Consider the following 268,894-nt stretch of genomic DNA (forward strand, 5'->3'; position numbering starts at 1 on the left):
TCTGTTACTCCAGCTATTGCGGTATCGTTGGACGCCGAAAAGGCATTCGACCGTATTGAATGGCCTTACCTTTTCAAAACATTGTCTAAATTTGGATTTGGTCCCAATTTTATTAAGTATATCTCTTTGATTTATTCACAACCAAAAGCCAAAATTATTACAAACAGTATAATTTCCAATCAATTTCCGCTTAATCGAGGGACCCCGCAAGGGTGTAATTTAAGCCCTTTGCTTTTTATTTTATTATTGGAACCCTTGGCCATTTCAATTAGAAATAATCAGAATATTAAAGGTGTCCCAGCCCCTGTAACAGAAATAAAACTAAGTCTTTTTGCGGATGACATATTATTGACAGTATCTGACCCATCCACCTCCCTTAAACATATTCTGGAGATAGTGGAAGATTTTGGCTCCATCTCGGGTTATAAGGTGAATTGGGAGAAATCTGAAACTTTACCTTTAAATCCTTATTGTCTTAAGTCACATATTACTGGTTTGCCATTCAAATGGTCTCCTGAGGGAATGCGTTATCTGGGTTTAATTTTGAAATCGAACCCTCAAGATATCGCCTCATTTAATTTGAAAAACCTTATTAATGACATCAAGGTAGATATTGAAAGGTGGAAAAGCCTCCCATTAACTATCTGGGGCCGAATAGATACTATAAAAATGAATGTCCTACCGAGGATAAATTTTCTTATGGCTGCCATCCCACTTCCTCTAGATAAAAACATTTTCAAAGAAGTTGAAGTTCTTTTCAGAAACTTTATCTGGAATAACAAGTCCCCTCGGGTCAGTATAAAAAACCTGTACGTGGACAGGGGATCAGGGGGCCTTGGCCTCCCAAATGTATACAAATACTATATAGCATTTAATGCTAGATATCCTTTGAAGTGGGGTTACGGAGCTGAATTTAGAGATACTAGCTGGGAAAGCATTGAACAGGAAGTATTGGATATACAAAAAGATAAGCTTTCATTACAAGGGTTGTGGTATGCTCCGATATGCAATAAAATCGACAACCCTCTGATTAACTTTTCTTGCTCTATGGTGAAAAAAATCCAAGAGATGATTAACTTTAAAGTCAATAACTCTCCAAAGATCCCCTTATGGAACAACTATAAATTTACCTTGAATGGCAAACCTCTCAAAAATGAACTTTGGGAAAGTAAGGGTATAAGAACTATTGGTGACTTGATAAATCCCAGGGACAGAAAACTGAAATCGTTTGCTGAACTTTTAAATTCATATCGAATTGACAACAAGGATTACTTATTTTATATGCAAATACGATCTCACTTGGCTTCTTACCTAGGTGAAGTGGTTAGAATACCCACAGTGACAGAGTCTGAAACTTTACTTGAATCTATGGTCAAACAGAAACATAAGATTGCTTCTAAACAGAACAGCCCAACAGGAAATGAATGGAATATGGTTCAAAGAAATTGGGAAACTGACTTGGGCAGTTCATTAGGAATTGAAGAATGGGGACAGATTTGGAAAGAATTACACAAAGTATCAAAATCAGTTAAGAACAAAATGATAAACTTTAATTTTATGCATAGAACATATTTTACCCCTGTTCGACTTCATAGAATGAACCCCTCTGTTTCTGACCGATGTTGGCACTGTCAACTAGAAAAAGGTACATTTTTTCGTATGGTATGGGCCTGCCCAAAAATAAAATCCTTTTGGGAAAGTGTAACACAATCCCTGGGTGGAATGATTGGTCAATATGTTGTTTGTGACCCAGTACTTTGTCTATTGAATTATATGGCCTCTGGTTCTTGGCCTAAAGATCACAAACAAATTATAATAACGGGATGTATGACGGCCAAAAGACTCATCGCTACCAATTGGAAAAATGCTGACCATCTGGTAATGGGAAGATGGTTGCAAACTTTCCTCGAGACAATTTCTTTGGAGGGAGCTGCTTCAAATCTTCTGGAAAAGTGTAATGAGGAACAGCTCTTATGGAGAGAGATAATTAATCAGATACGCAGGATACCCTCTTTCAAGAGAACTTAAGTGTCTTAAGGGTGAGTTTGAGCTCATACAGACTGTATACGCCTGGTCCTCAACTGCCTACAATCTGTTTCCCCCCTTCCCTCCTTCTGGACTACTGAGATTTACGACATCTGTACACCACCACTTCGTTTGTTTTTTATTGTGTTGTGTTTTGTTTTTGTTTGTTTGTTTTTCTTTTTTTAATCACACTTTTTAATCTATATAAATTGAAAAAATGTATTGGTAAATTATGATTAATTGGATTGTGATTCATTATTTTTGACTTCTTGGTTGCCAATAAAAAAAAATTTAAAGCAAAAAAAAATAAACATAAATTAAGTTAAAAAGAATAATAATCTTAATGTGAAGAGAAAATTTCATATCCCATTTATGAAGAACTTATCTGTGATATGAGAGTACAATATGATGGATCCATCGAGCTAACAAATTATGCGTCATTTATCAATATGGTGGTCAATAAGTGGTCAATAATATCCAAAGTGACCAGCTGGAAGTTGTAAACTTGTGAAGTTCCACACTTACTGAATCAAACATCTTGTTTTACTTGCACATAATGGACAAACAATATAGCAGATTGATAGTTAATAGTTATATATAGTTTTAAAAATGATGTACATGTAAAATTTTTTTACAGTTAAGTCGTTTAAAAGTAAAGTTTTACAGTGACATGTTAGCTTTAAAGGTCAATGTTTATAGTGGAAGAAACGAATGAAACGTTTTAAAGGTACATTTTTTTTACAGTGAAATGTTTCAAAGGTAAATGTTTGATTCAGCTGGCCATCACCCAGTTTTAAAACATCTGCAACATGGTTTGGCAGACATTAATATATTCATAATTATTGATGCATTGATTTTATTTGGTAATGATTGTAATCTGTACAGAAAGTACAGCGGTCAAACTAATAGTGAGGTAAAAAAAGTACAATATTTCCCACTGAAATGTAGTGGAGCAGAAGTGTAATGTAACATGAAAAAAGTACTCAAATGGTAGTAGGCCCTCCAACACTTGATTAAATGTACAACTTCCGCCACTGCAAATATATTTGCACAAAATACAATTATATTATATTATATTGTATTATATTTCTCCACAGACATTTTGAACCAGGCGTGTAGTAATTTATTTCCAGTGGACCTACATCCTGTTCCTCTCCAGGATGTGCCTGCTGTTTCCAGGCTAAAGTGATGAGTCAAAATACTACATCAATCTCGCGATATTTCTATTGAGACCTTTTGCGACTGCGTTCTTCTCGCGAGATTTCGGTGAGTTTACTTGAGTAAATGCCACGTCTCAGCAGCATCAACGTAGCCGTATGTATTAGGGGTTTCTCCAACATACTACACGCGGGACAGAGAGTTATTGAGCGGCCCAGCAGACAGTGATACCCGACACAACCCGGTAAGAATGAATTGTTTGTTTTTTAATTGTACGTCGTCGTTAGTGTCGTTGCTCCCGCTGCGGCAACACGTTAGCAAGTTGACCAGTTAGCTAGCTAGCTCGGCTTTCTCAACTCCTCCTCTTTACTTTCTTTAATACTGTGATCCTTGGCCATTGATATGCAAGCTGGGCTTTTGTTGCTGTTTACTCTTGGAATTAAAACTAACACTTTTCAAAGCCAGCAGCTTATCCTACAGCTCACGAGTTTAAATCAAAGCTCGAGCTGTGAATCTAACCGGAATACGCCTTACATAAATGTACGTTACAGCCCCAGAAATGATTGTGTCGTTACATGCAACACACACTGGCATGTGTCGTTAACTGCTACTGTTGTACGTTAGTGTACTGCACGCAGTACTACAGCAGTATTACAACAGGGCGAGGCAGCCAATGTGTCTAGCAGTGGAGTTAAGTATAAGCTACTTTTGTTTTACTTCTAACGTTACTCCACTAGATTTTGGAGCCAATATTGTTACTTTTTGACACCTATCAATGCACTTGATAGCTTTAGATACTTTGCAGGTTAATATTATCAAAACAAAAATGTTTGTAAAACTAATAGATTATGGATTAAGGTACCCTGAGGGATAAAAGCCCATTTAAATTAGCCCCATCCAACATTAACATGGTGTATATATTATATTATTTTTCTGCAAAGGGTCATTCAGCATAATTAATGATTTTACTTTTGGTACTTATTGTGATGCTAATACTTACTTAATACTTAATACTTTACTTGAGTAAGACTTTTACGCTGAGGTATTGCTAATTTTACTTGGGTAAAGTATCTAAGCATACTGCTGGGCTTAACACAGCTAATGCATCTCCATTTTGTGGAACTGCAATATCCAAATTTGAGTGTAGTTTATACCTGCCATGTTGGCACTGCAATGCCATCTGGCTGATATGATGGAAGAAATTATAGCATTACATACAGCTGAGTCATCATGCACCCCAGCCTCACTGAAGATGCATGTAAACCAGAATTAAACTACATATAGAGTGTGATGTACTGTGACTGGAAATACATCTTTGATTGTATGAGACGGCCGCACTTTCAGCATTAACATGACAGTTTTGAGGGTGACAGAAAGTGACGAACCAAAACAAATCCACTGTAGCTATATTTTTCTTCTTGCTGTGTGGCCACCGTTTCCTACAAATCAAATCAAATCAGTGCAGCATTTTTCCATTGTTAATTTCCACAAGGATCATTTGCTGATTAGTATTGCGACACTAAAATGTTGCAATAGTTTGTTGTGCCTCCTCCATAACCGAAACTGTTGCAATTGCTCAACCAGCTTTCCCAGTGCTGTATGAAATCACCCTCAGCAGTGTTATGGAGCAGCTGCAAATGTATATGATCTCAAAACAAGTAGTATATAACATTCCTCTTTAAATGTCTGATTTGTGCATAAAGATCTGAGATGAATATGTAAAATAGATGGGGACAAAGTGATGGTTCCTTTTCATATTAACTTCATTCCAAATACATTTTTAAATCTGCCATGAATAGACAGTGAAAGGAAAACAGAGCTATTGGTTTATTTGCATGACGAACATAATTGACAACGTAGCAAGGCAGAACATAAATTAATTTATATCAGTATATTATAGGTGTATGCACTGAGCCACCAAGTTTACTCATCAGACGGCCTGTGAGGTTTTATTTATTCTGTCTTCTTTACTTTCTCTTTCAGAGGTGATAATATGGGCTCTGCACGTCTGCTGGCTCTGATGCTGGCCACATCTGCAGTACTCCTGTTAGCCTCCCATTCAGCCATTGCCCACAGCCATTCCCATGGCGACCATGGACACGCCCACTCCCACGGCCATCACCACGGCCACTCCCACGGAGAGGACGATCACCACGAAGACGTGAGGATGTTCCATGGAGCGAGCAAGTGGAGCGCCGAGGCCAACCTCCCTCCACACGAAGAGGATCACCATGACCACGGGCACGCTCATGACCACGGGCACGCTCATGACCACGGGCACGCTCATGACCACGGGCACGCTCATGATCACGGGCACGCTCATGACCACGGGCACGCTCATGACCACGGGCACGCTCATGAGCATGGGCACGCTCATGAGGAGGATGTTGTTCGAGTGCACAAGGAGGAGAGTGGACACGGACACACCCACGGAGGGGAGAGGGTGAAGAGGGAGGCAGAAGGAGAGAAGAGGGACATGGTGGAGCTCTGGACGCAGGTTTGTTCATGGTTTAGAATGAGAACAATGGGTTGCCGGTTTGACGCACCTGGGAACCGAGGTAGACCCACACAGTATTTTATCCCCCGACAGCAGCTATCAGTGGTGCTCCTCAGTCTCACATGCATCTCTATTTCCAATTCAGCTCCACAGTTCTACTATGAATACGTCAAACTTTCTATGAGGACTTCTTTGACATTTTGCGAAATTTGCTTTTTGCTTATTTGCCTTCTTACAGGCACAGACCAGGCTTAAGGTCTTCACTTTTTATGCTAAACTAAACTAATCCCGTCGCGGACCCGGCTTCACATTTAACAAGTATATAGGGGTTGTATCTGTCTTCTCATCATGCTCTCTACAGTGAGCTTTTTTTGCTCAAAATATCCCTCTAAGAGCCTGTCAATTAGTGAAATTGACTTTAAGAAGCTGTAGTTGATAGTGTTGTTTAATTTTCGCACTCTATTGTCAGTGTTTGTGTTGTTCCGGCCACCTTTACACCATACAATATAACATAATGGAGCATCATTCTGCTCACGTGGATTGTTGATTCTTGTGCTTACACACATAAGAGCCTCATCCATGTTTTACTGCGATGAGTCCCTGCACTGATCACAGTTCTGCTCCTTTCCCTCCCTAATTCCTGTTCTATCCTCGTCTTGAGTGAATGAAAAGTAAACCTCCCTCTGTCCCTGTCCGCAGGCTATCGGCGCAACGCTGCTGATCAGTGCCGCTCCTTTCCTCATCCTGTTCCTGATTCCGGTTCAGTCCAACAGCGACCAGCACCAGAACCTGCTCAAGGTGCTGCTCAGCTTCGCTTCCGGTGGACTACTGGGTGACGCCTTCCTCCACCTCATACCTCACGCTTTAGGTAGGCGATCCAAAGAAATCTCTTATATACTAATCTGTTTGAGTTTTTTTTTTTTTTCCTCCATCTGGGAAGGCTAACATGAAGCAAAAGGCTTTTTTTTAGGTGCATTTGTTCACTCATCAGTATGGCTAAGTATCATTTAAAAAGTTATGATGCCAGGACTAGAACATGCATATGATTTTCAGAGTCAATACGTTTTCAAAGTCCCAACATCACCAGGATCAAACGTTGCAGCGTGACAATGGTGAGAAAAAACTGCTGTAACAGACCTCAGGCAGAAATCTCGAGCAGCAGGGTGGGAATTTCACGCTCTTTGGCCTTGAAGCCCTGTGAAAAAATGTTCAATTTACGGCCAAGGTGGCCTTTTTGCCCCTGTCAAAGTTCCAGTGTAAACAGCGCTAGTGACATGTGGTGGGCTTTTGAGCGAGCGGGCAGTGAAAGCACACAGCGCAATTGTATTATAAAAGTATCGGTCCGGTTCCCATCCGGCGTGCGCACATGTTTGTAGTCAACACAAGCGGAGCTGAGCAAGCAAATGGCCACGAGCGGGCAGCGGGTTTTGCAGAAAGCGGCATTTTTATTATAAAAGTACCGGTCCTGTTCCGCTCCGGTCCCGCTCACACCACGAGTCTGAAGCCAAAACCCGGCCCAGAACCCGGCCCAGAATCCCGCTGTGTCCTACAGTATGTCATGAAACGGCTTGATAGCGGGGGAACACTTGAGCGTAGGCCTGTTCGATTGATCGATTTTAAATCGTAATCGCGATTATGTAGTTAGGACGATGTTAAAAACGTGAAAACCGGAAAATCGATTTTTTAGTTAAGTTAAAGTTCTGCACTTTATTCATTCATTTTTGTTTAATGGACACACCTTAAGATACATGTGAAAGTAAGGTTTTTCTCTTAATGCCAAAGGGATTGTTTTTTTGTTTACACAAGGTCTACAAGAAGGTAACATGGAGCAAAGCCAGATGGCAAAAGTTCATTAATTGTTCTTTATATTAATCCCTTGAGGGATTTTTTGTTTAATAAGAGCAAGGTTTGCACTCAAATCCCAATGGGGAAATTATTTGCAAAATGTTCAATAAAAAACAGCATTAATTTCTTTGCCTTTTGTCAAAAATCGGATTTTGAGAGAAGAAAATCGGGATTTTATTTTTGGGCAAAATCGAACAGCCCTAACTGAGCGATAACGAGAGGGACGGCCTATTGATTAAAGTCTATGTCATGTCCACATTGCCTACCCGTGTATGTGCTTGTGCATCTTAAAGTCCCAGTCGGCAACATTTTTTTGATCATATTCACTGAAGCCGACACTATGCTCCGATAGAACAACATAAATCATCCGGTTTTAGAAAAAAGGTGCATGTAGAGCCTGTTGTTTGTTTTGCAACAATCGACAGAGCCCGGGTCATCCTGTCCAATCAGACGCAGGGCTGTGTTCGTGCACACACAGAGCCCCTCTTCCCTCGGGTCGTACCACTATCACAGGGGGGAGGCGGAGGGAAGTAGCAACAAGCTTCCAATTCCTCGCTTAAAAACCGAAACGAGGAGGTCCAAAACAACCAAGGAAAAGAAAACACCGGTGGAAAAGAAGGAAAAAAAGAAAGATTGCTACGGTGCCCGTGATAAAACCAGAGTCAACATCGGACCCACGTTTCAAAGGTGCCGTGATCTAAGGGATTTCAAAGGGCACGACGTCGAGGGGAAGAAGCTCGGTGGTCGTGGAGGAGGAGCATGAGAGTTGTAAACATTCAAAATCTGACAGAGTGCCCTCCATCCGCCGGACTTGCTGACTGGGACTTTAATATATATATAAAGATTTCATACAGAATATGTTTTATTGCACTCAAGTAGTAATTCCTTTGTAAGATGTTATTTTAAAAAATCCAATGTAATTGGATCCAATCCAATGTTTTGTTAATAATTAGGACGTTATGGTATTAACCTGAAAGCACAGGTACACAGGCACAAAGGCCATCTAATTTTACTCAATGGCCTTTGTGCCCTGGCTTGTGGCCTTGGTGCCCCTAAAAAAAAAAGAAGGAAAGTGAAGGCCAAATGGCCTTGCCCCTAAAATGACGAAATTCCAACCCTGTCGAGCAGACCAGGCTCTTGGGTTCCTGCTGCATTTGGTGTTGGTAGTAGTGTTAACAGGAGTCAATCAACTCCATCCACAGGAAGTAAGGACATCTAAGAAACGCATTTCACGTTGTCTGGCGATCAACACGAATAGCCCAACACTTTGGCAAACTTAACACGGATACAAACAAACTACCGACAATGAGACCAACTGCTCATCGAAACACAAACATAGACGCAGGATTTTTAGTTTGTCTGTTTTGAGTTTAATGTCTGCTTCCTCCTTTTGTTGTTGACAGAGCCCCACTCTCACCACGGAGAAGAAGATCACGGACACTCGCACGCAAGTGAAGAGTCACATGACCATGGTCACTCCCACGGTATGCAGTAATTAGGCATGGGAGAATATGAACATTTCCAGGCCAAAATATTTGCCAATAATCATGAAAATATTTATTGGCAAACATTTATTAATGAGCATCCTTTTTTAACGAATGAAACGTATTTATAAATCCTGCAGTTTTAAAATCTGGCTATAGTTTTCAGCTTTTTTTTAATCACGATCCGCAATGAAATCCTATATCATCCAGTCTCTAGGACTGATTTCTTTTCCTTTTGCGTCGTCAGTTGGTTCTCTTGTTATTGACAAGTGATACCATGTGCAAAATTCAACCGATGAATGTACAAAATTACCCTTCCTTCTTATGTACAACAGCTCCATACTGTAATAACTAGACGTACTTCCTGTCCTCCACCTGCACAGGAGCTGCCCACGGTCACATGATGTCAGTGGGTCTGTGGGTTCTCGGTGGGATCATCGCCTTCCTGGTTGTAGAGAAGTTTGTGCGGGCGCTGAAGGGAGGGCATGGACACGGACATTCCCACGGCCACTCGCATGGTACACCGGAGGAAACTCCTCCTCACACACGTGTTTCATCGTCTGTCTCAATAAAATATTCATCTCAGTCTCAATAGGTGATCTGGGTGCTGAATCTAATTTGAACGTCATGTCACATTTTTAGATGCTCCCAAGGAAAAGGACAGTGATGGAGAAGAAGAAAAGAAGAATAAGAAAGAGGTGAAAACAAGCAAAGAGGTGACAACGCCAACGAAAGAGGAGACAAAGAGCACAGGTGAAATAATCTTCAAAATAATGTTATTTGAAAGATTTACCTTTGAGTGAAACTGTGACTTACTGCAGTGTGCTGACATGTCACATAAGATGCGGATAACTTGCCCTGTACGTATTTATTACTGGATTCTTGTTTTATGACATGACGTATGTTACTCTTTTATTGCATAGTTTAACCAAGTTACCGAGGGAGTGGTTTTGGGATCGGCCCAACTTTTTTGGGGCTGCTGCCAAGTGTTTAAGCTTTTAAAGACACTCTAAATCAATCATATGCATTTTGATGACCAAGTGCTTAATTTGATTATAGGGCTTTGTTGTTGTTTTGCTGATTCCCATGAGCGGAAATGTGTTGCTCTTTTGGCATCACTTCACTCAGTCACAGCATAGTGTGTATGTGCTTCTGGCATTATGAAAACCTTCCCTAATAGCACTTCGCTCATTTCATCTCCTTCCATTTAAACAGATATCAAGGTGTCGGGTTACCTGAACCTGGCAGCTGACTTCACACATAATTTCACGGATGGCCTGGCAATCGGAGCGTCGTTCCTGGTTGGTCCAGCAGTTGGTGCCATCACCACCCTCACCATCCTGCTGCATGAGGTCCCGCATGAGATCGGAGACTTTGCCATCCTTGTCCAGTCTGGCTGCACAAAAAAAAAGGTATATATATGGTTTATATATTTCTAAGAGTAAAGAATCAGCCGGACCTTAAGAAGGAGTTAGGTATTTTCAGGGCCCTTAAACAAAATTGGGGTGTAATAAAAGCCTTAATTCTTTCACCTTTTTTATGCAAACTGCAAAAATGAGAAAATATTAAGACGGTGTTATGCCATGAAGTGTGCGGTTTAGCTTCAGAGACTCCATTACGTTGGGTTGTGACATCAAAACTGCTTCCTCTTTCCCATCAGGCCATGTGTCTCCAGCTGCTGACAGCCCTGGGAGCTCTGGCCGGCACAGCTTGCTCTCTGTTGGCTGAAGGCGTGGGCGCTGCGGCGACCGCCTGGATCTTGCCGTTCACAGCCGGCGGGTTTGTTTACATCGCCACGGTGACGGTGCTCCCAGAACTGCTGGCGGGCCGCTCCAGTTTCGGCCAGTCTCTAATGGAGATTCTGGCTCTGCTGTTCGGAGTCGGCATGATGGTGCTGATCGCTGAGTACGAGTGAGACGCAGCAGAGCGGACGGGAGGGAAAAGGTCAAAAACACGATTAGGGGAAAAGCTGATTTTACATGGATTTTTGGATGGACTTTTTGTTATGGGGCGTTTTTTTTTCTGTTTTAGGACAAAGACCACCTACTGATGGCGGATGGATGATTTTTCTTGTTTTTTTAGCAGGTTAGGGTGATATCTCCTGATTTATGTTCGTGTTTGTTTTTTCGCCTTCTTAAAAACTGATCAGTGGGAGACGCAGAGAGCTGAATCCAAACGACCTGATGACATTTTTTTCAGAACTGCTGTGTTGGTCACCGGGGGGCTCCGTCAGGACAGGAAGTAACATCTTTCTATCCGCCCGATCCCACAATTCACTCACCACACTGATCATTAAGCTACACTCACTGCAGCGTAAACTGACGGGCGCTTTCTTCTAAAAGTAGATTCATCTTCCAGCCTTGATGTTCTTTCATTTTGCAAGTGGTTGGTCTTAAAATCTACATTTCCTAGTCGGATCAGTGAAAGCAATGTTACAGTTCTCAGGACAGAGAACTGCTCAGTTTCATGTGTTCGATGTGATATTGAATGTTGATATTTTTACATTCCACAAAATAAAAGTCAGTGCTGTGGCTTATACTTCTCAAATCATTAAAACTTTTATGAAAGGAAAAGTTGTTTCAACCTTTAACATTCCTACACAATATCTAATTAAATTTGTATTATTTGATTTGTTTTTAACATTACAATACAATTCAAACATGAAATTCACAAACATGGAAATATATAATTTTCTGACTGATGGGTTAGAAAGAAAAGTTTGTCTTTTGGCCTGATTGTAATTTTAACTTGGGTGGAATTTAAGTTGAATCAAACCTGATAACCTGCATCCGCTGTTGACAGAACTGGCCAACAGAGGGAGCAAGAGATCCTTCAATTGGTGTTTTAAATTTTATTATTTTATTTTTATTTTCTTAACAGTTTATGAGAAAGTGGTTGCAATGGTTACAGCGTTTTACAATGAAATGCAGTTTGTAGTTCCATGTTGCCAAAAAAACCTATGGCAGCCTCAGGGAAGAAGCTGCTCTGAAGTCTGGTGGTACGGCAGCTGATGCTTACCAGATACCAGGGTGAACAGCCTGTGTGGGTTTTGCCTTTGAATATCTTTCGAGCTCTTCGCAGGCGCCTCTTCTCACCAATGCAACTGATGATCTAGGCCGTGCACATTCCATGCCAGTTTGTAATGTTTCCCAGGATGCTGTCTGTTGCACCTCTGCACAGCGAGTACAAGAACGTTTCACCTCACACCAGTCGTACAGCTCAGGTATCACACCCGTGCTCGACCCTGTTGCACTCCGCTACTCCCCGCTTTCACTGCACACTTTCTGCAACTTTCCGCTTGGTTTTGGCATGAAAGTGCACACTCGAATCTGTATTTCCATTTATCGCATGATTTGCTGGTAAAGTGGGTGTCCTTTGCTGCTCAGATTGAAATATACGTGTATTGCCTTGAAAATGTAAAAAAAAAAAAATGAGAACAAAACATTTTCTAGAGTAGGTTTGTGTGTTCAGGTGGACCCAAGATGAGTTGGATGTAAAGCAAACCTGGTCGCGTTCTTTCTCCTCTCAGACAGAGCAGCCTGAAGAGGTAAAAATGTCCAGTATGACGAAAGCAAAGTGAGAAGTTTGTTTTTTTTACTTCCTACCCAGTTAATCATGTCGTGTCTGCTTAGATTGGCTTTGTTACCACGTTGATCAATAATGAGCAGCACATTAAACAAGCCATGTCGGAGAGTCATTGGAATTAGATTTTTTTTTTATGTTAACAAAATATATCTCCCATACATGTAAAAGCAATCTCCATTTAACATTCAGTCACACACACCAGAACATGCAACACAAGAATACTGCAAGATGCCGTCCACCAAAGACACGGCGAGGTTGTATATGCAGCCCGTGTGGCGATAAGCTTTCTGCCTGCAGATGACGACGACGTGTGATTGCTAAAAGACAGCGGGCACAACAGCAGGTCCATGTTCAACACTGTAACTCATGTGGACCAAACTCAGCTCCTTCATTGTTGGAACACAGTTTTCAAAACTCTCCACACGTCTCTGCTGACTTTCACCACAACCTGCACAACACTGTGGATTTACAGCCCTTTGTTCACATGTTAACACACCGCTGTCTAAATGTAAACCTCACATCCAACACAGGAGGATTTCAGCCTGATGACTTTAAACACTGATGATCTTCAGCTGAAAACCTCAGCAGGTGTTTCAGACCAGTTAGTGAACACATGGAGATATAGGGAAAGACAGGTTGGTGGAGGGAGAAGAGTGGCAGGGAGACAGGTTGAGGGTGCAACCTCTGCAAAGGTTGCATCTGTAATGTAACAGGTGAGAGTTGAATTATTACAGTAAATGAAAACAATACAGGAACTGATATCAGTATTGCAACTATAGAGTATTTACATAGATATATACAAACCGTTTTTGCTGTAAAATACATTTTTGCAGTTGGACCCAAAGGCTGCCCCCAGCCTTGTTTGAAGGCAGTTGTTGCCATGATGATGGTTCACAGTATTCACTGCACTGAGCCGGTTTTGCAGCTGATGTGAACTGTTCAGCTCAGGTGAGTGTTGGTGGTACAGACTGTGTTAGAGTTCTGCACATGTAGCTGCAGTTGTGCCCACTGTCGTTTAGCAATAGGAACAAACTGTAAGTGGCTCCGCCCCTCACGTGCCTCCCAGCGACCACTATAGAAAAGTGAAGTGTGCAACAGATTTGACTGCAGTTGTTTCCCCTGCATCTGCTTAACTAATGAATGCACATGCGATGCAACGTGCTTCTTGTCATGGGTGTGATTTCAGTCACCTGTGGAAAACAAAAATCTAGCATGGCTCTCGACTGTGACATAGTTATGTGCTGAAAGTAGTTCATCTGCATACTGCAGTGACTTATTGATTTAATACATTTAATTGAGCCTTTAATTAGGCTGCTGTGAGACTGCCAGTCACAGAATGCAGTAAGCAGGAGCAGGACACATACAGACTGTGAGTTCACTGTAAAAAGTGTTGTACTCATGAAACGGTTACGACACTCTTTCATAACCGTTTCATTAAAAACTATCCAAAGACACAAATTTAAATCTGGTCTCTTTATGTTTATTGCTAAAGGTGATAAAGACTCTGGTTTCTGATTGCACTTTATATGCTTATGTTTTGTTGATTTTTAAGTGCTGGTCTTGATAAAATTATTCAGCTATAATTTTTTTTAATGACAACAAAATAAGTGATCAGCTAATATTTCATACCCATTGTAGCCCACAAATAAATACAAAGTAAACAGGCAACAGAAATAACTAACCATTATGCTCTCATCTCATCGTCAACCGCTTATCCGGTGTCGGGTCGCGGGGGAAGCAGCTTTAGCAGGCGACCCCAAACTTCCCTTTCCTGGGCCACATCAGCCAACTCTGACTGGGGGATCCCGAGGCGTTCCCAGGCCAGGATCACGAACAGGATTGGTGACAAAGCGCAGCCCTGGCGGAGGCCAACCCCCACTGGAAACAAGTTTGACTTACTGCCGAGTCCCCGAACACAGCTCTCCCCTAAGAAGTGACCCCCTCACCCCATACTCCCGCAGCACCTCCCACAAAACATCCCGGGGAACCAGCTCATACGCCTTCTCCAAGTCCACAAAACACATGTAGACTGGCTGGGCATATTCCCAGGCCCCCTCCAGGATCCTCGAGAGTAAAGGGCTGGTCCATTGTTCCACGGCCAGGACGGAACCCGCATTGTTCCTCTTCAATCAGAGGTTCGACTGTCGGCCGAACCCTCCTTTCCAGCACTTTGGAGTAGACTTTACCCGGGAGGCTGGGTAGTGTAATGTAATTGGTACACACTCTCTGGTCCCCCTTTTTGAACAGGGGGACCTTTACCCCTTAGTCTGCCACTCCTTAGGCACTGTCCCTGACTTCCACGCAATGTTGAAGAGACGTGTCATCCAAGACAGCCCCTCCACCACCAAAGCCTTCAGCATTTCTGGACGGATCCCATCAATCCCCGGAGCTTTTGTCACTGAGGAGTTGTTTGACTACCTCCTGTGTTGATCCTGAGCCTTCACTTCCTGTTATCTAGACTAAACGAACGGCAACAGACTGAGAGTGGTGGGGAGGCTTTCCATCTGCATTTGAGACCCCCATGACCTGCTAGGCCACCCTGACGAGCAGTTGCAAAGGTTTCCTATTGGACACGCTGCAGCCAGGATGTGATGCAGTTCGTAAGAACACTCAACAATGATCAACGCACTAGAAAGTGCATTCTCTGCTAAGCTCAAGAATCACAAAAAGCATCAATACAATTATTATGTGCTTATGATGTGATTGATCACGTCATTAGAGATAACTCAACTCAAACTTTATTTATAAAGCCCGTTTAAAAGCAGTCATTTGCTCTAATATGTACCCATTTAACCCATGAAGAGATTGTGACAGCCTCTCTTGTCCGCTTCCTCTGCTGCGTCTTTGCTTCTCATCTGCTGACCTGATTGGAGAGTAATCAGTAGCGTGGGATACACCTGGGCTCGGTGTGCCCCATAATAGCCTGAGATGAGCCAGATCACCACTCCCACATCTTTGTGTTCTGGCTTTCAGAACACAAAGATGCAAAGTGTAAATCATGCAATGACCATTTAAGTCAAAGTTCAGAGAGAGCGGATGTAGGCAACTGTATTTAGGTTCCACTAAATCACTCATCAGTTCTCTTAAGTTGGTCAAACATTTCAGTTATGCCTTCCTCAGCTACGAGGAAGGCATAAGATTTGAATAGGCCCTTTTCACAGCAGTCATGATTACATTAAAAAAAATTAATTGCATCTAATTAAAACCCTTCGGTGTGTCACAGCCATTCCATTTCGTCAGCATGCACAATAACAAGTCCCTGACCTACCTAAATCACTATTGGATACATATGTTTACTCTGCAATGACATGTCAATAAGGCTATTTTTAGCCTCTGCAGGGTTGAGTGATTAAACTTTTCACCGACTAGGCAGGCTTCGGTTCAAGGGATAGGTGGTGGCATGATTGGCTCTTAGTTTTGGCAACAAACACCACGTTTAGTAGAAAATCCAGATTTCTAATATTTAATGCTAGATCATTGGCATGTTGTGCAATCAAAGTTCAGTCTGTTAACAAACCTATCTCATGTGGTTGATGATAATAATAACAACAACAATAAAAGAGGTTATTTATATAGCCCTTATTAAAACGAAAAGTTAGCCTAGAGTGTGAAGCAGACGTAAAATAACAGATACATACCCACATATACTGTATATACACTAATATACCATATAGTGTTTTATATACATATATTATGTTAATACATTATATATATTTAATGGCGTTATTTTATAGGCCTACTTCATATTTCTATGGCGCTTTCTTCTCTTTCTCTTATAAAGCAACTGCAGCTGTACAATTACCCAAGGGATAACATCAATAACAGTGAGTGACATCTGCTCCAGTTGCAAAAACTCGCCGACTGTGAATGTGTACAATAATAGTTGTATACTATGACTGCCCTGTCACAAGAGCACTACTTGATCTGACTGATTAAATGAATGTGATAAGTGCGCTGATAGCTCAGTGGAAGAGTTACCGCCCCATGTACCGAAGCTCCCTGCAGCAGTCTCGGGTTTGAATCTGCCCTCCAGCCCTCTTTTAAGGCATGTCATCCCTCTCTCTCGCCCCTTTCACTCTCACGCTGTCCTCCCACAATAAAAGGCCAAAAAATAACTTTAAACAAATGAATGTGTTGCTTAGATGTATTTTTATACTATATTTTAAATGTTGCTGTTTTCATGAAAAAAGCTGAGGAACCCCCCAGACTAAAAATTGGTGGATGACCCACCCCTCAACAATATTAATCCTCCGGAATATTATCCTCCGGTGGTCCATTCCATAAATACCGAACGGTCCCTTAGATCCGATCTATTGGCTACCTGAAGTTTGGAGACCACATGGTTTTTAATTTTATACCGTGTATATGTGGAAATGCTAGTTTATCTGTCATTGTATTCTCTCCTTTTGGAAGTTAATGAAATGCAAAAAGGACCCTAAAGCAAAAAGGAGGCAGGTGAAATGGAACAGGAAGTGAGAAGCTGATTCAAAAACTGACAGGGATCCAGAACACTGAGGAAACAGGCAGAGTTAATTAAGAGTTCAGAAAAAAAAATGATCACAAGAGTGCAATGAGGAACACACGAGGGCAGGCTGGAAACTGATTGGATTAAAAAAAGGGAGCAGACCAAACTGAGGGTACATTTCAATCCAACAAAAGAACTCAGAGCGACGACTCAGCATTTTTTGTGAACATAATGTGAACAGTCCAAGTGAACTCAGGGTGTTTTTCACATATAGTCCTCTTTAAATAAACTCGGTCATCAGGGTGTTTGCACAATTGGGTCTGTTTCAGCCTAACAAAACGACCTCAAAGCGATCACTCAGCATTTTTGCGCATATGTGAACACACCAATAGCAAACTGTACTCAGACCTGGTTCACTTCAGTCCCTGTTGCGGTCTGCTTTGCCTGGTCATTGTGAACACAAAGTGCTCCAGGTTTGCCATCGTAGTTTAGTCCTCTAGGCTTTCCGTTAGTGACGCACAGTCAGATCAGCCACCGATTCATTCAGTAAAACTATGAAATCTGAATCCCAGCTTTAAAGCTTTCTCGTCGCCGATCCATATTGTGAACAGCAAATACGTATTAAAGTTGTCAGGAGATGCCGGTTCCTGATTGGCCAAATAACGGAGCTAACGGCTAATCACGTTCATGGAGGTCGCATTGAGTTAAGTTATGATGCACTCAGGCTCTATTTAGTAACAAATAGCATTGGGCGATATTTTTAACTTCATCATGATGTGTTCAAATGTAATCTTGTACAATGAAGTTCTAGCAGAGTAATATATCTACCTGAGCTGAGAATAAAGGCACACACGGGGGTGTTGTTAACCGAGTTTCTCCTTGCTTGGTTGAGTACTTTTTGCGTATGTTTGTGCATGTGAGCGTGCACTGGTTGTTCACGGCTGCTGCTGCCCTGCACTGTGCTCATACAAAGGTTTCTGCTGGTAACGCCCTCTCGATGGTCAGCATCTCCATGAAAACACCAAACCCACCCTCTGTTCCCCCTCATGAAAACACCTTCAGCATGCTAGCTCTGTTAGCACCACCAGCTCAGGGATCGCCATGAGAGAGCCTTTGAGAGGCAATCGAAATGCTCCCATTGTTGTTCCTTGCACCTTTCCTAAAAAGTTATTAAAAATCAACGTTCAGACAATGTTTAAAATAACCCTAACCCCTCTGTATCTGCAGAGACCCTGCAATCCTTCTTTTCTTATTATTTTGCTGTGTTCTGGACTCTTCTGGGCGTCGGATACGAGCATTTGGACCGGACGTATCTCACCGCCATCCAATCAGCAGGCTGTCCAGCAACAGAAACTTACTCTGGTCTCTTAGGTGATAAGGAAGTCTGGAAGGGGTTTTCACAGAGAGGTGGTTTTCACAATTGGAGAAGACTGCTGACTCATAAACAGTCAGTCTGATTGACGGTGAGTTATTGCTTTGTACCTGCTGTGCTTTCGGATTTGTATTGTTCCGCAACAACAAAGAAAGGTTGCAACCCTGTAATTAACAGGACATTATCTTCCTACATCAAGCATGGTGTGCAGGAACAACTCTGCAGATCCATTTGAGTCACAGCAGGGTGGAGAATCAGTTTTCAAGATTACACCGGTTGCATATACTGTAGCCACTTTGAAAATACCTTTCCCCTGATGATTATATACATTAAGACTATCATTTTTTTTTGTTTAAATATGCAAATGTGGCATTATAGACAAAAGCACAAATGTGTATTTTGGATGTTTTCATGACCAGTGCATAAAAAACAATATTTATGTCTCTATAGTTTCTCCTTGTTGTATTGTTGTTGTTGTTTTATCAGATTCTTCCTGTAAAACACTTTTTGACCTTGTCAACATAAGAGCCATGTAAATAAAATGTATTAAGTGATTATTATTTAGTCACTGTGGAGTCCTGTTAATGTAATAATTTGAACGTCAGAGGCAATAGTCTTGGATCAGAATATCTTGGAAATGTCTAATTTGTTTGGTTAAGATGCAGTTAATGTAAGCTTACAGCACCAACATGCAAAGTAACGTCAGCAACTGTGGTAATAAAACAAGAAGTTCAAAAAAGAAATTAGACTCCTTTAAGAAAATCTTAAATTCAAAGAGATGAACAACCAATGAAAGTTAAACGAGTTCTCTTCCTTTTCCTGAATCAAAAGTATAATCGATTTAAAGTCAAGGCTAACCTTAAACAACAATACATCTCATTTAAGGTTTAAAAATAAACTGTGGTTTAGTCCAGTTAGACATGTTTTATAAGAGCTATTAAAGCATGCCTCTGTATCCGTACTTTACCTCTTCAAAGCAAAGTGCAAACTATAATTAGGGATCGCCCGCTCATTGGGTGAGTCATTCATCTGAGACTTAATGGATCATTCTTCTCCACTGGACTTGTGACGATAATGCACGTCAGATCATGGTATTACAGTTTGACCGGTTGACAGCCTGAAAAACAACGAGATTGAAGCAATTAATCTCATTCCAGAGAGGATGTGTGATCCTTTTAAGAAGCAATGTTCACTGACCTTTGGTTCACAAGCCTATTTAGAATCATATCAGTGTGCCTGGATATAAATACTATAACAGGCTGTGATCACACCTAAACGACAATGTGTAGTATGTGACGATTATGATTTTACAAAAGCATGGTGAGAATTTTTAAGATCCCAGCATTTGGTTGAGTTAAGGCAGAAACAATGACTTGAGTTAAGGCCACAGGTTATCAGAAACCAGCAACTGCAGTTGGTATGACACACGATGTGAACAGTGGTCTTCAGTAAAGTCAAAGTTTTCTTTTATTATTATTATTGACAGCAGTGGGCCCTCTCCCCACATCCTAACCCCCCTACTTCCGGATCCCTCGCTCGGACCGCACCCAGCCTTCACACCCAGCCTTCACACCCAGCCTTCATTTTCCACTGAAATCTTCACCACTATTGTTACGGGACTGCATGCGTGGTTGTGACGCATCTGCGGTAACACAAACTGTCCACGGGAAGACCAAAACACGTTCAAACGCCTGGCAGACTACACAAAACCACTTCTGTGGTATTTCCAGCCACAGTAGGTGTCTCAGGGAGCACACTTGCCATGATGACACACACACAGACTCATGAGATAAAACAATAGCAGCTTCGCTGATAGAGTGGAGACTTGTGTTAATTGCATGGGCATTGTTTCCGACTATGAGTGATGGACAAGTGGCTGTGTGGGTGGCAGTTATGAAAGTAAATGAAAAGGTGCATGTTGTGGGGAACCAGCAGAAATGCATCATGTTTTACCATTGGGGCATCTAAGAGGGCACGCTGGCTTTGTTTATTTCAAAACATTGGGGCAGCTGTGTCTCAGAGGTAGAGTGAGTCTTCCTCCAATCAGAAGATTGGCGGTTCGAATCCCGGCTCCCCCAGTCTGCATGAAGAAGTGTCCTTGGGCAAGATACTGAACCCTCAATTGCCCCTGGTGCTGCGCCATCTGTGTGTGAACGTGTATGAATGAGTTGGATCCTGATGTGCAGGCGGCTCCTCTGCCATCAGTGAATCATGAATGTGTGTGTAAATGGGTAAAAGTGACTGAATGTAGTGTGAAGTGCCTTGAGTAGCTAGTTAGCTAGAAAAGCGCTATATAAATGCAGGTCCATTTACCAAGGGGGGCATTCACCCCCATCACTCCCCCTAAGTCCACCTGCTAACTGTTCATCAACTGTTCTGTTGAACAGATGTTGGAACGGGTTGTGTCATGGGTGTGAAGGGTCTGCAGTAATATATATTAACGGAGGGCAGGGTTGGCACCATGGTTTTTAGCTGCAGTCCAGACCGGCTGTAGTATCTGCTCTTGTCCCGTGGCAGACAGTCATGTATGTGAAGAACGGACTGGATGTCTGTGGAGTAAAACTGGATCAGCAGGTTGAAATTCCTGAGCTGGCACAGGAAGTTTCTCCTCTGCTGGGCAAAGTCGTTGGTTTCATTTCAACATGAGGTCACATTTACATTTACATTTAGGTAATTTACATTTAGGTCATTTACATTTAGGTCATTTAGCAGACGCTTTTGTCCAAAGCGACTTACAATAAGTACATTTGTCAAAAGAAGGAAACAAAGAAACCACAACGTATCATTGCCGTAAGAGCTAAAAATAGAACAAGTGTTAGGGCCTCATCTGAGTAAAGTAGTACCTTAAGAGCAACAGTGCTATGATCAGAGTGCTATAGGTAAGTTTTTTTTTGGGGGGGGGGGGGGGGGGGAGTCGAGGTGAAGTCTGAACAGGTGAGTCTTGAGCCTTTTTCAGAAGATGGCAAATGACTCTGCAGTGGCAAATGACTGCTGTCCTGACATTGACGTTTTACTGGAGGTCTGGGGGTCCTTCTCTTGCGAAGTTTGATCGTGAAAACACTTAATTTCCTACATTCTGGTAAATATATTTAAATATATTTCAACATACATTCATGGTGGAAATGTCTTTATTCATGTAAAGGATAACACAAAAGTCTGGTTCCAGATATATAATGTTATGCATTAAGGCTCCCAGGCATTCTCTACTGCTTTTAAATATATGTTCTCCTGTGATTTACTCTCCCTCCTCTTTTGAGTCTTTAACCTCCTCAAACGTGTATGTGACACCTATTCACATCAATGACACATTCATTCATTTAAATTCATTTTTAGACCCCCACATAAACGAGAGCAGCTTTCATGGAACGGCTGAAGGGGAAGTTTTACACCGCTGTGAAGACAGATATCAGATTAAAGTGCATCACCCCCGAGTGAAATGTTTTATTGAAATGTTTCTGATTCATGTTCATTGTAAATCTGAACATCAAAAGAACCACACCCAACTTTCTTCATTTATTAGAATGCTGTATTTTCATGATGTGTTATTTCGCTTAATTAATTTGCTATAACTTTAATTATGGATACAATCAAAGTCAGAGAGAGTAGAGTGTGTCTGTCAGCAAGAAGCATTTTTAGTTATTTCTATTCAATCACATGAGGCTGAACATTCCTCAGCTTCAGGTATGAGTATTGGTATGAGTAACATCATTAAAAAATGAAAACATTTCTACTAAAAAATCATTTCCATAAATCAAAAGACAGTATAATCATATTCTGACAGTATGAATGCAGAATGGAGGTTGAATGGAGGTTGTTATTCATGTGCAGGTGTTTGTTGTGGACGTGATTTAAGAGATTTGAGACGCACTCGCAGTCACGTATTGCAAATATTCACATACCAGTTCAACTAAATGCTAATAGAGGAGGATGCTGGGAAAGTGGAGGGAGTTGAGGGGTGGAGACCTCAACGGTAAATGCAGACTGAAAGACGACTAGATCACTTATGTCCCGGCGTGAACTCCTGCAGACTCCATAACCATACATTATACACAGACAATAAAGTATTGAGGTTGCCGTGTTAAATCAATTGTCAGTAGTTAAATCGCTAAGTTGGTCAAACATTTCAGCTATGCCTTTCTTCAGCATGCAACAGTCATAGGCCTCTTTTACAGCAGCCATTTTCACATCTCAGGGTGAATGCAGTTTTAATTGAAATCAATTATAATTAATCACGATTCATTATGAGCCTTTAGTGTGTCAGAGCCATTCCAGTGACACTCTGGGCCCTAGTTTCGTAGACCAGGCGCAGTCAGCTTTCAGCGCACCTGCGCCGCGCCGACGGGGTGTGTCCGCCTGGACTTTGCAAGTTTCGTGCACCGCGCAGGCCGGCGCAGGCTCGCGCAGGCACACCTCCCGACTCGCCCACCGGCGCAAGTGGGAAAGAGGGAGGAGAAGAAGGCGTGAGTGGGAGACGAGGAGGAGACGAGGCGTGGACTGGGATAAACACAGCCGATTCAGATCTTCACCAATCAAATGAGCTCCTCTCCTCTCCTTTAATGCGTTAGGGGAGGTTCAGTGCAAGTTCCGTCACTTGACAACCCGATGACAGAAGCAGCGCCGCCGCTGTGCGCGCGTATCATACTAATAACAATGCCGATATTATAAAAAACAGGAGAGAGAGAGGGAGATGTTTTGGTCCGAGAGGCTGAGTTTCCGTTACGCGTGCCATCCGCCTTTGATCTGACGTCAGATGTGACGGGACAATCTATATAGATATAAATTCACGTGTTGATTCAGTTAGTTGCATTAAATAGTGTTTGTTGTGATTATTTATTGCATGTAAATGTGCCTGGAACTGTGGAAACCTGCCTGTGAGGTCTCGGTGACGTGTGCGCACTGCGCGCCGTCAACCAAACTTCCACTCCGCCAGCTGTGATTCGCATTGAATGAATGGACTTTATTTACGCCTTACGCCTTGCGCCGAAAGTAGACCAGGTTGGAGCTGGCGAGCTTTCGGCGAAGTCTCGGCGAGGCTTTTTGCCACGAAACTTCCGCTACGCCAAGCTGAATCTGTGACGCCTCCCCCTGCTGCGCCGCCACACCCATCTTGGCGCAGGCGATCCACCAAACTGCCAAACTGACGGTGCGCAAGGCTGCGCGGGTCGAAACTTGCACTGCGCCGGCTGCGCCACCCTGCGCCGGTCTACGAAACTAGGGCCCAATATGTCAGAGAATCATTAAACTGACCCTCTTCGGTGAGCCGGGAAATGATGCACATTATTCAATACACATGTGTTTAATGGCCGCTGTGAAATAGGGCCCATTCAGCCTCAGTGGGGTTTTAACTTTTCACCCAATCGTATACCTTTTCTTCTTACATTTGGTGCATACTTTTCCAGGCTTGTAACTACAATGGTAGTATGTGACTTGTTGCTAATCACACTAACGATGGCTTCTGTTATTCAAGCGTCCCAGTCAGCCAGCAAGCACCATAAAGGGGACCCTTTCGTGAATCCGATTCCCGCTCAGGAAAACGCCGTTGGCTCAGTCAAAAGGTTTGCCTTAATTGATACTGCTATCTCTGTTAGCACCATTAGCCAGCCATATGCCAGCTCAGGCATCGATGTGAGAGCCGTGGAGAGGTAACCAAAACCTCCCCAAGCCTGTACTTAGCATCTTTCAACGGTATAATATGCAACAATTTCCATAAAAAACAATGTAAAGACTCAATTATCACTTATGACCGTAACTGTATAGGAAGTGGACATGGTGACGTCACCCGTTGGTTTGTGGACTAGGTTCTGAAGCTTGAGTTTTTTGGCCGTCACCGTCATGGATTTTTTTTCAACCAGTGAAGGAAGTGACCATATTTGGACTGTGGAGGAGCGACAGGTAGATCTGATTAACACAAGCAACAGAGCAGGAACTTTACTGGATCTGGATCCATCTGGATTCTGGTGTGAAACTGCTAACATAGTTAGCTTCATAATCCAAGGTCAACTTTACAGCTGAGTGTTAAAGTCATCTTAGTAGCTAACTAGCATTGGTAGCGTGGTGGCGACCTGTCAATCAGCAGGTAGCCCTGCCCCTAAAGCATCCCCTGCTTTCTGGTCTGTTTGACTCAGGATCAATGAGTAGGGCGTTCTTATTCCCAGGTCAAACACCGCGCCACTCTCTCTCCCTCTCTTGCTTGCTTGTTGAGCCAAATATGTGGCTACATTTTACAACATTAATAACATTTATTCCAAATTGCTGCTAAATGAAATAAAAAATGCCTTGCAGATAAAATGAGGACATTCTGTTATTCAGCAGCTAATGATCTGGAAGAATTTTTTCGATGATAGTACAATTATGACAGAGGCGCTCGTTGTGACGAACGAGCTGTCTGATTGTTCTTGTTTCACAACAACAATGAAATAACAAGGATGCCACCATGTAATTAAAGGGATTATCTTCCTACATCAAGCATGGCGTGCAGGAACAACCCTATAGATCCATCTGAGTCACAGCAGGGTGGAGAATCAGATTACTAGATAACACCGGTGTTGCATAACCTGTAACCACATGTACAGAACATTAATGTGGTAAAGCCAAGCTTAAAAGTCTCATATCATCTCAAATTTAGTCAAATTTAGAATCTCTTTGTATCACTCCATAAGTTAGAAAACAATGTTAACAGCCATAAAATCTTAAAAAATAATAAAATATTGTATAAATCAGGCTTTAAATTATATTTGCACAACCCCTCAGTAAAAACCACCAGAATATGGACTGGAATGAAGGTTTGGTGGATAGTACTTAGTGCTACTAAAGTAGAGATTTTTAGCTCAGAGTCTGAGATGTTTTCATTCCTTGTCCTACAAATGTCTCGTATACACAGACACTTGGTTAGGTTCAAGAACAGATTGTGGTTTTGGTTAAAATAAGTGATGTGATTGGCTGGTGGTGTTTAATACGTAGATTATGTAACACAAGTAAGGCAAGATAAGTCAACGTTGACTTTTGGTTTTACATGAGACACCAGCAGGATGTTCCTTGGTGAAAGTCACGCGTTTGACCCGTCCTTTCACCCCGACCTTTCACCCCGTCTTCTTCCTATGCTGACTTTGTCACTCTTTGTACACCCGTCACCTGACTTCCTTCGCTTGTCCTCGCTCATGTTCACTAAGTTTATAAATCAATTCTAGCCCATAATCTTCTGTGGGTGTAAACACGAACACTAAATGAGAACAGTCTGCTTTAATAAATACGATTAAAATAATGAAACGGACCTCTAACTTTTTTATGTAAGAAAAACCCCCGGAAACTGGAAGCGGCAGCTTACAAAGCGTGACGGAGCAGTTTGTTGCGGTTTGACTTCCTTGTATCACTGAGGTGTGGTTTACAAGCGAGGAAACAAAAACACTAAGTAGGAGGCAAGACTTGATAGGTATTAATATCATCATTAACATCTGCAATGTATCGATGCATCAGCATCCCAACACAAAAGCTTTCAGTGATGACCTCCAGTGGCATGATAATAATTATGACTAATTCATGACTTGAAAAAGGTCCATACGCACAAATAAAAAACAGTCATTATTTACATTGTGAAATGCTTCATTTAAATAAGTGGCGTATTAACTGTGGAGAAAAATGTAAATACATAAGCTAATCACACATGTTTTAAATTACTACACATAGACTCAGATGTTCAGGCTAGTGGAAAACTATTGTGAGGGTCAGAAACTGTGTCAGGGCATTCCATCTGTACGCCATACGTTGAAAACAGGAAACACAAGAGAGGATAACATCTGGGTCACACACACACACATGACAAGCTCATGATATACATCCCGACAACATACAATGAACGGACACATTGTGTAGCTGCACCCGGAAGGAGCACATGACAAGCTCATGACATACACCCGACAACACACAATGAACGGACACATTGTGTAGCCGCACCAGGAAGGAGCACATGACAAGCACATGATATGCATCTCGACAACATACACACACAATACATAGATGACAGCACCCGGAGGGATGGACCGTATGAGCCAGTGTGGGTGGAACTACCCAGCGCTCCAACCAGGCCGCGGCATGCTAAAATTACGCTCCGCCTGCATCTATAGAATGAGCCAATCAGACTCATGTGGAGTCTCTTGAAATACGCTGCGCACTCTGTTGTAAAGCGCCTTTTGAGTGAATTCAACCCTATGTTGAGTTGACTATTAGGTCCGTGCACGTATAACTGCCGGAATATGTTTTCCTGATATTTGTGCTAATAAAGCGCTGTTATTGATACAACCCATAGACTCTCCTCGTATATTCAAGCTTACTATTTTTTCACAACATAACTTAATATGTTTAATCACAAACAGCTCTGGCCTCTTTCAAAAAACAAATTTAACCACATTTTCCATAAGCGCCGTTTTTTTACTGTTGCTATCCAAAGGAAACCATGTGGCTTTTTTTATTTTATTTTAGAGGCAGTTATAACAAGTAGTAAACCTACATTGAAGGACAAAGGTCAAATGAATGGTAATAACAGGGCACTGTTTGACAGTTACAATAATAATATTTATAATAAATAGTCATATAAGTTGCAACATCTTGTGCTGTGTCTGGAAAACAACGCCTTTATGTGTTGGTATCATACGCAGAGAACACGGACCAACTGGTGGTGGTTGATGAGTGAGACCGGGTCAATCAGTAACAAAAGTGAACTGCAGTCACGCCCTGTAAGACCCACTGTGGAAGACATGCTCAAATCCTGAACCTTAAAGCACCGCCCCCGCCTCAACACACAACACCGTTCACTTCTTTCTTCAAAGTTTACTCATACTGAACGTGTCGCGTACCCAAACGTTAAACATACTGTATATTCACGCTGTCATGTGAAAAACCCTCTGAAACTTGATGCGGTTACAACATAGTTTCATGCCATCTAAAATCCTAACCCTCCAAAGCCATACCCCCCAAAAATGCATTATGAAAACAAACAACAAACACGACTACTGCTAGTCCTCACAGCTGTCAAGCTAGCAGCTTGTGAAAGGGCAACAATTGAAGCACCTGGATTATAATTATTGATGCATTATGTGACGCAGCGGCTCGTGTCCGCGTCGGCACACGTCCTTATTTGGCCGCACCAAACCTTTTATATGCAAGTTTAGTAATTAATGGACGTGTGTTCATTATTTGCATGTTCCCCCCCCCCCCCGTCAATATACATTCCCATGGACGGTGTTAAAGTGTGTAGTTTGCGTGTATTTAAACAGATGGATGCACACATTTTGTGAAACCACGCCAAACTTTTCCCTCGCATTTCATTCATTTTTTCAATCAGTCAATCGCGATATAATTCCGTTTTGTTACCATAAAATATTGATCACACCTGGAAGTTTAATGTTTGTACATAATGGGGTGTAAGAAAATATGGGATTGTTGTACTACCTTTGTTTATTCATTGTGTTAAAAGTACAACGGCGCCTTACCGCTGTATGAGCCGTTCTCTTCCTGCTGCGTTAAGCCCAAGTTATGCTTCCGCGTTGACACAAGGCAAGGGGGCTTGCGGACCCCTTACGTCCTTGCGGACCCCCCTTACGTCCAACTCAAGGGCCTGACGTGCACCTCCCAAAAATCCTAGACGCGCGTCAAGGCGACGCAGCACCAACGCAACACCAACGCAGCGGCTTTCTCTGTGATTGGTCCGCTAACTACATCCGCTGGAGACCGCTTTCCGGTTTCCACTCATAAACACCGCCATTTAAACTTTTAAAAGGCTACTTTTATTGTTTGCACCTTGTCGCTTTTGCAAAAAGAAATAAAACACCAAGTTCTGAAAAATAGTGGATGTTTAAAGCCGGAAAGTAAACAAATAGGCTATAACGAGGTTAACGACGATATACGTCAAGAGTCTCGGTCGGTCGGTCAGTCTTTACAAAAAACATAGCGCCCTTTACCGGTGTGGCGTTGAAATTGCATTTTGACACGTAAACCCAACGCAGAACCATCACGGTCTCCCAGCAACTGCGTGGCCATTGCGTGGCCATTGCGTGATCACTACGCGGAAGCATAACCGAGCCTTTAGGAAGCGGGCGCCCGTGCTGAGACGGCTTTATGGTTCAGGCGCGTTCATGAATGAAGCACGCGCATCGGCGCTAAATCAATTATCGGTATTTAAATAGGAACTGTGAATGTAGTGGCATGTGTCCACGCATGTATATTAACTGTAAGGCCTGATCTAGTGATATTTATTGTAGGTACCTTTTTAACGTCAACACCCCTGTCTGAAATGAGTATAATGGTATGAACCAATTGGAAATGTTCTGTCTACCTTATAAAAGGGATGTGTTTTAGTGGTGAAAATGGCTCTCTTGATGGAGGAAGCAAAGCTGTGCTTTCCTGTACCCTCAGATAAGTGAGGTGTTTTGTCACTTAAAGCTGAAGTGATAGAAGTGCTTTTGTTTGGCTTATCATAATTCTAGTCTTTGCATAAAAAGTATTTTTTTTCTTGTTATTTTCTTTTTTCCTTTTTTCCCCCCATTGTTGCATCATTTTTTGTATGGATGTCCTAATACACCTGGTGGTGGAAAATAAATTGCAGCATAAACATAACTTTTGCCTCACTGCTGATTTTGTGCCAACCTTTAAGACCGTCAAAACACCACCTTTTAACACATTGTCACATGTATGATATGTCCAGATGGGATTCAATTTTCAACTTTATACAATAAAGTAAAAAGTCTAAACACCATGCTTTATCATAGGCTGAATTGGCTGGTTTCAAGTAGGTTTTAGTCTGACTAGTCTGTCTTATGAGGGCACTCTCTACATCGACATGAATAAACTCATTATCAACTCATCATGAATAAATCCATTATCAACTTACAACCTTTACAAGTTATATTACTGCTTACTGATACTGACTGTAAAAATGAAACAAAAAAATAAAATAACCCATTTGTCTGCAATTGTTGAATGGAAAACTCATCCTCAAATTGTCAAACCCATTCATGGATATGACCTCAGGTTTTTACTGCAGAAATCTACCTCAGTGAGTAACTCTGATCTTATTCTTCGCCCCCGAGCCTTATTCAGGAGCAGCATGTTCATGTCCTACAAGTGCAGAGATATACTCACCGTCACACCTCTACTTACAGAATTAATTGGCATGTTTTTAAGGGAACCCACTGCATCCAATGTTCCAAAGCAGTCGTGTGCAGAGCCATTAAAAGTACAGACATTCTGTTCTCAAGTAGAAGTACAGATGTTCAAACAGACTAGAAGTACTGATTGAACTTCTCCAAGTAAAAGTGAACTACACTCTCTGAAATGTATTCAACGTATAAAGTAAAAAGTATCCCTGTGAAGGACTTTTCTACTGGCTGTTTTTTTTAACAAGGCTAAAAATAAAGGAACATTTGTGTCCCTGTATGAATCACAGACTTCCAATTTTGTGACTCTTTCATGATCTGATGCAATGCAATTTTCTCGTCATCAGAATTTTCTCTAAAATACACCCAAATTGTACGAGTAGTCCAGACCTGCCGGATGCAATCAGTTAGCTGTCAGTTTTTCACTAATTGTATATTTCATTGCTTTTACTGAAATTATGCTTCATAATTACAAGACGATGGCACTGGCCTTCAAGGCCATCAATGGAACGGCACCCATCTACCTTCAAACACTGGTCAAACCTCATGCCCCGAAGCGAGCACTTCGCTCCTCTACTTCAGTTGGCCGGCTGGTACCACCATCGCTGAAATCAAAAAAATGTCGCTCAGCAAAGTCCAGACTCTTCTCTGTTCTGGTCCTCAGTGGTGGAACGAACTCCTGACCAATGTAAGGACAGCAGAGTCACTGCTATCTTCAGAAAAAGGCTAAAGACTCACCTGTTCAGACTTCAGCTGGACTCTGCATAGCATGACCCACTAACCCCCCCCCCCCCCCCCCCCCCCCCGATAAAGTAAAGCTCTTACTTTATCGGCAATGATATGTTGTAGTTTCTTTCTTTAGACAAATGTACTTATTGTAAGTCGCTTTGGACAAAAGCGTCTGCTAAATGCCCTAAATGTAAATGTACATGACTCTGCAATTCGGATTATAGGCTTATATAATTCTAAATATATTCATACATCCTAAAAGTATCATCATTCATTTAAATTGTTTGTTGACACTTTTGTATAAGGCTATAACATTTCTATGAATGAATTATTTGATCCACTCCCGTTGCAGTAATTGGTGGCCTTGCTGTGGCGAGACATTTTTCATGTGGAACCATGAGTACGAAACTCATGTGACATTAACGGCATTGACAGTCTCTCTTTTTGTGTTGTTTTTGATTAATTCTGCTGCTGACACTGTTGAAAATTACTTTCCTTTATGAATCTCCAGAAATTAGGACTTCAATATGGGACATATGGGGGAGGAAGCGTAACCTTATATGGTTTTATTGAGGGGTAATTTGCAATTCTCATGAAGGTGCGCTCATTTCAGTAGAAGTAATTCATCATTCGTCATGTTCACGCTGGTCATTAATAGTTATCTGAAGTTAGGAGTGTTCGCTGAATCTGACGTGACACACTGGTACAAGCCCACTGTGCGAAAAATATAGATATGAGAATATGAATATGTTCTTGCATGTGATCGATTGGCTCTTACACAGTATACAAGCTGTTTTACTAAATATATTTTACAGGTGCCCGTGTATCCCTTAATGTAATAAGCATATCCTATTATTGCACTTAAAAAAACAAGTCGACATTGCATTTTCGTACCAAATGAGGAGAGTGACACATGAAGATAAATCAAAGCATGAAGTGTTGAGTCATGAGTACATATTTGGGCGTGTGAGAAGAGTTTGCGTTCATGCCGAGCTCGTGAGTAAAACAAGGGGAGCGGGATTTTCGACTGAGGGGTGGGATCAGTGTTGTCCGATGGTATTCAGACCGAAGACGGACACAGGCAGAGCTGAAGCGGTGGTCTTCCCCTAGTATTTATTTCAATGACGTCATTACTCCAACCCCCTATTATCAAGTTGTCTTGGCAACACCATAAAAGCTGCTTTTGTTTTGGAACAAAATAATACGTTTACCTCCTGGAGATTCCACTTTTGTTTCCTTGTGTGGGACGTTTAAAACAAACTCATGAAAAACAGTTGGGGAATATGTTGGCCGTGTGTCAAGGCATCTTCACTTGGTGGCACTCCAGCTATTTGCTCATCTTCCGGGATGTTCGGTGACTCACAAAATGCAGATTATAAGATAAAAAAATGCTGATCCGAACAACACACTGTTCCTGAAATAGTCACACATTTTAGACACGGATTCCAAGTGTTTCAGTTGGAAGTATCTTTTTTGCGCCGAGGCTAATTCTTCGTGCGACAAAAGTGTTAAGCTTTCGGCGACAAAACCACTCTGTTACATTTAAGATAATCACCACAACACTGCACAATACTTTGGGACAGGTGGTTTGAAAACGCCACTCCACAATCGCCACCAATAAGTGGTTTTTCTCTTTATTCAATAACACGTCACTATGTCTGGCCCCACGGAGAACACGGAAGCGTTGATTCACGTGTGCAAAACATAAAAGAAATCAGAGGTAGAGCGTGTCGTCCTCCAATCGGAAGATCGGCCGTTTGAATCCCGGCTCCTCCAGTCTGCATGCCTTGGCCCAGATACTGAACCTGAAGGCCATCAGCGTGTGAATGTGTAGCTCCTGATGTGCAGGCAGCTGAATGTGTGTGTGAATGGAAAAAAAGAGACTAGTAAGCTAGAAAAGTGCTCTATAAATGCAGTTCCATTTACCAAAACAAAAAAGGATCCTAACTTTCGACTGGCGTAGTTTCTAAAGTACATGAATAACTACATTTCAATTAATGACTATTTCACAAAGCCGTCAAACCGGGTTGATCTGACAGCCTACGATAATAGTTTCTGCCACTTCACCCTTCCTCCACAATGCCTACTTCTTTCAATCACCACGCCTTGAATTTGTAACAGGATTTTTTTTATTAAAGATGTGTCATGTTTTAGACTTTTCTAAAGCAGCTCCATAGCCACAAGAAGACATTAAACAAACTGTTTATACAAGCTGAGTTCCCTCGTGTGTATAATGGGTGGATTTCTAGTAAAAATAGAACCCACACAAGGAGCTCCACTAAGAACCCTTTCATATTTCAAGGGTTTCATCTAGAACCCAAAAAGGAGTTCCACCAAGAACCCTTTCATTTTTCAAAGGTTTCATCTAGAGCCCACACAAGGAGTTCCACTAAGAACCCTTTCATATTTCAAGGGTTTCATCTAGAACCCACACAGGGAGTTCAGTTCTAGAACCCATTCATGTTTCAGGGGTTTCATCTAGAACCCACACAGGGAGTTCCACTAAGAACCCTTTCATATTTCAAGGGTTTCATCTAGAACCCACACAGGGAGTTCCACCAAGAACCCTTTCATGTTTCAAGGGTTTCATCTAGAACCCACACAGGGAGTTCCACTAAGAACCCTTTCGTATATCAAGTGTTTCATCTAGAACCCAAAAAGGAGTTCCACCAAGAACCCTTTCATGTTTCAAGGGTTTCATCTCGACCTCACACAGGGGGTTCTAAAAACATCCCTTTTCAAAGGTTTTCCCAAATAAGCGTCTAAAAACATTTATTTATAGTCCAACAGAACAGGCTGTGTAGGTCCCAGGGGAGAACAGGTCAAAAGTCAGCACAGGTCCAGTGGAATCAGCAACATGACAGGCCAGACACATCATGCTGTCCTCAGTCGTGGATTTGTGTAATCTCCAGCAATGGTGACATGGCAGAAAGGGGAGACAAAAAAGAGTTTTAGTTCCATCAATCCAAGGTGCATTTACTGTGCCTTATTGTAAGCTATCTACAAACAATAAAATAATGCAAGGTCCAACGAAAGGAATCAGAGTACATACTGTATGTAGTTATCGTGACAGTGGAACAGAATCATGAGAAAGTGAAGGAACCCCACAAAGTTTTCACATTGATTTAAATCATGTTAAAATACTTTTCAGTGTTATGTTACAAGTACTCAAAATGTTACGTAACAATAATAGAAATCTCGGCAAAACCCTCTTTTTCAAGCCAATGGCACACTTCGGCTTTCGTCCAAGCTGTGTCCAAGTAATTTCTACAAGAAAACAAACAAACAAGCAAACGAACAAAACATAACAAGAAACAAATGCTTAGTCCACTTTTCACCATAAAAGTCCTCAGCTAGGGTCAAGCATGCTGAAATAAGATATTATTTTTTAGCTCACCTTGATTCTCTGAAGTTTCTTCTGTTCTTCTTTGTTCTGTTCTGTTCACAGTAATCACTATTGGTATGTCACACCTGGTTTGTAGAGGGTGAAGACCAGACTATATGGTGCAATCCATGGGGCAACCAGCTCTTAACTCACACATGACAGCTACCATGGGGCCAGCTCCCAGGCCCAACACACCAAACCTCGCCCTTTCCCCTGGGAGATCAAGGTTCAATTCCCGGCATCAACAAACCCTGATGCGGTAGCCCCAAAGTCAGTGTTACAATATGATTTTGCATCAGTTGGCCTTGGCCTCTGACGTCAAAGACCTTTCTTTATCACTGAACTTTTGTGCAGCTTCACAACTTGACTAAGCCCGTCAGCAGGGTACAGCAGCCATGGGATGAGTCCGATCATGGAAAAGTATGAGGAGGAGACAAATACATGAGTAAAATTGTCTGTAAAATAAGTGTTTAATATTTTTCAAATTGTCTGTCACTAATCCACACATCACCTCAGTAGGCATTAACATGGTCACTCTGCATCAACCAGGCCTTGAACTCACAACCTCAAACTGTATCTCTAGATCACGTGACTTGTTACAAACTTTCAAAAGCCTTTGTCCAGTGAGTAGTATAGCTCACTTAGATGCCCCAGAAAGAGTGGTTATATCCTTGCTGTAGGGACCCAGGGTTCAATTCCCCCGGCCACTTCTTTGCTGTGTGTCATTTCCTCCTGAAGAAGGGAGTAGTGCAGGGGTGCCCAACTCCGGTCCTGGAGAGCCCCTGTCCTGCATGTTTTAGGTTTCTCCCTGCTCTTACACACCTGATTCTAATGATGTGCTCGTTATCAAGCAACTGAAGCTTGTCACAGGTTTGAAAATCGTTCAGGTTTTTTCAGAAGCAAATGGTTCCAGGTAGAACCTCAGCCCTTGTAGAAGAACCCTATTGGAACCCTTATTTCTAAGAGTGTAGACCTACGACGTCATCAAGGGGAGTTGCTCATGAAGCTCACAGTCATCAGAGCAGTGGAAACAGTCACATTTAAGACTCGATGCGAACACATGGACATCACTGCTGCCGTGTTTCTAACGTGAAACATGTCTAGAACACACATTGAACTCACATGGTTCACCCACATACACACTTTTACCTTGTCTTGTTTTCTTTCCACTGGTCCTCCTCTGGTCTTAGGTGTTTTTCTGTTGAAAATACATCCTTTTATAATATGTTGATGCTTCTGGTTACTGTGGGGTTATTGCATCTTGACTCTTAGCCTGGCCTGCACGGTGGTGTAGTGGGTGCCTCACAGCAAGAGGTTCCTGGGTTCGATTCCCGGGTCGGCCCGGGTTCCTTCTGTGTAGAGTTTGCATGTTCTCCCCGTGTACGCGTGGGTTCTCTCCGGGTTCTCTGGCTTCCTCCCACAGTCCAAAGACATGCAGGATGGGGATAGGTTAATTGGTGACTCTAAATTGCCCGTAGGTGTGAATGTGAGCGTGAATGGTTGTCTGTCTCTACATGTCGGCCCTGCGATAGACTGGCGTCCTGTCCAGGGTGTACCCTGCCTTCGCCCAATGATAGCTGGGATCGGCTCCAGCCCCCCCTGCGACCCTAAATACAGGATAAGTGGTAGAAAATGGATGGATGGATGGATGGACTCTCAGCCTTGTCAGGTTATTTTTACTTCCGTATTTGCTTGTCTGTAGGCAGGGGCGCCACCAGCGAAGAACTAATCCTAAACCATTCCCCTGTCAGTGCTGGGCCCTTGGAATCATCCAAACTTAGACTAGACTAGTAGTTCCCCCCCTACACATTAATTTAATGTAATCCTTTGTTGTATTCTTTAGTCTCAGTCTCTGTCATCAATAATGTTTTTCTGTTGGAAGAAATGAGCCATGTTAAAAATGGGGATTCATTGACTCAAATTCCTGAGAAAGTATTTGCTGTTAAGGTTGGTTAATAGAGAGCTTTGTACAGCTGACAAACAAGATGCATGTCTGTACTAGGCCGAAGCAAATTTTTGTGATACCATCCTGCAGACCAAGAGAAATTGTGCCTGCAGTGTATGATTTACAACAGCTAAATGTATGTTTAGGACAGGGAGGAATTTGTAGTTGTGACATCTGATAGGACTGCAGCAGCCGGAGAATCCCAGGCTGCCTCATTCTTGTGCCCTTCAGGTAGAATACTGACTTGGCATCTCACTTTTCTGCTCTGAAGGGAAAACAGAAAAGCAACTTCTTCTGTAACATAAGCTGTGAAAGTGTGAACTTACTTGTGCTAACATTTGCCTTGGTTGTTTATGTTAGAAAAGGTGGAGCATGACAAACAGAGCCCCATCACTATACCTACACCAACTTTAGTGACCACATGTGTCCGACCTGTGACCTGTGGTGGAAATCAGTTTATGATTGCCTGGTGAAATAAAAATATTACCCCTAACTGAGCTTTGAGTAATTTATTAAATAAAGAGTCCAAAACAGGCTAGCAGTCACTACAGACAGGCTGTAAACAGACAAAGTCTAATAAGTCAAAGCCCTCGCAAACAGGGTGTCCAAGCGGACCGTGTCACCAACATACAGCTTCAGAGCAAACTATGTGGCCAGTTAGGGGGATTTATAATGTCAGTAATGCTCCAATAATATAGACATGGCTGCGTGTATTTGCCTCCTTTCTCAATACATCTTACCATTTATCATTGTCAGATGTCATCTGTATTTATTTAACTATTATTTTCTGAACCGATGGTAGTTATTAAAGTAAAAAAATATGGTGGCACAACAGAAAATTGGAGGTACAATCATTGCTTTCAGGTCAGTATAACTTGGACTTAGCCTGGCAGTTAGCCTCATAATTAGCCTTGCAGTTAGCCCCATAGTTAGCCTGGCAGGTAGCCTATAGTTATCCTGACAATTAGCCTAGCAGTTAGCCTGGCCTGGACCAGGTTAGTTAGGTGAGCTTGAACTTGCGTTATACAATGATAATACACGCCTGCCTTATTTCATAAACTGCTGGACGCTGCGTTGACATCAGTGATGCGTGGTGCTGGAACACATTAAAAGTGGATGGACCACGTTCCCTGATATTGATGATTATCTGAACAGAAAACTTCCTGGTGGTTTTTCGTTGCTGCTGATAACATTTCTTTGCACGCACATTTTAAAAAGCACTGCAGTGCTTCTGCTTTCGCTCTGTTCTGCCATGTTTTTCTAATGTGACATGAAGGCAAATCTATGTTGCATAACAACAATAAGTGATCCGTGAAACTTGAGTTTTGCTGAGGTCCAGGTAGAAGGAAGTTATTGCTACTGCATGACAGATATTTCAGAGGGGAACAATCAAAAGGAAACTTGCTAAAGGAAATAAACCATTTTTTTGTATAACTTTACTGTAACACATCTTATCTAATAAGGATAAAACGGCATCACCAACTCGTGGTGAAAAGTAATTAAGGAGTGTAACCTGACCTTTGTAAAATATACTGACAGTGGTGAAACAAATACCTTTGATTAGTTAGTGAGTTTCACTAGTTTTGTCATCGGCAAGAGAGATATTTTGTTGTTGTTTTAGAAGGTTTATTCTCGGGACCAACATTCTGCAGGGCCATGTGGTTTTTAAAGAGGTCCTGGTTTGAATGAATTGGTTCCTCCTTGTCACATGAAAGATGTCTGGATCAGTGGTTCCCAGTGTGTGGGCCAGGAGCTCTCCAAGGGGACACAAGACACGTGTGAAACGTCATACAATGATGAACAACACATTCAATATCGTTTTTCTGACTCAAATTTATAATAATAATAATAATAATATAAACTGTATTTATAATAATAAACTATACTGGGTGAGTCTCCCTCTTTGTTACTAAATCAAACTGTTTGAGAAGGGGAAATCACTCAATTGTAGACTTCCTCACAATGGAGTGACGTAAACCAGGTGTAATGGAGGTTGCTTCCTTTTTTTCTTGCAGTCGATGCCCCTCGGCTCTGGAAGTCCCTGCCTGACGGTCTGAAGCGTGCAGAATCCGTGACATCTTTGAAATCACTTCTCAAAATGCATCTTTAAAAAAAGCCTTGTATTAACTTGTGTACACTGTTACTGTTTTGTTTATATGACTGCTTTCAATGGTTTAGTCTTGGTTCAACCATGTAAAGCACTCTGTTGCTTTATTTTGAAAAGCGCTTAAATAAGGTCAGTAATCATAATAGTAGTTATTATTATTATGTATTTATCGTTATTATTACTACTTTAACTACTTTTCTGGGTCATGACATGAAAAGTGTGGGACCCACCAGCACTTATGTCATCAACATTTAGCAGCCGATGGAAATTTAGTTTCCATTGGCTGTCATTACATTACAAAATTGGTTCATTAAGCTAAACGTTTGGCTGATGGCTCTAATGCTCCAGTGGCGTGCCATTAAACCATTGCAGAAGAACAATAAGATGACTTCATTGAAAAAAAACTCAAATGTTTGTTTCATGTGTTATTCAATGAGGGTTCCAGACTTCTCGTCACTCCACACAGATCTGATGTTCAGATGTTGTTATGGCATAAATTCATGTACATCACCGTTTATTCACCTAGTCTGGTTCTAATTTGCTTGCATTGATACAACCCCATTTAACACCAACTCCAAGAGCCAATAACTGTTTAAAACAAATATTAATATACAAAAGTGCAAACTTTTGAGTTTTTATGAAGTTGATGTTTATACCTGACCCGCCAGAGAGTTTGTTACACGGACACTTATTGAAATTTAAAAAAAAAGGCAGGTTATTGGATGAATCATCTGTCAATCAAACTGTGGAGAAGAGCATCTTTTCCACCCAGAAAACCTTCATTGTCTTTGCTCTTCTTTACATGAAGTGATACTCTGTTCTGCTAAAACTGATGTCCTTGCTAACCCCTTCAGGAGCCGCCATTGTTGCCTCGTACACACCTTAGTCACGCCTGTAGCTCCTCACAGGTCATTGATCGGCCCGCCAGACACACAGGCATTACTTGAAGCCTTACAAGATGGATTTATACATATTTATTTGTGACACTCCAGAGGGTGAGTCTGGTGGAGTTGTTTTATTTTACTTTTACTCAAGCCAAATTGGCACATAGATGAGAAATATTACAATGCAACAATTGTGCAAAGTATGAGTATGAACAATTTCTCTCCATGAACTTTAGTGTGCATGGAAATCAAATTTAATACACAACTGGTAAGGCAACTACATAATCACAAGTGTCTGTGGCTTTTTCCTCCAAAGACATTCATACTGTGGGTAGTAATGAACGCTGGTTGGACCATTTCCATTGTGTTCCTCGTTGGGTAAATTCATGATGACTGTAGCACAAAGGTCTTTGCATAAAGACTCTCAAGATTAGCAAGGAACCCATGAGATGAAGTGTTTAAGCCTTGTTACAATTAGCTCCACCTTTACCAGCTTCGACAATGATGTAATGCATATAATAATGCATTGATTATTATCATGAAAACATAATGAAAATATATCAAATGAAACAAAAAAAAAATTCTGAAAGGGACATTCTACATAATTTAGTAATTCTGGAAATACAGTTGGATGCTCATATGGTAAAACATCTCGTGACAGTATTACACCACTGCTCCCACTGAGCAACAGAAACAGAAACAACATACCTGCGAGTAGGTCAGCAATTAACTTTTCTATTATTGTATTAATTACTGCTCATTGAAACTCTCTTGCAATGCACTTGGAATGTTAATTAAACCAGATCTGGTACAATATGTTGCTCTGCTGAGCTCACCTGCACACATACACCTGGGCGGAGCCTTTCTATGTGGGTTGCGAGGCAGGTACAGATGTGACAAGGTGTGCTTATAAATAGTGACATCCAAACAGCCAGCATCTATTTGCAATAACACTCAGGAAGGAAGAAGGAAGGATGGAGGAATACCGAGATATGCCCACGTAAGTAGACAAATAAACATTATTCAATTATATATATTTTTGTTATCTTTTTATTTACATTTCAGTCATATGATTTCCAGTACCAAACAATGTATATTTAGTAAGAAATTACGTGAAAATAACTAAATAACTATTTTATAATTTTCTGTAGTTGCAGTATTTTCATGTCACTCAAAAAAGTACAATTCTTTATGCAGTTATTCACGCATAACATCCCAAAGTATTGTTTTGTTTTCTTATTTCCCATTCATGAGCTGTAAAATTAGGATTTTACTCATTATTTAACACATTTTAATGTTGTTATAAGCAGATATTAGATAAAGTATTGTATAATTTATAATTTCTTTTATCAATTTCTTCCATGAAGGCATATCTGATATTACACTTTTTTTGTTACTCTTTCATAAGCTACATCATAAAAACCTTAACAAATACTTTATTTTTGATTTATTTGACCCGTTTTCCACCAACTTCCTATTCAGACTTTAACACTGTGCCTTGTTTATATAGGAGGCCGTGGGACACCTGCAAAGAGGTGCCCGTCATTGAAGATGAACATACACCATGGAAGATGATCAAACTACTGAAGATCATCTCTCTATGTGTCGTCACTGTGTGTGTGTTTGGATGTGCCCTATGCAGCAAGGTATGCTATGATTTGCACATACATACATATTTGAATTTGCGGAAAGACGAGTGGAGGGGGAAAAAATGTGGTGTTACAATCAACTCATAAGGATTACATTCCATTAGCCGCTCCTGCTTTGTGTGTGGAGCAGCTGCCCTCATATCATAGCACTAACTTAACCTACATGATTATCACTGTGTTTTACTCTGTTTCAGGTAACGTTCCTCCTCCTCATCACCTTGTCCAACGAAGGCACAACTACCCTCCCAGATGACATGAGACCCGTCGCTCTGCTTTGCATCGGCTGTGCCCTGGTTATTTCCAGCGTCTTGCTATTAATTAAAAGTTTTTGGAAGTCATGCTACAAAACATCAAAGCTGCCAAGAAAATCAACAATGGCCCTGGTAAGACAAAGAAAAGCATTTCCACAATTTGTTTAATATTTGAGTCTGGCAGGCATCCTTGAGTTCCATCATCTTCTGCTTTTTCTTTTGCAGGTTCTGTTCTTTGAGTTCCTGGTGGCTCTAGGTGCAGCAATTCTCACCATCGTGGCAATGCCACACTTGGACATTGTGACTAACGTGACGATACTGAACAGCGTGGCCGTCATCTCTACGCTCCTACAAGTGATCAGTCAGTGCTCCGCCAAAGAGAGGAACCGCTTCCTGCTGCCGTCCATCACCGCCTTCATCCTCATTTTGCTCGGTTACGTCCTGTTCCTCTTCTTATACATTACCAAGGATCCTACTGATATCAAGATGGCCACTTGGGTGGGTCTGGCTGTTGGTGGGTGCTTCTTGGTGTCTTTCAACTGGTGGGAGAGCTACTTCAGATTGATCAGCGAGAACAGCAGCTCCTACTTCCTCAGGAACCTGTGCAGAGATATGACAAAGTGCCAGAACGTTCTGCACATCCTCTCCAGCCTGCTCAGGATCCTGGTGACCGCCTGTGTGCTCGGAGCCTACATCCCTTTGGACAAAATGGACTGGGACATTGTGAGGTTCATCCCGAGACGCGAGACAAAGATTATTGCCATCATCATCGGGGTCCAGCTGATCTCCTCTGCACTCTGCCACTGGTTTTCTCTGGCGGCCTGTAAGATGCACGCCCTGCGACGATGCTTCATCCTGCCCCTGTACCTGGCTTCTCTGGCCGTAATGGTCATCTTCATTGTCCCTGTTATCGTTTACTATCAAGACTACAGAATAAGTCTGAACGGGACCGCAGTCAACTTCACGGGTTATTGCGCAGACGTTGTAGATGGAAGAAACCAAAGCCTGAACGGCAGCGTGTTCCCGAGTCTGGTTTTGGATGTTACACACACCCTGTGCTTCCTGGACATGTCCAAGATAGCTGACATCGGCTTACTGACAGGTAAACAAGCAGAGCCTCATTACAACGCATATTGGAACATACAATACTTAAAAATAAGGTCACTGTAGGTCCTCAGGGCCATATTTGACAAGAGGTATTACCAGTTCACCTCGCATGACTACTTTGTAATTTAGTGCTGCATTTTTTTCTGGATGAGAGAGAAGAAATTAAAATACTTTGGAATTTCCGAATGTTTCTTCATCTTCCTTCAGGCTCTGCGGTGTCCTGGTGGCTTGGTCTGGTGTTGGCCACCCTCCATCTGTGGTACCTCAACGTGTATCGTATTCAGAGGACCCAAGATCTGTTCATCAGGAGGCTGTACGAAGGAGCCTTTATTGAGCAATCCCTGCTCCTCAACACCCGATTCAACATCCAGACAACAAAGAGGATGAAGGCGTAAGTGTGTGTAGTAGAGCCTCCATTTTTAGTTCCTCACGAGAATCATCTGAATCAATTTTGTGGAAATTTTAGGCTGGTTAGTTTAGGCTATCAAGGCTAGTCACATTGTCTCGTCCCAGAACTCTTTCTCAAGTTTGCAAATCTTTTCATGTGCAGCTTCAAACAATTCGAGACAGTGATGGTGTATCTGTGTGCAACCATGTGGCATGAAACCTACGATGAGATGATGAACATCATTATCTCCATTTTCAGGTGAAGTGTTTTTTTTTTTCATTGATGATGTGTCCATTCAAGATTACTTGAATTATATTTCTTGATTTACACTGAAAAATGTATCAACAAAAAACAATTTGAGCCTTGCATTTCAGTTGTAGAAACGCCACAAACAACGACTTTGGCCAGTTTTCCTTTAAAAAACATTACATTTACTTTATGGCAGTGGATTTACTCACAGCTCTTTTTTTCTCTGAACACTGCAGACTGGACAAGTACAGACCAAAGATCGATCAAAAGTACAACGATTTCACCTTCGAATCCCATATCTACTTTGATGATGCGTTCAATGAAGTCGAGGGGAGTCGGGGGCGTCAGCTGAACACATACGCAGCGAACCTTGTGGAAATCCTCAAAGAAGTCTACGGGTAAGAACCACCCTATGAGATGGGTCCACGGTTACTTTGCATTTTAGTTTTAGCCTAAAAAATTTGTCCAGTACAAGTGACGATGAAAGTTCTCTCATTTTCTCTGATCAGCATCTTCACAAACATAGATGATAAGTTCTTCAAAAAGAATCATCAGATCCCTGATCAGAAGATCATTAGGACACCGTACGGAGGTCGTCTGGTGGTCACCATGCCTCATGGGAACACCATAAATGTTCACTTCAAGGACAAAGAACTTATCCGCCACAAGAAGAGATGGTCTCAGGTAGGACAACGTACCAGCACAGTTCACACACAGTCACATTTGAACTTCCATCCATCCATCCATTGTCTAACACACATTGGAACTTTTTAGATTCAATTCATTTAATTAATAAACAATATCGCTGTTGTAAATTCGTATTTCTTATTCTCCAGGTGATGTACCTTTACTACCTTCTGGGATGGAAACTCATGACCAAATATTATGCACGCTGGCAGAAGGGAGAAGACGAGGCGGAGCTAAGAGCAGCAGTTAAGGTAAAATAAGAGGACACATTTTGTGTGTGTGTTTTTTTTAAAGACCTCAAACATGCATCTACATTATTTCTGATTTAAATCTAAATAAAACTGTGCATGTTCCTCCAGAAAGAGAAGCATAACACCTACATTCTGGCTTTGGATGGCGACACAGACTTCCAACCGGCTGCTCTGATGTTGCTCATCGATCGGCTGAAAAATTATCCCCGTGTCGGGGCAGCGTGCGGCAGGATTCACCCCACCGGCTCAGGTTGGCACATTGTACAATGAAGATAAACCAAGAGAAAGCAAGGAAAAGCAAACCAAAGATTAACGTGTTGCTCCGAGATCCACCACGGAGGCTGACAAATGCTGACCAGACTTAACAATACTTGTGTGTTTCACTGCAGGTCCTGCAGTGTGGTTCCAGAAGTTTGAGTACGCTGTCAGTCATTGGCTGCAGAAGACAGCTGAGCACATAATTGGCTGTGTGCTATGCAGCCCCGGCTGCTTCAGCCTGTTCAGAGCAGAGGCGCTGATGGATGATAATGTGATGAAGAAATACTCAACCAAGTCAACGGAGGCGAGCCACTACATCCAGTACGATCAAGGTAAGGATGTTGTTTGATAGAAGTCCTGCCTCTCACAAATGGTCATGGTGGTAGTTTTCACAGTTGGTCTCCCTCCTCCCCCTCCTCATATACATATCTTTGCTGTTCCCTGCAGGTGAGGACCGATGGCTGTGTACTCTGCTACTGAAGCAGGGATGGAGGGTGGAGTACAACGCAGCATCTGATGCTTACACCAATGCACCTGAGGACTTCAAAGAACTCTACAACCAGGTGAGCGCTCAGAACTTACTCGCTAATAATATGCCAGCCATAATAAAAAGATCTTACTAAAGGATATTTTCGCTCATCAGTGAATATGAATCTCATTGGGTTTCAAGTTGTCATTAAAACGGAAGAATCCCGTCAGTCTAACGATTACTTACCCCCTCCAGCGCCGGCGATGGGGACCGTCTACATTGGCCAATGTGGTGGATCTGCTGGGTTCCACCAAGTTAGTTTCCAAGAGAAACCCATCTATGTCCAAACCCTTCATGTTCTACCAGCTCTTTGCCATCACCTCAGCCATCCTGGCCCCCGCCACAATTTGCCTTTTGATAGCAGGTTGGTGTTTTTCGGTCATAATCTCTCTCTTTTTGAGATCAATTTAACTTCACTGGACATGTGATTGTGATGATCTGGATTTTATTGAAATAAATGCAACATTTGAAATGTGTATGTTGCTCTTATTGTGGTCTCCAGGTAGTCTGACCTTCATCTTTGCCATCCATGCAAGTGGCGCCCTGGTGCTGGCTGTGATACCCCCCGTCATCTACCTGATTCTTTGCTTTAAACTCAAATCCAACACTCAAATCACTATTGCAGCAGTCCTGAGTATCATATATGCATTCCTCATGTTGGTGGTGTCGATGTCCATTATTGGTAAGTTATATTCAAACAAGTACATCTTTACACGGCCATGCAGCGGCTTAAACCTGCTTTCATGAAACTCAACACCCCTTTATGTTTCTTCAGGCTCAATGGTGAAGGACAGAACCATCCTGACACCCAGCAGCATTTTCGTCATCTCCATGGCCATGATTTACGTCATTACTGCGATAATGCATCCTCAGGAAGTTCATCTGGTGTTCCACGGCTTTCTTTATATCATCTGCATCCCCAGCGCCTACCTCCTACTCACCATCTACTCCATGGTCAACATGAACAACGTGTCCTGGGGCACCCGGGAGACGAAACCTGCTGCTGGAGAAGTCCCACAAGAAACCGTTGTCAAGGAAACAAAAACTCAGAAAGGTAGATACCAGGTCAAAAAGTTTGTTGTAAAGCCTGGTGTTGCTGTTTGTTGCTTACCAAACATATGCTGATCTTCACCCCTGCAGCCAAAAACGCCATGCAACGTTTCTTCTCATGGTGCAAATGTTGTAAAAAAACGACCCCCAAATCTGGAGCAGTGCAGCCGGTCCCTGTCACCCAGGAGAACCTGATCACAGAAGCTGAAGAGTCTGAACTTCAGCCCCAAAACACTATTGTGGAGGATGTGTCGATCCCAGAGGAGCAGAGGTAAGTCCTATACCCATTTGACATGTAGTGTTCCAGTATCACAAAGTGTGAGATGTTGCTAATCATTCCTCTGACTGTTTTTCAGGCAAGCGGAGACAGGTTTTGACTCTCCTATCCAATGTAAGTTCAAATAATTTTTGCAAAAATCTGCATTTTATTTGCAGTAAAGGAATTCCAGCTGGCTATGATGTTGTCTCATACCCTCCTGCCTCACTCTTCTCTCCAGGTTTCATAACGCAACTGCAGGATTTGTCCACTGACATGCCGCTGCAGGAGGACACACTTGACAAGGTGTGTATGTCTTTTTTTTTCTGGTTAGCATGAACAGCTGAAGCACACTGTCACACTCATGCTCGCTGTATTCAGTGCAGGTTAAAACGGACTTTAAAGGACCATACCAGCTCATTCTACATGTTTTAGCCTGAAACTCACACAAGCACAAGGTGTAACTTTCATCGGTGACCTTCTTTATACTTTGGTTCCGCTCTCTGAGCTGTCAATGACTACAGAGCCAATACAGCCATTGGGCTGAATGTTATTACGCCTGGAAAAATAGTTCCTTACAAGAACTGAATTTCTAATTGGAGTTTGAGCTAGAAAGAGGATTTTAACAACGAGGTGAATTTAACTCTGACAAACAGTTTCAGGTACATTCTGTAAGGTTTATTGAATAGGAACAAAACGTAAAGACTTTGGTAAACATGGGTGAGGGTTATGTAAGCTAGGTGGCCAATGTTGTCGATGGACAAGGACATGTAGTAACACTGGTGTGGGGCTTTAACATGACATTATGGCATTTGCAGCAGTTGTCGTACACAAATATCAGAATAATGAATTTGAAGGAATTCTGCATTTTCTCTGCAGGAAGAGGAGGAGTTCTTTATACAGCTTCAGAAGAAGTACCTGGAACCTCTGCAGGACGACAAAGAGAGACAGAAAAAGATCGGCTCTGACCTGCGAGAGCTGAGAAACAAGGTGGGTGCGGAAAGCCAAACTACACATCTGCTGCAACAGGAAAACCATGGTGTAGTTCGTCCCAAATTAATCAGCCTTTCTCCCTACACACAGATCAACTTCGCCTTCTTCATGTGCAACGCCCTTTGGCTGGTGGCAACGTTTACCCTCCAGATCTTCGAGGCCTCCTTCTCCATCGAGCTCCCCAAGGTCGACCTGAACCTTGAATACACCGGAGAAAACGTCCAAATCGATCCCATCGCGTTCATGTTCATTCTTGGATTTGCGACATCAGTTGTGATCCAGTTCCTCGCAATGTTCTACCACAGGTGACTGATTGCAACAAATGACATTTTCACATTTTAATTTGAATGATGTTCACATGGAGGCTATGTTTTTTTTATTATTATTATTAAAATCAAACTTTCTTCTTGCAGAATCTACACTCTGATCCATTTCGTGGCCTTTTTGGACACAGAGCCCAAAGAACGAAAACCGGAACCACTAGAACCATACCTGCCAGGCAAAAAGGTATTTACAATACAATATAAAAGAAAATATTGTGTATTATTGCAAATGCACAAAGCACAAAACCTTGTGAGAAACCTTGGTGATGTGGTCCACAACAATATGTTGACATCATGACATGTCCAAGCAGTATTCATTTGAATGATCTGAATAGATATCAGTCTGCAAAAGGACACCATCAGCAGGAGCATAAATAGCCAACAGCTAAGAACATTTAATTGCCCCTGCAAAAACGCTCCTTTAATTAATGATACCGGCCGAGACTGAATGTACTGGCATGGATCCAACCACACCCACCTGCACCTCCTGCTACTGTTCCAAACTAGGTTAAACAAAACAAATAGCTATGTCACCTGCCAGAAGTGTTCCAGGTGTGGCGCCGTTTAAGTGACATTCCTTTTATCTCCTCCCAGGCCGAATCTATCGCCAACACCGACTCCACTGCCGACATCACCGCCGACTCCAACATCGACGATGACGACGACTCTGAATTTGACGACAGCGACGACGAGTTCTACGGCACTGGTCTTGGGACGATGGTGTAAAAAACACGGATTTGTGTGATCAACACATTTTTAGCACTTTAAAATAAATATCTACATTGTATTTGAGATTTCAGCACAGATGTCTTTATTATTGTATATATTATTTATTTATAGAACTATGTTTTGTTGAACCAGTTTGTCACAAAGTGCATAAAACGTATTCTTGAAGAAATAATATAAATGCAGTGTGTGTGTGTGAATGTGTGTGTCAGTAAATAAGGTCAGGTCAGTAACTCTGATTGCTATATATGAAGGATATTAGTTATCTTATAATGTAAATGTTAGTTTTCTTTGAGCTGCCTCTGTGTTTAATATACTGTAATGTGAAGTGGAATGAATGAAGTTTAGACACAGCATGGGTAACGTGAAGAGGAATCATACTTTATGCAATGACTGTCAAGAGACAAACTAATGAAGTTATTTTAATGGCGGGAGAAAAGTAAACAGAAAAATCTGTCCAGAAGTTGGGCAAATAAGCAAGTGACTGGTGAAAATCAAGGAATCGTTGACTGTCACTGTGTTTAAAACACTAAAATCTCTAAGAAATTAAGATTTCAGCTTTTATTCAATATTCTGAAATTGTATTGACATTATGTGTATCAGAGGAGGCACATTGGCCACCGTAACAATGATGAAATTGTTTGTATTATATCTGTTTATATTTATTAGAGAAAGGTGTAAAAAGGTGTAAAATTCTGGTTTAAAGCAATGTAATTTTACCTTTTTATGGTAAGACTTAGTCTGTTTTTAGTAGTTTTTTTTTTTGTTCTTGTTTCTCAATAAAGCACTTTGTGATCATGATATTTCTGTGCGTGCATCAGTTCCTATTGACATATGCGAGGTACATTAGTCAAGAATATATTTGCGTGAAAATGTGACATTGTACTGTACGCTTAAAGGGGAACTAAGTCCCAATTTTTAAAACATATACATGTTATTCCTGCTCTAAGACAGTCCAGAAGTGTACGTCAACATAACACCTCTCCCAAATCCAATAAGTAGAGTCACTAACTGTTTCATAGACACTTTGGGCAAAGGTTTCATCGAAAATGTGATATCACAGAATGACGTGAACTTCCCACAACAGCACATTCTGTGATGGCGTTGGCAGGTAATGTATTACATTAGGTACTACAGAAACCACGCCAATGGAAAGTCGATTAGGAGTCATGGTGGACACACTGACGTCAAATTGTTTCACACGTAACACCAGCACGTAATACGCCGTTCAGAGCTCGGCTCATTTCTGTGAGATCACTTTTCCATGGTTATGGAGCAGCTAAAGAAAGAGACTTTCTTCTCTGGTTTCTGGCTTTGAGGGATACACGTTGATTGAACTTCACCAGAGATTTGCCCACACGACTGAAAGACCGTTTCTAGTTCATCCATCTAGCTCGTCAACACGGCCCTCCTGGGACTTCCAGCAGTGCCCAGGTCTAACTTTATGTGAATTCCTCTGGCCTTCTAACTTGTTGGACTGGAATAATTGTCAATTACAAAAAAATGTGTTTTGCATCTTCTGGTCCACCCACATCGAGGGAGAATATTACCTGTGTCAAACATCTTCAAGTACAGGCGGGGCCACTGTACCGCATGACGTTATATGACTACACCTAGAAATGGATGCGTAGAACACACAACACATAATTAAAATGCATTCATTAAGGTTCGTCTCTTACACACACCCACACACCCATCTGTACTTGTACTTGTACTCATGTGGGCATGTGAATTCAGAAATAGTTTAATAAAAGGCACAATATAGGAGTAGGATTCGTCAGATGGAGTTTGTAAACATTCAAACGTGCTCTCCAGGTTCAAATCCCAGATTCACTCTCGGTAGTGTTGTCCGCTTGGCGTTTCGCTTCACTATTTTTTACATTCTTTTCAGCACTTTGTACACCATTGTCATCGCTTCCTCGTGTTGACGCCCAGAAACGTTCCCAAACACAGCAAGATTAAAAGGAAAGAAGGAAACACAGGGTCTCTGCAGATACACCAGCACACATTTCTAGTGCGTCGTAAGTGATAGTATTCTTCACTTCTCTGTGTTGTACACAATGAACTAGCAGTGAAAAATAAATGATAATGTGCAAATTGTGGACCAATTTAACACATCACTAAAACACTACATTTTATTTAGGCCTTTACTACAGACAGAAGTTTTATTTTAATTTCAGTTTCCCCTTTTCTTTTTCAATACCAAAAATTGCAGTTCATCAAAAGGCCACTTGAGGCTCGTTTCAAAGGAGACTCAATCTCCACAGACTCCTATGTTAAATTGCTCAACTATACAGCAGAAATGTTTACAGCCTGATACAATTTTTTGTTGTTGGTCTCTATAACTAACTTATATATGCTGTTAGAATGATTATATAAATATTATATATTTTATACAGTCTATGCTTTAAACATGGGCTGAGGGAACATCATATGCTCACAGTAACAATGCAAACATGATATGATAGTAACAGCCCTGTCTTATTGTTGAGATGTGGTAGCTGACAATAACACTGAATACAAAGACGCAGTTTATGGATTAGTTTGTCAGATATTTGGCCATGAACTAAAGAGAAGTAGTAGGGTTGGATTACTGTCATTAACAGTGAACAGTGAATAATCAGTTTAAAACTTAACAGTGAGCATTAGGGGGGGTTAGCTCAGGAAGTAGAGCGGGTTGGCTGGCAACCGTAAGATTGCCGGTTCGATCTCTATGGCGTTATATTTGTGCCACATTCATGAAGGAGCAATGTGAGATTTTGAGCGCAGAAAAATATATTTTGCGAGCACAGAAATTATATTTTGAAGAGAAATGATAGGCGAGCAAAACATAATGTAATTTGAGCAGGCAAAAATATATTACTCTCACTCAGTTTTACTCATGCCCTCTCTCAAACTCTTGCTCGCTGCGCTGCAGACCGCTGCACGCGCGCTCTCAATCTGTCCCTTCTGTGCGCGCTCAACTTTGTCTTTACGCTCGCTCAACTTGGCACAGCGTTACAAATGTGCCACCATAGCAACCAATCAGAGACTTGGAGAAGCTCAATTCTGATTCGCTGTTACGTATCCAATCACAACGCTTCCATAACACGCCGAACGAGTGGGATTTTATACTGTGTCCGAAATCATTCCCTACTCCCTACTCCCTATATAGGGGAGTTCTATGGAGGGCACTATATAGTGGACTAAAAGGCAAAATGAAAAAACACTTTCGGACACTACTCGGGGGATTTCTTTCAGCGCCGTTTATGACGTTGTCCTGACGCATAATTAATACGTGTCAGATTCCGCCAACGGCTTTTAAGTCTCACGCAGAGAAATTACCAGGATAATTATTTTTTAATACATATTCGTTGCGAAAATTTACAAAACCAACGAGTCCTCCAGCAAGAGGGGATTCCGTGGCCGTCTCATTTCTTGAGAAAAAAATAATTTTCAATAATGAGACGATCACTACATCGTCCTCACTGCTATTTTTATTTTCAACGATCCCGATCCCAAACTCCTCGGCGATCGCTCGCCACAATCTGTCCCTCAGCTCCGCATCTTTATAGTTTTCAGACTGTCATACGGCGCTTTGGTTTGAGTGACGGTTTTTGACGGACGAAGACCCCACCGCTGCCTCTCGTCGGCCGGCCGGCAACCGCCGCCTGTCGCCGGCCACTGCAACTTATCGCCGGCCGGACGGCCGCCACGGCCACTGCCAACTGTCGCCGCCCATCGCCGCCTATCGCCTGCTATCTGCAGCGCAGCGAGCAAGAGTTTGAGAGAGGGCATGAGTAAAACTGAGTGAGAGTAATATATTTTTGCCTGCTCAAATTACATTATGTTTTGCTCGCCTATCATTTCTCTTCAAAATATAATTTCTGTGCTCGCAAAATATATTTTTCTGCGCTCAAAATCTCACATTGCTCCTTCATGAATGTGGCACAAATATAACGCCATAGATCCCCGGCTCCTCCAAGCTGAGTGCCTGGTGTCCCTGAGCAAGACACCTCACCCCAATTGCTCTCGCCCTGCGTGGTTGACTCCGCCGCCGGTGTGTGAATGTGTGAGTGAATGGGTGAATGTCAGTCATTCCTGTAAAGTGCTTTGGAGAGCGCTATATAAATGAGACCATTTACCATTTACCAATAGAAATTGGGATTCAAGTCTGATCGTGCTGTTCTTCCACGACCTGGATTTGTAGCTTCAACCCATCGCTTCCTTTCTGCATGCGGTCCCATGTTTCCCCGCACAGGTCAGGCCAGATCTTTAGATCATCATCTTCTCCCTTGTGACCTCTGCACAGGTTAAGTAAACAAGAGACAGTTGTTGCCATGGCAACAATCAACTGCGTAACTGAGGCAGACATGTCTGCTGTCCACATGCTTTTTTGTGATTGATGCGTGTCTGTTTATGTTAAATAATATGTAACTTAATATTGACTCACGGTCAGAGCGCCACCTACTGGTAACAGGAAATGTCATGTTTTTACACTTATGCACTGACCTGATCCACCTCAAATTTTGTCAGAGAAGCCTCAGGACGTTCCTGATGCTTACTGTTGAAGATTGTGAGGATGCGTTGAACACTGTTACCGTGGTGATGCTTTTCTCGCCATGAAAGAGGAAGTGATATTTTCAGTATTTATTCAGTGGGTTGCTAGAATCAACTTCATGAAACTGTGTTCACCACTCAAACCTGAAAACAAGCATGACTATTAATGAATACAAATTCTGCTTCGTATTTTTTGAATGCACAAATAAAGTAGTTTTCACCTTGTCAACATTATAAGGTGAGAGAATATTAGTATTGTGTTTACAGATTGTTCACTGCCTCCATGTCACAAAAAGATAATTATTGCAGGTTTAAGGAGATGAGTGGTTTACGGTCATGTTGAATTTCTGTTGTGTTTCTCATGTTTATGGAACAATGAGATGGAGACTATGGTTAATCGCAATGCTCTTTCAATATTGCCACAACAACAGCATAATACAAGTAGGCTAATGACAATATTACTTTTAATTAGCCTTGGGTGATTAAACATTCCCACTGTAGGTGAGGCCTGAACTAGAATCTGAAGATGACCTAACAAAAAAAAACAGACAATGGCTGGCCCTGCCTGTAATTCTAACAGTGGGAAACAAATGCTCCAGTTTAACCCCAGTTTTCCCAAAAGCAAGCAGTCAAGATTGTCTGTTGGTTGCTTTGTTAAAGTGCTATATTTTAAGACAAGAGCCATATAAAGAAAATATAAGAATTCAATAGTCAGGCATAGTATATGTGCAGCCCAGGTAAATCAGATCACAAAGGGTTTAATATTCTTAGCCAATCGGAGAGCAGGACTGCAGCAGCAGTGGGCAGACTAAGTGACACCAGTCAGACACCAGTGTGACTCTGTGGGGAGAAGAGCTGCTGTTGCTGCTGCTGAACGATGTGTTGTGTGAATGCAGCCGTGTCTGCAAAGCATTGCTGCACGACTTCTGAATTGGCCAGGTTTTTCATCTACCCTTCGAAAATGGATGGCACGCTAACCCAGATGGAACACCTCTGAGCTCCAGTGTATATGAAATGAACCTCGTCTTTGTCCAGCCACATTGGTATAGGACAAAGCTGCACCAAGCCAGCACCCCCCACTACACTCAGTTCCGTCTTTGACTTGACTTTATTTATTTTTCCCCTTTTCGACTTGACTGAAAGACTGCTGTAACCCTCCGACTTCCATAAAGACTCAACCTGTTGCTGCTGGAAGTTAAGTTAATCGACACGCTGTTATTTTCGGTGTGTATAGTGCTGATGTGGTAATGATGAGGTGATTTGGTTTATAATTGCATTCTATTTTGATACATGAATTATGATTTGTTAAGTTTGAATTATTTTGGAATAGGGTGCACCCAGACCCAGATGTGTACAGTCCGATTTGTATATTGTTTTTGGTGTTATACTTTTGTTTGCAATACAATACAAGGTACCAATTTTAAGCACTTTGTCTGGTCTTTTCATTTTATTTTGCAAACATTTCTACCTCCTTGTCAAACCTTTTGTTAACTCCGACTCTAGCCACAGTAATTTCAACCATTTCTATTTAGTTGTCTCTATTTACCTTCATTGAGCTTGCTGTATTTGCAGCCATGTGCTACATGTAGTTTTCAAGCACTTGCATTGCAAGGAAATTAGTATTTCACACTTCATTCAGTCCACATTCACCCGTTCACACACATTCACATATCTAACCCAGGGCCTCTTCAAACCACAGATCATTGATGACTCGCTCTTCGTCTGAGCCATGGCTGCTTTGGGAGGTGATTTCTCTGTTGAGGGCGTCCCCTCCAGAGCTTTCTCTTTGTCCGCGTTTATGTTGAGTTCTGGAGCTTCTACATTTCCCCGTTTGATGGCATCCTTCTCCGCTTTCAGGGAATTGAAGACTGCGGCCAAAGCTCTTTCACCCCGGAGAAGGTTGTGGAGAAAAACCCAACGTGACGTAGAAAATCTTCTATCTTCTTCTATCACTCTACTAATAACGGTTTAACTTTCTTTTTTTAAATCAAATTTGTATCAATGACTTCACAGCAGGAACATACAACAACAATATACTTGTAAAAATACAATTAGCATATACAATGCGACAAAAAACAAACAAACATACATACATCCCAGCCACCCACAAGTAATGATAATAAAATAAATAATATTAAAATAAAATAAATAAATACAATAAACCCTCCTGTGTTTGGTTGGTCACTGCAGCATTAAATGGACATGAATTATAACCTGATATGGATCAATACAAGATAACAAAAATAAGAGTACAGGCAAAATAATCACAGGCATTTTTTAATGTGTCGGCCGCTGGAAGCACTTATTCACAGTCACCCCTTTAGCTCCATTTATACGGGTCATTGATAGTTCCATATAAACAATATCAAGAAAAGTTCAAACCCAATGCTTAATGGAGGCTTCTAGCGCACTGCAACCATTTATTCTGTAAAACCAGCAAACACTAGGCATTTCTGACTTTTAGGGATCTGAAGTAAAGAAATGTCATTCAGCAACTGGTATGTCCCGGGTACTGCCTCCGACACAAATGCAATCAGCTCTGCAATACTCACCACAGGCGGCTCATCCCCAGAACATGTTTTTTTGGCGAACACAAAGTACATGATGCATCACCAATTACTTTCATTAAATAAAGCTTGCCAGGGGTCAGGTAAGTCCTGTGCACAAAAATGAAGTTTTTAGTGAATTTGTTGGTGGTTGGGATTCCTAGAAGGCAGTTTAATATTAACCCATACATTGTGCCAATCAAAATCAGGGACTAGTCCTGTGAGATCTCTCCTATGTAGCCTACTTAGTCCAGTGGACGTGATTTTTAGGAGGCTTGTGCAGGCAATGGGTGTTGCCAGGGTATGCCGTCCACTTTCACAGATGCTCTAAGATGAAGGTAAAAATAGAAGGATGTGCCCGGCAGATTAAATTTGTTCTTGAGATCTTGAAACGAGCGAAATCCGTGTAGATCAAAAACATCTCCCAAAAAGTGAATACCCCCCTTTTCGCACTGAGAGAAGGTGATCAGGAGGTCAAGCAAGGCAAAGCAGGCAAAATAACTAAACAAAAGAAAGAAAAGGTAAAGAGAGGCACAGCTATTATTACACTTTTAATTTAAGTAAGGCAAAGCAGCAGGAGCAACCTCCCTGCGGACACAGAATCATTCAAATTAGTGCTTGATATAATCATGGACAGATAATTGTCATGTTGAATAACAAACATTCTTTTTTACCTCAATGTGACTCGGAACGACAACAATTGACAGATGAAAAGCAACCCTTGCACCAGTCTTCTCGATCCTACACCTAGTGTCCAAAACAAAGCAGTCTGAGAGGCTGAGGCGAGGGTGTTAGCTGCTTGTCCTACACGCTGTACCAAACAAAATATCCCCTGAGACCAAAGAGTCCGTTTATCGGTTTTAGTAAGACAAATTTTCATAATGTGCTGAAAGTATGAAACAAAATAAATCACAGCGATCAAAGCAAAAAACAGCGATCAACAAAAAAATAGCCTCCCTGGCCTGGCCTCCAACTCACCCTCTCTTTCTAGTTACCTCTCCCTGCCAGTGCACCTGTGATTATAATAGCTAGATGTTACCGCCCATATGCTCGTGACCCAATTACCGTGATATCAAAATAAACAACAACAAAAATTAACAAAATATAACAACCCAAATAACCGAATTATAAACCAGAAAATTATCTATTTCCAGCATATACATTAAATACATTTATATTGAGAGTTGACAATTAACTCAGCCATGCATTAAATCAGGATGGAACTTGTTGTATACGTGTTCAAGGCTAATGTTCATAACATCACTAGAGGCTTAGTTCGTTGCATTATATAAACATTTACACATACCTTGGTTACCCCAGAGCACCACGTATTCAAACCATACAGGGCTGTAGAATTATCTGGCATCAGGGAATCTCTCCTAATCCGGCAGTAGTGACTGTTTTTATAGAAGCTGGACTAACCGCCAATGTATTGTTAGCCACTCAGCCGCTAGCTAGGCATTGTGACTTAAGGGGGCAACCGGGGCTGCAGAGGGACAAACTTCACACAGAGATGTTCGTAAATAGCACATTTGATAAAGACCAAGGGTGCACCATTTTGTTTTCCATAGCCACCATGCAGAGGTGGGTAGTAACGCGCTACATTTACTCCGTTACATTTACTTGAGTAACTTTTTGGAAAAATTGTACTTCTATGAGTAGTTTCAAAGCAGCATACTTTTTACTTTTACTTAAGTAAATTTGTGAAGAAGGAACGGTACTTTTACTCCGTTACATTGGGCTGATTCTGCTCGCTACTTTTTTTTTTTATCGATCCGTCTGCTGCATGGTCTGTTTTGTTTATGTGGGGACCAGAGCCAGTGGCGCCGCCAGCCGGAATCCTGTACGCACTGTGCGTACTTTTTTTGAAGGTGGACGAGATATTTAAATTTCAGCGGGTGACACCAAACAACGTCTGCCCAAGCAAGTCAGAGCTTTTCTTTCGCTCACACAGTGACCTGGAGAGACGCAGCCGCATTTGAGAGGACGATCGCGCGTGTGTGCGCAATTACGCATAGCGTGTGTTGGCCCCTCTCCACTACACAATACAGCTCGGCTCTAGTCTCGTCACCTCTCTGCTGCTGAGCACTGTGGGCCGAGCCGATGCACGTCTCTCTCCCCGGGAGAGTTATCATACCGTACTGTGCGTGTGTGTCCAAGCGTGTGTGTGTGTGCGTGCGTGGAGTGCTCACAAGCGTGCGCTTGTGTTTAGGTCGCGGATGGAGGGCACAAAAAAAATATTTGCACCGGGCCGATCACCATGATATACGCTACTGATTTCACTGATACTGAAAACATTCGATTTTGTCTTAAAAAAGTTGACAACTGCATCTCACCAATCAAATGTAGCCACTAGCGACGTCTAACTCCGTTTCACCAATCAGGCAAAGCCTAAGCCATCACATGACCGCACACACATACCCCGCGGCAAACAGGCGGAAAAGAGCGCAGAAACAAAACGATGGAGACGGCATGCAATTCCGAAGAAGCCGAAGAGGAGGAGGCACAACACCCCTGGCCCCACATAAAAGAAATGTTCACACTCCAGGCAAAAAAAAAAAACAGCTACATTATGCGTTGCCATTTGTGTCTCCCGAAACAAGTGGAGTTATTTATTTATTATTGTTTATTATAAACTGTTTCAGTTGTCTAAGGGAATTCTCCGTGCATTATTTGACATTATTTGACCTGATTAATAAAGGAGGTTACTCGGCAGTTACTCTGTACTTGAGTAGTTTTTTCACCCATTACTTTTTACTCTTACTCAAGTAACACAGGGTGACAATACTTTTTACTTTTACTTGAGTCATATTATTCTAAAGTAACAGTACACTTACTTGAGTACAATTTTTGGCTACTCTACCCACCTCTGCCACCATGTAGGATCAAACCATGTAACCATGACGCAGGGTGACAGACCAATAAAACCATCTAAAATTAGCACCCAGGAGAAGCACAAAAAATCGTTATGCTTGTATCTTTTTAGTACTGTATTATAACGACACAACAACCAGAGAAGAAGTTCAGCTAGTAACAAGTTAAAAGCAAGAGACATGGTCTTCTTCCATTCTCTTCTGTTGAACAAGAGTTACTGTACACATTAAAGCTGCATGCTTAGAACCTGATTATGTAAATGTGTCTTAAAGTGATACCGTATCTAATTCCTCTCTCCATTAGATAAGCTCCTCCCTGGAATCTGGCACAGCATCAGTTACACCGATCCTCAAAAAGCAAGGTTTGGACCAGGAGGACTTGAATAACTACCGGCCGATCTCCAACCTTCCGTTCCTCAGTAAGATCCTGGAAAAAGCAGTTGCTGCCAAACTTCATCACCATATGTCCACCCATGAGCTTTACGAACCCTTTCAATCTGGATTCAGAGCACCACAGCACAGAGACCGCCCTCATCAATAAATCACAAATGATGTTCTCATCACTGCTGACTCCGGACACATCAGTTTAGTTATTCTCCTCGACCTCTCTGCAGACTTTGACACTATGTCCCATCCCATCCTCCTCAACTGCCTATCTCACCACTAAGGCCTCACCGGAACAGCTCTCTCCTGGTTCCAATCATACCTCCTCAATCGTACTGTTATAAGAATTTTGTATAACCTCATGTCTTAAAGTTTTCTTAGTTCAGGTTACAGCTTTATGTGTTGAACTTGTGACCGGGTGAGTTATCTCCCTCCTGGTCACTGCATGGCGCTGTGTCAGCCTGGCGCAGGTTAATGGGGGGACGGCACTGTTAGGTGATTAAAACAGCTGTGTTGGTCGACATTTTCCCTCTCTGCTTCTGCTGTGCGGTGCGTCCGGTGAGCTGGCCGGCGTGCTTGTTTGTGTCTTCCCGTCGTATCATTAAGGTAGGAATTCTGCGTATTTGCTGGTTTGTGTTTGCGGTTATTGGGCCTGAGGCCTCATCCTTTCGCTCCGTTGCAGTGTTGGAGCAACGGCGAGCTGGTGGAGCGACGCTGTGTGTGTGATTGGGACAGGTGTGTTTGGTCGCTGTTCTCCCTCTCTGCCTCTGCTGTGCGGCGCGTTCGGTGAGCGGGCTGGCGTGCATGCCCGAGTCTCCCCGTCATATCACTAAGGTAAGCATGCCGTGTTAGTTATTGTTTGGTGTTTTACTTTTATTGGCCCTGGGGCTTCATCCTCCCGCTCCGTTGCAGTGCTCGGAGCGGCGGTGAGCCGGAGGGAGCGAGCGGTTCTGGTGGGCGCGTGTTGGGTGCAGTAGAGCTCAGAGGTAGGCTGCTCTAATTGTCTGCTGTTGCAGTTTCACATCATTGCGCTAGTTGTGACACTGTCTCTCTCTTGCTTTACAGCGGGGCGATGTAACCAGCAGCCCCCACTCTCCTAGTTCTGCACACTATCCTGCGTCCTGGTGTGTTCCGGTCATCGGCCACCATGATGTTTGCTGCTGTTTTGTTTGGCTCGATTACATGGTTTTGATTAAATAATTGTTTAATTGTTTTCCTCTAATTTGTATTTGGATATTTTAAGAAGACTTCATTATGTTTAATTTGGTTTTGTATTATAAATAATCTCTAATTGTTTTTGGTGTGTGTGTGGGGAGGTCAGCTAGACTGTGGCCATCTTAATTTTTCCCTCTCTCCCTGTGGACAGGTGCTGTAGTCCAGCGCGGCGGCCCAATCCCTGGTGGTGGCTTCTTCACTTCTCCATTGCGTGTGTATGCAGTGTCACGGGTGATATTATTTTCTTGGTTTGTTTCTCCTTCCCCTTGGTTTGGTTTAGGGTCGCCGTGGCTGGCCCAGCCCGGTCCATTCCCCTCTCTTTGGCCCAGTCTTTTGTGAATGTGAAATATTTTGGCAACTATTGAAGTTTTATAGAAATAATATTGTGACAATAAATTATTATTCTTTTGATACCTGAACTCTCCCCTGTGGTGATTCGAGCCTGCGTGACCTTTTTCATTTTTATAAAAAAACAGTAACTATTTCCTGGGGCGAAACTCCCCAGGTGGCGTTGTTGGCAACCACACACCACTACTCACCACTCCACCACGCCACATTTGGCGTTGTCGGCAGGATCACCACATTTAAAGGGGCAGGGACGTGTTTTTTTTTTTGTTGTGTTTGTTTTTTTTTGTGTGTGTTTTGTTTTTTTGATATTATTGAGATTGATTTATTTTTATTTTTTCATTGATATTATTGTTTCTAGTTACAGAGTCAAAACAGCAGCATCCATCCCAAGAACCAGACTTCGGTATCGTGAGTATTGGTGCTATTTCACAGCCATCATGGCGGATGAGGTACAGCGACTTAGGGATTTAGTGTCACAGCTAGAGGCAGACAATGAGCAGCTACAGCGGGAGCGCACTGCTTCCCGGGACGTGCCCGGGGGAGCTGTTGCAGGTCCCTCCGGTTCAGCTAGCTATGCCCCATCTAGTGCTGCTACTGTCACGGAGCGGTTGGTTGTGGTTCCCAGAGACCGTAAATGTCCTTTGTTTAAGGGGAAGACAGGTTTAGGGATAGCTGAGTGGACGGAGGAGATCGAGGCATGCATGCGGGCTCGCCACCTTTCCGCCGCCGACAAAGCCCTGTTCATTTTTGATCATTTAGATGGGGAAGCCCGAGAGGAGATCCGGTTTAGGCCCAGCACAGAGCGAGGAGATCCCGCTAAGATTTTTGCTATTCTGAGGGAACTGTATGGCTGTGCACAATCTTATGTAACGTTGCAGCAGGCCTTCTTCTCTAGGAGACAACAGGAGGGGGAGACTCTGCAGGAGTATTCCTTGGGCCTGCTGGCTTTAATGGAGCAGGTTGAGCGGTGCGCACCCGACGGGATTCCTAATGCTGGGGATCTTTTGCGTGACCAATTTGTAGAGCATGTTCTTGACAGTTCTCTCCGTCGAACGCTTAAACAGGGCGTCCGTAGCAAGCCGACCGCTTCCTTGTTGGACGTACGCGCTGAGGCTATCAGATGGGAAAGGGAGGGCCAATCAAGTGGGTTTAGGGGGCGAAGCCATTCGTTGCCATCAGCTTATGGTCTCCAGTATGGGGTGCAAAGCGACTCCCACCCACGTCATCCCGTTGCCCCTCCCAGGTCAGAGATGAGTGATTTAATGGAACTTTTGAAGCGTCAACAGGCCCAACTTGACCAGCTCACGCAGACTGTGGCTGCTCTGCAGGCCCCACGACCACCAGGGAATTTCTTTCGAAATGGTCCTTTAATTTGTCGAAGGTGTCAACAGCCAGGCCACATCGCACGGGAGTGCCGGGGCCCAACCGTACCCCCTCGTGCACGGGCCAACTCTTTTGGTGGTGCAAACCCTCAGGTTACCAGGGCGACCACCTCGGCTCATCAGCCGGAAAACTGACACCCTCTGAGTCGGCGGGCCTCCGCTCAGATGGGGAAGTCAAGGGCCCACAGGAAGAGTTAGTTGCTGGTTTGATGTCGTCATGTCCAAAAATTGATGTTGTGTTTAGTGGTGTTCATGTCCCTTGTTTGGTCGACACTGGGTCTATGGTGTCCACCATTACTGAGAGCTTCTTTCAACAGCAGTTCTCGTCTTGGGACCAGGATCGGCTTCGGTCGTGCAATTGGCTGCAGCTGCGTGCCGCTAACGGGTTAGAAATTCCCTATGTTGGTTACTTAGAGCTTAATGTTGTATTGTGTGGAAAGGTCATTCCTCGCTGTGGGGTGTTAGTCGTCAAGGACCCCCCCGGCACTGTGTCTTCCGTCCCTGGCATTTTGGGGATGAACGTCATTCGCAATTGTTACAGAGAGCTTTTTGGAACTCATGGTTCTTCCTTGTTTGCCTCGCCACCCGTGTCGCACGCTCCAGGTCCAATCTTTGAAGCGCTGCAGCAGTACCATAAGTCTTCAGTCAGCGAGCCAAACCCGTGCACAGGCACTGTGAGGGTCGGGGGTGAGTGGACGATACGAATACCTGGTGGGGTCCTTAGGCTTGTCGCCAGCACTTGTCCCGAGCAGGCCAGCGATCAGGCTGTGCTTTTCGAACCCTTGGAATCCGGTCTGCCATGTGGCTTGCTTGCTTCTCCCTGTCTTGTTCGTGTCATCCGAGGCACTGCTTACATCCCGGTGATCAATGTGGGGACGACAGATGTTCTTCTGTACCCTCGGACTCGTCTTGGCTCCCTCTGTGGGGCCCAGGTAATCAGTCTACCTCCGGGCGTGACTGAGGTTAAGTCGATCACCGCCAGTGTTTCTGCCCAGGGAGCAACCAGTGTAGCCCAGGATGAGCTAGCATCTATTGACTTGGCTACAGTGTCTGATGAGGACCAGAGGGAGGTGAGATCATTATTGCAGCGGTACCGTTCTGTCTTTTCCACCCACGATGGTGACTTGGGTTGCTCAAATCTCATATCGCATAACATACCACTGCTGGATGATGCGCCAGTCCGGCAGCGTTACCGCCGCATCCCACCCTCTGAGTACGAAGAGGTGAAGTCTCATATCAACCAGCTTCTTGAGACCAAGATCATTAGGGAAAGTTGCAGTCCTTATGCGTCGCCGATTGTTTTGGTCAGAAAGAAGGACGGGAAACTTCGACTGTGTGTAGACTATCGTTTGTTGAACACCAAGACCCGGAAGGATGCGTTCCCTCTCCCTCGCATTGAGGAAAGTTTGGATTCTCTCTGTGGTGCTCGTTGGTTTTCCACGATAGATCTGGCTAGCGGATACAACCAGGTTCCAGTTGTAGAGGAAGACAAACCCAAAACAGCATTCTGTACACCGTTTGGACTTTTTGAATTTAATCGAATGCCTTTTGGGTTATGTAATGCCCCGAGCACTTTTCAACGATTGATGCAGAGAATGTTCGGGGGTCAGCAAGGTCAGTCTTTGCTTCTTTACTTAGACGACATTATTGTCTTCTCTTCCTCCGTCAGTGAGCACTTACAACGGCTGGAGGCCGTTCTGGGCCGGCTCCAACAAGAAGGCCTGAAAGTTAAGCTGGGGAAATGTGCGTTCTTTCAGCAGAAGGTCAATTATTTGGGGCATGTTATCTCCAGCCAAGGTGTTTCCACCGACCCTGCTAAAATCGAGGCCGTGGCAAAATGGCCACGTCCACGCCAAGTGGCTGAGTTGCGCTCGTTTCTCGGCTTTGCGAGTTATTACAGGCGGTTTGTAGAGGGCTTCGCGAAATTGGCTGCCCCCCTTCACAAGCTGGTGGCGACTCTTGCTGGTACGAAGTCCAGAAGAGGGTCAGGGCAGGCCTTTAGTGATGCTTGGACGTCCCACTGCGAGGAGAGCTTTGAGGCCCTTAAGTCCAGGCTGGTTTCTGCTCCTGTGTTGAACTATGCAGATTTCTCGCGTCCATTTATCCTGGAGATCGATGCGAGTTATAGTGGTTTGGGAGCTGTCCTTTCCCAGGAGACAGAAAATGGCGTAAGACCAGTGGCTTATGCTAGTAGAGGCCTCCGGCCCACGGAGCGCAACATGAGCAATTACAGCTCGATGAAACTAGAGTTCTTGGCACTTAAGTGGGCCATGTCTGAAAAATTCCGTGACTATCTGATGGGGCACAAGTGCATCGTCTTTACAGACAACAACCCACTGAGTCATCTCAATTCGGCCAAGCTTGGGGCGACAGAGCAGCGATGGGCTTCGCAGCTTGCCATCTTTGACTTTGAAATAAAGTATCGTTCGGGTCGCAGTAATAAAAATGCAGACGCACTCTCCCGGAGGCCCGAGGTTGTATCCAGCGCCATCGGTCAACTCTTGCCTGGTACGCCAGTCCCCAAGGTCCTTCAGGAAGTGTCACGTCCAGCTCCTGGGGCGACGGTGACCCAGTCCATCGTTTCGGCCCTCCCAGGCCAGTCCACTGTCGACATTGGTTCCTTGCAGGAGGCGGATCCGCTCCTGAAGGAGGTCTTGTCTTTCTGGAGGAGGCAAACTCGGCCTTCTGCAGCTGAACGGCGTCAGCTTTCTCCATCAGTCATGGCTGTGTTACGTCAGTGGGACCGTCTGGTTGACCATGAAGGGGTACTGCATCGTCGGATCTTCCTCCCGGAGGGTGGAGAGGGGATTCTTCAGCTCCTCCTCCCAGCAGTTCTCAAAGAGGAAACTCTGAAACAACTTCACGAACAGCATGGTCATCAGGGTGTTGAACGGACCACCGAATTGGTCAGGCGTCGTTGTTATTGGCCAGGAATGTTCCTGGACATAAAGAGATGGGTACAGGAATGTGAACGTTGTCAAGTTGCAAAAGACTCTGGCTCGGTGCCACATAGCTTTATGGGCCATTTGTTGGCCTCCCGGCCAAATGAAATTGTGGCTGTGGATTTTACACTGCTTGAGCCTTCCCGAAGTGGTTTTGAAAATGTTCTTGTCATGACTGATGTCTTTAGTAAATTTTCTGTAGCTGTCCCCACCCGGGATCAGCGGGCTTGTACCGTTGCTCGTGTTTTGTTACATGAATGGTTCTACCGGTACGGGGTTCCGAGTCGCATCCACTCAGATCAAGGTCGTTGCTTTGAGAGTCTGTTGATCAAACAACTTTGCTGCTTGTATGGTGTTAATAAATCCCGCACCACTCCATACCACCCTGCCGGGAATGGGCAGTGCGAACGGTTCAATAGAACTCTCCACAATCTTCTTCGCACCCTGCCAGTTTCACAGAAACAGGACTGGGCTTCTTGTTTGCCACAGCTGCTTTTCAGTTATAACAGCACACCACATCAGGTTACTGGCGAGTCCCCCTTTTTCCTGATGTGTGGGCGGGAGCCACAGCTTCCCATCGATTTCCTTCTTGGTCGAGTTAAGGACCCGGTCCCAGGCAAGGTACAGGATTGGATCATTGAGCATCAAGCGAGACTTGAGGTAGCATTTGAGGGTGCTAAGGAGCGGCTGTTGGCTGCTGCAGGCCGCCGAAAGGAGAGGCATGACCAGAGAGTCAGAGAGGTGCCTTTTCAGGTTGGTCAGTTGGTATATGTGCGGGACCTTGGTGTCAGAGGTCGGCACAAGATTCAGGATGTCTGGAGCTCTTTGGTTTATCAAGTAGTGAAAGCTCCAGGTCAGGGTGCAGTGTACACTATCGCTCCTGTGGAGGCTTTGCATCAAGAGCGGACAGTACACCGTGACATGTTGAAGGCTGTCGTCAGGTCCGAGCCCCTTACTCCACCTCAGGAGGAGCAACCCCCCCCAGCTGTGCTGGAAGCTGACAGCGACTCTTCTGTTGATGATCTTTACTTGCTGGTTCCAGAAACCCCATTGCCCCGCACCCCAGTGGTGCCAAGCTCGGTTGGCTCCTCACGCCAACTTTGGAGAGACCACCTAGGAGGTGGGTCCAGCCCCGGCGCTGCTCCACAGCCGGGAGGTTCTGTACCAGCTCCGTCGCACCCTCCCAGGGATCCACCCTGTTCCAGTCAGCAGGCTCCACGTCGTACACCTCGTTTAACAGCTGGTCTGCACTCAAATGTCTATCATCTCCCACGCTCCATCGGGCAGGTAGATGGTGCTACCAATGAGCAGCCCGTACTTACCGCTCAGTCTGCTCACTTTAGGCCTTGGAGTTGAGGTTTCACGGTGGTTCATCGTCGGGACGCCGATGCAAGAAAGGTGGGGTAGATGTGACCGGGTGAGTTATCTCCCTCCTGGTCACTGCATGGCGCTGTGTCAGCCTGGCGCAGGTTAATGGGGGGACGGCACTGTTAGGTGATTAAAACAGCTGTGTTGGTCGACATTTTCCCTCTCTGCTTCTGCTGTGCGGTGCGTCCGGTGAGCTGGCCGGCGTGCTTGTTTGTGTCTTCCCGTCGTATCATTAAGGTAGGAATTCTGCGTATTTGCTGGTTTGTGTTTGCGGTTATTGGGCCTGAGGCCTCATCCTTTCGCTCCGTTGCAGTGTTGGAGCAACGGCGAGCTGGTGGAGCGACGCTGTGTGTGTGATTGGGACAGGTGTGTTTGGTCGCTGTTCTCCCTCTCTGCCTCTGCTGTGCGGCGCGTTCGGTGAGCGGGCTGGCGTGCATGCCCGAGTCTCCCCGTCATATCACTAAGGTAAGCATGCCGTGTTAGTTATTGTTTGGTGTTTTACTTTTATTGGCCCTGGGGCTTCATCCTCCCGCTCCGTTGCAGTGCTCGGAGCGGCGGTGAGCCGGAGGGAGCGAGCGGTTCTGGTGGGCGCGTGTTGGGTGCAGTAGAGCTCAGAGGTAGGCTGCTCTAATTGTCTGCTGTTGCAGTTTCACATCATTGCGCTAGTTGTGACACTGTCTCTCTCTTGCTTTACAGCGGGGCGATGTAACCAGCAGCCCCCACTCTCCTAGTTCTGCACACTATCCTGCGTCCTGGTGTGTTCCGGTCATCGGCCACCATGATGTTTGCTGCTGTTTTGTTTGGCTCGATTACATGGTTTTGATTAAATAATTGTTTAATTGTTTTCCTCTAATTTGTATTTGGATATTTTAAGAAGACTTCATTATGTTTAATTTGGTTTTGTATTATAAATAATCTCTAATTGTTTTTGGTGTGTGTGTGGGGAGGTCAGCTAGACTGTGGCCATCTTAATTTTTCCCTCTCTCCCTGTGGACAGGTGCTGTAGTCCAGCGCGGCGGCCCAATCCCTGGTGGTGGCTTCTTCACTTCTCCATTGCGTGTGTATGCAGTGTCACGGGTGGTATTATTTTCTTGGTTTGTTTCTCCTTCCCCTTGGTTTGGTTTAGGGTCGCCGTGGCTGGCCCAGCCCGGTCCATTCCCCTCTCTTTGGCCCAGTCTTTTGTGAATGTGAAATATTTTGGCAACTATTGAAGTTTTATAGAAATAATATTGTGACAATAAATTATTATTCTTTTGATACCTGAACTCTCCCCTGTGGTGATTCGAGCCTGCGTGACCTTTTTCATTTTTATAAAAAAACAGTAACTATTTCCTGGGGCGAAACTCCCCAGGTGGCGTTGTTGGCAACCACACACCACTACTCACCACTCCACCACGCCACAAACTGTTTATTACTTTAGTATCCCCATTGCTGACCTAAATGTTATCAGAGGCCTGGTAGTCATGATGTCTAGTTCTGCATGAAGATTAACTGTCAGTGACGCATCATCTCCTGTGCCTTTAAAAGACTCAAGTCACAACAGTGATTTGAGCACTTCCTCTGTAGCATCCTCACACGTTGTTGCATTGTAACTGCTCCTCTTGTACAAGATTAAAGTCAGACGTCGACTTTACTTATGTCTCCGATCTCCTCCTTGGGTGAATTTATTCGTTTACGGAAAAATTCTTTTAACATTTGGCGCCCAACGTGGGGCCCAATATCTGTTTCTTTTCTCCAACTACCGGACCTGAACACCTTGCAAGGCGGGCCCGGCTGGAGAGGAGAGCTGTGACGGGGTCCGAACGAAGGAGGAATCTGAGGCATTTAAAACAAATCGGGCAAACACAAAATTCCTGAATGAGGGGATTTTCACCATTTGGTAAAACAACTGAGATCTGGGATCTCGAAGACTGCGTCTGGGGCCAGTAATAGACAGCCAGGTTTAAAGTCCGGGGACTACGGTCCAAAAAAGCGTGGGGTTTAAAATCCGGGGGGCTTAGGCTTAGGTCCAAAAAGCGTTGAGGGGGTGGGAGACCCAAAAAGCGCCGCGAAGCTGTCTAGGATTGCACAGTTTAAAGTCCGGGGGCCACAAGCCCGAGAAGCAACAAGGCAATCCAGGATTCTCAACTTGCCGAGAAAGAGTTTTACCAGATCGGGTGAAAAGGTTTTTCTACTCATTTAGCAAGACACAGAGAACTGTGTTGACAACAGTCGACCAGTTACAAAAAAAAAAAAAAAAAAAAAGGGGAGAGGAGGGATTCTCCTATCGGGTAGTTTTGATTTAGGAGGGAGTCTTGCCAAGTCAGTAAAAAAACCCGAGGTCAAACAAGCACCTCGGAGTACTGGGCCTGAGAACAGTATAAGGTGTACGTCTTTGGAACGACGGGACCTACTTTGATTCCTACCTCAAAGTACTGGGTCTGGAGGCCAGTAACACGTCTTTGGAACGACGTAAACTACTTTGATCCACCAGGCCGCCTGAGTTAACAAAAAGGGAAAAAGCGCTATCATTCAGGTAAGACAAACATTAGTTTTTTGCTGAGCACGTTCGTATTATATTTGTTTGTGAGTTTCTGCCGTGTATGTTTTTCTTCTTATTATTATTATATTTGTTTGTGAGTATATATACAACCTATTTAAAATAAAATAGGATAGGGTGAACTAGATATAAATAAAATAAAAATGGGTAACAGCCATTCGTGTTGCGGCCGGAACACGGAAGGTGATATACAGGAGATTCAAAGTATATGCAGAAAAAAGATAAAGACAGCGTCAAATATCTTAAGCTGTGGAAAACCAAATATGGGTTTCGGGGAAGACTAAATGTGGAGCAAACTAAGAGATTGGGAGCAGGAAGATAAGGAAATTAGACTAGAGCAGGAGTGAAAAGAAAAAGAAGTACACAAACAGACAAGTTCTAATCTTTATCCTATTCTTTATTCTCGCCGAGAACAACGGAGAGATGATGACGAAGTCACTCTGGGTCCGACGCCTGTCCCTCCCCCTACCCGGATCAGCCTCATCTGCGGCCACCTCCACTCCACCCCAGGCCGCTCCGAACCGCCAGAAGCCTCCGCTCCGCAAATACCAGGGCACCCATGGGACGCAGAACAAGGGGGTAAAACCCGTAGCGGTAAGACATTCAATCCTCTTATTTCATCACATACACAGAAACAAGGGAAAGGAGGAGATAAGTGACTACTTTGTTTTGATGATGATGGTGATGATTGAAGGAGTGATTGCAATGTGTTTTGCCGAGAGGGTGCACCGAGAAAGCGGGGTGGATGGCGGAGAGGAGGAGAAGGAGGGAGGGGGCGCGGAGGGGAGCAGGTCGAGAGACAGGAACGATGTTTGCTAAAACTGGACATTGGGTGAGAGGCTGCAGGTCCGGAGGAGGACGAGGAGGAGGGGCAAGAGGCAGAGGACTCAGACGGCATCGAGACTCATCTCCCCGGAACCGAGAATCATCACCTGCGTGGCTATCTCAACGGACAGGTCATGCTGAGACACACACACACCCACCCACACACACACACACATACACAGCACACAGGCGATGTCATCAAATTTAGCCAAATTTAACCCACCAAAATTCTATTGTATGTTGATGATATTCTGATGGCTTCAAAAACTCAAGCTGACTGTAAAATAGACACTTTAGCACTGCTGAACTTTTTAGCTGAACAAGGTCACAAAGTAAATGATGTCATTCTTAGGCATGACAGGCTTTTGCAGGCAATGGATTGCTAATTACGCTGAATTAGCACAACCACTGCAGGGTCTAATCTATGATCAGCCTATGGCAGCCGGGGATAAGATTATTTGGACACAGGAGGCAGAACAGGCCTTTAAACAACTAAAACAGGTTTTAGTGAGCACATCAGTATTAGCACTCCCAGACTACAAAAAACCTTTCATCCAAACATGTGACGCGAGACAAGGATTCATGACCAGTGTTTTAACACAGCCTTTTGGACAAAAACTACGACCGATAGTTTACTGCTATGCCTCCATGTTTACAGGCAGTGCAGGCAGCAGTTATTGCTGTACAAAGTTCAGCTTCACTCGTGTTATTTCATCCATTGACATTGAAGGTTTCACATGTGATTTCTGTACTTCTGATGCAAAACAAAGTAGCTTTCATGTCACCAGCACGGCATCTCAATTGTATGACAATACTAATGGTGCAGCCACATTTGACAATCGAACGCTGCAACACATTGAATCCATCTACACCTTTGCCATACGAACAGGACGGTGATAAAAATGACTGCTTAGTTAAAACTGAGGAGACTGTTTTGCTGAGAGCAGACCTGACTGATACACCACTCACACATCCAGACATAACAATGTTTGTTGACGGTTCCTGCAGGAAAAATCCAGATGGCAGGAATGCCAGTAGTGTGCGGTGGTGACACAGGGGAGGGTGCTGAAATCCTCACCTTTGCCATCACATTTCTCAGCACAGGCAGCAGACAGAGTAGCTTGACGGAGGCATGTAGATTGGGGGAAGGGAAAGCTATCACAGTCTACACAGATAGCCAGTAGGCTATGCATTCTCCACACTGCATGTTTTCGCACAACAGTGGAAAAACAGAGGCATGGTAACATCTACAGGCAAAGCTATTCAACACAAAAATTTGATTCTAACCAGTTTCACGGGGAAACCGCAAAGCAGACGTAGAAGCTAAACGCGCAGCGACGGAGGGACGGGGCTTAGATTACATTTTTGTAGCTGATACTGACACAGAGCACATTGACCATGATATCTTGAAGGACATGCAGGCTATAACACCAGACACTGAGAAATCACTGTGGCGCGACAAAGGAGCAAAACAAACAGATGACGACATCTGGAGATGACTTGAGGGTAAGCCCATCCTTCCTAAAACCCTCTATCGATTTGCGGCTATTTTGAGCCATGGGATTACCCATGTCTCAACAGGAGGGATGGTGACAATGATAAGTTAATGTTTTACAACATATGGATTCCAAAATTACTCTAAAAATTTTTGTGCATCCTGTTTGATTTGTTCCAAGCACAATTCACAAGGAAGAATGAGACCTAAAAGAGGAGCGTTCCCGAAAGCTGAATATCCTTTCCAAACAATATGCATGGACTTCATCGAACTAAACAAATCAGAGGGGAAGAAATACTGTCTAGTAATAGGAGATATGTTTTCAAAATGGGTTGAAATCACACCAACAGCAACAAACGACGCTATAGTGGTAGCAAAAATCTTTGCTACTATTTTTGCACTAAGATTCGGATTCCCAGAAACAATTTATTGTGAAAACGGTCCACATTTCAGAAACCAAGTCATGGCTAAATTATCAGAAATGTCTAACATTCAACTAAAAGTTTCATTGCAGTTATCACTGGTCATCTCCTCGCTGGGAAGGTCCATATCAGGTTCTGCTATCTACACCGACAGCAGTCCACATCGCTAAGAGAGGAACGTGGGTTCATCTGACACACTGTAAGAGAGCATACAGCATTCCAGGCGAGACAGATAAGTAAAAACACCACACCATTGCAGATAGACTGTGGCATCTGTTTCGAAGGACGGGATGCGGTATGAGAGGAACATTGTGTCTAATCAGTCTGATAGCAGTGATAGTGGTAATTCCGATACTCTGGGTACACAAACTTCTGTCTCAACAATCGAATGGCAACAACAATCGCACCGCAGCTGAATCACTGATTGTAGATTCGACACTAGCCAATACAACGCCAGCCAAATTAAGAGCTAAAAGAGAAATTGGACCGCAAATTGTATAACTTTGTGTCTCTACTCGCTGACAGGAACTGCACCACTGTACAGCACTTGTTTCCCCCTGTACCAACTCACATGTGATTTGAGCCATATGACGGCAACTACACCTGTCTGTCTAGAGAAGAAGGTACAGTTAGTGTAGGAACTTTGGCTCCCTGTAATCTAACCCTGAAGTTATCAGCAGGAGAAGGGGGTGAGCAGAATGTGTGGGTGAGAAGACAACTTGTGACCAGGGCGGACATCTGGTGGTTCTGCGGTGGTAAGACACTTAGACCAACATTAAAAATGTTGATTGGATTAACTATATGTATTATAACCAACAAAGGTTCATCAATTATGTCAGAGACAGCATCAAGGGGTTGTCTTCACAATTAGATAGGACTAGTCTCTTGGCATGGCAGAAACGGCTGGCGCTGGACATGCTGCTGGCCGAGAAGGGAGGGGTGTGTAAGATGTTTGGGGATATGTGTTGCACTTTCATTCCCAATAACACCGCTCCTGACAGCAGTGTGACTAGGGCGCTGGCAGGTTTGACATCGCTATCCGAGGAGTTTGCAGAAAACTCAGGTATTGATGAACACCCTTACTTTTCATGGATGGAGAACATGTTCGGGAGGTGGTCAGGGCTCATACAGTTTTGATAACCATAAATATAATGACCATAATTATTACTGCGTTGTGTTGTTGTTGTGTTCCATTCCTGAGAGACTTAGTTCAGAGGCTGATTGACGTTGCCATGAACAAGATGTTACTGTACACCAGAGTGCCGGATGAGGAGGATAAAGGTGATGCAACATCATATCTATCAGATTACAGTGACGATGAAATAACCCCTGTGAAGTGTGCTTCCAGATTCCTAGGTGACCAGAAAGTTCCAGGTGATCTGGAAGCTGAGGACATGTACGGGGACTTGGAGGATTTCTATGATTAGTAGTTTAAATAAAAATAAAAACATAAATTCCACAGCACAATGATGTATTTACAGAAAATCCCAAAAAGAAGATGTAAGATACTGATAAGCATTACGAGTGTAGCCTAAGAGAAGGATGTTATCTCCACTGTATGTTAATCACATGATGGAAGGAAGTCTGTAATGTTTTATTGTTTTCCACGAGCTCAGGGTGAGATTTCTTAGGCAGGGTCAGGTTCGACTAACGGGATCGATGGGTTCACCAGCCTGCGTTGGACATTTTGTTTGATTTCTATTCTTCCTTCCTATTAAGCTTTAGACTGTTAGAGATTAGATTTTTTTATGTATAACCTTGTTTGAATTGAATCACTGTATTTTCCCGATTGGACTGGAGGACCACAAGGCGGTCGCCTGTAGGCAGAGGGGCCGTGAGAGAATTTCCCTGCCTAAATGTAAAGATGGATACTGAAGTTGCTAAGAAACTGCCTGACAGGGTTTTCGCTCTCACCCTCCACAAAATTTAACTAATGATTATGCTTGAGATAAGCATAAACAGGAGGGAATGTTATAAGAATTTTGTATAACCTCATGTCTTAAAGTTTTCTTAGTTCAGGTTACAGCTTTATGTGTTGAACTGTTTATTACTTTAGTATCCCCATTGCTGACCTAAATGTTATCAGAGGCCTGGTAGTCATGATGTCTAGTTCTGCATGAAGATTAACTGTCAATGACGCATCATCTCCTGTGCCTTTAAAAGACTCAAGTCACAACAGTGATTTGAGCACTTCCTCTGTAGCATCCTCACACGTTGTTGCACTGTAACTGCTCCTCTTGTACAAGATTAAAGTCAGACGTCGACTTTACTTATGTCTCCGATCTCCTCCTTGGGTGAATTTATTCGTTTACGGAAAAATTCTTTTAACACGTACCTAAACAGTACAGGAACAGAAAACAGTCTGTAACCCTCTGCAACTCCCACTCCCCCCCAGCCCCAATCAAGGCGTGCCTCAAGGCTCTGTGCTTGGACTGCTCCTCTTCATAATCCACATGCTGTCACAGTCTGCTCACACACCTCATCTCCCAGTACTTTTCCACTGCCTGCCACTCCCCCCTCATTAGTCCAACTCTCCTCACCTGTTGCACTCAGCTGCCTCTGATCACCAATCAACCCTGTATATAAACTCTGCTAACTGTTCACTCTCAGCCCGACCACCGCCTTCGTCCTCCCTTTCCTGGTTTCCGTCTGCCTCGCTCCTGAGCTGTTTGGTAAATCCCTGCATCGGCTCCTCGACTCCCTGCCTGGCTTTGACTCTCCTTTTGCCTGTCCCTCTTTGACAAATAAAAGTCATTACCAACTGAACCTGCCTGACTCTGTGCTGCAATTGGGTCCAAACCTATACCCGTCACAGTACAATCTGGCCAAAGATGGACCCAGCGCACACAACGCCTCCGTCGAATCGCTTCGAGAGGATTGAGGCCACGCTCCAGCAGCATGAGGCTATGCTCACCGCCTCCAACTCCGAGGTTCGACAGGCTGTGTCTAACCAAGAGCAAGCATTGGTGGCACTAGCCACCCAGGTCCAACATCTGACGGCCACCCTCGCCCAGGCTTCGCCCCATGTTTCGCCTCCGGCTCCAACAATTCCAGCTCCCGGTCTGCCTGGACCATCACCTGAGCCTCGGGTGGGAACCCCGGAGCGCTACGCTGGAGACCCGGAAGGCTGTAACCCGTTCATCACGAACTGTTCCATTCTCTTTGCCCTACTGCCCTACACCTTCACCCAGGAAGCAGCAAAAGTGGCATTTACCATTAATCACCTGACTGGCAGAGCTCGGCTGTGGGGAACGGCCGAATGGGAGCGACGCACGCCGGCTTGCTCCTCGTTCCAGACCTTCGCCGCTGAGCTTCGCAAGGTGTTCGGCGAGGTTTCGATGGGTCCAGATGCTGCGGGAGGTCTGCTGGGCTTGAGCCAGAGGAACCAGAGTGTCGCTGACTTCGCCATTGACTTTCGCACCAGGGCCCGTCAGAGTGATTGGAACGCCCAGTGTGACGCCTTCTTGCTGGGCTTGGGTGACTATATCAAGGATGAGTTGGTGTCCCACAACCTTCCTTCTTCTCTGGATGAGCTTATCGAGCTAACAACCCGTCTGGACAGACGCATCCAGGCGAGACGTCAGGAGAGGCGACAGGGACAGGTGGACCGCCAGCTATCCACCCAGGCTTATCTTCCTCCGGAGACTGGTCTACCTCCGACAAGGCAACCATGACCCATGCAGGTGGGTCGCACCAGTCTCATCCCCGAGGAACGGGAACGTCGGCGTCGAGGGAATCTCTGTCTCTTCTGTGGTCTGGCGGGTCATTACATCTCCAAGTGTCCAGTAAAAGGCTGGACTCATCTGTAGCAGAGAAAGTACTGGTGAGTTGAAATTCTGAACTTTCCTCTACCCGACGCCCTCTTTGTCATGCCGTCTAATATTGTCTGATGGTTCTCACACCCTCGCCACCTTCATAGACTCTGGTTGTGATGTTAATCTGATGAACATGGAACTAGCCCACCAGCTCGACATCAGTCGTGTTCCCCTGCCTGCACCTATTCTTGCCAACGCCCTTGACGGCCATCTTCTGGGGACTGTTACTCACCAGACGGTCCCAGTGCGCATGCTCCTGTCTGGCAATCACCATGAGACTGTCCAATTCCACATCCTGCGGTCTCCCCGTCTTCCCCTCATCCTGGGTTACCCCTGGCTTCGGCGACACAACCCCAACATCGACTGGGAAACGGGGGTCATCGTGGGTTGGAGCCCTTCCTGCCACCAGGTGTGCCTGAAGCAAGCCTCAGTTCCTCAACCACTCACCTGCTCCAGTTCGGCTCCAGATCTGACGGGGGTCCCGGCCGAGTACCATGACTTTGGGGAGGCTTTCAGCAAGTCTAAGGCAACCTCCCTTCCTCCTCATCGGCCCTATGACTGTGCCATAGACGTCCTATGGAGAAGAAGGACAAATCTCTGCGTCCCTGCATAGATTACAAGGGGCTCAACGACATCACGGTGAAGAATCGCTACCCCCTCCCACTCATATCCTCTGCTTTCGAGCTCCTGGAGGGGGCCACCATCTTTTCGAAGTTGGATCTACGCAACGCCTACACTCTTAGAATTAAAAGTGCTAAGTAGAACCATATAAGGTTCTTCGGCTTGTCCTCATAGGAGAACCCTTTTTGGCTCCAGGTAGAAACTTTTATAAAGGTTCCACCTGGAACCCTTTTGGAGGGTACCGAGAACCCTACATAAAGGGTTATACCTAGAACTGTGTGTGTAAGGTTCCACCCAGAACCCCCCATGAGAGGTTCTACAAAGAACCCATACTGGGGGTTCCACCAAGAACCCTTTCATGGTTTCAAGGGTTTCATCTAGACCTCACACAGGGGGTTCTAAAAACATCCCTTTTCAAAGGTTTTCACAAATAACCGTCTTGTCTTCTGAGGGTTCTATGAAGAACCATATTGTATTCTACAGATCAGTTTAGTTCATATTATATTGTGGTCATTTATCATGTTGACATTCAACAAACATTCAAAACATTTTAATGAGAAAAACATTTGTTTAAAGATAGTCCAACAGAACAGGCTGTGTAGGTCCCAGGGGAGAACAGGTCAAAAGTCAGCATAGGTCCAGTGGAATCAGCAACATGACAGGCCAGACACATCATGCTGTCCTCAGTAGGTGAATTTGTGTAATCTCCAGCAAGGGTGACATGGCAGAAAGGGGAGACAAAAAAGTGTTAGTTCCATCAATCCAAGGTGCACTTACTGTGCCTTATTGTAAGCTATCTACAAACAATAAAATAATGCAAGGTCCAATGAAAGGAATCAGAGTACATACTGTACATAGTAACTGTGACAGTGGAACAGAATCATGAGAAAGTGAGGGAACCCCACAAAGTTTTCACATTGATTTAAATAATGTTAAAATACTTTTCAGTGTTATGTAACAAGTCCACAAAATGTTACGTATTGTAACAATAATGGGAATCTCGGCAAAACCCTCTTTTTCAAGCCAATGGCACACTTCGGCTATCGTCCAAGCTGTGTAAGTCATTTCTACAAGAAAACAAACAAACAAAACATAACAAGAAACAAATGCTTGGTCCAACTTTCACCATAAAAGTCCCAGCTAGGGTCGAGCATGCTGAAATAAGATATTATTTTTAGCTCACCTTGATTCTCTGAAGTTTCTTCTGTTCTTCTCTCTCTTCTGTTCTTCTTTGTTCTGTTCTGTTCACAGTAATCACTATTGGTATGTCACACCTGGTTTGTAGAGGGGGAAGACCAGACCATAGGTGCAATCCATAGGGCAACCAGCTCTTAACTCACACATGACAGCTACCATTGGGCCAGCTCCCAGGCCCAACACACCAAACCTTGCCCTTTCCCCTGGGAGATCAAGGTTCAATTCCCGGCATTGACAAACCCTGATGTAGTAGCCCCAAAGTCAGTGTTACAATATGATTTTTGCATCAGTTAAGGCTTGGCCTCTGACATCAAAGACCTTCCTCTATCACTGAACTTATCTGCAGCTTCACAACTTGACTAAGCCAGTAAGCAGGGTACAGCAGCCATGGGATGAAGCCGATCATGGAAAAGTATGAGGAGGAGACAAATACATGAGTAAAATTGTCTGTAAAATAAGTGTTTAATATTTAATATTTAATATTATAATTGTCTGTCACTAATCCACACATCACCTCAGTAGGCATTAACATGGTCACTCTGCATCAACCAGGCCTTGAACTCACAACCTCAAACTGTATGTAGTGTAACTAAACTTTAACTGCTGCGCAGCGATGGGTCGGGTCCAGGCTATTTTTGGCAAATTTAGGCAATTCTGAGCAATAAACAGGAGAATAAGAAGGCAAGACAGTTGACATTATAATGTTCATTTTGTACCAGTTGAGGCTGAAATCCACAATTTCTGGAACCAAAGACCATTGTCTATTGATCTGAGCTAATTGGCAAGTGGCAACTCAACTGTGGCTTCACAAATTGAGTAAGCCATTCACTGTCGCGCAGGCAGATTTGAAACCACTGTTAAAAAAAAGGTAGGTAAAAATCTGATGTTTTTGTCAAACATCTACCATGACTCTAAAATTTTGTACATTTGTTTCACAAAAACTACCAGGTATTTTGATGTATTGAACCCACATTATATGGCACCAGGAACCAGCTCCTAGCCAACTGAGCTAATTGTCTGGAAGTGCAACCTGTAACATATGATATCTGTCAACATGGGAATTGAACCTGTGACCTAAAAGCAGAAGTCACACATTGTACAGACAGAGCTAAAGAGACACATGATCAGCTCCCTCTGTCTGACCACTGACATGAAGGAGCTGTCAACCTGGCTGTGTGAGTGAGTGTGGCGAGTCAGAGGAGTCCCTGATCTACACATTCTGCTGGATAGCTCAGTGGGTAATGGTACAGACTTTAGATTTGGAGGGTGGGGGTTAAAATCCCAGTCACAGCTTATCTTTGCCTGGGTCAACAAGATTTGCTGATGAAGGTCTTGCTTTCTTATAATTAATGGTTGTGAAAATAAATTGGTAACAGAACATTTCAGTTATAGGACTGCCATTATTTGTATGTCTGATCAGAAGGTGTAAGGTAATAGACTAGTATGGTGGACCTGCTGACTCAATGCAGCTAGCTGGTTAGCTCAGTCACTACTGCCAGTGACTTTAGACTGGGTGGCAGGTGTTCAAATCCCAAGATGTGCAATTATGTTACAGTTTGATCAACAGGATCTGGAGAAGAAAAAAACAAAAAAACAAAAAAACAAAACAAAAAATTGATATGAAAAGTATTTGTATCATTAGTCACAAGGAATTGTATTCTGTGCCATTATTGGTAAGTGTTATCAGGAAGTATGTTCCTGGTGACACAGGATCCATGCATTTGTGGCGGAACGTGGGGGAAGGGGGAAGTTGTCCAACAACGCCACCTGGGGAATTGCGCCCCAGGAAATACACTCAAACCCTGTACTGGGGCTACTACAGTAGGTCACACAGATTCGTTACACCAATTTATAGAGAGGACAAGAGACGGACTTCCAAAAATACAATTGTTTTTATTTAACAATAATCTACTAGGGTAAAAATGAGCACATATGTCTTTTACAACCTGAGTGTCGGCTATATCGCAGTAAACAAACTAAACAAAACAGGAACAGGATTAACGTTAGTGGGGCGGGCAGACTAAAGCAAATCAAACCACAAAAAGAAATACTACAAACCAAATCACCACGTGCCACAGCAAAACAAATTAAGGGATGTGAGATGGGACCACCACCAGGGAAGTCTGCCGCCCACTGCACCAACTCCTGTCCTGAAAAGAAAAGAAAACAAATTATGCGGAGGGACACTCAAAGGTTCGACTGTACAGGCAGCAAAGATTAAAACAGAAGGCCTATACTAAACCACACACACAACACTCACACCCACGCACACCAACAGAACAGATAAATATTTTAACCTAAATACAAATAATCAAAAATTTACTTGAAAAGAAACAACAATTCAGCTGTGGGTGGGACCAGGCGTAGTGATAGGCCCGTCTATACTGACAACCCCACAGCTAAGTAACTAAATAATCAAATTAAAGATAGACTGTTAACTCAAAAAGGAAATAAATTTATCAAGAAACAAAAAAAATGTTTTAAACAGCTGGCCCACAAAGAACCGAACCCACAAAGAAACTAATCAAAAAACAAAATAATTCAAACCATAAACAAACCCAAATAAGTAGCAAATTAAATAATTAACCCAGACAAATAAACAAACTAAATTAATCAAAACAAAAGTTGTGGTGAGGATGAGAATCCGGCGCTGCCTGGACAACAGCCGCCACAGGAGCTCACAGTGGACTGTGAGAAAAGGACGTCGTCGAAGACGGAGCAGAAGACGGAGCAGAAGACGGAGCGACTGCACCAGGGCTGGAGGCCGTGAATGGTTTACGTTTGGATAGCCGCTGTGGTGCACGTCACTGGCAGTGCAGTGCAGCCTCACACAGAGTGCAGGAGGAGAAACAGAGGAACCGCTGTGGCTTCAACAGCTACAGCAGGACAGAGAGCAGAGGGCAAACAGCTTTTAGCATAAGGCTACTACAGCCAACAGAGATTAATAAGGGAGCACACTTACCCGAACGAAGAGAGCTTGAGCACCCCAGAACCAGTCAGTCTGCAGTGACAACAGAGAGCAGACGCCAACTCCTCACAATGCTGCAACCCAACCAGCACGGCCAACGACACTGAAAGTGACACATCCCGGCAGCTATCACACCATACTGTGCCATAAAGTTGCATGAAGTAGCAGCACCCACGCTTACCTTGAGAATGACCACATAGGAAACACGCCAAACACACCAAGCAAACCGGAGCACACCAAGCAAACCGGAGCACGGCAAACCAACGGAGCACGCCAAACAGAGCCCTTCCAGGTGAACGCCAGAGAGAGAGTGCGCCCCGAGGGAGCGCAGTAATTCAACAGGTGGCACCAATGCGCAATCAAGCACCGGTGGTGCTGATTGAGTGGGCGTGGAGCAGAGCAACCCTCGACCTGCCACACTTTCAACAATCCCTGAAGAACTCTTTCTTCCAAAAACGGTTCTCTGGATAAAAAAAGTTCTTACTGGAACCATTATTGTTACCAAGAACCCCTTTAAAACCCTTTATTCAGGAAAGGGGTTTTAAAGGGTTCTCTGGATCAAAATGGTTCTTACTGGAACCATTAGTGTTACCAAGAACCCTTGAAAAACCCTTTCTTCGGGAAAGGGTTTTTCAGAAGCAAATGGTTCCAGGTAGAACCTCAGCCCTTGTAGAAGAACCCTATTGGAACCCTTATTTCTAAGAGTGTACCACTTGGTCCGCATCAGAGAGGGAAATGAGTGGAAGACCGCCTTCAACACACCCACAGGACTGCTCCGGCCGTCTTCCAGGCTCTGGTCAATGACGTGCTCAGAAACATGTTGAACAAGCACGTGTTCATCTACCTAGATGACATCCTCATCTTTTCACGGACCAAGGAGGAACACGTACACCACGTCCAGACAGTTCTGCATCGGCTCCTGGATAACTCGCTCTTCGTCAAAGCTGAGAAGTGTGAGTTTCACTCCCCGTCAGTTTCCTTCCTAGGATACATCATTGGCCAAGGGAACATCAAGATGGACCCCTCCAAGGTCTCTGCTGTCACCACCTGGCCTGTCCCTGACTCCCGCAAGCAGCTCCAAAGGTTCTTGGGGTTCGCCAACTTTTACCGACGATTCATCCGTGGCTACAGCACGTGGCCGCACCCCTCACCTCCTCCAAGGTTCCGTTCCAGTGGTCTGCAACGTCCGACAAAGCTTTTCAGACACTCAAGACACAGTTTACATCGGCCCCCATCCTTCAAGTCCCAGACTTAGAGAGACAGTTCGTGGGGGAGGCGGACGCCTCCGATGTGGGGGTGGGAGCGTCTGTCCCGACGCCTGACCCCTGCTGAGAGGAATTACAACATTGGCAACCGAGAATTGTTGGCGGTGAAGTTGGCATTGGAGGAATGGCGTCACTGGCTGGAGGGAACCACACAGCCTTTCTTGGTTTGGACTGACCACAAAAACCTTGAATACCTCCAGTCAGCCAAGAGGCTCAACTCTCGTCAGGCCCGCTGGTCTCTCTTCCTCACCCGCTTCAACTTCTCCCTCTCCTACCGACCGGGGTCCCGCAATGTGAAGCCCTATGCCCTCTCTCGACAGTTCTCGGAGAAGGAGGAGCCTGCCTCTGGCCCCAAGACCATCCTCTCGCCCTCACACATGATTGCCTCCCTCACCTGGGAAGTAGAGGAGAAGATCAAGGCGGCCTTGGAGAACCAGCCGGGACCCAGCGCATGTCCACCTGATCGCCTGTTTGTTGTTTCTGCCCTGCGGTCCGACGTCCTTCAGTGGGCCCACAGCTCTCGACTCACCTGTCATCCCGGCATCCAGCGGGCCAAGGAGATGGTGCTACGGAGGTTCTGGTGGGCATCGCTGGAGGAAGACACTCGGGAGTTTGTCAACGCCTGTCCCGTTGGCAACCAGCACAAGATCTCACACCAAGCTCCTGTGGGTTATCTGCTTCCTCTGCCTGTGCCCCATCGACCATGGTCCCACATCTCCCTGGACTTCGTTACGGGCCTGCCCCCATCCAGTGGTCACACCGCCATCCTGACAGTGGTTGATAGATTCAGCAAGATGGCCCACTTTGTGCCCCTGCCCAAGCTTCCGTCAGCCAAGGAAACTGCTGAGCTTGTGCTTCTCCACGTCTTCAGACTCCATGGGCTCCCCGCCGATGTGGTCTCTGACAGGGGACCCCAGTTAGCCTCTGTGTTCTGGAGGGAGTTCTGTATGCTTGTGGGGGCCACCGCGAGTCTGTCGTCCGGATTCCATCCCCAGTCCAACGGCCAAACAGAAAGGAAGAATCAGGAGATGGAGACAGCGTTGCGGTGTATGGTGTCCAAACACCACTCCTCCTGGTCCCAGCAGCTGTTGTGGGTGGAGTATGCCCACAACACCCTGACAAGCTCGGCCACGGGGCTCTCCCCTTTCCAGTGTGCCTACGGATTCCAGTCTCCTCTGTTCCCGGCGCTGGAGAAAGAGGTTTCCTGCCCGTCTGTCCAGGCCTTCATTCGTCGCTGTCGCCGGACGTGGACTGAAGCCAGGGCGGCTCTTCTACGCTCGGTGGACCACTACGCCACGACTGCCAATCATCACCGCACCCAGGCCCCCACCTACGTCGTGGGCCAGAAGGTGTGGCTCTCGACCCGGGACCTCCCCTTGAGGGTGGAGTCGAAGAAGTTGGCACCTAAGTTCATTGATCCCTTTGGAGTCCAGAAGGTCATCAACCCAGCGGCTGTAAGGCTCAAGTTGCCTCGTTCCATGCGGGTCCATCCTACATTCCACGTGTCCAAGATCAAGCCGTTCCGGGAAAGTTCCCTGCAGTCCCCCCTCCTCCACCTCGTCTCATCGACGGAGGCCCTGCCTTTACGGTGCCCGCCTCCTGCGCTCCTGCCGTCGTGGGAGGGGTCTTCAATACCTGGTCAATTGGGAGGGTTATGGTCCGGAGTATAGGTCTTGGGTCCCTGCTCGGCACGTCCTGGACGCCCCCCTCATCAGGGAGTTCCGTCCCCTCTTCCGTTTGAGGCGCCCAGCGAAGACAAGACCCTCGTTAGATGAAGAGGCTAAACTTCCATTTGAGGCTAGGGAGTTGGATTCGGACATGGATGCCTCGGACGAATATTATTTATTTATTTTGCCTGTCCCTCTTTGACAAATAAAAGTCATTACCAACTGAACCTGCCTGACTCTGTGCTGCAATTGGGTCCAAACCTATACCCGTCACACATGCTCCCTCTTGGTCAGATCATCTGCCAACATGGTCTCAAATTCCACTCATACACCGACAACCCACAGCTCTACATCAGCACCCTGGTCAAGTGCCTGCAACACATCAAAGCCTGGATGTCAACAAACCTACTGAAACTTACCAGCAATAAAACAGAGCTCCCCAAGCCCCCCATCTGCCCATCCTCCAAAGTCTGCAACCTTGGAGTCATCCTGGACTCCACCCTTCAATCAATCACCAAATCTCCCTTCTTTCACCGCTGAAACATTTCCAGGCTCCATCCCTCTCCGACTCCGTGGCAGAAACTCTCATCCACACCTTTATAACTTCCTGTCTGGTTTACTGCAATAGAGACCTGTCTGGGGTACCCACCAAGACCCTGGACAGGCTCCAATACGTACAAAACTCTGCCACCAGGGTTCTCACCTGTACCAAGCCCTGGCAACACATCACCCCAACCCTCCTTCACCTCCACTGGCTTCCAATCAACTCCCGCATGAAATACAAAATCCTCCTTCTCACCTAAATCCCTCCATTCTTGCCCCTCAATACCTCTCCGACCTTCTTGTTCCATACTCTCTGTCTCACAACCTCTGGTCCTCCTTCCCCCACACCAGACTCAGTGTGACAGCCCCCATACTCTGGATTTAAAGGTCACAGTGAAATCTGCCAAACGTAAATATGAACTTTACCCAAATAACTGTATTTTGTAAGTATCTATTCTGTATTTAATCCAGGAAAATGAGGATAGTGTCTGTAAAAAAGAAAAAACAAAAAGACAAATAGGCGTTACAGAAATATTTCTTTCTAAAGTTTGTTCTTTCTACAGACTATGATGCTATAATCATAAAATTCTATGTATCCCCTTTCATCAGTATGAGATTATTCTGAAAATAAAGACTGTAAATAATTTAAAAAATAAATAAATAAATAAAGCCAAATTATTTTGGGGGGCTTGGGAACAATTTAGGGTAGCTCCAGCCCCCCTAAAATAGGCCAACAACGTCACTGTCTAAGACTATGAACAGAAAAGGCAGAACTGTTGGATTCTGTGAGTTTAAGAGAGATGTACAGTACATAGTGGGATTTATTAGAAATATGCTCAAGACATATTCTAGTTTAGTTTGACCAATCTGTCCATCTGTGTCTGACGCTGCTTTTCAACTGAACTTTGCTTTGCCTTTAGTGCTAATAGCTTATTCTATTACTCAGACATAAATCATAGGAGTCACGGAGTGTGACACGTACAGTATGCAGCTTGGTGAGAGAGCTGCAGAGCTTCAAACAACGACATCTCCTTAGCATCTCTAGCATCCATTTTGCATGTGTCAATATATACGCTCATTCCATGCAAAGTATCTTTCCTAAATAAAAGGTCAGTCTTCACAGGAAGTTAGGTTTATGTTACAGCAAAACACATTTAGTTACAGTTTTTTTTTTCGTTTACTAAACAACAGTGACAACAACCATGCTATTTTCCTTAATCTGGACATATCCTTCCTCTTGCTCCTGTTGGGCCTTTGGGTCCAGTTGTAAAAATATATTCTACCTCCCTCTTTATGCTACGTCAGTTGATGTGTCTGTAATGCAGTGGGTGGGTCCAGCAAGGAGCACTGACGGAGCTGCATTATGTGACACATCGGCAGTGAGAACGGTTGGACAGTACATACAGTACAAATGTGAACAGGCAGAACAAAACAAGACTAATCTGGCTAAAGAGACACCACTCCCCATGCAGTGTTCGGGTCTGTGGCACCCATTTTCAATGTTTGCTCCAAGAACAATTATACACTGGCCTTGGCTCATTTTCTCTGAAGAACACATACAGAACATATTGTCAATGAGTAACCATATTAGCTATCGATATTGCTTGGATTGAGATAAACATCTGTTAATTAATTTTACTTATGTTTTTATGGCTGTCATATTGCGGTAGGTCCACCAGACCTGCGAACATTGGCTGAGTAACAAAAATATGAACACCACACAAGAGTTAAACACAAAGATTCCCATCCGATTCCAATGGATGGAAATTGAATGTATCCAAAATACACAAATCACAAATCCATGGCTACATCACACGTCCTGTAATAAATCACCTGCAGACATTAAAAGCCCCATACAGACTTCTTAGCTCATCAAAACCATCTTGTGGTGTGTTCACACACCAGTGATCCAACACAAACGTATCAGTTGAATGATCATAAAAAAGTGTATAGAGCTGTGCCCTTTTTACTATTTTCTAGCTTTTGAGAAATCCTAAAACTCCCTAAGAAGCTAGACTTAAGTGCCCTCTTTGTGTTGTCCATGAGTCTTTGCCTGTTTTTGGCTGGTTGGAATGTGCTGGCAAGTTTTGTGAGGATAGAAATGTGGGACAAGGTAGTTGGGAAAGAGAACGGTATATTACTAGATGTGGCATATATATTGCTGTATATGACAACTTGTATTTTGTATAATTAGTTTGTAAAGCTGATGAGTGAAACTGGTGACTAGTGGGTGGAAATCCCCATGAGTCAGTTATGTTTCAAGAGATGTCCATAAGTATATTCCACTGGTTTCTTTGCTATCTTCAGGTTTCTGGGGGGGATAATCCATCATCATTTTTGCTTTAATGATTTGTGTACTTATTTCTATACGGCTCCTTTTAATGTGCTGTATTCATGCGTGTGCTTGTCTCTTTGCGGTAAAGGTTGGGTAAGGTTCGTGCATGCAAGCGTTAAAGATGAGGGGGCGTGTTTTATGAGTGTGTGGGATACTGCGGAGGCCCATGCTGAAATAACTGACACCTTTCATAGAAACATTTGCGGCTTACATAAAATGCTTTGTGGGCGTGCATGACAACACCTTCCAGTTGAGTGATTTTATTTTTAAATTAGCATCTCCTGAGGCAAAGGCGGTGCTCGATCCTTGACAGGGGGAACTCTGAGATATAGGGTAGTGCATAGACAAAACACAAAAAGCAGGTGTGGACACGCTAATTTAATATTAGTTTGCAAGTATCACAGAACTGTAATTACTATAATGCCAATGTCTGACATTCACTCAATACAAAAGCCAAATTTGGCATTCCACACATATTTAGAAAAACAGCTAGATCCATAATCAGAACACGACCTACACGATGCCAAAGCGCAGACTTAACACCAGAGGCCTCTATATCAAAACGCAAAACTGCAGGGAACTCAAACACAACATCCACATTTTTGGATCGGAACCAACTTGTATTAAACCAGAGCGGTGATAGTGAACCAAACCTATACATTTTAGGGCCTGACAGCTAAACAATGAGCTGAAACTCAATGTAATGCCAAGCAGAGCTGCAGATCCAGCTGATAATTCTCTGGAGGTTCATCCCGAAAATCCAAAACGTATTTAGAATGGAAACAGCACCTGATTGGTATTATCTAGCCAAGAACAACCTCCACAGAACTGAGATCTGAGAACTCAGAACACAGAATGTTTTGGAAATCATGTCTACCACAAAAACAGTTAAGGGTTTACAGGAGGCTGACCAAGTTAAGGTAAAAATGCACAAAAGGAAAAGAAAACATATACAAGTTGCTACTAGTAGTTATTCACAACACAATCTTACAGTGCACCTTTCAATAATTGATGATCACTTATCAGTAATTTACCCATCCATCAATGAATAGTCAATCAATCAATAATAATTAGAAGAACAATAAAACATTTTATTTGTAGAGCGCTTTTAAAAGTTGCCAAATATACTTTACATAAATAAATAAAATAAAAACAACACAGCAAAATAAAAAATCACAGTAATAATCACCACATGAAGAGGTGGGTTTGGTGAGTGATTTGAATGTTGTGAGGTTGGTGCAGTCTGCATGTGTTTAGGGAGTGTGGGAATGTGCAACAATCACTGTGTTTATGTCCTTTGCTGCCATCTGCTGTTGGGAGGTTTACAGTGAGCGACCATTGAAACAATAGATCCCTGCTTTAGTCAAAACATGTGATATGGTTGAAAATCCCTGAGATCAACATGGTCCTCACTGCTTCTGCTGCCTTCGAGTCTCACAGGGTTCTAACCAGAACTAAAACATGTTTGCTGAATTACTGAATTGGCTCATGTGTCTCATATAATTAAGTTTAAAATGATGTTGCATGTTTATACCTAACAAATGGAGTCATGTGGTCCCTTGTCTAGCTGACATTTGACTGACATTAAACGTTTAAATGTTGTTGAAATAATGTCAGTTTATGATAAAACATTAATTCAACATCAAAACAACTTTAAACACCAAATAGTTGAAGTGGTGTTGTTAACTCACTATGGATTCAACATTGAAATATCAACAATTTTTGAGTTGTATGTCAATCATCATTATTTTTACAACCATAAACAAAATTCAACGTTATCCAACACTGGCACCTGACATTGATTCAACAGTGACTCGGTATTAAAATGCCAGCTGGGTAACGATGCCAGTTGCTATATTGCACAGATTGTAAATTCAACACAGGTTTTTGATTTTTGACTATATAAGTAAAATAGATTTTAAGCTTGTACAAGAGATGTCTTTATAGTGATAGTCCATTCTGTATTTATATATTTGCTATATTTAAATCAGTACAACAAATTCCAGCACACATAAATCTAGGAGAAAATGTAGACAAGACCATATAATAAAGCTGGGGGACCCCACAGTAGCAGAAGGCCATAATGTTTTATTGTATGGAGTTGGGCCTGTCTTTTAAGTGTCTATACAAACATCTGCTGCCAGTTCCAACATTGTCAGGTCCAGCAAAAACCATGAAAACACTAAATAGAAAAGACAATAGCATATGCAAAATGCACATGTGAATGGGAAAATATAATTAGCACTACATCAAATTGTTCAAGGTTTAAATACCCAAATACATGTATTATTGGATGATTTACGGAAGCCTCGTAGCCTGTCCTCTTCCTGTTGTGGGTGCTCGTGACGTCACCAGTGCTCGATCCAGAACGGGCTGGGTCCCGGTCTGGGAGTCATGGCAGCAGGGAGATAAACCATCAATTACACGGAGTTCACCAGGAGGCAAAACGGAAACGAAGCGTCGCTTTAAAAAATAAAAGCACAAAAGGCTACTTTAAAATAGCCTAGCCTATATTCCATCCATCCATCCATCCATTTTCTACCGCTTATCCTATATTCAGGGTCGCGGGGGGGCTGGAGCCGATCCCAGCTGTCATTGGCCGAAGGCAGGGTACACCCTGGACAGGTCGCCAGTCCATCGCAGGGCCCCTAGCCTATATTAATATTCCCAAATACAAAACACCAATGAAACCCTGAGGAGTTTATAATCAACAACCATGTAATGATAGGGGGTTAAATGAACAGCTTGTAGCAACGGTAGAAATTGAATATGTTTTCTTTAGTGTATGATCACCTAGAAATAATAATTGTTCTGTTTCTGTTTCCTGTAGAATCAGCTCTCTATATCTACATACAAAGGTCCTCATCATGGCCGCCATGTTTCTACAGGAACCAAACACCGGCTCTAGATAGGGCCATTCACGTTTCCAAACCGACCCCATAGTTCACCGACAGACAGAGACGAGGCACACGGACTACGTTTTTGTATGTGCAGCCTCACCAAATCCTGCACACTTCACACTGTGACAATCCTGCATACAATTATTTATCCATTGGAATTGCCTTGATAACTATACATATATGGTTTAATAGCGATATCGAGGAAAACATATCCATCTTTTAATTTTTTTTTTTTTTTTTTAAGGACAAATTTGACCTTTTTTTACGGGGATTAAAATCTGTTCGCGGATAAGGATTTTATTTTGAAGGTGATTCCCGGAAGTCTTATCGCTCTCCGCTTGGATGACTTCACAGTGTTAAGGGAGGCTCCGTTCGGAGAGAGTGGGAGACAAGCGAGAGCAACAGAGGGAGATGAGGGCTGAAGGGAAGGAGGACTGGACCGGGTCAAGAGCGACGGGGAGGCCGACCTAAGGTGACCTTGATCATCCGGAGCTGTCAGCGCTGTGAAGCGGGTCCAGACCAGAGAAGCACCACGGCGACCCGCCAGGCCCGTCACTGTTAGACAGGGACCCCTTTCTACCTGCTCATCCGAGGGACAATCATCGATATCTGCCGATCATCGCTGCATCCGAGTCCCCTTTTGGATCTGTGACCTTCGCTTTGGATCGAGTGTGAGTAGGGCTCTGTACCGGCGCTGCGTTCGCTCACTGATGGTTTTAATGGCGATGGCAAGCATCCTAAGGTCAGCTGATCATGTTCTTGCGTGTCACTGTACGGACGCTGTTTATGAACACCCCGGAATCCGCGTCCGTGACGTCACGTGGACGAAGCCACACCCTCAGACAGGAACACAGCAGTCAAATGACATCCATCGTTTGTGCCACACACGCTTGAGTGAACCCGGCCCGTTCACTGGGGATGGAGACAGCAGCATGGTCAGCATGGTCAGCATGGTCAGCAGCTTTCACCGCTCAGCTCCTCCTGGAGGACTCCCAGCTTTAATGTTACAGCCATATGTGCAGATCATTTCAGAAGAACAACCACCCTGATTGGAGGGTTCTCTCTCCTCACTGTTAGATTCCCAGTCTATCTTTTATAATAAGCTTTACTTGGAGTTTTTGAAGTCGGCACACATGCTTGAGTTGGTCAGGGCCTGTGATTGTGGTTGTGTGTGAGTGCTGGCAACCTGACATCATCTTTCATTCAGATTAATACAATTTTGGTACGGTGACAATCGAGAGTGCCGCAATGGGAATAACGTCCCAAGGTTGTAGAGCTGCTGCACAGAGAGAAGCGTCCGTTGGTGTCCTGCACATACATGTCAACTACAGGATGGGTTTTTATGTCAGACGCACCATCCGTCTTTTACACCAGCACACCTCTTCTTCTTCATCTCTATTTATATTCTCCTCTGTGAGCCACATCACAAGCCGTTTGATCTGACACGCGGGTGAATTTAATGAAGCCGATCTGTGGTTCGTGTTTCAGAATACAGACAGCTGCTGCAAGGTCGTACCAGCTGAATCTACTTCATCAGACAGGGGCTCGGATCAAAGTCTGCTCCCTGGGCTACTTCACTAGTCTGTGAGAGGAGGGCCTCCCATGGGTGACTGGGAGGTCAAGAGGCAAAAAACATTGTTGTTTTTGAAAGCACTGCTCAATTTTGAGATATTGGGTTATTTAGCCTCCATTACATATTTTCTTTAGCTGTTTATTTTACTACTTAATTTATTTGTGCCTGGAGAAATCTCCACTTCAGTAGCACCAATGTCCAGTCTCAGTCCATTTTACAGATGGTTGTGTTCATAACAATCACATCCTGATTTGTATAATATGTTATCCTAAAAAATAGATTTGTATGGCTGTAGACTGCTGTGATAAAAAGAGATATCCAAAGTGGAGCCTCTTACAGCCCAAAAAACGATGTTCTGTGGTTTGACCTCCCATTCTGGGAGAAGCAGAGGAAATAATTTCCGGTTCATGGATGACGTAAGTAGAACACTTTCGTGACACCGTGCTGTTATGAAGAGATTCTCTTACCCCCGTGTGAGCGGCGTCTGCAGTGGATCGCTGTGTTACAGCTCGTTGGCAGGCAGCACAGTGCCGACTCAGCACTAGGAGTTAAAGAGAGAGGCACATTGATCAGTGTGGCCTTTGGGTTACAGCAACACAAGAATGTACTGGATGGTTCTGTAAAGCCCCCCCCCCCCCCCCTATGTCTCCTCCCCAGGCTGCAGCACCCGTCAGGTGGATCTACTAACCCAGTGGAGCTCCAGAGGCCCATGGCCCCCGTTTCTCTCTGCCAGTGAGAGGTGAGCCCAAGCTGGCCTCCCCGGCCCCCTCCCTGCCCCCGGCCCCAGACCTGGACCCGGACCCAGACCCGGACCCCGACAACCACACCCACGAGGAGCAGTATGTGAGCGAGGGCGAGTCCAGCCAGCACCTGGCGGGGCCGGACTGCAGGGACGCCGAGACCATCACAGGTGTGTGTGTGTTTGTTAGGAATAAGAAAACAGAGATTTCAGTTTGTATTTAGGAGGATACACTGGATTTGTTCAGGTGTAACTCAAGCTTAGACATTTTGCATCTTCTTACAGCAGATGAAGAGTGTGTCTGCATGAACACAACTCTTAACCAGGTTAAATCAAGTAAAGTAAGTTGATGACGTTTATCTAAAATCGTCAGATTGGTTGTTTCCCATGCCTTGATTGTGGTGGTGAACGCAGCACACTGAGGTCGTACTGGGCTGAGCTTGCTAACACAGTGTTCACCATGTGACCCGACCAGGCCGGCAGCAGTGCATTGACTTTCCTGTCCCTATTTGTGTCACGTTCAGATGTGTGCAACAGCACTGACCTGCCCGAGTTCGAGATCATCAGCCTTCTGGAGGAGCAGCTGCCGGTGTACCGGTTGCGGGCCGACACCGTCTACGGCTACGACCACGATGACTGGCTGCACACTCCCCTCGTCGCCCCGGACGCCAGGCTCGAGCTGACCGCCGAGCAGATCGAAGAGACACTGAAATACTTCTGTGAGTCTTTACATTGGGTTTCACGTTGGGGGGGGGGGGGTTCAGCAGGATCAATGGTAAAGAGTTAGCATGTCTGTGCGTGTGTCAGGGATTTGGGTTTCCATAGTAACAGCCGCTGGAGGCAGAAGAGAGAGGAAGCGAGGGGATGATGGGAAGGTGAAAAGAGGAGACGTGGGGAGTCCACCACCATGGATCGGCTCTTCCTTCCATCCTTCTTCCTCTCGATTACAGAATAACGTCTACTTCTGACTCTCTCTCATCCCTCCGCCTCCCTCGCAATCGCTGACAGCAGCGTCCAAGTGGGTGGAGGGTAATTTGGTGCTCTGGGCCTGTTAAACGCTTGCTGAGCAGTAGCAGTAGGAGAGGGAAGGCGAACGGATCGGTGTCGGAGTGTCCGACCAGCCCATCGTTTCTGCTTGTCAGTCAGCGTGGAGGTCAGGGGAGAGATGGCAGGCGAGAGGGGAACGGACAGATTAGCGAGGGACGACTGGGGCTGTAAGGACTACAAGAAAGGTATTTCTAAAAATACAGAACATATATATATTATATCATTATTTTTGCTTGGATTTCTGTGCTCAGTAGGCTGAGGTGCAAAGTGACTTTTACAGCTGAACATTTCCCTGACAGTCTGTTCAATGAACAGCAGATTACAACCACCGAATGCTCTTTCCGTCGTGTCTCCATCTCTACCTTCTCTTTTTTTGAATCACAGTTGGTTCACCGATGCTGGAGCTTGTCTCTGCGGGTGTTCTTCTCATTGACTTTGCTTCTAGTTGTAATACTAATAGGATTTACAGGTATTCAACATCCCATATTCAATAATTTGTCACATGTTATGGATTAGAGCTCAGAAGTCAATAAGAGCTTCCACAGCTTCCTCGGGACAACAGAGCTGACTGCTGCGCGCCATGGAAACAAGTCATTACATGACATCAATGGCGATGGAAGAATCGCATCCAAAACGTGACCCGTCCACCACGACTTTTTAACCTTTCAGCCTTACATAACGTCGGCTGTGTGTGCCGTTGTGCATCGCACCAGGAGTGATGAGAGCTTTTACTGCTTTCATCGTGTTAACCTGAATCAGTGTTTTTTTTTAGCTCTGCACATCCTCGCCAACTTCCCCTCAGTCGGTTTGTGTGTTTTCTACTCTCACAGTGCTATGTGCAGACAGAGTGGGCCAGATGACGAAGACCTACAGTGACATCGATGCTGTCACACGTCTGCTGGAGGAGGTGAGACTGTTTTCATCCGTGGAATTCAAAGCTGCGCTCGGATTTCTAATTGGGGCATTAGCTCAGGAGGTAGAGCGGGTTGGCTGGTAACTGCAAGATTGCTGGTTCGATCCCCGGCTCCTCCTAGCTGAGTGTCTGGTGTCCCTGAGCAAGACACCCCACCCTAATTGCTCCTTACGAGCTAAGCGCTATATAAATCAGGACCATTTACCACTTAAATGGCTCGGATCACAAACTGCAACAGAGAAGAGGGTGCACTGTGGATTTGCCCAAAATAAAAAGAAATATTCTTTATTGTATGAACAGTTGTGTAAAACTGTGATCAAATAAACAGCAAATTATGGAAAACTGCCTGAATTGATCAACAGTGGCTAAAGTTGCAAACCCACAGGACTAAGATTAAAAAATGTCCACAAATAAATAAGAGCAACAAGAACAAATGTTGTTTAATAATCAGTTTTTTTGTGCTGGTAAGACAGGGCGAGTGTATTTATAGATTTCAATTTCTCATTTCAAGACAAGACAAGACAATTCAAACTGTTAAACATAAGTCCTAACAGCATCTGCACAGTGCAAAAGAAAGACATCATAAAAGGACATTTTATAAGACGTCATAAAGAGCAAATAGAATATAAATCAAAAGAAGCTAAAAGCCACAATGTTGTGTCAGAAATTAATATTTTATTCAATAAAACGCAGCAGAATAGGCTTCAGCCTTGATTTAAAAGACGTTCCAGATATGACTGCTGCTTCTTCACATTCATGAAGGAAAACATGTTTTTTATCCTCACCTTGTATAAAATCTAAAATTCAGAGGCATTATCACCAGTAATCGTTCCCCCCAAATCTAATTCATTCTGGCACATCCAGTCATTGATTTGTTCAATGCATTTCCTCATTGATGTGTGTTTGGCTTCACTCCGTCCGTCTCCTCCAACAACAGAAAGAGAGAGATCTGGAGTTGGCGGCGAGAATCGGCCAGTCGCTCCTGAAGAAGAACCGAACTCTGACGGAGCAGAACGACTATCTGGAGGAGCGAGTGGCACAAATCACAGAGGAGGTCTGCTGCTGCCACACGCTCCATTTAGTAGCTTTTCTTTTCTGGAGCTTTCACGCGAATCACAATATGGCCGGTCCTCTTCCAGGTGGCCCAGCTGCACCACGAGCTGAACCTGAAGGACGAGCTGCTGCAGTTTTACACCAACGCGGCCGAGGAGAGCGAGGACGAGTCTGGCAGCTCCCCAACGTGAGCGTCCTCGACTTTGTAACTCAAACCACGAAATACGTAGCTCATGAGATACGTCAACATTTCTTAGAGACGTACAAGGTCTCATATTTATCTCTCTACAGGGGAAAGAAGAGTAAAGTGGAAACAGCTTCAGGAGGCGGCACTCTCCAGAAGAAACTCAAAGAGCTGGAAGAGGAGAACCTCTCACTCCGATCAGAGGTATCTCCACACACACACACACACACACACACACACACACTGTAAGAAACTGTAAATGTATACATATGCTTAACGTGTATTTGTACACAGGCCAACCACTTGAAATCAGAGACTGAAACCTATGAAGAAAAGGAGCAGCAGCTTGTCAATGAATGCGTGAAAGAGCTCCGTAAGTGACAGCGATCCATCTGGGATGGTTCGGCTTCCCTGACTTCTGTCCGTTTCCGTACAGTTGTCATCGAATTGTATTTAATAACAAATAAGAGTTATAACACATCACATTCTAATTCAGGATTAACGATGAAACAATCAAACGTTTCAATAAGCAGAATTGGAAATGGCCACATGGTTTTTAAAAATAGAGGAATTACAGCTGTGAGAGACGGCCATCAGTCCATCAGACCTTAACGAGGCGTCGTCACACGTTGTGATGGATTAATGAGGAAAATAAATGCGACATTCATGGGAAGTTAGCTAGCATAGATGCCAGTTGTTAGCATCGCAATAAAGTAGCAAATCTTTTCTTGGAATATTGCCCCCTGTCTCTGCTCAGTTTTTTTTTTCCTACAGTGGCCCTAATACGCCGTAGGAGCAATAGTTTTAAACCGTCTTCTCTCCTGATAGTTCAGAACTGTACTGCGGTAGTTAGACGTTTCCACGGTTTCAACACGAGTGAAACTACATTTTTTTGTCTTGGCTAATGCATCACTACATTTGAAGGGCTCTAATGTGGACTTAGATTGAAGTGGATTTCTGCTCCACCTCCTCTCATGTCCGTTGTCTCTTCCTGTCAGGCCTGTCCAGTCTCCAGATCTCCACCATTGCGGAGGAATTGGCTCGTAAGACTGACGACGCTTCCCGCCAGCAAGAGGAGATCACCCACCTCCTCTCTCAGATAGTAGACCTCCAAAAGAAAGCCAAATCCGTGAGTGCACATGAGCAGACACGCAGACCCATTTGCACATAAGAAGGTGACTGTTGTGATACCCTTCACGTGTGTTTCCAGTATGCGGTGGAGAATGAGGAGCTTTCTCAACACCTGGTGGCGGCTAAAGATGCCCAAAAGCAGCTCACAGTGGAGGTAACCTCCACATCCCCTTGGTCCTTGGTCACATGTCCTCGTCCGCCAGACACCAGGCCCTCTAATCCCAAAAGATCATTCTAATGTCTACAGCTCCAGGAGTTGGAGGAGAAGTACTTGGAGTGTATAGAGATGCTGCATGAAGCCCAGGAGGAGCTGAAGAACCTGAGGAACAGAAACTTCCCCGCAGGAACCCCTCGACGCTTCCATCCTCTGGGGCTGTACCCGATGGTGAGGGAGTGTACGAGTGTGTGTATGTGCGCGTGTGTGTGTGTGTGTGTGTGTGTGTGTGTGGTCTTCCTCTGTTTCACGAGGAGTGTTTGCGTTGCAGGATTCTCTGGCGGCTGAGATTGAGGGAACAATGAGGAAGGAGTTGAGCCTGGATGACCCCGAGTGCGAGGAACAGAAGTGAGAGTCAGAACTAAAAGGGTACATGTTATGGAAATGAGAGCGTGTACGCTGTTGGCTAATCTCTCTCGTGTATGGTCGTGTGCAGGGTCCATCGGAAGCGTGTGTTTGAGACGGTCAAGAACGTCAACCAGACCGTCCGTCAGCGCTCTCTGACTCCAACCAGCACCAACATCCCGGGCTCCAACCAGTCCCTGTCAGCCCGGACGTCGCCCCAGTCCAGCGGCCTCTCCACGCCTCACTCCAGTGTGTACGGAGGTGACATCGGCGGAGACGGCGTCGCCCTCGACAACCGAACACAGAGCATCCTCATGGAGACGGCAGCCAATCGGGATAGGTGAGGAGGCGTGGGCTTGTGCAATGAAGTGATCAGAGAGGAAGTGGACGTTTTTTAGACGTCGGCATGAGTTTCAGAAGGAAGGGTAATGGAGTTTATGTGACGTGTCCTCATCCCTTCTCTGGCAGCAGCACGGAGGGCCGGGAGAAGAAGGCCAGTGGGGCTGAGGATCTGCGTCTCGCCCTGCGCCGCCTGTCTCTGCGTCGACAGAACAACCTGAGCGAGAGGCGCTTCTTTGAAGAGGAGAGGGAGCGGAGGCGGGGAGGACACGGAGGTTTCCATGACTCCCTGGGCCAGGAGAGTCAGTTGACTCCCTCGGAAAGCATCATGTCCCTTGGGAACCTGCACCTTTGGGCCTCGCGAGGGCAGTACCTGCCTGACAAACTCCAGATCGTCAAACCGCTTGAAGGTGAGGGAGAAAGGACGAAAGGCGATCGACACGGAGGGGCCGGGTCAAAGAAAGGGAGCAAGCGGGGCTGGGGGACGGAGGTAGAGAGGGAGAGGGGACGGGCGAGGAAGACCGGCGCTGGGATAGAGAGGGAGAGAGGAAGGAGGTGGGCCGGGAGCAGGAAGCTGAAGGGAGCAAGGGAGAGGCCTCTGTCACTGATGCTCTTCAACTCGTTCTGGTCTCTGATGCACCGCCACAAGTCAGGAGGCCTGGCGTCTCCACACAGCCGCTACAAAGACACACAGCCGAGAGGATGGCTGTAGAAACACACTCCTGGTCATACACTGATCTTATAAGAAAAACACACCAGTAACAGATTGAGACATGACATCACTGATTGGCCACAATGAAATTATGAAACAGAAGCAGAAGCAGCGTTTTATTGCTAGCCTCGTGATTCAGTGTCGATTTAAACTTAAAAGGGGGGGGGGGGGCTGTTGGCCTGTGATGCCCTCTGCTGGTAATAATTCATACTTCATTTAAATGCACATTTTACAAGGCCTTTATCATTACCCAGTTCCCCCTTTCCTCGCCTTTTATCAAAGTATTTAATGTGACATCAATTTGATATAACGTGTGGCTGTATCAGAACAGAGGTTTATATATATATCCGAACCAGACCGTTTATATATATATATATATATATATATATATATATATATATAAACGTGGCATAATGTGACTAGAATAATAAATATAAAACGGCCCAAAGAAACCCTGCCATGCTTCCATTTACATCCATCTCTTTATTTGTATTCATTTCCACCATTTCCTATATATGTATTATTCTTTCTTTGTGTGTTTCTTTAATATTTATTATTGTTTGTTTTTGACTTCCAGTTTTTTCCTCATAATTTTTGTTCACTCATTCTGTCACCGCCTGCTTATCTCTGTCATCTCAAATCCATGTGTCTAATAAAAACCTTTTTTTCTCATTCTGATCGCTCCTCTATTTCATTTTCATCGTTGCTGTCTTTGTTTGTCATCTTTGTCACTGAGGCCTGTTAGGTTGCATTTCCCCTCGTTTGCTTTTCCATTCGTTCTAATTTACTTCAGTGCATACTGTTAATGGGGAATTTACAACATCATAAATTACATGTGTTGTAATTGTAACAACACATACGGACTTGTATCAGCCCATGTGCCAGTCCTGTATGTGATATGTATGTGACGTCTATGTACATAAATACTTCTGTCAGTTGTCCCTGCACCAAAATCACAAACCCAATAACTCCACATTTATAGTCGATGGATAACGATGATTAGTTCACAGATTAATAATATATCCTATTGGGACATTTAACTGAAACCATCGGACACAGATGATAAATTAATCAGTTACATATCTGAGTCAGAAATAATCCCTCAAGTGTTGACGTGTGTGTGTTTGAAGATATTGAGTACATTGCAGTTGTGTTCCTCTGTCTCCACCAGGCTCAGCCACGCTGCATCACTGGCAGCAGTTAGCCCAGCCTCACCTCGGCGTTATCCTGGACGCCAGGCCGGGAGTCGTGCCCAAGGGCTACAGACCGCTGGAGCTGGAGCTGGAGCAGGTCAGAGTGTGTGTGTGTGTGTGTGTGTGTGTGAGAGAGAGAGAGAGAGAGAGAGAGAGAGAGAGAGAGAGAGAGAGAGAGAGAGAGAGAGAGAGAGAGAGAGAGAGAGAGAGAGAGAGAGAGAGAGAGAGAGTGTGTGTAGATGAAATGGTAGCAAAACCTACTGGAATCCTTTTAAATTTTTTTTACAAACGTGTATTGTGTCAAATCTTCAATAAGATGATCAAAAATCATTCAAGTTTAATAAAAGATAAATACATGTTATCTTATATTTTTGAAATCAGGCTCTATTTTTCATTTGTCTGCCATGTTACCCGATAATGGAATATCGTGGGTGTGTTTTATCTCAAGCTGTGATCAAATCCCATATCCCTGCTCCTAATAACTGTTACTGTTACTAACATTATGCTCAGCGTGTATTAGGGGTGTGAATCTTTAGCTTCACAGCGATTCAATTTGATTAACAATTAGGTTCAAGGACGTTTTTTTTTTTTTTTTGTAACGATTCGATTGGATTCTGTAAACCACGATTCAATTCAGTAACTTTTAACCAAAATTCTATATCCATGAAATAAACATGCAATAATGTGAGTGAGACTATCTGTATTCTTCTGAAAGGTGAACAAATAAACAAACCACAGAATTACTTATTAAACATATTTATTCTATAAAAAAGTAGTCCTGCATAATATTTTATGCTGAATACAAAAATGTAATGCTCAGTTAGTTTGAACATGTTTCAATAGGCTACATGCTGGCAGTGGAGAGAGTGTCTTAAACGTATTAAAACATTAATCATAATTAAGAATTGGGATTCATAAGATTAAACGCATTTATATTGATTATTGGTGAAGCCAAAACAATTTATTCTATTTATTTATTTTAGCAGATCGATTTAGTTGAATCTATAGGACTGACAATCGATTCATCGATGCATCGCATTAATCGTTACACTACTAGCGTGTATTCATGCGTCTGTGATGATCAGGACTCCTCTCTGTGCTACTGGTCTACAGGTCTATCCGTGGGGGGGCTTTGAGGAGGATGAACCAGGGGATCAATACTTCCAGAATCTGCCCACCTCCTCTGCTTCAGCCTCACCAGCCGTGCCCTCCACGTCCGCCACTGGTTACGCCGACCTCGGGCAGCCTCCGCCAACCCTCGCTCCGCCTTCTCCTCCCTCTCCGTCCCCATCGCCACATCTCAGCAACACTGATGTCCTGGGTGAGGACCCTGCATTCACACTTCGTGTATATGTGTTGTTCCAGATGTTTTAAATGAGTTTTCTTGAATGGCTGTGTGCGTTGCGTGACTTGCAGCTGCATACTACCCGGGTAAATGCATGGCCCACACCAGCTCTACCTACACCTTCACCACCTGTCGGATCCTCCACCCGACGGATGAGCTGACGCGGGTCACACCGAGGTGAGCAACACAAGTAATCTGGCACTGTTTCAAAAAGATGGAAGTCAACATTCCACTCTCATCTGTTTTGACTGGTGCTTGTTTTAAGAAAGCCACTAAAATGAGTTTTCTATAACACTTAGACATAAACAGCCTAATGTGATGACGTCCCTACAGAGTGCTAAGTGTGCACTCTAAATACTGCATGAGAAATAAAATCGTAAACAACAGTGAGGTGGGATTGTGTTCAAGCAGCAATATTCAGTCATTTGTCTGCTAGACAGTAGGAGGTATATCCTCTGTGTCCACGATATCATGAAAGTGCTGCTTAACTATTTTTTTCCAGGCTTTTAATTGTCTCTGTGCTCCTCCTCCCCAGTCTGAACCCGGTCCCGGCGTCGTCCTCCTGCGTGATGACCAGCACCCTGCTGGGAACTCCCGCTGCTACACCGTGCACGCCCCGCAGGCTCGGCCTCAGGCCATCCGAATCCTCAACCAACCTCAGGCACGCTTACAAACACACCACACAATTACGTCTGTGTCTAAAAACAGGTCTTCTCTTTGCTCCTGTAGGAGACTTGCTTTAGCAAATTCCACTTTTATAAAGCCATTCAGTGTGGCTCTCATTAATGATATACAGTATATCACAATACAGACATTAATAAAGAGTGTATTTGAATATATTTTTGTATATTCCGTGTTTGTGCAGAGATGCAACACGCACCACCAGCACCTCCCTGGGCTTAGTGCGTCTCCTCCAGGAGAGAGGGATCTCAGCGGCGATGTACCACCAGAGCCAGAACCTGGAGTACGGTCAGGGCAATGGAGGAGTCTTGTTCAGCACCTCCATCAACCCGAACCGAGCGCCCAACCCCGACCCTCTGCGCCCCTCTATGCCTCCCAACTCGCCAACAGGACCGGGAGCTTCAGCTGTGCCGACCCCTCCGGGCTTCGACTTCAAGAGCCCTTCCTACGACAACTTCCTGGCTTCCAAACCGGCCCGCTCCATCCTGAAGGAGGTGACGGGGCGGATGAGGGGCAGGCAGAGAGGGAAGGATTGTGAGAGCCAGACGGACGTGAGCGTGACCGTGCACAACCTCAACCTGCTGGACAAGGTGAAGCGGCTGGGCGTGGCTGGAGCTCCAGGGGGCAGAGCGATGAGTCCCGCGCCCATCCTGGGGCCTCTGGGTGGGCTGCGCAGATCCGGCTCCCCTTTTGGGCCCGATGGAATGAGGAGGAATCGGAGTTATCCGGCCATGGTTGGGGCCAGCATGGCCATGAAAGCCCCGGGGCCCCAGGAGTAGTCTGGACCGCTGCTGGCCATTAGGATAACCAAGTAGGAGCCAGGGGGGGCCACGGATTGACTGTTGATCAGTCACCTGGAGCCCGAACACTGACTGACTGTTTTACTGTCAGACAAGTCTCTAATGACTACTGTGGTTCCACACTGACACATTCAACACTGGTGCTTGTACGTGGTCACGGATAGAGACACATGGCAACGCATACTACTCTGAAAACACGCCCCCCAGAGGAGAATACAATCAGCACCACAATATGCAACCCAGGGCTGAAACGCTATCAAAATGCCTGTAGCTAGCTAAAGATATATTTAATTTTTTAACACGTCAAAGGATTATGTCCATTGGTTAAGGCAGCCGCCCCATGTACAGAGGCTCAACGTCCTCGACGCGGTGGTCCCGGGTTCGACTCCCGGCCCAGGAGCAGTTTGAATAAAATAATAAAAGGCTTGAACGGCGCTCTAGCCGAAAAAAAAATCGTAAAAAAATAATAATATTATGTCTACCACAGATGCAGCTGATAGCTAAAGTGATGATGAGAGTGATGATGACATGGGAGCTAAGTTAGCTATGTGCAAAGATAATAGCCTACTGCATAGTGTTCTGATATACACATTATATTGCCAGAAGTATTCACTCACCATCCAAATAATTTAAATCAGGTGTTCTAATCACTTCCATGGCCACAGGTGTATAAAAGCAAGCACCTAGGCATGCAGACTGTTTCTACAAACATGTGCGAAAGAATGGGTCGCTCTCAGGAGCTCAGTGAGTTCCAGCGTGGTACTGTGATAGGATGCCACCTGTGCAACAAGTCCAGTGGTGAAATGTCCTCCCTCCTAAATATTCCAGTCAACTGTCAGTGGGATTATAACAAAGTGGAAGTGATTGGGAACGACAGCAACTCAGCCAAGAAGTGGTAGACCACGTAAAATGATGGAGCGGGGTCAGCGGATGCTGAGGCACATAGGTCACAGAGGTCACCAACTTTCTGCAGTCAATCACTACAGACCTCCAAACTTCATGTGGCCTTCAGATTAACTCAAGAACAGAGTAGAGAGCTTCATGGAATTAATTTCCATGGCAATCAGCTGCATCCAAGCCATACATCAGCAAGTGCAATGCAAAGCGTCGGATGCAGTGGTGTAAAGCACGCCGCCACTGGACTCTAGAGCAGTGGAGACGTTCTTTGGAGGGACCAATCATACTTCTCCATCTGGTAATCTGATGGACGAGTCTGGGTTTGGCGGTTGCCAGGACAACGGTACTTGTCTGACTGCATTGTGCCACGTGTAAAGTTTGGTGGAGGGGGATTATGGTGTGGGGTGTTTTTCAGGACCTGGGCTTGGCCCCTTAGTTCCAGTGAAAGGAACTCTGAATGCTTCAGCATACCAAGAGATGTTGGACAAGTCCATGCTCCCAACTTTGTGGAACAGTTTGGGGATGGCCTCTTCCTGTTCCAACATGACTGTGCACCAGTGCACAAAGCAAGGTCCATAAAGACATGGAGGAGAGAGTTTGGTGTGGATGAACTTGACTGGCCTGCACAGAGTCCTGACCTCAACCCGATAGAACACCTTTGGGATGAATTAGAGTGGAGACTGAGAGCCAGGCCTTCCCTCTAACATCAGTGTGTGACCTCACAAATACACTTCTGGAAGAATGGTCAAAAAGTCCCATAAACACACTCCTAAACCTTGTGGAAAGCCTTCCAGAAGAGTTGAAGCTGTTATAGCTGCAAAGGGTGGACCGACGTCATATTAAACCCTATGATTAAGAATGGGACGTCACTTAAGTTCATATGCGAGTCAAGGCAGGTGAGCGAATACTTCTGGCAATATAGTGTATCATATGATATGTATATATAAATATTCCACTTTAACACAAGTTGCATACTGTCAAATTAGCTTAATCCCACAGTCAGGATCCCACAGTTTTCCCCATTTGTCCTGCTGATGCCTCCATTTGTCTTCTTGAAGGCTCAGTTGGTTTTCGGTTCTGCAGTGATCTGGCTTCTTCATCCTGTCAGTCTTGCGCCCAACACGCAGCAGCTTCTCAGGATTTTTACTGGAGTTCGCTAAGAGGAGGCACCTTCACACAAAGTCAATGGGAGTGATGACTTGCTTTCTCCTCCGGTTTCTATTAATGCTCTCTGTGCTTGACATAAAAAGCAGTCTCATTTCAAACTAATTAGGAAAAACCTGGTAAATGCACCTGTGCTGAGAGATTTGGTTTTATGTGCCCATGTTGTCAGTTTTGACACAGATCGCTAAAAATCTGGGCATATAAAAGGTATTGCGATATCTCCCACTGCTGTCCACTCAGCCCTGCTTCGGAGACTGATTCTGCTGGCTAGATGTAGTCCTCCCACTCGTACGCAGGTGCACCGTTAAATCACACTCGTAGGCTCTTTGAAGTCTCTGTAGCACTTAACCAAGCTTTTATTCTTCTTCTTTCTCTATTATTGGATTAAGATCCATCTTTTATAAATAATAATAAATAAATAAAAATTTGAAACCAAATACACAGAAATATGGTCACCCTTACCCTCACTCTCTCCCCTCAGTCTCACCCCTATCTACCCCGACGCGAAGAGGTGTGAGTCGCTTTCAAGTCGTGGAATGGATTTCATGTCAGTATTAAAGGAAAACACCACCGCATTTCCATACTGAACTATGTTCTGCTCTGATCTTAGACGAGGTGATACATACCTCCCTCTCCTCTGTGCGTGCACTCAATGGCTCTTGCGCGCACTCCGCGCAGCGCCGACGTCGAAGTGCTTCCAGTTGTTATTCCGCCATACTATATAGTTATCCTTGTTATCCGCTTAGAAAAATTGGCATGTTTCATTTTGTGTAACCAAACTTGGGTCGTGTAACTACTCACGTAACCGTATTTAAATAGGGACAACGTGGAAGTGCTTGGTCGCTTCTAACTTCACCCCCCTTTGGATCCTAAGGAATATACTGGGACAAGCTACATGCTAGCAAATTAGCGCTGCGCGGAGTGCGCGCAAGAGCCATTGAGTGCACGCACAGAGTAGAGGGAGGTATGTATCACCTCGTCTAAGATCAGAGCAGAACATAGTTCAGTATGGAAATGCGGTGGTGTTTTCCTTTAAAAGAGAGGTCTCATTTCCCTTATTGGCCATTAGACAGGGAAGTTATGGTGCGTCCACTGGACTGGCGGGATCGATAACGCTGAAGCCACAGCTCACAGAGAGGGACGAGGAAAGTGACGTATCAGCCTGGAAGCATTCGGAGAAATGAAGCAATATAGTGCCTCGACCATCAGTTTTTCTTTGATAATTTATGTTCTTCATGTGTGTGGATGAAGCCGTTGTTGCACTTTTGTTTATTTATTTGAAAAAAATCCTATGATTTAGCCTATTTTCATTTTTTTAAAAGTGTTGTCTCACGTGTGCTCACTGTATATACTATATGTAAATATACTGTTCATTGTCACACTCACTGTATATACTGTTCATTGTCACATGTACTGTATACTGTTAATTGTCACTAAATTGTCAGTAATGACTCATAAAGGCATCATCATAGTGCATATCCAAGACCCACACATCACTGTAAGTAACTGGGGTGAGCATGTAATGAAGGGTTTTTTTCCCCCCCTCAAATAAAAATTCTGTAATCAAACAACAACTTCAATCATATGATCTGATGTGTGTTTTTCCTCTCAACATGAAATCGTGACTCATTCAAGAGTCCCAGACAGGAAATCATCATTTACCCTCCTCCAGCAGATGGTGCTCAAGAATAACCAGAAGATAATTGCCATATGAAGTGGGGTGCCCACATTGGCCTATTGGCCAGGTCACAATCCATTAGCCTTCACCATCTGTATCTCCTGTGTTATGAGGGATACGGCGAGGGGGGGATTTATAATAACCTCTACTAGTCCCAAGGGTAAGGGAGAGATTTGTAATAATCAAATGCAGCAGGGGGAGTCTCATTACTAGAAATTAGATGTCAGTGATGTCGTTCACTGTGGATATTTGAGCTCTGAGCATAACATTTCTCATGTATCACAAGATCAAATCAACTGCCTCCTGAGGTGACAGAGGACAGAAATCACATACCGGCTGCTGACGTACCTCTCAGCCCTATTAGATCAATGTAAATACCTTCATCGACACCACCCATAACGCCCAAATGTCTTTGTTAAAATCAATATGACAGTTAGATTATATACTATATACAGTCTGTGATGGTCACACAGACTGAGAAGTGGATGTTATTGTGATGTCACCTGTTGGTAATGATCTTGGAATTTTTTAAACCAGTGAACGGAAGTGACCATATTTGGACTGTGGAGGAGCGACGGGTGGATCTGACGAACACAAGCAGAAGAGCAGCACCCTTGATCTGGATCCATGTGTATTCTGGTGTAAAACTGTTAACAAAGTTAGCTTCATAATTCAAAGTTAACTTTAGAACTGAGTTTTAAGTCATTTTAGTAAATCTTAGTAGCTTATTGCATTGGTAGCGACGGTAGCAACAGCCGCAACCTGTCAATCACCAGGTAGCCCTGCCCCTAAAGCATCCCCTGATTTCTGGTCTGTCGGACTCTAAATGGACCATAATGTACTAAATGAACATCATGCTGGATTGAAGAAGACTTGAAACTAGAGATTGAGACCATAAACTCATGTTTACAATTTTTACTGAGATAATAAATCAAGTTAGAAGTAGGCTCATTTTCTTATAGACTTGCATGCAATCTGACTTCTTTTTGCAGTCTGAGGAGGCGCCCCCTGATGGCCATCAGAGAGAGTGAAGTTTAATTCACTTCATTTTTGAGGTTGGTGTTTACCAGAGGGAACTCAAACTCACTCAGAGCGTTTCGCTGAAAAGGAAACTCAATAACATCTTACAGTAGTTTAGCATACATTTACCTTGGACAGAATAGATGGTGAATAGGATCCCATTCGTTGGTCAGCTATTTACGCAAATATGGTCAAACCTCAAGTGTTGCAACGGTTGCAAATTTGCATTGCTGCCAGTCTGAAAATATTTGCAGTAAATGATTTTGCATTTTCCGTGTTGTTTATTCGTCATGCTCATGGCAACAACGTGAATCGGCAAGTGTACTTTCCTACATCACTACCTTTGAAACATTTGTGGCAGTGGTTGCCAGATGAATCTATATTAGCTTTGAAATGATATGGCTGAAATACGCTCTTGACCATCGGCTCTTCTGTTTTCAATGCCGGCTAAAGCTGACTCTGAAGTTGAAGATTGGTTCATTCTTTTTTTGAGGGACAGACAAGACAAAGAACGAAAGGTGGTGTGTCAGAGCCAGTTCCACGAGCTAGATCCAGGAAGAGCTTGGACCATCGGCTGGATCTTCATTCCATGCCACACACTCTTGGAGCTCATGTTCCTTTCATGAGTGTGTGGCTTTGCCCATTAGCACACAAACCCAGAGCACTTATTCATGTGAGAGTGGCCGGATCGCTCCGTGTTGGAGGCTGCACATGGCGTTCACTTTTTTGACCTTTTTGCTATTTTGCATCATCCTAGCAGACAAAAACATCCACACATCTGTGGATCAACACACACACACACACACATACACAGTGGAGACATTTACAGGCGGTCCCGCTGAAGCCTTTAAACCTTCAGAGACTTTAACTCTCAAGTCGGCCTCAGATCTTGAAACAGAAAGCCTGAGTCGATTCCCAGTGCTCTCTCACGCTCTCAAGTCTCTTTACATTTTTTTGATTCAAGTGCAAAATCAGTCCAGGCCAAGCCCAGCACATACAAACACACAAACATACAAACACACGGCAAAACCCCCTCTTTACCCGCTCAAGGCATCCAAAACCGCCTCTGAATAATTCACAGTGAGTCTGCGTTGTCCATCGATCCCTCGCTGCACCTCTCCATGCAGACACATCTATCACTTACCTCACGGAGTGCCAGGAGCGCCATAATGGACTGCTTCGTCACAATCCTCCGCCACCGTGGATCCCTCCTCTCCCCCTCACAGGTTGAACAGCAACCGGCTTTTGTTTGGGCAATGACAAAAAAAAAAAAAAAGCCAAGTGGGCCAATACCACGTTGTGGAATCTCTTCTGCTGCCTCAAGAAGTGTTCAATTTTCTCATTACAAAATTTTCTTCACAGCACACAAACACTCTAGAAGCGTGTTTTTGAGCCAAAGCAATTATCAGGATTTATTTTTAAACCGCTTTAATATTTCAAATTCAATATCAGTTTCTCCAAACGCTTCAATATTTAGCGCAGCGACAGTAAAGCTCATAATGATCCTCCCGGTCGTTTGAAGATATTCTCCAACACTCCCCGGCCTTCTTCCCCAACGATGTGTTCACTGACTTTCATCTCCTTTGTGCGGCTGTATGCAGACCCTTTATCTCCGAATCAGACAACTCTGCCTTTGCATTCATCGCGGCAGCATCATTACCCATAATGCACCACGGTGCAGCAATTTGGCTTTCATCCATTTTTACATTAGACACAAACTAACCTCTGACACTGGAAAAGTGGTTGGAAATAATGTTGTTCTCTATTCATTTGCATTTGATTTTCATTGGGATGAAGGGATTTGTTTGAAATTTAAATACATTTTGTATAACATGCAACAATTAATATAACAGGCCGAGGAGGCGTGGATGGCTGTTGCTCATCCTTAACTGGTGTTTGTTAGCAGACAAAAGTGATGAGGTGGCATATTCAGCCTGTTTAAACGTCGTATTTCATGTATGCACCTTTGTGTTTTTGACGATTGCAATAAAGGGAGTTTATGGATAAGAAGTAGAGGATCAGCCCCATCGGAGGAGTTCCTCAGGGCTCTGACCGAGGTCTTGTCTTTTATGCCGATATGCACAAAGCACATATTTGACAGTGAGTTACATCGTTTTTTCCCCAAAGAATTGTATCAGCTTTAATATGAAGCAAACCAAAACCACAACAGATGGAGAAATGTACTAATTAGTTCAGACACCATCCAAGAACATCCAAACATTCAGTCCATGTTTGCTGTCAGAACTCATGCTGATGCAAACTCTCCGAACTGAAGTCAGTTTCAAGGTTTCTCAACTGTGTTAAACAGTGATTGGCTTTCAAGTTTTTCAGTGTCGTAAAGATCAGACATGTTAGAGCACATACATAAAAAACACCTGTTTGGATGGAGGGGATCTTCAGTTTTAGATTTCAACCCCAATAATCTCTTTCAGTTCCAAAAACATGAAACGTGTCCACATTGTCAAGCAAATACAGATTAACTCCTCTGTTTGTTTGTTCTTTTTTAGATATTTTACACACAAGGATGATATGCTGATCCATCTCATTCAGTTCCATGTGATCTGTAATTAAATGTACGTATTCATCGTCAAAAATCAGTCTGGTCGGGTTGGTGGAAAAATGTGTATCATGCATGTTGTGAAATGTAATCTTGATGAAGTCTTGATCAATATTTCCGCATGAATCGAAGGATTGAATGTGTTTGAGGAGGATTTTATTTCCTTTCACAGAAGGCCCTGATGCACCAGAACTAGGAGCAAACTGTGTGTCCATGTCCAGGTCAGGTGTGTTAATATAGTATGTTCACGCTGCCATCCCCGATCATGTGTGTGATGTATTAGGCTTCATTGGAAGATGGAGTGAGCAACGAGGTGCCAGATAAATCCTCTTTTGGCACCCAATGAATGTTAATGGCTTCTAATTTGACGTCAGAAGAACTCACATGGGGAGTGTGATAATTCCAATCTTTATTCAGTCCAGTTATTCCCAACAGACCTTCACATCATCCCAATTCTCTCCGCTCTAAATGATAAAGAAACCAGAGGAAACCAGGAACAAACAAACCATGGACAGTGAGAGCTTTTCTGCAAAATTTGGCATATGTATATTGCATTGTTACAGTTTTACAAACAAATTTACAACAAATACATCATAAGTAGACTCTTTATTGTGAGACAGTGAGGAGCCAGCTTGCGTGGGGTTGTTTTTTTTCTCTTCTCTTCTGTTACCCGCGTGCCCGTACGCAGGGCCGTGACTTCCCTTTACGAGGAGTACTCGTACTCCTCTGCACTGCGGCGGCCGAAATCCATCCACCCTAAGTAGTCCCTGTCTGCTATCCGGTGGTTGGCGCTCAGTCCGTTGGCTCTGCTGTTCACCGTGGAGTTTCTGCGCACAGAACCTGGGAGGAGAAGTGAGGAGGGTGAGTGGAGGTGATAGAAGACGTGGTGTACTACGTGGTGTACTACGTTTCTATACTTCTGGTTCGTTTCTGCAAAGAGCTGCAGAGTTTGAAATGATCCGATGGTGGAAGCCGGACGTAAAAAGCCAATGTGTTGCAATAACAGAGTGAATGTTATTCTGTGAGAGGAATCATTTAATGTGTTTTAATAACATCATCACGATATTATCATATTATTTAATGAAATGTGATGTTTTTGGGGTGAGCGATAGTCTTATTGCACTAAAATGTATTTTCAGTGATGGATGGTATTAATATCAAAACCATCATCTCTTTTACTACTTTTTTTGTGTTTGTTTGTTTGCCCTTAGAGACAGTTTGGCAGTTAGTTGAGTTCATTACCAAATTACACTTTTCACAATTTGGTGTTTATTTTTCCTTCTGGGACAAAAGTGTTTGTAGCTCCACAGCTGATGATGGATTGTGTAAAATGGTTGCTTTTTTGGGGATGTTTTAATCATCTCTTTCTCATTCTCTCTCTCTCTCTCTCTCTCTCTCTCTCTCTCTCTCTCTCTCTCTCTCTCTCTCTCTCTCTCTCTCATCCAAAATAAAGGGGGAATTGCAACCCCAGCTGGACTTGAGGGTGACAACCCACTATTACCCTCTCTTCCTTTGTGTGTCCGTGTGTGTTACTCTGTGATCATCACAGTTCTTCTCTCCCCCACAGACGCTGTGACCTCCCTTCTTGTGAAACAGGAGCAGGGATGCTGTCCGTTTGGTAATCAATTGAGCGCTCGCGGAGATGCTGTTTTCATTCCACCCACATGCTCCCACGCAACACACACACACACACACACACACACACACACACACATACATGCACGCGAGCGCACACATACACGCGGTGTTTCAGTTCCCTGGTGTGCCGAGAAGATTGGCTGCAGAAAAGGCTCGACAACGACACCTCCTACACCGAAACATGAAGTGAACAGTCAGTGAGCGCGCGAACACTGGCACCCGCAACGCACACGCACACGCGCGCGGTTAAACAGAACACACACATTCCTCTCGAGTGTTACATATTCATTTCGACGTGCACTTTGACATGTTCTAGACTTCACTGTCTGAAAAGTTTCTGCGTCTGTTTTGCGTGTGTGTGCTGGCGGTTACGCAACAGCGAAAAAACAAACAACCAAAAACTATATTGCCGAAGAGGCAGAAAACTTCATCTCCAGAGCGTTTTGTGTTGTTGTTTTTTTCTAACATTGTAATCATGTTGAGACGTGTCTCTCTGTGACAATGTGTCACAAAGTTCCAGGCTAATTGATCTGCGTGGAGGCGAAGACACACAAGAAGATTCAGATGTCGGCGCGTAAAAGTGCGCGTTGTCGGAGTTGAGACGTAGGAATCCAGGGAGATCAGAGGACACGAGGAAGGACTAGGAGAGGGTGGGGGGTCGACAGGGAATCAGACGGGGAGAAAAAAGTGAAATGATTTCATGAGGAGGATGGCCGGAAGTCTGCGCGCACTAATTCTTGCTCTTTCAAACCACAAAAGCTTTTCAGAGCCACTAATTCATTTGACAAAGCCGGTTGTGCGCCGATTCCAGTAATTAGCGAGACCAAAGGGAGGAGAATGGCAGGAAAGGGCACTCATCACTGAAAAATGAACCTATTTCGCAAATGCCGCTATTGCCAGATGTTTTTCTCTGCGTGCGCGCGCCTCTACCAAAAAGCATCCTTCGAGGAGGCGCAGCGAACTATTAATACACAACGCACACCTTTCCTGGAGGAGATGAGTCTTGCCAGCAGCTCGCTGAGGTTGGCTCGGGAGTCTGCATCCTCCTCAGCCAGAGGAAGAGCCTTCAGCTGGGGGGCAGAGCGGCTGTGTTGAAGGTGGTGCTCTCCCAGGGTGTGGGTGTCGGCCTCGAGGAGAGCTAGACAAATCAAAAAGACACACGGGCACATGTCAGATATAGAAACGGACTTAATGAAAAGGTGTTGTTTTGGCCCCCGCGGTGACAAATGTGTACCTTCAGAAGCAGCAGACATGGAGCGGCGGCCCTCGTCCAGAGGCTGGGAGGAGAAGGGGAGCCCCAAACAGCTCGTACACAAGACGGCCAGCACGACACAAACACACAGCCCTGCAGCCATCTAAAGACACACACGGGGGGGGTTTATTCATTCTAGATGCAGTCCGGTCTGGGATTCACAGGCGCGCTCATCTCCCACACTCAGAAAACTACAACCAGACCAGACGACTTCAGCAGCCAGTGAGCGCTCCGACGGCGCCGAAGAGGAGCGCGAAAAAAGCGCGCTACGCAACCGTGGACCTCGGATCAATTTTAGCAGGTAAAAGGGACCCGATTGTCAAAGCAGAAAAGAAGCAGCAGAATTTCCACTTTGCATTCTGGAAGTAAATTCACGGCATAAAATGACCCCAAAAGTTATTTTTAATCAAGAAAATATAATCATTTTCAGAACAAAACAAACCAAATGTGATCAATTGCATACCTGTTGCGTTTACTTATTTTTAAATGAAGAAGAAACAATTATTTTCACAATCCAATTGTTTTTAATTGCTCAAAGCTCTGGTCTGTCATACAATATTAGTAATAATAATAATGATTATGAAGTAGCCTGGTTTCCTTACCTTGAGAATAGAGAGTGAGTGTCAGAGTGTGAGAGTGAGGAGAGCACTTCTCTGTGGAGTGGGAAGGATGCCCCCTTTTATACTCCACGCTCAGTGATCTGCGTGCGTGTGCGCGCGTGCGTGTTGCCTCAGCGTACATCCTGTGTATTCCTCGGTGTGTTTAATGTGAGCGTATTTGCTACAACCCCAACAATACAACGGCGTTGCTTTATTGTCATTATTGTTTGCTAACCATATAATCCAGGAGCTGCCTGCTGACGTGCGTCAACGAAAGTGTGATTACAGCTAATCAATCATTCATCACATTCAAATCATGTTCACATATTCTTCTTGACTTCACTCAAAATAAAAAGTAACCCTTTTTTTTATTCGGTGGAATGATCCACACTCGAACTGCTCTCATGAGATGTGCGTGTGATTGCGTGTCTGTGACGTCAGAGGACGTTCGCACTAAAAAAGTGGGCGGAAGTAAAGGAGAATCTTCAGTTTTGTTCATTTAACAGGTGACTGAGTTTTGAACATAGTCCCCCCTAGTACACATGGTTTAACCTCATCGATCAGTCAGGTGTAGCTAATCAGCCAGCCAGAGTCAATAGCTAATCATCAGCTGTTGAGAGTTAACGTGTTTATTAATGAGGCCTACAGGATTATGGAGCTGTTCTACCTGCTGTGGAGGAGAGCAGCATCAGTGAGGCTGTTAGCTGAGGAGGAGTCCTTCTACTGCACACACACACACACACACACACACACACACACACACACAACCAGCAGTACTCAAAAGTAACTCATTCCATTCAATATAGACTAAGTGTTAATTTGCTGCCGAATAAAGAGAGAATAACAATTGCAGAGATTTTGTTCTAATTAGTGAGCGTTCCCTGGACTGTGCAGATGAACGAGGTTTAAAAGCACAATTAATCATCCAACTGTGAACAACAACTTATTTTAATATTTAATAAAGGGACTCCAGAAAACAACTTCAATAACAAATGAATGTTTGTTAAACACTCCAACGAGAGAAGGAGAAGCACCTAAGCATACTAATCTTGGGATAGGCCGTGAAGGATCCGTCAGTTGGATCCTCCGAATGCAGGGGTCTAGGAGATGGGACGGCCTTGTCTCAGGCCTTGTAGGGTGAGTGAGCGGTGTGGGACACAGCCCGTGGACGTCGTACTACCTCCTGCCTGGAGAACACTGATGAAACACTGTTACATGACCGTTGACAGAGATCTCGCTGCCCCCGCATGCCAGCCTGATTCGATGCATGAACTCTTTTTCTGCTCACAGAAGTGACAGATTCAAACCTAAAATCCTAAACCCTGCTGTCTAGATATAAGTGGTAGATATGGTTACCGGGCCGGGTTGTGTGCCTATTGCTTCCTGTTTACTGGTACGTCTCGGTATTAAAAGGCCTCCAAATTCAATTTGACCCCCTCTGGCTGCCAGTTGCGAAGCTGCTGGCCACAAATCCCAGCTGTCACTCGGGAGCGATGAGGCTCTCTCAATCATATCAGCTTTCTCTGACTTTTTATTTTTCACTTTCCTATCCGCGGCTTTGCTTCAGCCTGCCCGTCTTTCTCGCTCGCTGAAGATCTCCAGGCACCATCAGAAGGCACGAGTGTAGGAGGTGAGGCCACGGCCGTTCAAATTAGAATTAATTACCCGTGTGGTGTGGGAGGCGTGCATGTGTGTGAAGCGTGTGTATTTCTGAGTTTCCACCAGATACATACTTTTAGGCAGTGTCTTGTTTGAGTTTTGAGATGCGCAGCCTGTTGAGCACGACTATCCTCTCACCTCCGGATGAAGGCAAGCACATGAAGCCTTCGCTCGGCAGCGATCTGAACGCATGCAGCACACATCTGGAGGGACAGCTTGGGTTTAAATGTTTGTGAAAGCGTCTAATTAGCGACAGTGTGGAGGTTTCTGTGAAAAGAATCTAAACTGAAATCTGCAATTATGGAAGAGAGACCCCCAATGCCGAGGGCATTTGCGCCAGCTTTGCTATTCAGTTAGTAAACATGCTAAATAATGCATGGATCTGTTGCTGTGGCAGCCAGACACACAGATCTGCACTCAGGCAACGGCTGGGCGATAATTCAACGGCACGATTCATTGTCTTTCAATGGAATCATGTATCGAGATATCGCAATGTGTGTGTGTGTGTGTGTGTGTCCCCCAGTTGGTTTCCCCACATGAAGACATGAATTCAGTTTGTGTTAAAACTTTTCTGAAAATGTTATGTTTAAATAGAGAAATGAGGCATTATCTTATCAAATGTGTTTATTTAACCAATAATTGGATAAAGGTTGAAAATTCTTGTTTGTTTTGTTGACATATTACAGTCAAAAAAATGTCAAGAGGGAATTTCAGATATGTCTTTTTATCACTCCATAAATCAGAATATTTATAAGCTAACCTATGAATGATATATGAACAAACCCCTCTGTAAAAACTTTCAGAATATAGATAGAAATTAAACTGAAAGTTTGGTGCTGAAGAGGTTTCTGGGTCAAAAAAACGCATTTTGAGAAAAACAGCCTTTATAATGATATGAATTGTAAAATTATCTTTTGTGTGACACATTTTCTGAAATGTTTAAATATGCAAACGAGGCACTATACCAAGCTAACTTTTAGGAGAAATATACAGATGTGAATAGACGTTAGTGTTTGGTCAAATAAACACCTAGATATGTCTTTTGCGTGTTTTCTTTCTCTAAAAGATCAACCTCAGAATGCAACAGTGCATTTAGGGGGTTTCTCTGCTTAATAATGGTGGAGAATCATATGTGAAGGTTGAGTTAAATGATACTGTTGTCTCTGCTCTGTATAATATGTGCATGCCTGTTAACATATTCAGTGTTAAGGTGAAGATATTTATTGACTTCTCTGTAATTTCACTTAAAGCTGTTGTTTGTTTTTACTTTATAAAATGGAAAAAAATACTCTTTACCATATGGTCATTTCATATCGACTATTTGTGGAATTACCAGAAAACATGCTGTATCATAGTCGAGATGTCTTAGAGGATGGTCTGGCCCACAAGGTCTGGATCCCGGAGCCTCTTCATTTATATATATATATATATATATATATTAATTACCTGCATGGTACTAGTTGAAGTGCGGATAATATCTTCCCCATGTTGAAGCTCAGCAGGAGCCTCGTGTCGGCAGGAACGTTGCATCATGCAGACCCATCTGTTCGTGTCTATAAGAGTATCGGCGTGTGGTGGCTCAGCCACAGATCAATCACATTCAAACAAAAACAAGGAGTTGGTGGATCCTGAGAATAAAGAATGGATTCAAGCTATTTTATTATTAAAATGTTTCAATGCATTTTTTAAAGTCAGTGTGCCTTCATCGTGAAATGCCCACGGCCTCATAGTGACACGTTATGTGTTGAAATTATTTCCACCACAGGTTTTAGGTTGAGGCAGCAATATTGATGATGATGGTTTGGGTTTAAACAATCTTAGAAGCGGATTGGGGATCTGGTGTAGCCAGTGGATCTCCAGGGGGGCCAAGACCTCCTCTTCCGTGCACTGCTCATTGTTAACGGTCCAGTTAAACTGAGACGCAAGGCGATCAAGCTGAGAGACGATGTGGTCAACCAGATCGTAATCAATAAACAGCAACGTCATCCTCAGAAGATAGCCGGCCGGTTCCAAAGCCTGCTCGAACATGATTGGTCAACTGCGTCTACAAACAGAAACCAGAACACCTTCATTCTCAATATCTTGCCTCTTTGCACCTGTTTATAGAGGTTATAATAACGACTAACTCATACAGATACAAACGTCGGTCTCCTTGGTGAAAGTCCTGTTTGACCCATCCATCCACCTAGATATCTTCCCTACACAGATTTTGATTAAACATATTTACATTGAAACAAACAAAGGATCCTAATGGCTTCTTATCTGACATTATATGGCAGCACCACATAATGTGTGTGAGATCAGGCTATTTTATTTGCTTTATGTCGCAATACAAAAAAATACCCGTTTCATGACTTGTTAATTTGTTTGGAAGGAAGCCAAGGAAGCTTCTTGATATGTTGCAAAAAATCAATTTAGTGTAATCTTTAGCAGCAGATAGACAAATCTAAACAAGTACAAGTTTTAAAAAAGAGGATGCCAATTCAAGACAAAACCAGAGATCCAGAATAAAGTACAGTTCATGTTAAAACAAAAATACTGAATCAAATGACAGGACATATATTAAACTGCAGGTAACTATAGCAACAACTCCTCCCTTTTGTTTCATCATGATTATTTTTGATGAAAACGGGCACCTCTGAGAAGCACATGGTGCATGGACTGCAATTTCCAGTTTCTGGAGGAGTTGGACTGTGTGGTAGTGGTGGTTGGTAGTGTGAGTGGGCAGAATGGACCCAGAGTTGATTTTTCAGAATCATTAAATTCATACAGATCGGCCACGAAAACGACAGACAATAAAAAAAAAATTAAAAAAATTCTGGTACAGAAAACTCCCTGGATTGAAAAACACAGGTTGCATTTGAATAGTCTTCTTCTCTTTGGAAGGTTCCTAACTGAAGAATTGACCCGGATGTAAATAAGGAGCAGCCATGATCAGAGCTGTTTGAATTCCCTAAATGCAAAGGAAAGGATCTCCAATTATCCTTTCAGATCTCCTTTAGCATAGGATGCAACGGATTTCCATATTTAACAATGGACCTGAACCAGCTGCTGGTCCTGAACGAGCTGCTGGACCTGAAGCCAGTCAGTGAACCAGCTGTTTATAAAACCAACAACATGGGGAGAAGTGGACAATGTGCTTTTTGTAGTCCATTATTGAAGTTTTCTCCAGCGCAGACGGACGTCAATCATCAGCAGCATTATAATCACGTAGCTTAGTGAAAGTCCGGTCGGATTCTCTGAGCACCGCGGTCGTCTTTTCCTAAATCTTTTGAGTTCACCTCCCAACTTTCCTTAACCCTGTGTGTCATGATCTGTGTTTTTGTCATGTTCGGTGTTTTTAACCGGTTTTGATTTCCTGTTTTATTTTGTAATTTTGTCCTCGGTGTGATTTCCTGTCTCGTACTTCCTGGTCCTGGTTGTTTCCGCTGTCTTGACTCCCCCACCCTCTCGTGTTGATTACCCTGCCTGCCCTAATGTGTTTCACCTGTTCCTCGTCAGCTCCCTGCCTCCCTGTGTATATAGTCTGTGTGTTTCCCCTGTCTCGTTGTCGGTTCATTGTCACTGTCGCTGTTTTGTCACTCCCTGCATGCTGCACCACGTCATGTCCCTGGATTTATTCGTTCCTGCGTCCCGTGTCCCTTTGTGTTCTGTTTTTTTGCCTTTGTGGTCTTCTTAGTTTGATCCTTTGTTTTAGTCTTAGTTTTTGTTTTGTATCTAGTTTATTATTTAAATAAATCTTCTTTTTAACTGCATTTGGGTCCTCACCTCCATGTTTCCGAGTCCACGCCAGACAGAATGAACCGACCATGAGAGGATCCAGCAGTTAATGGCTATAAAATAACACGCTGGGTTCAGGACTTTATGACTAATCCTGCTAGCAGGGCTCGCCAAATTGCTGCTAGCAAACTTTTTTTTGAAGCCGCAGCTAAGCCACCAGCCCATGTCTCAGTCACAGCCATGCTATCAGCTCATGCCGCAGTCACAGCCATGCTACCAGACCATGCCTCAGCCACAGCACAGCTTCCCAGCTCCTGCCCCGAACCCGTTTCTGGGTACCCGCCTGGCACTGGGGGGGCCAAGGAGCATTCAGCTGGCTAACCGGCAGTTGGCTCGTCGGCTGCCGGCCTCAAGGAGGAGGTGCGGCTCGAGGAAGCGAGCCTCCCCGATGGTGCTCCCAAGTGCCCAAACCATACCGGTTCTGACGGGGGCCCGTCCGTCACCAGTCCAGTCAGTGGTCCGTCCGTCACCAGTTCCAGAGGAGGCACGCCCGTCCAAGCCACCAGCCCAGGCCACAGCCAAGCTACCAGCCCAGGCCACAGCCACAGCCAAGCTACCAGCCCAGGCCACAGTTCCAGCCAAGCTGCCCGCCCAGGCCGCAGTCACAGCCAAGCAACCAGCCCAGGCCTTAGCCACAGCCAAGCAACCAGCCCAGGCCTTAGCCACAGCCAAGCTACCAGCCCAGGCCTTAGCCACAGCCAAGCTACCAGCCCAGGCCGCAGCTCCAGCCATGCTACCAGCCCAGGCCGCAGTCACAGCCAAGCAACCAGCCCAGGCCACAATTCCAGCCAAGCTACCGGCCCAGGCCACAGTTCCAGCCGAGCTACCGGCCCAGGCCACAGTTCCAGCCAAGCTACCGGCCCAGGCCACAGTTCCAGCCAAGCTACCAGCCCATGCCTCAGCTCCAGCCATGCTACCAGCCCAGGCCGCAGCCACAGCCAAGCTACCAGCCCATGCCACAGTTCCAGCCACGCTACCGGCCCATGCCACAGTTCCAGCCACGCTACCAGCCCATGCCACAGTTCCAGCCAAGCTGCCAGCTCATGCCTCAGTCACAGCCGAGCCACTAGGCCACGTCTCAGCCAGTGGTCTTCAGTCGGCGGCCCGGTCGACACCTGCCAGTGGTCTTCAGTCGGCGGCCCGGTCGACACCTGCCAGTGGTCTTCAGTCAGTGGCCCGGTCGATACCTGCCAGTGGTCTTCAGTCGGCGGCCCGGTCGACACCTGCCAGTGGTCTTCAGTCGGCGGCCCGGTTGACACCAGTCCAGACGGAGGCCCGTCCGTCACCAGCCCAGATAGGGGACCGTCCGACGCCTGCTCCACGAAGCCTTTGGGAGGTCCGCTCGTCACCCATTCCTGTTCTGACGGGGGGCCGTCCTACGCCTGCTCCACGTCGCCTTCCTGAGCGGCCCCGTCAGCTGGGTCGCCCTCATGCCCGGCCTCCCGAGCGACCCCGTCCGCTGGGTCGTCCTCATGCCCGGCCTCCTGAGCCCCTCCTCCTGACCCCCTCCACCCGCCCTATGTATCATGAACCTTGGGGACGTCTGGGATCCGTCCCTTAAGGGGGGGGTACTGTCATGATCTGTGTTTTTGTCATGTTCGGTGTTTCCCTGGTTTTGATTTCCTGTTTTATTTTGTAATTTTGTCCTCGGTGTGATTTCCTGTCTCGTACTTCCTGGTCCTTGTTGTTTCCGCTGTCTTGTTTCCGCTGTCTTGACTCCCCCACCCTCTCGTGTTGATTACCTTGCCTGCCCTAATGTGTTTCACCTGTTCCTCGTCAGCTCCCTGCCTCCCTGTGTATATAGTCTGTGTGTTTCCCCTGTCTCGTTGTCGGTTAATTGTCCCTGTCGCTGTTTTGTCACTCCCTGCATGCTGCACCACGTCATGTCCCTGGATTTATTCGTTCCTGCCTCCTGCCTCCCGTGTCCCTTTTGTGTTCTGGTTTTTTTCGTAAGTGTTTCTTTGACGGTCGTTTTTTGCCTTTGTGGTCTTCTTAGTTTGATCCTTTGTTTTAGTTTTAGTTTTAGTTTTGTATCTAGTTTATTATTTAAATAAATCTTCTTTTTAACTGCATTTGGGTCCTGACCTCCATGTTTCCGAGTCCACGCCTGACACCGTGACCTTTTCGCCCCAAGACAAACAAGCAGGGCAAGCGGTTTGCTGTCTTTCAAAGACCTTTTATATCCTGTCACCTGTTGTCTGTGGCCAATTAGGGAGGATCGCTGGAATTAGTGCCACTGTAACCCAGGTGGCCTCAATCATCCTTCATTTGGAGTCAACTCGTAGTGAAATGCACTTTGACAAAAGATATGACTCCAATCCAGTGCAGAGTCAGGTGGGAGCCAGCTGAGCTCCCATAGAGTGAGACCGGCTCCCATGAACGCAGTTAACTCTAATATCTGTGGGGGTCTCAGGAAATACAGCAGCGTAATATTTAATTACAAATAAAGATGTTTTCCCTTCCACATACAGTGTGTGTGTGTGTGTGTGTGTGTGTGTGTGTGTGTGTGTGTGTGTTTTGTGTGTGTGAGTGTGGGGCACCTATAGTCTATATTTACTTGCGCATCCATACTTTTTTATTTATTAATTTATTTATTTTTGAAGATCCCTGCAATCAAAACTGAACCCTAGTCCAATGTGCCTTGCAAGGAAGGCATAAACACAACAATATTATAGTCAGTGTAAAGTTGAGACACTAGAAACCAGTAAACATTCTTTCATGATTCTCTGGAAGTGACGAAGATTACAGCAGGACAAAATACACACAAGGACGTTTTTAAAAAGTTGTGAACAAGCATCTCTCATTTGAGGTCACTGCTGTCTAATATGACAGCAGTATTAATCTTCCTATACAACACACAGCAAGAGAGCAAATTACCATATTTCCCAAAAAGTCTTACTGCAGCTTTAAAGGGCCTGTGTGTGAGATTTCATGAAACTGCATTAACGTGAGCCGCAGAGTGCAATAGTGTGCATGTGATCTGCATCCTCACCTCGAGTGTCGAGTCACCTCCTTCCACATGCATGTACACACAAACTCAGGGTATTGATGAGCACGGACATGTGGAGTCAGGAGACGGAGATGGAGGCGGTCCGGCTGCACTTGAGTCGCAATGAATTCACTTTCAAGTGAGGACTTTCAGAGGATGACGAAGCCCCAGGTAACCCTTAACACCCACACACACACACACACACACCAAAACGAAAGGAAGAAAGAAATAATGGAGAGAAATATGCAGCCATACATCTGTTGCCAAAACGCTGCGTGACTAGGAATAATAAAAACTAGATTACACGGTGTCTTTATGCCAATTCCTTCTTCAGATTACCACGCCAAACAAGCAGACTCAAACATTAATTTCATTTTGTATGAATCATGTTTAAAACATTTTGAATGAAAATGAATGAACTGAGATTTTTGTTCCCCGGAGCTTTTCCGTTCTCTCTGCCAGGCTGTGGCCGACTTCTCCACGTCGAGTGACCGGATCTCCCAGGAGATCGAGCACCAGCGTGGACCGGACAGGAAGACCTATTAAACTGTGCAATTGTGCTGACCCGTGGGGTGACGGGACCGAACTGGCCTCCTGCCGGCCACGGAGCCATTATGATGGAGACGTTCACACATATTATCATGTGCAAATTGTGCTTGGATCTTGTTCTTGAGGTTTCCACCGCGTTTCTCCTTCCGTCTCTTGTGACAGACCTACAAACGCACAAACTAGAATATAAGAATGCCGCAATAGAGCAGCTATTTCATTTACATTGGATTCCCTCCTCCCTTGTGGCAATTTACTGAACAGAAATTAAATTGACCTTCGAAATAACACTTTGTAATGGGATGGATGATGAAATGAGGATATGGGGATAACGAAAAGACGAGAGAAAGGAGGAAAAGCAGGATTTCAAGAGCAGGCGCGCGGTGGAGTATTGTGATTGACTGGAGGTGAAAGATGCAAGTTACCTGTGTGGCTGCTCTTTGTGATAACTAAGTAATTAACAGCGAGCCAGAAACTTTAGCTCTGTTAGACTGAAAGGGTCTCAGTCGATAGTATTGATTAGCGTTAATGAAAACGTTGTTTTCACCTCTTGGAGACAGCCTGAGATCCAGACAGCGAGAGAAAGAAGGAGAGGGAACAAGCTTGAAGTTATCAGTAATGTTACAGCTGTGGAAGACCTGGTTCCCATCTGCCGATTAAAGAGAAGCGGATTAGCCCGTAAGTTAGCCACAACTTTGTCTCAGGCTCTTAAGGCGGGCTGGCTTTTAAGGTGGGACCAGCGAATCTAATTCCTGTGCTAACACTAGAGCTAACACAAATGTGGAGGGTTCAAACAACCCAACTTGAATGAATATCAGTATTTCACCATCACTGCTATAAGGAGTCGTACGGAGCCCTGGAGGTGACATGAAGGGGGGAAAAAAACGAAGGTAAAAAAAAAAAAAAAAACTGAGAAGCGGTATGTACTGGGGACAAACTCGAGATCTCGCGAAAGAAACTCGAGATCTCGCGATAGAAACTCGAGATCTCGAGTTTTTTTTTTTTTTTTTTTTTTTTTCAATAAATCTTTATTGAGTGTCTTTTGGGGTCTGCAGCCTTCGGAGGACCCAGCCTACGCGGTCTACGGAGGCAACGGGTCTCCTCCTCCGAAGGCTGCAGACCCCAAAAGACACTCAATAAAGATTTATTGAAAAAATAAATAAATAATAATAATAAAAAAAAAAAAAGAACTCGAGATCTCGAGTTTCTTTCTCGAGATCTCGAGTTTCTATCGCGAGATCTCGAGTTTCTTTCGCGAGATCTCGAGTTTCTTTCGCGAGATCTCGAGTTTGTCCCCAGTACATACCTCTTCTCAGTTTTTTTTTTTTTTTACCTTCGTTTTTTTTTTTCCCTTCATGTCACCTCCAGGGCTCCGTAGGAGTCTCTGTCCGTCTGCACTTCAATTTTCTAGCTAGCCTTGGCACCAGGGCCAGCCCGTGGCATAGGCTGTATAGGCAAATGCTAAGGGCGCCGTCCATCGGGGGGCGCCACGCCAGTGCCACAAATGGTAAAAAAAAGTTGGTACAAGACATAATCCCACGTTAATTAAAATGCAAAGCAAAGCCTATTTAATAGAAATAATATTTGTTACAACATTACATCCTCATCCCTGAGGAATGTAAGGTACTCCCACCTTACATTCCTCAGGGACATTTGTATTAGATCTTTTAAGCAGGTCTTTACATTTGTTTACATTTGTATTGCCTTCTGGTTAGCTAACGTTTGCCCTGCTGGTAATAGTCACTTTTCCACCCCTTTATATATTATAGTTGTAAGCCTAGTTGTTAAAGTGCACATCATTAATGTTAATTAAGCAATATCACATGAGAGAGACTGCTGTTTTGAATATGAGCACTGCTGTGATTCGGTCAAAGATAATCATAACATAACATTCTCATATGTTATATTACTGCTACTTTGCATTCTGCTATTCAGCATTTCACTGTAATGATGACAATAAATTGAATCTAATCTAATTTGCATATCAGTAAACATCATACATATATCTCTTTGGTTTTTCATTTATATTATATCATTTCATTTTATTCCTGGAATCATATGTTTTTATTATTAGACTGTAATACTCAATGGTGTCACATACTCCTCTTTTCAGATGCACTGTTGAAGTTTCTAAATCCCACCCCTGGGCCATCTACCACGTCTACCACTGCTGCCTCCACCTCAGCAGCACAACCCAGCCATGATGCAGCAGCATCAAGCGGTCTTCCTGTTGCCCCCACCTTTAATATCTTGTTTTGTGCAGTGCCTTATTTATATTGTATTTTTTATTTATTTTATGCAACTTGTTGAGACGTTTTATTTTGTGTTTAGTTAGATCTTATACTTAAGACTATTTATGAATGTATGTAAAAATGATTGTATTTCATATATTAATTTTATTTTTTGTATTCATTTATTTACTCATAATTTTTTTATCTTGTAAACTATTCTGATTGTGAATTTGCTTTCTTTAAGTAAAAAAAGGTCAAAGATAAAGCTATTTGGTTTCTTGTGAGTATATACACTAAACTGCCGATGCAAGGGGGGCGCCACCTAAAATCTTGCCTAGGGCTCCAGATTGGTTAGGGCCGGGCCTGCTTGGCACACAACCGCATGGGTGTCTGAAGAGTGAAGTGGAAGTGCCATCAACTTGTATTCTCTCCACTGGCCATCAGGAGGTGACTCCTCTGTTTGCACAAATAAGTCTGATTATATAGAAGCCTATGAGAAAATGACCCTACTCCTCACCTGATTTCAATGATGGTCCCATTTAGAGTCAAACAGACAGTAAAGCGGGATATGGTTTAGGGCGTGGCTTGTGATTGACAGGACACGACCATGGCGTTGTCTGGGAGTTGTCCACGTGTTCATCTCACAGCGTTAACCATTTCAACGTTTTTCCAGTTCTTGAAAGTTCATTGTAACAATTGGTTTGCCTAAAAAGAAAATTCTGGTTGCACAAAAACCAAGATGGCGACGGCAAAAAATGTCAAACTTGCGGTTTCGAGAACGTGATCCAGAAACCAATGGGTGAGACCCGGACCTGCTTCTAAAGTCACTTAAATCTTGTCCTCTTGACAAAACTAAAAAGGTGCAACAATGTGTGTAGCAATGTAAAGGTGCAATGAACCTGCATGCTGCATTTATGTATTTATGTATGAAAGGGCACAATATGCTACCTGATACCTAACTGTGTCATGTGGCACACTATGGAAGCAACTGCTTGTGCTTTTTCATTTATTCAGATCTTCGACAGGTTGTTGGATGTTCCCATGCTGCCAAAGGACAATGATGAGGTGGAAAAACGTAAATCAGATTCCACACATGAGAAACCGCACACAGCCTGCCAAGAATAAAGAGCAACAAAGGTTTTAATAGCTTCAGACCTCGACACGCCTCGCTAATATGAAGATCAGTTTTAATGGCGTTACTGTTAAAGGGTAAGCGCTAAAAGAGACGGACATTTCTGATAAGAGGTCAAGTGGTATCCTGAACCACGCTGCTGCTTTCAATCTCGCTCAAGCACAAAATGTTACCAAATGTGTGACTTCTGCAGCAGTCACAATTACATGATGTCAAACAGGGATAAACTGAAGAAACAATAGAACTCGTCTCAGGTGGGGGTCTGACACCTCATCCATCTAGGGAATTTTGATATGGAAGCGGTATGCTAACCAAAGCGCCAATGCTCTAATGAGCCGGAGCCACTTTGTAAAAGATTATTTTCCTTCAGTGTAATTTTCTCAGGATAGCATTTTCGGTGCAGCAACACATATTTTGTATTTATATTTGAATTGACGAAAGCCAGGTTTTTTGCCCTCGGCTACTTTCTTGCAAACTGCTCCTGTGTGTCTTGATCTTCGACATATTCTCTTCATGACTCGTTGTATAACAGCTACGTTTTCTTATTTAGAATAGTGTTCGAATTGTGGTGCATGACCCCGAAAAAAGCAGCATTGTCTTGTTTTTATGTGTGTGTGTGTGCCTTGTTTTTATATATATATATATATATATATATATATATATATATATATATATATTAGGGCTGTCAGAGTTAACGCGTTAACGCAACATCCTCTTAACGCCGTTAATTTTTTTAACGCGCGATTAACGCTCGGTATTTAAAAAAAAAAAAAAACGTGCATTGTATGATTTATGGCCGTCGGTGGCACCTGTAGTCTTGATCCAGAGGGAAGGTGCGTGTCCACAGGCAGCGGTGTTTCCCCGCGTCCCATTCATTGTGTATGTGAAAAGCTGTGCAATGCATTCTGGTGGCGTTGCGGCGAATCTCGAGAGACGGCGCGCGAGTTGGCCGCTCCTCTTTTGCCTAAAGTTGAAGTCGAATCTACTTTATGCTAATCAGAGGCGCCGGGCTCGACTCGCCGCCTCGGGAACGCTCGCGAATGCTCGCAAAAATCTGTTGTTTGAAGGAGAGCGCCTGTCAATCATCCTCTAGTGGCAGCCCACCAAGCATGCAATACTGGGAAGCGGCGCGTCCACACGCGTTTAAAATCGCCCCTGTGGACACGGACCTTGAAGGTGTGTGTCCACAGGGGCGATTTGTGAACGGCAAATTCACCTTCAAAAGACTGCCGGATGGTTCAGTCGATAAGACCAAAGTCATCTGCGCGTACTGTGGGTATGAAATGAGCTACCATAGAAGTACGTCCAGTCTGAGATATCACTTGCAAGCCAATGCACTTATATCCTAACTGTACTTATCTCCTGTTACACTATCTCCTGTGACATGTTCACTTTAATTGTTTGTGATATATTCTTATAACCATGTTTTGATCCCATGTTTTGGTAAGGGGATATTTGAAGTGTTAAATAAACATTTTCATAAATCTAGTATATTTGCCCTTATGTTGTTAAAAGTATTAAGAATATGAAAAAAATACATTAAGGTACATTTAGAAGAAAAAAAAATGTGCCAAAAAATTCGATTAATCGCGAGTTAACTATGGACAAAATGCGATTAATCGCGATTAAAAAAATCAATCTTTTGACAGCCCTAATATATATATATATATATGAGCATCCACTGTAGATCTTTTGACCTCTAACTCATCACAAGTGTGGACGCTTCTCTGCAGCTTCAGACCACAAACCACCATTTCAGGTGAAGCAATGCCCCTCCAGTAAAACTAGCTGATCGATACTTCTTTGACAGGCAGTTAGACAAGATGTCCGGCCAAGGAGAGCTGAAACTAAAACGTCAAATATGTCCCAATTACGGACTCGGAGAGTCTAAAGAAACTACTCCCCGCAACATCCAAATGTGAGTACGTGGATATTTTTCATCCAATTAAGTTGATGGGGGTTCATTAAATCGTGGCACATTTCTAAACACTGTGCAATTAAAAAGCTTTTGATGAAGCTGAAACCTTATTGTTGGTGATGAGACATGCGTATATTAAACCCTCTTAACCCCTCTCTGCACTTGTTACCAGGGAAATGCCTTCACCTTTATGTGCACGTCTACATGGACTTAGAGCTGCACGAGAGGCTGGTAATTGTTGCTCCAATTGTTTGTCTGCAGGAGAGCACATCCTCGGGGCTCTGCTTGGTCTCGGTGCTGAATTATAAATGACCCTGTGGTGTGTCGGTGATGACAGAGTGGAGAGTGGATATAGGTTACTCCCGTTGAGCAAACACGGGGATCACGCAGAGAAAAGCTATCCGCAACGTCTTTATTGCCTCGCTTTCACTTAGAAACCAGCTCCACTGCAATGTCGGTCTCACAGGATGTTGTTTTCTCCCATTTTTTATTCAACAAAGAGATCAAATAAACACTCTGGCCCGACAACGCTCACACTCATATCTCAATCACAATGGCTGCAATCGGATCCCCATAACTGGTTAAAAACAACCAAAGACAATAAACAGGACTAATCTTGACTTCATATATTGTGGAATGACGTGTCAGAACAAAAAAGTTAGTTTTAAACTTAACAAATTGGGGAACACTTCAATGAAAGTTAAATTCATAGCACAAATCACATACACACACACACACACACACACACAGGGACGTGCGGAGGGTGTCAGAGGGGCTCAAATTCATAAAAAGGTTTTAATTAAATAAACATATTCCAACACGATTACAAATATAGCAATGTACTAATTCACTAAACATTCATTTCACAACATATTACAGGGATATTAGAATATATGTAGCAGTGAGTGAGGTTGGTTCAAACACAGCTGCACGACAATTAGTTATGAATTCAAACTTTATTTCAGTAAATTCTCCTCACGTTAACACCTCAACTCTTACCTTGCTCTCTTACCGATACCATCTTTACCTTATTGTCTCTTCTAATCACCTCTCCATACATATATGACGTGAATTATATCATAGAAATTAGCACTATAGTATCTTAGCCAGGTTCGGGTTCCTTCTGTGTGGAGTTTGCATGTTCTCCCCGTGTAAGCGTTGGTTCTCTCTCACTTCCTCCCACAGTCCAAAGACATGCATCTTGATTTATATTATTGGTCAAAATTGCCAGGGGAGAAAAATAGGCAGTGGCTGCGTGCCAAAGCCGTTATCCTCTTGTCAAAATGTGTTTTTCACACTGAGGAAATACCCCCCTCCCTTTCTTTTGTTGTTGCTGCCAAAGACTGTAAATATAGCCCAGGGAGAACACCATCAGCAAGAGTTCACAGTAATCCGGGGCAGAATGAAGATTATAAATTGTTGTTTCAAGTTGAAATGAGTCTTCAAGTTGAACCTTTTAGCAACCGCCTTCTCAGGTCCAGTTATTACTCAAAGCCCCAGCCTCCCTACTGTTGCTACACCTGTTTGGCGTATTACAGGTTTTTATGATTGCTATGGCACGTTTTTAACAATTTTCCTAAACTCTTAACACCGATATCATCCATCTGTGTAAGCTATACAATAAACACGTTTCTTGTTGCTTTGACACGAAATGCATACAGTTTACACCCATTTAAAATGCTTGAACTTCTTTTACACACAAGCTCAACCAAGACCAAAACAATGGACTTTTACTGCCACATTTACAAATGCTTTCACACGGTATGTCAGAACAGATGACATCACATACAATGTACTTGCAATTGCAATTCTGGTTAGATGCTCAATGCTTTCGTTGTCTCTGTACTTGTACTCTGCACAATGACAAAACAACTGAATCTAATCTAAACAATGTAGAGGCTTAAGTCAAAGTGAACTGCTGTTCGAAGATTGAAACACAATATCACATGTATTTTGTTCCATAGCTACTGAGAGACAGCTGATTGAAGTTGCAAATAGATTAATGACAGAGAATCCCGTCGAGGAATCACACAGGTGTTGAGGTTCTTTCAATCACATGACCACATGGGATCCAGTGTGTAAAAGGAAGAGGAAGACGAGTACCAGGACAAGGGAGAGGAAGACAAGTACCAGGACAAGGGAGAGGAAGACAAGTACCAGGACAAGGGAGAGGAAGACAAGTACCAGGACAAGGGAGAGGAAGACGAGTACCAGGACAAGGGAGAGGAAGACGAGTACCAGGACAAGGGAGAGGAAGACAAGTACCAGGACAAGGGAGAGGAAGACATGTACCAGGACAAGGGAGAGAAAGACGAGTACCAGGACAAGGGAGAGGAAGACGAGTACCAGGACAAGGGAGAGGAAGACGAGTACCAGGACAAGGGAGAGGAAAACATGTACCAGGACAAAGGAGAGGAAGACGAGTACCAGGACAAGGGAGAGGAAGACGAGTCCCAGGACAAGGGAGAGGAAGACGAGTACCAGGACAAGGGAGAGGAAAACATGTACCAGGACAAAGGAGAGGAAGACGAGTACCAGGACAAGGGAGAGGAAGACTAGTACCAGGACAAAGGAGAGGAAGACAAGTACCAGGACAAGGGAGAGGAAGAAAAGTACCAGGACAAGGGAGAGGAAGACGAGTACCAGGACAAGGGAGAGGAAGACGAGTACCAGGACAAGGGAGAGGGAGACGATTACCAGGACAATGAAGAGGAAGACAAGTACCAGGACAAGGGAGAGGAAGACGAGTACCAGGACAAGGGAGAGGAAGACTAGTACCAGGACAAGGGAGAGGAAAACATGTACCAGGACAAAGGAGAGGAAGACGAGTACCAGGACAAGGGAGAGGAAGACGAGTACCAGGACAAGGGAGAGGAAGACTAGTACCAGGACAAAGGAGAGGAAGACAAGTACCAGGACAAGGGAGAGGAAGACGAGTACCAGGACAATGGAGAGGAAGACGAGTACCAGGACAAAGGAGAGGAAGACGAGTAGCAGGACAATGGAGAGGAATACAAGTACCAGGACAAGGGAGAGGAAGACGAGTACCAGGACAAGGGAGAGGAAGACGAGTACCAGGACAAGGGAGAGGGAGACGATTACCAGGACAATGGAGAGGAAGACAAGTACCAGGACAAGGGAGAGGAAGACGAGTACCAGGACAAGGGAGAGGAAGACTAGTACCAGGACAAGGGAGAGGAAGACGAGTACCAGGACAAGGGAGAGGAAGACAAGTACCAGGACAAGGGAGAGGAAGACATGTACCAGGACAAAGGAGAGGAAGACGAGTACCAGGACAAGGGAGAGGAAGACGAGTAGCATGTTATCTTGCAGTATGTCTTGTTGCAAATTGGCCTGCAGCAACAGTTTTTTACGTAGTTTTTTAAGTAGTGACATTAGCATCCTTGAAGCTGACAGCTGAGCTAAGGAGGTTCCTTTCAGTTACATTATGATGAATATAACTTATAATGTTATCATGACGTTTTCATATGTAATCTTGTAAAATCTTGTTTTTGGTTAAAACCCTGAATAAATTAAGGAGATGTTTTGACAATATAAAATAGATGTTGTAGAGGGAATTATGACCTTTTTAATTCCTAACACATGTAATAAATCATTATACATAAGTAAAACTACTTGCCAATCCTCTTATTTATCTATAAGAATACAAAATGTTATTTTCTAATAATTTGAATTGCATGCAAATTACCTTTATTGATGATTATAATAATGTAAATGTTTGGTTTACAGTTATTTGTTTGCGATACGGCAAAGAAAACATGATCAGGCATTTCTAAAAGTTATATTGGCTACCTTTTTTTCTGCTGATCCGACCGGATCGCTGAGTTTTATTATCCATTTCACCGCTACTATTGCTGAACTTACTTGTCTATTATAAAGGGAGAAGTGAACGAGCGAACAAACAAAAGATTTCTAACACAGCCGGAGGGTAATGTTGCATTTGGCCTGCAGGAAGCATCCTCGCCACTTAATGAGTCATGCAGCAGACATGGGAATAATGAAGTAGGGTTGCTCTTGTATTGCAGTGTAGAGCTAATTAGTCCCAGTGTTATGATAACGTCAGATCTGACTGCTACAGACCAACGTAACCCTCTTTCTCTTTTTTTTTAATCATATACCAGATTCAACAGAAACTAGTTATGGTTAGTGTTAAGCCAGATGTATTACAATGAAAGACAGCAAATTTAGGTTTTTATCCAACAATAAATCAATTATTTTGATGAGAGTGATGTTATGTTGTGGAAAGCTCACCTATCTTTCTATTCGTCGGTACTTCACTGGAAAAACATACAGATGTGCTTCAGACTTGAGTCTAAGCATTTAGATTTGGGACAATTTTTTCCTAATTCATTCATCATATTTTTCCCCCGTTTATCCCCGTCATGACGTTCCTCTGATCCCCCAAGAAAAGATGAATAACTTCATAACTCATATACAGTATATACCACTTATCTTGTATTCAGGGTCGCGGGGGGGCTAGAGCCAATCCCAGCTGAGATTAGGTGAAGGCAGGGTACACCTGGACAGGTAACCCTTCTATTACAGGGCCGACATGTAGAGACAGACAGGTAACCAGTCTATCACAGGGCTGACATGTAGAGACAGACAGGTAACCAGTCTATCACAGGGCTGACATGTAGAGAAAGACAGGTAACCAGTCTGACATGTAGAGACAGACATGTCCATCCTGCATGACTGTGGGAGGAAGCTGGAGAACCCGGAGAGAACCCACACTGACACGGGGAGAACATGTAAACTCCACACAGACGGAACCCGAACCCGACCCGGGAATTAAACCCAGGACCCTCATGTGTGAGGCGACAGTGCTACCCACTACACCACCGTGCAGCCCCAAGTACAAATCCATTAAAAAAAATAATAATAATAAATCATCAAATAATAAAAAAGAGCTGTAACCGTCATTCAGATTGATGACCACATATGTGTTTAGATGAGTCACCGACTTAACACGCAAGATGTGTATGTGGATCTCTGTGACACTAGAAGGAATTAGCCAATAAAAGGAGATAAAGAACAATCATTAGGCTAATCTCTCATCGGGAGAATCCATTACCCGGATATAAAACCGCCTCACAGAATCTCTGTGGTTCTCTGCAGCTTTAATATCAAACACAAACTCAACAAAATGGCTTGATTGGGTGCACATGATGTGCTCTTTTCACATGCTGGAGGAAATGCAGAGTGTTGAGTGTTCATCTGTGGAGGTAATGAACTCCGGTTTGTTTGTGTCCGGGTGAAAACAACATTATTTCAACTCCAGCAGTGCCGAACAACAACGTTCAGCATCACTGCTGTTTGTTTTTCAACAGAACTGGTTACATGTGGAAATGAAATTCCATCAACAGCCAACAACCCCAAAATAATGTTTTCATCTGATGCCAAACAGCTCTGCTTGGAAACAACAGAATGAACCAAATGATCATCATATGATAATATTCAATACGTATATTATTATCAGCCAAATGGTTACAGATGTTTTCTGTGTCTTTCTTATTTTTGGGCTGAATAGCAGATGTGGATATTTACATCTGAGTTACATCTCAGGCTAAGTATATATTTCTTTAAACTTAACCAAGTAGTTTTGTTGCCTAAATGGAACCAAACTGCAACCAAACATTGAAATTATCTATTTTTTTTCAAAGTCTCAAACCCAAGTCTCCTGGGTGAAAGTTTTGAGTTTGACCCATTCATCCACCACAACCCACTCTCTGCACATACTCTTTATATAACCAGCACTATTACTACTACATCTTTCTGCCATGGAAGGCTTTCAGCTACATAACTATTGCTAAATCAAGTTTCATATTCAACTCTGCCGGCTGTAAATGGCCGAATAGCTGCTGCATGGTGCAAACAGACCAAACCATTACCAAGACCATCCTAACGCAACTACGGTGGGTCAAAGTTGGAAGAAGAGATGAAACTCTGACATAGATCTCTCTGGTTCATCTGATCCACCTCATTGTTGTCCTAAAAATCACGTTTTATAAATTAAATGTGAAAAAGAAGCAGTCTAAACTGAGAAAACCAGCTGAAGGTCTGATCGTAGCAGATGCAGCCTGCGACTGCTCCGTTATGCAACCATTGCTATGAATCAGTTTTCCTGCCAGCTTTGCTGAATTTGAATGAGTGACAGACAGTCAATAGACGAAGGATCCTGACATGGTTTTACCCGTCTCACACCCATTTGAGCAGAGAAACATTGTCCAATCTCTTGGTTTCCTCCGTCATCTCTTTATATTGCTCTCTTGGCTTTCCATCCATTTCTAAACACTTGTTGAATGCTGAAGACAGCAGGGGATTTAATGATTCTCAAACACACACACACTCCTCTCCGCTGTCTCTGCTTCCCACTCTCCCTCCCTCAGGATGTATAATTCATTAGGCGTTAGTGTGGTTTGGCAGTCATTGGCTCTGTGAGAGTTCAGAGCTGCAATGTGACATTATTTTGGCATTCTCCAGGAGAAATGTGTCCGAGCAGACTCCACGGGAGGACGTGCCCTGTCCTGAGAGGGCTGTTGAGGTAGATTACAGGTGTCGGTGATGCCCTTCTCTGCTGCTGATTGGAAAGCATCCATTAGTGAGTCTAACTAGCACCTATACATACCCCAAAATAATTTTGTGGGAACCCAGGGCTTCTGTTTAATATCATCCTGGCTCTCTTTGAGGTTGGAGACCTGGTGTGTTTATTTTGGATAATGGGGTATTGTCTGACCTCCAGGTGAACCCGTTTTTCGCTGAGGGGCACCGAAAGCTGCTAGCTGCCCGGTCAGAGATACTTCAGCAGGTGTAGCTGAGGGAGAATATTTGTAACCACTCGGGCAACATGCTCCTTTTGCATGTGTGTGTTTGCGCTCGCGTTTCCTGACACACGAAACCACTCCAGACCAAAGCAGACGATTGCTCTGCCACCGCGGTGAGGATCACCATGCAGCTTGCAACCTGCCAAGCAGCCTTTGATCAGCACCATGGACAGCAACCGAAGCGGCAAACGTATTGATTCAACAGCCTGCCCTGGACTCAGCGGCCAAACGTCATCACAGACACAGATCAGAGTTGTCAAAAGTACGTATACTCAAGTACAAGTAGACACTTGTCTTTCAAAAAAAGCTGACTGTATTTCATTCATATCATAGAAGATAAAAAAGTCCAAAAGTCCAGTAGGATCGGTGAATGTGTACTATTCAGTACTACAGACTCATTATTAGGTCCCCTCAGAAATACTGCAGTGATACAACCACAGATCAGTTTGACAAAGTGCAGGAAGGTCGTGTTAAATTCACTGAGAGTCATAAATTGACATTGTGCCAGGACATCTCAGCAACACAACGATGCACCTGTGGAAAGGACTTTTGACTACTGAATGGGTGTGTGTGTGTGTGTGTGTGTGTGTGTGTGTGTGTGTGTGTGTGTGTGTGTGTGTGTGTTTCTCAGACACTGTCATGTCTTGTTGTTGTAGGGCGACCTGACAGATGTTTTTATGTAATACTGTTGATTGTTTAGAGCAGGTGATTTTAATAAAGTTGTATCTAATTATAAATGTGTTTGTGCAGATTTACACGTTCACACACAGTGTGTTTTTCTACCATGTGACTACAGAGGGGGTCTCATGGAGTTAAACACCCTGTTGTCTGACGGGTCTGTCTCATGTGATTACCGAGCTTCAGATGGATCAAACCGGCCCTCCATCTCACCTCTATTGGGTTTCCCATTTTTCTCAGCACCACTCAGCATCCTGATCTGAGTCCAGTGAACGGAAGCAGTATACTATTCATTCTCTAGGAGGTTTCCTTAATTCATAATCCTTAATTATTAGGATTTAGTCAGGAGAATGATACAGTATATTACAGCAAGTTTTGCACACGCTGCAGCATGACTGGCACGCGTATTTTAAATGTCAGCATTGCAGTCGACCATTATGAATTAAATTGAGGGAAGACAAAATCGGGCCCTGTGATAGACTGGCATCCTGTCCAGGGTGTAACCTGCCTTTGCCCAATGACAGCTGGGATCGGCCCCGCGACCCTGAATACAGGATAAAGCAATGGATGTATGGATGGATGGAAGACAAAATCAGGATTGCAGTTACTGTCCGATTAATTGTGCTATGCATCGACTAAAATGGGTCCTGGGGAGCTGGAGCCGATCCCAGCTGTCACTGGGTGAAGGCAGGGTTTACCTGGACAGGTAACCAGTCCATACTGGGATTAAATAATTGGAAACGTGCTAATTGAGCATCTGCTTTATTTGAGCTAAAATTAGGATATTTTTCTTTCCAGGAAACCTCCTAGAAAATGACAAAGACATTGTAACAAAATTACAGACGCATTTTTTTCTTGGCTGCAACAACATAATCATATTATTGAGATTTTGCAGATGTGGAAATGAACACTAAACGATGGTAATCAGAGCTGACGTGAAGGAATTAGTCACACAGCCACACTGAAATCCAGATAGTCAATCATGTGGGCACACACACACACACACACATACACACACACACACACTGACAGGTACATCTCCCATCTTATTACATATGGATGTGCAGCCTCAGGCCCTACAGTATGCATGGTATGCTTGTGCGCTTCTATGAATTATAATGAATATTTCATATTTGGCATGCCTTGTCTGGATAAGCAGATGGTAACTGTTCTGTCTCCTGGACCCAATTCTCATATTAGCATTTAAGAATGCCTCGTCCCTCTCTCTCACCTTCCCCTCTCTTCATGTCTCCCTCCCTTTTCTTCCCTCTCTCTCTCTCTCTCTCTCTCTCTCTCTTTCTCTCTCTCTCTCTCTCTCTCTCTCTCTCTCTCCAAACCGTGGTATGCACTCACTTTCCAGGAAACATCCCATTAGTTCGGTTTGACAACACCCGATCAGCTGCTCCATTTCCACCACATTCTGTTTATTGTCAACGTCAAATGGGATCTGGTCTAAAAAAATATGAAAACACACCCAGTCGGCAACAGATTATTCTTTTTCTTGTATACTAGACTTGTTTTGTGCGTGCAAAATGCTGAATCACATTTCTTTGCAACAAGGTGACAAAGCATTTTAAAAAACGTGTGCAATAAGCTGAACGGACGGAGGTGTTCTTCATGACATGACATATTGCATTGATCTGGCTATAAAGCAGAGCTGACAATGATCTTTCGTCTTCTTACCTTAGGAGGCTGACTGACAACACCACCCAAACTAAACTGTCAAGTGAGGATAAAAAAAAAATTCATTCTACTTTTGTAAAAATATACCTTTTAAACTTTAGGCGAAAGGTCAAAAGGAGGAAAAGGGTGACTATTAATGGAGATATATTCTTGTGCAGAGTCACCGTTATCCATATCTCATTAGTCAGCAACGAGGTCCACACGATACCAAATAAAAGATAAAAGGAATAAAAGAGCAACCTGAATCTACAGAGAATCCCACCGAGACGAAGCTGCGCTAAAGCTCGACAGGCGATCTCAGAGGAGCCAAGCCGCCCATCTCCCAGATGGCTTCATCTACAAGCAGTCAGGGGAGCACGTCGCACACAACTCCTTGAGGAACTAATGAAGCTTCCTTCACAGTCAGAACAAGCTCTTTAAAAGAGATGATCTTTAGGTCATTATATTTAGTTAAATGCTGTTAAATTTAAAATACTCAACCTCCATTTTTAGTGATCAAATTGTTTTGAAGAAGGCCCGATGGCAATTTTCTTGACATCAATTTCCAATTTTTCAAAAGTCTGACCTGTAGATTGTGATTATCTCTCTAAGAACTACAATTGACAGCATACACAATTTTTTTTTTTTTTTTTTTTTACTGACATTTTCTTCAAACTGCACCAAGTTACAAGACCTTCTCTCGCTCTCACTCAGAGTAAAAGTGCTCCAAGTAACTGGACAAATAAAGTGATATCCCACTTTATCAACCACGTGTTACTCTCCCAGAAGACAACAGGTTTACCACGTCTAACAGTACACATGTAAACTTTACAGATGTTCAACCTGCTTTGTGTTGTTGCATGTGCAATTCAACGCTGTGCCAGAGCGTCAACACCTCATCAAACAAGACTAGGCCTACATGTAGCAAACCCTGTCTCCTGCAAGATTACAAAGCAGGACTCACAACATTTCTTTGGTCTTAACCAACTTATTGGACGTACTTACGTATAAAGCCTTGACTCGATGGGACGTTAAATGAATTCTCAGGGCATCGTCAAAGTCCATCCATCAATCAGTCCATCCATTTTCTACCGCTTATCCTGTATTCAGGGTCGCGGGGGGCTGGAGCCGATCCCAGCTGTCATTGGGCGAAGGCAGGGTACACCCTGGACAGGTAACCAGTCTATCACAGGGCCGACATGTAGAGACAAACAACCATTCACACTCACATTCACACCTACGGGCAATTTAGAGTCATCAATTAACCTATCCCCATCGTCAAAGTCATTAGACATAAATATACATGAACGTCAAAAGCTTTATGGCAATTCACGATCTAAAAGTTGTGGACATTTCACTCACTTTAGCCCGGAGACACCATGAATGCAAGTAATCGACAGATTTACAGAATGAAAATATTTTTTTGTCACATAACACAACAATCATGCGCCATTGAAACATCTTGTCCTTGATCATTTGAAATGAATGAATTTTTTTGGCATACAGCGTGCTCTCTGCTGTGACCCGTTCAGCTGAGTCATCTCCCAGTAATGGACCCGACCAGCTGGGGTGAAACTCCCAGAGACAGTGAGTTGTATCACACAACTACGTGGTTATTGGATATAAGTTTATCATTAATAATGAATTAGATTCATTTTGTGCCGATCCTAAGGGTTTTAGTGAACAGCTGGATGTTCCAGTGATCAAGGTTATTTATGATTAAATTGGATCATCCGTTTTTCTGGTGGGAAATAAAAACCTAAGCTGTTTTAAAATGCACCTAAGGGAAACTGTTTTGTGTTAAAGCTCGTCTCAAATATGTATCGACACTGACCCGAACACCCCGTTTCATGTTAACATCGTAGACTGGGTAAAAGAACTGGACATAATCACCACGATGTCACCCCAGCCTCAAGTTTCCACCTGCTGGCAACTAGAAAGAATGCAAGTTTAAGGCGCTTCCGGGTTCCCTTTTCAGACCTATGGTTGCCGCCTGGTTGACATACAGTAAGTCCTATGAATTATATGAATTCATACAGAAATTCATAGAGGACATCCAGTTAACGCGCCTTAAATTCAGAATCAAGTCCAATTACTTCCTTGCTCAGCAAGATATCCTGAACAGCTACTACTTTACTAACAGTTGTTTCTACTTTTTCTCTCATACTTTATCGGCAATGATATGTTGTGGTTTCTTTCGTCCGACAAATGTACTTATTGTAAGTCCCTTTGGACAAAAGCGTCTGCTAAATGCCCTAAATGTAAACGTTAATGTGTTGTGCATCTAAAGACTGATAACTCATCTAACATAGTGGGCAGTATAAATCATAAACTCAGTTCCTCCATGCAGCACCGTTGGGAGACTTCTAAAATACCTGCAATAATGAGAAAACATCTCAAATGTTTTGTGTCATTGAGGGAGGGGAGGGTCCCTCTCTAGACAAATTACTTTCGTTGGAGTAGAAGCCTCGTAGCCCTTGGCTGTTAATTAGAAAGAGCGGACGATAACATCTCTCTGTCTGGCGTACGTCCCTCTACTTTGTTATTTTGTTCTTTTTTCCCTCCGTCCTCCTTTACCGTCTGTCAGAGGGAGCTGCCACTGCAACACACTAATGATCACAGAACTGCTGTGACTTTTTGTAAATTGTCCCATTGGTGTCTTTACTCAAATACACAATGAGGATCAACAGCACAGTCCCCCACCGCATCGTGGCTTTTGTTTGTATGTTCTCCCGCCTCGATCACAAGGATGGACCTGATGTGCTACACATGTCTGCCAATGGCAGAGTGTGGCGATGCATAGCAACAGGAAAATAGCCTGCAAAAGTTATAAGTGCTGTGGTGAGAGAAGACAAGAAGACCTCAAGCTGACTCTCACGGCTCTCAGCAACTTCCAGCCTGTTGTTGTAAACCACCTGTATGCTAGTTTCCCAAACAGCAGAGCAGACATAGTTAGTGACTTGCACCTGAACATAGTGAAGGAGTTAATAGTTACAAAGCCACACATTTTATATAGAGTCCACATTTTATATAAGACCCCAAATTTTGAGCGCGTTTAGTTTATTGTTTTGTGTTTTTCTCAGCTCTTATCAACTTTGGCTTTTCTAACAAAGTTAGTGGGACAAGTTATCAAGATCGACATAACATCTTATTAAGGTGATAATATATCAGATATGATCTTGTACTGTTGTCAGAGTGGACAACAAACAAACTAATGTGGATTTTTAGGGATATTTTTGGGATTTTTATTCTGACACATTGAACCTCCCTCATGATTCTGCTATTAGAGGTTACGACTATACAGTGTTACCATTTCTTATCATATCTCATAATGCATGAATGCCTAAAATTACAGTCTACTCAATTCTAGTAAACCAAAATTCTACCAAAAAGTTGGCATAGTCCTTTAGAAATTCAGTATGAAGCAGAGGTACTTCACTTTGACATTTAGCCGCGGGTAAACAAGAGCCCAATATTTGCTTTCCATGAAGAATAGCTTCAGTGTCAACATTTTGAATTTTTAACTTTAACCCTGAGGCCTTTCTCTTCTGCTGGCAATGTTCGTGTAGAGCCATTGATCAGAAGTGTCGTTACTGCCAAGGAGAAACCCCTCAGAGAGCGCCATAGCAATATTTAACGTGTAAGCGAGTAACACATCCCTCCTCATAAATTAATCTTTAAAAACAGTTCCCCTGGCAACTCCACAAGGCTGACAGGACAGCAGTAAAGCCTCAAATCTCTCAATCCCTGCCCTGTTTGGCTTGATGGATGCATCCTCCATCGCCACATGTCAGACTGTAGCATCCCTGAGACAAATCACAACAGCATATGGTAGCATTTCTGCTGCTGCGGGGGGATCGGCATGATAGAGCGGTCCACGTACGCTGGGAGGTCGAGGCTTGGGGAGTAACGGGACACGTGGAAAGGTGTTATGGTACAAAAATGGTAACTATAAAAACACAACATACTACGTACATGCCGACAACACTTCATGGAATGAGTTTCACACAATGACCGCTAATGTTAGGAGGGGGAAGGTGCTTTCATAATTTTTCACTATTATTGTTTATGCAAAGCAGAACAGGGGAACCACATCACAGTACAATGCAAATTATCACAAAGTATGGTTTGCAAACATTCCAGTTCATCAAGATAATTATTTTTGCTTATTCTTCAAAGTTGCATTTTTCCTTTCTCTTATGTTTCTTATTTATACAGGAAGTAATCAAGTCACATGTAATATTTATGATATTTGGATTAGGTTACTCACTACATTAGTATTTCTATTGGAATTAAATGTAAATGTCTATATGTCTAATGTCTATTGTACGTCTGTTTTGTTTTTAAATTGTATTTTAATTGTAAATGGACTTTGCCTACTATGAAAAGCGCTTCATGAATAAATGTATTGTTATGAAAGTAACCCTTATAACCCTGGTGATCGCTTTGGTACAGTTGCATTATGGGATCTTGCAGTTGAACTTCCCCCCAGTTATTCTCCAACATAAAGACTATCTCCAGCTCTGCAGAATACTTTTTAAGTCGCATAATTATCGTGATAATGATGTTTATTCTTAGCTGAAAGTCTTTCCCTGTCACTCTGTTTTAATTTATGTATGCCCGCGGACCTTAATGGCGACGTGCGATTTTGAGGTCTCTCTGGTCTTCATTAGAGTTTTTATTCACAGCTTTGGTTACAGAAGGAGAGAGAGAGAAAAGGGAATAAAGGAAATGGGCTCGGGAGAGGCAGAGACGGAGGTGAGGACATGGGAAGACGGTTGAGATAGACATTAGAAATGACAAAAGACTTTGATCCTGTCGCTCTCCTCAACTGTCACATACATACAGCACGAGCTCCAAGAAAAACTGGAGCTTACTATGGGTACATGTAATGAGGTGAAAAGTCTAAATATGCATCGTATCAGTGCTGTGTAATTATAACTGACGATCACAGAGATATGGCCACTGTGCTCTTAAGATGTAGAGGAAAGAAAAAGAAGTGACAAACACATAAAGGAATCACATTGCCTTTGCAACAATGAAAACGTTGAAATAAGTACAACTCACAAGCTATAAACCACCTTGTTTTCTGTTTACTTGCCACAGTTTTCCTGGAGACATGAAATGTAATAAGATGCGACTGAAACTGAATGGGAAACCATTTGGATGTTGTTGGATGTCGGTCTTTGAAACGGTTGCTTGTCTGGGTCCTTTAAATGTGATCAGGAGGAGAAGGCTCAGAAAAATAACAGTATTGTTAACCTCGTACATTTTTAATGCCCTTCGCTTCAATATTTGATGGGCAAAGAGGCTTCACAGATATTGTGGTGTCAGCTGACAGATGTTGGCTCTACAAGTCTGGGGGAATATCTCAGAGCTTAAAAGTTTATATCTCAATTTCTGTGCATGTAGTGTGTTGTGCTTGTACTTTTCTCTACGAGAGGAGAAGATAGAGACTGAGGGATTGTTGAAACATAAGTGACAGCAGGTCCTGCTGTTCTGATATTTTTTTTCTTTATACCTGGTTGAATTTATTTATTGTTAGCCACCTGGAGGCAGTGCATCAAGCTGTAAACAAATAGGCACATTTGCAGTGAGGACTCAGCAGTCAAGGATGGTATAACGCAAAACTTGTGAAACACTGCAACCACGAGAAGAAATATTAGGTTGATTGGTCCATGGACAGACACACACACACACACACACACACACGCGTGAGAACTCAGTGACCTTGCCCTTTGTGTTCCGGATGCACCGGATGGAGTACGTATGAGGGGATGCAAAGACTGAATGAGGCCACGGCCATTGAAAACATTGTGCAGCTCTAACAGCAGCTTTAACTATCTATCAACAGTGTTTCTTTTTCTTTAAATTGCTGTATCGTTGAATTTTCATGCACTTTTATCCACTTAAATAGACTGAACAAATGCATCTTTAAGGACCTTTAGAGCACTTAATACCTAGTAATCCTTCACGCATTTGATTTCCAACGTGTGCCACTTAATCGATCAGTGATTTGTTATGCCAATAGCGCCGTGTTTGCTGTCCTCAATTGATATTGACGAAATCATTATCCCAGCAGAAGTAAAGACGGCGTTCCAGCCTCTTATCTGGCTATCAGATGACTTTTAAATGTTGTGCACACATCATTCAGCTCAAAGCGCCGTTAATCAGACTTGAAACTTGCCAACGTGGTCCCCGTGGATCATTAACACCGCTGCTGCTCCGTGGCAACAATTCAGGAAAACACGGCGGATCCATTTAGATTTTCTCAGGAAGAAAATGAAAGCGAATTTCAAGGGAAACACCTTCTATATCTAATAAGGCATCTTTTACAAATTATAAATGAAATAGAAGTTGCAACTATTGGATATAATAATGGTTGATAAATCATTTAATGCGTTTTGAGCATTGATAAGAACAACCATGGGATTGGTCAGGATGCGGATGGCAATGTATGTCGTCCCACCACTTTGGCTCGGCGTGATAATATCTAAAAAAAGCAATGGGTGGATTGACATGATTTTGTCAATTTGTTGCCCCAAGACGAAGAGAGTGAAGCTCTCTCCCTTTGGTGATCCCCTGACTTAAGAAGTAAGCGGACTAAAATGAGTCAGCCTTTCAAATACCCAGCGAATTCCCCTAAAGCCATGCGGAGCTTTGGAATAAAACGCCCGGCGGTTTGCACTCCAACATGAAACACGCTTTGATGCACTTCACCACTGGGTCTTCTGCTGTCAGAAATCCCTTTGTTCAAACAGAAACATCTATGAATGTGTGGGAGATAAAGTGAAAGACAAAAAAGAACACGAGGAAGTTGGAGAAGCAGGAGAACGGCGATGGTAGTACGTGGTGAGCGTTTGACCTCCCTTGAAATCACCTGTACATGTGCGTGACCTTTCGCCGGCGTGGCGACGTGGGAAATCTGTGTTTTGATATGTTAAGAGAAGTTCAGCATTTCTCTCCTCTGTGTTTTCATTTGAAACCCTCCTGCGAGAAACAAGAGCAGCAGAGACCAAGTAGAAATGCTGAATGAATAAATAATTATGATATTGACAGCAGCACACCTATTTATGCTTGACTGACTTCTGGAGGTGTCTGTTAACAAACAAGAGATGTGAGGCAAGACAAATTGGCTGGTTAGACAATAAGAAAACAGACAGAGGGTGAAATTAAACCACTCCCTGGAGAGACTGATAGCTTTTCTTGGGGCAAGACAAATGCCAAAAAATAAATAAATCAAACAATAGGTGAATATTTATACTTTAAATGAAAGGACAACGGTATTTTTCAGGAACAAGTTGTCGGAGTAATTGAATGGTGCAAGATCTTTTTTTTTCTCTTATCTTTCTTCAAACCTAAGGAGCTCCAAAACCGGCAAAATAGTAGTGGCAGCTATCTTCACAAATGTACTCCAGTCAGTGCAGGAAATCTGAATGTAATGCCATCAGGCCCAAAAAGACTTGTAATTTTTTTGGAAAGAGCCATCTGTAGATCTTTCTTCTTTTTTTTAGGTAAATTAGCTTTTGTAGTTAAAAACGCATGAATAGACTTACTTGTAAAGTTCACTAATAGCGGAATCCAGATTCATTCTCCTTCCTCTGTTCATGTGAATGAGACCGAGGGCTGGGAGGCGGGGTTAAAGGAGGACCGCTGTCAGATCTGAGAATTTTCATCTGAATTTTACATAAATCTTTTTGCTACAAACGCTTGTAATTTATAGTGGGGATGTAAGAATGAATTCTGCTTTTTTTTTAAAATGCAAATTGACGTGACATACAATAGGCACCCTTTTACTCCGGTGCTCAATTGACTCAACAAGCTTTGCCGCCATGACGGGTTTTCTATCCAGTTTTAATGTTTTGTCTTATAACATTAAACTTTGCTAAAGTCTGTTGCCACAGTTTTATCAGGTTATGGGTGCAGCTGACACAAAATACATTTTAGTGACAATTGCAAGTGACGAACACTTTGTAATTTTGGGACTGGCTGGTTTTATCAAAATTATTGTGCTCAGTGTGTCCAAAAAGGTTATGTTTAGTTAGCTTTTAATATATTCTTTTTCAGTTGATATATATATATACACCGAGAGAGGAAAAAATTTTAAAGATGTGTCCTCGCTTTGCTGTCTTTTATTTTATCTTCTGTTTAACATCATATTTTTTCCTCCCTCACTTCCTCTGTGGTTATTTCTGTCTTTGCCAGCATACGCACGCATGAAAGGACTCAAATTTCTGGACAGGAGCGGGTTATATCTGTGTGCAAAAGGTGCAATGATCCACAGTCGGTCTCATTTCTCTGAGAGGATGCGTTGGGATGGATGGACGGGTAATTTGCACCGGCGAACACGCCGCCCAGAACAGAGCAGAGGTCAATGAGCTCTTACGTGGCGCCATGTTGCATCTGTCGCTTTGTATGGATATCATTCCGCTGTGTGCTGTAATGACATGGTCAGGTGTGTGTATGTGCATGCACAAGTGTGTCTCTGCGTCTGTCTAATAAACGTCTCTGATGCATGATGATGAGGGAAGGTAGTGGTCAACCGAGACCAGACTTGGGGTTACAAGGCCGTGGTGAGTCTACGATCCGGTCATTGGTTTATGTTCCCCCCACAATACTCACATTCAATCCCATTCTGCCTGACGACGCTGCTATAGTTGGGTTGCCATTACTCACTGACGAGAAGGGGGGAGGACAATCCAATTTGTCTGTGAAAGGAGTTAATCAGAGGACATCAAGTAATGCAATGGTTATAGGTTACCACTTGTATCCGCAGTTGCTAAGTCAACACAGTGGCATCCAAACTCAAAAGTGTCCCGTTTCAACGTGGTTCACAAAAACTACGCAGAGCTCCTTGGAGGAAAATGAGCCCAAAGTATGTGTCACCTCAATCTCCCTCGGCAGAAAAGTGGGCACCATCTTTTTAAATGTAGTCAATTGCTGCCAGGGAGTATCACCGTCACCATTGTAGAAAGGTGCGTGCATGCAAATGGAGGTGCATTCTGGATGCTTGTCGAAGTGCATGTGCAGAAACTGTCTCTGTGTCTGGGTGAGACTAATGGACTGTCTCAAAAGTGGGTGCTCATTTGTATGTCTGGTACAAGGAATGTAGCCTGCGTACGTTTGAAGTGTAGATTTGAATTTATAGTACGTCCTGGCACTTAAAAATAGTACTCAGCATCGTGTAGCATCGTGTAGCATCTTACCCTCGCTATCTTCATCATCACTTTCTTCTGACAAATGTACTTTGAGCTACTTGTCGCTCCTCTAGTAATACCACCAACATTAGCTCACCTTCTTCAACTAATGTTCCACCAGTTGTTCTTGTTGCTTCTCCATCATGGAGTTTGTATTAAAACGGGGTGAGGCAGCAGGAAGGCTGCTAATATTAGCCAGCTCAGCTTCTTCAACTCATGTTACTACAGTTGTAACGTTAGCTACTTATTGCTTCTCCATCATCGAGTCTCTAATAATTTCCTCAGTTAAGTTATTTAAGTTATTTATGTTTTGTTCTATGACATAAAATACATCAGTTAATACCACTCTTGTGAAACTTGAAGCTTTTACGCATCTTTAAAAGGGTGATCGCTAATAAGTGGCTAAATTAGACAACATCACGCCAGCTAGTCCGACTTCAGTTTAAGTGATGTGACGTGAAGTCCTGACTGTGGCATAGTTGGTTTGTTGGAAACGTAAACAAGAAAAGAAAAATGTGTAATGGGTTAGAAAAAAATGGAAACAGAAATTAAGGAGGTACTTTGGCGGACGAGGCCGCAAGCCATTCCCTTCCTGTGACATAAGACTATGGTTATGTAAAGTGAAATTAAATGACAAATACTACAAATATATTTCAATATAGAAAAAAAATATTTCTGTCATTCACAACATCCAATAACAACGTGTTTTCAACGTTTGCACATGTTGTGTATCTTGTTATTTTCCTGGGTGAAAAGGCTTGTTATCTCATGTCGTTTACTGGTTGTCTCCATAACGAGACATAGTGCAAACACGTCTTGACTGGAAGTTGAAGATAGTGGAATCGAAAAGACTTTGAAGAGTGTGAAATACAAGACAAAATCAATGTCTTGCTATCGCTCAGTTTCCCTCCCTCTGCCTCCTCATCTTTTTTCCTCCCTCCCGACACCTCCTCGACTTTCCTTGGGACCAGGGCCAGATTGGATATGAAAGCCCCTTGGGGTCATCGTGTTTTTCTAAAGTCACGACTACGTCACACCCTACATCACCTCAACGTCAAGACTAGCCCCTACGTCAGCTGCCCACTCCGCTCTCTGCAAATCCACCCACGCCTCGGTATCTCAGTGAGACAGTCATCAAGGCCTGTGTCGTACGTTCTGACCTGCTCAAAAGGAGATGTCCAGAGGAAGTAAAGTACTGAGTTAAGCTCAAACACACCAGTAGAATTACCCTAAATTGGTCAAAAATGAATCAAAACTGATTATGGTGATTCAAATGGGGGGTTTTTTTTTGGGGGGGGGGGGATCCTGAGATGCTTCTTAGGGAGCCTCAAAGTGTTCAATAAGCATTTTTGGATTAGATGACTACATTAATAAATATTGAAAATGTATATAAATTAGCAAATACTAGCTGAAATAATTCAAAAAATTATTAAACCTCAACTAATGTGAGATGTTATCTAATCAGGTTCATTGCCAAGTAGGTTTGACCTACACGGAGTTTCCCTTAACAACAATATCAATCAACATAGAGAAAATACAAATAAACTACTGCAAAAGTCAAGAAACATCAATATACACTCAACAAAAATATAAACGCACGAAGAAAAACTTGTAGTTATTGTTATGTGACAAAACAGAGTAACTATCCAAAAATAACAGTACAACTTTATCAATAAAGTGGCTTTAATTTGCGAGCATTAGGATCAATTTCAAAACAAAAGTCCTGGAGTAATGGCAGGAAGAACACAATGGGGGTCGATGATCCAAGTTCACAAACTTCAACAACGTGGGTTCCTGACTGTCTGCGCTGATATCCGCCTGTTGTGCAGACCAACAGTCTCACCGGCAGTTCTGGTCGCTGGGCGGAACCGATCACGGAGGTGCTGGAGCCGCATGTACCGGTCCTGAGCGGGCATGGTAACACGTGGCCGGCGGGCATGTGCACGGTTCGCTGTCGTTCCAGTCTCTCTGAAACGAGTCCACAGGCGGCTGACAGTGGAATGATGCACATTCAGTTGTGTTGCCACAGCTGTAATGCTAAACCCAGCACTCAGCATGCCAATGGCACGCTCCCTCATGATTTGTGACATCTGTGGCATATTGACAAGTGACAAAAGTCCACATTTTGGTGTGCCCTTTTATTGACCAGACCATAAGGAGTGTCTGTGTACTGGTCATGCATATTGACCACCACTCTGCCATGCTCCATGACTCTCGTGAGTTGAAATACTCAATCTGAGATTGTAGTCAATAGGAGTGGCCAAGTGACACTGGACTACTGGGTTTGAGCAAAACAAATCATTCCATAAACAAATGCATCAAGAATCTGAGCAAATGTCATGACATTCTATTTTTGTTCACCATTTCAAGTTCGTGCATTTATATTTTTGTTGAGTATAGAATAGAAAGCATTTGTTTTTCATGACTCATCTTATTTAACAGCAGTCACTGCCCTCTTCCCCCTCAGCCAATCACATACTCTCTACTGCAATAGCATCCTCTACGGTTCACCTGCCAAAATCCTCGACAAACTGCAATACATACAAAACTCTGCTGCCCGCCTCCTCACCCACACCCGCTCCCGTGACCACATCACCCCTGTTCTGCAAAATCTCCACTGGCTCCCTGTTCCCCAACGCATTGAATACAAAGTACTCCTCCTCACCCACAAAGCCCTCCACAACCAGGCCCCTTCCTACCTCACCGACCTGCTCCACCACCACTCTCCCCCCCGTAACCTCCGCTCCTCCGACACAAACCTCCTCTCCCCGCCTGTCAGGACCAAGCACCATACCTGGGGCGACAGAGCCTTCTCAATTGCTGCCCCCTCCCTCTGGAACTCACTACCCCCACACATCCGAGCCTGCACGGACCAGACCACCTTCAAATCACTCATCAAAACCCACCTCTTCAGAATCGCCTTCAACCCCCAATAATCCACTACCTCATCTGTACTGCATCACTAACTTGTTCTTAAATGTGCCTGCTCTTCAACCGTTTTATAACTTTATATTACTTGTTTTTAACTGTTTTATAACTTCACAGCACATCTTTTTAACTTATCTACTTAAGAATAACCTGCTTGTTTTAATGCACTCACTTGTAGCCTCCCTGTGTTTAATAGTACTTGTTTTAAATGTATTGATTTTTAACTGTATATGTAAAGTGTCTTTGAGATCCCTTGAAAAGCGCTATACAAATAAAATATATTATTATTATTATTATTATTATTAAAGCGAGCCTAACCAATGCTGCCAAATTTAGCCAGTTAGCCCCTGTTAGCTAGAACAAGCACAATGCCAAAGTCATTCCGAATCAGTTAAGCAGGGGCTGCTGTTGTCAATAACACAAACAACAAGTTACAATTAGCAAGTAGTCGGTGAACGTAGGAGCATTTAGAAGTGAAAGATCAGGCATTTCCCTCAGGAGTTGGTAGAGACCAAAAGCGAAGCTAAAAGGAAACGTTGAACTTTACCAGGTGGAAACAGAAACACGACTCCAAATGAATGTTGCCCTGTAATTTTTGGATGTGTAAATAAGGAACTGTTTTCGAACAAGTTAAAAAAGCAAAAAATAGACACTGCATATTTAACAGGGCTGCAAAAGCTACATACTTAGACTGCAAATGAGCTAGTTTTGTTTTTAGCAGCTAGCCGGCTAATTTAGTCTCTCTTTTTGTCAAACAGCAGCTAGCTATCTGGCAGGTCACGAAAAGGGACATTATAGAAAATAACACTGTAACTCACTAGATGTCGCACTTGCACTCCCCCTTCCATTGCATTCAAGTCACAACACAGCTGTTGCTCAATGGGTTGCCAGTTCATTGCACAACCTGCGTACTCATGGTCGAGTGGAGTGACACTCAGAATTGCCAAGTGATGAATATTTCGTGCTCTGAATTCATTTTGCAACATGTAGCTAAACATTTGTACCTGGGGACTGCAGATGCAAATTAGTCTAAGGCTAACTCTGGTGCAATGCATCAAATGTTTACATTTATATTTTTAATTGCACATGGTCCCTTTCAAATAAAATAAATAAATAAATATTATTTCATATCGGACACTTAGAAACTCCGTATTTTCTGGTCCTTTAAAGGCTGAGAGAGAACTATGAACATGAAATGTTGCTCTGTGGTGACCGAAGGTGACGATTCTCTCGACCGACTCAAAGCAGCCGAGTTTGGCCGCAACTAAAAGTGAAACAGTCTGGATCTCTGTGCTCTGTGGTGCCATTTCAGTGTGATACAGCTAATTGGCCCCTCTGAGAGCCACGTACAGCCACTGGTAGACATACAGACATCCACGCTAACACACAGCAACCCAGGACCTCCCAGCCATCTGTCGGGCGCTCCCACATACAGGTGCTCCTCTGCTCCTGCCTTCCCAGCTCAGTGCTCGGGGTGGCGTTTGAGGTCCCACCAGTCTGCTGGTTGTGTTTGATCAGAGACGCTGCGTCGTGTCCACACCATTCACGACTCATCCTAGCCACTCTACCTCTCTCCTCTCTCGACCTCCTCAGTGCTACAAGGGATGGGGTGATAAAGGAGTTTATCATGGTGAATTTCCATCATCAGGATAATCGTAAATATCATCACGAGTGACTTGACAAAGCTGTCTAGTTGGCTTTCATGGGAAGTAAAAAATACAACACAATTACATTTATTCATGATCATCTCATTTAAGATTATTTTAATGTTTTTCACTCCAAAGGATGTTCATAATCATTCATAATAATCTTATCTGTGACAAAATTAAAAAAAATTGTTTCTTAATAAAATGTAAAGTGATGTTTTGGTGCCATTTTAAGAGTTTTAAGCCTATTTTTCATAATCATCGGGATATCATCACAACATCGTCCCAAATCTAACTGCTACCTCTTTAAACCCGATCTCTTGAAAAGATGTACTCAATCCCACATAACAACATTGGTGCCAGTAACTTCATTCACTGATACACAATACCACAAATCTACTCTAACATCCCACAGTGTTGCTTTCAGGGTGCATCTGAAAACGTAACGCTGCTGACATCAAGTTGTGGAGGCAGGGAACTACAACAGAGTCACATTCTGGTGCACACCTCCCTGCATGGAAACTCGTCAGGGCTTCTTTATTTCATGTTTTTTATATGCAAAACATATGTTTCTGTCATTCATTATCTATGTTATGTTTCTGCTTACTATCGTAAACCACAATGTGTCTGCGCCTGTCGTATGTATTGTTTGTAAATTAACTTGACTTCCTGTCTGTATTAACACAATTGCAGCTCACCGGAGTGAGATGATTTGATTTATGTATGAAAAAAATCAAAGCGACAACATGTAAAGTGTAACCGCTAGTTTTCCCAGAGCAGACAATCATAACATGATAGAATCACGACAGAAATAACCTCACCACTCCGTCATTTCAGTCTCTCTTTGTTTTCATCATTGATTGATCAGATATTGGAATTTAACTTCTGACCTCTGTATTTTTCATAACTAGTTACACTTACGTCATTTGCTCTGCATTTGACTTATCTATTTTTATTTTTGTTTTATTTCTGTCACATTTAAAAATGTTTTATGAAAGACATGTAAAGACTCCTGTAATTGTTCTTTTTTACGATCACTAAAACAATTTTTATTCAACACTTTGAACAATTTTCCTAAACTCCTAAACGCACAAACATATACCACACATAATTGCCAAAACAGTTCATTTCATGCTCAAAATTACACATTTTTAACTAAACTCCAACAATCATTTTCAAAATACAATAATACAGTAACACAATACACAATGTCTACCAAACGCTAAAACATATTCTCTTCCAAGGAACATTTAGTCAATCATAAAGCAATGTCATAAAACACTAACATCAGATGGAATTACAGAAACTGCATTGATGTATATGTTCTGCCCTCTACCCCCAGCGCATTGCCAGGGTCGACAGATAGAGTAAACTCCTCTCCCACACATCACGCAGACGAACAGTTGCAGTTCACTCTTTATGACGAGTTGAAGTAGGGTAAAACTGGTGAAATGAAGATACAGCATTTCAGTACGAGCAAAACAGAATGCTACAAAATTAGCCAAACCGCTAAGTTAGCTTGCTAACCTGTTATCCATAACCAATTGGTTTACAGTTTCCTTAATCTCATCACACAAAACATCTTAGTCATTAACATGTCATACAGTCGTAAACATACCAACGGTGCTTTCTAGAGCCAACTTGAAACCGGTGAAGGAGTTGAGAAGACGAGTGCGGTGCACCATGTTTTCCAATTGGGCACTGGAAAAAGAACTTGAGGAGGTCAACAAAAAGTTGCGTAATGGAGAAGAGGCCATGAGACAAAACTCGGACGGATTTCAGAAATCAAGCCCAGGAGCTCAAAGATCTTCAGCGCAAACTCAACGTCTCCAAATACAACAATAGCGTGATCAAGGGAGAAAAAGATTTGAGTAACGAAAGAAATCTGGCCCTGATTTTACAACTTCAGGAGGCCAGACAGTTGATGGAAACGAGGCCATGACACAAAAATGTGACGACTTGCAACACGAAATTCAGAAGGCCAATGAAGTTCAGGAGGAACTTAGAGCGTCAAGGACAACTGTTGCACATCGATGCAGGAGAACAAATCTCTATCCAAAAAAATTCAGGTCAAGGAATTGTGTGATGGAGGAGAGACAATCAAACAAAATCAGAAGGATCTCCAAAAAGAACACCTCCAACATGTTCAGCAAGAACTCCAAGGCTCTGAACACAACAATCATGTGATGAAGCAAGAAAAAAATTTGACGCTCCAACAAAATCAGTCCCTCGAAGAAGTTGAGGAGGCATAAAAAACATAATACAATACATAGGTTAAAAAACCTAAATACAAAAATACATACAAAATTGCATTTAAAAAGAAAAAAGGTTAAAAAGCTCCTCCACTCTGCTCTTCTGCTGCTCCTCTGCTGCAGCTCCTCTGCTCTACTCTATTCCACTGCTGCTCTGCTCCTCTGCTCTGCTTTTCTGCCAATCTGCTAATCTGCTCCTCTTCTCCGCTCCTCTGCTGCTCCTCTGCTGCTCTGCTTCTTCGCTGCTCTGCTCCTCTGCTGCAGCTCCTCTGCTCTGCTCTATTCCACTGCTGCTCTGCTCCTCTGCTCCTGTTCTCTGCTCCTCTGCTGCACCTCTGATGCTCTGCTCCTCTGCTGCTCTGCTAATCTGCTCTCACCTCTACGGGAACCATCACCTTACTGTGGTGGAGAGGATTGTGTCCCTATGACCCTGAGAGCTGTGTTGTCTGGAGCTTTGTGCTCCTGGTAGAGTTTCCCATAGCAAATGGTCTCAGGTGAGGGGCCAGACTAAGAATGGTTCAAAAGACCCCATGAATAATCAAGGAAGAAGAGGAGTGAGCCAGGCACAGAGGGAGGGCCCATCAGTGAGCGCCTGTGGCCGGGCTTGCAATGGAGTCCCCGGCGGGGCACAGCCCGAAGAAGCGACAGGGCAACTGCTCCTCAGCCATTCTGTGGGCTCACCATCCACGGGAGGAACTGCTGGGGTACGGTGCACTGCCATATGGGTGGCAGTGGAGGCCGGGGACCTGGACGGACCAGACTCGGGCGGCAGAAGCTGGCTCTGGGGATGTGGAACGTCACCTCTCTGTAGGGGAAGGAGTTGGAGCTTGTGCGGGAGGTGGAGTGCTACCAGTTAGATCTGGTGGGGCTTACCTCTATGCACAGCTTCGGCTCTGGAACCATTCTCCTGGATAAGGGTTGCACTCTATTCTTCTCTGGAGTTGACCAAGGTGTGAGGCACCAGGCGGGTGTGGGGATACTCTCAAATCCCCAGAGTGCCGCTGTGTTGGAGTTTACCCCAGTGGACAAGAGGGTCGCCTCCCTATGCCTGCGGGTTATGGGGGGGAACTCTGACCATGCTTATGCACCAAGCATGTTCGGAGTATTCTGCCTTCTTAGATAGATAGATACCTGGAGCAGCGTGATTGGGAGGAACGGCCTCCCTGATCTAAATCCGAGTGGTCGTCTGTATTGGACTTCTGTGCTAGTCATGGACTGTCCACAACGAACACCATGTTCGAACATAGGGATGCTCATAAGCAGTGTTTCCCACAGGATTTTTGGAGACTATGGTGGGGGGGCTCGCAATCCTCTAGGGGGGTCCGCATGCCCCCCGGGAGAACATTTTGAATAGATTTCATTTTAATGAATCAATTTGGTGAGAACCAAATATGACATCAATTACTGACCAATTTCTTACAAACTGCTGGTACTGATACAAATGTTGACATACAAAATGGGGTTGAGGAGTTTAAGCATTCAAGAAAAGATGAAAACAAAAATGACTGATACACAGTGCTGAGCCTTTATACTATTAGTTTATTATGACTATTATTAGGGCCCGAGCGCCGACAACGTCGGGCTGCGAAGCCCTATTGAAACATTACGATTATTAGGGCCCGAGCGCCGACAAGGTCGGGCTGCAAAGCCCTATTGAAACTGTATCGTTTATTATTTTTCCCACATCACTGCCTTTTTGGGGGCCTTAACATATTCAGAAGTTGGAAAAATGCCCATGCTAATAGAAAACGGCGAAAATTCAATAATTTTAAAGGTTTCATAGTTGGCCACAAAAAAGTGGCTCGCTAGCGCCACCTAACGCAAAGAAGGATGGCCAGCTCACACCGTAACTCCAATTGACTTGAATGACACAGACATGCAGATCCGTATGCTCTACAAAAAATGACATTATGGCACCAAAGTCCGCCTAACAGAATTTTCCGCCATTTTGAATTTTGTGAAAAACACGTTTTTGCTCATTTCTCCTAAACCGCAGATCCGATTCTCACCAAAATTGCTGTGTGTCATCAGTAGACCGAGCTGATTGTATTGGCATTGTGAAACATTGTTGCGTTCAGAAGTTATGAGCCACTGAACATTAGAGGGGCGGGGCTCTAGAAATCAATACACATAACTACACAATATTTAACCCAATCGTCACGAAACTTGCAGGATATGTTGACATATCGCCCTGGAACATATCGTGAAAGTTTTATTAAAATTGACCACTCGGGGGCGCTACAGTAAATCAGACATTTTTCAAGTTTTTTCAATTGTAGGGTTCGTATTTTAACTAACTCCTCCTACACCGTTGATCCGATTCCTACCAAACTTTGGGAGCCTGTTCTAGAGGCTAAAAGGTCTTACATAAGTCCTACAGGAGCGCAATTACGGCACCCTGAACATGGACGAATTTCATGCTTCGCCACAATACTCTAAACTGTTATAACTTCAGTGTCCATCATCCGATCTGGTTCAAACTTCTCACGTTTGATGAGAGTCCCACCCTGAACACGTCTGCACTGCAATATTGACTCACAATCAGAGCGCCACCTATTGGCGACATAAAATGTCATGTTTTTACACCCGTATAAGGTCCCAGTGTCGTGAAACTTTGCACCCTAGTCGAGCACGACGACTTCAATCGTCTGATACAATGATCAACACGACGATTCAGGCAAGAGAGGATTCAAGGCAAGGGACGACCGGCAACGTGGTGGTGGCCGGGGACCACCCGCCCCGTAGCGGTGGCCGGGGACGACCCGCGCCGTGGCGGTGGCAAGGCCAGGCGATCCGACATGACAGGCGGTCGTAGCACTAACCGAGTTACGTGCCATGCGAGGGCCCGTTATCACTGCTCGTTCTTCTTTTTATTATGTCGCAAGTTCGACGGCCTTTTTGAGGGCCTTAGCAAAATAATTAGCTTACCAAAATTGGCGTGCGGATGGGGACTGGCGAAAAATTTGATATTTTAAAGGTTTCATAGTTGGCCACAAAAAACTTGCTCTCTAGCGCCACCTAACGCGCCGCGCAAGCCTTTTAGGCCACACCTCTCACACCGTAACTCCGCTTGACATTAAATTTTGTACACACGTGCGGGCAAGTGTGCTCTACAAAAAATTACGTTATGGCACCAAAGTCCACCTACCGAAATTTTCCGCCATTTTGAATTTTGTGAAAAACACGTTTTTCTATGTATGATATGTAAAATCTATCTTTTTCTATGTAAAATATCGGTGCGTTCAGAAGTTATTAGCCAATGAACATCAGAGGGGTGGGGCTCTAGAAACTTCATAACCTTTACCCCAATCATGACAAAACTCACAGGATATGTTGACATATCTCTCTGGAACATATCCTGAAAGTTTTATTAAAATTGACCACTCGGGGGCGCTACAGTAAATCAGCCATTTTGGGCTATTTTAGGCCATTTTAGCCAATTGTAGGCTTTGTATTTTAACAAACTCCTCCAACAGCGTTCATCCGATTGCTGCCAAACTCACTGAGACTGTTCTACAGGCCTCAACGATGCAAAATCATCGAAAGGTCTTACATAAGTCAAAGGGCGTGTCCAGGACAACGCCACGAACGCGGACAAATTTCATGCTTCACAACACTCTAAACTGTTATAACTTCAGTGTCTATTGTCCGATCTTTTTCAAACTTCTCACGTTTGATGAGAGTCCCACCCTGAACATGTCTGCACTGCGATATTGACTCACAATCACAGCGCCACCTATTGTCGACATGAAATGTCACGTTTTTACACTCGTATACGGTCACAGTGTCGTGGAACTTTGCACCCCAGTTGTCTGATACGGTGATCCACGCGATGATTCAGGCAAGGGACGACCGCCAACATGGCGGTGGCCGGGGACGACAGGCGGCGTGGCGTTGGCCGGGGACGACAGGCGCCGTGGCGGTGGCCGGGGACGACCCGCGGCGTGGCGGTGGCCGGGGACGACCCGCGCCGTGGCGGTGGCTGGGGACGACCCGCGCCGTGGCGGTGGCCAGGCCAGGCGGTCGTAGCACTAACCGAATTACGTGCCATGCGAGGGCCCGTGCATCACTGCTCGTTATTAATACTGTTTAATTCCCCACCCACACACACACACACACACACAGCTGGCTAGTTGTTCAATCTTGTCAAGTTGTGGTAGTTAGCCGAGATTAACATCCTTGTCAAAGGATACGGCGGATAGATAGGTCTCAGAAATAAATAGAAGTCAGGCAGCCTACATTTTCCTCTCCCTTGACCTGGTACATGTCTTCCTCTCCCTTGTCCTGGTACTCGTCTTCCTCTCCCTTGTCCTGGTACTGGTCTTCCTCTTCCTTGTCCTGGTACTCCCCTCCCTTGTCCTGGTACTTGTCTTCCTCTCCCTTGTCCTGGTACTCGTCTTCCTGTCCCTTGTCCTGGTACTCGTCTTCCTCTCCCTTGTCCTGGTACTCGTCTTCCTTTCCCTTGTCCTGGTACTCGTCTTCCTCTCCATTGTCCTGGTACTCGTCTTCCTCTCCCTTGTCCTGGTACTTGTCTTCCTCTCCCTTGTGCTGGTACTTGTCTTCCTCTCCCTTGTCCTGGTACTCGTCTTCCTCTTCCTTTTACAGACTGGATCCCATGTGGTCATGTGATTGAAAGAACTTCAACACCTGAGTGTGTTTCCTAGATGGAATTCTCTGTCATTGATCTATTTGCAACTTCAATCAGCTGTTTCTCAGTAGCTATGGAACAAAATACATGTGATATATTTGTGTTTCAATCTTCGAACAGCAGTTCACTTTGACTTAAGCCTCTACATTGTTTAGATTAGATTCAGTTGTTTTGTCATTGTGCAGAGTACAAGTACAGAGACAACGAAAGCATTGAGCATCTAACCAGAATTGCAATTGCAAGTACATTGTATGTGATGTCATCTGTTCTGACATACCATGTGAAAGCATTTGTAAATGTGGCAGTAAAAGTCAATTGTTTTGGTCTTGGTTGAGCTTGTGTGTAAAAGAAGTTCAAGCATTTTAAACGGGTGTAAACTGTATGCATTTTGTGTCAAAGCAACAAGAAACGTGTTTATTGTATAGCTTACACAGATGGATGATATTGGTGTTAAGAGTTTAGGAAACTTGTTAAAAGTATTGAAAAAATTGTCTAAGCAATCGTCAAATAACTTATAACAAACTAAATTCCTGTCATGTCCACTAGGAGGGGATGGCAGCCTGTAGAATATGAGATCATATGTTTTTGTTTAGTCTTTTAAACAGTCCTACATTAATCTGTTGTAAGCATGTCTGTAAATGAGTTGTATAAATCCATCATTTGTTGAGACACCAGTTCATTATTCTGCTGGGAAAGTAATCCCCTAACATTTCAAACTGTACTTTCCTTGCAAGCAAAAAGACCTCACGAGGAGGAAACACAGGTTGTCTGTAGTCCTGCCTGGAGCAGGTTTGCTTCATTTTTTTTTTTATTATTTCCTCCCATCCACTTATACATCCATAGTATTTCAACACCCTGTAGGACAATTCATTTTACAAGTGGTCTGAGTAGACAAACAATCAGCATAAGTTTGTTTACACCAAAAAATAAATAAATACAAATTTTGAAACATCAAAAACACCAAATAAACAAATAAAAGAAACAACAACAAACAAACACACACAAAAATATCTACATATCAAAAGTAAAATAATAAAACAATCATGGGTTATAAATTCTCTTTGCCTAAATACACTTAATCAATTAAATTATATCAGCACATACATATCTTCATCATGCACCTCTGGGTATCCCTTATGGTCCAGCTCCTATCTCTAGAAAAATAGAATAAATAAGAACTCTTTGAATTATCAATCCATTTGTTCCCCCACCACCTCCATTAATGGTAACCATCTTTCTATAAACGCTTCCTTCTGTAATCGTAACATATATGTGATTTTTTCCATTGTGTAAATATTTCTTATAATTGCTACCCATTCAGCGTTGGTGGGGGGATCCTGCTTAAGCCAAAGTTGTCTAACAATGGACATTGCCAAAATATATGTAAATGAGTTGCTATGTTTTCACCACATCCCCTCCAACATATGCTTGTCTGATTTGAATTAATCTTTGCCATAGTTTCAGGTGTTCTAGAAAATCTATTTACTATCTTCCATTGAAACTCTCTCCACGAATTAGCATTAGTAACTTTATGTATCTGAGTGCAAATCTCTATCCAGCCTTCCTCACTAATTTCCTGTTGTAGCTCTGTATCCCACTTTTTTTTCACATAACAGGTATTATCCTTTGTCATTAGTGTCAGGTTTCTATATAAATTAGTTATCGGCTTTTGTATGTGGGATCCTTCTTGGATCTTCGATAAGTATTGTTCTAAGGGCGAGGGCTCTTTTAATCTGTTCCTATTTGGATGATCAGATATAAAGCTTCTTAACTGTAGGTATCTATAAAGGTCTGTTTTTGACAGGCTAAATTCAGCTCTTAATTGCTCAAATGATTTTAAGTTATTATTTCTGAACAATTGGTGCACAAAATTTAGATTAATGTGTGTCCAATTTTTAAATCCTATATCCAATTTTAAAGGCAAAAAATCTTTAATATAACTTATTGAGCTCAGAATAGAAAGATCTATAGGCAACTTAAACATTTGTTGTACCTCTCTCCAGGCCCCATACGTGATCCTTGACCATTCTCCTGGAAAGTCTCTAATTGATTGTATCCTTGTAAGGGATCACTGATAGAGGTATATTAATACTACAGTTCTTTTCCATATTGAGCCATCTTGTATTCATATCATCTGATAACCATACTGTCATTGCTCTCAATTGTGCCGCTATCCAATAATATTTCAAGTTGGGCAATCCTAACCCCCCCTTAGATTTGACTAATTGTAATACTTTATATCTTACCCTGGGCTTTTTGCCCAGCCATACAAATCGTGAGATGAGGCGGTCAATAAGAATAAACATAGATTTAGGAGGAGCAACTGGTAATGTCTGGAAAAGAAAGAGAAATCGTGGAAGTAAGTTCATTCTGATAGTCTCCACTCTGCCTATTAATGTAAGTGGGAGTGTAGCCCAGCGGTTTAGGTCTTTCTTAATTTGTTCTACTAGTTTTACATAATTGACATGATATAACTTTAATTCATTTAAATCAGGAGGTATATTTATTCCCAAATACCTAATGCCCTCCCTAGGCCAATAAAAATTAGGTTTTCAATTGAGGAGAAAACAAATTATTCATAGAGAGTGCTTCCGTTTTTGACACATTTATTTTATACCCAGAGTAAAGTCCAAATGTCTCAAGACATTTCATTAAGTTGGGAACACTCTTTTCAGGATCGGAGATGTACACAATTACGTCATCTGCATATAGTGACAACTTGTGTTCCTCTCCATTCACATCAATACCACTTATATCTGTACTATCCCTTATTAGTTGTGCAAGGGGTTCTATGCTAAGAGCGAACAGGAGGGGTGAAAGGGGCCTTGCCTACAACCCCTCCCCAGCTCAAATTTTTGTGAGAAATACCCCTTTGCCCTCACTGATGTCTGTGGGGATGAATATAAGAGCTGAACCCATTTGACAAATCCCTCCCCTAGACCGCATTTCCTCAGTACTTTAAAAAGAAAAGGCCAAGAGACTCGGTCAAATGCTTTTTCTGCATCTAAAGCCAGCGCCATACATGGCACTGACACTGATTTGGCATGGGACATAACATTTAATACGTATATTATCAGCCATTTGACGTCCAGCAATGAACCCTGTCTGATCTGGGTGTACCAAAGTTGTGATAACAGACTTAAGTCTATTTGCCAGAATAGTAGTCAGTATTTTACAGTCAGAGTTTTGAAGCGCTATGGGTCTATAGGAACTGCACTCTGTGGGGTCTTTGCCCTCCTTATCAGTGTAATAATGGTCTCTTTCCAATTATGGGGAAGAGCCTCAGTTTCAAATGCAGTCCTATAGGCTTTCTCTAATACTGGACTTAAGTCATCCACAAAAACCTTATAAAATTTGTTACAGTATCCATCTGAGCCTGGGCTTTTACTATTTTTCAATCCTCTTATTGCCTCCATTATTTCCTCTCTTGTTATAGGACCATCCATAACTTGTGAGATCTCGTCTGGCAGTTTTGGCAATTTTATTTTTTCTAAATAGACATCTATCTGTTTAGAGTCTATACGTGTATCTATATTTGAGTACAGCTTTTTGTAGAAGGTAGCAAAAGCATTCGATATCTCTTGTGGTTTGTAAAAATAGGGGTTCTCTGGATCACTGTTTTTATTTTTTTGTATAACTGTTGATCCTATCTGTTTTTTGAGTTGAAATGCCAATAATCTACTAGCTTTACTCCCATATTCATAATAATACTGTTTTAAAAATCTTTAAAAATCTCCATCTTTTCCGTGAGCAGGTTTCCCAGAGCTCTCTTAGCTTCATTAAGTTGAGTCAGATCATTTATAGATAACTGTTTTTATGCTTCTGTTCCAACTGTTTAATTTGTTTTTCAAGTTCTATTCGTTTGGCCTCTTTAAGTCTCTTCTTAGCTGATGCAAATTAAATTATTTTACCTCTTAAGACTACTTTAGCTGCTTCCCAAAGGGTCACCGGTGATATCTCATTAGTGTCATTGAATTCTAGGTATTGAGCTAATTCTCTCCTTATATAGTCCTTAAAGGTGTTATCATTGAAGAGTGAGACATTCAGTCGCCATTGCCTTAGATTAATACATCTTCCTAGATCCCATACCGGGCTAACTGGGGAATGGTCACTCAGAGTTATGTTATGTATGTTACACTCCAGCACTCTATATGATTCGTTTTAAGCTACAAAAAAATAATAAATTCTTGAATATGAGGAATGTGGATTTGAGTAAAATGTGTAATCCTTCTCCTTTGGGTGTAGGTGCCTCCATGCATCAATAAGCCCCATGTCCTCCGTCATTTGTTTGAGAGCCTGACTTGCACCCGAGGTGCATTAGTTGGGGGTGGATTTTTATCTAATCTGTTTGACAAGACACAGTTAAAATCACCTCCAATTAAGATGATTCCCTTTGCCTTTTCTATAATTAATTCACACCTTATTAATAAATTTAGGAATATTTTCATTTGGAGCATAAATATTCAGCATGGAGACATTTATCCCACAGATAGACCCATTCACTAATATAATTCTCCCCTCTTTATCGGTAAATTTTGAATGCATGGTAAACTGTAGTGAACTATGTAACAGTATGGCTACCCCACATCTCCTACCTGAACTATGGGATGAGTAGTACACCTGGCTTGCCCAGGATCTCTTAAGTTTTTTATGCTCAATATCTGACAGATGGCTTTCCTGTATGAAAGCTATCATACATTTAAGATATTTCAGTTCATTAAGAATTGTTTTCCTCTTTTGGGAGCTATGTAGACCCTTAACATTATAACTAACTACTCTTATACCGTCCATCATTGATTGCATATTATTTGTAAAACACTTTTTCCTTTAGCTTACACAAAGATTGTAACGATAAGTAACCCTGAGGTGAATCTTTAATCATAACCCATGATACAAAATAAAATATCAAAACAAACATTTTAACTAAATTCAGTGTGCAGACTTCCATTATGTTTTCCCATAAATAAATGGGATTTCCTTGCAGTAATATTAACAAAACCATAACACATGTTTGAACTAGAAAGGAAAGTACATTTTCTGCAGGAAATAAAGGGTTATCCAGGTCCTCCACTTTGGAGCCTGGGCCCTGACTGCATACTGTTTCCTGCAGTCTCGCAGTGAATCTGTGTCTCCCACTACTTTCACAGACCTCCCACGCTTGTTTCTCCCGCTCAGATCATTATTATTTACCATTTCTACTCCACCCCCAAAGAAATCGAGTCTCCACCCACTTTCACCGTATTCCCAACACCATCATTTTCAACAAAACAGATAGCAAGGCTCACATTAATTTCCTCCTCCCCCCCCCCCCCCCCCTCCTTTTATTTTTACCAAAAACAAATTATAAGTCTCATCTCACTTCCATATACAAACAGTGAGCCATCTGCTACATTTATCTATTAATAAATGTATCCTTTTGTAAAATAAATTAAAAATAAATAAATAAATGATAACATTACTATTAACAAATACATAGCGTGAAGTGGGGTATTATTCTATTCATACATACAAGTGTCTATGCCCGTCAGATGTCCATCATTACCTCCCTATGCCTCTTCTCTCAGGCCAGCAATAGACTGGTTGACTGCGGCCGGTGTATGGAAGACGTGAGTGCGGTCATCATGTGTCACGACCACCTTTGCTGGAAAGATAATCCGGTGTTTCTCGAGTCCGTTCTCCCGAAGATTTTGTCTCCATAAAAGCACAGGGCTCCATCCCCTCCTCCTTCTCTGGTATTCCCACTATTCTGATATTGTTACGTCGGCTCCTGTTTTCCAAATCCTCTGTTTTGGAGCAAGGTAAACAGCAGGCTTAACTGTTTACCTTGTTAATTATAGGAACTTTATGCAAAATAAACAAAAACAGACGTTATGATAACACCATAATAACACCATTAATAAACAAACTTTAGTTCATGGTTATTTTACTGTTAAGCAATGAAATGTAGTTGGTTGTTTTTGTTGCATAAATTATTTTGTTGCTAATCACTTAATGATTTTGTAAACCTTGAAGAAAACATCATAAAACATTCCGTAGATGGAGATATTGGTTACTTTGTTCCACGCCATCTATAAATATTATTTGGATGCTATTACATAGTTGCAACTGATAATTATAATACCTTGTTACATAAATAAATTAATAAATATAAGCATCAGATTGAGTTATAATTGGTTTCTGGTCCCTCTTTGTAATCTTTTTTAGGTTACAGGTTTACAAATCATTTGATTATCATTATGAAATGTGCAACGTGTGACTTGTCTACTAATGTATCAGCTATGATCAAATATATCATTATCAAGTAATTATTTAATATTATAACATACATTATAGCATAACAAATAGCATAATAAATATTACATTTTTGGGGGTAAAGTAACAAATACGCAAGTTTAATGATCAATTTACCAATTTATAAATTATTTTAATGTGTTACCGAAAAGGCCTTGTGTCCTAATAACCGGACTGTGAGACATGTTGAGTGTGTACTTTAGTACTTTAGGTTTTGAATAATACTGCCAGTGAGTACACAACTTCTACAGTGAGTGAAGGTCTAGCAGGTCTCCCTGGACCGTGGTGGAACCTGATCCGGACTGCACCGATGTTGTGGTCTTGTTTGCCTCTTACTGCCAGTATTTTTTAATTAAAGTAATTGACTAAAATCTGCATCTCTACTGTCACTAACTTGACTACTCCCGGGATCACTCCCGGGAGTCTGGCTATGCTTTCTGGTCCAGCAGAGTCCGCTGAGGTCCTGACCGATGCAGACTGCTAACTGGCCTGATGCTGGAAACACCACATTGTAGCTCCACCTGCCCGCTGTGTGACTGCTCAACTACTCCTGCTTTCTGGTCTACAGCGACGTGGTTGGGATGGATCCATCTCGGCGTGGCTGTGCCTGCTGCCATGGACTACTACTGTTGATACTATTGCTTCTGTTAATACCAGCACTACTGTTAATGCTACTACTACCATACTACCAACACCAAATGCAGTTGGAACCCAAGGGCCTGGGCTGCACGAGATTTCTGCCTAAAAGCCTATTAAGGCAGTTTTTTCTCGCCACTGTCGCTGTAACGCTTGCCCCTGGGTGTTGTTGGGAATTTGAAATTGTATTGACTTTTGAAATTTTGAGCGTATTCTAGTCCTGCTCAATGTGTTAAGTGTCCTGAGATGACTTCTGTTGTGATTTGACACTATAAATAAAATTGAATTGAATTGAAGGCAGCACATCTACATATTTGTGTGTGCAGTTCAAGAGCAAAGATAGTCACAGGTTTTGAAGTCAAAGAAATACAACTTTATTTAAGTGTAAACAAAGAAAAACAAAACAAGAAAAACTGCATAGGAAATGTTTAAAGTCCACAGAGTACAGAAAGAGCAGCAGGTGGCCAATATATTATAGTCTCCTCCGCCTTATTTAGACTGAAGACCTGACATCTGCACTTGAACTCAGCAGGATGTGTGAGTGTGTGGTAAGAAGGAGGGAAGGACACACACACACACACACACACACACACACACACACACACACACACACACACACACACACACACACAGACACACACAGACACACACAGACACACACAGACACACACACACACACACACAGGATGAGGAAGTGCCAGCAGCAAGCATCTAAACTCAGCTGGCCACACCGGCCCGTCCTGCCTCTTGGACTGTTAGGAGGATACATTCAGTGAATTTCTGCTCACACAACACAGATGCAGCGCACAAACACAATATCCACGCCGCACACACAACCGGCTGCTGGGTAGAACAGGACTCAACACAAACAAGTGCTTGGGGGCCAAACGCCTCCCGCCTGGGGGCCCAAACACCTCCCGCCTAGCTAGTGTGGACCATTTAAGCACCGCATGTTCGGAGAAAACTTGAGTGCGTTCCGTCTTGTGAGGCTACCAGCAGCCGATTTGAGCATCAGCAAGATCCCATTGAACCCTTTTCTTCACAAAATACATTCTAAAAGGGCCAATAGACATCAAGTGGTGTGAAGGATTTGTACTTTTTGTAAATGAAAACAAAAGAAATTGGCCAAAAAAAACAAAAAACAAAGATTAATCATGGGAAACTAATCAAAAGCAGTATTGTTTCAGATTTAGAAAGAATTTGTTTTATAATATGTAAATGGGCACACAAAAGAATTAGACTAGTACTGAGAGCTCATGGGGGGGGGGGGGGGGTCACTACATCATAGCTACGGGACACGTTTCAATGCGACACCTGCAGGCCAGGGCTGCCGAGAACTACCTGAGTTTTATTTTATTTTTTTCCATTCTAAATTTTCCAACTTTTTTTTTTTTTTTGTCTTTCTGTCTTTAGAGTATACAATCATTAACAGGAGGTCTACGACCTTGCACGCATCACCTGGTGCAGCTTTTGCTTTTTCTCTCTTAAAGCCACGAGAGGCCAGCAATAAAATATAAAAAAGACACCAAACAGGAGTGCAGTCAACCGGTCATGTGCTCAGCAGCCGTCACCACACTTCCTGAATTCTTATGAAGACAGAGAAGGAAGCCGTTTGTGCTGGAGACACCTCGCTGCTTCTCTCATGACAGTGACAGCGCTCCCGTTATGAGGTCAAAAACAAAATGGCCGCCCTATGGATTGATAATTGTTGGGGAAGGCTCTCACAGCTTCCTGAAGTCACAGGGGCTTAGGTTTGACAGGACATGTTCATACATCTACCCAGATTAAGCACACTAGAGGGAGTAAATGAAGCACTAACGGTGGAGGGTACGCCAGCCTTCGGCTTTTATCTGAAAACTCTGCCTCGGCCGTCTCTCAGGAGTCGAGGCTCGGCTGGCTGAACAGGTTTGTGCTCTGCGGAGCCTCATGAGAAAAGGAAATACAATCGCAAAGGTCAAAAGGTTAATCCCATTCAACGCAATCCTAACACACATACACATCTTTGGGTATATATTTTGGTAAAACCATCCCAATAGTGAGCTACCCACCCCATCTGAGTTTTTCAACACCTATCTGAGAGACGTCAATATAATACAAGGACTTTTTAAAGCATGCAACAAAATAAAAAAATAAAAAAAGGTTTAAAATACTTTTTTTCCTCTTTAAGAGTGAAAACCTAAGGATCTTAAAGATAGAATTCTGCAATTTTAATAATAAAACGAAGCAAAAAAGAAAATGATGCAACATGAATGAACATTTCACAGAGTAATACTGAAAAACGAAACTAGGTGTTGAGTTCAAAGCAGCTGGCTCTGTGGAATCAAACTGGCTCGCCGTCAACGAGCCAACGGCTCAACTTCAATACTAAACCAGACCGTTGTCACGCGTTAGGCACGACCTTCCCGTGTGCGTGTTGAGTTCAGACTCTTCACAAGGTCCTCCGCAACCAACATCGACAAATCCACGCTGAAATATCGGTAAACTGTGCTGAGATCGGAGGTAATCCTTGTGCGTTTAAAATAAAAAAGGTGGATTTGTGAAGTTCTTAACTCCTTAAGAGAGGCCAATGCCTCTCGCCCTCACCCTTTGCACACAGTAGCAAAGTTCAAGTAGAATCTGCATGTTCATCATCACTATGAGGTAAAGATAAATTGGGCCCAGCCCTCTTAAGTGCAGAGAGAGAGAGAGAGAGAGAGAGAGAGAGACAGAGAGAGAGAGAGAGAGAGAGAGAGAGGGAGGGAGAGAGAGAGAGAGAGAGAGAGAGGATTTATCCTCGGGTGCTCTGATTTAACGTATGTATCTGTGATGTAATGGTCCAGTGACAGTCGTTGCAGACTCCATGCCAACCCCGTTTGGCACAGAACTCTCACAGATCATTTTGGCACAATGCTTTCTTCTGAAATATTTGGTTTCCCGGTGATAAAAAGGCATACGTTCACCAGACATTGTATGGTTGACTCAACAAACCAAAAGCTGCTCAGCGATGACCACAATACAAAAACTGCAGACAGTACCATGATCTTTGGTCCTAGAGCTGAGGGACATGTACTGTACTGTAACACAAGACGCTTCAAAGAATGAGGTATATTTGCGACGCGTTACATTTCCGACGAGGTACGCTTAAATAAAAAGAGTAAAAATGAGGTATTCAGAATGTGTAACAAGGTCGAGGTATTTGAATGTTTAAATGCACAGTAGCTGCGAGTGACGTACGCGAGGTAATGGTTGAGGTATACGAGACGACACGACAATGTCAAATCCTGGTCATGTGCAGACGGGCCCCCTCCTCAGAGGCGAGGGCCCATCGGTCAATCTTCTCATCGGTCCCAAGATTGGCTGCTAGGCTAGGGAAGTAGCTAACAGAACCATCATTGTCTAGTGCTTCCAGTGGGACATGGATTGAACAAAAAGGGCAAGGGGATTCAAAACCCCACAATGCTTCTGTTCCAGAGACTTACTAGATATTAGATTCTATGGTAATTAGATTGGAATACAAAGGCTTCTCTGAGATGCTACTTTGAGCCTACTGGCCGTATAATAATCGTTTGATGGGCCGAGGCGGTAAATGTGGGGGGGGGACTCTTTGGTGCGGGTATCTTCTGTTCTCTACACAAACATCTCTGCAGACAGACGACAAAGATCATCAGGTCCTAGCAGGATGGGAAACTACTAAAGCACTATAATATTTGTGACCCAAGCACACTTTATTCTTCTAAGCCTAACATGGACAGTGCTATGAACTCAACTCCATGCGTTTTGATGAACTTTAGACTTCCCAGCAATAATGATTATTTAAGAAAAGGTTAGTTTTTTTAAAGATTTTTTTTTTTTAACGTTTCTTTAAATCGCCAAATCTACAGTTGGCCATTGTGCAGAAATTCTAACTTTGGTTGGACTCCAGCAGTTGGTCTATAGACCTCCATCTTTAGAGGAATTGGTCTACTAGCGCTCAATCTGGAGATGTCTCCTCAACTCCAAGCATCAATAAATAGGGCACGGCTTTGTGATCACATCCTCTGATTGGACTAAATCCCAGGCCCCCTAGGGAGCTGAGGGGCGTGGCTTTCAACCACAAACTCAGTCCAAAGGATTGTAATGTTAGGCCTTTTAATCTGATGTCATTAATGTCCTCCGGACAGCCAAATTAGGTGTCTACTTGCGAGGCTTTTGTCACACAGCATGCCTCATCAAAAAGGTGTCACTCAATTAAATGATTAAATCTCTATGTTGGGATCGTTCTGAAAAATTCATCACCAAAACCCTTTGGTGGCTCCTCCCTTTCGGAGGAGACGCTGCACTTTTTGCATACATACATTTGAGTTGTTCATGCAGCTGACTGGATAGTAACAGCACGGGTTGTCTTACTTTATCAAAAACAAAAAAACATTAAGTCATCTAGTCTAAAGAGACAGGAGGGGGTGTGTGGATGAGATACTTTTCTTACAGGGCTCCTAATTTAATTTGGATTTATTTAGGGTTATTTTGAAGATTACGTCCAAAACTTTATATTATACATATCGATAAGTGATCAAATCAGCGTTAGCCAGTAAAGCTAGGGGGAGAGCCTGCAAAGCACTGATCATTTTAATCAGTCCTACCTGACCTGAGCTAATTTTGATTCTACTAATCTGGTTTGGCATCGCTTCGCACTCTCTTCTTCGTCCATTGCAGCGCCACAAACTCCACAGAGAGACGACGATGTCGATGCATTCGCGGGAAAAAACTAACAAGCCTGAAAACACGAGAAAGGACACGAACGCACCCTAGTTTGCTCTCCGGGCGACGTCTTCTAATGAGAATAAATCATGCTGCCTCTACAGCGGTCTGAGTATTGTCTCAGCAACAACATTCAGGAGGTTCACTTTAACTCATAGTTCAAAATGCACAGCAAGAATTTCTTTAATCCTGTGCAAATATCAACTGAACAGTCCATTTTTTTTGTCTCTCTTAAATAAAGTATAGAGGTAGGCTTTTCTTCTTTGTAAAACTTCACGACTTAAAACCTCTGCTCAGTGACTATGAGTACATTCGTAAAGAGCCAAATGAGGTAGGTGTGGAGCAGAGGGTACAAGATTTCAAGAAAAGTGAAAAAATCCCTGAGATGGATACTTAAGGAGAGCTAACCAAGAGAATTCAGAGCAGCCGAGACCGAGGAAGGGAAATATGGCTTTTTCTACTGATTATCAATTTGTAGAGGTCCCCGTTGTCATAGATACGATAGATATCTGATTGGGAATATAGCAATGTGAATGAAAAACAATCTATAGTTTTAATTTCCCTTCACTTCAGCCTGCCCTCAATCCTCCATGAGCTCACCTCTGTTGTGTCTGTTGATTCATTCTCTCGCCCCCGTTTCCTTCATCAAGAAAACTGCAAAAGGCCAAACAGAGGGAGAGAATGCAAAAATAAACTTTTTTTTTTCCTTTCTTTTTTTTTTTTTTTTTTTTTTTTTTTTTTAGAACTTGAGGATGCGATTATTTCCAAAATCAACAACCACGATGACTCCGTCGGGCGTCACGGCCACACCGGAGGGGCGGTCCATCTGTCCGAAGCCACCCCCCTGTGTGCCAAATTTGCATAAGAAGTTCCCATTGGGCTCAAACACCTGGACGCGGTGGTTACGGGAGTCGGCCACGATGATGCGGTTCTCCTGGTCCACGGCGACGCCCTGGGGCCGCAGGAACTGCCCGTTCCCGGTGCCCTCGGAGCCCAGGAAGCGAGCCGACTGGCAGTCCGGCCGGATGACCAGGAGCCTGTGGTTGTTGAAGTCGGTCACCACCAGGTGGTCTTCGTGGTTAAAGGCCACTCCTCTGGGAGAGTCAAAGTGTTTCCACAGGGCCCCCTCGAAGCCGTACTTGTTGAGGAAGGAGCCGTCGGGGGCGAAGAGCTGCACGCGGTGGTTCCTGGTGTCTGAGACCAGGATCTTACCCTCAGAGTTGACAGCCACATCCCAGGGATAGTTGAACTGCCCATTCTTGGTACCCTTTTCCCCAAACTTCAGCAGGAACTGGCCCTCGAAAGTAAACACCTGTCAGACAAAGCAAATGTCTTAGCGCCCAACATGTTTACATCGGCAGTGGGGAGAGTAAGCATGAGGAGCTATGTGTTTACATATGTGTATAAGAGTCGACACGTTTTCAGAAGCCAACACGTTTTTTTCCTCGTGCAACTTTTGGATTTCATATGAACACAACAAGATTCCAGCCATAGAAATGTGACGGCTTCCATACCTGCACACGGTGATTGTCCTTATCAGCCACAATGATTCGTCTCTGGCTGTCACATGCGACCCCCGCTGGGCGGTCAAACTGACCCGGCCGAGAACCCAGAGAGCCAAACTTATGGTGGAAGGCACCGCAGGGCTTAAATATCTGGAGAGGGAGGGAGCAAAAAGCAGTCAGGACCAAAGCTCTCATTAACCTGTGTGTTTAACGGTCACACTTTGTCATTTTTTGATTACGTTGTATCTCACACATGCAGCTCACATCTTCACCCAGCGAAGCGGTGAGTGTGTGTTACGTTTCCGTTATATAAAGGGCTATTTTTAGTGTTTCTATCATCACTAAACCAGCCTTTTGAAATGCATGTGTGTGTGTGTAAGGAGGGCAGTAGGGTAAGGTCCATGCACTTTTCAACATTCAAACACAAACGTTTGCCAAGCAGACTCTCTCTGCTATGTAAACATTTCAGAGCAAAAATCAACAGTGTGAAGTTAGCATGAACTGGTGAGTGAATGATGAGTGGATGATTCATTACATGCAACCACTCTAAATGCAGTTTAAGTTCAGACATGTGTGGTGTTTAGTAGAGGGGGACTCATGTAGAGCCCTAGATGCATCATATAAAGTATGTCTTTAGAGTTGCTTTAAGTTTCCCCACATTAAAAAATGCACTGGTGTCCAAGACTGTGAAACATCTGTGAGAACCAGGTTGCAAGATTCTACCAAGCCCAAAGGAAACAACCAGTCAGAACCGAGGACTCAGCTGTCAATCATGGCTTGTGAAGCTTGCAAACTCATCAAGCTGTCACACAAGGCAGGGCTGGTCCAATCTGTTCCTGTATTGCCTATTTATCACCCTATCTTGTGTGCCGTTTAGCTGTAAATCAAGAACGTTTGGAACCCAGCCGCCGTGTTGCAAACAGCCGAGCCCAAACCAAGCCCCGCCCACCATCTCATATGGTCTCTGAAAACATTTGAGGTGAGAAATAGGCAAAACAGTGACAGAATGTTTCTTTACTACTTGTGACGGTTGCAGAGAGAAAGAGACGGAAGCTGGTGCTCTACCTGTATGCGGTTGTTGCTGCGATCGGCCACCACCACGTATCCCTCCTTGTCCACGCTGATGCCCCAGGGACGACACAGCTGGCCGTCGCCCTCCCCCTCGCACCCGAAGGACGCTACCTGGGAGCCCAGGGAGCCGTAGCTCCGCCCCGACTTCACGGTCACCTTGAAGGGGCTGCCCTGGATGTGCTGGTTGCACACCAACACCGACACGAGGTGCTCCCCCTCGCTTTTAGGCAGGTAGCCGACGGTGTACGAGCCGTTCTGGTGGTCCGTGACCTCCGCCGCAGACAGGTTCCCGTCCATGACCGACATGACTATTGCAGACACAGCGTCCCCACCAGAAAGGCGTGGCTCGCTGTCGTGGTCATATCCGATCACGGTGAAAGAGGCGGGCTTGCCACGAAGCGCACTTTTTAGACCCTCGCCGTGGGCTTTGGTGACGGGGGCGAAGGCTCCGCTGCTGATGAGGCCCATGGACTGGACGGCTATGTACAGAGCCTGTGGGAATCACGACGGGACCTTTTACAGGTGGACTCATACAAATGTATTTCAGTGATCCACAACCAGCAACAACACCTCCCCGACAACTAAGATGCCTTATAAAATGACTTTGTTTTTATACGATTCATCTAATGTTTTAGACGTTACATTGTTTGGCATTCTGTGGACAGCAAAAGAATAATTTCATTGTACAGGGAAACACGTTTCTTTACTGTGCATATGACAATCAAGCCTCTGAATCTTGAATCTACATCGGGCATGATAAACACGGTGATGCTCTCAAAGATCAAAACCGATCAACAAACATGTCTGTGGTCCACGATCTACAGCAGCGGGGTACCCACCTGGTCCGGAGGAGTGAACATGAAGCGGTCGTCCTCCTGCACCTGCAGCAGACCTCTCAGAGCCTTCAGTTCATGAATCTGGGTGAGCATTCGCTCCCGGGCCAGCAGCACATCCAGGTGGCGGCCCTCATCCAGCACCTGGCTGACGGCAGCGATGGTGCTGTCCAGCTTGGTCAGACTCTGGTGCAGTTTCTCCACCTGCAGGTACAGAGACTTGGCCTTCACCTGACGGATCTTCTCCACCTGCACGGAGACCAGAGAGTGGGCGTCAGAATCACTTTGATGGCACAGTTTACTTTAAGAATGTCAGAGCTGGTCACAAGCGCAGTTTTGAGGCGTGTAGTCCTAAATATGTGTTTTCACAGTATTATATTTGACTATCTGACTATCCTTTAGTATCCTTTAAATTGACAGACGTCATATGTGTAATTCATGGCACAATTCAAATGGGATAAAAAAAAATACAAATTACATAACATAACAAAATGAGGTTTCAAAAACCAGTGTGTGGTTGATTTAATGCAGCACCTTGTAATAGCTCAGCATTCATGGTTACCAAGATTGACCAATGCTTCCACTTTGTTTAACTCTACAGGTCAAATTGAATACGGAATGAAACAAATCTCCTTGTAGCAGCGAGTCTGCCCACAGGATGGCAGCAAAATGCCAAGTCTGTCACACATTCAGCAGAAGAAGAAGAAGAGACATCCAGCATGGTGGGTTTGGATTGGCTGTCAGTGTGTGGACACACATGTTCTACCGGTCCGGTAGAACACAGGTGAGGTGAAGCGATGTGAGGTCACAGAGTTACAAGATATGTTATGAAAGAGAAGTGGACTTAGGCTTGATGTGCATGCAGGAGAAATAGTGCTTTACTGACTCAAGTGCTACATTCAAATTGTAGGGAACTGACAAAAAGTGAATGACTTGTCATGAAGTCATACACCACAGGACTCCCTGAATGTCATACAGAAAATATGGACATTATCTTTATTGGGGAGGTTTAAAAACAACAACAAAACACACCAAGGAGCAAACATTAGAATGTACAAAATTAATATAGATTACGACATTTGCATTTACAAATGATAATGCAATATTCATAAAAGGGAAGGGCATCATTTCTGCATAGTGTTAGATATTGCTAAAGATCACATGAAAGCAGAGTAGTATTATTATCATCATCATCATTACTGTAATCATTATTATGTTTATAAGAGCAAAGAGGGTTATTGTTGGTCAACTCGGCATTGTTGTAAGCAACTGTTCCAAGTTTCTGTCTTCTTGCCTAAACATTGAAGATGTTAAATATTACTGGTGTGAGCGATTCAGCTGATTGTGAGGTTCGTGTTAGCGTGAGAAGCCGGCTGCCGTTACAGTACAGCCGGTGAGAAAACGAGCGTGAAAGAGGGCGGTAGAACCTGAGAAGCATGGATCGGCTCTTACTTTATGTCACCTAACAAAAAGAGATCAACACAATAGCCTGACTGCCTGGACGGCTGGAAGGACCTGTGATAGTAGGGAGGAACAATGAAAGAAACAAAGAGTCCAAAAGAGAGGGGGGTCTTTTGTTAAATCCTCGGCATAAGTGGAACTCCAATTTGCATCTGTGAGACTCGAATTACACTTTATAGCCACCGAGGCCTCCAGTTCGGCTTTCTAATGACATCCATGGAGTTGAAAACACTCGTCGGCAGAGCCGGTATGTACTTCACAGGGCTGTAGACGCTTTGATGCGTCTACACATTCACAACATATGGACTCACTATTTTTTATTTATTCTATTCCCATATTTGTATTATATTTCAGTTAAAAAACCTTATTCAGTCTTGTTACAATGTACTGTTTCTGATTTGTCATTGAAAAATCTCAATAAATACACGTTAAAAAAAAAAAAAAAAAACCTTATTCAATTTTATTGTATCTAAATTGCGAATGATTCTTCTATTTCATTAATCTCATGCTAAACTGTCTTTCCACATTGTTTCCATTCAGCTTTGTTGACATTGTTTCCATTGGGCTCGTCCGTCATCTGTGGCTGTGAGGCACTCTGAACTGCACTAACCTGTATGAAAGGTGCCACGCAGGTAAAGACCGACTGACTGATTCAAACGAAGACGTTAACCAGCGGCCAAACAGCCTCCGAGCACCACAAACATACAATTAAGCAGCCGTCCTCCTACACGGAGCCTTCACCTGCCCCCAGGTACTCCTCACGTTGTCACGACACTTCTCTGACAACAGGTAGCATACCTGCAGCCACTAAACACAGAGCTAAACACACACTGACTCACAAGTCACCACTTAGACGTACACGCTCCACGCAAAGCACGTGCATTCATAGAACACAGCTCGCACGAAAAACCAGGGCAAGACAGATATTTTGAGTGTGTGTGTGTGTGTGTGTGTGTGTGTGTGTGTGTGTGTGTGTGTGTGTGTATGGCTGCGCGTAATGACTTTATCAGGTCAGGGATAAAGAGTGAGTGTAGCGGTGTAAAAGGGATTAAAGGGGGAACACGAGTAAGTGAAAACCTTCTTTGTGACACTGTGACACACACACACACACACACACACAAGCTGTGAGATCTAAGGGAGTAAGACACAGGTCAGTTTTCACGATGTCATTGAGCATGCTCTCAGGAGAAGAGGAGAAATGAGAGTTCGGAAGGCGGGTGGGCGTTGAGGTAAATCATCTGTCAGACCCAAAGCAACACATCTGCACATAAACACACACATACACATTTCACTCTCAGCTGTAATTGATACCATGCAGCTTTGTGTGTGTGTGTGTGTGTGTGTGTGTGTGTGTGTGTGTGTGAGAGAGAGAGAGAGAGAGAGAGAGAGAGAGAGAGAGAGAGAGAGAGAGAGAGAGAGAGAGAGAGAGAGAGAGAGAGAGAGAGAGAGAGAGAGAGAGAGAGAGAGAGAGAGAGAGAGAGAGAGAGAGAGAGAGAGAGAGAGAGAGAGAGAGAGAGAGAGACCTGACGGGTGCGACGGCGTGCTGTAAGTTCAGCCTCCTTTTTATGTGGTTATTCATTTATCACCAAAGGGTTGTGGGGGAGCTTGTTTGAGCCAGGAGTGAGGGGCATGAAAGATGGAGGGGGGCTCTGAGCCTGCTCATTCTCTGGGTAACCGTAAACCAGGGAGGCCCTCGCAGAGGTTGCTGGAGTGCAGACTGCGGGCCAAACTGCCAGGTTAACAGCTGGCTCCTTGGATTTGTTTAGCTTTAACAAGTTTAATTAACCAGTCCTGACAAGACACTACATGCTCTACTAAGAGCACACACACACACACACGCACACTCCTGCCGACAGCGGCTTCGCTCCGTGTACCATGAGGGAATCCAAGGTTATGTAGGTATGGCTGTGCTGTCGTCACCAATCTATCAGGTATACCTCTTTTCTTTGGCTTCTGACACCATGTAGGGTGTTGGTTTTATGATTTTATGTGTATACATGCATATTTTTTCTTGTGAGGGCAGTGCATTTTATTTATTTTATCTTTCTATTGTGTACTTCATCTTTTTATTCTGCTTCTATTGTGTTCTTTTTTGTGTTTTATCTTGTTGTGCAGCACTTTAAAACCTTGTGGTTGTTCAAATCGGGCTATATAAATAAAGTGGATTGGATTGGATCGAGCTAAAGCGATGGATGGGTGTGGGTACGGAGGAGGGTGGACTTTTTATTTTTTTTATATCAAATTGTCATGTAGCACTTGACGTTACGCGTGATGAACAGGGCGGTCGAGCTCACCTTCCACAGTAGTTCACACTCCCTCTCTTCCAGCGCTTTCTTGTGTCGGAGCACCAGGGCCTTCACTTCAGTCTGCACCACCTTGGCTTTGATCTCCACCTGCTCCGCCATGGCCTGGACCTTCTCCATGCTCAGCTGGGGAAACAACACAATCATGTCATCTTACTGATGGAGCCCATTATTATTATTATCAGCTGAGAAACTCAAGCAATGTCCAACTAGTTACAGTTCAAAACGAAATATGAGAAAAGGATTCTCACAGGGTTCAGGGATGAAGGGGTCTAATTATCATTGTTTACTGATTTTGATTGCTATTTGTTCTGTCTTAATTTCCTGTTTGTTTAGGGTTTTTTTCCCCCACTTAGGTTTACTGACTTATTATTTGTTATTTTTTGTTATTTAATTATTTTAAATTCTGAATTAATTTATAGTTTGGATACTAAAATATTTCAATAGGTTTATATTTTTTTGTCAAATTAAATTAATATGCAAGAAACTATCATATATGATAGGCATACATGACAATATTAAGATATTAAGTCAAGTTAAAAATGTTTTTAAAAACTAATGATAAAGAATTGACTAAAAAATTAAAATAAAATATATGCTTTCTAGTAGTGTAATATTTTGATTTCTGTATGACACTTTCTGTATTCATTTTGACACAAAAATGAACAAACAACAAAGAAAAACAACACAAAAATAGATATTTACAAATGACCACTTCAAATAATGACGGACTCAACGGTGTGAGAGATGAGCAGAGATGGAGGATTATCCCTCACGCTGTCCTAAAGGAGCGGACAGGAACGGCTAAATGCTCCGACACACCAGCGCCTGGTCGGTTTATTGCTCAGGAACAGGATGCGAGGACCAGGAAACGTTAAACAGAGGGGACACTGACAGTGACATCTTCCTGGCAAGAGAATGCACAAACACCTGCTCATTTCTTTTGGGTGATCTATTCATTTCCCACGTGTGGCGGCTCCTTCAGAGGGGAAAAGGGAAATGCGGGTCAGGAATAGGAAGTCACTTAACACGGCACAAAATGATGCAACTTCCCGCCGGACTAAACGACTCATTGGTGATGTTCATAGTGCCTGATGAAGTGTCCATACAACGAGAGTCTAAACATGGTGAGAGTTAACCCCATCACACACTTTTTAAAGATATTTTGGCTTGGTTACTTAGTCTAATATATATATTATTTAAATCTTTATTGTAAAGCTACTTAGGGAACTTCCTGTTCCTGTTTTTTCCCCAAAGAAAACCCTGAATGTTACAGCAGCAGGGAGAATCTGACAGTCTGACGGATAGTATTGAGGAAGTTTGATTGTTTTGATTGTTTGTTTAATGAAGTTTATTTAATAGCTTTATTAAACACTGAGCAGTTCCTTGAGTTCAATGTTTAAACAACACCCGGCCCTATAGAGTAACATGCAAAGATAGTTTAGTAGTTGAGGCTGGATTTACTGAACAAGAAGCTCTCTTTAGGCCTCTCCTCTGACCACACAGAGTGGAAGAATAAAAGCAGCATTTACTACAGTTACTACCTTGATAAATACAGGCACTGAAAAGCAACTGTATTGCGTGAACTGAAGGTTTTCAGCTTTTATAACCCACAATTTGGGCCAAATGCACACTTCCCTCTTTGTCTCCCTCCCTTCCCCCCGCAGGGTTTTATCTGGCTTTTCCTCTGGCATTTTCTGAGAGGTCACAGGGTGAACCGGACCTCACAGGGACGCAGGGGAGGTGGGATAAGGCCTCCTTTGTGATACAGGCCGCACGGATCAAAGGTCAGCTAAACCTCTACAGGTCATGATCTGCAACCCCTGTCTTGAGACACATACCGCACCCCCACTGCACCCCTGCTAGAACAAAGGCTGGCAGCAGGGCTCTTTTCTCTTTCGCCTGGCCATTTGAGGTGGGCAGCTAAAGAGTCAAATAAATCAGGCCCCCAGGGAGGGAACAGCAGGGAGGGAAGCCTGGAGGATCGGGGGAGTGTTATCAGTACAGAGTGAGGAAGGATGCAGGGTAGACTAGAAAACCAGCTGGCTCTGTGTAGTCCTATAAAATGCAATTACTTCCTTTCCAATTGTCATGCTATTAATTTAATTAGAATTAGAAATGAGAAAGAATTTAATTTGAATTATTAGTTTCTCTACTGATTTTTTTTATTTTCTGTCCTCTGCTTCTCGGTCTCATAAACTCCCTCTTCATCTCTGTGCCTTCTCTCTCTCTCTCAACATACCCAGAATTCTGCAGCCAACAAAGAGGGTCAAACTGACCAATCAGGCCGCAGAGCGAAGGAGCTCCGGCCAACCGGGAGGTCACAAGCCCGGGGTCGGAGGTCAGGGAGGATAATGGGTGTGGAGTGGGCGGAAATTTCCTACCTCAGGGGACAGGAGCACGCGTGTGTGTGCGTGTGTGTTTGTGCCTGTGTGTGTGTGTGTTTACATATTATCTGGCGTCAGCGTTTGCTCCCATGGTGACCTGGGACAAAATGGACAAACACACACTAAGCAGCACAACATATTGCCAGATGGTCGGCGCCGCCTCTTATGACTCAGCTGCAGGGATCCAGGTGCTTTTCATTAAAACAAAACGATCGGAGCTGGCGACTCATTTTGGCCAAGAGTAAGTGTGAGCCGTGGTATTAGCTTTAAACTCCATGTGGCCTGGTGTCTGACCTTTCACGGAGCAGATGCATGTTGTGATATCTGGGAACTTGAAGAACAGAGAAGAATTTAATGGATGAATACTTCTGTGAATGTGACCCAGTCACACAGAGGTCAAGCTCCGCCAATGACCTTAGCGGAACAGCTAGTATTTCATGTTTGGGGAGAGTTAATAGCACCGCACCGCCTTCCAGGCACATTAGACAACACACTGTTGTACCTTCTAACTGCGTTTTCAACACATACGTGACAAACATGAATCACTTTTGGGATACCTGCCAGCTTCCGAGTCCAAAGTCTGTGTGACGTCTGATGGAAGAGTCATTTACACGAAGATGAAAAATGTGACGTTTAGAAACGAGATTCAGGAGCTTCTGTTTAATTCAAGGAACAGCAAGGGACTTTGATGACCACATGATGCACCGGCTATGAGACTACGGTGTAATCCATTTACATTTACATGAAACTACGCTGTAATCCGCATCACATCCTGCCTCCTGCATGCTCTACCCAGGCGCCAACTCCATACGGAGTACTTCCATGAATGGGGGACATTTCCTGCTTAACATCAGCATGTTAGCATTGTCTTGTGGAGCATGTCAGCATGCAGACATTCATATTGGCTCAGAGTACCTCTGTGCCTCGTCACAGCCCCACACTGCTGCTCGTGTGGCTGCAGACTAATAACTCATCAAATGGCTTATTTTGGCATCATTGAAAACCATTCCCTTCAGCATCTCATCCTTCCTTCAGCTGTGCACGTGTCATTGTAACTGGAATCTACGGGGGGTTGAAGGAAGCTGCCACCCAATCTATAATTGCGTAATTGAGGACAGTGAGAGTAAGGGGCGGGGGCAGTGAGTGATTGGATGAAAGGGGGGAGGATAAAGTGTTCCACTTCTTCAAAAAGAGGAGGAGAGTTTTACTCTCTCTGAATCCTTTAAATACCTGATCTACCCTCCCCCATCCTCCTCCCCTCTGACCTTCAGCCCTGCCCCCTGGCAGACCTCACCCCATGTGACCCACCACCGCCCCCCCTTCAGGGCCAGCTGGAGACCTTTAACCCCAGGCTTCCCAGCAGCCCAGGACTGGTCACTCTCAAACACATTCAAACTGATCCTCTTGGCTGCTCCGTGCTGAGGGACAGTGGAAAGACACAGCTGCTGTCCTCGGCTCCTCCTCGGTCTCTCGGGGAGATGGATGAGGGTGGACATGTGTGGTTTGACCTTCGCGAGGATTGTCTTTTTGTCGGAGCTTGAAGAATCATGCAGAGGAGCTCTTGGCATTGTTGAGACTTAAATCAGGTTGACCTATACCAAAACTGCGGTGTGATACAAGAGCATTTTCACACTCTGATGTTTCACGTTTATAGGAATAAGTATTATTTTATGCAGGTTGCCTCGACACGGCTGCCGTCGCTCTCAGTGTAAGAACAAGCAAACTAACGAATAAATGGCTGAAGGTTATTTTCCTTCCCATCCCCTGAGAATGTGTCTGTGTGGGTTCCTGTCTCACCTGCACAGCCTGTCGTCCCTGCTGTGCATCCGCCAGCAGCTGGATGGTGATGGTTCTGCAGTCCTGCACAGCGTCTTGCAGATAGACGAAGGTGTGGCCCATATGACGGCCAACACTGCACTCCCTACAGATCGGCACCGAGCAGGACTCACAGAAGAACAGAAATACCTGGGGAAACACAGACAGACGGACAAATCAGTTGCGTGTACGTATGTTATAAATAGCACCGGATGAAGACCACGAATCATACACGGCTGATCAAAGCTACACTTGCTAATTCGAGAAGTTGGATAGCAAATGCAACTGACGAATCATTCTGAAGACAATCAAGAAACTCATGTTTTGAGCCACACCATAAAGTTTCTGTGTGTGTGTAATTTAATGTTTTAGATTATTTACTGACCATATATATATTTATATATATATATATATATATATATATATATATATATACACATTTTGGAGGGCCTTCATTTTAACAGTGTTTAGCGTTAAAGAAATGCAATCTTAAAAAGTCCATGCTGCACGGAAAATATACCAAACGGACCCAAACTCCTCAGTAACTAAATGTTGTATGGCTCTAGCGTGTTGACCTGCCTCCATCCGTGGTGTCGGAATTATAAACCAAATATCATGTGTCATTTTGCGTGGGAGAATGTTTTACAAGTTCTCTCTGTACTTCGTGGTACCGGACCACACCGGTACTTTCACCCTCGCCTCTAGACCCCCAACAATTAGTTAGGATATTGACCTGTGGCCATGTGATAATCAGTCAGTCAGTCACTAGCCCCTTTTAGCGGCCTTTTCGTTGCAGGAGTATTCTGCTGTTATTCCGCCCTTAGCCAGTCTAAACGCTAGCCGAGGCTGAAAGGCGTAACAGAATATTACGCCTCTGAGACGCCAACGGAGTTGGTCACAGAGCCGCATCAGAGGAGAGACGAGGCGAGACGGCGTTCTATCTAAACGCTCTGAGCACCCGAGGAGGGAAAGACGTGACGTAGTGAAGACGCGTTACCAGGGCGACACACCGCCGACGAACTTAACGAGCTCAAAGCGTGGATCCGAAGATGATAAAACACCGTAGTTGCTCATACGAGGCCATCGTTATACACACCCACATGTTTATGATGCAGCAACGTAGCTTGTTGAAGAGTCCTGTAAATATGAGACGAGTAACAGTTCACCTTTCTTAGTTGATTTGATGCATCGAGCTAATCAGATGTCCGACGCTCATTGAATACGTCACACGGCTGACGAGACCATAGACGAGACGGCGGCCGGCCGTGGGACGTCTCACTCATTCTGCAAAGCCGGGGTTCTACCTAAACGCAGACACATAAAGTTCTATCTAAACGCTCCGGTTTGACTCGCCTTTCCGCTATTTTGCTGGAAACGTCTGTCAAAAAAGGGGCTAATGTGGTTATTTTTAAACTGAAACAAAGATGTGTAATTGTCGTCTCCCTTATTCCTCCAACTTGGAAAGACAAAACAGAGCCAAGGAAGGGCAGAGGCACTAAAAGGCCACCAAACTAGATCAATACTCATTGTGAATGGTGGGCCATAAAGGGATGTCACATCTGCCCAGCCATTTATTACTGTAACTACATTGGCAACGGTCCCGTGCTTGTTGATTTCTGCTTGAAGGTTTTTCGTGTTTTGACTTGGAAATGTCCCCTCTCCTTTATAGAGATTATGCCCTCTTTCCTACATGTTCTTCACGTTGAAATACACATCTATGCATGCATGGCATATTACGCTATCATTTTAGAAGAGACGCTTTGTATATACATGACGGCTGGTATAAAGCTAAGAAGGTAAAGTAAGTTTTACCTTTCCTCCTGAAAACTAAGCTTTGCTCTAAAGCCCTTGTCTGAATGCTGATTGTTTGTAATGGAAGGCTAATTAAATATGCACTAGCCATCATATCCCAAAGAGACACCAGATTAGAGAGAAGAGACCAGCTCCAATAGCAGGAGACCTGAGTGGATGGGGAGGGGCCTGCAATCAATGCATCAATAATGGCTGTTCCCCTGGGGAGCCGCATAATCTAATGACACACACACACACACACACACACACACACACACACACACACACACACACACACACACACACACACACACACACACACACACACACACACACACACACACACACACACACACACACACACACACACACACACACACACACACACACACACACACACACACACACACACACACACACACACACACACACACACACACACCCCCCCTTTATCTGACTTCCTCCTTTTTCTGCCTTCTCCCTTAGCTCCTCTTGCATCCTTTCTCGCTGTCCCTCTTTCTGCCGAGCGCTGTCCTCTTCTACAGGCTAACGGTCCGTCACTCAATGCTCTCCTCTCCTGTCACACAACCCCCCCCTTCATTGACATCCCCTAAATTCCAAGGGGACGGGTCACACAAAGGCAAGGAATGCAGCTGGGCTCGAGTGGAGGAGGACGGTGTGAGATGGACGCTGATGGACGCATGGGGTGGGGGGCTGAAGGGCGAGCCATTGACCCATAGTATTTACAATTTCCGATATTGACACACGCATGACAAGTGGTTTAATTGACTATAAATTTTTAAGGTGATAATAAAGGAGATCTTGACATAAATACGCTGACTTGCCATTTATGATGTAGGCCAAGCACCTACGGATCCAGATTCAAGTCTTGAACTAAATATCCATGGTAATCACGACTGTGTCAACCCAGGCCAGTAACATTTTCTACTCAATTTTCTAATCACAAAAAGTCATCGTATTCCAACAAAGACATCTACCGATCGTTTTACAGACTGGCCCATGAATAAAGGCTGCCCCAACAAGACCCTCGAATCAGATCACGGTCTAACAAGTCAAATCTTCAGCCCCGTTTGGATACGACTGGTTTGTATGAAACATGGTCAAATGTTTAGAAACCATAAAGTGAAGCCTGTATTCTCCAACACCCATGTTGACTGGCCAGGGCTCCAGAATAACTTTTTACATCCGTTGCACTGGTGCCTAGGTGCACCAGCACAAAATGTACGTGCACCCAAAATTTTTGGCTGCGCCTTTTGGCACCGCAATAATACATCTATTATACATTTTCTTCCCAATTTCTTTCCCATATACACTGTTAATTTCATAAAACATTCGGTCAATGACTATAAACACTAAAAAAGATAACAAAAAAGAAAGGAAAAAAAGATAAAAGTTTTTTCTCTATTTAAATCTCAACACAAAGAAGAAATCTAAATAACCTAACTTGTCTGGTGATATTATAAGCACTGTAAAATGTTATTATCATGTCTGACTCCAAACTGCTTCAGTTTGTGGCTGCCTGACACAGAGACGCAGGCGGGGGGCTGCTCGACCCACCACACACCTGTCCGGTACCAGTTGTGTTTCTGGTGCTTTTTAACGATTCTGGACGACGACGCTCCGACAAGAGGCAGCGTTCCCAGCCTGGCTCCGGCCGTACTCTTTACAGTACAGTTTTAAACTATGACCACCCGGTTCGCTACACCGGCTCGGGCGGAGACAGATGAGACCGGACCGGTATCTTAGTGCACGAGGGACTGTGACCGTGGTGATTCTTCTTTGTGCTGTGGGGAAAAAAACACATAACACATGCTACACACACAAACAGACCAGCTGAATGTTAGGCGTACCGGTGCAAACAAGGGAAATATTTAGTCGCACGCCACTGATTTTTGGTCACATGTGCACCCAAAATGGTGGCACTCCGGAGCCCTGCTGGGCTCGTTAACAATGTGGGCTCTCAATCACAAAACCTACTGCAAGCTGTCGATACAGGAGGATGAATCCATTACTAACGAGTTCCTCCACTAAAGGATCTTTTGGGTAATTTCCTCTTCTCCAAACCAAGGGTCAGAGGTCAGAGGTGGTCCGCATGCTTTACTGACTGTGAAGTCCCTTTAGGCAAATTTGTGATATTGGGCTATATAATTAAAATTGCCTTGACTTGAGCCTCAGCTGATGCTAAATGGGAAATGCTAATTCGTTTTATTAGACACACCCTGTGTTGCGGTGTCATAAAATGTGCTAATTTACCCAGAGCACTGCAGTAACAAGCAACTGATTTCAACGATCAACCACTCCAGGCAATCTGGCACTTTTAGGCCATGTCCACATGGCAACGTTTTCTGTGTTTTCAAAGTTTTCTGTGTGGAAACGCAGAAGTCTTGCACGTTTGGACCGACTGTCCTCAAGGATCTGGAGTTTGTGGTTCCTGTAAATGCACTTTTTTGAAACCTGGTCCCAGGCTGAAATACTCCAAAAATTCCGCCCTTGCATTTTCAGGTTCGTGTGTACTCCTATTCCTTGACCTCTGGGGAAAACGTCACGGGGTCGAGGAAAGTTGGGAGGAGAAATCAAATGATTTAGGAAAAGACGACTGTGGTGGTTTAGTTTCGTTTTTTTGTAACATAATTGAAATAAATACAAATTACATTAAATGATTATCACTGTCCACACATTTATCAACACAATTCCACTTGTTTGCATGAAAGTCATTGTTAAATATACAAATGCACATATTTGTTGCTTGTTGTTTGTTTTCATGAACGGTCGAGGTGTGCAGCACTTTAAATTAGAGATGATCCGATACTAGGGGTGTGAATCTTTGGCTTCACAGCGATTTGAATCGATTAACGATACAGTAGTTGGCGATTCGATTCAAGGACGATTTTTCTTTTTTGTAAAGATTCGATTCTGTAAACCACGATTCGATTCAGTAACTTGTAACCAAAATTCTATATCCATGAAAGAAACATGCAATAATAGTCCTGCATAATATTTTATGCTGAATAAAAAAAATGTAATTAAACATTGCTCAGTTATTTTTAACATTACTCAGTAGACTACATGCTGGCAGGGGAGAGAGTGTCCTAAACGTATTAAAACATTAATCATAAGTAAGAATCACGATTCATCCGATTAAATGCATTTATATCGATTATTGGTGAAGCCAAAACGATTCATTCTATTTATTTATTTTAGCAGATCGATTTAGTAGAATCTATAGGACTGACTATCGATTCATCGATTAATCGAATTAATCGTTTCACCTCTATCCGATACCATTTTTCCCTCCCGATACCGATTCCGATACTCGTGCTGTGGGTATCGGCAGACACCGAGTACCGATACCAGTGTGTTTAAAAAGAAAGAGGTCATACTACGCCTGCATGACTGTGACATGATTATCATTGTGGTAAGGTCTGGCTCAGGTTAAACCCTTTGTAAGACATGAATGAATACAGCAAATGGAAGCCATTTATTTTAAATAGAACAATATAAAACAGTAGTGCAACAGCTAAACACTAAATAAATATAGGAATAATTATTAAAAAAGATAAAGTGAAGCCACACTTTTAGCAGGTGTCAGGTGATCAATTCTTCTTCGCCCCTCTAAAACAGCAGCTGCCGATGGCAGCACAGCGCAACTGTTTTAAGAGCGGCGAAGAAGAGCTGTGTCAAAGCTAACCAAGCTAACCAGTAAATAAATTCCTATTTCATATATATTACGTGGTAATCGGTGGATCGGTGCCTGGACTCCAGTACTCGCCGATAACGATGCCAGCATTTTCGGCAGTATCAGAGGCATTTCCGATACTGGTATCGGAATCGGAACAACTCTACTTTAAATGTTGCTCTCGCAAAGAATTGTGGGTCGGCATAATTTCCTTTGGTTAAGGAAGATCCGTTGCATCCTTTGCATCTAGAGAATTCAAACGGCTCTCATCATGGCTGCTACTTATTTACTTCCGGCTCATTTCTGCAGTTAGGAACCTTCCTAAGAGAAAAGGCCAGTTCAAATGCAACCTGTGTTTTTCACTGGTGGATTCATTCGGACGCAGATTTTCTTGACACAACGCCAAGGGAAACCGGGGGAAAAAAGATTGTTTTGGTACATGTGGACGAGGCCTTAGAAACTACTTTTATTCATAATCCACAACATCCTAACATCCCATGTGATATTCTAACATTCCCTAAAACCACATCGACTGTTCCACCATTTAGAAATGGTCAAAAACCCTCAGACTGACTGGCGGGGCAGACGATCCCAACCTTAACCTTTCAAGGTTGACGTCTAACCATTCCGGGTTAATACTTAACCGAAAACATTTCACAACTTACTTTCTAGATACCATCGTATAAGAAAGCTGTTATTAAGTGGTTGTCCTTCTCCCATCCAATACTGTTAATCACGTATGTTTGTTTGTTCTGCAACAACTAACCCCTCTTCTGTTTTGTGAGGCTTTGTTCATGTGTGATTTCAGTAGGATTCATGTGCACGTATTCACTAGTGTGTTGTTGTATTAATGTGCATACGAGAAGGTTTCACTGTTGTGTGAACTTCATATCACTACTAAGTGCTTTCACCATGATGACCAACATACTGTCTTTGACGGCCACAAGGCCTTGCCTGTGATCGTCTCTTTGTTTCCAGTTAGGACCATGATGAGGTGGGCAGGTCGCTCTCTTTTTGGCACCTCCGCCTGCTTGCTGTGCCGGCTACGACTTCGTACTTTAGTTTATCTGATGTTTGATGTAACATGCAACATGCATACACCACATTACCTCCATGCAACACACGCCTTCACCTCACGACTGAATGCTGATCGCTTCCTGTCTACACGTTTGTCTAGTATCGTTATTTGATCATTTTCTTCGCACTTTATCAAATAAACCTCAATTACTGTTAAATAGTATTGCGCCTCGGTCCTCCCTCCTTGTCAGGTTACCGTTGGCCATGTCAAATATAGAACACTCACAGTATTTGTTTGTGGATCTAGACATACATAAAGCTACACAGTGCTTTACTTATCTAGCGTCGGAGCACAAAAACAGGAACAAAGACAGAATTATCACCACTGTATCAAACACAGACACATATACCACACCTGTGACATACACAACATTAAAAAAACTAAACATTTAAATTCCATATGACCAATTAGTTTGTATATGGAGCATTCAGAAATCAATGCTACCTTATAGCTGTATTATCTCAGGTTTCCAGCTCAGCAGGCCTCGAGGTGTGACACACTGCCTCATACACACAAGGTTGTGGATTACATAACACACCGGCCTCTTGTCAATATTATTGACTCACACAGGATACCGGCTCTTCCCAGAGGTCTGTGTGGAAGGATGCCGTTGCCCTTTTTCCTTTATCTGCCTCTCTATCAAACCCATGGTTCGCAAGCGTCCCGTCTCATGGTTCGAATACATATTTGTGGTTAATTAGTCAAACACACAAGCACGATTCTTTGCAGGGCAGGAATACAGCTGCTACCTTGCAACATGTGGTACCAGAACGGACAGGGAATTTCACAGAAATGCCGCGCACTGGACACGCTGGATAACCTCGCACATGCACAAGAACACACCAGAAAGTTCCAGTGTGCAATGTGAAAAACAACTTTTTTTCCCCCCTTTCTTTTTCTTTTTTTAAAAAAAGGAGGTGAAACAGGCGTGGTGTCATGCTAACAAAGTTGTAAATTCCACAGAGAAACACCCTAGAGGGGCGGCGTTCAGGCAGAGCTGACTAACTCACAGACTTTATCTTACACACTCACATGTGGCGTGCTTGAAAAGAATATATTAGCAAAAAGCACGTGTTGGCATGCATGCATTTTGCACAACAAAACGCACACACAGAGTGAGACGTCAACTGGATGTGTGTTTCTGCTGGGGAGGAGCAAACATGCCGTCCCCAGCCATGAAGCTGTGAGCAGCAGGGCTGGGCTGCTGGAGGAAGGGACTTATTGTATTTCATTAGTGCACCGGATGCTGCTCATGCTCTCTCTCTCTCGGCCAATTACACTCCTCCATTATGAATTTACACATATGTCACGTCATAAACCAAAGGGATGCCTCTAAAAGATTTAAGGACTATTTTTGCTGCCACTGTATTACCATTGCAAACCATTTGAATGAAGCTGAAATGATTATTAAAGAGATCAACAACATTTCTTATAATCCACTTGCAGGTTTACTGATGTATGTTTTATTTCACGGTCCAGGACCTTATGGTGGGCATCTACTGACGTTTTATAGACTGAACCTGGAGATATCACCTAAATTAATTGATTGAATTTTATTTTATTTAAAAATGTAATTAAATTTAAAAAAGAATCAATAATCACAATATGTTAGCTGCAGCCATAGATTCAAATACAGACCCTTATTGATAGTGCACCAGCAAGTCAAGGAACAGACAAATACTAGTCAGGGATGAGTAGCTCCAGTAATTGCCACAGTGTAATGGTTAATAAATGATGAAAAGTGCTCTCAAGTACAATTATCTCAGGAGTAATTATAAACCGCAGAGTAGCAGTGACAGACAAGCCCCCCAAAAGGACCGGGGCATTAGAAATGTGTTTAGAAAGAGTGGTCACACAACACACGATGTCATCTGCTAGCCACTAAATGTGTTTGACAGTATCAGAGAAATGGGGCGGGGGAAACAACATCAGAATAAAATGCATGATGGCGGAAAGCCCGACCTCCTGCTCACCACAGTGGACCGGCAGCAGGAGCATCAGCCCCTTTTGCTCCCTCCCTCATCAGCACTGGGAACTGGGGGAGAGGGCACGAGCTCAACTAGCCAGTAAGATGGCTCCAAGCAGCACTCACTGGCTGCGTGCAGAGCGGGGGGAAGGGACGAGGGCCATGTAATGTCACACTGCGGTGCCAGAAACACCAGGGCTCGCTCCCAAGGAACCGCCAACGCACACTCTAAAGATCTTCTCAGTGACGGTGAGACGCTCCGACCATCCGCCGAGTCCCAATGCCGTTTCTCACTTTGTGTGAGGGGGAAACGTGAAATTCACGTGTACTTCAGGATACCTTTTGCAAAGCCTTTCAAAATGGCTTGAAGTGTGATATAGAACTGAATTGCATGTAGTTTCATACAAGCAACGGAAATTGATTAAATGTGCCACTTAAGAAAGGCCATACTGATATTTCAGAAGTAGGCTAATCAGCAAAGCTGTGAGCTTATTTTTAGAGATATATCAGACTGTGTTTCCTGTGGATTTTAGTTTTCCAGTGTTGACACTCATAAAAACGTTATTGTACATTAAAAATATATTTCTGATCAAAACCCCGGGGAAAGTACAGTAGAATCAATACAAAACATCTTTTGAAAGGAAAGGTTAAAAAAGTACCTACTTTGTTTGGATATTTAAAATGTATAGAGCTTTTCTTGAGTATGTTTTTTTTTGTGAAGACATGGGGATCAACTGTGAGGAAGTAAAACCGTTTTAGTCACAACCTCAACGCCGTAGGCCTGTGTACTCTGTCTTTTACTTTTTAAAGGTGTGGACACAAACACACACACAGGAAGGCTGATGACAAATGTCAGTTTGTTTAGCAGCTATAGACAAACACATGTAACAGCTGAAGGTGGTTTCAACAAACACTAAATGTACAATACTTCAACACCGTCATCCTGTATTCTGAACTTCAGAGTATGTACTTCAGAGTAAGTTAGCTTTGAGATGATAACATAATACGAACGTGGGAACCATCGGCGACAGTGTGTGAAAACATTCATTTATATTTGATTTGTATCATGTTTATGTTACTAACTTATTTTCTACAAATGTTACTCTTGTTTTCGTTGTTGGGTTTTGAGTTAATTTGTACTATGATTTGTAATTTGGTGCAAATGTCTGTGTCTTATTAAATAAATGAAACATGAAAATAAACATACTTGGGGGGAAAATAAGAAGGTGGGCTTTTATAATAGACAGTTCATTTTTAATTAATACACACAACACATGACAGAAATGCCTAATAATAAATAAAAGTTTTGGATATAAATCTGCCTTTGTGCCCCCAACGAATCATCTCATCAGAGATCTCACGTCAACAAGACAGACATTTGAGCGCTCCGATGACGAACGCATAACTCCGGCACGCCTCATTCCAAGAAAGCAGGCCGAAGCAGGTGTTGGGATGGCCTGAGCACTCACGCACAAACCTTCTTCACATATTAGAGTGATCCCACTGAGACGCGTTTCCTGAAGATTGATGTCAAACCACAAACTTTCCTCTCTACATTCATACTGGAGAAGAAGGGAGACCCAAGACCCGAATAGACAGCTCCAGCCCTAAAGCCAGTCTGGCATGTCAGGGATGGATAATCTGTGGAATACCCAGGAACACCATCTGCCGGACAAAGCTCCCTGTGAGGAACCCACCTCCTCTAATCTTTTCACTCTCCACATCTTGCTCAATGTAGTTCCCCCCTCTTTCCCTCCATCATTCTTCTCTCATTGCTATTTTCCTTCCTCCCCCCCCCCCCTCTCGCGGCAACCCCTCTTGGCTCGTAGCCACGGACTCAACACGCACACAGACATGCCTGCCAATGTTTTGAAACTCTGCCAGATACGACAGAGCGTGGGTGGGGGGAGGGGGGCGGTGGCCGCAAGCCGGCCATCTGATTGGACGGCCTCGGAGCGAAAACAAACCACAGTCAGCTGGCCTCCTTAGCCAGCGAGCATGTGACTGACTGTCGTGTGCTTAATACTTGAGCTTGAGGTAATAAAAAAAGCACAAAGGGGGAGCTGGGGAAGGGAGAGGGGGAGAGAAGGAGGATGAAATCAAGGGGAGGAGAAAAAGGGAGCTGAACAACAAGAGAGAGGAGAGGAAAGAGAGGGAGAAATACGAGAGCTGTGTGACTGAAATGTGGAGCGGCTAAGACGTAACAAACAGTCAGCATAACAAACAACCCACCGGCTAGTGACCCCCCCCCCCCCCCCAACAAACAGTACATTAAGATGCTACAATTACAAATGCTCCTTGTGCTGTGCACGGTTGTATCGTAGGTCACTCACAATCATTCGTGTCACACATAATGTAAAAGGCAAAAAAAAAGTGTCAATACAATATAAATATAATGATATTGTATTGACACTTTTTTTATTTTTTTTATAATGATGGGGTGTTATTATGTTATTATATTTTAATAAATCTGGGAGTTTTGGACATCGGAGCGCAATGGTTTCTAAAACTATGAGGAAGGAGGGAAACAATGCTTTTATCCGGCATCCAGGTGAGCACACAGCAGAGGTCATATTGTTGGGATTACAGAGGAACGTGCACACAGGAATGGAACGGTTAACCAGCAATACAAATTACACGCTTCAGTCGGAACATGTATTCACCAAGATTAACAAATAATAGTCGTTAACAAGGGTCGGCTGTCGGTCAGAAAAAAATGCATTAGCATCCCTAGTGCCCATATTGGATGAGCACCTGGTGACAGTGTGCTGCATCGGAGCCATGTTTAAGCTTTTTGCTCGACAATGCTGCGATTCTTTGTTTGTTGTTGGCTGCAGGCCTCTCGTGTTCGTACCCTTATTAGTGCTTTGGTTCCAGTTTCTCCCATTATTGTGGCCCTACACTCTGGCAGCCTGCCAAAGTCTAGTTCATCCAGCCACAGTTTCATAATAAACTCAAAAATATTTGAGTCATCGGTGGCATTCAGTGTCATCTGAAAAGTACTACTACTTTAACTACTAGTTAAAAGTACAATATTTACCTCTGAAATGTATTTAGTAAAGTATAAAGTGAAATTAAATGTAAATACTCGAGTAAAGCACAAAATTGTACCCGTGTCCTTTAATAGAGAAGCATAAAAGTACTTTTGGTTACCACAAAATAGTTTACAGGAGCATAGATCTTCATTGATCTTCATTTTGCCTCCAAAGTGCCCCAGATTACATTTAACTTTAAAATCTGCACGTTTCTTCCAGGGGAGCATGCAACCATCCTACAAGATCCTGTAGAAACACTGTTTCATTCAAAGGATGAAGGCGGCTGCATGATTTACCAAGTGCCAGCCGTACTGTAATGCATCACACAAATCAACCAATTCTGCTTTTCAGTTTGCTTAAAAGTGAAAACTTGCCAACACCCCGACTCCTTTAACTACAGGAACAACGCTAACTGTTTAACTGCTAACAAACAAGCATAGTCTTGGCCTAATATAAAAAAGAAACACTCAAGTTGGACAAAATATGGCTGGAAGCTGTGCAATGTCCCCCAAATAGGGTCGAGAGCTTTAACGTCAAATGTGTTAACTGCGCAATCCCGTTGGGTGAGGTCAAATAATGGCCAATTAAAAGCCCATTTGTGCCCAACCACTGAGTAGGAAGTCACAAGTTCCAGCTCTTGAATGGGTTTTTAAATCCTGTTGTCAAAGAGAATGTGATAAATGCCTCCCTTTCTATCCATTAAATTTATATGGCCCAAAGTCCTCAAATGGACATCAAAGTGAGGACACACACACACACACCGAACACACACCGAACACACACACACACACCGAACACACACACACCGAACACACACACACACACACACACACACACACACACACACACACACACACACACACACACACACACACACACACACACACACACACACACACACACACACACACACACACACACACACACACACACACACACACACACACACACCCTTTAGCCTACATGAAACACATTCACAACACACAGGAAACCGGGAATGTGCTCTAATTACTGGGCACATGTTGTGCATTAAAACCCTGGAAGTACAACTTCATATAATCCAACTCTTTGCTGTGCGCACACACACACAACACACACACACACACACACACACACACACACACACACACACACACACACTCTCTCTCTCTAAAATCCTCTTCAGGGGATAACTACCTACAGATGGGAGATGCTCTGAGAAAAGGCTGCTGCCTGCCACACACTCACACTGATACTTCCAGGAGTGATGAAATGTAATCACTTGGCCCTCAACAGCAACAGCTGCTAAATCACGCTCTGCATCCATAACGGCCATTGTCTCTGACACAGAGCAGACAAGAAAGCGTTGATGAGAAAGGCAGGAGTCGACAGAGGTAATACCCTGTGTGTGTGTGTGTGTGTGTGTGTGTGTGTGTGTGTGTGTGTGTGTGTGTGTGTGTGTGTGTGGAGGAGAAGGGGAAAAGAGAACCCAGGAGGTATAAACTCAAGTTACAGGAATTCCTCTGGCCTTGTATCAGCGTCAGTGTTGGGTTAGGTTTCCTCACAAACATTCTGTGCTCGCGAGCTCCAGAGAGGGGGAGCAACACGGCCGGTGACGGAGCCAACCCGGCGGAGGGTTTTAACCGATCGTCTTCCATTTAAGAAGTAGATTCAAAAAAGGAGCGGTCACATTTTTTCCCAAAGAAGAGCAGAATTGTTGAAATGTGGGACAACAACATTCCAAGACCTCCCGCTGCCACCGAACATCCGCCATGTTCATTACCTCGACGTCAGAGAAACACGGTCCCAGAGGAGGCACGAGAGCATTGGTAGGCTGTCAAGCTGATTAGTTCAACTTCACCTCATCCTACAAAGCGGTGTATTGTTGGCGCTCATTGCCCAGCAACCACTTTCTGTCCGCTCTCTGTCTGCTCCCCCCCTCCTCCTCCTCCTCATCCCCACCTCCACTACATAAAGATTTGTGTGTTACCGGGAAGCCACGCACGTGCACGGCTGGAGGCGCGTCGTCATGGCAACGACAATATAATCCAAAGCGCAGAGTGACATTTTGCAGGATTAGCATATCATTAGCGACCACTCAAGAGGGAGCGGTTATGCATTTGCGTGTTGGAGGGCTGACATCACGGCGAGCGGAGGGCACCCCTTCGGTGTAATCTCATTTTCTATTTCGACTTCACGCGGACACATGTGGCAACCTCTCCGGCCGACAGCGCTTCAGATGGGCAGCAGCCGACGTTTGTGCCGTCTAAGTAGGCCGACATATTCACTCGTGTGTGCAGAAAGCCTATATATCCTTATCAGCGGGGAGTCCACTCCCTTTGTAGCCGGAGGAGCCTTATCTTCCAACCGAAACCCTTCGTCTCAGTCAGTCTTTCCGTTTCCATCATTGAGGAATGGACGGGGTTCCGCAATTTCTGATATTCTATTCCCAAAGGATGAAAAGCGGACATTAACAACGGCTTGACTAAATATTAGTGATGCATCCGTGCATTGCTCAGAATTGGGAGAAAACTCAGGCAAAAAGCAAATAAACGTGTAATACATAAACTCCCTCTCCATTATAGTTGATGAAGTTAATCATGATTGTTTCATCATCCCTGTTTTCCCAATAGAAGCCTCCCTGAGTATAATGATGATCTCACTTTCCAAAAATAACTGTACAGAAGCCTCTTACTTTAAGGCAGTAACTGCCAATGTCGCCAGTAGAAATTCAAATTGTTTAGTCAATTTTAGCAGCTGTAGCCAATTAACACCTTCCTAAAACTGTATTTTTTCCTGTTTTGCCTCATCCACATCTAGAGTTTGGTCGGGAGGGGGGTGGGGGGGGGGGGGGGATACGCTTCAGAGATAGTAAAGCCCTTTGAGGGGAAATTTCTAGTTTTGGCTTTATAAATCCAATTGACTTGGTTGGAAGCAACCGTGTAATCCACATGACAAACAACCTGAACAGATTAGATGAAAGGGATGTCATTGACAAAAGAAAAGGAGATCATCCTACAAAGCACCTTATTGTATCAGTTTGTGATGCTAACAGGGCTGACACGACGTTGAGCTGGATCATGTCGGGGATGACTGCAGACACTGTTGGTGTCCGTTCTTCAGTCACGTTTACACCTTCGGACGGGACTAAAAAAACGAAACTAAAAAACAGTTTCTGTTGTTTAGCAGCGAGCAGTAACCATTGTCACCATCAGTCTCCTGGGAATGGACAAATTCCTTGGCAGGATCACATAACAGCAGAGAGCCTCCTACAAACGCAGCCCTCTCATATTGGTACGAGGCCCTTGAAGCACCGCAGCGACATCAAAAGAAAAGCCCGGACAAAAAAATGTGCCTTCTACCTTCTGTTCAGAGTTGCACTTGAACACATCGCAGCGGCTCCAGCTGATTGCCAGCTGACTGCACACATGCGTGTTTGTTCAGGGCTTGCGTGACAGGAAACTAGAGCAAAGACCCGAAACAACAGGGAACCAACGGTTTTTGCGCTACTGGAAATGATTCAATAGGATGAGGGGAATGCAAAAAAAATCAGAAAATCAGAAATGCACATTTTGATGAGATTGCGACATGTAATAGTGCACGTATATAAAATGTATCCGCTGTATGTTCCTGAGCTTGTTGGGATGTTGTATAATTTCTGAATAATATAATTTCTCTAATATCTTTTTCATATTTCTGTGAAAACACCTCGTTGACAACTGGATTTATTGAAATTTTGCAACAAAAACTAAATTTGACAAGATTCCATTTGAAAACATTTTACATTTGGCTTCGCCCAATACTCATTTTTACCGATTAGAGCCTGAATGCATCGTAATGTAACTCAATTACCCGTTAGCACCGTTAGCCAAGGACCGTTACTATCGTGGACTGTGCTGCCCATCGGCTGCTAACAGCTAACATTAACTAGCTACTTTGTTGGTCACATTGCAGCGTTACCGGGGGAAACAAAGGCCACCGAGTGTTTAAGCTCAGGTGTGTAGTACTAGTTTGCACATGTGAAGTACCGATCACGTTGTTCCCATGTGGCATAAACGATAATTAATCTGATAACGTGATATCAGATTGGTGCACAGCCTGGTGAGATCCAGCATTATAGGCTATAAGTTAATATTATTATTATTATTGTATTATATCAATTTATTTATTTATTTTTATTAATTATTTTATTAGTGTTATTTATTTTTTCTCAATCTCATTTATAGAATATAATATATATAATATGATATACTGTGCCCTCTTAGACTTCATACAGTTTCACCCCCTAAAAAACCTTTTCCCCGTTTGTCTTTTTGCTGTTTTGTATTTCCCCACCTCCTCTTTTTTCTGTTTTGTTTTTGTTTGTTCATTTCTGTGTTTCCTTGTTATTAGTTTCTCTGTCTTGTCTTATTTATATATGTGAATGCGTACTTGGTTTAAAAATATAGTCACTTGTATTTGCACCTTAAAAAAAGTTTGAGAAAAAAGATTAGGGTCGGAACAAACTCTCTAATTTGACCTCTGAGTCTTAATCAAACAAGTTCAATTCTTGGGGAAAAATTCAACTTTTCTCACCTGTGTCTTGGCCAAAAGGTTTCACTTGTTCACAACCTCGCCCACACGTACCAAAACAAACTTTTTTCTCCGTTTTTCCTTGGCGCCGTTTTTTTTCTCTCTTACATACAGTGGCCCTGATACGCCGTTGTACAGACGAGCAGAATATCTGCTATGAGGCCGCCGTTGTTGTTGTTGTTGTTGTTGTTACGAGACGTCGTGGGGGAAGAAGTCCGGGGTCTTAGCTGCGTTCCATGGAACCACGGCATGAAAACATTGGAGTATGGGAACGATCGGATCAAGATGAAAAGGTGAGAAGTGCCTTTTGTGTGTGCCCTCTTGAATTTGAAATTGGCTTGCTTTCTCCACTTCCATTTCTCTTCTTGTGCACATATTAGCTATAACTGAACAGCCAATCAGAGTGTCTCATCATACTGGCCCAAATAAGGCGCCTGGTGGGACGAACAACAAAAATGAGCACTCAGTGGTGGCACAGCATTGGCTGACGGGACCGTTAGTCTGGGCCTTGATACCCAATCAGAGGAAGGAGGTCGGCCGTGTTGTCCATCGAAGGCAGAGAGAAAGGCTGGCCTTCACCGCCAGAAGGGAAATGAGATATGGTTTCAATATGGGAATGATGTCGCATTTCTTTCCTCCTCCTGAATTCATAGTGTTGCGAATTCTGTTGTTCACATTTAAAGTGACAGATAAGGAGAGATAAGATGAGATGAATAAGATGAATAAAATCCCGCTGATCAAACGAAGGAATAAGAACTTGTGCATTAAGTAAATCTGTGTTAAATCTACAAACCAGGATTTAACAGCACAAAAGACAAATTAAGTGAGAATAAGACAGGGCTCCAGAGTGCGACCATCATTTTTAATTTAATTTCGACTGAAAAAAATGGTAGGTCGCACTGGTGCACCTAACGCTGCTCGGATGAAAAATAAATTTCGTTGTGTTCTCCTGATGGTATCGTCGTCTAAACCAAAAAGAGACAGAGCTCGGGCGGGTCCTTGCCTATGATTGGCTGTGGTCCTTTTCACTGCTGTAAATTGTGTCAGTTCGAAAAATGCGAGCGAGCTGAGCAGGTACTCCTGAGCGCTTCGGAAATTAGTGCTGAGCGCTTCGATTTTCTTTGAAAATGAAGAGAGGCAGAAAGCCTCGCCCCGAGACAATTAATTAATTAATTAAAAAGCCCAAAAATATGCCTTCAGACAGGACTGGTTGAAGCAATTTCCCTGGCTGATGTACGATGAAGAAAGGGACTCAATGCACTGCATTTATTGTCGGGAGTGCGGTCAGAATATGGCCAGTAATAGTGCGTTTGTGGAAGAGTCAACAACATTTCGCATCGAGAAGGTTGAAAAAGCGCAATATGTCCAAAAAGCATACTACATGCCGTGATAAGTGTGTTAATAAAGCTCTCCCAGCTGCATTTCAGCGTCAGGCTGTATCGATCAGGTCCGCTGAGGAATCTGAAATTATTATAAAAGGCAACGTCGCATACAATATTGCAAAGGAGGAATTGCCGTTCACTAAATTTAAGTCCGAAATTATTCTGATGAAAAAAAATGCCGACACACTAAAGAACAATACAGCTGCGGAGGTTGGAAACGCCACGTACACGTCATTCATGACTGACGGCGACACAGACGTCTCTACGAAGGAGTGCGTTATTGTCTACTGCTGCATTTTGCATAAAGGGAGGCCGGTCAACATGTTAATTGGACATGTCCGGTGGAGCATGGACACGCACAGTGTTTGAAGGCCCACATTACAGCATGAGAGATCATGAATAGGAAATTGTATAGTAGCCTATTCCTAATATTATTAAAAATGAATAGCCTAAGTAAAAACATAAGTAGGCTAGGCTAAGGCACATAAACAGTTTTCCCATTTGCAATCTATAGACAAGTGACCTGTATGATCTTTTTATTCTTGAGGAATTTATGCTGCCACAAAGCAAGCATTTGCTGCGCTTGGGCATCAGTGTGCAGATTGGCTGGAGAAAAGGGTTGCTCTGGGTGCTGATGGTGCTGCAGTTAACCTAGGCCATAAGGGGGTGTCATTATGTAAAAGGAGAGCGATAAAAAGGTGACTTTTTGGCGTTAAAGGCGACGCAATGAAAAATAGTGGGTGCACCTAAATTTTATGCTGGTGCACCTAAAAAAAAAAAGTTAGGCGCACCAGTGCAACCAATGCAAAAAGTTAGTCTGGAGCCCTGTAAGAGATGTTCTACCTGGACACAAAACCGGCCCAAACTGGTCTTTGCAACAGGATGGCCCAGTATACAAGGAACCATCGCTGACCCATGATGGATGTGGAGCTGGGTGATGGACAATGACTCCGCTTGCTCAGTGCTCATGGGTAAAGACAGAGCGGCCTTCTCCTGTGTCGCTCCCTCCCCCAGGGGCCGCAGCACAGTGAGTGAGTGAGGCTTTACTGGGAAATGAAGCCCTTACTGGAAAACTGTGCTCACCTATTTACTGGCACTGGGGAAGGGGGAGGGGCCATGCATTAATTGGAAATGAGAAGTGGCCTTTTGGTGAGTGGGTTTTAAATGTCTAAAAAAAACATTTTGATGTCTTTGCATTTTCATTTAAATTCAGCGCATTTACATCTTCCAATACAAGTCCCTGTAACTTGCAAGTTGTATCATAAAGACGTGGGGAAATGTTAACCGGGATAACTTAATTGTTTTAAGCAGTCAAGCAGAGTAGAAAACAACCATGTGTACCAGTTTCTCAAGTGAAATTAAAACATGATCAACTGGTTGTCAAACTCAACGTTCCAACGTCGCACCACTGGTAGTATTTTGCGTTTCTAAATCACTGTGGTTAGTTTGGCTGTGTGATGAGCAGCAAGGCCAACGCATGCAACTGTAGAGCAAGAGATTAACATGTAACATGAGTTAGCTAATTGGTGATATGAGAAAGTTAACACGGCTGGGACTCTTATATAGAACTACACAATTTGATTTTACACGGTGTCAACTCGGCACACAAAATTTGTTTGACTTGCAGACCTTTTTTGGATGGTCCTCTTGAACATTATTCAAGCTCTTTCAGGGTATTCTCCAGCACCAGGGAGAACTTCCCAGAGCAACTCAAGAGAAACCAGAAGTGGTACAAAAAAATGGTACATTTCCAAGACCCCTACCAATGCTGTTTGTTATTCCTCCTGACCGTATGACTAAACCAAGAAAAGGCTGGTTTCCTGTTTTACAGGCCTTTGTAGTTTGCCCAGATCACATGGTTAAAAAAAGCCCTTTGGGCCCCCAGTTCCAACTTGTCTTTCCCATTATCAGAGAAAACCTAGATCTCCATAATATGTCCATGGATAGGACTTCTAACAGTCATAGAAGCATGTGTGCAGTTACTACAGGGGCCTCTCTGCCCTGAATGGATGGTGTGGTACAGATTAACCAGACTCTGCATGTGTCTATGCTTATACGTGTGTGTGTGTGTGTGTGTGTGTGTGTGTGTGTGTGTGTGTGTGTGTGTGTGTGTGTGTGTGTGTAAATCCAGCTCAGCACACAAGCCTGTTCGTCTCCGGGGAACTAGGTGAAGAGCCACTCAGCTCCCTTTGAACCTAAGGCCATATGGCCCCCAGTATGGTTCTATATTACACATTACGCTACTACAGCACAGGAGTGTGTGTGCGCACGAGTGTGCAATAAATATTATGTTGTAACACAGTGCCAAGGGACCACGAAATGATAGCATTTCTCTCTACAACCTGTCTTCTGGCCTCCCGGGTGCTGCCGTTTGGTTCTAGCGCTCCACTCACCTCGTTGTCGTGGTGCTGGCAGAAGCTCATGTGGTCCTGGAACAAGGACAGCAGTGCAAAGTTGTTCTGCAGGGACTGGGCGAGGGACACCGACACCCCCGGCTGGCCCGAGTTGCTGTTGACTCCGACCCGGCCCATGTGGAGGTTCTCGCCCAGGCGCTCGATGAAGTGGTCCTTGGTCAGCCGCACCCTCTGGTGGGCCCGCACGCAGTTGTCACACAGGTACTCCTGGCAGTCAAGGCAGTGGGAGGTGGCCGGGTTCTCCTCGTCGCAGGAACTGCACTGAGGCTCTCCCAGGTGGTTAGGGTGCAGCAGGCCTCCGTGGGGGTGATGGAAGCCAGAGGAGCCTCCACCCAAGCCCACCCGGTGGTGGTGGTGGCCATTCTTGTTCTGAATCTGCTCCTCGGAGCTCACCACCACGTCCAGCAGGTTGCTGAAGAGGAAGTTGGACGAAGGCAGGGAGTCCACCCCGGCCTCAGAGATGCACACCTTCTGGTCGCAGGTGGGGCACCGCAGCTTCAGCGGGTCCCCGGGGCTGCGCTGGCCCTCTAGGCACTGCCTGCAGAAGGCGTGGAGGCAGGGCAGGACGTGAAGCCTCCTGGTGGTCTGGCTGGAGGAGGATGAGGTATGCGAGGAAGATGAAGAGGTAGAGGAACTGGAGGAAATAGGAGCAGAGGAGCCGCACAGCTCTTTGCAGAGCGGGCAGGTCTGCAGGTCCGAGTCTGGAAACGAAGCCATCTGTGGCGTCACCGAAACACAGGCCGAGTTCACAAAACGCGCGGCGACAAAGTTGAGGTATTTGTTTGGGGACGCATCGGCCCGCTGTGTCGCGTAGAAAGTCAAGTTACATTTGAGGTAGATTCACGAGGTATTTAGAGTCAGCTCAACAGCCAAAACGATGCTCATCGACTCACAGACGTCACTCGGACCTGATGCCAAACAAGGAGGTAGACTGTTCTTCAAAATAGTATTTCTGAGGTAAACAAGGGGAGACTAAATACTCAGGCTGTCAAGACCGTATCAAGTCTGTTGTGGAAGGCGCGCGTCAAGCGACCCGCGAGGAGAAGCGTCCGAGGCTCAGAAAATAAAGCCCAAACTGGAGCGTCGCGGTCTCGGCGTCGAGGTGCTGGCGGCTCCGTCACTCCTCCCCCACCGACTCGGCAACATGACTACGGGGCTCCGCGCTTCAAAGCAGCACCCGGGCGAGCGTCCAAAGAATGTGTACTCGGTTTTTATTGTCTCTTCTCCGGTTTAGGCTCGCGTCGTGGTCGTGGCTCCTCTCTCTCTCTCTAGTCCACCATCGGGGTCCATTCGGGCGGCGTCGGGCGCAGCCAACGGTCGGTTGGTAATCGCAGCGCGAGCCTCGGACCGCGAGACCGTAAATTATTCATCAAAGCGATCCCGTAGCGCGTCCTGGCTCGTCCAAAAAAAACGAGTTTTGTCTCCAATGAAGCCGGGGGGCTCCGTGGGTGAATTCCCCGGGGCGCCGCGCGAAGAGGCCGCTTCCAGCTGCCCTGTTACCCGTTCAGCCCGTCGGTTGGTCTCCCTCTCTGGCTCCCTGCGTGGAGGAATGCGCAGGGTTTTCCCTCTAGCAGCGCGGAAACACGGAGCCCTGCGACCGTTAAAAACCTCGGCCCACCGACCGCGTGGACCCGGATCGCGTCCCTTGCTTCGCCGCTGTTGCCGTTGTTTACTCTCGGGTGAATTAACGTTAACATAAACATAAAGGTGTGCGCTCCCGCGGCTGCGTGGTGCTGCAGCTCCTCGAGCCGCTCTTATCCGATTGAGGGGAAAAATGGACCCACTTCCGCCCTGGGGAGGAGTGACGGGGGAGAGCGAGAGGGGTGTGCGTTCACGACAGCGAGGGGGGGGGCGTCAGCAGCCTGTTGTTGTTCTTATTATTGTGGGCGTGCACACGGTTTCGCCCCCAGCTCAAACTGACCCAACCGCTTCAGAATGAGAATGAAGTAAACGGATGAACATGCGTCCCAACGGGATATTTACTTCACTTCAGTAATATTTACCTAATAATGGCTGAGTCTAGTATGTCATTAATCTGAGATACTAAGTCAGTATTTCTTCCACAATCAAGTGAGTGCACCTAAAAAATATATTTAGGTAAGTACATCCTATGACACATAAAGATATACATAGGACTATACCATGCATAATAAACATTGATGGAGATGGAAACATATCAAACAATAAATAAGAACATTAACAATAACCTGGGCTGCACAGACTGGTTACCTGTCTGTCTCTACATGTCTCCCTGTGATAGACTGGTTACCTGTCTGTCTCTACATGTCAGCCCTGTGATAGACTGGTTACCTGTCTGTCTCTACATGTCAGCCCTGTGATAGACTGGTTACCTGTCTGTCTCTACATGTCAGCCCTGTGATAGACTGGTTACCTGTCTGTCTCTACATGTCTCCCTGTGATGGACTGGTTACCTGTCTGTCTCTACATGTCTCCCTGTGATGGACTGGTTACCTGTCTGTCTCTAAATGTGTCGTTTCTCCGATGCTCTGCTCAGACAGCCAGCAGAGACAACGGTGGTTTGGGAAGCATGCAGCGGGCTGGTTAGAGGCCTTAGACATGGAAGGTTACTGACCTCCTCCTGATGAGGCTGCTGGAACTTTTAAAAATATATATGTTCAACCTAAATAGACAGACATGATGAATCCTGAATCCTAGCAATGTTATTTCATATTAATTCCACTTACATGCCTTTAAACAAGAGGTTGATTTGAATTTCAAATTGCATTTGGACTCATCTCCATAACATTTATTTAAATTTAAAATGAACAGTATAGGAGACCTGGCACTTAGTCCAACAGATCCAGACATATAAACGTACTGGCTGACTGGGACTAATGGACATGCTTGATTTAAATGCACTTTTAAATCACACAGTAGAATGTTATTATTGTTAGTAAATTGTTGTGTGGACTCCCTGACAGAGGGCCAGAGACCCCACTCTGAGAATCACTGGGCTGTTATCTAACCGAGGCACTTCATTTGACAGGTCACTACTGTAACTCCATTCATCTCCAGGGTGAAATGAAAGGAAAAACTGTGACTCGGACTAAAAATATGATTTAAAGCAACCTCGCAACCTGATCAAGGGCACATAAATGGATGAAAACACGACAGAGGTTATGTTGATACATCAAAGTAAGAAAACATTCCTCCCGGAGGAATAACCCCCCGAAGGATGATTCACATGAGGTCGCTCACTGCAGGCAGGCGGCCGGTGTTAGGCCGACTATTATTGAAGTCTAAAGAAGAAGGCGTTCTTTCATACGACAGATGACACAGGCTAATGTCTGGAGGCCAGTCGAGATTACTTGAGGCCGGGGATGAACACGATTAAGACAGCATTGCTCTCAGCAGCGACGACAAAAACAACACACAGTCCTGTGTTACGATGATCTCTCGTTTGTGTGGATCTCACACATACAAACGCACACAAACAAACAAACACACACACACAGAATGGTGGTTATACTTCAAGTCCCTATTCTACACGTATAAACTCTCTATAGATACATTTCATTTAGTTTGACACACTTTTTGTGATTTAATAGCAAATTAAAAGGTGCATTTAACAAATATAGACTGTGCAAGGGAGGCCATAATCCTAGAAGTCTCATTGCTCCGTTTGTGTTCAAACAAACAAATAAGCTAAAAAATAACTGACCTCAATCTTGAATAAAACATTGTTTCAATATTTGACTTTTTAAACAACAAAAAAAGGATTAATATGATGCAAGTTACAATAAGATTAGCAGAGACACAGCAAGTAGAAATGTCCTTTTTACTTTGAGTACGTTTCAGTGTACTTATTGAGGTTTTTTGAGTAAAGCAGTTGAATCATTACTTCTACTTTTACCGGAGTCTTTGGGAACCCAAGTATCTGTATTTCTACTTGAGTAAAGAATGTCTGTCCTTCTGCACCTCCGACTCATTTTTGTTTTTTAGACACTGACCTGGGAGCTGATGGTATCGTTTCACAATAATGCTCCTGGATACACACACACCACCGATAACTGTAGCCAATTCAAATAGAAGTGCAGGTCTGCAGTGTTTTGCCCGACACTACAGCTGCCATGGGCTCCAACGTGCTTCAGCACCGACTACAGATGTTAAGGGCAAACTGTCAAGCTTGATGTAGAACAACCTCTTGTGTTTTCTTCACTTCTCAGTCGTCTCATCATCTTCAGCAAAAGCGGTCTACTGTGTGAACCCTGGTTTCTCTCCAACATGGCCCTTTTTCTGTGAATTTCTCCAGCCATCTCCTGTATTTAACGTTTCTTTAAATCACGCACACCTTGAGCCAATCACGGTCTACATTAGTGATTACCTCAGCACAGCTCGGTGCTTCCCCCTGGTGGTTCGGTTGCTCTGTGACACCTTTACACTTGGATTCAATGGTCTGTAAATATATGCACATCATCAGAAACTGGTGTAAGAGATGCTGCGGCTGATGCCAGCCACATGTTGGACTACATTAAATCAGAAAATGCAACTAAGCTACAAATTCGTTTTTTAATGAGCTACGCAGCATTTTCTCGCTTAAGCACTTACGAGCATGTTTGTCTGAATACTGTAAACCACCATTCTCCTCATTCACTCATCATTTGAAGGGCATCTTTTCAGTAAAGAAAAAAGAAATGAGGTTATACCAACATATTTTTCTGTGGTGCAGAAAGAAAAAAAAAAGTCTGAATGTAAATTGAGCTCCCGCTGTTTGTAATGAAAGCTGGAGGCTAAAAAACGGCAGCTGGACACCACCATCATTAGTCCAACCGACTGTGACTCAAACACACAAGACACTTGGAACTTTGATTGATATTCCAGTAGTGCTTTTGTGAACAACCTGCCTACTCATTGATAATTGATCTCCCCTTGTGGACAATAAAGAAACTGGGCTCCACCAGGCAGCTGCTGTGAGTGAAGAGAGCCATAATATTAACAAGAGAATAATTCCCTCCATTAACTATACCAACCATTGCATTAAACACCAGTTTTAGGATGTCTCTCTTTTTGTTTAAGAAGAAACACGAACAGTCGAACCTTTTGGAGGTGAACAATATATCATTTTATATATAAAAAATGTTACACAAAGAAAATGCAGCTCTTGAACAAGCAACAATTGAGGTTAAGGCAATCGGTAAGATAATACAGCAACATAATACTGTCAAAGTCCTAACACCATCATAAATATATACCTATATACACTCAATGTTATTTACATTGTTGTGATAAACAAAATCTAATACTAGAACAACAACACTACAAAATAATGCTGGACTCCAGTGTTGCCCAACAGGCTTTTTTTTCTTTTCCCCCCCCAAACACTGCATGAAATAAATCAAGGAGACTTTAGATAAAAGAACATTTCAGTCAAAATGAACCAAAACGGAAATTAATTAACATATTTGAAAACAAATTTGAACAAAATTAAGTTACACAACAAACAAAAAAACTGTTTAAAGTTCTGGCGTCAGTCTTTGGTTGTTATTTTCTGCTTCTTATTCAATGGCTCAATTGAAATGTGATAATTAGTATTTACTAAACGTACAGCCAACAGAAATACACATGCGTTGGTTTTCCTGATTTCATCTGTTTTCCCAGAGTGAAATGATTCCAGTCTGGAATGTAAGCGGCTTCAAAGGGAAATGCAAGTACTTTCAGGTTCTGCAGGTGGATAACGACTTGGATAAGTGCGTCCACACCTCAGAGGCCCACAAATGATTGTGTCTGAGCCAGCATCGAGCAGAGGGAATGTCAAGTCTGAACACCTGATCACGTGATGAGTTCACCGCTGTGTAATGAACCACTAGAGGGGGCTGCGGGATACAAGCGGCAGAGAGGACGCGGCTACCGGCGGCCAGGTACTCCCTCTCACAGCTTTGAGTCCTGCAAGAGGAGCAAACAGGAGCGTCATGTACAGTCGGATCACATGATGCAACCGGCTTTCTCACGCACACAGAACATTACCTTTTGAGAGTGATGCTCAGACAGGAAGTGGCACTCTGTGAAAGGTGGACGATGTCCGCTGCGTTGACGGTGATGAACATCTCCAAAGTGAGAGCCAGCTCCACCTCCCCCAGGTGCCAGGGGACGATCAGTGCCATGAAACCAGGAGGGGCTGACACACCTGTGTAGTAGCCCATACTCAGAGAGTCTGATGAAGAAATGCATTGTTGCATTGAATTCAATGTTCCAAGTTGTGTTTATTGTTCCTATTAAGTGAGCCAATAAAACCAGAGGGTTCTACTTACGCCTGAAGACTTCCCGTGCCCGGAGCCAGAGGTTTTGCTTCCCCAGTTTGTGCAAAAGCATCTGCATCAAAGTGAGCTCAACCGGCAGTCTTTTAGAGAGCATGATGTTCACGGTGTCTGAAGCTACGGGGAGCATCTGTCTCTCCACGCACAGTCGCACGTGAGAGTTAAACAGAGTCATGTACCTGGTGATATCGATCGAGTCTGGCAAAAACAAAAGAGATTTTTCAAATGACAAACTGAGGAATACAACATTGTTACAAAGAGGCCAAAACAGGGCGGCGAGGAGTGACCTGGATAATGTGAGTGAAGGGTGTTGAATCAGTCTGGGGGGAAACCAAGGACACATAAATACACATATACACAAATATCTACATACAGTATATATTAAACACAAATGTTTCAGTTTATGTGAAAAGGAGGAAGGCAGCAAGAAAACCAGGAGGTAAAGAACATAAATAAATATGCAATTATTACATATATTATTATCTATATTATGAGCATCCCTTACCAATACACTATACTTCAGTCAGCGTATCAAAATGCTGTAGGTTTTACACAAATCATCATTGGAGTTTTCCGTCAAATAACTCCATCTATCCCGCTATGGGGGAGAAAACATCATCACATCATCTCCGTGCTGTGAGGACTTCAATGCTCAGATTAGGGATGCAAATTATCGAGTAATTCATTAATCGATAGTTGTTTCATCTTATCGATCGATGATCGATTAATTGATAAGCAGCAATTCTTCTGAGAAGCTGAATTTCCCTCTGAATAGGTTCTATCTACTGTATACGTAACATAAAATGCTATCTTCCTTATGATATGAAGAAAAATGCAAATCATATTTTTAATAATTTCATTTTAATGCATCAATTTGGTGAATTCTGAGAACCAAAATATGACATAAATTACTGACCAATTTCTTACAAACTGCTGGTTCTGATACAAATGTTGACATACTAAATGGGGTTGAGGAGTTTAAGCATTCAAGAAAATATAAAACAAAAATGACTAAAACACAGTGCTGAGCCTTTAATCTATTAGTTTATCATGACTATTATTATTATTAATAATATAAATTGGTGAATATTTCTCAGCCTTCCTTGGTGTTTTGGTTTTGACTAAAACCCCGTTCACATACGTCGCCACTCGCCCATCTCTGAGCGACAACTGTCAATGAATGTGAATGTGTTCTAGCGGGATGTGGCCATTAATCGATAATCGATGAATTGTTTGCATCCCTAGCTCAGATGCTGCTTGTATTTCTACTGGTAACAACGTTTGAAGCTCTGATTATTGTAAAAAACCTAGTTGATTGAAGGACTAGTAAGCTCATACGTTGGTCATTCGCAACTCAGTCAAACTAATGAAAAACCAAAAACAAATTAATGAGTTATTGCAGATCTCGTTTCTCTGAACCTCAACATACAGGTTTATAATATAAGGTTCAATATAGAGGGAGAAAACATTGATTTTCAACACTAAATGAAAAGTGTGTTTCTGTCTCACCGTTGGGCTCTTTGAGTCCAGGGAGATTACAGAGGACCTCCAGCGTGTCTCTGTGAGAGCTTTTCTCAGCCAGACGCATCAACACACGAGTCCTGCTCTCCAGATCAGCGGGCTCACAAGGCCACGAGCACGAATTCAGGAACCATTGGTTTTCTGAATCAACAGATGAAAGGAAAACAACTTTGACAATTTTGACAACTGGGGGCGTTTTTTTCCCATGCACTTCAATATATTCTTTTGAAGCTGCTTTTTTTGTGTGCCATGAATGCTTTCTCACAGAAAGTGTATATAACATGGTGAAAATGTTTGTGGAACGAGGTTGTTTCCTCTGAGCTGTCGTACACAAATATAAGTATAAGTATATTTTACGCTGCCTTTTCGTGCGGGATTAACATTCCTCTCTTCTGCGATGTCGTTAGTGTAAAAAGGTACAGAGACGAAATGGGGCGTCCAACTCAAAGTCAACATCCTGTTCAAAGAGGCATTATTTTTGTCTAGAACAGAATACTGCGTTACTGCCAGGTAAAGTCACCACCACGGCAGTTGTCAAACTGTGCCCCTCTTAAATAAACTGGGTTACTCTGATGCATTATGGGCTCAGGTAAACCCATCATGGCTACCCATTTACTCCACGATCAGAGCGCTGATTTACCTCGGAGTGTGTTTAAAGCTCCCTCCAAGCTGCCGCTCAGGAGGAAGAGCTCGGTCGCCACGGTGACCAGGTAGCAGCGTGATGCTCCATCCTCATTCCCAAACAAACCCTTCAGCGTTGAGTAATTGACTTTTGAAATAGACAGCACCTCCACCACCCTCCGACCCTACATGCAAACACAATACAAGGCAATATCCATGTTGATCAAATGTAACTTAACGGGTTATTTTCATTTAAATACACAGATTACACACTGTTGACCAAAGGTTTGGAATTGTTTGGAATCTCTTTTTGAATGGTCTTTCATGCTTTTAACTGGAGAATGTCCTCTTGTGTCTCATGTCATTTGGTATGAAGGGTTTGCAAAAAAAAAAAAAAAAAAGGTCATGTTTAGTACATGGAGAAAAGAAAAATATAAATAGCACCGTGTTGTGATTCGATAGGACTGGAAAACAAATTGTAAATGGAAAGCCATTTCTCACGCCTTCACACAACACGGACATCTACTAAATGGACGTTTAATCACTTCATTCTTCTCTTTTAGGGCTAGAACTATATAAAATGTAAAAAAGGGCATTTGCTGTTTGATTTACCATTTTATCTCTGATAAAATAGCCCCCGAAGGAATGAAGAAATACACTTATATAGAAGCTGATCCCAAACTTTTGAATGGCAGTTTGCTGGCTACATAAGATTTGATACTTAAGTCATAGTTTATTTACCTTGGCCCACTGATGTGTTTTGTGGTATCTTAACATGAGAGAGACTCCGATTCTGCCCAAAGCACTCTTGATCATGCTCTCCTCACCTTCATTCTGACACACTGAAATCACAACAATCAGATCATCAGGAATTATTGTGTATTGTTATGGAAATTAGTAATTACCTGTAAACAAATGCATAACATATATTTTTTTTTACCTGTCTCAGCAAAGACAGCAAAGGGCAGTGAGGTCTTGTCTTTGCTCTCAGACAGGAGTGCGATGGCAATGCGGCCGCTGATTCGCCCGATTTGGTTGGGATGTTGGATGGACTGGCAGATAGACCTGAAAACCAGCCCCATCCGCCTCCAGTCCTCTTGCTTGGTACAAAGCTGACAGACAGAAAACATTAGAGGCAGAGCACGAGACCATTTCATCCTTGGATAAGTTGACAAAAGTAATATTTTGAAGAACTAACCTCTATTTCTACAACAGAATGGGCCAAATTCAGGTACTCTGGAGACGTTGCACTGGTGGAAAACCTTTTATGATAAATATAGAGAGAGTAATTAATTAAGTAAAAAAATAAATCGCTCAACACTTCATAAGGTTTACTGAATGTAAAACCTACTGCTTTAGCTTTTTAACAACTTTATCAGTGAATCAAGATTGACGGAGCTTAACTACCTTTTTAAACCAGAGGTCTTCAACGTTTTTCAAGCCAAGCACCCCTGATAGGCTGATAGTGACACGGTGGAGGGACCCTCTATTACATATTGTATTCATTTTGTGTTGCTTATTAAACCGGATCAATAATATGTAGTACAGCTTATGGTGCCACATATAAAAGTACTTTCTAATGATGTATGTATACTGCCAAGCCATTAAAATAATAATTGTTGACACTTCATATATTTATAGAAGATATTTTAATTATTTTTGCATTTATACCTCCCAATTTCACAACATAACATTTAACAAATAGAAATATTTATATTTGGTTATTATTATAGATTGTATTCACATAAATGTGAATTTTATTAGGGCCCGAGCGCCGACAACGTCGGGCAGCGAAGCCCTATTGAAATTGTATTGTTTTTTATTATTATTATTATAATTTTATTTTCCAGAGGCCTTTTTGGGGGCCTTAACATATTCAGAAGTTGAAAAAAATGGGCATGCTATTAGAAAACGGTGAAAATTTTGATATTTTAAAGGTTTCATAGTTGGCCATAGAAAAGTGGCTCGCTAGCGCCACCTAACGCAAAGAAGGATGGCCTGCTCACACCGTAACTCCATTGACTTGAAATTTTGCAGAGACATGCAGATCCGTGTGATCTACAAAAAATTACATTATGGCACTAAAGTCCGCCTACCGAAATTTTCCGCCATTTTGAATTTTGTGAAAAACAAGTTTTTGCTAATTTCTCCTAAACCGTAGATCCGATTCTCACCAAAATTACTGTGAATCATCATTGGACGACGGTGGTCATGTGCTATCAAAATCTTTCTGAAATATAGTTGCGTTCAGAAGTTATTAGCCAATGAACATCGGAGGGGCGGGGCTCTAGAAATCAATACACATAACTCCACAATATTTAATCCAATCATCACGAAACTTGCAGTATGTGTTGTCATATCTCCCTGGAACATATTCTGAAAGTTTTATTAAAATTGACCACTCGGGGGCGCTTCAGTAAATCAGCCATTTTGGGCCATTTTAGCCAATTGTAGGCTTTAACAAACTCCTCCTACACCGTTGATCCGATTCATGCCAAACTCGCTGAGACTGTTCTAGAGGCCTCAACGATGCAAAATCAATGAAAGGTTTTAAGGCGGGCTCACACCGGACCGAAAATCGGCGTCTTTGAGAGAGTCGGCATCCGTGACATGAGTCTCCTTGGTGTGGTTGCTCGAATCGGCCCACGTCGGCGTTCATTTCAGCCGATTCAAATGTGTAATCCGCCATTCGAGTCGGTCATTCTTTTACCATTCTGATTGGTGGAGGCTAGCAGCTTGACCAGCGAATCAGTGAAGCCCGGAAGTGACGATGGTAAACATACCAGATGACCAGTGGAATCGAAGAAGGTGGTCTAGAGAGGACCGCCTACTTCCGGTTTTCGTGTTTTTTGGCCCACAATACAGATTAGCGCCGCCTGTTGTTTTGGAGACATTACATCTCGCGCAAGCGCGGAACGTATGGCGTCGGCTGTAATTCCGTAGGTGTGAACCAACCAATTTACCAACGCGAGTCGGGCAGTTCTTCCGGTGTGTACACAGCTATACATAAGTCAAAGGGCGTGGCCAGGATGGCGTCCTGAACATGGACGAATTTCATGCTTCGACCACAAAAATCTAAACTGTTATAACTTCAATGTACATTGTCCAATCAAGTTCAAACTTCTCACATTTGATGAGAGTCCCACCCTGAACACGTCTGCACTGCAATATTGACTCACATTCAGAGCGCCACCTAGTGGCGACATAAAATGTCATGTTTTTACACCCGTATAAAGTCCCAGTGTCATGGAACTTTGCACCCCAGTCTAGCAGGACAACTTCAATCGCGTCGATACGGTGATCGACGCGACGATTCGGGCAAGGGACAACCGGCTGCGTGGCAATGGCCGGGGACGACGCGCGCCGTGGCCCGTTATCACTGCTCGCAGTTTTAATTATATTTTAAATTTCATAAGAAAAAGGGTTTGGGATCAAATCATTTTGTAATGTGAGTTGAAGTTCCACTTACTTGTGGTCTCCAGACACTGAGGCAAGTGAGTTTACACAGTCGAGGGAGTCCAAACTCAGCCCTAGGCCTGCACTGGCCATCTGTCAACATATAGACACCATTAATTAACACACACACACACACACACACACACACACACACACACACACACACACACACACACACACACACACACACACACACACACACACACACACACACACACAGTGTAGGTGTAGAGATACCTTGATTGTGAGCTGCATGAGCTCAGGTGCGACACCCATGAGACCTTTTTCTCTCACAACGTTGAAGAGCGCCAACAGGAACTCATAGTCTGGCTAGCATGAGAGGAACAGGAGATTAAGTTCAACATCTATTTGTATGCCCATAGTGGTGATAGGTATAACTGTAAAGAATGCTTCTCTTCCCATTGATTAAAAAAATAATAAAAAGAACATGCCCTGCCCTCTGGTGGATTATACAGTATACTGCAGCTTGATAAATGAAAACCACACTCACCACGATCTTGTGGTCCAAGCTGACGCTGAGGACTGGGAGGATGTCAGACACCATGCCGGCTTTGAGCAGCGTCCAGAGGAGCGACAGAAGCACCGGCATGGAGAAGTATGCTCCCGGTGGGTTGTTCTGGTAGTAGCCTGTAAACACAGCTCCTGGAGACAAAAGGACATGGGTTTACTCATGTACGAAGACATGTCGAGCAAAGCGGGAAAAAAAGGAAAAGGTAAAGGAATACAGATTGTCATTCCAACAGAGGAACTTGCTGAGGAGTAACGTATTTACAGTGTACGACACTCTAAATGTGCCTGCCCGGGGTTAGATCATTGGATAAATTGAAAACTCACCTGCTTTTTGAAGGCACATTGGACTTTTGGTGAACCGTGTCACAGTTTCAATGCACAACTGAAAGAGAGAAAGTGAAATGACTCCACTACTCTATAATTCATTATGGAATTACAGCCATTGTAGAACAGAGGGCGACGTTTCCTGTGTGATGGACTGATCCATCCAAGAGCTTTAGGATGACTGGTTATTCCAATCGTGGCCACTTATAAATCTAAAGTTCATCCTTCTTAAAGAATACTTCACCCACATTACTGGTTTTCCATTACTCATGCCTTACGTGAAATTGTTGAAGAAAACCTTTTTTCTTGCACACCTCCAGAACACATTTTTGAAAATGAAGAAAAGTCTTGATTTGAAGAAAAGTTTACAAATTCTGACACAATTCGTACAGTATAATGCAAGTCTCATTCTACTACTCCGAACACACAAAGCACCTCGGACTCGTCCAGACTCACACTGACTAAGTATGACATTTAGGTCATTTAGCAGACATTTAGGTCATTTAGCAGATGACCAGTATGACCATCCAAAAATACAACATCGTCTTCAAGAATTCAAGGTAACAAGGGCTGACACATATACACAAATGGTCATTTTGTCTACAACCCCTGATAAAAGAGAAGGTAGAGTACAAATCTATAAAGCACTATCTATAATGCTGGTAAGCAAGGGAAATATTATTTTAGCTTTGCACGTACCTTCTCATCCCCCTCCAGGGGCACATGCTGGAAGCGACACATCTTGAATGCACAGAACAGCGTCTCACTGAAGTACTGCCTGCAGTACTAAGGGTTTAGAGGAGAGTAGTGCTACATTCAACAACTTAAATTAAAAACATATCTGTGGAAGGGGAGCTAAGTTTTGATCAAATACCATTAACAAACTGAGCACCTTTGTAATACATCTCCAGGTGCTCATTTTCTGCCTCCATAAATTGTCATTGTTTTGATGAAACAAGATGACTATTGAGAACAGAGATTATACCAAACATACTTTATATCAACTATATTTAGCCAAAATGTATCATTGAACATGATTTAAAAGCAGATGTGTTGTGCAAAGCTTTTCCACAATAATATAATAATAATCCATAAGTATGCAATTGCACTTGGAAATTAGCACCATGGGTTAATGGGTCATAACTGAGATATTCACTGAGATTATAAAGTTATACATTTACAAGAAAGAAAACAACACGGTAACATGAGCTGCCGAGTGCAAAATATATAACATTTGTGAGTATTTATTTATGTTCATAAAATCACACAGAAAGGACATGAAAAAACCTTTGTATACATATATGTATCTTTAAGGACCTTCACCTCACCCAGAGGCCATCCTTTCCATGAGCACGCTAATTAATCTAAACACAATTCAGATGGCAGCTGGTGTTACTATGGTTATGGAGAATATGTTTTTTCCCCTCAGAATATTACCCCCATTTTTTTCATTTTTTACTACAATGGCCCAAATATGGCATCGTCAGGGCTACAGCACAACATTAAGAACACATTTTCTATGAAGTATTTTTAGCACCAATTCATTTTGGTCAAGTTATTTGGAACTAGAAAGTACAATCCATGCTAAAGCCAATAAACATGTGTATAATGATGCCTTTTTATGGGAAAACAATGACCCGTTCCTTATTTAATGCAACACTTACAGTTTTAGATTTCTGGTGCCTGAACTTGGCAGTCATGTTTGAGTTTGTGATGAACGGCCCTGAGAGCAGGAGCAAAAGAACACATCATCATAAGCAGCGGCTGAAGATGGTAATCAGGACAAGGAATTAAGGAATTGCGTAATTTAATTAAATGACATGAGGTGTCGTAAATGCAACAAAGATATAAGTGACAGCAGTTCAAGCTTAAAAACAAAGTAATTGTTGATGCCGTTTCAATTGTCACCCACCATTTCTTGTGGTCATCACTGAATGGACACCATCATACAGAGAGCTCATGGTCTGGATGGGCTGGCTCCTATTACAGGACATCAAAATAGCGATAATCAAAACAATGAAAAGATTAAGTGGATTGAAGAAATAATTCATGCTAAGTGTGCAAAAAAGTGTAACCTCTCCAGGACTCCGTTTACACGATTGTTGTTGGCATCAGACGGACCCTGTTGAAAAACAGAGTTACATATTCATGGGAGAGTCCCTGTTAATGTTGGGTTTGCTGCTGCTCCTATGTCTGGTGTCTCAGTGTAACGTGCTGAAAGACATTACCATGTTGGTGGTTTGCTTTTCTGTAGCAGGACATGTGTTGCTTTGCATTTCTGAAGGGGAGCTGCTGATAGACTGAGGTCTCCATGACCTGCCATTGCTCTCCTCTGACACACACACACACACACAATCATTATTTAGCATCAGAAATATACACAAAATATGTTGTAGATGTTTGTAACATTTTGTTTTGTGCATAAAATGTTCTGTTCTGCATTGTCTGACTCTGGCCATACCTGGGACATGACGACAAGGACTTTCCCAGTGAAACGCACTATTAATTGAGTTCAGCCTGAAACACAAATTACAGTCATTTTATTTGTAATGGGCTTCACAACTCACCTGGATTCTATGAGATAGGAGACCTAACCTGTGTTTTAACTCCACAGCGGTGCCATCTATCTCTGCCGTTCTCACAACTTCAAAAGGTCTGGGTTCTGGGGCCTCAGTAACCCTGGTACGACATAGTTTCAGCAAACCTTCCTGGGGCAGGTTTTCAAACAGCTCTGGGTCATCCTGGATCACATCGATAAGCAGGATATCCCGTTTGTACGCGGTGAACTCATCCAAAATGCTGTGCTGAGTATCGCCAGCTGCCTCTATATGAACTATTTCTTCTCTAGTAAAACATGGCTGCCCCTCATCACTGAAGGTCCCACCATCATCTTTGTGACTGCTGGGAGAAGAGCAGGATTCTGTCAGAGCAGGGAAGGGAACTTGTTCAGATTTTGTGTTACCCTGTTCCAAATCATCTTCATAACCAGTTTGATCCTGGCGTTCCTCTTCATTACCATCATCATCCACATCTTCATCATTGCTCGGAGAAGACAGAGGTTTCCTTAAAGTAGTTAGAGTTTTAGAGACTCCTTCCAATTCTTTACTACCATGTTCAAGATCATCCTTAGAGTTTTCATTATTAGCATTAGCAATGTATGGCATGTGTTTTCTGGTGTCTTTATTTATTTCCTTCTCCTCCTCTTCACCTAAACAGGCCGGGGTTTTCCGTAAGCGCCCTTGTGGTGACGTGACAGGAGAGAGCATTGGCAGAGTCATTAACTTGAAATTTGAATCAGTTTCTTCACACTTTCCCATGAGGACATTGTGCAACGATCCCTCTTTAACAGCTACATGGTTACAGGGCTTTGTACAATTATATAGCTTCATTTTTGGTGGGATCCTGTCTGCGACAGGTCCCTCGTCAGTCTCTTGCTCGTCTTGAGGGAGGAGGGGAGAAGATTCACATGAATCAAAGGAGTCAGAGTCGTGTGGAGGAGCAGAGGATGAAGTCCATGTAGTCATTGGGAGTTCTTTGCTGTAGGACGATGTTTTTTCTACAGCTTTGACCAAACATTTGGGTGAAGAGGACATCAGTGGTGCACTTGCAGAATGAACATCAGCCCACTCTTCATCTTCGACTTTCCTCAGTTGGAACAATAATGGTGGGAGACAGGACGGTGTGGCTGAGAGGCTGCTCAAACCATCAAGTGTGAATGGAGATGACATTACAGACAAACTAGTGGCAGTTGCCCTGTCACTCAGGCCGAGTGCCGAGGGGGAAGGGGTGGACATGGATACGTCAGTTTCAGGTCCATCAACTGGTGAAGATGAGGCTGGGACTGTGGCAGGCTCTCTTTCACTCTGACTTGGGTTGGAAAGGGTAGCGGACGTATCTGGGTGGAGACTGGCTAATGACGCTTGTGCTTCCAGTGAGTGAGATGCAAACTCTGTTGAGTATAAAGATATGTTACCATTTCTTTTCCCATTTCTTTCCGCTAAAATGCTTTCTCCATCCTGTTCACGCCTGTCTTCATGTTGGGAAACGTGGTGGACCGTGCAGGAAGATACATCTGTAGGTGCACACGGGAGCACGTCACTGGTTCGGTCACTGGATGAGCTTGGCTGAGTTTTAGCTAACGGAGCGTCACCATTTCCTCTGGCGGTTGAATCAATAGGCTCTGCTGGACAGCCTGTGGATCCAGAATGTGCTGTAAGGCCTCTGTTTGAGAAGGGCCAGGACATATATGTGCGTGCACAAGAATATTTAATTTTATTAAAATAGGCCCTCACTCTCTGGCAGGTGAATGACTCTACTTCATCCGAGTCCACCTCGTTCCCCGGACAGAACGGTTCTGGTGACATTTCTGCTGCATTGGATTTTGTGGGACCGTCCGTCTCAACACAGGGTTTCTCGTGGAGCAAGTTTTCTTTCACAGCTGAGCCAATGGAGCTTGTGCCCACCAGTGCATCCTCTAAACATGACCGACTGTCATCAGATGTCAAAAGGCATGTTTTCTCTTGGTCTCTAGACTCAGTTATTGCTGGGTCTTTGCAGCTGGTGCTTTCTAAAACTGGAGTAAATGGCAAAAGCGCATCTCTAACACCATCCCCAAGCTTCATTCTTTTGTCTTTGTGAATCATGGATCCTATATGGCGAGATCCTGGCCCAGGATCCTCCTCAACATCTCTGTCCCACATGCCAGTTCTGCACTCCCACTTTTTTCTAACTTCACCTAGTGAGAAAGAAGCAGAACAGGTTGCAGAGCTTTCACTTGTCCAACTCTGTACATCTGTGCGTTCTCTCAGGTGTCTCTGGTGTTCAGTCAGACTCCGAGACCGACCGAGGCTCTCCTCAGACTGAACTCTGGGAAATAACTCTGTATTTTTAGCCAGAATGCTTTCCTCACTTTTGTGTTGGTCATGGTTGAAACAATCAGGCCCAAACGGAAATCTCATCTCCCGTTTGAAGCAATGCACAACTTTGGTTTTGAGACGATGTGGCAACACATAGCCACAATCGTGACCAAAAGCCTCACAGGTTTGCGCTACATTGCAAAGCGTCACCTTCGGATGCTGGTTTTTCCAAATGACAATTTTCTTATAGGTCTCAGCGTTTTGTTTTCTTCTCTTAACCGTAGGCTGCTCTGGTCCTGGGCGACTATTGTTTTGCCCATGCTCACACAATGTCTTCTGCTGAAGGGAAAAGCATTTACAGTCATCACAGAGGCCACAGCCTCTGACAGATCTTCTCAAAGACCCTTCTGAACAGCCAGGTCCAGTGGGGCTCTCGTGCGCTTTCCTATCAATGTCTGCAAGTGGGAGGGAAAATAGTGCAAAAGTCACCATCTGTAATAATTTAGGAGTTAGCGAACCCACTCTATTACCATGGCAACAGAATGGAGTCACACCAAACGGCAGCTTAAAGCTATGGTCTACATTCAGACAGACCCCCCCCCCCGGAGCAATGGCTCCCATTGGTCAATTTCTATGCAGACCTATGGCTGATAGACTGAATGGATTTTTTTTATTCCAAATCGTAGACCATAGCTTTAAAAGTGAACCTTTAAAAAAAAAATTAAGTATAATATACAGTGGCCCTGAAATGCAAACCAGGGCTATACAAACATATATATACACAATACATATTGCAGCACCTGTATGTTTCCCTTTACTGCAGACATTAAATAAGCATTGTGAATGACAGACCATATCAGTGTCCAATACGTACCTACCCTTTCCATTTCAGTCTCCCCAATGCTGTTGTGTTGTGATTTACTGTTGTGTTGTGCGAGTTATTTGCACTTCAGGGCCACAGTATAAACAATGGGGTCGCCAACTGACATTGTATGTTGTACTTAACATACATGATCCCCTGTACATTATGAATTGACAGAAAGCACTTAAACTGTTGGTTTACGGTTGGTGATGTAGGATTCAGACGCGCCATTAGCTTCTCATACGTTTCAACACACAAGTAGTCAAAAGTTAGCTTAAAACTTTTACCTACCATAACCATCTATTTAAAAAAACTGGAGTTCAATAGCATTATCGTCATATGCTTACCGATAGCCAACTAAAAAACAACAACAAAGCTAACAACACAGCTAAAGTGCACCTTACTTGACAGTCCGGTGGGTATCGACCGTGTTCCCATTCGCGCTCGCGTCTTTGCGGCAGCAGGTTGCGGGTCGCACCCAGCGGACCCGGACCCGGACCCACACTCTCTGAAGCATTTAGCAACACGAGTTTTACTCTTAACGCTCCCTCGTCTGGAGTTACGTCCAGCAGAAGGGCGGCTCTTTGCAGGCTTGCTCGCGGCGTCGCTGCTGCTCAACTCCATTCCGGAGTCCACGCGGCGGTTGGCGTGTTTCCGCCTTAACGACGCGCTGTCGGTGTCCGGGGAGGTGCAGAAGCACCAAGTGAACCTCAGCCGGAGGTCGCAGAGCGTTTTGTGGCCGTGTAAACGGCCCTTGCTCCTGGTGTTTGGTTTGCTCCGCCGATACTTGCCTCTAGTGTGCGGCCCCTCCTGCTTAACCTCGTCCCCTCTGACCTTACACTTGTTTCTCCTCTTCGCCTTCTGCGTACCTACGCCATTCTCCTGCGGCTCTCCTCCGGCGATGCAAGCGGTCGTCTCCGTCACATTTTCCAGGCCCGTTTGGTCTGTTAAAGAAGTTTGAACGCCGCTCTGCGAGAAGGCCGCGTCTTTCACCGACGCTGCTTGGCTTTCCTTCGGCTTTTTAGTGTCGGCCGTGACATTGTTCACGGACTTCGCGAGTCGTCTCCGCCGCGGCAACAGTGATAGCCCAACGGTGTCCTTCAACGCTACTCGGTTAAGTTTCACCCTGCTGGAAGACGGTAACATGCTAGCATTAAAACGGCCACCGTCGAAAGCTAGAAGAACATAATACTCGCTTTAGTCGGTTACTACTTTTAAAGAAAGTGCAAACTTATTACGACGTGAAATCTAGTCCCGACCAGCCGCTCAGATTTATTCACTTGGAATCAGCATGGAGTTAAGGTGTGTTGGTCGCCCTGCGCATGCGCGAGGTGTTAATTGAGCATGTGACTTTTGACTCTTAAAATATGTGAACGTTTTTCTTTCTTAGCCAATCATGTTAGTAGATTATGATTGTAATATACTGTAGACTGTTTTCCATACTGCTTTAATCTATTAATTAAATACATAATCAAGGCATGAAGACATCTAAACGTGTGTAAAATACAAGCATAAAGAAAATTAAACTGAAAATAATAAAAGATTCATGTCAATGTGGAAACATCCAAACACTATACATTTCACTGAAACACTATATGATGGTGTATTTTACATCAGCTTGGGGCAACTTTGTTATATAGATCAGTCTTAAAAACTACACTGAAAATGTTAGGAGGTACAAAAAAATATATGATGGGGATATTCCATATTCAAGATCTGAGACTGAGACGGAGCAGCACATGGCAGCTGATTCAGTACCACGGGACAAATACATATTTTGTATAATACATGTTTTTCCTGAAGTGACTGGAGGTGGTCATACATAGCTACAGCAGCCCCAGAGCACAGCTTGGTCTGAACACATTGTCATGTGAACAGCTGTTCATTCAATGGGATAAATAATTAAAAGCCATATGCATTCAGCTATTTTTCTGCAAAAAAAAACAAAAAAAAAACAGCAGTTAATGGTTATATATCGTTATAATTTTTTCTGATTATCAATTAAATATTTATAAATCAATCAAATATCTAGTCTCTACAATGTCAGAAAACGAGAAAATCACACAAAATACAAAGAAAAAGCACCAAATCCTCAAATTTGAGAAGCTAGGACTTGTTAGAAAAATAACACAAAAGGATTCATCAAATATCAAAACAGTGAATAGCACTGACTTTGTAAAAAAAAATAGATGCCTAAAACAGGTGAGTATTTTGCATTCCGCTTTGCGTTCAGAGAAATCATCAGAGATGCAGCCTTTGACAGTTACAGTTACAATTTCATTAAAAGAACAAAGCCACAGCCATATTTTTGGAATGTATATTTAATTCATTCATGGGGGGGGGGGGGGGGGGGGTATATTTTCTGTTTGTTGTACTTTATTTCTAATTCATAATGTGATTGGATATATGGCAAAGGAAATACACTTCACACAGATTTGGAGGTAATGAATCACCATTACATCAGGCATACGAGATTATTAAAGAAAGCAATTTGAAGTGATCTGTCTCCATCCTTCAAGACGTGATGGGTGGGGGTGGGACCCTGGTGTTGGGAAGTAGCCGGTCCCTGGATTGCGGCGGCCTGATTCACAACACCAGCTGTCCCGCCCCACCGAGTCTGCAGATGGCGCTCTGACGGTGGAAGAGGTTTTCCATGTGAGAGAAGTGAAGTGGTTCCATCTCGTTGCGTCCTCCCGGGGGACAGTCAGCTCACTCTCTTCCTCTCCCTCCTAATCTGCGCTACATCTGTGACAACTGCGAAGAAGAGAAGATGCAAATTAGGTTCTGAGGAAACCATTTGAGGTGAGGCACGAGGGGGAACTTTCTCTGGGTTCCTCTCATCGAGTTCTCACCACAAATCCAGACGGGAGGGATTCTGGGAGTCTGCCCTGCCTCTCTACACCTGACAGGCATTAGACCACCTCAACCCCCTGCTTCAGCTCGGATGCTTCTGCTCTCCACAGCTCCAACAACATCCTCGATGCAAATTTTATAATCACACCCCAGCAATGAGGGATGTGTGTGTACGTACATTGAAGAGGGATATAAGCTTTTACTTAGCATATGAAATGAGTTGGGATTAGAATGAGATAAGAGCAGACGGAAGAGCAGGGGGAGTGTTACGAGGGAGGTCACTCATAATTCTGCATCTATGAAGCACTTTAAATCTTCACGACTGCTCTCACAGGCGTTGGAATAGCACGCTGGGCCCGACCGAGTGATAAAAGAAGACCGGCTGTTTCACCAGTGAACAGTGCACTTCAAATTAAAATGTTGTAGAATGTCAGCATGATAAAGAGGATATAAAAATCTTTATAGGGAAGGAAGAATCACCCATCAACCCTGTGAGCCCCAGTGAGGTACATTTCTGCCAATCATTAAATCTTGTGATTTCAGGGTTCGGTGTCTGATGCTGCTGGGACAGAAGCTAGAAGGATGTTAATCACTGTAACTAATGGCTATTATCATTATCTGTTATTATTTCTTTGATTATTTAACTGATTAATCAATAAAATATGTATAAATCAATCAAATATCTAGTCTCTACAATGTCAGAAAACAGAGGAAATCTCACAAAATACAAAGAAAAAGCACCAAATTCACAAATTTGCATAGCAAGGACCTTTAAGAAAAATAAAGAATTAGTCGATTATGAAAAGCTCTACGTCAAAGTGTTTTTGTTACATGACGGCCTCTGTAAGTGTAGGCCACTCTGTGGTGTATGTCCAAACGCAGTACGAACTGAAAGTCTGCATATACAGGAAATCGAGAAACAATATCTTTTCTATCTTGGGGGGTGTTAAGTTAAAATACAGCAATGCACTCAGCAGGTGATATGAAATAAATGTCAATTTCCTCCAGGTGTATACGTCCGACAGAGAAATGTGTGTATGAAAATGGTGCTTTTCCTTTGTTTGCTCTGCCTCTGCTTGGCATGCACGGCACCGCGGGTGCACAGCAGTCGTTCTTCCTCTCACACTCGTCTCCCCGTGTGCTGCCGTCCACTGACAAATTCCTCTCTACAGAAAAGGTAGGTTTTTTTATTATGAATAACTGGAGACATTACATTACAGTGGCCCCTTCTGCAGATAATTCAAGCGTATGCACGTCGCCATAAAAAAATGCACTTCTGAAATCCACTTCTGTGCAAGCAAGCTTTGGCTACATTGTACAGTTTCCATTTGCATATATTTCTATTTAGGGTCAGAATCAATGTTTCCTAACAGAGCATACGTTTTTGTTTAATTCCAGGCCATTTTGTATCTCAGTCTTCACAGCTGACATTTAATTGCAGGGGTGGAACTATAGGGATCTAGATTTTCTTGTGTTCACATCCACTTCTTTGTCTTTCACTGGACCGGTCTGAAGCTGACGGGAATGTGAGCAGCAGCTGAATTCCTTTAAATAGCGCTGCCTGCCTCATCATATGGTTGCTATGGCAGCCAGCCCCTTGTTTCAAGATAACGTCCACATGCTTCAGAGACCTCCTCCACCTGAAAGCTATGGAACCAAGCCGCCACTCGGCGAGGAAACAGATTTGCCGGAGCGATGCATGTGAATAATGTTTTGTGTGTCTTTGTCCACGGCGTGGGAATAATCAATATCTGAGCTGTGCATTTGTGTGTGTGAGATCAATCAGCTGTCGCTGCAGCCTCCCTTAATAGGTGATTGGACGGCGCTTATTGGAGGGGAAAAAAATCACAAGTGTTTGAAGGCTACAAGGGAGGAAGAAGAAAATGTAAAGCAGGTAGAGAGCGAATGTGGTGGAGAAATTAAAGAAGATCAAAAGTGAAACAGATGAATGAACAGCTGGTTCAAGAAATGGAGTGATACAGAGAGAAATGAAGGGTGGAAAAGAGGATGAATGGTCCGTGACATTTTTGAGGGAATGACGGGATGGAAAGAAAATGATAGGATAATATAATAGTGAATGTCATCTATTAAAACAATTCTCTTTTCTTCATAACTTGCTTTTTTGTGACCTGCACTTTCCCATCTCCTCTTCTCATTTATGCCGTTGCAGCACCCATCCTTTGTCCTGCTTCCCTTTCTTCACTGTTTTACCCAAACTCTCAATTAGTCATATGTTCAGCTGAGGGTCAAACAGGACATTAACAGTGCCGAATTGTCGGCAGCTGTTGTGTGCTACGTGGATGGAGCTCTCAAGCCGACTTTGTCCTGAATCTCTCCCATAAGTGCACTCAGGAAACTATTGTGAGGCTCAAAAGGTATGAAATCAATTACAGGGGAGAGAGAGGGAGAGGCAGGTTTCACAAAGGCAAATTTAAAGAGCTTTTTAATGTTTCATGGAACTGAAATGAAGATCAGTTTAACAACTGAAATATAGAACTAGTCAAAACTGGGTTATGTCTGACAAAAAAAATGAAATGCAACTTATAACATGTAAAAAGTAAGACTTGTTTAAATTGTTCAAATAATTCATGAGAAAAACTTTAAAGAAAAACCTATTTAACACAGGAAAATATAACAGGCATTACTGCCATCCCTATGAACATTGTGTAAATTATTTCAGATTATTTAATGTTCCATTATGCCATCAATTCATTTGAAATGGCACCACCAGTGAGGATGACAGAACAGTAACAATGTGGAAATGTGGATCCTTAGAAAGTAAAACTTGTATTGTGTGTTGAATATACGAGAGGCCTTTAATGAATTTTATTATGGAAGAACACGCTCATTTTGCAAAAACGTCAAAGTGTACGTAAGAGGAGCCAGATATATGTTGCGCTTACCTTTGGAAAACTCAACCTATCTAAATCTTTATTAGATGAGTTTACGGGCCTCGCAAGCATCCTCTCTTCTTTTTGTCACGCAGCCTAAAAGAGAGACAAATCCGTACAGTGCAGTCATGAAAAAAAATCCATACGGCTGTTTACATTTAGCAATTATCTTTGTGAGAAAATGAGTCTACAGAGAAGCAGAAGTCAAAGAGGAGTCGATAAAGATAGCACCCTCCAATTTCCTCTTAAAACACACAGGCAGGCTGATTGCATTTGAGAGAGTTGGGCGCGCCTCAGCATCTCCTAATGCGTCTGCAAATTGAGTTGGAAAATGACGACGCCTGTTGTCTGCACTTGCGATGGAAGCCAGGGAGGCAAAAAGCTTGGCTGTGGAGAACACCCTCCCCGTCTCCGGTTTACACCGCACTATTAGCCACTCGTGTCAATCACTAGCCTCTTTTAGTGCGTGTGACACAAACGTACAATATCTATTCCTTTAGTTTTGTTCTCTTTCCCTTTTTATGTGCGGGCTGCATCGCGCCTCTCTCTCTCTCCCTCTCTGTCTTTTAATCAGACGATAAACGACTGTGTTAACAGAAACAAACAGTTCCCTGGATTAGGATACGGTATTTTGTGCATTAGCATTATCTAAAGCAACACAATGGGAGGTTGAGTGAGTGCACAAATAGAAGGACTCTGTGTTTTTGTGTACATTATTAGGGAGGTGCGGTGGTCGACTCCGAGAGCCGCAGAGATAAGGGCGCTGGCTGACCATTTGCCAAGCATCCACTTCCTCTTGAGTCTAAAAGGCCCTTTGCAAACCACAGGTACGCATGCGTGCACACGCACACGCATGGACTTCTGTCCTCCTGTCCCCTTTACTCAAAGAACCTGGACATCAATATATTTCTAATGAAATAAACAAAACAAGATCATATCATTGCCCTGGCCTTTGTTACTTGATCTCTTTCATGGTCTTATATTTAAATTGTCGTTAGCATATCGGTGAATACCAGAAGCTCTTTTCAATGGGATTCAATAAAACTAAATGGACCTATGGTCGCTCTGCTTACTATAGCCCTCTAATTGCTCATATGCTAATTATCATATCAATTAATTAGTTCTTAACGTGCTTCATGACGAACATTTGTGACCATATAAAACAACATCAATCGAACAGAAGGTCATTCAATTAGATTATATTCTACCTAATCTTAAATTGTATTGCGGAAGCTACTTCATTTTGGCATTTTACCGTTTTACTTTTTTTCTCAGTCCTGACCTGCTGTATTTATAAGCATTGAACAAATGGTTCCATTATATCCATAGAGAAATAGCTGGCAGCGAGTGTGAGCTAAAGAGAAAAAGAGGTGAGAATTATTCGCTCCAATCAATAGCAGAGGTATCTCACATTCACATACATGCCCCCCCCCCCCCCCCCCTCCCCCCTTCTCTCACACACACACACAGACACACACACCTATATGCACAAATCCACAGACACACCCATCACGCTCTGTTGCGTGTGAACGTACAGCGGTGCATCGTCGTCTTTCCTCCCCGCCGTATTCCTCCACCGTTTCCACGGCGCTGTGACCACACTAGTGCAAAATGCATTCGAAACGGCGGCAGAGATTTTAATGTGTAAGCCCGACCCTCGGCTGTCACATTCAAGCCTCGCATTCACACACACACACACACACACACACACTCACTCTCTCTCTCTCTCTCTCTCTCTCTCTCTCTCTCTCTCTCTCTCTCTCTCTCTCTCTCTCTCTCTCTCTCTCTCTCTCTCTCTCTCTCTCTCTCTCTCTCTCTCTCTCACATGAGCACACAAGCCGCACACCCACACAGTTGAGATAAGGCCTGAGCGCTGGTAGTCATTTAGTTCAGCTTTGTCTTTTTACAGCGTCTCCCTGATGAACTGCAGAAAATGCTAGCACATGCAGTATTTGAATTATTAGCAAAACGGCTTTAACTTAATCCAGCAACATATAATCTCTGCTCTGTGTGTGTGTGTGTGTGTGTGTGTGTGTGTGTGTGTGTGTGTGTGTGTGTGTGTGTGTGTGTGTGCGTGTAGTCTAATACCGATGGTTGAAGTGGCTGTGTAAATGAGAGAATGCTGCAGATCTGGGGAGAAGTGTGTGTGTGGCTGCTTGTGTGTGTGTTTAAGTAGCCACCTCTGAAAGCCCAGCTACCACATTGGACTAGTGACCTTAGACGAGTGATTGCTCCCCTGGGGTCAAAGCTTAAAGAAATACTGGCATGAATCACAAAAAATTACAATATCTCCTGTACGATTACAACGAATGTAACTTTGGTTTTCGCTCTACAATAAAACTTGTTATAAATCAGGACCAGTAGCAGTATTTTATGGATTGCCTGGATTTGCCCCCCCCCCCCCCCCCCCCCCCCTTCTCTCTCTCGTTCCCTAATGTAAGTATATTATTTGATAGTCTGGCCTTTGGTTTAAGTGCAGATCTATAAATTTACAAGTTTCAGCCTGATGCTTGCAGATGATTTTGGCACAGAGATGTGCCAAAGGCGCACTAACCCTGATGACTCCTGCAGGTTGCCAGTTCTGGGCAGGGCCGGCCTGGCTGGCTGGCTGGCTGGCTGGCTGGCTGGCTGGGTCGCTGGGTTGCAGGCTGGGCGGCCGGCTGAGTGCTGGGCTGGCGAGGTAGAAGGCTGTAAAGAAACAACAAGGTCAGCTCTTTGGTGAAACACATTCAGCACCTAAACGCTGACGTTCTGAAGACGGTGGACGGAAAGCCGAAATGGCCACTCACGTTTTAAAACCAAGAGCCGAATTTGATTTTCAAAGGTAAAGGATCTTTTTTTTTTAACCAGTTCCAGGCAACACAATCATCAACTGTTCCAATAAGGCGGTCTGATAGAATGGCTCCTACACTCCAGGTATATGGAGGTTGGTAATTCTGGATTAGCAGAGATCTCCGGTGAGCAGACTTCCCCTGACACAAAGCAGTCAGTAAAAGGCAAAAGCAGGATTACCCTCAAATAGTTAGTACCAACACACACACACACACACACACCTAGACAAACAGGCAGACGCATAGACGAGCGCAGCTATACACGCACACACCTTAGACCTACACGCTTGTGTCGGCCATCACAGACAGCGTGCCGGCTCGGCAGCCATTTTGCAGGGCTGCTCTGGAATGTTCAATTAGGGTAATCATTGCTTACGCCGTCATTTCTCAGCATTACAGAAATCACATATACGTGACGAAGTACCATTTCAGTCACCGTGTGACTACGCTCACCTCACAGTACCCCCAATTATAGAAAAAGTACCCGGATTCTGTGCCTGCGATGTCTTTCCTCAGCGCAGAGGGCCCTACAGTGTTAACCAGCACATGTATGACGGCCGGCATGTCACTTATAGTGCAGCCATGTGTGAACTCACACACAGCCATGAACGTATGTACGCCACACAGCGCGTCCTAACGTATGTGGTGAGGGAGGGAGGGGGCACGCCCTACAGCGCGTCACTGTTCATATACGGAGGAGGGGATGAGTATGTGCATACGAGCACAGAGAAAAGAGAGGAATGGGAAGGGTGAGAAATGGAAGCAAATGAAAGAGGAGGGAGAGAGAGAGAGAGAGAGGGAAGAGAGGAGGGCACAGAAAGAGAAATGTACAGCTTGTTCCCGTCGCCACCGTTTCTCCACACAGACTATGCAGAGTGGTCACTGTTAACTCGGTTAGGGTGAAGCCATAGGCGAAGCATATAGATCAGCCCGCTCTGATGATGTATGCAATACACACCTCTCACACTCCTTCGTCATGTAAAACATTTCAGTTTTAAGACCAAGGGATGCTGCCTTTGTCAAATATTTGAATTCTGCTTTTCCAGGTTATTGCACAGTGATGGCCCGGTGTCACTGGGAGTGAATGCGTGACCTGTGCACTTGCATGTCCAGAGTTGGAGCCCAGCTGTCCACACTATACCCCCTCTCTAACCATCCCATCTCACCCACGCCGTACTAACCAATAAATGCCACAAAAATTATCTGAAAAAAGATGGACTCTGCACTTCTTACGTAACAGATATTTTTGTCTTAAGAACATGTCTTCTTTGAATGCAGGATAATGTCTTCTTTGAATGCAGGATAATGTCTTCTTTGAATACAGGATAATGCCCTTTAAGAGTTAACCTATGTGATACAGCATTAGTGAAACCAAAAAGGCTTTTGACTAGTCCTAAAAGGCAAACATACTACATACTACAAATTACACCAGACTGCACCCCCACTACAAAGATCCGCAATCACATGGGCAGGACTGAACAAAGGCCACATAAGGATAAAGAGCACTTCTATTACAGTAGTTGACACAAAGGGCAGATTGATCATTCAGTGTCATATGAACAGGGTCAAACCAGTCTATAGCCTTTTGAGACAGAAGCCGGACGAGGCTTTGTGGGTGCTGCGTGTCGGTGGAGAGTCGTGGTGGGATGGCGGCCGGCTGTCAAAGGGGACGGGTTGAATAAGGGCGTCAGGGACCGCGAGGGAGAGAAGACCAAGAACGCAGCAGCTCAATGCGCACATGTGATCCGCCGGAGATCCCACTTACAGGGCCGGCTCAGACATGATTATCAGACACACTGGATGCACATGCTTACATGCCCTCCATATATGTGACCGTGCAACATGCGAACCCTCCCCCTCCCCCTCCTCCCCCCCACACACACACACACACTCAAGGTATAGCATGAGAATGCACATATGACACGCCGCTCTTTGTCTGGGTTTATCGGTCAGTAATGGCCGGCCGTTCGGCACATTACGCTCCTGCTCCCGTTCACTCTCTCTCTCTCTCTCTCTCTCTCTCTCACACACACACACACACACACACACACACACACACTCACACACACACTCACACACACACAGGCAGTCATGTGAATGGCAGATGACACCTAAGTCATATGTGTTTTCTTGTCATTTGTTATAGTGTGTCCGTCACACGTTACAGTAGTGTCATGACCGCCAACCACCCCATCACGACCTCCTCTCAGCCCCAGTGTCCTCAGAATACACCCCCACCACAACCCCAACCCCCACCCACCGGGTGATCATCTGCTGTGACCGTGTCCTCCTATCACCGTGAGTCAGGAGTGTTCTACAGCGATGGGTGGGTAGGAAGGTGGGGGGTGGGCACCCTATTTGACTTCTTTTCTTTTTCTGATCCAACATGATTGCTGACAGAGAGAACTTTCCCACCCATCGGCAGCGGTGTGAGCGGTGCTACAGCGCCAGACAGAGGGGACCCTTTGTCTCCCACCATCATACTGGGAGGGACGGCGTATGTACACGCACATATACTGTAAATGGTGGCACAAAACACACACACACACACTCACAGACAGCAACTACGCACACGTTCACATGTAACACTATAAGGAGTATTGAAACATGGGATGCAGTGACAGTAGCCACATTCTGTAGCACATCAGTGGCTGCACACCTGTGTGTGTAAATCTGTTCAATTCAACACATCCCCATGTGAAAACAATGTGGAATCACTTCATTGTGCACATGTATAGCATGTGTGTCAAGATGTGTGTGTGTGTGAGAGAGAGTACGTGCGTGTCCTCAGACTCACCTGGCAGCACCCCTGGAGCTGGTTGTCGTGGTAATGCAGCCTCAACTGGGGTTGCAGAGCTGTGACACCTGATGTCCCTCCTCCCTCTCACTCTGTGCTGTAGTATAGGATCAGTAGCTACACCCTAGCACTGACAGGAGAGGGGGAGACGGAGAGGAGGGGTTCTTATCCAGCCTGGCGGATCGTACCACCGGCCGCCCACAGACAAGGGGATGCCGAAGGGCAGCGCTGGTAGGGATGCTCCATCGAACCACCTCCAAACCACCCTGCTGTCTGCACCGACATGGTCTCTCCCGGCTGCCGCTGCTCTGATTGGACGACCTGCTTCCTCCTTCATCAAAATGTAAAATTCCAAGACAGAGAGAGTAGTGCAGCATTTGTGTGTGTGTGTGTGTGTGTGTGTGTGTGTGTGTGTGAGAGAGAGAGAAAGAGAGAGAGAGAAAGAGAAAGACAGTGTGTGTCTGAGACAATGCAAGAGAAAAAAAAACGTGTGTAGCTTCATGCGTGTTTGAGAAATATTTGTCATGCAGACTAGTATGACTGTCTGCATGTACGTGAATGTGTGTGTGTGTGTGTGTGTGGGTGTGTGTGTGTGTGTGTGTGTGTGCGTGTGTGTGGGTGTGTGTGTGCGTGGGTGTGGGTGTGTGTGTGCGTGTGCCAGTGTGTGCGTTTGCCCGAGTTTTCATGTAAATGTGTGTGTTTGCGCCTTTGTGTCAGGGAGACGATATACAGGATGCCATTGTCTGCGTGGGCGTGTGGTAGAGGAAGAGGTAGCCGAGGGAGAGACACAAGACAAAGAGAGCAAGAGAGAGGAAGACATGGCGAGTGTGTTTGTGTGCGAGGAAGAGAAAAAGAGAGCAGTGTGTACGGCCTGGGAGCTGTCATCATTAGGCTCTCCGCAGTGGCTGGTGCTCGGCTGCGAAGGGGCTTGTCACTCAGTTTCTGTCACAACATGTCACAATGAACGGACACACACACTTTCCCAGAGGAGATCATGTCAGGATGGGGGCCGCTTGCTTTTGACAAGCTGATCCAACCCCCCACCCCCCGACAACCTTTCACCCCTCTCCTCTGCGACGGTGTCACGCGCAGGATCAATCACCAATTCGTCTGCTTCATTGTGTACTGAAAACATTTGACAAAAAAAGAGGGAGATTAAGACGAAGTGGGAAAAATGAGCACAACACACAGGAAGGCAGTGAAAAGTGGCAGGAGGCAGATGGCAGCGAGTGCTCACATACGCCGCCGAGTCTCCTGAGGACTAACCAGTGAAATACTGCTGACTCACTGCACTCCGGCAGGCCCTAAAACACACACAGATCAACCGCTACATCCAGGGTACTCACTGAAGACTATTACAAATGTAAAAACATAAATGGATTGGTGATAATATCAATGTAGGGGTAAGGGGAAAAAGAGAAATGGAACAAACAGTGTTTCTGTTCCCGTCCAATCCGTCCCCTGTAGTTCGCTGCAGAGGGGAGTTTCATCCTCAAACATAAAACAGACTGTCCCTTTTTTTCCCCTGGCTTTTCTCTGTCTCTCTCCTGCTGCCGATTTAATTACCTTCTATATTTATCAAGCTCAAGATGCTATTTTGGTTTCGAGACTCTTGTCACTGATATCGGGAGGGCTACATTATTCAGAGCGAGAGCACCGGGGGCCGTCAGACCCAGAACAAGAGCAGTTGTTAACCCCGTGGGGAAGGATGGGGGATATGTCAGGCACACAATATGGCTGTTCATGTATGTGTGTGTTGGCTTACATCCTTATTTTATGCCCTGTGAAGCTGTGTAGACGGACTGGTCTAAGGTGTGGCCCGTCTTTCTTGCGTCTCCATTTCCCGACTCAAATCTCAGCTCAGCGCATCGAGGAGAAGGAGGAAGAGCATTTCACAAACACAAAGATACAAACAGGTTGCACACACACAAAGACGTAGCGGGGCACGTATGCTTGTGCCCGCGAGCACACACAACGCGACACGCGCAGATGGTATAGATCGGTGTGCTCCATATTTGGTTGTGATTTATGATTGCTCTTCAGTAGAGACCACAGTCATCTGGGAGATGATGGCCTTATCGATCTGATAAACAGTTTCATTTACTGCCAAAGATCGCCATTCATACTCACACTCACACACGTGCACACTCACACACGTGCACACTCACACACACACACACACACACACACACACACAAAGCACGTACAGTAGGATTCACAGCAGGAATAACCCAGCTTTCTGCTTCATCAATTCCCCACCTCCTCCACGTCTGCTTCTGTGTTTCTCCGCTCTTTTTCTTCTCCTCCCCCCAGGCCACCTCACCCTCTCCTCCGCTCTCGACGCTTTAACCCGTTCCTCTTCTGCCCTTGTTCTTTCTACCAGCATCCTCTGCCAGTCACCTGGTTCTCTAAAAATATTCTCCCCCACGCACCATGGCCTCTTTGTTTCTCCACTTAGCTCCATATGGCTTCATGCTAAGGTAATATCTCAGTTTGCCAGTGGCTTCCCAGCATGCATGTGGCAGCAACATGCAGGAGGTGGCTGGGTTAGTACAATAAAGCAGGACAACTGCCATAGTAGGAGCAAATATGCTGATCTTCATCAGGGACGTTCCATGAAACATAACTGTTGCTTTGTCAAGATAACAAATCCCCATGCAAATGTAGTCCAGGAGTATCCCTCTAGTGCTGCACAGAGAGAAAATACACAGAGGGAAATATGACAAGCATCTATCAATGTACATATGACCTCTGAGGGCTGTATTAAGACACACGTGGACATAATTGGAGTTGTTGAGAAAGGTTTTCCAGAGTTTGCTCAATGTAGCAGTGATTGGTATTTTGAATGTTAAATCTACACAGAATGCTTATTTCAAGCTTTTGCAGTGTTTGGAAAAATTATCTGAAGCTAGACGTCTTATATACATGACATTTTCCCAATTATTTGTGGTAATGTTGTATGTACTGTCCCTGTAAAATAAACAATAAAATAAAGATTCAGTGTTGGTAAACACAAATCTGAAGATAGTTTGTGGCATCCCCCTGCAATGCGCATGTAGTTTTAGGTAGCTGTCCTAAGAAGGATTATTTTCTAATTTTACTTTTATTCAATCGATCGTATGGGAGGCACTATGCTTCCATGGTGATGCTGTATTAGCGGTGTGCAGTGCGGTGGCCATTAGCTACACTTACAAAAGTGTCCGATGTTCCGGTTTGATGAGTCATGCGTCATGGTTGCTCGTAGTAACGGCCGCTGTTGAAAACACAAACAGAACATGTAGGATGTCCTCGTAAAAGCCTTCACTTTTATCCCAATCAATTTTAAATACATACACGTCTGCATTTACTATCAACGCCAACTATTTATGTGAATGACTACGAGCAACCAGCTAACACGGTAAGCAGACGCCGAGTCACTTAGACTTGCCACCGCAGTAATGCTGGCGCCGCTTAATGGCAACACACAGAGTGGTCGCCGGATTCAACTACAGGCAAACCTACTGTGTCAAATTATTTATGCAAAATATTTCCTGCTTTTTACCACAGTTGCACATGAGCATCGTGTTTAATGCAAAGCAGCAAAATAGTGAGCTATAGCAGTTTTAGATATTAGGTTCCATGATGCCAGCAATCGGGACTTCGGTGTTGCACTAAAGTCAGCGTGGCAAAATGGTGATGCTATGATGCTACGCTCAGGCCGTTTACAGCTGTGGTTGGTAGCAAGGGAGCTTTGCCGTTTCATGTGTTATATATTGCACACCGTGTCTTCCACTGCAGCAATGACGGACCACGGTCACATCAAATGAGCCATTATTTCATTAGTTCATTATAGTCTTTACTTTAATCTTATAATACCGATGTCAGGAATTAATCCAGCATTAGAAAGCACTGCTCTTTAATTGGGTTGATGGGGTCAAACTGCCTTAATTAACCCTTCTGTTAACTATGAATTAGTGAGAGTTTTAGTGCTGATGAAGGTCTACATGTTCAAGCAAAGCCTTTTTCAGAAGGAAATGAACAACATTCTGGGATGAAATACTTCATCTCCAAATGTAAAATCATATTAAATATGAATTGTGAGAATTGGTTGAACCTGCTTCATGTGTTTTTCTCTGCATGTGTGAGTAAACAGATAATATTGGAGGATTAGAAAACCAGTGAGTACACAACATATTCACACGCACTCAAACACAACACACACACACACACACACACACACACACACACACACACACATACACACACACACACACTAGAAGGCTTTCAGTTTCTAAATCAATCCCACATCCGTAGCTAATGCAGCACTGGGCCCTCTTCAGGAAGCATTAGGCCTATTAGTCAAAGTGCGTACGCATTCCTGTATGTGTATATGTGTGTGTGTGTGTGTGTGTGTGTGCGTTTGAGTGCGTGTAGAAGCCGCACACTCAGCAGTAGCCGATCTCAGTGGATCCTGTGGGGTCAGCAGGTGCAATAGGGAATGAGGGACCATCTTATTGTGTGTGTGTGTGTGTGTGTGTGTGTGTGTGTGTGTGTGTGTGTGTGTGTGTGTGTGTGTGTGTGTGTGTGTGTGTGTGTGTGTGTGTGTGTGTGTGTGTGCGTGTGTGTGTTTCCTCCCCTCGATATCCTCTGGGCTCTTTATTGCTCTAAAATTATCCTCCATTTACTGGAAGACACTGGACTGACTGAGAGGGAAAGAGAAATATGGACACTCTAGTTTGAATGCCTTCCTGGATCATTTATGGATGGAGAACTAAGAGACAAACAGACTTCTTGCTTTGTCAAATGATCTAATTTAATAAGTGCGGGTTAAGTGCGGGTAAGTAGAAGCAGAAGTCTGATAGCTACAGTAAGGCTGTTGATGCCTCAGCTAATCAGAGGAGACGTTTTAGCCTTGTAGAACACAAAACCCCTGGGATGTTGGTTTTGAAACCCCTGAAGAAAATCCACAGACCTCACGGTCAATATTATTTTAGGGCTGAAACAATTATTGGAGTATCTCAATTACAAAAAAAAAATAAAAAATCAGTGTTTGATCCATATAGCCCAAGGATAACAACACCGCGGTTCACATGGAGGATCATTACAGTCGCACAACATGCTTACAGCTCCATTGACTGAATGTCTTCAAGACGGGGTTAAGAAAACAAGAGACAAAGTTCATTTTGAGCTGAAACAAAACAAAAGCTCTGGATAGTCTGTCTACCTCGATAAGATGACGTCAACGCCTCAGCATCTCAGCAGAAAGCATCCAGTCTACACATACAGTCCACAACACAGACCATTACCATTCAACAACACCTGTAGACGGCCACGGTAAATGTTGTTGGTCGTGGAGATGAACGCCGGTAGAGAATGTACATTAGTTATTAGTATATGTAATGGATGGTTATCAACGTGTCTCAAATGAATAAGGTGGCTAGTTATGATGTCCCTGAATTGCACATTTTGCCCCAAAAGGCTTATGTTATACTTGATCTGTAATTAGGTTGAAACTGGCAGTTCTAAAGGTTAAACCAAACAATTAAAAGGCAAAGTTTATGGATTATTATTATTTTAATTTATGCCTTTAGCTTGTATGTATAACTTTATTAAACTAATGTTTTTTATCTGATTAATGGTTGAAATTAAATCGGTAGAAAAACTTGATCACTAAAATAATTGGCAGCTGCAATTTCCTCAGTAAAGTTCTGTTGAAAAGTCTACACATTGAGGTTATTGGATTAACTGGGAACATGCTCTGGTTGAGTTTTTGATTTTGATTAGTTTTTAACGACAGAATCTCAGAGACAGGAATCTCAAAAACTAAGCAAATAAAACTATCTGCATGGAGATCAGTTAGCAGGCGGTCAATGTCATCTTCCGCTCGTATAAAATCAATCTGCAGTGCAACCTGTGTCGCTCCACTTAAAGGAGCCACATACACAAAAGTGATTTCAGCAGAAAGTTTCAGGGTCTCATCCACTGAACGGCAAACAGAGAATTCTCAGAGAAACACTCACTGCTTTTACTAACGGTACCTTCGGCACAAGAAAATACATTATAAGAGGGTTTCACCATTTATCTGGCCTCCTCCTCCTCACACTGCATCCGTCCCTGAGGATTTTCACATCCCCAGGTGGATCATGTCTCTGCAAATCAATATCATCCATTCATGTGGGTGCAGCTCTTGCATGAATACGTGAACATGCATGCTCACAAACACACCTACCGGTATATAGTTACACTTTGACTCGAAAATGGCTCAAAATGAGTTGTTTTGCCAAACAAAGTGAAGTGCTTGGAATTCATCTCAGTGTGTTCGTGACGCAGGAGAGAATATCAGGAACACCCATATAAATGATAGCCTTTACTAATGCCAGTAGTAAGTACTCAGATCAGTCAGACAGGCCAGTTCAAAGAGATGCTGAGGATAGAGACGAGGGTGGAGGATGGAGAGAGTCAGTGGAAAAGTCAGAGGAAGGAGGAAACTAGCGGAGAAAGCGAGACGGTGAGACTGGCCATTATAAATCATATCCGCTGTTGGCGCCGGCAATGTATCCTAGCAACCAGACAGACCATACGCCTCTCCTCCAATCCCCTTTTCATCTTTGTTAACAGCTTGGTCACTTTTATTACCCACAATGCACTGGGCCATGCCCCAAAAACTCATGACAGAGTGCAGTTTGTGCTTACAGCTACCTCACTAATACAGCAGGCCTGTGTTAACCTTGCTCAAATCACACCTAACAGCAGCTTGACCCCACAGCAGTGGCAGCATATATGGACGTACTAAAAACCAGAACACAATGAGAGAACACAGAACAGTGACATGTTCAGTCTCAAAATCCCTCTCTGTCTTTATGTTATGGCGGGAATTTCATTAATAATTACAGACAGACGTCAATCAAACTGCAATACTGGGATATCCAGTCAGGTTAACGGACCAGTGTGTAGAATTTAGTGGCATCTAGCGGTGAAGTCGCAGATTGCAACACCTGAATATCCCTTCCCCCACTCACCCATCCCTTCACAAGCGGTGTCGGAGAACTTCCTGTTCTGGGCGACTGCAGGAACATGGCGGTACTAGAGCAAGATGGACTCGGTGAAGAGGACCAGCTCCCTCCGTAGATATGAAGGGCTCCTTCTAAACGAACGAGAACAGTTATTAAAAACATATCTGTGAATACAATATATATACCAATTCTGCATAGAGATCCCCCCAAGTCCTACACACTGCACATTAGAAGTGAAATCAAAATGTTTTATACTTTTTTAAGTACTCTGCCTAAACAATAGCCACAATTTATTTACATTTTTATGCGCATTGTGGTACAATAGTGTCTGTCAACAGCACACACAGTATGCACACTGACTTTTATGAGTATTCTTAATTTTGTCACCTTTCCAGCGTGAACACTCAAACTCAGATATAAGACTGGTCTGAAAAATGGAATTGGGACACACAGCTTTAATGAATTCCAGAAATCTCTTCTAATCGTGGGGCGACTGTGGCTCAGAGGTAGAGCAAGTCGTCCTCCAATTGAATCTCGCCTCCTCCAGTCTGCATGCCGAAGTGTCCTTGGGCAAGATACTGAACCCCCTATTGCCCCCGATGCTGCGCCATCAGTGTGTGAACGTGTATGAATGAGTTGGATCCTGATGTGAAGGCGGCTCCTCTGCCATCACTGAATCATGAATGTGTGTGTGAACGGGTAGAAGTGACTGATTGTAGTGCAAAGCGCCTTGAGCAGCTAGTTAGCTAGCTAATCCATTTAATCAGTTTATCTTCAACCACCTTTGCTGTGTTCATTTTAATAATGTGAAGGACGGTATTTTTACCGTAAACAACCGCTGGATTCTCGCGCTGTCATGAGATCATCATGACGAGACGCCACAGAGAGCCGACTGTTCGTTCATAACAACAACAGCTGCTCCTGAAGAGGAACGCTGCATTGTACTCCTTCGCTGAAAGAAGAGAAAATGGCGGCTTTTCTCGATGGAAAAGATGTTCTCACTTCATCAAAAGATTGATTGACGGATGGTTCATCCAATCACTTGCCAAAAATGTATTTTTGAAAGTGCCGGTTTTCCCCAAAAGTGTCCAATGATGGCTTCTCAGAAGGTTCTGTGCGGCTCAGGTTAAGCGTATTCGGTTTCCGTACAAACTTCAAAACAGTTTCATGCGTATTCAGTGGAGTGGCACTTTGTTTCGTTCAGTCTTCAGTACCACAATATGAATTCAGTCTTAGCAACTAGTAATTGAAACGCGAGTAAGACGAGATGATCTTCTTCCAGAATGTTTACTGATCACACGGTCCCTTCCAACCTCTCTGAATTCAAATCTGAGCTGAATAAAATTCCATCACTTAAAATATCACTGACGTACTGCTCTCTGATTGGAAGCTTACATTCTGATTTTTTCAATTTCAACACATGACTAGATTATGCATTTTAATCTTAATCATGAATTTGGCTCTTACATTCAGGTTGACAAGATAATGACGTAAACATGCCAAAGCATGCCCTACTGCAGTAAAGTGCTTCCTGAGCTGATGCTATACACACCTTCTAAGTATCACTTAGATCAGACAATTTAGACTTAATAGTATGGATAAATTGCATATATTGTGAATTTCTCCCGACTGCAGGACGGATGAGACCGAACTCTCTCTGTTCAGTCCATTTACTGCCTGACCACAGGTTACTGATTTTGAGCCTCTAAAACAAGCAGACGAGGATACACGGTGTCAACTCTAGCTAGCATGACTAGTATTTAATTGTGAGAGTCACTGAGCATGCGGGCTCCATGCTGCAGCTTTATGCCGTCTCCTCGCCAAAAGCTTCACCCAGTTAGCGCTCTCTAGACAGCCACAGCCTTATACGACCGTTGCTCCTATATGGGCTTGATTACAGCCTTATTGTCTTCTGGTATATGAAAATCTGAGCTCTCAGCAGAGTGAACGGACAGTAACACACATAGAGGAAGAGTGTGTGCATCTAGAGCGAAAGAAATGAACCACTCAGGAACCACTCAGTCAGCCCATAGTCCGAAAGCCACCAGAAGTGGGTGGTATGAGAGGAAAAATTGTGTTAGGGGAATGAAGGACAAAGTGGACAAGAGTGTGTGTGTGTGTGTGTGTGTGTGTGTGTGTGTGTGTGTGTGTGTGTGTGTGTGTGTGTGTGTGTGTGTGTGTGTGCATACTACCAGAACACAAGTACGCCACCTTGTGGACCAGGACAGGTTGGGCTCTCCTCAAATTGTCTTTGACCTGTGAAAGAGAAACTCACAAATCATTTATGAGAAAGAGTGGCTGTTTTGCAACTCATCACTGTTACAAAAGTGCTGGTGTACACAGTGATTTGCCGCCATGTGAAATGAGAAATGAATACCTGTGTAAAGCTCATCAAATGTGGACTATGTTCTTTCTAACATCATGTACACATTGTATATAATGTATGCCATTTGTACACCATTTTAAATCCTGACTACAAAAAGGTCTCCAAAAGACACAAATGACTATCGAACACTGACTACAGAATCATTTCCTGAAGGGTGATCCTGACAATTTCAAGGGTAATACCTCAGTACAGCTATCAGATAACCCTCCTTTTAAGATTTAATGAGATTCATAGTAAGAGTAAAACTTTTTTTTAAAAAGGGAAGTGAGATAAAAAAGGTGCTATTTTTACAGCAGTGGGATCATACTGTACCATCCAAATCCTTGAGGATAATGAATTAAATTAACTTTTCCTTTAATCTCTTACCTTATCTTAAATTATAGTAGGCCTACAACATGTATGCAGATAAGCAACGGTTTAATCTCTATGCCAGCAATTGTGTTTTCCTGGATAATATTAGTTTGAGGGAAAGCCAGAGTCGGCTGCACGGTGGTGTAGTGGGTAGCACTGTCGCCTCACAGCGAAAGGATCCCGGGTTCGATTCCCGGGTCGGCCTGGGTTCCTTCTGTGTGGAGTTTGCATGTTCTCCCCGTGTACGCGTGGGTTCTCTCCGGGTTCTCCGGCTTCCTCCCACAGTCCAAAGACATGCAGGATGGGGATAGGTTAATTGGTGACTCTAAATTGCCCGTAGGTGTGAATGTGAGCGTGAATGGTTGTCTGTCTCTACATGTCTCCCTGTGATAGACTGGCGACCTGTCCAGGGTGAACCCTGCCTTCGCCCAATGACAGCTGGGATTGGCTCCAGCCCCCCTGCGACCCTGAATACAGGATAAGCGGTAGACGATGGATGGATGGATGGAAAGCCAGAATCATCCTTATTAGTTTGTCTTTGCACAAGAACCACAAGGTGCAAACATATTTCTTTGTAAGCCCTTCCAGACAACAAGGGGCATTTAATTAACTTTACTTTTTTATTTTTTTTACAGCAGAATTACCGAAATTGTATTTTTATATTATTGGAAAAAGTGAAATACAATTTGGAGTAAAACAACAAGAATCAAGATGCAACAACTAGCCAAAATTGCTATATGCACGCATATAAATTACGTTTAACTTAAAAGGCATTAACATTACCCGAATAACGTTCACGTAAGTACCAAAGATATTTTGGGGAAAATGTGATCATAACAGCACAAGTAGCTATTTGCCATGAAATATCCACTTAAAATGGTCACTTAGCCTCTGATTGACTTGGTGACGTTGTAACTAAAACCAACAGCCCTGATTGGAACAAATAATGAATGCTAATTGATACGCTAATACGCTAGCCCATCAAAACCCCGCTTGTTGTTGCATTTTACATTTGTTGTAAATGTTAAATGGTTTAATCCCTCATTTCATTTTAATTTTCCGGTTTTAGGGGTCATGTATAGTGTATTAACGTTACCTCTATTGTGTGAAGCCATTGGAGGTCAGCTGTGTAACTTTTTATGGTTTTGGAGCGTTTTCTAAACACCTCTCAACAGTTAGCATAGTTAGGATAAACTATCTCCTAGCAAACTACAGCGAACGCCCACCTACACTCGTTACCGTCAGAGCGGAGCTTCAGACCGCGCGGTTGCCTTCAGGTGTAGTTGGACAAAGAAGTCCTCTGACTTGACAAATCATAAATCTAGTTTCTTAACTATAGGGACATTTTACGTTTTTATTCATATTTCTGTTAACCACAGCGTGTTCTAAATCAATCATATGCTGGCCTGACACACACTTAAAATGTTATGTTGCTGCTGTCATACTTGTATACTTATTCTTTACGGAATGTACATGAACGCAACACCGTACATTCGGACAGTTAGCTTTTCACATGGTCGCGCGACCATCACAAACACCATGCGAAGGATGGCGGAAGAGATACAACCCGCCAAGGAGCCGAGGTGAGTTACCCCCCTTAGCAAGGCTTTTATTGGCTATGTACGTTCCCTACGTTGAAAGTTTACGTTATGATTTACGTCCGTTTTGTGATGACCCGACTGCATTGTTTTCTTGAACTTATTCTGACTCCATCGGGAGTAGCTTTCTGTTATTTGTGTCATTTATTGTTGTACTCGGTTGCTGTCAAATGACGTTAAATTTGAATGAAAATCACTATATTCTGGGGTACGACGTGTAACGTTAGGCAGATCGGTATTCTCGTAGACAAACTGTATTGAACTCGCCTATCTCTCCGCTCTAAACAATGAATTTGTGTTGGTGCTACTGTGTTTTGATGCGTTTGAAGCATGCCGAATTGAGCAGTGACAGCTTGACATTCCTGTGAGTACTTAAATCATCCTTTAACAAGTCAACGTGAATTTTGAGAAACAAGTCGACATTAAATTGACGTATTTTCCGATTACATTTGGTCTCAAAATAAAAGTATCCATTCCGGGCGTCACTGCCTGCAGTCAAGCTTTTCTAGACGGGAGGTAGAGAAAGAGAACTATGGATTGCATACCAGCAGAACTGATAGCAGAAATGTCATGTGGTCAAAGTTCAAAACTATAGTTTGCCTGTGTTTGCATGTACTTCACGTGTTCTGCCTGCTTGTGCACGTCTGCTGTCTGACTCCCAGCTCCTGGATATCAAGCTGGCTTCCCTCCTGGTGCCCCACGTCTCCCTCTCAGCTGAAAGATGCAGAGGAAAAAATGCTCAAGAGTAAGTGTGCTGCTGCTGTTGAGCCACTGATTAGAACTTGAGTGTTTTTGAGTGGTCACCATGTGTGCATTGCATTGTCTGAATCTTCAGAGAGGGTTTTGTCTTGTAATAACAAAAGTACCAGAAGTGGTTATTGACTAAGCACAAATGGGACGAGTCCCACTTCCCTTACTTGTCCTCCCCCCACCCATCTCATAGTTCTCCCCTGTACTGCAGGTGTGAAGCGACCTTTCTCCAGGCAGTACGTCCGGATATCCAACGGCAACTTTCTGTGGACCTTAGCCTTTTCCACTCAGGCACTGCCAAGTTCTCTCCCCCGACCCCCCGGCCAGCCCAGGTCTCCTCTGGTTCTGCTGCACGGCTTTGGAGGCGGGGTTGCCCTTTGGGCCCAAAACCTGGACTCTCTCTCCAGCGGCGGCCCAGTCTACGCTCCGGACCTGCTGGGTTTTGGCAGGAGCAGCCGCCCCCAGTTCAGCGCTGACCCAGAGGCGGCTGAGGAGCAGTTTGTAACGGCCCTGGAGGAGTGGAGGGAGAAGGTGGGACTGGAGGAAATGGTGCTGCTGGGACACAACCTCGGAGGATACCTGTCTGCCGCCTACACGCTCAAATACCCACACAGGTGCCTTGGTGTGTTTATTTAGTAAGGAGCTTTTTCCCTGCCGTGTCGACAAACAGCTTTCCCTTCCTAGAATTTCCAAGTGGTATCATTGTTGGCACCTCCGTCACGAAGCTTTATGTTAGCACTGGAGACAAATCCATCACCAATATGCAAATGAGCCTCACTGTGTGGACGTGACTGGGATGGTTATTTTACTTGTGAGGCAACATCAGACTTGTAAAAGAAAGGGGAAAAAACATTTACACATGAATTAAAATGCTAGTATATCATATATATATAGTATATCAACATAGAATTTGAGTAAGTATCGGCCGGATGACTGACATCACTGTTGCCAGTTCTTCTATGAGTTGGAAAAGAGTTGGCAGCACTGAATATTTCCACAGCTTTGTACCCTAAATCAAGCCTTCATTTTCCCGGGAGATCGTACCCGATGGCAGACAGGATTGCATAGTGAAACCGAGGCTTATAACATCAAAACGCAGATGGTGCAGTTATTCAGTAGCCATTACGCTTTGCAATCAACATTTACTTCATAATTATATTTACTTAAAAATGCTAAGTCACAGCAAAAACCTGTCTGTTGGCACTTGACGTTCGTGCCAAATGTGAACAAAGTCCTGCGATTTTAAAAGCAAGTCTGTGAAACGGTAATTGACCAGTTGTTTGTGTGTCGCAGGGTGAAGCATCTGCTGCTCGTGGAGCCTTGGGGGTTCCCAGCGCGTCCAGAGAACCCCAACCACTACTCCATCCCAGTGTGGATCCGAGCCATGGGGGCCGTGATGAGCCCCTTCAACCCGCTGGCTGGACTCAGACTGGCTGGGCCTCTAGGTCCAATGCTGGTTCAGACGATCAGGTCGGATTTCAAGCAGAAATACTCTTCCGTGTTTGACGACAACACAGTATCTGACTACATCTACCATCTGAACGCCCAGACTCCAAGGTGAGAAACCTTTTAAAACTGACGTGTACCGATAGTTCAGTTGTCTCCAGCATCGTTTTTCTGTTTCAGTGGCGAGACGGCCTTTAAGAACATGACCATTCCCTACAGCTGGGCGAAGAGGCCCATGCTGGAGAGGATCGGCCAAGTGCGGGCCGACATTCCCGTCTCCTTCATCTATGGATCCCGCTCCAGCATCGACAGTGACTCTGGAAATGCGTTCAAGAAAACCAGACCAGATGTGCAAATCACGGTAGGTTCTTTCAGTAGCTTTTCCTTTTTTTTATTTCACAACTTAAAATTTCATGTCAAGGCTCCAGAACATGTGGTTTAAGGTGAGACACTATAGGTGAAAAGGGTCACATTTAATTAACCGTGAAACAGTGTGGCAATTCATTTTTTTCTATTACAAGTTTTCAGAGAATGTCTGTTTAAATATGCATTCTCTTCTCATTTCCAGAACACAAATTGAACATTGGAAAAAATCCAGACTCAAAATTAATTTGTCTTTCATTCTGTTGACGTATTAGAGTCAAAGGTTTATACTGCGAGAATGCTGTGTATCTTTCTTTAGCACTTCATATATCAGAGTACTGTCAAGGACATTTAAAAAATACTAAAAAAGTCACCATGTTTTAAGGAACAACTGTTCTATACATTTGTCTTTGATGTAAAAAACACTTCAGAATATAGACATGAATGGAAATGGAAAGTTTGGTTTATGTAAGTGCTACTGAATAGAGAACAGCCTTTTAATGTATCATAAAGTTCAATACAATTTGCAAGACGCTTCTGGTGAATAGGGTTAAAAAAAACGTATCATAGATAACGTATCATAGATAACGTATCATAGATAACATCATGAAAAGTCCCCCAGTTTATTACTTACATTAAGACAATTCTTTTTTGTTTCATATGCAAATGAGGCATTATCTAGTAGCAAGTTTGGAGTGAATTTGTAAATGTAGTCTGAAAAGAAAATATGTTGTGGAAGCAAAATAGCCCAAAATCTCCAAATTGATGCATGAAAAACCATGTTTTTACCGTCGTGTCCCGCCTCAGGGTTTGCCTGCCTTCTGTGAACACCAGCTTTACCTCTTTGCGTGTTTGTCAGGTGATCAGAGGAGCGGGCCATTACGTTTTTGCCGACCAGCCCGATGACTTCAACCAGACCGTCCTGCAGATCCTCGCGAGGATGGAGACGAAAAGCCAAGAGAAGGGAATGAAGCAGTGAGAGCTCCCTTGTTCAGACGCCACCCAGGAGGGCAACGGGGCTGAACTCACCCGAACCCATGACACAGCCTGTATCCTGCACTTTACTCCTGAGAGAGAACCATCACTGACTGACTTGGGGTAGATGATGCCACAGGTTTCTTTTTTCTTGTTTTTGTAAATAAAAGTAAGATGCAGTCTGTGTCGCTCTCTTACTTTTTTTTTCTTTTCTTTTTTTTCTATGGTGAAAACTGTCCGTTTTTAAATTCTGAGAAACTGTTTGGTAACTCTTCTGTTAAAAAAAAAAGGAAAAGGGAAATCATCTCTCAAGGGATTGTCTTGTTTTGGGTTGAGGTCTAGGGAAAGTACACTGGGTGTTCTTTTTTTCTGAACCTTCACCCACTCAGATATGAGGGACAAGTGTACAGGGCAAAGGTCATTTTTTTTGTTCATTTTGTTTTTCAGGAAACGTCGTCACTTCTGCAGACTGTGACCGACAGCTGGCCAGCAGGTGGCAGCACAGTAGCAGCAGACGCACATTATCTCCCCTATCCTTTTTTACTGACTAGTAACAGTGAATCGTTTACAAAGCGCCCTCACCATGAAACCATGCATATTGAGTGGAGTGACCTACACTCAGGAGACCCGGACAGTGACGCTTTAAAAGCAGCTCGGCTCTCTGCTAAGTCACAACGGCAGTGACAGAATAGGGTCAGAGACGTGGTTTGGACTAAAAATAGGCCCATCTGTTTTCAAGGAGGTGGACATGAGTTAAAGTATGGGAAATGACTACTGCTCTGTTTGATGGTTAATGGTTTCCCACATTAAAATAATAATAAAAAACAAACGGGGGCTGGAAGCCTATCTACCTTTTTGAGAAATGAGTGAATGAGTTGCAGATGTTTAGAGGGAGTTGCAGCAATGGCAAAGGCTCTGTCCCCCGAAGCTGCACTGCTTGGTCCTGGTGATGGGGGGTCGGATGGTTGGCATCTGACCCTCTGAGGTGGGCGTGGTTATGGTGACATCAGCCATGTTGTGCAGTAGCAGGTTAATTCTCCTCTTGGATGATAGTTTACTACAAGAGAAACATACATCACCACATGGCCCTATTATATAATACTTCAAAGGACTGTGAAGTGGCTTTATGGTGAGATTAATGTAGTTCATGCCTTCTTTGTCAGTTTTGACTCAATTTTTAAAGCAGTACTTTTACTTTTTAGGAGTACATTTACTTTACTCCTACAACTTTGTAAGACTCATGATGGACATTAAAAAAAAGATATCAAAATTGATGCGGTAGAACCAGAGATATTTTTGAATGATTTTCATTCTTCTTTGTCAAAATCTGAAGCCGACATTACCCACAATGCAACTTGACTGCCGGCGGTTCTGTCTGGAGTCTTGAGATGAGGAGCAGCTCACAGAGGTCTGCTTGGCTCACTTCTTTCTAACCTCCGTACCTCTGTCCGTCTGTCATTTCCAAGACATACGCCGGGCCACCGATCTGTCTCCTGGCAACACGGTAGTCACGGAGACTGCTTCTTTTGGATCTCCGTCCTGCTGGAAGTGCTGCTGTGGTTGGACGGGTTGATTATGGGTTGCTTGTTTTGTCTCGAGGACGCTGGCTGGCTGCTTGTCAAGGCGGTGAGGAACATTCAGCAGGAGCTGCATGTGCAACGGCCCCCGGGGACGGAGATGTGCACACACAGGCCTCGGTCCATAATACTCACGTAATAAGCCTGCCGGCTTATTCCTCATGTCTCTCGCTCTCTCGCTGCTCTCTCTCTCCATGTCACCCACTCAGTCACATAGGCATGAAATCATTTCATTAGGAAAAGTGAAACGGGCGAGAAAAGTGACAGGAGCTTTCATACTGGGATTGGATGTGAAGGCCTGAAATAAAAGACACACACACACACACACACACACACACACACACACACACACACAGAGGAAGCTGTTGCAGCTCATGTTGATATTTAATCAGCACCACATACAGGTTTGTGCAGCAGAAGCACCAGGAGCTGAGTTTGAACAGCAAACAATCATATCTCTCTTTCTGATCGGCAAGACCAAACTGATATTTCGCTGATTATTCGGAACCAACGCCACTCTTTTTGGTTTCGCTTCATACTTTAGGTGTCTGTCGCCTCGGTGCCGAGGCCTAATGTGCTTGTGTTCATCTTGTGACGATCCACTGGTGTAATGAAACGAAGGCACCACGCAGCCCCCCACTCCCTTCTCGTCTAAACAAACAATTACAGTCTGCTTGTGAGTGACTGATGATACTTGCAGTCCAGAGATGTATTTATACCACAGAGTCTGTGACGGACATTTGCACAATAAAAAAGGACTATACTTCAGTGAAGTCTGTGCAGCACTCAGTCAATTCCCCTCCCAGTGATCTGAAAGGTACAGTTATTTTGCCGGAGCTCCCAAAATGCTCAGCCTCTGCTGCGAGAGCGAAACCTCACAGCTCAGGGAGAAGGCGTCGGAGACTGATGATCACAGCGTTTCACTTCAGACTGGGTGGAAAAACTAACAGCCTGAGTTATTCTCTACAGACGCGGCACCGGAAAAGATGTTGACGTGAAGACGTCTCTTCACCTCGCAGAAGGAGTGAAATGATCCAGAGAGGCATTGAGGCGTCGTCATCACCATGGGACTGATGGTGAAGTGCTGCTGATTCATAAAATCCTGCAAAGCGGCTGATTTCTCTCTCTTCACTGAAACCATACAGAACTAAATCTGGTCTTCCAACCCGTCACCAAACTGTTTGTTTACATCGCTTGAAAAGTACAGCTTCCTCACCCCCTTATTGATACGATCATGCCATCATCAACTTTCAAAAGAGTACTGCAGTGAACATCAGTGGCACCTGGAAGGTGTTTGGGTTACTTTAATCCAGGTTTTTATATCACAGTGGATCACATGACTGTCTGAATGTGAAAACATGGTGATAAAGACACAATGATCACCCAACGGGACAGATCAGCTCCACAGAGCATTGTTAGCATCTTTCACTGCATTGTGTGGGTTTTATGGTCAGCATCATTTTCAGCAGCTGCAAACAAGGTCTAAACACAGTTAGTCACTATCACAGCAAACGGACTGAAGCCAAACAATGATCGTCCCCCTCAGACTATTTCACCTGTCTGTCTCTACATGTCTCCCTGTGATAGACTGGTTACCTGTCTGTCTCTACATGTCTCCCTGTGATAGACTGGTCACCTGTCTGTCTCTACATGTCTCCCTGTGATAGACTGGTTACCTGTCTGTCTCTACATGTCAGCCCTGTGATAGACTGGTTACCTGTCTGTCTCTACATGTCTCCCTGTGATAGACTGGTTACCTGTCTGTCTCTACATGTCAGCCCTGTGATAGACTGGTTACCTGTCTGTCTCTACATGTCAGCCCTGTGATAGACTGGTTACCTGTCTGTCTCTACATGTCAGCCCTGTGATAGACTGGTTACCTGTCTGTCTCTACATGTCTCCCTGTGATAGACTGGTTACCTGTCTGTCTCTACATGTCTCCCTGTGATAGACTGGTTACCTGTCTGTCTCTACATGTCTCCCTGTGATAGACTGGTTACCTGTCTGTCTCTTCATGTCAGCCCTGTGATAGACTGGTTACCTGTCTGTCTCTACATGTCAGCCCTGTGATAGACTGGTTACCTGTCTAGGGTGAACCCTGCCTTCGCCCCATATCAGCTGTGATATGGGGCGAAGGCCCGCGACCCTGAATACAGTATTAGTGGTAGATGGATGGATGGATGGATAGATGGATGGATGGATGGATGGATAGATGGATGGATGGATGGATGTACATACATGACTTCAACACTGTTACCACTTCACATTGTGTTGATAATGTCCTTCAGCTAACCTGCAGGCATCTCAGCCCCTGAGCTGAGCTGTTTTATGACTTCCTGTTTAGCAGCAATGTTGTGACAACCGTTTAGAGCTGCGATGCCCACTGTTCCCCAGCTGTGTCCGGCCTTCTTCACGGAGCACACGTTTTCTATTTTTTTCCCACATCCTTTTCCTTCCCTGCTGCTGTTTGCCCGTCTACTCCGCGTCAGATCATTTGACTTGCACAGGATGATTTGTTCAGTTGCCACGGTTTCTGTCGTCTTTCATGTAACGTCTGTAATAATTGTTTTTTTGTCATCCCGTTTGCCTTTTCCTAGGCTGTCACGGCTGATGAAAGTTTCCCTTTTAATTGACTTGCTCTCCCATCGTCTCCCTCCCTCCCTCCCTCTCCCCCTCTCTCTGGCAGTCCTTGGTTTCACATTGTGTGTTATGGACAAACACACTGTTTCGGCAGCACTCACAACGAGCCTGCAGTGAAATGCAAAAGGCACACACACATAAAGAGAGCATCACCACACACACACACACACACACACACACATACACACTTCTCAATGTCATATAAAAAAAAAGCATCAGATGGCCAAATAGTGTTTGTGTACTCTGAGACCAACTGTGTGTGTGTGTGTGTGTGTGTGTGTGTGTGTGTGTGTGTGTGTGTGTGTGTGTGTGTGTGTGTGTGTGTGTGTGGTGCTGGTTGGGCATAGTTACAAAGAAGTTTTAAATTAACGGAGGGGTATAGTGTCTCGGCAGGCTGTATTAGTCTAAGAGGTGTGGGATGCATCTGGCTTGCTGACAGTGTGTGTGTGTGTGTGTGTGTGTGTGTGTGTGTGTGTGTGTCGGGGGCTTTGTTTCCTTCAAGCAGTTTTATCAGCAGCTCCACTGACAGCCTGCTGACAGGAGTTCAGCCTCAACATTCAGCTCCACTGACGGTCAGCTTTAAATGCTCTGCTGACAGACAACTCCCAGACAGAGACCTTTACCATGAAATATAAAAACGGGGACTTTCATGTCAATGAATGTGTGCAATAATGACTGATGTTACTGAACATGCTCATATTGTAAGTCATAGATGTAACGTTTCAAGTTTATTTGCAATTTTCAAAGCTTAAAGGTGCAATAAACGTGCAGAGCATTAACGTAGCAGCAACTATTAGCTTTGGAAAGATGGATCATCAAAGCGTGCGGCTGCGCCTGCTTTTCCTATTTGCATGTGCATGTGAACGCATCCAACTAGCTAGCACACGGCCGTTGCTCTTATAGCAGTTCCCCCTCAGATGAACACTGTAAGCTCTGTGAGCACTTTAGCCATCGTTTTCACTGTTTGCTGCATCCGTCGCCATGTTGAGAGGCAATGGAAATGCTCCCAATCTCGTATTTAGCGCCTTTAAAGGGAGAGTTGAACATTTGGAAAAACCAGAGATTTTGAATTTGAACGCATCGCTGAACCGACAAAGTCCCGCCCCCTTCATTCAGACCTCCATTCAAAGCTCCGCCCCCAGAACACCAAAACGAGTGCTGGAGATCGGCAGAGTACCAATCAGGAAGTAAGCATCAAACGACAGGCATGGCCACAGATGACATTTCTTTTAGAGCGTTTGTTGAATTCATTGCTATCAGCTTTCAGCTATCAGCATGTAACGAGGATTTCAATTAATATAACAGAAAGTGTTTCTGAATAGAATCACCTACTCAACCTTTAAGGACGTCTGACCATCCACCAACATGCATCGCTTCCATGTAGAAAAGAGTGTAGAAAAGAGATCCGACCGTGACCAAAGTCTAACCTCTCATTATTTTCCCCTCTCTTTTCTCTCTCACGTTTTTACAGATGTTTTTATTTATTTATTCACTTTAATCGCCATTAATATTGTGTTTTTACCCTAAAAAATATAACAATATAATTGTAAAATAAAACAAACGGCAATTTGCAGGCTATATGCTGTAGTGTTTGGTTCGCTGGTGGCCTGCAAACTTCAGCAGCATTCCTGCAATGCATGCAAGAACTTTGTTTTGACTTGCTGCCCTTTCAGAAGCTTTGTTGAAGACTTTCCCTTTCGCTGAATTTACCGGTTTGGTTTTTTTACCACATCATATCCAAAAAACGTTTTTGTTGCACTGAATTGAAATGAGAGGTTCCTCGTCTGATTATATTTAGGAAAAAAGTGTTAAAAAAAAAAAGAAAAGAAAAATACTATTTAGTATGTCAGTAAAGGATTAACTTCAACAGACCTGTTAATGTGCGCTGACATGCCAGAATCAGATAATCTGTCATGTGTCTGCTGTGAGCGTCTGTGGACGGTGTTTCCCTGCCAGACAGCCAGATTGATCCTCTGCATATTACACAGCATCTACTCTCTAAAAACACAGAAACTAATCTGCACTCACGGTGTGGCCCACACGTTCTACACGTGTGGCGTATTGTACATGTTGTCAAGCTATTAGAGTAACTGATAGAGATGTGCAGACATAGATCAGGTGGCAGTGACGTCTCTCGCTGGGCGGTTTTGGGGTTAAATGATAGGATCTGATTCCAGTGCACATTTGCATCATGTGTGTGTGTGTGTGTGTGTGTGTGTGTGTGTGTGTAAGCCTGTCACACTGGTTCATGCATCGACCCCCAGAGCTCATCTGGTCTGATCTGATTTCCTCCCAGCTGGCTGATGTGAAACAGTAGCCCAGATGTCGCAGAGATTACAACTCCCTATAGTGTGTGTGTGTGTGTGTGTGTGTGTGTGTGTGTGTGTGTGTGTGTGTGTGGAGGGGGGCATTGAGGAAAAGCAAACACAGTGAGAGAATTTGTCCCAGGCTCATTCTGCTCTATCAAGTCTCCTTCATAAAGATATTTATTTTTAGATATGACAGACAACAAGCAAAACCCATTTTTAGACACTTTACTGATAATCACTGATGCAACTCTGAACGGGCCTGTGGGCCCAAAGTGTCCTTCACCTACAACATGTCAGTCAAAGAGACACGTAGCAACCAGGAAGAGACTCAAAATGACCACAAGAAAACATAAAATGACTACAAAGAGATGCAAAAGGGGGAAACCAACTTCAAAAGGAAGCAAAATAAAGTTAAAGTTACAAAGAGACAGGAAATGGCCACAAAGAGAACTAAACTAACTAAACGAGGAAGCTAAACAACTATACGTTCTGTGTCTCTTGCTCCTATGTAGGAGAGGAGGCGGGCCTTTTGCATGTCTCATAGAACAGAGGCACTAGAATAATGTCTGCCTCCATCTTTGGCACTTCACACCTTCATATATTCATTATGTTTGAGGCTCAATTAAATGACTAAATAATGCTCAAATAATAATGGCGGTCTCGGGGTGCAAAATTCCGATTGAGAGATTATTTCCCCTGTGAGCTGATGAAGTAAAGGTGCTGCAGAGGTCAAAAAGTAACGATTTATTAAATAAAGTTATCACAAGAGGTGGATTAAAAAAAAAAGCAGCAGAAGAAGAAGCTTCCTGACTTTTAACCCCTGGTTTGGGTCACACTGTGGGAATGCCGGATCCTACATTTCCCACAATAGTGTTCCCTTGTAGGCCCTCCTGGTCTGGACCATGTCCAAGTCTTTTTCTCACAGCAGGCTTTCTTTTATGTCAACCAAATAAAAGCATCAGGCTGATTTTCTGTGCGATATTCAGGGCCAGGAGATTAGAATGACTATTACAACTAATACAACATTTAAAGAAATCAAGGGCGAAGCACGAGGCCGACCCACATGACTCCAAGATGATCTGGGAGTCATAAAAAGAAACTGCACACGTCCATTTCCCCCCATTTGTATGTATGCAAACATTGACTGTGTATCCCGTGCACTGTTCTATAAACTGACCACTGATCAGCTCATATTCAACAATATGGCTGCATAATAGACGTCTAAAGCATGCGCAGATCTACGAAAGGAAATGGTGCTGCAACACAAAAATCCAGAAGCAGACTTTATTCACATGGTTTCATTTTAATAGATCTCTATCATATACAGTACATACAGTACAATATGCTCAAGACAGATTTGATGGCACATCCATTTTTTGTTGTACATTTTGCAGTCGCTGGTATTGCTGTGAGGCTACAGTAGAGTGACCGTTGGAATCAGTTACTTAGGGTAGATACAGCGGGTGGTTGACCTTGGCGGGCGAGAATAATGTTGCTACAGCAAAAACACATGCACTGTCAAGTTGATATATTCCACTAGGGGGGGGGGGGGTCACACATCCAGTTACACAGACCGATACTCGTTATATTCTACTGAAACCCCGCTGTCGTTTTGGTCTTGGAATACGCTACAACAGTGGCTACCGTGATCCTGGAAAGCTACGGGATGTACACGGTTTGGCTCCACACCGAAGTCGTTGGCCTTTTTTCCTGATTTGAAGGAGCTGCCGTCACTTGTGTGATACGTCAGTCTGTTTCCGTTTCTTTCCCCGGCCTTCAAATGCATTTCTATCTCTGGCTTCGAACCAAAACCTGAACATCCAGCAGGAGTGGAGAGTAATGGTGCATAACGATCTAGTATTCTGGTTTCTACTGCAATACAATTTTACCGTTAATACTACAGGTACAGTGTACTGCTAGGAGCGTATTCACATTATGTACAAACTCTGGCGTGGAACTGCACAGAGACTTGACAAGTGAGTGTGCCTTTTCTTTTTGCGAGTCTGCGGAGTGCGTTCGAGATATAGAAAAATAAAACAGTGAGAGACTACAAAATACTGTGTGCCGCCATCGTACTTTAGTGCTGCCGTCCATTGTCGCCCTGTTCTTTGTCCTCGTTTGAATGAGAGCACAGGTGTAGCTTAGCTCTTTCAGTCATAATCACAATAATTAAAAAAGAAAACACATAAAATGATTGTCTCAAAAATATTTTAAAAAAATAATGGTATTCTAAAAAAACAGCATCAAGTACAACAAAATATAATATGTAACATGATACTAAAACTTCCCTTTAATCAGCTTATTGGAGAGTGATATAGGTGTGTGTGTGTGTGTGTGTGTGTGTGTGTACACACAGTATATAGAAGTGTGTAAGAGCAGGGATGTGAGCACCTCCAGTGTCCGTTTCCATACTTGTTGTCTCTTGTTTAAACACACCAACGGGTTAAAATGTCCCTTTAGTGTCCCGTCTAATCTGCTGAAAGTGCCGGGCACCCGGTGTCCTCCACGGAGACGGTTTCACGTCTCAAAATGTGCAAAGTAGGCATTTGGACTCGCTTTATCTACCGCCTTAAGTGTTAAATAATAGGAAACGGCATAAAATGCAGAACTAACGTGGACCTGTGAGTCACTGGTGACATTGCTGAACGGAAAGCGGGGTGATGAGGGATGTACGGTGTGTGAGCTCCCGCCGGAGGTCTAGATGACCTGGCAGCAGCTGTGTGGGGTGGGGGTACACAGCAGACCTTCTTTGGGGCTCCGGTGGATGTTGACGGACAGAGTCTTGTCGCTCAGAGGCATCTGCAGCACGCGGTTCTTCATGTTCCTGTGGTTCTCCCTGGCCAGGTCCAGCTCTCCCAGTCTCAGGGTGCCCATGCAGGGCCCCTCCAGCAGCGGGTCCGCCAGCGCATCCCCCAGCGGGGGTGGACGATGGTACAGGTTCCCCCTGGGGGAGGGGCCGCCCAGGAGCGAGACCTTATCCAGGCTACCTGTGGAGCCGCCCACGCACATCCTCCACATGGGGCGGTCCTGGGTGTCCCCCACGACAACGCCACCGGCGCCTCCTCCGCCTCCTCCCCCCGTCAGGTTGTGGAACTGAGAGCTCAGGCACAGACTCATCAGCTTCAAGCTCTCCACCAGACCGCTGGCAGCTTTGGGCGTGCCTTTGCCTTGGCCCGAACCTGATCCAGGACTGGCACAGTTGGAGGGACTGCCCTGTGCTGATCCCCTTTTCTCCCTATCCTCTTTCCTCCCTTCTCTCTCCTCCCCTTGTCCTCCTACAGTCGCCGTATGTGGTTTATGGTGACTTGCTGTCTCCTCGTCACTCGACTCTGAGGCGGGGGTGAACGCGGCGACCGGTGCCGTTGCACCGACGCTTTCAGGCGACGATATGAGCATCGGCAGGGACGGTATTCGACAGTTCAGATTGAGGCTGAGGCTGGGTTTTGGTGGACCGAATCCATGCAGCGCCCTACTCTCCTCCTCTTCCTCGTCCTCTTTATCCTCCTCGTGGATCTGGTTCAGAACTGGAGCACTCATGCGAGATGTCAGCCGGTTACCAGAAGAAGACGCGGATGACGAGGAAGAGGCCTTGCAGCGGAGCACCACCTGAGCGGGCAGCGCAGAGGGGGAACATTTGTCTTCCTCCCCTTCTTCCTCATCCTCCTCCACGCTGAAAAGACTGGGACTACGAGGTTTGCAAGGGCCCACCGAGGTCAGAGATCCAAGCCTCATGGGGTTAGCGTGGGGCTTCACCAGAGGCCTGAGCCCCCTCTCCTGGCTCTGTCGAGCAGGCTGCTGCTGGCCGGATGGCGGGGTGTGGTTCTCCTGCCGCTGGCTGAGGTCCAGCAGAGCCGTTTTAGGCCGAGGGCCCTTGTGGAGGCTCTCAGCACTGCGGGCAGGCGACTGTGGCCCGCCGGGGTGGGAGATAGTCGGACCTCCGAGGCCATCGCTGACATCCTGGTGAACATCCACTCTGGTGGGCCAGGACTGCCTGTGAAGGGTAAACACACACAGAAAACCAGGTTTAGTGGATTGAACTATAAGTCATCTCTAAATTAAATGCTGAAACAAAAGCACTTCAACATGTTGGAAAAGGTGCACGTTTGTTCCTGTTTAAACAGGAACAGGTGAAACTACTAGTCTGGTACACAGCACAGCCACTACAGCTACCTAATGAACGCATTGTGCTGCCGAGACATAATTACAGCACATCGTGTAACTCCACCCGTTACATAATATTTAATTCTGCAGGAGGAGTTTAATGGAGGATCCATCCCCTGGTCATGTTGTACTTGATGTTTCAAACCTAACAATGATTCAAGTACGACGGTTTCCTCTTTTAAGTGCATTTGTAACATTTTACTCAAAACCACCGCATGTGATCTGGAATGAACCACATTGATCACATCCTCGGTCCAGCCGTAGACTAGGTCTCACCTAGTCCTGTTACACATGATCATGACTCATGCATTCATGGAGGGATGTCAGAGTGCATTGTACGGGCTTCTGAGCAGTTGGGGGTTGGGATGGCAAGCTGGCCCCTCTCCAGCTGCCAGTCCACGTTCCCTACTTAGTCTGTATTGGGAATTGAACCAGTTACCCTCCGGGTTATTGAGCCAAGTCCCCTCCTGCTGCTGTCGTTCCCCCTTATTTCACGACATTTTCGGTGCTACAGCTGTGAGGGAAACTCCTAGTTAATCATGTGGTTCTGCCCTGATAATGATCCCTCTCTTCTATTCTCATATTCTCAGCCCATCTCCGTCTTTCCATCTGCTGTCAGACTTGTCTTTTGGAAACTGACAGCACACGGCACTGCAGAGGCAGCATGCTGTCCATCTCAGGGAGTGTGTGTGTGTGTGTGTGTGTACCTGAACTGGGCCTTGCTGGGGCTGGGTGATCGCGTCTGGCTGTGCTGCTCTTTCTCTTGCCTCTCCCTCAGCATCCTCTCAGCCAGAAGGAAGTACGTAGCTGTGATGTGGTTGTACTGGTTCGACTCCAGAGCCCTGAACCGGCGGAGAGAAAAGTCAATTTGAATTACAAAACACACACACACTAAACGCATCCTCCCACATATCAACACGCAGATCGGTACCGAACCCTGACGTGAGTCAAAGAGAAGTGACGGAGGGTGGAGATTTGATTTGACATGGCTAAACCTCCGGATTGACTGCCAGCTGCTTGTTAATGCCAATTAAACTGTTGACGACACTCAATTATGCTTTAGTTGGGCGAGTGAGCCGTGGCGAATTTGGGGAGATTACACAAGAAAGAATAGCTGCATGTTCATTCATGTGTGTGTGAGACAGCAGGAAACGTACTCGGTGATGGTGTCTCGGTCTGCGATGCCCCCCAGCACCATGCGCTGGATGATGGAGCCATGCTCCTCCTCCGACAGGCTGCGGTGGGACACCAGAGGGGTGGACAGCTTGGTGGCCGGGGAGGGGTCCACGCCCTGAAGCCAATCGTGGGCCCCGATCTCCTCCAGGGTGGCTCGTTTCTTGGGGTCCCGCTGCAGCATGCGGGCTATAAGGCTGGAGGGGGTGACAGAGGGGATCAGTATGATGGAGGAACAGAAACATCTGGTCAAGAGAAGACACACTGACATTCCCATAGCAGTCGGGATTATGATGGATTCATGAGCTGGCATGTAGACCGGCAAACCCCAAAGGTTAGTCAAGCTTATCTTATCTATCTCACTTATTACAATGTCCATGCTGTACACAGCATTTATATGACTGGGTGTTAGAAGTGAGCGGGCGGTCACAGCTGATGATTGGGAAGTATGAACGAAGGAACAATGCCTGGACTCTAATGCTCCATAAACAGGACTCAAAAACTGAAAATAAAATAAAACAGTAATATCCTTTAAAATGGATTATGATGCATGTCACCCCCCGTCAGTCTTCCCCTATCTGCCTCTTCACTGTCAACTGTCCAATAAAAGGTAAAAATATCCCCCAAAAACAAAAAACAATAGCTCAATTATATATTTGGATATTACACATTGGTACAAAATTTAATTTCTCCGAAGCTGATGTCCAAGAGCACCGTTATCAATGTTTGCCTTTAAGCCCCAGATCACAGCGTACCCCAGCTGGTCTAATCCTGTAAACAAGCATCCACCTTTTACCATCTGTCTCTTCAGTCCAGCGAGAACTCATTTCACTGGCTAAATCACTACACAGGGAGAAGTGTTTCTCAGTTTCTCTAAGGGCTTTAAATGAGTTTCAGGGCTCCACGATTGTGCCACGATTTCATGTGCTGTGTGCAAGAGAAAAAATAGTCACCAACGATGTGTGGTTTTCAGAGCCAGTCATTCAAAATGTATTCAGCACTTATTTCGCCCCGCTCTGCTCCGGCGCATCGTTAAACCCTCGCGGTGATAAAAATAGAGGGGCCGATTTTAAAGGGTGCATTAGATTCACTCAACGCGGCGCCGCATCTCTGGCGGAGCAGCTGACTGCAGCAGCTCCTCTCGCTTCGTCTTCCTCACACATCCACAAACATGAAATATGCAGCACCCGCAGAGTACTCCGGCCGCCTTACTCACTCTCTGCATGCATGGGAGATGTGTGGAGGCACCGTGTATTTACAGTCCATGATCATAGTGAGCGTCTCGCTGTCGTTGGTCTCCTGGAAGGGGGGCTGGCCGCAGACCAGCATGAAGAGGATCACCCCCAGACTCCAGATATCTGCAGGGACACACAGAGAGTGCTGTCAGGTCTGGACTAACTATCCTCGTGTGCATCTTTTTTTAAAAAGCAAGATGGTTCAACCACCGCGGAATAAATAAGCACAAGCACTGCTTAGTGACCTGGATACTACCCCCCCCCCCCCCCCCCCCCCACCACCACCACCACCACCACCACCAACAAAAAACTAGAGCTGTGCCAAACCAGCTCCAATGAAGCATGAATCATATTTGATCACAGCCATTCCCACAAATACGCACTGACTGAGGACACATCTGTAACGGAGGGTGAGGCTCCACCGTAGCAGCCGCCGGCGTCGTACTCGCACATGCATGCATGCACTCCCGCACAAACACGCAGTCCCGGCAAAGTGGGTTAATGTGTTCATCATCCCTCAGAGCTTCCAGCGAATGCTCATTCCGTTGAACAGTTCACTTGGTCCGATGAGTCCGTTCTTTTTCTAAATGAGCATCTTTTTTTCCTGCTCCGGGCGTCCGCTGGCGCTCTGGTCAGCAGGATGCTCCACTGACACACATTCTGCAGCTGGCGGAGGAGACGCAGCGGCTCCACGGTCAGTACCTTGACCTCCGTTTCACAGCCAGTGGGTTTATAACGTTGTTGCCCACGTTGGGGAACTTTGAGCAACATTAGCATTAGTGTGAGTTGTGTTTCCGGTCAGCCATTGCTAATTTTGTCCGTCTGCCACTTGGCTCTGGTCAGCATACGAGCCACCGCAGTCAGACCGAAACAACCAGCTCAAAGAGGCTAAAATGTTCCGTAAAGAAGAGTTGGCTGTGGGTTTGTCTCCTTGTGTGACTTCTCATTACATGTAGTCATTTGACAAATCTTATATAAAAATCTAAATATGATTCAGTGCAGCTTTCAAGTGCTTATCTTTGAGTTTCGCTTCCTGCCTTTTTATTGTCATTTCTGGTACTAACTTTTTTTTCTGATCACTATTTGATCAAACTATGTAACCGTGTGACTGGTTTCCTGTTGACGAAGCTTTCCCTGTCGTGGCTGCAAAAGGACAAATATCAGTTCAAATAAAACCAAACCACAACACTTCACTTCCTGTCAGGTGGCTGACGGGTTCCCAGTGTGCCAGGACAGCACACGTATCCATGACTACCTCCAACACACTCATTAATGAGTTCATTATGTTAAAAAGATGTATTCTGCAAAAAAGAAAGGCAGCCAACTGAGTAAACCGAGTGGCTCCGTGCTCCTCGGTGACGCGTCTTCATACCGCTGCGGTTTGCCAGGAGACGCTGGAGATTTCAATCTGGTGGAGTCAATGTGCCAGCTTACTGTGGGTGGCGAGTATTTATTGCTCCGAGGCTGTGAGGGAGCGTCTCATACAACCGATGGAGGGAGCAAACGCTGCTGCAGTCCCCCGCCACCATCTTACCCCTAGCCAACGTATCCTAGCAACCGTGACCCGGCTCTCCCTCGCTACTTGCGTCAGCGGTTCACCAAACTTCCTTCCTGGATAACTTTATTTATAAACCAGATGGCTGGCACGTCGCATGGATGACACCGTTCGCATCACCGCACATTAGCCTCACCCAACGCTAACAACGGCGGCTGCTGCTTGGCGACAGCTGGGAGTGTAAACATCCCTTCGTGCTGCCCTGCGCTGCATTTGAACACCGATTGCTTCCCTGAGATAACCAGCAGGCACTCCCATTGTGTCTTGACACCGTAAACCCCGAGGCCGAGTTCAGCATCCTGTCCTGCTGATCATTAAACACCTCTTTTTCTACTAAATGCTCCCACTGAACACAGATATGCTCTAGGTGATGCATGGTCTGGGATATGTTCCTTGTAATTGCTATTAGGTAGGTTAATGGTTTTGTTGTTGTGTGTGTGTGTGTGTGTGTTTTTAAGTACAGCTTGTGCTTCTTGAAGAGGAAGCAGAAATCTATATTTATCTTCCATTTGCTGGAGACAATAAGGAGAGAGCCCACACACGGCAAGGCAGGAGGAAGCAGGTCCGTCACGCTTGCACCGTGTTAAACCTGGGATTTTCTGCATAGAAAGAACATTTCTCATATTATTCAAACCTCCAAATTCCCTTCATACAGGCACCGCTTCACATGTTGGGAACAGGGGGGGGTTATTATGGACCAAATAATGAATTGAGGAGATGAACAACACATTATCTGATAGTGAAAAGGGTTTGTTCTTTTTGCAGTTTGCTCCTGCTAATCGGATCCTTCTGTAGGACTGAACTGCTGCAACATCTTTGGTCACTTTTCCATCTCAGATTCCTTTTCAGCACTTCCTCAGAAGAGCAACAAACGGCAGACAGGACCGACTTAAATGGGCTGAGGGAGGACAGTCCCTCTTTATCTCTGCGACAAACCGGGCTCGATGCCACCTGGCGCCTCACCAGCGGAGCTCAGCACCCTGCCCGACCGTCAGCAGCAGCAGCAGCAGCAGCAGCAGCAGCAGCAGCAGCAGGTACCTTGGCAGCGCTGTAATCCCAGGACAGGTTACCTCAAAGCCCCAGACGTCAGGACTTCTGGCCTCCGTTCAGCCTGCTCCACATCAAACCGCACCGCTAATACAATCACACAATCATCTGGGTCTCAGACAGAGCTTTTACAGGACAGCTGACCTCGCACATGCAGCTTCTCACACGATCCTCAAAAAAACAACAACAACAACATGCATGCAGTCCAATAACTACTGCTCCACTTCCAGTTTCCAGAAGGCGGGAGAAAATAGCCACCACCGATCCACTCGTCAGTAATATAGAAAACGCTTCTCCCTTGCTCAGATGCAGTGGCTTCTGGGTAGACCGAGGCACTACTGATGCCTTTTCCCCCTCGGTCCCCTTCCTTTTGCTCCCCAAATCTTTACGATATTTGATTGAATATCTATAGCCGTGGTTCAGTAAGGACCACTTCGGAAACCAATTTCAGCCTGACCTGGTATCAGATTTTATTATTGATATCAAGGCCATGGCTGTCCAGAACGGGAACCGCAAGCAAAAATGAACTGCAGGTGCAGGACGGCTAATCTCTCGGGTTAAGTAATAGTCTAATTTCCAAACTGCCTGGTTCGCTTACATGATCTGAACTTTGAGCAGCTGATTAAACTGGGTTCAGCCAAAGTACTGGAGGTCATAATGTATTCATATCAGTAGTTCATATCTGCAGAGAGAGCGTGTTCAGTTCATCAGAAGACGGCGTGTATCGCGTCCCGCTGCCGGGAACACACGCTGGACTATGGACCGAGACGGCGTCCCAGCAGAGGTCATCAGCATAGATAGCACAGACTTACCCACAGCGGGAGCGTCGTACTCGTCCCCCAGCAGGATTTCGGGAGCAGAGTAGGCCAGCGAGCCGCAGGAGGTGTTGAGCGTTTTCCCGGGCTGAAAGCGGTTGCTGAAGCCGAAGTCGGTGAGCTTGACGACGCCCTGCTTCTCGAAGAACACCACATTCTCCGGCTTCAGGTCCCTGTGCACCACGTGCAGCCGGTGACAGTAGGAGATGGCGTGGACAATCTGGGCGAAGTAACACTTGGCCACCTGAAAGAGGAGAACCCATTGTGATGAGTCTCGGTTTGTAAGAGGGCAAACGCAACAAAGCAAATTATTCTCTGATCCGAGTGACGTGAGCTTGGTTGATGGATGAACACCAAGAGAACGTAGTGCCAACCAACAACCAGCAAGGCCTTTGGAGACACTTCATATCTGTATGAGACTGTATATAATGCACATAGTCACAATGCCCGTTGGTCAGTGGACTGAAGACGTTTTCTAATAGACCTCTTTATAACCAGAAGAGTCGCCCCCTGCTGGCTATTACAAAGAATGCAAGTTTAAGGCACCTCCGCATTGGCGTCACTTGTACTGGAGATTGATGGCTCTGAACAGACAGAATTGAGAGGCATAAATGTTCCCATGTGACTGTACTAGAAGGCAAATATGCGTTCTTACTAACTTTAAATATTATCTTCATTTTAAGTTGGAAAAATTGAAATACGTGTCAATTTCTCCAAAGTATACGATCCACCACTAACAGAACATGCCAACTTTACTTCAACGTATTTTACCGTTGAAGTAAACGACACGGTGTCCATCCCGGAGTTGGAGAACATCTCGTCCATGTTTCCTGTTTAACGTGCGATGTCACAACTTTCAATGTCACACCGTTGCCTCCTGGTGTCTGGAATTGATTAACATTAAAGAATCGGTATGCGAGATGCACTGGCGAGCTTCAAACTACCTTTGAAGTGTCCTTCACTGCATTTCCCACAAAGTAGGCTCAAATGAAATGTAAAAAAAAAGAACTACATCTAAATTCTGTTCCCTAGAGACTTTATACTTCAGTGATTCTCATCCATTTGCAGGATAGCATTAATATTAATGATACTTGATTGATCTCCTTTCTCTTGCTTAATCTCGAGCAACCCCCCCCGGAGCTGGCAGGGAGCCCCCCTACGTCAAGGACACCTCTGCAGGTTAGGGTGAACCTTCATCTCCGCCACCCACAATCCCCCTCACCTCTTCCACGAGGCCTCCGTCGTGCTTCATGATGCAGTCGTACATGTCTCCCCCGTCCCCCAGCTCCAGGATGAGGTAGAGCTTGGTGGCCGTGTCGATGACCTCGTAGAGGCGCACCACGTTGGGATGCTGCACCATCTTCATGCATCGCACCTCCTGGAACAGGTGGCCCCGCGCAACCGGGTCCAGCTTAGTCTTATCTATCACCTTCACGGCGACCTGGAGGGGAAACGATAAGGCAGATATCTGATCAGAATACTCCGCTACTTTAGAGGTTATTGACACTTTTTAAATTGCTGATGTATGGCGTTGATAGTACAGACGTAATTAATATCACAAATCTGTGCTTAAACTGTGGAGAAAGCACAGTCTCCATTCATACTGTACGAATGAATGATCCTCGTTGATGATGACCAAACAGAAACATCCAAGCATTTCGTGTTGAGTCTCGTTGGGTAGGAAACGCCTCTTGAAACAACATTCAGACTGGGATGCTAAAACACTCACCAAAGCCAAGATCAACGACAAAATCAACCCACTGGTCTCATTTCAGAGACATTAGTCAAATAATCTGCACGAGCGTTACTAGTAGTCACCTTCTGTGTATGCCTGTCTCTAAGGATGACGATCTAATCAAATATGAGGAAATTCAATCCCCGGCAGCAAAGCGCTGCATGTACAGGCATGAGGCAGCGTACCTTTTCCCCGGTGAATACGTGTCGGGCTAGTTTGACCACAGCGAAGTGTCCTCGCCCCAGCGTCTTGTCCAGGTCGTACAGGCCAGCGATCTTCCCATCGTGATGACGTTTGAGCCCCGCCATGGCTGCTGGCGGGAAAGGGGGAGGGAAGAACTGCCTTCTGTTGCCCGCTGGTCCCCAGTCAGTTCTCCATCTCCTCCTGGGCAGTTACGTGAGGTTTGTGGCGGCGGTTCGGTTTACCACAGACCGGCTGAGGGTCTCTCCAGGTAGCTTCTGGGTTTTGGGGGGATAATATATGCTGAATGGTAATATTCACAGAGCTCCGTTCTCCCGCCGGTGCTCAATTAAATCCCATCTTCTTGTGATCTGGAGAGTGAAAATGGGACAACAAGAGGAAGACAGAATGAAAATTCATCCAATCACATGGACGATAAAGCAAGTCGGTGCTTTGGAGTCATGAAGCTGCCAGATGAACGAATCACCTGCATGTCAGCATATCACGTAACAACTACAAGAGTTATAATAAGGCTAACAGAAGAGTTTCTACAACACATTCGCAATCAAAACTAAAAAAACTAAATGAAACAAAGAGTCTTCTGCAGCCATGCTAGCAGCTCCGTGAGACTGTAGCTACATACAGAGCTTTGAGCTTAATGCTAACATACACAATGACAGGTTGAGGAGGTGCAACATTCACAGTCAATGTCTGAGGTTCTCTGTGTTTGTAGCATTAGAGTTGCGTATTTACCATTTCATTTACTATTGAGTACAACTAGAAAGCTAGATTAAAACTAAGTAGTCCTAGAAGTGTTCAACACAATACATGGCCTGAATCATCAAATACGCTGACGACTCAATCTTCTATATGGATCATTGGGGACGATCGCTGCCGCTTTGGATTAGAGTAAAGTTTGACTGAAATCAAATTGTGATTATTTGAAAATGTTATTCGAGATTAGAGGAAATTATAAGTTTTACATTTTTTAACAGCGGTCAGTAAGCTAGCTTTGATAAAAATGGTAACACAATGAAAGTAGGGCTAAACAATTATTGTATTACTGATTAATCTATTGATAATTTCTTCCATTCATCAAATAAATTGTTACTGTGAAATACTTGTTTATCATAATAAAAATAATAATAATGATTATTTGTTATCATATATGGGGATAGGTTAATTGATGACTCTAAATGTCCCGTAGGTGTGAATGTGGGCGTGAATGGTTGTCTGTCTCTACATGTCAGCCCTCTGACAGGGACAGACAGGTCCGTCCTGCATGTCTTTGGATTGGGAACCGGAGAGAATCCACGCTCACACGGGGAGAACATGCAAACTCCCGACCCGGGAATGGAACCCTCTCGCTGTGAGGTGACAGTGCTACACACCACACCACCGTGCAGCCCCATATTCTTTTCAGCTCTAGTTAATACATTGCATCGTTGTCCAATAATCCTCAGCTATATTTAGACATTTGTTTTTGCAACATTTCGTACGTTTGCCCGGCGGGGACGACAAAACTATCTTCCTGAACCAATTCATGCTGCTCTCACACGTCCGACATTCCCGCTTTGTTCACCGGAAGCTGCTGCCGTCATGCAGCGTGTTGCTCCACAGCCCAATTATGAAACAAACGCCTCCGGGGGAGGCATGGCATTCCTTCTCCAGAAATCTACCTGCGTGCCAAGAGCACAAGAGACGGCGAAAAGACACACAATGTACAGACAGGCAACATTCTTGGGAGGCGAGCCCCCGCCTAGGTGTGTTCCACTCACCTGGATTCACAGAGACAATTGGAAACACACAAGTGTTGCCAGGGGACACGCCTAACCACAAAACGCGATATAGCAAGATTTTAAAAAATCTATGGTGACTCAAATTGAACTTTAAAAGCCTAAAAAGCTCTCAGGGATTTTTTTTTTATGTGATCCACAGTCGGAAGGTTGTACCTGTGAGGAAAAGAGTGAGTCATTCTCCTTATAATAGGAGGCCGACATCTATATTTGTCTCTGCTCTCTGTCACACAGAAATACATGTAAACTTAACTCTGATGTAAACTTAAAACACACACACACACACACACACACACACACACACACACACACACACACACACACACACACACACACACACACACACACACACCTGATTTCGAGTGTGAGTTGGGTGAGATCAACGTGGATTGCAGTGTGTTGGTGAGCTGGTGTGTTGGCCTGGATGTAGTCTAAATCTGGATCTCTTATTTACCTCAAGTGTGTGTGTGTGTTTGTGTGTGTGTGTGTATAATCACTTGAGTAGTTTAAAGCAAGTAACATGCATGGTCAACCCTCTAGTCTCTCTGACGTGTCGCCGCACAGTACAGCAGCAAAAGGTTGGGTTGATTCACATGGCAGTACACAAACACACACGAGGTCGCTGACCTGTGTCATAAGAGCTGCTCCACTCTGATTGGCCGTAAGATTCAAGATAGGACCTGGGGGGTATTTAAGTGTGGTGAAGAGTCGCCACTTAAACCAGTAATATCAACAAAAACATATTTTTTTTAAACAAAGACTTAAGGGAATATAATTATACAAGCCTGAAATTCTAAAAAATATTATAATATTTTAACTAGCAGAAAGTTTTTTTCCCCTGCCCAGGCTGGGAACCTAAAATACAATGCAAATAACAACACATCATCACCTCAGAAATATAAAAAGAGTTACACATGTCCTTCTAGAAAGCATGCTGGAACATTAGAGTTTATATATATATATATATATATATATATATATATATATATATATATATATATATATATATATATATATATATATATATATATAGCATACTGAATATGTGCAGCAATGTTCAAACCTGAAATGACAATACAATATTGTAACTGCAAACTCACTGGACACACTTTAAGTCCCTAGTTGGATAAAATATGATTATTGGTAGCAACATGTGCATGATATAAAAATGTATATATTTCACAACTAATACCAAGGGATTGTTGTGTTCAAGCCATACTGCACTGCATCACCTGTGTAGCTGCTGCCCATACGGGACCCTTGCAGGCTCCCTGCTCTGCTGCCAACGTGCCCGCCGTCCACGGTGACACCGCGGTGCGGACCAGCAGCCTGCGCCAACAGCGCACACGCGTGACAGCAGCGAGGACACCGGCGGCAGCGCTGCTCGGAGGAGGCGCGTTTTATGCAAAAGTCCCCAACTGAAAACCAGCGGAGCTCCGCTAACTTGGTCACACGTTACTACGCGGGGGGGCCGCACCATCAGCCTGCACGCGCTACACCAGCACTTACCACAGAGGCAGCGCGAGCCGTCCCATCTGTTCCCTTCAAAAACTGCGGGAGCGCGCGGGGCTCCGGGCGGTTTGACGGCGCTGAAATCCTCCGGTGTTTAGTTTAACGGTCAGTCCCGACAGACAACCGGCCGACGGTTAGTCCAGTGAGTCCCTGTGTAAGTCTGTCACGCTGTCAACTCAACCCCTCTATTTCGTTCTCTCTCTCTTTCTCTTTCAGCTGCGTCAAAAACACAGGTAGCGAGATAATACCGGAAGTTGAGTTTTCAAAATAAAAGCTATATCTTTGTTAGTTCTAGCGTCAACTATAATAAATACATTAAAGTGACGTTTTGAGTTGTAAAAAAGATTATTAACAGTTAATATAATAACAGCTGTGTGATTCAATTGTGAAAAAAATGTCAAGGTGCGTAATAATTTGAGCTATTTTCCACACTATTAATAGGCTACTATCCTTTTTTTTCTGGGAATTTGGCATGAATCAATGAAGGGTTAGCGTCACAGAGGTAGAGCTTGGAAAATGTGGTCGTTTGTTTTCATGTCATCGCGTCAAAACAGCTTAGATATCAGCTTAGATGGAGTAAACACAGGCAAAGGTCCGTGAAACGCTCTTTATGTGTTCTGCTTTTATTTTGAAAGCCAGCTGGCCTGTTTTCCGGCGTCGTTACCGCTGAATGACAGCTCTGTTATCACTGCGCATCCGTCCCATTCATCTCTGACGTCAGAACTACGCTCAGAGAAAAGCGTGTTTATCAGGCCTCATGATAACGTACTTAATCTTTAGCTGGCGCGCGTGTTCGGGCGCGGATCCCGATTCAAGTCATTAAACACTAGAACCTCAACCCGATAACAATAATTATGTGTGAGTGTGAAAGACAATAGTATGTATTAAATGGCCGAGGATGCGAAAGAACAATAGGTCATTATCAGCTTGTTCTCCTGCCAATATCGGCCCTCGGGCCTCCTTCACCTCTCCTCCTGCCGACACATTTCCCGGGCTGCCTGAGAGCAACCGGACGGCTGTGAGAAGGGAGGCGTGTTCCCGTGTTCTCCGGGCAACGCTCAACTGTGTCGTTATGTAATATTTACAAGCTCTTCTCTGGGACTTCAACTAGAGCATGTTTGACTGGTGACAGGTTCTCATATCGCGGTAGTTGGTTTCAGTCAGGACTGGGCTTGCAGGCCGCATGTACTCTCCCTCTAAACATATGTATGTATAAAAAAAAAAGGTATTAATGATCATCTGTTACAAGTCAAAGCCATTGATTTTCTTCAGGAATCACAACCTGACAGCAAACGGCACCCTCGAATTTAGTCTATAGAGGGCTGTTGCATTCAGGGGACTAAAATCAACCTACGTGCTTCCGAAAGGTGTCACTTTGATTTTCTGCTCTTTTTTTAGTAAGAAACATAAATACAACAGGATGGATATCCGCTTTGAACAGAGACTGCCATCTAGTGGATGTTCGAGAAAGGGGTTCTTACGACACAAGTTGTCGAGTCCAGTATTTTTTCTTTGTATGAATTCCCCCATCCTACTTTAAAAAACAACTCACACTTAAGATTCTACCAGCACAGACTAAACCCTGAATAGAATTACATCCTAGGCCAAAAAGCATAAAGTAGAATCTGAACCAACTTTTTCCCCTTTACTCGTAAAAGCAAAAACTACCATCATCTACCATTTAACATCCAATATGTTTTTAGAAAGTTGAATAGTTCATCTTGCAATTTGAAGTCCATGTACATTTTTCACCATTCATTGATAGAAAACACCCAGGAAAGCTCGGCAGCTAAGAATATATTAACTGTTTGTTTTAAACCTCCTTTGGCTTCATGATGGTTGGAGTGCACAACTGAAGTCTTCCATCTCTATGTGAAGCTATTAAACATGTCTGGAGGAGAGATCCACCAGATTACAATACAAAGCACTAAACGGCAGTCGCAGCTAAACCTTTATATTTAGCCTGAAAGAGCTTCTGCTCAAGTGTTAAAAAAATGTGTGTGCCACAAAACAGCCAAGAAGCAGCCGAAATCTTGTGTAAATTGCATCTTGTGTCAAGTTCGAGAATATTGCCCGGCTCCCTTCGCATACCTATTTTAAATTGTAACATGTTCAACCCTTCGGAAGTAGACATTTACCAGTCAATACATTTATTCATAATACATGACGCAAGACATGGAAACTTCTGTGACTGAGCTATTAAAAGAACAGACGACAAGACGCAGATGAACAATTGAAGAGATTTATTTTGTGAGCACTGTTCACTTCTTCGCAGACTCCTTCTGGAGCTTCTTCACCTCATGCTTGATGATCTTGTTCCTCTGCAGAAACAAAATTAAGTGCATTAATTAAAAAGAAATACTCAATGACAGCTGGAGGGTTATTACACTTTACACAGACACACAAACCCTTTGAACTCAAGTGAGAATCAAAAGGCAGCATGGGACAATGAATAACTTCATTTGCCTGCAACGGCACAAACTTGCCAACATTTGCTCGCTGCCAATTCAAATTAAACTGACCCATCGCTTTAATTTGATTGGCTGCCGTTTATGCCGTTGTCAGCCATCTGCAAAAAGGCTCGGTGCTGATCTCATCCAGCACAGCTGTGTCCAGCGGCAGTATAACTGCCTCACAGAAAGCTGAGCTGTGTTCACTCGTCTCATATTATAATTGAGCTCACGTTTAAGGGTGTTGCTATCAAAATTCAGGGCACTGTGCTAAAAATCAATGTAGTGGGATGGGGAGAGGAAATTAATAAAAAAAAGTAACAACTTAATGCTTCCTCCACACAAGTGTGCACCTCACTTCCCCACTACTCCTAAGAAGGACAAGCTACGAAGCTAACTTGGCTGCCGTCCATCTCCGGAGCTGCAAACAGCTTTTACTAAACTTGATTTCCCGCGTTCTCACCATAACAATCGTACAACAAGTTGTACCAAATCAACTCCTATTCCACGGCTGCAAACGCCAGAAGTGATTCAACTTTTAAAAATGCAATATAGAATAAAACATAGGGAAAAGGAGTAAAGAAGCTGTTACATGGTAAAAAAAATAAGAAAAAAATAAGAAAAAAATAAGAAAAAAAGACGTTTACATGTATGCTTATAATTAAAACTTGTTTTTCCCCCTTTGGCTGTTTTAACTGAACATAATTCAACAGGATTAATTTGTTTTGCATAAAGTAAAACCTGCTTAAATGAGGTGATCTGTGCCTCTGCCACACTTACCATTCTCTTGGCCTTCATCACCTTGTAGCGGTCAAAGTCACCCATTTTGGCCCTCTGCAAGAAAACCAAAGAAGAAAAAGTGAGGAAAACACAGCAAGTTTAAACAAGGCAACGGAGCTCAGCCTAACAGTTGACCGTGATCCATCTCGCCTCATGCATCAAACATCTGCTTTACACCAAATAGAGTAGCATGACAGATTTGTTGAGTCCAACTGATCACTCAGGACTATACTTTGTACTGGATTGAAATGAGTTTGAAGGTACAGAATAATAAAAAAAAAATATATAAAAAAATCGGGAGCATTTGATTGCCTTTCAATGCCTGAGTCTGCAGTTTGTAGCCAATGATGCAAACACTGCCAACAACAAACAATGGCAAACACTGTTCACCCAAAGGGGGCTGGAGGAAGGGTGCTATGCTTCTTGAGTGACGCTCTCCCTTAGGATGGTATATCGGCTTTAACAGCGATATAAGAGCAGCCGTGAGCCAGCCAGTAGGGCACGCTCACATACACAAACATTTCTGCACCCATGTCGTAAACACTTGGATGTATGGTGCAACTACTGTATGTCGTGGAGGGTGAATTGCTCAGGACCCGAAAAAGTGAAATGTCAAGAGACCACTTGTATGAGTGGTTCTCGAGCAAGGTGCAAGGCAATACCACAGGAAAAGCATCCGACTTGTTCTGGACAGACCTGTGTGGATGGGGCATCTCACTGAAGCTAATTCTAAAGCCACATTTTAGAAATGTCCGTTATCAGCCGTTACATGTCTCAATACTATACAGAAGCCCATAACATCCAGAAAAAGGATCATGACATTGCTACTGCTGAAATTATGCAACTACAACATACTTGAGACATCTCTACCCATCTCTCCCCTGAACCAATATAAATCAGATGACCAGAGACTCAAATAGAACCTTTACCTTCTGTCTTGCCTCAATCTTCTTGGCCCAGCTGCTTTGTGCCCACTTGTCATTGACTCCAGCCTTCTCCCAGGCTCTCCTCACAAACTTCTGACGTGCACTGTGAACAATTATATTGAGTGAGTACAGATACGGCAGGAATCATTACGGTGACATCACTTTACAAAAAAATACCAGATTCATGTTGACTTGGGGCGCTCTAGGGCCACATGGTGATGTGATAACAGTCAACTGAAATCTTCTTAATATAACAAGTGTTACATTCAAGGTGATCACACTGGATGCACTTATGAACATTCCTGTAGTACAGCGTGGACACTAATCTGTTCTTGGATTTGTTAACTCAAAGCCTCCACAGTGAATGGAGAATAGTCTTGATGAATTCAAGTAAAGTAGGGGCAGCATTTAACAGCACAACTATAGAAACACCTGGTAAACACAGATTCACACGTTATCTCAAGTTTAAAAACACCTCTGCAGAAATAGTCTCTGCTTGTGCAGCGTGACAGTTGGCAGCATGCACCACTTAAAAAGTAGGACATGGAATAACGAAATGTGGGATTACAGTATAAGAGTTGTGCAAGTTTGGAAACAATTTGATGACGTCCTGTCGTTAAACATGGCCATCCATGCATCAAGACTTTTCTCTGTTGGTCTCAGAGGCACGTGA

The 268,894-nt window shown here is 44.0% G+C and overlaps 9 protein-coding genes and 2 long non-coding RNA genes across 14 annotated transcripts; 6 read left to right on the forward strand and 5 right to left on the reverse strand.

Annotated features, from left to right (window-relative positions):
* The first annotated feature begins 3,286 nt into the window (after positions 1-3,286).
* Positions 3,287-11,582, forward strand: slc39a7 (solute carrier family 39 member 7). The gene is made up of 8 exons (XM_084031820.1): positions 3,287-3,427; positions 5,167-5,680; positions 6,380-6,548; positions 8,929-9,009; positions 9,393-9,527; positions 9,652-9,762; positions 10,225-10,421; positions 10,670-11,582. Exons 2-8 carry the CDS (start codon positions 5,177-5,179, stop codon positions 10,922-10,924), a joined length of 1,452 nt encoding a protein of 483 aa, XP_083887946.1. The 5' UTR covers positions 3,287-3,427; positions 5,167-5,176; the 3' UTR covers positions 10,925-11,582.
* Positions 11,583-39,552: 27,970 nt separating this feature from the next.
* LOC311028287 (chitin synthase chs-2-like) lies at positions 39,553-48,148 on the forward strand. Its single transcript, XM_084032744.1, has 22 exons — positions 39,553-39,628; positions 40,139-40,274; positions 40,472-40,660; positions 40,754-41,630; positions 41,843-42,026; positions 42,186-42,281; positions 42,509-42,670; positions 42,782-42,956; positions 43,109-43,210; positions 43,319-43,460; positions 43,600-43,800; positions 43,916-44,031; positions 44,193-44,361; positions 44,500-44,679; positions 44,773-45,051; positions 45,138-45,318; positions 45,404-45,438; positions 45,545-45,609; positions 46,183-46,293; positions 46,387-46,601; positions 46,710-46,803; positions 47,214-48,148. Exons 1-22 carry the CDS (start codon positions 39,603-39,605, stop codon positions 47,343-47,345), a joined length of 3,867 nt encoding a protein of 1,288 aa, XP_083888870.1. The 5' UTR covers positions 39,553-39,602; the 3' UTR covers positions 47,346-48,148.
* A 9,958-nt stretch (positions 48,149-58,106) lies between these two features.
* On the forward strand, positions 58,107-66,021 carry LOC311028063. Of its 2 annotated transcripts, XR_014598680.1 has the most exons (6): positions 58,107-58,293; positions 58,370-58,521; positions 58,600-58,673; positions 59,054-59,133; positions 59,609-59,658; positions 65,940-66,021. It is a non-coding gene; the product is annotated as an uncharacterized lncRNA (long non-coding RNA). The 2 variants fall into 2 exon arrangements; XR_014598681.1 differs by lacking the exon at positions 59,609-59,658.
* LOC311028064 lies at positions 64,589-65,559 on the forward strand. Its single transcript, XR_014598682.1, has 3 exons — positions 64,589-65,179; positions 65,256-65,407; positions 65,486-65,559. It is a non-coding gene; the product is annotated as an uncharacterized lncRNA (long non-coding RNA).
* A 23,783-nt stretch (positions 66,022-89,804) lies between the features above and the next one.
* Positions 89,805-100,121, forward strand: trak1b (trafficking protein, kinesin binding 1b). 2 transcript variants are annotated; one of them, XM_084032510.1, is made up of 18 exons: positions 89,805-90,017; positions 90,371-90,565; positions 91,724-91,800; positions 92,744-92,860; positions 92,946-93,046; positions 93,151-93,247; positions 93,338-93,416; positions 94,042-94,172; positions 94,254-94,328; positions 94,422-94,559; positions 94,660-94,736; positions 94,825-95,073; positions 95,202-95,482; positions 96,956-97,074; positions 98,091-98,298; positions 98,394-98,499; positions 98,858-98,983; positions 99,188-100,121. In XM_084032510.1, exons 3-18 carry the CDS (start codon positions 91,750-91,752, stop codon positions 99,780-99,782), a joined length of 2,550 nt encoding a protein of 849 aa, XP_083888636.1. In that variant the 5' UTR covers positions 89,805-90,017; positions 90,371-90,565; positions 91,724-91,749; the 3' UTR covers positions 99,783-100,121. The 2 variants fall into 2 exon arrangements, with proteins under 2 accessions (XP_083888636.1, XP_083888637.1); XM_084032511.1 differs by having other exon boundaries at positions 95,205-95,482.
* A 7,392-nt stretch (positions 100,122-107,513) lies between these two features.
* On the reverse strand, positions 107,514-176,566 carry LOC311028233 (cholecystokinin-like). Of its 2 annotated transcripts, none has more exons than XM_084032636.1 (4): positions 176,554-176,566; positions 109,992-110,112; positions 109,740-109,895; positions 107,514-107,959 (listed from the first exon to the last, which is right to left on the reverse strand). In XM_084032636.1, the coding sequence occupies exons 2-4, from the start codon at positions 110,110-110,112 to the stop codon at positions 107,823-107,825; spliced, it is 414 nt and encodes a 137-aa protein (XP_083888762.1). In that variant the 5' UTR covers positions 176,554-176,566; the 3' UTR covers positions 107,514-107,822. The 2 variants fall into 2 exon arrangements, with proteins under 2 accessions (XP_083888762.1, XP_083888761.1); XM_084032635.1 differs by lacking the exon at positions 176,554-176,566 and adding an exon at positions 110,612-110,661.
* Positions 162,562-199,385, reverse strand: trim71 (tripartite motif containing 71, E3 ubiquitin protein ligase). The gene is made up of 7 exons (XM_084032569.1): positions 197,631-199,385; positions 177,720-177,887; positions 173,527-173,661; positions 169,778-170,020; positions 168,933-169,430; positions 167,877-168,017; positions 162,562-167,674 (listed from the first exon to the last, which is right to left on the reverse strand). Exons 1-7 carry the CDS (start codon positions 198,366-198,368, stop codon positions 167,102-167,104), a joined length of 2,496 nt encoding a protein of 831 aa, XP_083888695.1. The 5' UTR covers positions 198,369-199,385; the 3' UTR covers positions 162,562-167,101.
* A 3,638-nt stretch (positions 199,386-203,023) lies between these two features.
* On the reverse strand, positions 203,024-217,243 carry topaz1 (testis and ovary specific TOPAZ 1; the record flags this gene model as incomplete). Its single annotated transcript, XM_084031477.1, has 18 exons — positions 203,024-203,555; positions 203,637-203,823; positions 203,921-204,124; positions 205,436-205,588; positions 206,088-206,253; positions 206,810-206,910; positions 207,009-207,180; positions 207,267-207,330; positions 209,538-209,617; positions 209,762-209,854; positions 210,036-210,187; positions 210,380-210,437; positions 211,079-211,165; positions 212,044-212,102; positions 212,292-212,359; positions 212,455-212,501; positions 215,623-215,690; positions 216,502-217,243. 18 exons carry the CDS (start codon positions 217,241-217,243, stop codon positions 203,327-203,329), a joined length of 2,730 nt encoding a protein of 909 aa, XP_083887603.1. The 3' UTR covers positions 203,024-203,326.
* Positions 217,244-238,698: 21,455 nt separating this feature from the next.
* Positions 238,699-242,514, forward strand: abhd5b (abhydrolase domain containing 5, lysophosphatidic acid acyltransferase b). Its single transcript, XM_084031971.1, has 6 exons — positions 238,699-238,781; positions 239,459-239,541; positions 239,758-240,160; positions 240,840-241,103; positions 241,173-241,353; positions 242,215-242,514. The coding sequence occupies exons 1-6, from the start codon at positions 238,738-238,740 to the stop codon at positions 242,332-242,334; spliced, it is 1,095 nt and encodes a 364-aa protein (XP_083888097.1). The 5' UTR covers positions 238,699-238,737; the 3' UTR covers positions 242,335-242,514.
* An 8,853-nt stretch (positions 242,515-251,367) lies between these two features.
* On the reverse strand, positions 251,368-264,237 carry LOC311027614 (SNF-related serine/threonine-protein kinase-like). The gene is made up of 8 exons (XM_084031705.1): positions 264,063-264,237; positions 260,763-261,128; positions 260,065-260,283; positions 258,840-259,086; positions 255,407-255,548; positions 254,175-254,387; positions 253,725-253,859; positions 251,368-252,847 (listed from the first exon to the last, which is right to left on the reverse strand). The coding sequence occupies exons 2-8, from the start codon at positions 260,883-260,885 to the stop codon at positions 251,554-251,556; spliced, it is 2,373 nt and encodes a 790-aa protein (XP_083887831.1). The 5' UTR covers positions 260,886-261,128; positions 264,063-264,237; the 3' UTR covers positions 251,368-251,553.
* Positions 264,238-266,293: 2,056 nt separating this feature from the next.
* Positions 266,294-268,365, reverse strand: rpl14 (ribosomal protein L14; the record flags this gene model as incomplete). Its single annotated transcript, XM_084031478.1, has 3 exons — positions 266,294-266,386; positions 267,296-267,349; positions 268,225-268,365. Coding segments are annotated over 3 exons (255 nt in total), but the record flags the coding sequence as incomplete, so codon positions are not given.
* Between the last annotated feature and the right edge of the window lie 529 nt (positions 268,366-268,894).

The sequence above is a fragment of the Eutrigla gurnardus genome, assembly GCF_963514095.1.
Source record: "Eutrigla gurnardus genome assembly, chromosome: 17".
Lineage (NCBI taxonomy): Eukaryota > Metazoa > Chordata > Actinopteri > Perciformes > Triglidae > Eutrigla > Eutrigla gurnardus.

What these genes read in the sequence shown, in the direction of transcription:
- slc39a7 (XM_084031820.1), top strand. Translation starts at nt 5,177, where the DNA reads ATGGGCTCTGCACGTCTGCTGGCTCTGATGCTGGCCACATCTGCAGTA. An exon ending in CCTCATACCTCACGCTTTAG is followed by an intron (nt 6,549 to 8,928) that starts GTAGGCGATCCA and finishes TGTTGTTGACAG; the next exon opens with AGCCCCACTCTCACCACGGA. An exon ending in AGAGGAGACAAAGAGCACAG is followed by an intron (nt 9,763 to 10,224) that starts GTGAAATAATCT and finishes CCATTTAAACAG; the next exon opens with ATATCAAGGTGTCGGGTTAC.
- LOC311028287 (XM_084032744.1), top strand. Translation starts at nt 39,603, where the DNA reads ATGGAGGAATACCGAGATATGCCCAC. An exon ending in ACAACAAAGAGGATGAAGGC is followed by an intron (nt 42,027 to 42,185) that starts GTAAGTGTGTGT and finishes TTTCATGTGCAG; the next exon opens with CTTCAAACAATTCGAGACAG. An exon ending in ATCCTCAAAGAAGTCTACGG is followed by an intron (nt 42,671 to 42,781) that starts GTAAGAACCACC and finishes TTCTCTGATCAG; the next exon opens with CATCTTCACAAACATAGATG.
- trak1b (XM_084032510.1), top strand. Translation starts at nt 91,750, where the DNA reads ATGACGAAGACCTACAGTGACATCGATGCTGTCACACGTCTGCTGGAG. An exon ending in CCCGAGTGCGAGGAACAGAA is followed by an intron (nt 94,737 to 94,824) that starts GTGAGAGTCAGA and finishes GGTCGTGTGCAG; the next exon opens with GGTCCATCGGAAGCGTGTGT. An exon ending in GATCGTCAAACCGCTTGAAG is followed by an intron (nt 95,483 to 96,955) that starts GTGAGGGAGAAA and finishes TGTCTCCACCAG; the next exon opens with GCTCAGCCACGCTGCATCAC.
- LOC311028233 (XM_084032636.1), bottom strand. Translation starts at nt 110,112, where the DNA reads ATGGCTGCAGGGCTGTGTGTTTGTGTCGTGCTGGCCGTCTTGTGTACG. An exon ending in CATGTCTGCTGCTTCTGAAG is followed by an intron (nt 109,896 to 109,991) that starts GTACACATTTGT and finishes TGATTTGTCTAG; the next exon opens with CTCTCCTCGAGGCCGACACC. An exon ending in ACTCATCTCCTCCAGGAAAG is followed by an intron (nt 107,960 to 109,739) that starts GTGTGCGTTGTG and finishes TTCTCCTCCCAG; the next exon opens with GTTCTGTGCGCAGAAACTCC.
- trim71 (XM_084032569.1), bottom strand. Translation starts at nt 198,368, where the DNA reads ATGGCTTCGTTTCCAGACTCGGACCTGCAGACCTGCCCGCTCTGCAAA. An exon ending in AGGGACGACAGGCTGTGCAG is followed by an intron (nt 173,662 to 177,719) that starts GTGAGACAGGAA and finishes TTGTTTCCCCAG; the next exon opens with CTGAGCATGGAGAAGGTCCA. An exon ending in GCAGCAACAACCGCATACAG is followed by an intron (nt 168,018 to 168,932) that starts GTAGAGCACCAG and finishes CTCCCTCTCCAG; the next exon opens with ATATTTAAGCCCTGCGGTGC.
- abhd5b (XM_084031971.1), top strand. Translation starts at nt 238,738, where the DNA reads ATGCGAAGGATGGCGGAAGAGATACAACCCGCCAAGGAGCCGAG. An exon ending in ACGCTCAAATACCCACACAG is followed by an intron (nt 240,161 to 240,839) that starts GTGCCTTGGTGT and finishes TGTGTGTCGCAG; the next exon opens with GGTGAAGCATCTGCTGCTCG. An exon ending in CTGAACGCCCAGACTCCAAG is followed by an intron (nt 241,104 to 241,172) that starts GTGAGAAACCTT and finishes TTTCTGTTTCAG; the next exon opens with TGGCGAGACGGCCTTTAAGA.
- LOC311027614 (XM_084031705.1), bottom strand. Translation starts at nt 260,885, where the DNA reads ATGGCGGGGCTCAAACGTCATCACGATGGGAAGATCGCTGGCCTGTAC. An exon ending in ACGTATTCACCGGGGAAAAG is followed by an intron (nt 260,284 to 260,762) that starts GTACGCTGCCTC and finishes TTTCCCCTCCAG; the next exon opens with GTCGCCGTGAAGGTGATAGA. An exon ending in CCCAGCAAGGCCCAGTTCAG is followed by an intron (nt 252,848 to 253,724) that starts GTACACACACAC and finishes TACCCTTCACAG; the next exon opens with GCAGTCCTGGCCCACCAGAG.